Source organism: Sciurus vulgaris (assembly GCF_902686455.1).
Source record: "Sciurus vulgaris genome assembly, chromosome: 4".
Taxonomy (NCBI): domain Eukaryota; kingdom Metazoa; phylum Chordata; class Mammalia; order Rodentia; family Sciuridae; genus Sciurus; species Sciurus vulgaris.
In genome coordinates this window covers 38,400,279-38,688,636 of record NC_136464.1, presented here as the reverse complement: position 1 = coordinate 38,688,636, position 288,358 = coordinate 38,400,279, and the positions used below count along the sequence as shown (strand labels likewise).

General features: G+C 38.8%; 2 protein-coding genes and 1 long non-coding RNA gene across 18 annotated transcripts; 2 read left to right on the top strand and 1 right to left on the bottom strand.

Moving 5' to 3' along the window:
• The first annotated feature begins 106,434 nt into the window (after nucleotides 1–106,434).
• LOC306659744 lies at nucleotides 106,435–123,700 on the top strand. Of its 5 annotated transcripts, none has more exons than XR_013763421.1 (3): nucleotides 106,435–107,061; nucleotides 107,680–107,852; nucleotides 113,535–123,700. It is a non-coding gene; the product is annotated as an uncharacterized lncRNA (long non-coding RNA). The 5 variants fall into 5 exon arrangements; XR_013763422.1 differs by having other exon boundaries at nucleotides 107,661–107,852; XR_013763423.1 differs by having other exon boundaries at nucleotides 107,644–107,852.
• A 33,617-nt stretch (nucleotides 123,701–157,317) lies between these two features.
• LOC306660121 (ADP-ribose pyrophosphatase, mitochondrial-like) lies at nucleotides 157,318–164,749 on the bottom strand. The gene is made up of 2 exons (XM_079138263.1): nucleotides 163,886–164,749; nucleotides 157,318–162,984 (listed from the first exon to the last, which is right to left on the bottom strand). Exon 2 carries the CDS (start codon nucleotides 158,910–158,912, stop codon nucleotides 157,884–157,886), a length of 1,029 nt encoding a protein of 342 aa, XP_078994389.1. The 5' UTR covers nucleotides 158,913–162,984; nucleotides 163,886–164,749; the 3' UTR covers nucleotides 157,318–157,883.
• A 5,149-nt stretch (nucleotides 164,750–169,898) lies between these two features.
• PCGF5 (polycomb group ring finger 5) lies at nucleotides 169,899–275,300 on the top strand. Of its 12 annotated transcripts, none has more exons than XR_013763545.1 (11): nucleotides 220,779–222,679; nucleotides 222,802–223,090; nucleotides 237,873–237,969; nucleotides 242,161–242,216; nucleotides 242,333–242,392; nucleotides 243,448–243,596; nucleotides 256,170–256,268; nucleotides 258,475–258,564; nucleotides 264,953–265,092; nucleotides 265,396–265,455; nucleotides 272,392–275,300. XR_013763545.1 is itself a non-coding variant. In XM_079138271.1 (11 exons), exons 3-11 carry the CDS (start codon nucleotides 222,979–222,981, stop codon nucleotides 272,437–272,439), a joined length of 771 nt encoding a protein of 256 aa, XP_078994397.1. In that variant the 5' UTR covers nucleotides 220,779–221,535; nucleotides 222,493–222,679; nucleotides 222,802–222,978; the 3' UTR covers nucleotides 272,440–275,300. The 12 variants fall into 12 exon arrangements, 11 of the variants coding, with proteins under 11 accessions (XP_078994401.1, XP_078994393.1, XP_078994399.1 ...); XM_079138271.1 differs by lacking the exon at nucleotides 264,953–265,092 and having other exon boundaries at nucleotides 220,779–221,535; nucleotides 222,493–222,679; XM_079138275.1 differs by lacking the exons at nucleotides 220,779–222,679; nucleotides 264,953–265,092 and adding an exon at nucleotides 169,899–172,160.
• The last annotated feature ends 13,058 nt before the right edge of the window (nucleotides 275,301–288,358 follow it).

The following is a 288,358-nucleotide window of genomic DNA, read 5'->3' as shown; positions in this document are numbered from 1 at the left end:
CTATCCCTATAACTCTACTGGAATTCTAATATTAGTATAGCTAAGTGGCAAATTTTAGTAGCTGGCGATGTGATTCTACTTTTTTGTTTTTTACCTTAAATTTGTTTTGACATTCATTAGTTCTTCCTCTTCTAGTATTTTAAGACCAGCTATTGAATTCCTCTGAAAAACACTATTGTCAGTTCTGTGTATCTATAATCTTTATCTGAAGTATGGGTTTAGCTACATCTCACAATTTCTATCTGCAGTTTCTCCATCATTATTCTAGTATTTAAAATTTTCCCCTATGGTTTCTACTTTGACTTTCTAATTATTTAGAAGTGTTTTTAAATTTCTAAACATGTGGTTCCTTTTTTTTTAGTTCCATTTTTGTAAGATATTTCCAATTTAGCTGGATTTGAAAGGAAATGTGGTCTGTATGATTCATTCGTTCGTTATTTTTAGATACTTACTGTGTGACCAGTTATGTGGTCATTCAGAAAATAAGTTCAATGTGTATTCTCTAATTTTTAGGCTCAGGAAATGTTATGTTCGAGTTATTAAATATGTGACTTAAATCTTTTACATGTTTACTAGTAAGTTTGCTTACTTGAGGTATTTAATATTGAGCATTGTGTTAAGACAGCTCGTTGAGATTGTGGTTTGCTTTATATATTTTTAATTCTGATCATTTGTGGTTTATGCATTTTCAGACTGTAGTATTAAAAGTCTATGCTCAGAATTGTTTGGTTTTCTTGAGGGGGGTCCCTGGCTTCTTTGTGTGATATTTCTCCTCTGTTTTCACCTCTTCCTCCCCTTGGAAGCAACAGGCTAGGACCCTCACACCTTTGCCCACCATCCACACTGTTCCTGAATTAAGGTTTAGAGTGCACCTTTGAGAAACAGCTGTTGCCAACTCTGCCTCAGGATGCTCCTGATGCTTCCCCTGTGCACCCCCTTACTTGATACCCTCTGCTCTGGGGAATATTTCCATTTATTTTGTGATTCAAACATTTATCCTTCTCAAGGATTTGCTAAAACTGGGGGATAAATTTAATTTTTCATTCTTCTTATTGCTTTTGGACACTGTAAGAAATACTGATTTTTACTGCCATCTTCACACTGGTACTTTGACTTAATAAAGCTTAATCAATAGCTCTGCTCTCCTCCTGGGCACTACCTTAGGACATATTAATTCTGATCATGCCTTCTTGTGTTACATGCTCTTGTTGTCTAGCATTTTAGTTACACCTTGCTTTTATAACTTCAAAGCTAATCATTATCAGATCAATCCACCCTTATTTAGATTTACCCGTAGATTTACCAGTCTCTTTGCTCAGCTTTGCTTCTTGCTTCTCATGCTTTGTCCCAGAGTAGAGTTTTAGCATTCCTTTCGCAGGGGGCTGTGAGTAGTAATTTATTTAAATCTTTGCTTATCTGATGATGTCTTTATTCTTCTCTCATTCTTGGATTTTACTTTAGCTGAGAATAGAATTGTGAGGTATCAATTATTTTCCCTCGGCACTTTGAAGTTGCCCCAAAGTAGTCAACTGGCCGTTTAATTCATAGTTTTCCAGATTTTGATTTCACCTGCTTATAAGTAAAACCAATTTTAAGACCAGAATTCTAGAACAAGAATATATGTACATATAAATCTATATGTTTGATCGTAGTAATAGGTACATGTGACATATAAAATAGAAACATAAAGAACTATAAATATATGAAACAGCTTAAAATCAAATTTGCTTTGTTAATATAAAAATGATTTGCTTTTGCTAAATTGTTAAATGTTATAATTAATAATATTTTAAAAAGCTAAATGCAGATATCAATGTTTTGAAATATTTGGTTTAATATCACTTTAACATAAAACAATAGAAACCTCTGGTTTTATGTTTGACTTCGATACTTGATTTCAGTGACTATAATCACCAATAACTACCAAAAATTGTTGCCATACAAAAACACATAGATATGAGAATACATGAGGGAAATGGTAACTTCACTAACTAAATCATGATACTTATTTTTTATGACACTCATTTTTTAAGCCCCATTTACCAATTTCACTAAAGTTTTTCTTAAATTCAACTTACAGTTCTCATTCTCCCCTGATGTCAATCAATTGTTCTTACAAACTATTTGGAATTTGTTGCATCTTTACACATGTAAAACAATATGTTCAACCTCCTACACTCTTCATTTGGAAGAGCTATAGACAGGTTAGAAATTCTGTTTCCAAATATTATTTGTGTTCATTTTGGAAAATATGCAGATATGAGTTTTTTTTTTCTTCTTCACAGCAACACCTTTACATTGTTTTGGTGACAAAAACTAATCAGAGAGTTGTGGAAAATGTTTGACATCCTCAACAGCTGGAATCACTTTTGTTAGCTCTCTGTGCCACTTGAGACAAAATGCTTCCGTTTTCTGTTTCCCTCATTTGAAAAATGAGGGCTGGCAGATGCACTCTGAATATTCTACCAGTCCTAAGGTGCTGAGATGCATTTCTCACCCACCCTCACAGAGCCCAGCAGAAAACTCGGGCCCTTGGGTAGATCCAGTTACGTGAGTCATTGCATATCATGTGGGAGGGTGCTGTGAAGAAATGAAGATATTCATGTGCAAATCTGGATGAATTTCCAACAAGTAATCTAAAGAAAAGAGCGAGGCAAAAAAAAAATACGTAAAATCTCACCACTTTGGAATATATTTTTTTTAAAATATAGATGGATGGATGTAAAGTTGCTGGTATAAACAAGTTTGGGGTACAGAGTGTTTGATGGTTATGGGAGGAGGGACTAGGTACTGGATGCACACCACCTCGCCCTCATCCCTCTTTGCACCTTTTGGAAGTATGTGAGTTGTATAATTCAGTGCATGTTATACTATACACATGTAGGAGTACAATTGGTCCTCTGCATTGATGGACTCTGCATCTGTGAGTTCAACCCTCTTGGGATCAAAAACATTCAGGGAAAAATTGCATCTGTACTGAACATGTACAGACTTTTTTCCCTTATCATTATTCCCTAGGTAATATTGTAAAACAGCTATTTACATAGCATTTACATTCTACTAGATATTACAAGCAATCAAGAGATGATTTAAGGTATATGAGAGGATGGGTGAAGATCATATGCAAATTCTATGCCATTTGATACAAGGGACTTGAGCATCTGCGTAGTTTGGTACCAACCTCCTATAGATACTGAGGGGAGGACAGTATATATATATATATATATATATATATGTGCATTGTATGTGTTTGTGTGTGTGTGTATATATATGTGTGTGTGTGCTTGTTGTATATAATCTATATAATAGGTGTCATATATATTTATGTACATAATATACCATGTACACTGAAAACAGGGTTTTCTCAACAGACTACATGCCATTTTTTCTGCCTTATTTTCCTTAATACTTTTCTGTTTAAAAAAACTTTTAAAGAAAAAAAAATGTAGACAAATGAAGGACCTGATAGTATCAGTTTCCTAGGACTGCCATAACAAAATACCCGAAAGTGGGTAACTGAGACACCAGGAAAGTGTTGTGTCTCAGTGCTGGAGGCTGGAGTGGCAGCATTGGTTTCTTCTGAGGGTGAGGAGGGAGAATCGGTGCCAGGTCTTCTTCCCTTCAGGTTCATGTTTCCAAATTTCTCCTTTTTATAAGAACGCCAATCACATTGGATTAGGATCCACCCTAATGACCTCATTTTAGCTGTGTTACCTCCGAGAAGATCCTATCTCCAAATAAGGTTGCATTCTTAGGTACTGGAAGTTGGAAGTTGGACCTCAACATGTTTCAAGGGAATACAATTTAACCCATAATAGTACCTAATATGATAAGAATCCATAGAAGTAGAGGATTCTTTTTTTTTTTTTTTTTTTTTTCTGGAGAAGGTAGCATTGGGTCACATTCTTGAAGGATGATTTGGTCTTCATCTCTTAACAGGGAAAAAAAGAGGAGTTCATTTCACAGCCCCCATCTTCTCTTTCCCTGGACCAACATTAGAAAATGGGTCTTTGAGAATAACCAGGATACTCGGAAACCTATCTGCCTATAAACAAATGTTTCATTCAGTGCAGTGAGCATAGCATTAGATAGAATTGTTGAGCACAGATAAAGAGAGGGAATCCAAGTAGAATGCAAGAAAGAACTTCTGAATACCTGGAGTAGCCCTCTGCTGGAAACCAGTCATCCCACAGGTAAGTGCACTGTTGTGGGACATTGTCAGAAGCTACAAATGGAATCTTCACTGGGTGGGCAGGTGGATTAGACCAATTCTTACACTTCTGTGGAGTCCTGCCCAGTGCATACACACAGGGAGAAGGCTTTGACCTGAAGAGGCATAAGAGAGTCATAAACCAACAACACTCCTACCAGGAAGGAACAAAACCCCAAATACAGGAAAGGAAGTTCCTGTCTAAATCCTGAACCAGTGACAATGAAGGGACAAAGAGAGGAGGGAGAGAAGATACTCTTAGGAGAAGGGTTTGATTCCCCAGAGCAGAGCTTTGTAGCCATATTTTCTCAGATCCACATAGTCCAGTCCCAATATATGGGATCAAGAGTATGAGAATTTTGGCCCAAGATGAATAAACCTGGCCTCAACAGCTGCCACCCACTCTGGAAATTTGTATGTTCAAAGAATGTGAGCACTTGAGACTATTTCTAGTTCCAGCTGCTTCATGGTATTAATAAAGGTCTAATTGCTCAAACCACGTGGAGAGGACCTGGTGTTCATTTTCCCAACACATGGAAAATGTGGCTTGTAGGCTGAGCTGTCAGGCCCAAATCACCTCCAGACCTGCCTATTGCAAGCACATTTCATCACCAGGGAGGGCTTGCTAAGCTTGGTCAGTGGCCCCATTATGGCTATTTGCACCCCTAACACTTGGAGTTGACACAACAGGTTAGATTCCCATCAAAGAATTATGGCACCCAGCTTCTTCCAGACCCATTTCCTAAGTGATGTGATGTGGAGACAGTCCATCAAATCATCACACCTGAAGATGAAGGAGCCATTTGCCCAGCAATTTAGGTCATATTTATAAAGCATTCCCCACTTTCACCAGATAATTGAATATAGAGGATGCTACTCTATAACTCAGAGACACTCTCTGAAGACAATTAGGCTTCCTTTTCAAATGGAGTTCAGTTGGGGCTTTGGGGTTATAGTTACATGCCTTCAGGGAGGGACTTAAGTAGGCTCAGTTCCTAAGAAACAATGACCCTCTTCCTGCCCTACCCCACCCGCAAACTGTCCTCCAAATCTAAATGTATTCTACTACCCAATTGCTTCATGGACTCTATTATAAATTCCTAAAAGCTACTCATCTGCTGTCCCATGCTAAAAATACCAAAGTCCACAAATATGTATTTTAATATATATCTCCATATTTTGATGGGGAATCTTCCTTCCTAAATTTATTCACTTTTAATTTATCTTTCCAGTTTGTGAAGGGAGTCCTTGGATAGAGCCTTGTTCCTTATTGGATCTTCCTTGCAGGCTTTGAACTTTAATGAATTAAATGACTCTTATGAAGGACTCCATGGAAGTATGACTTGCTGTTCTGTGGGCCTTATCCTAAGGACCCATAGATCCCTGAGTTTTAAGAAAATCTAGGCATTGATGAACTGTGGGACATAGTGATTAAGAACTCAAACTCTGTAGTTGGACACTGGGTTTATTTATACATCATATGACCTTGGGCAAGTGTCTGAAATTGTCCGTGTCTTGGTTTGCTCACATGTAAGTCAGGAACATTAACAGTCCTTTTGCATAGGGTAGTTGTGAAAACTAGGTACATTTTCATGAGTAAAACGCTTTGCAGTAAATACCAGCCATTACTATTGTCTCCATTGAAAGTGGTTAGCTCAAATAAAAATAGGGCCCTATTAGCTTCTTCTTAAAACATGAGGATCCAGCTCAACATCTGCTCAAATAAATGCTGAATTTGCAGGTGTTCTTCAACAGAGTTGTACTGTTTCCAGTGTGACCAGTATACAGTGGGCACAACATGGTCACAGAAAGATTGAGTATGATTTCCATTACTGGAGGGGTGATGTTCCATGACTCTGAACAGGAAGTCCAGCTCTCTCTTTGAGGAGTCCTAGTCCACTGTAGCCAAAGGAGCTCAAAGAGACAGATACCCCTGATCCCTAGAGAGAGTAACAAAAACCTGGTAAAGATGAGGAGACACCATTCTTTGGTTAAGTAAGCAGCAGGAATTTTGTAAAATGTTCTTTTGGAGTTAGTGGCGCAGTAACCAGCAGGGACAGCTAAAGCAGTTAGAGATGAAGACTGTGCTTTAAACCCAAGCTTGGTGGAACTGCTAGCAGAGACAGATGTTGTAGCTTCTAGGTCAAGTTCAGAAACTGATGTCAAGCCAGGATGATGAAAGAGAATTCAGACATGGCCACATTCAGATGTGATCTACACAGAGATATCTGCTTGGAAGAGACCACTGTGCTCACTGTGGGGTGCTGTGATGAGCCCTCGAGATCCCCCCTCAGGGATGAAAGCAGCTCTTGCTCCCCAGCCTGGCACATAGTCCTCAGTGCTAGCACTGTCTGGAACTGCCCCTCCCCCGCCCCGGGCTGATTTCCTCATTCAGTGTCATGCCCCTTCCTGTGACATCTTGATCCAGTGACTGACCAACCCAGGATGGCCCTGAAGTCAGCTTGTCCTCAGGACTCCCACAAAAGCAGTGAAGGTTCCTGAGGGAATCCCTTGAGGTCTGGTCTCTCCCTCTGCCCAGCCCTACTTCCTTCCTCCCCTTTATACAGCAGGGGACCCCAAGAGCATTCCCTCCTGAGGAGCTGCCTGCTAAGCTCCTTCCTTAGGGGACTGTGACTCCCAGCTAATTGGCATCTCACCTTTCCTATTGGTGGGCTGGGCCATGTGTCAGGGTTCTGGTCAAAAGGAGAAGGGTCAGGAAGTTGTCTAGGGCACTCTTTCCCTGTCATGGTGCCCCTGGAATCAGTATATGTAAAGTACATATCACATGGAAGGCTTGCATGAGTGGAAATTAAACCTTCGCTGTGCTAAATCTCTGAGATTTGGCTTGTTTTTTGTTTTTGTGCGTATTTGTTGTTGTTTTCTTAATAAAGCCTAACTTGCCCTGTCTTATCTAGTGCATTCATATGCAAAGATTTTTCTAATCCCAGCATGAGAAACAGCCAATCATTGTCACCTATATCTGCTGAAATTAATTATTAGGGAAGCAGCAGTCCATCCTGCATCAGAGATTCAGTTATTCTCAATAATCTCTCTAACAAATACTTTCATTGAATTTATAAATTTTAGTTATTCTCTATGGTACTATTTTCCAGTAAATCTTTTGTGTGTCTTTATAAAGTCTTGAGTTAAATAAACCGTTCAGCAAATAAACCTGAATGGAAATCACTGAGAATTGTAGTCAATATTCTGCTCTCCAGAACAGAAAAGATCCAAATAAATATAAATATGTAGATATGCACACGCTGATTGACTCTTTTTTTTTCCCTTCCCCCCACCCCTCCCACCCCTCTTTACCCTCTATACAGTAGTTCCTTCCTCCATACTTGCCCCCCTCCCTAACCCTAACTCTAACCCTTCCCTCCCCCCCATTATGTGTCATCCTCCACTTATCAGCGATATCATTCGTCCTTTGGCTTTTTGAGATCGGCCTATCTCACTAAGCATGATATTCTCCAATTTCATCCATTTGCCTGCAAATGTCATAATTTTATCATTCTTTATGGATGAGTAATATTCCATTGTATATATATACCACAGTTTCTTTATCCACTCATCAATTGAAGGGCATCTAGGTTGGTTCCACAGTCTGGCTATTGTGAATTGAGCAGCTATGAACATTGATGTGGCTGTATCTCTGTAGTATGCAGATTTTAAGTCCTTTGGGTATAGGCCAAGGAGTGGGATAGCTGGGTCAAATGGTGGTTCCATTCCAAGTTTTCTAAGGAATCTCCACACTGCTTTCCAGAGTGGCTGCACTAATTTGCAGCCCCACCAGCAGTGTATGAGTGTACCTTTCTCCCCACATCCTCGCCAACACCTGTTGTTGCTCGTATTCTTGATAATCGCCATTCTAATTGGGGTGAGATGGAATCTTAGGGTGGTTTTGATTTGCATTTCTCTTATTACTAGAGATGTTGAACATTTTTCCATATGTTTGTTGATTGCTTGTAGATCTTCTTCTGTGAAGTGTCTATTCATTTCCTTAGCCCATTTGTTGACTGGACTATTTGAATTCTTGGAGTAGAGTTTTTTGAGTTCTTTATAGATTCTGGAGATTAGTGCTCTATCTGAAGTATGATTGGCAAAGATATTCTCCCACTCTGTAGGCTCTTTCTTCGCATTGCTGATAGTTTCCTTTGCTGAGAGAAAGCTTTTTAGTTTGAATCTATCCCAGTGGTTGATTCTAGCTTTTATTTCTTGTGCTATGGGAGTCCTGTTAAGGAAGTCTGATCCTAGACCAACAAGGTGAAGATTTGGACCTACTTTTTCTTCTATAATCTGCAGAGTCTCTGGTCTGATTCCGAGGTCCTTAATCCATTTTGAGTTTAGTTTCGTGCATGGTGAGAGATATGGGTTTAGTTTCATTCTGTTGCATATGGATTTCCAATTCTCCCAGCACCATTTGTTGAAGAGGCTATCTTTTCTCCATTGCATATTTTTGGCACCTTTGTCTAGTATGAGAAAATTGTATTTATTTGGGTTTTTGTCCGTGTCCTCTATTCTGTACCATTGATCTACCTTTCTATTTTGGTACCAATACCATGCCGTTTTTGTTACTATTGCTTTGTAGTAGAGTTGAAGATCTGGTATTGCAATACCCCCTGTTTCACTCTTCCTGCTAAGGATTGCTTTAGCTATTCTGGGTTTCTTATTCTTCCAGATGAATTTCATAATTGCTTGCTCTATTTCTGTAAGGTACACAATTGGGATTTTAATTGGAATTGCATTGAATTTGTATAGCACTTTAGGTAGTATGGCCATTTTGACAATATTAATTCTTCCTATCCAAGAACATGGAAGATCTTTCCATCTTCTAAGGTGTTCTTTAATTTCTTTCTTTAGTGTTGTATAGTTCTCATTGTAGAGGTCTTTCACCTCTTTTGTGAGATTGATTCCCAAGTATTTTATTTTTTTCGAGGCTATTGTGAATGGGGTAGTTTTCCTAATTTCTCTTTCTGAAGATTCATCACTTATGTATAAAAATGCGTTGGATTTATGGGCATTGATCTTGTAACCTGCTACTTTACTGAAATCACTTATGAGTTCTAAGAGTTTTCTGGTGGAATTTCCAGGTTCCTCTAAATATATAATCATGTCATCAGCGAACAGGGATAGTTTGAGTTCTTCTTTTCCAATTCGTATCCCTTTAATTTCTTTGGTTTGTCTAATTGCTCTGGCCAGAGTCTCAAGAACGATGTTGAATAGAAGTGGTGAAAGAGGGCATCCCTGCCTTGTTCCAGTTTTTAGGGGGAATGTTTTCAGTTTTTCACCATTTAGAATGATATTAGCCATGGGCTTAGCATAAATGGCCTTTACAATGTTAAGGAATGTTCCCACTATCCCTATTTTTTCTAGTGTTTTGAGCATGAAGGGGTGCTGTATTTTATCAAATGCTTTTTCTGCATCTATTGAAATAATCATGTGATTCTTGACTTCAAGTCTATTAATATGGTGAATTACGTTTATTGATTTCCTGATGTTGAACCAACCTTGCATCCCTGGGATGAAACCCACTTGATCATGGTGCACTATCTTTTTAATATGTTTTTGTATGCGATTTGCTAAAATTTTGTTGAGAATTTTTGCGTCGATGTTCATTAAGGATATTGGTCTGAAATTTTCTTTCCTTGATGAGTCTCTGTCTGGTTTAGGTATCAGTGTGATATTGGCTTCATAGAATGAGTTTGGGAGGGTTCCCTCCTCTTCTATTTTATGCAATACTTTGAGAAGTATTGGAATGAGCTCTTCCTTAAAGGTTTTGTAGAACTCGGCTGAGAACCCATCTGGTCCCGGACTTTTCTTTGTTGGTAGGCTTTTGATGACTTCTTCTATTTCAGTACTTGAAATTGGTCTATTTAAATTGTTTATGTCCTCCTCATTCAGTTTAGGCAATTCATATGTCTCTAGAAACCTGTTGATGTCTTCGAAATTTTCTATTTTGTTGGAGTATAGATTTTCAAAATAGCTTCTAATTATGTTTTGTATTTCCATCCAGTCTGTTGTGATATTTCCTTGTTCATTCCGAATTTTAGTGATTTGGGTTTTCTCTCGTCTTCTCTTTGTTAGTGTGGCTAAAGGTTTATCAATTTTGTTTATTTTTTCGAAGAACCAACTATTTATTTTGTCAATTTTTTGTATTGTTTCTTTTGTTTCAATTTCATTGATTTCAGCTCTGAGTTTAACTATTTCCTGTCTTCTACTACTTTTGGTGCTGTTCTGTTCTTCTTTTTCTAGGGCTTTGAGCTGTAGTGTTAGGTTGTTTATTTGTTGAGTTTTACTTCTTTTATTAAATGTGCTCCATGAAATAAATTTCCCTCTAAGTACTGCTTTCATAGTGTCCCAGAGATTTTGATATGATGTTTCTTTGTTCTCATTTACCTCTAAGAATTTTTTAATTTCCTTCCTAATATCTTCTGTTATCCATTCATCATATAATAGCATATTGTTTAATCTCCAGATGTTGGAATAGTTTCTGTGTTTTACTCTTTCATTTATTTCTAACTTCAATCCATTATGATCTGATAGAATACATGCTAGTGTCTCTATCTTCTTGTATTTGCTAACATTAGCTTTGTGGCATAATATATGGTCTATTTTAGAGAAGGATCCATGTGCTGCTGAGAAGAAAGTGTATTCACTCTTGGTTGGATGGTATCTTCTATAAATGTCCGTTAAGTCTAAATTATTGATTGTGTTGTTGAGATCTATGGTTTCTTTGTTCAATTTTTGTCTGGAAGATCTGTCCAGTGGTGAGAGCGGCGTGTTAAAATCACCTAGTATTATTGTGTTGTGGTCTATTTGGTTTCTGAAATTGAGAAGGATTTGTTTGACATACATGGATGAGCCACTGTTTGGGGCATAGATGTTTATGATTGTTATGTCTTGCTGATTTATGCTTCCCTTAAGCAGTATGAAATGACCTTCTTTATCCCTTCTGACTAACTTTGGCTTGAAGTCCACATTATCGGAAATGAGGATGGATACTCCAGCTTTTTTGCTGAGTCCATGTGCATGGTATGTTTTTCCCCATCCTTTCACCTTTAGTCTATGGGTATCTTTTTCTATGAGGTGAGTCTCTTGCAGGCAACATATTGTTGGATCTTTCTTTTTAATCCAGTCTGCCAGTCTATGTCTTTTGATTGATGAATTCAGGCCATTAACATTCAGGTTTATTATAGAGAAATGATTTGGTTTCCCGGTCATTTGGTTCATTTTTAAAATTTTGTTTATTTATTTGTTTGACACAACTTGTTTCCTCCTTTATTTGACAATTCCTTTAGGATAATTCCTCCCTTTGCTGATTTGCTTCTTTGTTTTTCATCTCTTCCTCATGGAATATTTTGTTGAGAATGTTCTGTAATGCTGGCTTTCTTTTTGTAAATTCTTTTAGCTTTTGTTTATCATGGAAGGATTTTATTTCATCGTCAAATTTGAAGGTAAGTTTTGCTGGGTATAAGATTCTTGGTTGGCATCCATTTTCTTTCAGGGCTTGAAAAATGTTGTTCCAGGCCCTTCTAGCTTTTAGGGTCTGGATTGAAAAATCTGCTGATATGCATATTGGTTTCCCCCTGAATGTAATTTGGTTCTTTTCTCTCACAGCCTTTAAAATTCTGTCTTTATTTTGTATGTTAGGTATTTTCATTATAATGTGCCTTGGTGTGGGTCTGTTGTAATTTTGTGTATTTGGAGTCCTATAAGCCTCTTGAACTTGATTTTCCATTTCATTCTTCAGATTTGGGAAATTTTCTGATATTATTTCATTGAATAGGTTGTTCATTCCTTTGGCTTGTTTCTCTAGACCTTCCTCAATCCCAATAATTCTTAAATTTGGCCTTTTCATGATATCCCATAGTTCTTGGAGATTCTGTTCATGATTTCTTACCATCTTCTCTGTTTGTTCAACTTTGTTTTCAAGGTTAAATATTTTGTCTTCAATGTCTGAGGTTCTGTCTTCCAGGTGTTCTATCCTATTGGATATGCTTTCTATGGAGTTCTTAATTTGGTTTATTGTTTCCTTCATGTCAAGGATTTCTGTTTGGTTTTTTTTCAATATCTCTAACTCTTTATTGAAATGATCTTTTGCTTCCTGTATTTGCTCTTTTAACTGTCGATTGGTGCGATCATTCAATGCTTGCATTTGCTCTTTCATCTCATCGTTTGCTTCTCTGATCATTTTAATTATGTACATTCTGAACTCCTTTTCTGTCATTTCTTCTGCCATGCTGTCATTGGGTTTTATTGATGTAACATCTAGATTTGTTTGCAGCATTTTCTTTCCTTGTTTTCTCATATTGTTCAGGTATCAGTGGACCGCTGAGATATTGCAGATTTCCTCTGTTGATTTACAATGACCCTGAAGATTTCTATATATATCCCCTCTTAGCCTTCAGTAGGCTGAAGTCTTGGAGGAAGTTGATAATGCGGTGCTCCACAAGGAAGCTGCCTCTCTAGGAGTGGTGGCCTTCAGGTGGGGTATATTCCCTGCTAGTGGGCAGAGGTGCCTCCACTTGTTGACCAATGGTCATCCAAAGGGGACCTAGGCTGTGGGCTGAGGCAAGGCCTGTTTGGGCCAGTGTCTCTGGTTTTACCGTCCTTGTGGGGAAACCTCACCAGGCAGGGAAGACTCACCCAGTGGGGAGGTCTCGCTGGTCAGTTTCCTCCTAGAGGTTCCCCTCAATTTACAGCTACTGCCTGGGCTGGGCTGCCTTCCTCTGCATAGTTTCCAGGGGCCCGGCCCTACCTCCTGGGCCTGGGAGCCTCACCCTTCGCAGATGAATCTCCTTAGGCTGCCCCTTCTCAGAGAATTTGCCCACAGGCCTGGAACCTTCGCTCTGCCCTAAGCCTGTCTCTGTGCGGCTCTTCCACCCAGAAGCCTCCTAGATCCTGGGACCCTGCTCTGCACCTAATCGCCTGGCTGCGTGGCCCCTCCTCTGAGCAGCCACCTGTGGCCCCGAACAATCGCTCTGAGTCCCAGAGACCCGCCACAGGCCTCTTCCTCCAGACAGCCGCCCAGTATTCTGGTGCGGTCACTAGGAGACCAAGAAAATCACTGCGTGCCTCCTCCTCCCACCAACCACCCGTAGCCCGGGGCAATCAATCACTCCGAGTCGAAGTGACCCTCCCCGTTCCTCCTCCTTCTCCAGATAACCCCCCGGGTGTTCAGGAGCAGTCCCTCTGAGTGGCTCTGAATCCACGTGACCCGCTGCACGGGTCCTCTGGGCACCGCCCAGAGCTCAGGTGCGGCCACTCAAGACCAAGCGTCCCACCACGCTTCTCCTCCAGGCAGCCCCCCTGTGATCAGGAGCTGTCACTTTAAGACCAAACAACTCACCACTCGCCTTCTCCTCTGAGCAGCCGCCTGGAGCGCCAATGCAGTCACTGCGAGTCCAAAGGACCCGCCGCGCTCCTCCTCCTCCTTCTCCTACTCCTCCGGGCAGGCCCCAGGGTTCAGAAGTGGTCAGAGTCCAAACAGCTCGCCACGCAGCCCCTTCTCTGGCAACCGCCTGTAGCTCTGGTGTAGTCACCCGAATCCAAGCGGCCGCGCTCCTCTTCCTCCTCCTAGTCCTCAGGGCAGGCCCCGGGGTTCAGAAGCGTCGTTCTGATTCCAAACAGCTCGCCGCGCAGCTTCTCCTCTGGCAACCGCCTGTAGCTCTGGTGCAGTCTCTCCGAATCCAAGTGGCCACGCTCCTCTCCTCCTCCTCAGGGCAGGCCCCGGTGTCCTGAGTCCACACAGTTCTCCTCGCCACTCTTCCCCTGGGCAGCCGCCGGAGCCCCAGTGGCTGCTCCGAGTCCCAGAGCTGTGCCGAGCGGCCTCCTTACGGCGCTCCCAGCTGTCCGAGTTCACTGCTCCAGCGGGGGGAGGGGCGTCTCGCCAGCAGTTCTACTTCACAAAGTTTCCTGCGTTCCGGGACCCCCGTCCCATCCGGGATGCCCCCCCAGGGGGTGAGAGTCACCCGGCTGGTTTGAGTTGGTCCCAAGCGTCTCAATATCTCCTCTTTTGAATCCTGAGTCCTGGAGCAACATGAAATGCAGCCACCCTCTAGGCCGCCATCTTGAAAACCTCCCGCTGATTGACTCTTTAAACCAGACTGTAATTAAACATACATTATGTGTATCCTGTGACCTGCCTCTGAGCCTGTCACTGGGAGTCGGTGTGGTGGGGAGTGCCAGGTGCACAGGTGACTGGAGGGAGCGAATACTCACCATTGCCTCAGTATTGGGGAGGGCCAGGGGAGGTTCCGCAGAGAGGACCCCGAGGCTGCAACGTGAGAGAAGAGTTGGGGTTCGCCAGGCACATGAAGAGGGAGAAGGCATTTCAGGTGCTATGAAATGGCCTGATGCATTCAGGACAGGAGATGACAAGGTGACTTTGAGGGCAGGACAGGAACTGTGGCTGGAGTTGGAGAGGAAGTCTGGGCCAGATCCTAGGAGGTCTGTATGTGACGGCACAGGATTTAGACATTTCCATTTATTTCTTCATTTATTCACCGTGATGTTTGTTCTGACCCATTTAATTGTTCTCTTCTGTGACAATTTCTGAGAGGTAGATTTTGTGGACTCATGAACTTCAGGAGTCATAGAAACTAATTTCCCATAGTTCATACCAGTTAAAAAAAAAAAGGGCCCAGAGACTTTGAGTCCTCAGTATTATTACATCAAGGCACTTAGCCCTGGTCCCTAAGGATGCCCTAGCAATTCTAGGCATTCCTAAAAGAAGCTTTCTTAGGTGTGTTATTAAAATGGCAGACTCTTCTAGTTTATTTAGGACTTTCCTGGTTTTAGCATTGGAAGTATCAGAGCCCAGGGAACCCCTCAGTTCAAGGCAAGCCAGGATGGTCATCCCAGAGTTTCTGGAAATATGTCTTCAAGCCCCTTTTTAAGCTGCAAACCCACCAGGCCACTGCCTTAGCCAAACACCCCCAGAGCCTCTGATAGCCTCTGACAACTCTCAGTGACCAAAGTTTGTCAGGTGACAGCCACCACCCTTACATCTTGGGGGAAGAAGACACAGTCCTCCTACTACTACTCAGTTCCAGGAATGACTCCCCACCCAAACCCCCACCTTAACTTCACACAGCCCAATGGAGGATGAACCAAAACTTTCGGAAGGTTTAGGGATAATGGAAGGAAAACTTGACCTCAAGAGTACTTCTGACTTTGGACCAAGGCAGCCAGTACCAGCATACCTGCCAAAGCCATTCTGTGTTTCTGGTGCCAGGTCTCCCATGTGAAAGAGTCCTGCCCACATCTTCACCAGAAAGATTGGGCCCAACTGTCAAATGACTTTGGGAGAAAAAGATTTCTCTGTCTCTTGATTTTCAGGCCTGCTTCCCAGAGAGGCAGAAACTACAACTGCCACTCAACATTCATTCTCCTGCTTTCTTAGTAACAGTATCCTGATATTTTTAGAATGGAAAAGTGCCCAGGTGAAAGACTTTATTTCTCAACACCTCAACCAGCTGTAGAAGTGTTTGGAGACTTCAGAAAGGGAGAATGAGCTAGAAGGCCACACACACACACACACACACACACACAATTTCTTTCCTCTTCTATTTTTCCTCCTTTGAGGCTGTAATGTTGATAAGATGACTGGAGTTCCAGTAGCCATCTAGTGACCCTTGAGAACAAGCCATTCGTTAAGGCTAATTAAGAAGGAAGATAGAAGGAAGCATGAGTCCTTGGAGACCAAGGAGCTACTCAATAGCTCTGATTGCCCACTTCTAGACTTTCTTTTAGGAAGAGAAGTATGTAAGACACTGTGACGTGGAGTTTAACTAATTCCTCATATAATGGGCTGTTCTTGGGATGATTGACAATGGGGATTTCTTTCTTAAGGAGCAATTCCAACCCCTACCACAAGGGGGTAGCCTTGCCCTCAGTATGACAAGAGCACTGCAAGAATCCACCATCAGGACATTCTAATTCCAATTGCAACTGTGCTAGTGACAGCTATGGCCCCCCGAATCTGGCTGAGCTCTGCTAATCTCCATCCTATTCCTATGCCCAGATCTTTAGCTCCTGTAAGCAATCCCTAGAACCAAAGAATGCAGAGAAGTAGTTCTGACCCCAGTAAACACATGATTAGTATTTCCGAACACAAAAATGAATTTCTAGTCTAAACTGTATTTGGTTTAATGGCAACTTGACACTTTTCTTGCTATTGAATGAGAAGGTACTTGCTTTACATTAGTGTAAATAAAGATACCTGCGCAGCGTTGCCCGTCAAGGGAGTCTTCCCCAAAGTGATTATTGAAATCTCTACTTCCTACAAGGCAGAAATCGCCAGCAGCATTTAAGTGATTACTTTTCAGTTTGCACTCTCCAAAGTTTCCAACATCTCCAGGCAGTCAGTTTCAGACCCTACTAGTCTGAGGTGAGGGGAGTTGTTTATCTACTTCTCACTCAGGCGAAGAGCAAGCTGTCCTCTCAAAATGAAAGTACAGTACTAGTTCTATAAAAACCCACCCACAACTAGAGGTGGTTGGAAAATAGCCCTCTTTAGACAGTTTCCGATCACGACACTTTGGTACTGTGAGCTCTCCTTATCTCACTGCGGTTCACATCCCAACACGATGGAGAGGTAAGCCGTGGCCTGAAAGAGAGCTAATCACTCTGCTATCTCTTCCCAGTCTCCTTTCTGGACTGACACATTAGGTAAGAACATCAACAACAACAAATGTGCCCAGAGAATAGTCTAACTAAAGTACTTGAGAGTCATTCATTTCTTTCTCCCCCATCTCTTAAAAAAAAAAAAAAAAAAAAAAAAAAAAAAAAAAAAAAATCTATTCTATAGGTAATAAAATCAGTCATCACAGGGAATCCTCAAAGAAGAAGAAAGACCCAAACCAATTACTCGAAAGAATGGAAAGAGGTATCTGCTCCCTCTGGGAGGGTTTAGCACACAAAAATATAGAATGCCTGCTCAATTTACACTTTTTTTTACAATACTTAGACTGACAAATACTTTGTCATACTTAGACTGACGAATTATTCAGTGTTTATCTGAAATTAAAATTTAATGGAGTGTCTTGGATTTTATCTGGCAACCCTACTTGTGGGTAATGAATCTGTTCTTTGTGGGGAGGGTGGGGGAGAAGTACAAATTGAGCAGATTCTGGAATCTATCAAGGGGACTGCCCCAGGGAAAGTCACTGATTAAAAACAAAACAGCCACAAACCACCAGGCCCCGTGTCTAGGTTTCCCAGAATAGCTAATGTCCTTGTCATTTATCTTTACAGAATCTCAGAAGCCCTCCCGCTCTGGATTTATTGAGACTCAGTTAGGGACACTGACCAACTGGCTGCCAGTGGCAACTCAGGAGGAGGTGTTTACTCACGCCCCACATCTGTGTGTTGCGTACAGTTAAGAGGTACCTCTGCATCAGCCTGAAATGCCATGTGCCTTGTTGGTAGCAAAGCAACAACAACGAGGCCACCAGATGCTACCGCAATGTCCAGGCTCCTCATTGCCTTTCAAGGGACAGCTTGTCCAAAACCATGATAAGAAAACCTTCCACTCTAGAGGGCTCTTTCTAGAGTATTGGCAAATACTTCCGGGGGGGAAAAAAAAAATTCTAAATGTTCCACTTTATTAAAACCCCCAGTCAGAACCCACTGCATACAGAGATGTAAAGATGTGCCCTGTCTGCTCTGGCTCCAGTGAGGATGTGGGCGGGCAGCGCACCTTTGTCTGCATAAACTTTGCGAACATAAACATATGAGCACACAGAACAGTGAGTCGGAGTCAGAGGAAATTTCAGGATCTCCTTCTTCTTTCCAAACCCTTCAGACATTGGGCTCATCATTCAGTAAAGCTAGAGGTCTCACCAATCTTAACTTTCCTGTGTGTCCCAGGATGGCACCTGAGAAATGAGCCCCCCTCTGGAATATGGTCCTATTTCTGGTTCTCCCCACCTGTGAGTTGGCTCACTTGCTCTCAGGCTTAAGTCCTGTCCCCAAAGCCTTTCATCCTTTGGTCTTGGCTAAATCTTTCCCCGCCTTTGTATACAGCCAAATCTTTCCATTCCTATTTATGTCCTTCCTCATGTATGATCCTAAGTCTGTTTTATCAGCTGAAATAGCACCACTGGATGGTTAGAGATGTCCATTGCCACTCACATCTTAAAAATCACATCAGAGAGGTTTTCTAGATGGCGGAATAGAGGAAGTTACGTTCCTGGCTGCTCCATGGAGTGAAACTAAGAAAACAGGCAGCTTCTCAGCAAGGTGGGTGATCAAAAAAATGGAGGGAGATTTTACTGGAATTTAAAACTGGATATTCAAAGCAGATTGGGGACTCAGGAGACTGGATATAATAAAATAAGGAAGAAATCCCTAGTGGCTCAGCCACTGCTACGGCCAGACCAGAAGCACCAGCCAGAGTGGTACCTCCATAAGTATAGTGGTGGGACAAAGGAAATTAAAGAAATCTGCATTTTGGGGAGGCCCCAGGTGTGTCTGGGTACAGAACATTTAGAGATCAAGAGAACATTGACTGGCAAACCTGAAAGACCCAGTGCACAATATCCATGTGCGGGGAAAGAAGCCACCATCTATGCAGGCAGCGTGTGGAAGAGAGAGGTTCTGCTTTGGGGCCAGCAACTGAGGGGCTGATTCCTGGCAAACCTGAGTTTGACCTGAAATACAGGTTCAGTAAACACATACTGCATGATATTGAGTGTGCTTAAGTGATCAGGAGAAAATCAAATGTGGAGAGAGGTTTACACAGGGAACAAGTGGTCTTGGAAACCCACCGGGTCTACCCCTTCCCCTCCAATCCGACTGCTTACAGGACCTGCTGGGAGATACCCAGCTGCCCGAGCACTCAGAAGGGTGGATATGGGAGAAATTGTTTGAAGTTTGAACCCAAGACCAGGAAAGGTGGAGTTCAAAGGTGACATAGGACTAAGAATGGAGTCCCCCACCACATGAATGGAACCCAGGGGAGATCCCTGGGGTATAGTCTTCCAGTAGACCAGCAAGTACTGGGGGGCTGGAGGTGCACTGATTTAAAATCTCCAGACCAACTGGCACTCAGCAAAGAGCCTGGAGCCCTCCTAAGCCCAAATCCTGCCTCCAGGATTCCACCTATGGGATTACCTGTCTCACTCAGGCAATCCAGAGGGTGGAGCATCACGTTCCAGATGACCCCCCCTAAAACTGCTGAGAAGAGAAACTGAGAATCTTTTGAACTTCAAAGGAAAGAATTACTTAACTTTTCATCAAGATCTTTTAAAATCCTTTTTCTCTGTTTAATTGTGACCCTAATGGTACATGGACATTTATACATATTCATATTTTTTTCCCTCATTTCTAGCATTTTTGAAGTCAGTTATTTTTCATGGATTAGTTTTTTTTAAAACTAGGATGTTTGATTAATATAATTTAGTTTTGTTTTGTGTTCTTTAATTTTTTTTTTAATTTTTACTTTATATATTTTTTTCTCCTGCCTATTTCCCTTAATTCTCTCTTTTCTTCTGCAACCAATCTCAATTGTTCTCTATTCACTCCTCCTTTAATGTTTTACTTCTTTTTCTCTCCTCCTCCCTCATAATCCACACATCCTGTATCACTTCTCTTCTCTCCCTGTTCACCATTTGAAATTATAAACCCTTTTCAAACTTGTTGTTATTATAGGCAATACTGGTCATATCATATCTGTTTATTGAAAAAACTAACATTGTAGATGTCATAGTAGGAACTATTTAGTTTAATGCTATATAGTGTTTGCATTGGTTGTTGTTATTATTTATCTCCCCTACACAGTGAGATCCTGGAAATAGTCCACAGGGTAGAAATTCTACTGCCTCAGATCCATATGGTTAGGTGGGTAGACACACAAACAACATGAAAAAGCAAAGGAACAAATTCCCCCAAGGAAACCAAAATACTCCAATAGCAGAATCCATTGACACCACAGTAGAAGAAATGTCTGAGAAGGACTTTAGAATGTACATAGATCAACTGATCTGCAAAGTAAAGGATGATGTAAGAGAGCAAATACAGGTAGCAAAAGATCACTTCAATAAAGAGAGATTCTGAAAAAAAAAAAAAACAAAACAAAAAAACAGAAATCCTTGAAATGAAGGCAACAATAAACCAAATTAAAAATTCAATAGAAAGAATCACCAACAGACTATTTGGAAGACAGAAACTCAGGCAATGAAGACAAAATATTAATATTGAAAATAAAGTTGACCATAGAGAGAAGATGGTAAGAAACCATGAACCGACCTTCCAAGAATTATGGGATAACATGAAATAATATCAGAAAATTTCTCAAACCTAAAGAATGGAATGGAAAATCAAATACAAGAGGTTTATAGGAGCCCAAATGTACAAAATTACAACAAACCCACATCGAGGCATATTATAATGATAATGCCTGGCATATAGAATTTTAAAGGCTACAAGGGAAAAATATCAAATTACATATAGGGGAAAACCAATTTGGATCTCAGCTGATTTCTCAACCCAAACCCTCAAAACTAGGAGATCCTGGAATAACATATACCAAGCTCTGAAAGAAAATGGATGCTAACCAAAAATCCTATATCCAGAAAAATTAAGCTTCAGACTTAAAGATGAAATAAAAACCTTCCATTGATAAACAAAAGGAAAAAGAATTTGCAACAAGAAATCCTGCTCTATAGAACATTCTCAACAAAATATTCCATGAAGGTGAAATGAAAAAAAAAAAAAAGTGAAAATCAGCAAAGAGAAGAACTACACTAAAGTAATAGTCAATCAAAAGAGAAACTAATTCAAATTAAAAACTAGAAATAAACCCAAATGACCGAAAATACAAATCATATCTCAATAATAACCTTGAACATTAATGGCCTAAACTCATCAATCAAAAGATACCGACTGGCAGACTGGATTAAAAAACAAGACCCAACAATATGCTGTCTTCAAGAGACTCACCCCATAAGCAAAGACATCTACAGACTGAAGGTGAAAGGATGGGAAGAAACATATTACTCACATGGATCACATAAATAAGCAGGGGTTTCTATCCTCACATCACATAAAGTGGATTTTAAGTCTAAGTTAATCATAAGGGACAAAGAAGGCCATTTCACACCCCTTAAGGGAACTGTATATCAAGAAGACATAACAATCATAAATATTTAAAACCCAAACAATGGAACATCTTCATACATTAACAAACCCTTCTCAATTTTAAGAATCGAATAGACCACAACACAATAATACTGGGTAACTTCAACATCCTTGGATAGATCCTCTAAACCAAAACTAAATAAAGAAGCTATCAAAGTAAAAAATACAATTGATAATTTAGACTTAACAAACATATATAGACTATTTCATCCATCAGTGAGTGAATACATTTTCTTCTCAGCAATGTGCAGATCCTTCTCTAATATAGACCATGTTATGTAAGTTATCACATTGGTTGGCATACAATTGTAATATTACCTTAATATAGTTTTAGCATCAGTATGTTGTTTTGATAGCTCCCTTTATATTGCTATTAATTTTTGTGTTCTTGTTTTTTTCTTGAGTAGACATTTATTTTTTATCAAATTTTAGCTATATTATTTCTTCTCTATTTCATTTATTTCTGTTCCTACTCATATTTTTCCTTCCTACCACATAATCTGAAATTAATTTGATTGTTATTCTAGCTTCTCTCTGATGCAAGTACTTTGTTATAAACATTTGTTTATCTGAATAGTTTCATCCCAAAGATGCTGATATTTTAAACTTTTATTATCACTTAGTTCAAAGCACTTTTTATTAACTTTTCTTGTGCTTTCTTCCTTGACCTCTGAAATATGTATGAGTGTGTCATTTAATTTTGAAATAGTTGAAATGTGAAGGTGGGGTCCTATCTATCTTAAAGGGACTGATTTCTAGTGTAATAATTAATGCAGGAAACACAATCTGCATGATTTCAAATTTTAAAAAAGTAATGGAAAAACATCCCATCACAATGGGTAGGTGTGGTTCCTTCTGTTCAGACTTCCATTTCAATATTCCTTCTAAGTCTGATCTGCAGGCTCATCAGTCCTTTCAACCAGGAACTCATTCAATTGGCCACCTAAGTGTCTACATTGAGAGACACCTGTTTTCTCACTGGCAAGACAACAGTGCCCCATTATTGTAAGAAAAAACTTTCCATCCCAGGGCATCCGCAATGGAGAAAGGAGCTAGACTCATTAACTGATGCTCCCTTGGAAACTCAAGAAGAACTCAGAGTGGGTAAATTATTACATTCAACATGTGCCCTTCTGGAGGAAAAGAAATGGGAGTGGGGACTGGTTGGTAATTCTTCCCACCACACAGGCCAGCTGCAAATGCTCACACTTAAGGTGGATCCTCATCCTCTTTAGAGCAGCCTCCCTGATCTCACCTTTCTAAATTATGACATTTATAGCTACTGGAAGGTTAATGTGCAATTAGTCACTCCAGTTCACCTTATTAATAATTTCTTCCTCGCTTTTTCTCCCCCTAGCACTCACAAGGTTCAATGGTATTGCCTTCTGATGTCTCTTTATTCCCTCTGTGATTCTTCATCTATAACCACCCATGCTCTGCTGGTTTCTCCCATGGACCTGGCTCTCATGGACTTCTAGATCTTGGCACATACTGTCCTTGCAGCCTGGAATAATCTTCTTCCACTCTTCCCTTAGCCAGTCCAGATTTCTTTCAGTCTATCAGTTACTACCATCTAATTTTTCCTGCACATTTCAACATTTATACCATTGAGACGCATCTTCCAGTTGTGTGTGTCTTTAATATAGTTAAATTATTTCCCTTTATCCTTCTGAATGACTAGTTCTGGCAATCTCTTCTTCCCTTTTTTCCTAACGTTCTCAGAGTGGTAGGAGGTTTACCTTAGTCCAGGAGACAATAAACTCTTTCTACAGTCACTAATAACTAGTTTCCCTCAACTTCTTGTTTCGTTCTTCCAGCCTCCTGATATCTGTAAAACAATTCCCTGTAACAAATATCTTCTATTTGAAATATTGTGCAAGTTTTCTATTTTTCTGACTATGTTGACTAATTTGCATATATTATGGACACTACTTTTTAAAAGATTACAAAATGCAAAAGAGAGTGTTAAGAATTCATGTTGCCTTGAGAATTGTATACATTGTATTTCTCTTCCTTTATCCTGATTTTTTTAAAAAAATTTTATTGATCCATTCCTTTATCCTGTTATTTTTACTAATAACTAGTAAGCATCTAGTTAGTACCAAAAATCTATGCTCCCACCATTGGTAAAAACATGAAAAAGACAGCTCTCGTCCTAGAGCTTAGAGTGAGGTTGGAGCTGAGACTACAGAAGGGCACAGGGTGAGAAGTGCCACGGGGAACACCCAGTTCAGTCCTTGGTAGGTGAAGCCTTTCTAAGCTGCCTGTATGCACAACCAAAGGAGAAGGAAGCACAGGAAAAGATCCTCTAGGGAGAGTGAAAAGCAAATGGTTAAGCCCAGACCAAGAAAGCGGGGATTTTTCAGGATATTTATGTGGTCCCAGTGGTTGGGGAAAACTTGGAGGATGAGAACAGCTAAACCTGGAAAGGTAGACAAGAGGTCAGATCATGAAAGATGGTGCACACCACACTGAGCAACCACACCGTGTTCTTACGGTGAGGTCCATGGAAAACAGTGACCAAGCTTATGGTTAGGATGATCCTGCAGCCTGAAAGGGAGGTGATATATTATCTAGAAGCTGCCACGTGACTGTCTAATAACATAAGCTAAAGTGTTAATGGTTCCTTTTCTCACTCATTAAATACTTAGCAAACACCTACTACCTATCAAACACTGAGATGGAGAGCTGAGGACCAGAGCGGAAGTGAGGCAGGGCTGCGAGGCATCTGAGTGGTGGCGACAGGCAGTCATGGCGTCCTCCAGAGGTCTCCTGGTTTCCTTGACGGTGTTGATGCTGTTGGTTCTGGGAGTTCTGTGGCCCCACGGGCAGCAGAGCGACTTGTAAGGATGGTGAATTTAGATGCTATCCAGGTCCAAGGACTAGGAAGGACTTCATCAACTTTATAAGTGGAAAAGAGTGGAAGAATCTTGAACCTGTTTTATCACGGTTTGGTCCAGGTTCTGTTCTGATGAGTAGTATGTCAGCACTCTTTCAGCTGTCTGTGTACATCAGACTTGCTGCAGCTATTATATTCAAAACCTTGGATTACTGCTTTGGGGATCTACATATTTTTGCTTTAGCAACTCTGCTTTCAGGATTGTCATTAGGATTTCAGAGTCACATTTGCACATGTCACCAGTAGAAGAGAAGGAGAGGATGATGGCACAGAAAATACCCAGCAGCAGAGTATCTGTGAGCAACATCCGGAGTGTGTGCTTTGTGTTTATCTGGTATGTCCTATCCAGGAGAAAAGAATAGAATAAATGGACATATAGAAGAGTCACATTTGGACATGTCATCAGAGGAAGAGCAGGAGAGGCTTGATGGCACTGGATTTAGCCAGCAATGGAGTGACTCTCAACAACATGCAGAGGGGTGTGCTTCTTTTATATCTGGTGAATTCCATCCCAGCAAAAAGAAGAGAATAAAAGGACATGTACAAGATATTGTTCACAAATTTTTAAAAATAGGATCAGATGTTGAGAGCGGCCAAGCTTCTGGGAAGTCATCTGATGAAGTCCAGTCACCTACAGGTGTTTGTCTTAGTAATCATGAACATAGACAGAGCTCAATGGAGGTAACACTTTAAAAATATATAAATATACATTTATATGTGTGTTTTTGTATATAAATAAATACATACACACCTATATATGTATACATATATATTATATATATGTAATCAAGCAAATAAAGCAATTTGAAAATTGTCAGAAAAAAAAACACTGAGATCAATTCTGGAGACAGAAATTATATAAATAAATTTCATATTCTCACAGTGTAATGGAGGGGAATCTAAGATAATATGATAAGTATTCTGGAAACACAGAAAAGGGAGGTATCAAGTAGAAGAAAATGGACGACCCCAAGAAGAAGTGAAATTGTCCAGGACCTTGAAGAGCATTCTAGGTAAAACAAGAATAATGCATTTCAATGAAAGAAAGCACCATTTGCAATAGCACAAAGTGCTCTTGGTGAACTCAGGGAATGGCAGAGTCTGACACACCTAGACCACAAGGGATACGGATTGGTTGGAAATTAAGTCCTAAGGCCCCACTGTAAAAGATCTCATGAACTTTGTTGACAATGAGAAGTTTCCCCCAGGCAACAGGGAGTGACTAAAAGCTCTTAAAAGGGATGATGTTTGATGAAATAGGGTTGCAATTTAGAAAATTATGTCTGGAAAATCAAATTGAAAAAGACCTGCAGTGTGGACACTAATTTCCATGGCTGAGGCAGCAGTAGCTCACGAGGAAGCAGACAAGAACTTGAACTAAGAGGAACAGTGGGATGGAGAGGGGCACACCTATCTTGAGTCCATATTCTCCATCCTAAGCTGGGGCTTTTATGTTAAAGGATCCACTAGTGTTCAAAGGACAACTCAAAATATGCTTTTATTCATCTTTCTCAAAACTTTAAGCCGGTTATGTTATGTTTTAAAATTCATGCCCTAATAGAGCAGACTTTCATCATTCCAAAAATTTTTGGAAGGTCTTGTAAGGAGCAGACAGCATTTCTAAGGGAAACGCTGAAAGAGGAAGTATGAAGACATGCTGTGAAGTCCAGGTGATTACTAGGGGGTGCAGGGAAGAGTCTTTCAAAGAAAAGACAGGGTGGTGGATTGTAAGAGTGGAAATTATCTGAGTCTGTGTAAGATGAGATGCCTGGGGGAACTTTTTTCCCTTCTGATTCAGGGAGAGAGGATGAGAGAGGGAAACTGGGAACAAAGGATCAAAAGCTCCAAAGGCAAATATCTCCAGGAACAAGGGAGTTGAAAGAAGCAAGTAAAGCTGTCTTGGAGGAAGAATGTGTCAGTACATGGCTTCTGAAAGGAGTAGATACCCATTACTAGCTCTAGCCAGCTGTCGTCATGTGGAAATGCAGTGTGGCTAGATCTTGTGAGTTTTCAAGAGAAGCCAGAAATCTAGCTCTTCCTGCATTATCCACTGTCTTTGATGTGGGCTACTAATTCCATTTTTTTCTAAATATCATGCTGGCCAAATAAAATACACTGTGGCTGCATTTGGAATTTGGGTAGTCAATTTGTAACCTCTCATCTGGATGGAATGGTAGGTTTCTCCTTTCAATAAATCCCACCAGGCTTGGCAGGTAGGCAGCTTGCCTCTGCTAAAACATAAATCATGGGATTAGACATTTTTTAAAAAATGTATTAAACCCACTGACAAAATTTGGAAGATGACACAGAATGTACTAATATGTAAGTTTGTTCTTGTTTTGTTGGGAAAAATTTTACAAAGCTGATCTAGAAAGAAGGAAACTGATCTTCTCTGAAGTAGTCCCTAATTTTTATCTTCAAAATGTTAGGGTTATGTAGAATAATGCATTGGAAAATATTAAAATCTAAAGTGTCTTTCAGGAACTAGCTCTAGTAATTAAAGTCAATTATTTTAACATCTATCACAAACAGTATATAAAGCGTTCCCATGAATCAATAATATATCACAATGGAACATGAATAAGGAAAAATGCACAATTTGGTGAATAAGGAATAATGCACAATTTGAAGAAAAAAGTTAGTTTTCTTTTTAACCTATAAAAATGTTTGGCTTCACTTAACACGCAAGAAATACATTTTGTGTCACTTTAAATATTGTAAAAAGTTTAAGAGAAATTTGGATAATACATGTTGGGGAATTGCCATTATCATCGATTGGTGGAAGAATTTTTTTTTAATGCTATGACTGCTAACAAGAGAACCCATTAAAATAAAATAATGTATACCTCTTGGCCCAGACATTTCTAAGTTAAAGAATTATTTCTTTAACCAGTCACACATATGTAGAAGAAATATACATATATACATGTATATTTATTTAAATATACTTATATTTAATATAAATATATATTTATGTATAAATATATACACTTAAATATAAATATATTTATATAATATTCTTAATATATATAAAGGTATATATAAAGAATATTCATTATAGTATCTTTTATATTATAAAATTATTTGAAATAAATTACATGTCATCAATATGAAAATAAAATAAATGGTGGCCCCCAAAATGGAATACACTGAAGGTATTAGAAAGAAGCAACTCTGTATTACTAAAATGAACACATCTTCAATATATAATAAGTTAAAGAGTAAGGTTAAAAAGTGTAAATTGTTTACCATTTGGCGTTGCAAAAATATATGGTTAAACGTGCATAGTTTATCTTTAGAAGCTTTGAAAAGTAACTTTACTGTCATGTATAACTAATTAGAACAAATTTTAGAATTTTTTTTAAAGTAATGCTTCTGGGGAGGGCTGGCTGGTAGGAGACAGAGATGGAAAGGAGTTAGCTTTCTGCTCTATACCTTTTGTATAAGTCAAATTATATCTATGTGTGTGTTTATATATATTTAGAGAGAGATAGCACATTAAACATATAATATATAGATAGCACAATTGTATATAATAATATGTAAAATGTGCTAGTTAAAAGTAATAAAAGAGTAAGTCCTGCTAACTTGAAAAAATATCACTAGCTTATTGTCAATCGTCTTTAAAATTTCCTTTTACTTCCCAATTTCAAAGTCAAACTTGTCTTCAAATTACGAGTAACTCTACCGCAACTTTGGCTATTGAACTAATTGTAGCTATTTTTGCTTTTGCTATCTCAGATTCAGATTCAAACCCTTAGCTTTTCTATCCAACATGCTGGTAAAAGTACATCCAAAGCCACAAATTAAAAAAAAAAAAAAAAAAAATGGACCTGGAAATACAATTCATCTGTGTGGAAGTTCTGAGTCAGTTTATCTTCTGAGAGTGCAGGCAACCCCTGAGTTTTTCTCTGAATAATGTCTCTAAGTAAAACACAATGATAAGGCATACATTTAAATGACAACAAGCCAACCGGGGTCTGCTGTACTAGAAGTGGAAAATTCTGTGGACTCTGTATGGTCCCACTGTGTGTGAGCACACACTATCTTTCTCAGGCAGGCGTGGAGGCACACAGAGGACTTAGAAAATTCCATTAGTTTCAGAGTCGAATGCCAAAAAACTTAATAAGAAATGGAAGCAAGATTATTTATTTGTTTTCCAGCATTCTAAAGACTGCACAGAGAAAAATTCTTAGAAGAGTTTAGATCACTAACTGACAAAAATAGAATTATTCACCAAAAACCCAAGTATTTCCAGAGTACCTATTAAGTACTAGGGCATTGGGCAAGAGGCCATTGTAGGGATACAATGATGGGTTAAGAAGGTTATCATCTAATTACATGCTTCCCAAAGTCTCCTCTAAGGAGCAGTAAGTTCTGAGGAACATTACTATGGTAACAAGGGCGTAAAAAAAAGCATTTTCTTGATTATTAAGAATCAGTAAAGAGTGAAGCAAAGTTTGCCTGGTATAGGACTTTTCAGGACTTTTAATATACTAATATGCAATGTGAACCTTCTAGAGAGGAGCATGGTATGTAGCCTTTTCCCAAGTTATTTGAATGCAATTAGTTATTTCGTCTGAGTGGCTGGAGAAATGAATATCTATTCTGCAGATGTTAGAAAAGTAGCCTTAATGGAAAGAGAAACATAAATATATACATGCAAAAAGTCAAATAGCAAAATAAAATGGTCATAAAGCCAGCTGGAGTTAACCACCCAAATGGCTGGTGTGAGTGTAATAAACAGCTTGAGTTCTAAAAAGAAGAAGGTAGCAGTGGCCTGGAGTTGCAAAGGCTGGGCAGAGCAGTAAGGGTTGGAGAGAAGTATTTGTCAAGGATGAGAAACAGCTGAGCTATTTAAAGGATGGAGACGCACTGGCCAATACAGAGGGCTTATCATTCAGGGAGCAAAGGAGTTAAGCCTAGGTAGGACTAGATTGTAAAGGGCTGTGACTGCCAGGGTAAGTAGTCCCATCCTTACTTTTAAAGTCTCTAAACAGAATACTGCAATGTCCAAAGTGGTCTAAGAAAATCTCCCCAGTGCTCATTTGCAGAAAAGACATCTTTTACTATCTCAGAGTGCAGACAGCTCTCTGAGAGTAGAGCAGGAAAGGAAGGAGATGGGATTCAGGAGATAACAGATAAGTTTTAGAATAGTGTAAGTGCATAGATTATGAAAGGCATTTTGATTGAAAGTGACACAAAGTGAGACTGGATGTGAGAACTACAGAAATGAGTGAATGACGTGGGGTTGGGCATCTGGATGATGATAAGAACAGTATCATTCACATGGGGAGGGTAGTTTTTTGAGACATTGATTTCCATTTTGCTCTCTCAGAGCTTCCTCACCATTCTCTCCACCTCCAATCCCCCCTAATTCCACAGAAGCAGGTGGGTCTTTCTTATTTCTTTTCTTCAAGAATTTTTCCTGAAGAGCTGTCAGGTCGACCTGTCTTTTATAAAGTTGAAACCTACAAAGAAGTGATGCTGATATCCCAGAATAATGTACAAGAATAGCAGAGAGAAGAATTTTTTCAAGGTCAGGGAGGAGAGGGTGATGGATTCCAAGAAAGTTAAAAAAAAAAAAAAAAAAAGTTCCCTTAGGAAGTGTGCACCCAATTCAGCTCAGTGGCTATGCTCCAGGAAGATGGCTAGCTTCCAAGCAGATGCCCCCAGGTACACCTGGAGAAAGTAGAAGCTAGGTCCTGCCAAGAGGAGTTGAAGATTCCATGCCTCACATTTAAAAGTGTGACAGAAATAATACAGTCAAGAGTGAGGGGCACTAGAATGCTAGGTGCTATGTATAACCCACTTTGGAGAGAAATTTGACTATAGCTAGTGAAACAAGATGCTTAGAACCTCTTCCCTACACTACCTGGAGGATGTACCCTAGAAATTTCTCCCACAGTTAGGCCAAGGAGATAGAATGTTAAAGGACAACATTTGTAAGACAAATATTTGTAAGAGTTGAAAATGGGAGACAGCTTAAAATCCAAGAGAAGGTTTAACTATGTTGTGTATATTCATGGAGGGGATCGCTAAATGAACGATGTAGAGCAACATGGATAGATTTCAGAAAGCACAATGTTGAATACAAAAACAAGTTTGGGGAGGAACTTGCTATTAACATAAAGATTTCCAGTGAGCACACCATGCAAAGGTATGCTGTCTTGTTTATGAACACCACACCAAGCGAACGAGTGAAACCAGCATGAGATCCACAATCAGTAAAATCAGGATTCTGATTACATCTGGGGGATGGAAGGGAAGTTGGATTAGAAAGAGCTCGTAGAAGCTTCAGCAATATATGTAATGATTTATTTATTTTAAAAAATTCAAAGAAATTTTAGCAAAATGTTAAGATCTGTCAAAACTTGGTAGTGGGTACACAGACGTTTGTTATATTATCATGTCTGGATATGTGAAATATTTTATGAGAATATTTTAACAGCTCTGTTGAAGTATAATTAATGGCATATGTCAAAGTGAATAATATGATAAGTTTTACAAAACACATATACCCTTAAAACCATCGTATCAATAAAGATAATGAACATATCAATCACTTCCCAAATTTTCCTTACTCCTTTATACCTTTCTCCACCTTCTTTGTCCACTCTGTTTTCAGTCCTTATAAATTTATTTGCCTTTTATAGAAATATATTTAAAAAGGATCAGATAGTATGAGCTCTTTTTGATTGGCTTTTTTGATTAAGTATAATTATATTGACATCATCTTTGTTGTGGTATCAATAGTTCATTCTTTTTTATTGCTTGATAGTATTCCATTGTATGAATATACCACAATTTATCTATTTACCTGTCAATGGACTTTTGGATTGAGATTTGAAATTTTGTTTTATACATTCTGGACAGAAGTCATTTATCAATATGTAATTTGCAGACATTTTTTCCTAGTGTATGGTTCTCTTTTCATTTGTTTGCTGTTGCTCAACAATCAGTTCTTAATTTTAATAAAGTCCAATTTATCAATTTGTTCTTTATGGGAGTGTATTCTTAGCACTGTAAATAAGAAATCTTAATTTGAGGTAACAAAAATTTTTTCCTGCTCTTTTCTGTAAGTTCTATAGTTTTAGATTTTACATTGAGTTTATGATCCATTTTTTAATTTTTGTATATGATGGAAACTATGAACTGGAAGATTTGTTTGGTAAATGAATACCCAATTGTCCTAGCACCACTTCTTACACATTTGTTGAATACCAATTAACGCATGGGTCTGTTTCTGTATTTTCTGTTCTGTTCCATAGACTTAGTTTTCTCTTTACATCAATACCATGTTATCTTAATTCCTATAACTTTAAAATAAATCTTGAGTTCAGATTGTGTAAATCTTCCAACTTTAATTTTTTATTTAAAATTTTTTTTAAATTTGTTCTAATTAGTTACGCATGACAGCAGAATGCATTTCAACTCACTGTACACAAATAGAGCACAACTTCTCATTTCTCTGGCTGTACATGATGCAGAGCCACACCATTCATCAATCATACATGTACATAGGGTAATAATGTCCATCTCATTGCACCATCCTTCCCATCCCCACACTCCCTCCCCTCCTCTTACTCCCTTCTGCCCAATCCAAAGTTCCTCCATTCTTCCCTAGCCACCCCACCTCCCATTATGAATCAGCATCCACTTAGCAGAGAAAATATTTGGCCTTTGGTTATTTGGGATTGGCTTATTTCACTTAGCATGATATTCTCCAGTTCCATCCATTTACCTACAAATGCCATCATTTCATTCTTATTTAAGTCTTTATAATATTCAATTTTGTATATCTACCACATCTTCTTTATCCATTCATCTGTTGAAGGTCATCTAGGTTGATTCCATAGTTTAGCTATTATGAATTGAGCTACTATAAACATTGATGTGACTGCATCACTGTAGTGTGCTGATTTTAAGTCCTTTGGTGAGAGATTCAGGGAAACTATGTATTGGTTTTATTCAGATTTTATTCTTATTAAACAAAATCCAACAATAAAAGTGAAACAGACTTTGTGCTGCTGCTGTGAGTGAACTGGAAAAAAATTAAAACCCACAAACAGGTTAATTTTGAGATTTTGAATGAAGGTAACACAAATCTGGTGCACATTACATGATGACAGATGTACACAGAACACACACACACACACACACACAAACACACACCTTTAAATGTACTAATTTTAAAAACTAAGTGAAACAGGGTAAATAAATTATAGATAAAAGACATACAATGTGGGCAGGAAATAATCAATAATGTGAAGACAGAGCCTACCGAATGGGATAAAATCTTTACCACAAGCACCTCAGATAGAGCATTAATCTCTAGGATATATAAAGAACTCAAAAAACTTAACACCAAAAAAACAAGTAACCCAATCAATAAATGGGCTAGGGAACTGAACAGACACTTCACAGAAGAAATACAATCCATTAACGAATATATGAAAAAATTAGAGAAATGCAAATCAAAACTACTCTGAGATTTCATCTCACGCCAGTCAGAATGGCAATGATCAACAATACAAGCAACAATAAGTGTTGGCGAGGATGTGGGAGAAAAGGTACACTCATACATTACCGGTGGGACTGCAGATTGATACAATCAGGCTGGAAAGCAGTATGGAGATTCCTTAGAAAACTTGGAATGGACCCAGCTATTCCACCCTTCAGTTTATACCCAAAGGACTTAAAATCAGCCAACTTTATTTTTTTCAAGGTGGTTTTGGCAATTCTAGGCTTTTAGCATTTCCCTGTGAATTTTAGTCAACTTGTCAGTTTCTTCAAAAAATAAAAGCCAGCTGAATCTATTGATAATTTTGAAGAGAATTGGGATCTTAATAATATTGAGTTTTCTGATCCATGATGTTTTTATTTAGGACTTCTTTAATTTTTTAGCAGTGTTTTATATTTTCAGTGGCCACATTTTGCACTTATGTTGTCAAATTTATTTCTAAGAATTTCAAAATTTTTCACGTTATTGAAAATAGTTGGATGCTATTCCAAAATGTTTTTAGAATTTCAATTTCCAAGTCTTTATACCACCTTGCTAACTTACTCATTGCTTTTCGTAGATTTTTAAAAGGATTATCTACACAGACAATCATGTATATAAATACTTACATCTTTGTTTCTTCATTTAGGTGCTCGTTCTCTTTCTTGTATGTGGCACAGGCTAGAATACCCAGTACAATGTTGAACAGGAGTTGTGAAAGTGGTGTTACAGGGCTGGGGTTGTGATTCAGTGGTAGAGCGCTTGCCTGGCATGTGTGAGGTCCTGGGTTCAATACTCAGTACCACATTAAAAAAAAAAAAAAATCCATTGACAACTAAAACAAATTTTAAAAAAAGAAAGAAAGAAAGTGGTGTTATGGTTTACATGTGATGTCCCCCAGAAGGTCATGTGTGAGACAATGAGAGAGGGTTCAGAGGGGAAATGATTAGGTTGTGAGAGCCTTAAACTAATCAGCAAATTAATCCTGGATGGGATTCACTGAGTGGTAACTGGAGATTGGGAGGGGGGAGCGGGGCTGAGGAGGTGGGGCATTGGGGATGTGGCTTTGGGGTATATATTTGAATCTGGTGAGTAGAGTTTCTCTCTGTGCTTCCTGATCCTCATGTGAGCCACTTCCCTCCACTACACTCTTCCACCATGATCTTTAGCTTCACCTTGAGCCCTGAGGATTGGAGCCTGCTCTCTGAATTGAGCCCTCAAGTAAACTTTTCCTCCTCTACAGTTGTTCTGGTCAGATCTTTTAGTTGCAGCAGCAAATAAGCGCTCTAAAACAAGTGGATCTCTTTGCTTTGTTCCTGATCTTATGGGGGAAATTATTTAGTCTTTCACCACTAAGAATGTGTAATCTGTAGTTTTTGTAGATGTCCCTTTAAGGTTGAGGAAGTTCCCTCCAGTTGCTAGTTTGTTAGTAGTAGATCTCATTCTTTTTAGTGCAGAATGGTATTTAGAAGCCATGATATGAGCACTGTAGTTGCTCACTACTATTTGGGACATTGCAGCTCTCAGGGCCTCTCAGTGTGCTGAACTAGGAAATCTTCATATAATACATATATAAACCATGAGCTCTGAATCCAAACATACTGCCATTCTAGTTTACCTTCCTTACCTCTTTTGGATTCTGACACCCCAGGTCTCTTTTTCATGTGAATGCCTTCCTTAAGCCTCCTGAACCCTGTCTTTCCATGCCAGTCCCCACTGGGCTCCCTCCTATTCAGAGTGCATGTCAACCTCCTTGATATTGACATCTTACTCTGGAACACAAGGGCTCTCATTTCTCTTCTCCTTAACACAGATACCAAATTTGCTCTGCCTTTTGTGATATCTTTAGGATAGAATTATTCAGGAAGTTAAGGAAAAGAAGGCTAGGAAGAAGAGCTAACACTACCTTTTTAATTTAAAAAAACACTCCAGATCTCAAGTGTGACATGGAAGTAGCAAAGGGATTTGATTTGATGGTAAGGAACCCTCTGAGTTGGGGCAAGGAGCATCTTGATGGCAACTTGAATCTTCCTTAATGCTTTGGCACTGCTTAACCTAATGGGTATCTTAGCATAACCTTTGAAGGGCAGGGCTTAGCTCCTATAGTGGGTGAAATTTAACTTCCTGCCAGCTTAGGGGGAAAGGATTCTAGAGTCAGATCATATTTATTTAAAGAAAAATAAAATTTCTTAACCACTTGGATTTCGTGATTGAAAATTTGTATTTGCTACAATAGAGAAACTGCGTGGAAGGAAGTTTAAAGTTGGCTGTGGAAGTACAGCAGGCAATTAAACATGGGAGGCAGAACTGCAGAGAGGTCAGCACCAGAGGCTGTAGATTTGGTGAACATTTGCCTCTGCTGAGAGTTAAAGTCCTGTAAATAGATGAGATCTCAAGGCAAAAAGAATAGACAAAGAACAGTCCTGAATATTGGTACTTGTCTTGCTGTGTGCAGTAGCCAGGAAAGGAGGAAAAGGAAATAGCAAAGAAGACCCAGACATGATGTGGCAGGTGGTGAGTCAGCAGACTCCACCAGTCAGGAAGCCAGGGGAGAAGGTGAGGTTAATAGCATCCTGGCTTTAGAGAGGGAAAGCAAATTGAGACTGAGGAGCCATTTGATCCAGTGACTTAGAGACTGCTGATGTCCTTAAAAGTGCAATTTCAGTAAAATAGTGAAAATAGAATTCCACTTCAGACACTTAAGGAGAGAGTGGGAATAAAGATGCCTCTGAATAAGTATAGATCATTCTAAAAATTTGGCTGTGAAAGGCAGGGAAATTGAGCAGAGGTTTGAAGGGGGGAACATGAGGAATAAGCAGAGGGTTTGCTGTCAGGAGAAACCCAGGATGTGTGTTTAATATTAACCATTTTTCCTATCCTCAAATATTACTAGTGTAAAACATGTGTTATAATTCTGAAACTTCATATTTAGAAAGCTAATTCGCTCAATTCACCCACCTAGTGTAAAAATAAAGAAATTTGCATTTAAAATGTAAATGGTATAAGCAATAAGTGTTGTTTTCAAATCCTTTACACAAATGGAAAAATTATGATTTTCTTTCAAAGTCAGGGATTCTTGGCTCTTTTTCACTTAACAATTGCTAATGCAGGGAAGAGGGAAATTGAGATTTGGGTGGGAGAGCTGTGGCAAAGGGCTTAATTTGGCCAGTGATATGGGGCATGGATGCGGGGCCTCTCTGAAGCCAAACTTTGGGAACCTCTCTGCCTTGTTTCTCCAGTGTTGGACGAAGCCTACTTGTTATCTGTTTTGTACAGCTCACTGTTCTTCTCTCTATATAATGCCATATGCCTTGTGCATAAGACATTTTCAATAAAGCTCTAAGAAAATAATGCAAAGAAAATCCTGGAAACCTGTGTAAGAGGATGCCAATGCCCCATCTCAGCTCTTTAGCAATTTAAAACTGATTTGGAGAGATAAATCTGACTAGAAGCAGGAAAACAAGGTTAACTGCAAATAGACTATTTTTCTGTTCCTGTGTGCAAAGCAGAATGATTGAGGCTCAAAAACCAGAGTGGTCAGAGCTAGATATGGAAGAGAACTGTGATCTACTCGTCCTATAGCAACTTGCCACTCATTATGAGATCCATGCACCAGTCACACTGGTATCACCAGGGAGACTGTTAGGAAAGCAATTTCTCAGGTCCCACCCCACACCCCTCAAATGAGAATGTGTACTCCCAAGTATTTGACCACACACTGAAGTTTGAGCAGGACCATGTCTACATATTCAGAGATTGTGAGATGGATGCATTGAGAAGTTCTCTAGAGACCAGACAGCTAAGGCAAAACTAGTCTCTCTGAAAGGAATCATCAGAGAAATATCAAACAAGAATTAGTCAACAAAGATTTGAAAGAGAATCTGGAAGCCAGAGAAATACAAATCTTATCAGCCTATGCTCTTTGGCAGAATCTGTGGACTAAGAAGGAATCAAATTTATCAAGGACTGAAAGGCTGGACAAAGAAAAATAAAGAATTTTGTCTATAGCTAGGGATGTAGCTCAATGGTAAAAACACTTGCCTAGCAAATACAAAGGCCTGGATTCAACCCCCAGAAGAATTTTGCCTAAGCCTAGGCCTAGAAATAACCGGAATACCTAAGTGAGGACAATATGAACAACAGGTAAGACTGAAGAAGGAAGAAGTGACCAGAGAATGTGTTTGACTTGAGAGCTAAGTCAAGATCTGGGCATACCCTATAAAACCATCTCATGGGTCTTCCATTTTTACTAAGAACCCTTCTCAAAAGGTCAGAATTATTTGGAATTTCCTCAGACTGTCTGCCTCTAAGCATAAGCAATATGCACCAGAATAGAACTTTAAGGAGTGTCTGAGTCAGATTTCCGTCACTGTGACAAAATACCTGAGATAATCATTTGTTAGGAGAAAAGGTTTATTTTGCTCATTGTTTCAGAGATTTTAATCCATGGTAAAAGTAGGCTGGATGTTTGTGGACCTGTGGTGAGGCAGTACATCAATGTGGGACCATGTGGCAAAAGAATCTGCTAACCTCATGGTGACTGGGAAGCAAATACAGAAACAGGAAGAATCTGAGTCCCCATATCTCTTCCAAGGGCATGACCTGACTTCCTCCCACTAGGCCCCACCTCGTGAAAGTTCACCATCTCCAATAGGTCTATGGGCTGGGGACCAAGCCTTTGGGGGACATTCAAGATCCAAACTACTGTAAGGAGCATCATCTTCATTGAAAATGTTGTTTTCCTGTGATTGCTGGACACAATTGCTCCCAACAAGGTAAGGTATGGGGACATTGGTTGACAGGAGGCTTCTCTGGGGACTTTGGTAGCAGGCAACTCCTCTTTGTGACAGATTGCACTGTAATCATCTCCAACAAATTGGGCATCTAGAGTAGCTGGACCCACAACACTCCGTTCCTTATCCAACTACTGTCCCACTTTACCATGCATGCGAGTCTCCGAAATTTGTCTGAGCAGTCCCCACTGGCTCTATTTCTCCACCCTCCTGGTTTTAGAATGTTTGATATCATCAAGATTACCTAAGAATTCCAGTTTAAAGAATTGATTCCTGCTCTTCCACCTCCATGGCCCTGAGGGTTTCCGATGGTGGAGGTCTATAATGAGATCCAGAAAATACATTTAGGATAACCCCCACAAAGTGAGTCTGTTACTGATGTTCCCAGTCTAGATTTTCAGAAACCTAGTTCAACCCCTTCCTTCTGCTTCACTCCTTCACAGCTTGGATTCTGACCTGTCAGGAGGAGGAGACGGCAGCGTGGAGATCACTCGATGTGTGCTGGATCTTATATAGCACCCATTCCCTGTTCCGTTCTCCCCTTTGCAGCCTCCCCGATGCTCATCACTCCTTCCCTCTGCCCTCTATGCCTTCCAGTGATGGTCAGACAGGCAGAGGCCATCCTTCCACAAATCTTCAGCCCTCACCAACTCTCGTCCACTCTGAATTCCCCACCACATGTTTTCTTTCTCTCTCTCTCCTATTCCACTTTTGGAATTCTCTCCTTAGTTTCAGCCAGCTTTCACTCTTCTACAGCTTCTCTAGGTCTCCAATTACGTCTTCAAGGGCACAGTATAAGCCTCTTTAAACTCCTCCTCCTTAGCCTCAAGGCCACACCTGCCACTGCCAATCACCCTCTTCTCTGAGCACTCTGGCACTGCCAGGGTGGTCATGTTCACAGCTACACCACATTTTGCCTTTTCATAGAATTGACAAGCCCGGTTCCTGCCCTGGAGACAGATCTCAGGATGTAGCAGGCATGACCCCATATGCGTCCTTGAATCCCCTGAGAACTGGAACTCCATGGGGGAGCCTAAAGGGTGACTTATCTTTACAATTGACTATCTTACTCAAGAATGCTCAAAGGGGTGGTCTTATAATCAGGACCAGTTGCATAATTTGCAGGGCCTAGTGTAAAACAAAATGTGGATCTCTTTGTTTAAAAAGTGTTAAGAAATTACAAGTCAATGACAGCAGAGCATTAAACCAAAGGCATGACCCTTTAAAGTGCAGAGCACTTGCAACTGCTGTGGTCACACACTCAGGACTTGGCAACTCTCAGGACCTGAGAAGTTAGTGAGAATATGGTAGGAAGTTCCCAGTTAGTTTTCCCAGGGGACCACGCCTCCATGTTTGCAGTCTTTACTTCTAACCCCTGTCAACTCTAACACGGGCCTTGTCCCTGGAAGGAAGGGAGAGCATGCGAATGGCACAGTGTAGCTCCTCATCAAATGTAGAAGAAGCTGCTCAAGGGGGTAGGTCCGAGCACCATCACTGTTGTTGGTAATGACGGGGATGCAGACTAGTCTGAAATTTAATCCTAAATGCTGTGCTCTGGTGCTTCCTCGTTTTGAGCCCCTAAACTCCACAGGACCAGACTGGAGAGGGAAACTGGGATCCAAGCAGCAGCAAGTCTTCCTGCTTTCTTTGGGAGAGAGCCAAAAAGAGATAAAGAAAGTGTTGTATTAGGCAGCGGTAAACAGGCAAGCGACCAGCAGGCCTTTAATAAAACAGACCTTTATTGGGGCTAAAATGGCCCTGGGCTGACCCCACCCTAAATCCTGGCAGTGTCCAAGGACAGGAATTTAGAGGAACAAAAACACTGGCATTGCAGGCTGCACCCCCTGCAAGCGAGGAATACATAAATACCATTATCCACTATTGCAGCCCAAACTTATTTTTCAGTCTGGATGACTCTGTCCTCTCCCCTTTTCTGCCTCAAATTTCTGTCCTGGTGTGACTCATAGGAAAAACCTGGGGACAATGAAATATCCCAGAGACTTAAAATAAGTCCTCCTCCCTCCCTCCAATGTCAAGACCAGTTTCCTAAGGCATTTGTTTCTTCTTTATTAACCAGGCATGAATGACAATATTGCCTGGGTTGAAGAGCTCATCTCTGTCACCGGTAAACATAAAAAATGAGTCACATTCATAGAAAAGCATGCCAGAATTCCATTGATTAACATCCTGTGCCCTAACCTCTCTTTGAAATTAAAAACGCTTTCAATGACACTGAACAGAAAAGGCATCGCAGGAAAAATATTTCTAAGATGGGGTTGTCATTAAAGTGTGCCAAAAATAGAACTGTTTTTATTTAACCATCCTCCCTGCGCTGGGCCCTCCCCGCTCCAGCAGCTCTGGCGGGCGGTGAGGCTACACGCAGTTAAATAACAAGAAATGCAGAAAGTAGTTCTGTCCGTTTGAATTTTAGAACCTTCAAAAGCAGACCAATGCCTAGTTAATGTGTCTCTTTTTCCCACTGCAAGCAATCATTAAGGAAGTGGCATGACCAGATTTAAAAATCTAGCTGCTTAGTAATCTATAGGCAAATTTTTAAATTTGCCAACTACACATCAAATCCCACCCCTCTGCCAATCTTTTTTTTTTTTTTTTTTTTTTTTTTTTTTTTTTTTTTTGCAGTACTGGGGATTGAACCCAGGGCCTTATGCTGGAGGGACAAGTACTCTACCAACTGAGCTATATCCCCAGCCCTCTGCTGACCTTTTTGTTCTATCCCTTCAACCTCCTCCCTACCTGGACTCTGAATGGGTCTCTGTGACTCCGGCTTTGGCCCATATTTCACAAGGACACTATTGCCTTTCAATTTGAAAACTTGTCCTTGAGAACGAGGCTTATGCCAGATTTGTTTGGCCCTGCAGGTACAGGGGGTTGTTTGGTCTGATTTTGTGTTTTGGATGTCAATGCCTCACATGGGGTGACACAGCATCCTCTGCATTCCCTCTTCAATCTCTTCCTCAAGATCTGCCACCACGTGGCCCCCGTCACTCTCCCATCCATCTGTCTCACAGTTCTTTCACCTCCATCGGCCTCTGGTGTCTTCACTAGCCTTGGGCCAGCATTGCTATTCAGCTCCCCACAACTCTTTCCTCTGATCCCCATTTCTGCCTGAAAACCCGAGGTCTCTTTCAAGGCTAAATTGAAATGTCACCTTTTCCATGAATTGTTTGTTATTCTTTGCATTCAACGTAAGTGTGACAGAGAAAGCCAGACTTGAGTTCAAATCCTAACTCTTTCACTTACCAAGGATGAGAACTCAGCAATTTTCTTAATATCTTCAAAGCTCCATCTAGTGATTTGCAAAATGAGAATGATTTATTCTGCCATCAAAGGTTTGCTTTGAATATTAAAAAGAATAATGAATGTTCAAGTCCCTATGTAATTCCTGGCACACTTACCTGTTATTATTATTGTGGGCTTTTCTGCTTTCACTGAACGTATTATAGCACTTTCTCCATTTGTCTTTTAATAAAGTTATTTGTGCCTTTGTCTTTCTCCTCTACTGAATCACACAGTGGGAACCTCATCTGTTACATCATTGTAGTCCCCAAGTACCCTGCGTTTACCTCCTCCTATTTGACATATAAACCCTTATTAAATGTGTGCATGCTCAAATTGTCTGCTTTGATTTAATAAAACCGACCTTTAGTTTAGCTAATTCCCCATGGGAGGAACAAGACTGAAAAACCTGTCAACTTATACAATATTTAGATTTCTTTCCTCAGTTTTATATTTCTGTCCACAAGATTTTGATTTTAATCCAAATTATGATATAGTGGTAGTAAATTATAACATGTGTGTATCTATTAATGTACTTTAATTTTTTATTATATCATGCTTCCTATTCCTTGACCAGGAACAAGTGTAAGTGGTTTGCATGATTCACACAACAAACCTAGAAGGTAAATAGCATATTAATCTCCATTTTATAATAAGGAAACTGAGGCTTGGAGAAATTAAGAAGTTTGACTGAAGTCTTTCGGTGAACACCTTATAAGTCTGGATCCCAACCCATGAAATCTGATCCAGAGAACAAGATCTTCACTACTACCTAGTACATCCTCCAATTTGCTACTGCTGGATAAATCATAAAGTAAAAAGTAAATGGAACTGATCCAATTGGTTACTATTTACAACCAATATTACCTAATTCAGTTGATGCTTTGGGTAAGGTGAGAGCCCAGATGTGAGTTTCTGTGATTGAAAATGACTGACAGATGTTATGAAAATGACAGCAGTTCCTGCAGTTCCTGGCAGATCATGCTGGGTCTCCTGGAGGTCGCTTCTCATCTTGTCTATAGATCCAGGTGTAACTTGCCAGGAAAGGCAGTAATGAGACATGGTGGAGATGTACAGCAACAGGGGGCACACTGTAGAAGGAGACTCTCTGCAGAAGCGCAGGACAAGGAAGCCTGCCATAGACTTGGCTCAGTCAGGGACAGCCAAGAAGTCTTGACCCAAAGCTGAGAGCTGAAAGGGTGGGATTTGTGGAGTTGATAGCAGCTGCCTCATGTCTGAGGACCTCACAATCCATTTAAGGACTGTGGATATCCCTCAGGCTGCTCCTGGGGTCCCAGGGCTCCGGGCAGATCCAGAACATCACTGGCTGTACATCACTGGCTTTGCTCCAGACTAGGACCACAGTACCTCACTGAAGTCTCTCACAGTGCTTTCCCGAACTCAAGAGGAGGCGAATCACCTGGAACTCTTGTTTAAAATACAAATTCTCACTCAACAGGTGATTCTGCATTTCCAAGATTCTGCATTCTGAGATTCTGCATTTCTAACAAATTCCTGGGTGATGGACCACATTCTGAGCTACAAGGAAATACTAGTCTCAGGAGAGAAATGTGTTCATATGAAATGTGTTTTCTTAAAGGCTGTAATATGTTGCAAATCTTTAACAAGGGTCTGTAATATGCAGAACTTCCAGGATTTGGCCAAGGAACCATTTTTAGTAGGATGTCTGCTAGAACCTCTATTATTTAAGAGTAAGGTTCATTTTTGAGAAACTAAAAATCCAGATTAATGGAGACATTTTCCCTTTGCCCATAAAAGCAGTCTAAATAGTCTAGGATTGGCATGGTTCCTAATTGCCTCAGGGACCCAGGTTCTTTCTTTTGTCTTGTTCTGCCCTCCTGGCATGTGGTATCCACTCCATGTCCAAGATGGCTGCTCCAGTTTCAACTGTCACAAACACATCACACCAGCAGGAGGAGGGAGGCCCAGGAGAAGGACATACACACTCTTCTTTCCAATGACACTCCCAAAAAATTGCATACACTCTATGCTTTTCATCATTGCTAGGATCTCATCACATTGGCAAGGAAACCTGGGGACCTTCTTTTTGAGCAGCCATTTTCACAGCTAATAATCAAGGATACTAGCACCAAGAAGGAGAGAGTGGATATTGATAACAACAAGCACTTTCCATCACAGTCTTTACAATAACTAGTAAAAATAGTTTGTGAAATGATGACCAGGTCAACTACTTTTGTTTTGCACAACTGGTTACTGGATGAGTCAGGACACACCTCTGAGTCTCTGGGCTCTCTGGAAAGTCCGGGTCTTGCTCAATTGGTCCAAGGTTCCTCTCAGATGACATCCTTCCTTTCCCTGGTGGCAGAGAGGAGGCCCCAGGGAGTCTCTACCTCAGCTCCTGCAAGTTGCAGCCCTGTGAGGAGCACAAGGTTGGTGGACTACCCTGCCCAGCTTCCAATGGACACAAAAAATCCCTTTGTGTCACACACACACACACACACACACACACACACACACACACACACAGGCAAAAACACTGGAGAAGGAAACTATGCGTCATTATTTTGCATTAACAGGCAGATGACAGCATCAAAAGTTAGATTACTTGAGAGATTTTATAGTGAGCCTGACCTTTGTGAAGGTGTCTCTGTGCTTCCCTCAACGCTCCATCCTTACTCCCCTGTCTTTAAATGTTGATGACCTGCTGAGGGAGGCAGCAAGCCTCATTCTCTCTCACTGACTCACTGAACAAAGTCAGTACAAGCAACTCAGCATTAAATGAGAAAGGAATTGAATGGGAGCTGGAAAGAGGGGGCCATAATGTTTATTGACTGCCTCCTGTGTGCTTATATCCTAGCCTAAGTGTGGATCTACTTATTTAATGCTCACGATAGTTTATGACAAACCAGTAATGACCACGCTGGGAGTTGTACCAGGTGTCTGTGTCTCTAAAATCCGTCTCCTTTGATCAGGATGGAAATCAAGAGCCTTCTGCATTGCTTTTTTTCTTTGTCTGCCTGATCCACGCTTTCTCCTACCACATTCTTTCACACATTGACTTTGTGTTCATCGTTTCCCAGTAATTAGTAAATTATAACCCCCGCATCTCAAATTCTTGACATTCATTTGCTGTTTCCCAGTAATTCATTCCATTTGGTATTTGCTTTGAAAAAGAAACCCAAGTCCTCCCTAATGCTCCCTGGCCTGGATGGGGCTCTTCACCTCATTTATCACATTGCGCTGCTGGTCCTGAAGTCTGACAGGCAATTCAGGCTTTCTGAATGCAATTCAGGCATTGATTTTAATCTATAAAGCTTTAGCATCTGGGCCCTGGCTGCCATGGAGATGAAATAGCTTCTTTTTCACATGCTGCTGCTAACTGTTCTGAAATGTGGGGTCTGAGATGTTTCTGTACTTTTTCTGATGTAAAAATGTCCAATATGAATAGTTATGAATAGTTTCTAAACTTTAACCATTGCTATTAGCATGGAAGAGAAATCCCAGCCAAGGACAGATACATAGAGCATGCTTACACTCATGGCCCTACACACCGAATCTGTTGATAATGTCTACTTGAAAAGAAAATTTAAAATACAGACTGGTGGTCAATGCCTTATGTCCATGTATGAATATGCCACAGTGAATTCTGCATATGTGTGTGTGTGTGTGTGTATGTGTATATATATTTACAATGTACTAAGCAGTCCAGGAGAGAAAGGAGAAGGATAGGAAAGACAATGGGGATTGAGAGTGATCAAATTATTTTATGTTCATGTATGAATATATGTTATAATGAATTTCCCTATTATGTACAAATATAATGCACCAATTAAATTTTTTTTAAGTTAAAAAATAAACCAAGAAATCTCTAAGCCCAAGCAAGACACTGGGTACCAGGAAGCCAATGAAGACGCATGATGTTTAGACTTTGCTGTGCAATCTGCATTTTCTCTCACCTGCCCGGGGGAAATGGATGACAAGGAAATGATCCTAGAATGCGTGTATCGTGGAGGGAAGGGCTGACAGAAAGAATGAAAGCTTGGTGCTTATGCTGAATGTGTGGTAAAGGAGGAGCCATCAAGCCATGAAAAGACACAGAGGAAACAAATGCATATTACTAAGCGAAAAAAGGCCACTCTGTGATTCCAACGATCTGGTGTCTGGAAAAGGCACAACTATGGAGACAGAAGATCAGCGATTTGCCAAGGGGTTAAAGGCAGGGAGGTGATGAGATGGAGAGCAGAGGATTTTTAAAGCACTGAAACTACTCTTCAGAAGCTCTGGGTAGATATATGTTATCATATATTTGTTCAAGCCCGTAGAATGTCCAGCACTAAGAGCAAACCCTAATGTCAACTCCGGACTCTCCATGCGAATGGTGTGTCGCTGTAGGTTGATCAGTTGTAACTCTGGTGGGGAATATCGGTGAGGGGGAGGTGATGCATGTGTGGGAGCAAGAGGTATATGGGAAAGAAAGCTCTGTACCTCCTCACAATTTTCTGTACACATGAAGCTGCTTTAAAAAAAATACAATCTTAAAAAAAAAAAAAAGACTGGAGTGAAAAAAAGAGTGGTGGCAGGCAGCGTGCCCAGGGAATATGACACCACCTTTGTTCCAGTCGGCCACAGAGGCTGGGAAACGGGGGAGGAGATCAGAACTGTAAAGGGGATTTAAATGCTCTCCACCACAGTTCTGCTTTCATTCTCTTCGCCAGAAGGTTCTGGCTGTCTGCCCTGACGACTCACGTGGCGTTCATTCCAAAATGCAATTCCTTGCTTCAGCTTTTTACATTCCGATGACATTGGCATTAGCAAAGAATGTGACAAAGCAGTTGACATGTTGACATATATCCCTAAAAGGATAGAGCTTTAATTTTTTAAAAATAAGAATGTGTCCAAAAGTAAGAAACTTGAGTAAAAGTAGAAAGAGAAAAAGATGAACCAAAGGAATTTTCAAGCAGCAAATGACAGTGAATCACTTGTGTAGCTTTTTTATTCTCCCGTGGAAGAAGACTGTTAGACCATGATCACTACGTGGAGTTGGATGAACATGAACTTCATTGGGTCCTGCAACATAACTTCACAAAAATGTTCAGTTATACCCGTAACTTAGGAGGGAGATGCCAATCTCAACTTCCCCGAACAGTGATAAACTTGACTACAGTATTTCAGGATCTTCCAGTTGTCTTTCCCAATTATCCAGTTCAGGTTAGGACATAAAAATTCTACCAGCACCAAGAACTGCAAGTTTAATCTCACAGGTGTTCTTTTTAGGGTTTGGTTTCAGCAAGGCCAGGCCCGGTCAGAAGCTGTCACTGACAGGAGAACATGCCAGCTCAGGCACATGCATGCTGACTTTTTCCAAAGTTACAGCTCCATATTTGTATGATATCGAAACAACTGTGTGATTAAGTCAGTTCCATCAAGCATCCCTCATGGCAGTGGCTTCGAACATAAATACAGAATGATTGTTTTTTTTTTTCACTTTTCAAATGTAAATTTGAGCGTGGCCTTAGAAATGTGCTATCTAGGAGTGAGCAGCAGCCGGCAGGAAAGATAAACTTGCTTTGTATCTGCCCAATTCCAAGTCAGTCCCTTGTAAAAACCAATCAGGGTTTTACAGGGATGGTGTGGGAACTTGGGATAATAACTTGAGCATTGACTGAGTCCCTGACCACCCCTAAGAACCACCAGCAGGACCCTTTGTTCTAAGGTCTAGGGGACTTTGGTGCCTGTCACCTTAGCCCCACCAGGTCCTCTGTTGTAAGGTAAGCACAGTGAGCCCTTGCCCATGCTCAGACTGCAGATGTGCTGCTTGCCACGACTTTTTTGGACTGTCTGCAACTGGCTGCCTTCAACCCCACCATCATGAAGTACCCACAAAGGATTACCCAGAGGTGAAGAGGCATTGTCCTGGCTCCTCAGGGGTTCTCAAAAATGCTTCCTCTCAAGCCCACTGCCTTAGTATCAATAAAAACAAAGTAGGATATTAAAGATAGGGGCCTTCTTTTTCCTTCCAGAAAAAGACCATTCTCCTATACCCATCCAGATTGCTGGATGTCAACAGACTCCAAATGAAGCTCATAGAGATTCTCCCTTCTCTGAGAACAGCACTGACTCTCAGGGGTGGGACCCCAGTGGTCTTGTTTCTGTTACAGGGTCCTATTCCTTGAATACCTGGCAGATCCAGGGAAAAAGAATCCCAAGATGGATGATCAGGACCCACTTGCTATCCACAGCAGATCACCCCAGGGATAGGTAAAAATGCAAACAGATTGCTCACAACTAGAAATTATCCTTTAAAATGGTCAGAAACCTAAACTGGGACAGTGTCCTGGGTGGGTCAGTCTCCTTAGATTATTTCTGCTGAATGAGAACTGAAGGAACAGGATGATCTCCTCCCTCAGGGAAGAAGCCACAGAACATAAGACTTTGGACTTGTGAGTCACTCTCTTCCTACTAGGTCAAGGATGCTGGTGCACAAGTCGAGGCAGTGGTGTCTCTTCTCTTCAGGGAGAAGCAGAGACAAGAGACAAAGATAGGGAGGCCTGGGACATTTGATCTTTGAGGACCATCTTACCCCTTCTCCCCCCTATCGGCAATTACATGAAGTACCCCCCTTACCCTGCCTGTAAATTCTCTTTTTGCTTTAGCTAGTTAGTGTTGGGTTTCTATCACTTGAAACCAAGTGACACATTGGCAAATTTCTCATCCTGACAGCTGGCCTGTCCCATAATTAGATGACCCTTCCTGTGTCTTTTGCATCAAAGCTCCATTTGTCTCCTCCTTCCTGGAGGGTGCTTCTGAGTCAGGCCTGCTGGGGGGGCCACCCAGGTGTTCAAGGTTTCTCGAGGACACCACTCTCCTGTGACCTAAGTTCACCATGGCACTCTCCCCCTTCATTGCAGGTTATATTTCTACCTTCTCTCTGCGTAGAATAACTTCCTCCCCTTGGATTACATCTCTTCTCTGTGATCGTCTGGGATTTAAGGCAGAGAATAGTGAAAATAGTAAACACATCCCTTCCTCCATCCAAGACCGTTGACTTCCCTGCCCCCATGAATCCTATCTCCTCTCTTAGCATCCTTTCTTCCTCCTTTTCCTTTTCCTTTCCTTTCTGGCATGAGATGCAAACCCACGAACAATTAAAAATCATCCCTTCTTTTTATAAATCTGGGAGAGCCCTGTTTTAAGGCTTTCTTTTGGAATATTAGACCTTGTTTTCAATAGACTTTCAGAGATCTTACTTCTAAAGACTACGTATAGAGGTCCTTTACATTCTCAAGTTAAATACTCACATGGTGGATACCTTTTAGACTAGATGGATTTGAATTTCTTTCCTAGGTTGGTGAAATTAGTGGGACACAGAACTCTTCTACAGAAGATGAAAAGGGATGATCTTCGCTCAAGAGGCCTTAACTTGCTGCTAGAATCTAAGCACCAAAAATTGTCTTGGCCCATGAGAAGTACAAATCTGGGACTTGGAATCAGAGGTCAAATAAGCAAAGAAGAAGAGATCATGGATTATCCATCTGTCAAGGGCAGCAAAGTCAGCAACAGCCACCAGTCTTGGGGCAGTCACGTCTGTGGTGCCACCATGGGATCCAATGCCTACAGCAGCGGCAGCAGTATCCAAATTGGACATCCGTGGCACTGATCCTGGTGGTGGTCTGGCTGTAAACCCCACTTTGTGCTTCCTCATTTTCCACACCCAGTTCTCTAGTCTGCCCCATGATTCTCCAATGATCCCCGTGTCCTTTCGCACTTCCCTTTTTCTTTTAGATGGCTCCCAGCGAGGAACTATGGATGATACACCTGCCTAGGATTCTCTATGGGCAATCATTTGCTTTTTTTTCTTGCAGCACAAACTTGAAATTCAGAATCTGGAAGGCTGACATGTAAGAGCTAGTGACTCGATGAGAGAGCGAGGCTAGCAGACTCCCCAGTTCCATGACTCAACACAACTAAAGTTTCTCCTTGCAGAACGATAAAAGACAACTTGTTTCTTCTGGGTGGGCAGGAAGCACAACTGTTCAACTGAAGTTATGACAGAAGTGAAAGAAGTGCAGGGAAGGGAAGAGATTCTTCTTACCCAGAAAGTAACTTTATAAATGACTTAAGTCCTGTGCTTAAAAAAAATCATCAAAGATGTGACAGAATCATTTCCGTGTACTGCTCTCATTTTATGGGGCAAATCGTATTCTGTAGTGATCAGGTGACTATTGGATTTATCAACTAAACCAGAATGACACCAACAGTGAAAGGTAATGGTTTTAATGAAATTGCTGAGATAACAGACACCATGTTCTCCCTAATGAGTGGAGTGGAGATTCGGAGATTCTAGAAGGTCTCAGGGTCTGTCAGGCAGTGAGATATCTGTGGTGGTGCCAATCCCACAGCATTCCCTCATGTTCCTCAGCCACATTGTTTCTTTCTCTTCAGGACCAAAGCTGCAGACTGACAAGTGTCAACATGCCTGCCCCTTGCCCACACCTCCCTATTCAGGCAACTAGCAATCCATTCTGCATTTGCACACATTCCTACAGAGGCAATTTCCATAGCAACAGTAGAACTATAAAAAAAAAAAAAGGAAAGAAAGAAAGGAAAAAAAAAAAAAAAAAAAAAAAACCACACCTGAGCTATGCTTTAAAGATAAATCACCCTTTAAGAAGTCTTCCATTCTAGGGAATTACTGGCTATCGCCACTTTGAGTTTCTTAGCCCTTTGTCACATATTTACATATGTACATTTCAACCCCATTTCACTGTTTTTTTTTTTTTTTTCAGTTTAATTTATTACCACCAGCTTCTTCTTTTAGCTGTCATTGATGGACAACTGTGGTTTGGAAGTATTCGAATGAATTAAAAGCAAGGAGAAAAACCATTGCATGTTTGAGTACCTACTATGAACCCAACTCTTTTACATATTTTATCTCATTTTCATAGAAATCCAGGCAGAACAACGACACCTCTGCAGCACAGACTGAGCCCTGTGCAAAACTGGCAAATTTTATATACAGCATCCTAATCCTGTGTCTTATCACCAAGGAAGCCAGAGAGAAAGAAGGGATTAGAGAATGAGTCTGTGAGTCTAGGTAGGGAAGCGGGTGGAAGTGAGAGGAGTGGGAGACAAAGAGGCAAGTGGGAGAGCTGAAAACACAGGGCTCGGGCCGGAGGTTCAAATTCATCTTCTCATCAGAGAAGAGGAGAAGGAAGTGGGAAAGAATAGTCTTGATTCGTTTTTCCTATCTGAGAAGAGCTGCGCTTTGCAAGCAAAGGGTATTAAGTAATTGGAGCTTGCTTCCTCGAAACCTGTCAGCCCCAGGGAAGTCTATACCTTTTCAGTTGAAAGAAATTTGTACATAGTACTATATTAAAAAAAAAAAAAAAAAAGTTGGTAATTTTTCAGTCCCCTACAAAAATCTTTCAATTTTCCTGAAACTATTTCACCCCCCCCCTTTTTTTTTGCTTGCTTTTGTGCTTAGGAGTGGATATAAAAAATACTTGTCTCGCTTGGACTTGAAAATTCAATTCATTAATTTGTCACTCATTCATTCATTCACACAAGAAGAATTTACTGGTCTCCTTCTTTGAGACAGTCATGGTGGTTTAGGTTGAGAAAGGTAAATAGACCTGGCCTTATTCTCTTACAGCTTGTCATCCAAATGAAAAGATTAATCAGTTAAACAATTATATTAATTAAAAACTGATTAAAATGATGGAGAAAAAGTACATAATAATGTTCAAAGTGCTGGGGAGTGGCCCTTGTTCCCACTACATTCCACCATTAAGATGTATCCATTTCAAGACTGGATGAATTAACACAAGAGCCATCCAACCCATAGCGTGCGTAAGGTCAGTCGGGTTGTTTTCCTTTGAACAGGTTCATGAAATCAGCGTTCTGAGGAAATGAGAGGATTTATGGGATTGAGGGAGAGTAAAGGAATAACTTGGAAACATTGGACATTGTTTGGTGGGCAAACCTGGTTAGGAAACCCCGGAAACCCTATTTGCAGCAAGAAGGCACCAGATGCCAGAGAGGGAGTGAGGAGGACACAGAAGGAGAGGCTGAGAGCCCAGGGAGCAGAACTGGTCGGCCGAAGCAGGACCTTCGCCAACACTGCATATACCTCAAGAAAAGATGAGTACAAAGCACAGGGAGTGATCTTCATTCATTCGGTATTAGCACTTGAGCTATTCAAAGCTAATTTTCAATAATTTCATGATTAATAACAGACACAGGTGTTTGGCACTCTGTCTGAAACCAAATGGCATCTTTGTTTTATTTGAGATTTTCCAGATGGCTGTGTTGGATCCTGCCAACCACACCAGATGGGAAGGGTTCCCTCACCTGAACTGAATCTGCACATCCCTCCAGTAGTTCTCTGTCAAGCTGGGCTCCTGAATGAGGTACATAGGAAATGGTTGTGTTAAATGAACATCCTTTATTCTTGGTTATAACTTAATCCTTGGTAATAATTTATATCTGGCTCTAGACATAATCCCTTTCTGCTCAGTTACCTTAGTGAATTAGATCAAGCAACACGTAAACCAGAGTCTCTCCCTCATTTTCCTTTATTTTAGTCTGACGCCTAAGCCAGAAACTGGTGTGGGAAACCAGCCTATTGGTTTGCTTCCCTAGAGCTGCCACTTGGTTCTGCATATTCGTCTGGATTAAAAACCCGCTCCTAAAACAAAGATTCAGCCAGCCTTATTTTGCCATTCTGAAGACAGAAAGAGGAAGAGAGGGAGTTCCTGAAACGACATGACAGTCATTCACCCTTTCCACCACTGTCTCCATTGCCAAGTCCTGAAGGGTATGTGGACCCTCAGCTGAACCCATGTGAAGCTCCTCCCTGGGTTAGGTTCAGGGAAAGAGCATGTGCAAGTGCTTCTTGGTTGGGACAGTTCCTACCCGGACTTTGTCTTTTCCTCCATAAAGAACTAATGTGGGTTTTCTCCCCTCATTTCCCCTTCTCTTAAGCATGATTCTGAACTCCCTCTTGGAATGTGAATGTCAATCGAATTTTGTTTTATGTCAATGGGAACACTTATATATAATTCAACTTCATTTTCATTTAAGAAGTGTCAAGGAGCTCCCTCTGTGTGCCTGGAACTGAGTGATCTCAGGACTGAAGGACTGGGCCTCACCACATTTCATCTACCTCAAGGCTGGCCAACAGCCCTTGCAAAATAAAAGTTAAGAAGTCATTCAAGTGCAAGGCAGCCTTCTCTGCTTTCAGGAAATTTATAATCTGGTGAAAGGGATAAAGACATATACACACAAAAATATAGAAAGTAGTGTGGTTCAACAGGAAGTGTTTTAGGCTGGAAATCAATAGCCCGTATCAGAGTGGTGGTTCCCCCACACACAGACATTGACCTGACACGACCTCTCTGAACCCAGCTTTCTCCTCTGTACCTTGAGGGAGTCAGACCAGGTAATATCCGAGGGAGTCCTTTGTCTACCAATGATGTTCAAAATCTATTCTATTGTTTCCATCTTCACTGCTCCTCCCACTCAAACTACCACTATCTCAATTGCCTTCTACTGGGAAAGCTCCTGGCCTCCCTGCTTCCAGACCTACCATTCTCGAATTCATTATCTCACCAGAGTCATCTTTTGGAAAACACAAATCTGTCTTGCCACAGGTCCTTCCTGCACTGCCTAAAAACCCTCCAACGGCCCCCAACTGCTCTTAGAATAAAACACGGGAGGCATAGCAGATCTTCCATGACCCCCATAACTGGATCCCCTCACTTCCTCCCTGACCATGTTTTCCTGTGCTATCACTGCCTTTTTTCCAATCCATGCCCAAACTAATTCTGCATGCTCTTCTGTCTATAAAATTCCCTTTCCAGTGGGGCCCATATCTTCTGGACATTTTACCCTAGTTATACTTTCTTCTCTATCTGTCTCTCAAAGTAGGATCAAGGGACCAATGAGATGCAGCAGAAATCATGACTGGATTCTGGTCCAGTCCAGAAGTTAAGTGGAGGATGAATTTATGATTTGGGAGAATAATGAAGGGAGGAGCACAAAGAGCAGGCTTGGGCCCTGGTAAAGGAATATCTAGTGCATGGTATATTAAACCCTGATTCATTCCTCTACATCAGACACAAGTGCACCTATGGTTATCCCATTTTTGCCACTAGATGGAGAGCATGTATCCTAAGATTTTAATCCATTAGGAAGTAAGAGAGCAAATATTTGTCTATGGCATCTTAACCTAATCAACTTATTCATGATGATATTATTAAAACTGGCTTTCAATTCATACAATTATAAAATAACTTATAGAACTATTTATCTAAAAATAATGAAAGGGCAAAGGCAAGGGAGAAATACTAACTTCAGGATAGGGATAACCTCCAGCGATGGCATAAGTGGAATTGAGTAGGAGTAGGGAGCTCTAAATGTATTTGCTAGCTCATTCCTTATTTAAAGAGATAGGAAGCAAAAATGTCCAAAAATGTTAACTTTGGATGAATCTGAGTGGTGGTAGTGGGGTATCTCATTATTTGCTCTTTTTGAAAATTGCAAATTTTTTAAAGTGGGGGAAAAGACTCAAAGGTGAACTATATACTTATTCATTTTATCTCTGTATCTACTGTCTAATGAGTTTTTTAATGTTCTCCTTGAAAGATGTGCAATCTACAACATAAAACAACACAACAAAAAATATATGGTGTCTCTGCAGTTGGTCTCTCACATGGCCATCCTTAACTGAACTGTAAGTCTTCTAAAGGTCACAGCTTAAATCCTTGGCTAGTTAGTTCTTATCTCTGAACTGGATTGCTTTAAACTAATCTGAGAGAAGAAAAACAGTTTTGTATCTCTGTGCTGGTTGCTATTGCTATATAATGAACTACCATAAAGCTTAGTGCTGTAAAAGAACAATTTTATCATGCTCATGGATTTCGTAGGACAAGAATTTGCACAGCATCCAGTGGGGACACCTTGTCTCTACTCCATGATACCTGGGACCTCAAGTTGAAAGTCTCAAGCTGGGCGTCACTTGACACTTGGGAGGGAGTTGATGGCGGGGGCAATACTCAAGAGGAGGTATCTTCACTGATCTGTCTGGTGGTTGATACTGACTGTTGGCTGACACTTGGTGTGGGGCTGTCTACTGAGTCACATCCTGGTTACAATCAAGTGACTACCATTGGTCCCAGCTCTCCAAGGAGTGATTGTCAAAGAATTTGCAGGAGTATTTAAAATCATCACAATATGCTCTTAACTTTGTTTTTATAACAAAGTGGGATTGATAAAGCCAGACCCCACTTCATCTTTATCCACTCAAGTGACTCATATGGGGGAGAATTTGAGTGTATCCTCTAAATTATCTAGCAACATGTCTGGCCAAGTTCAAGAAACTCAGGAATAAACTAATGTGGTTATTTATTTTATCACCCCTGTTCCTTGTGCAAGCTGTTTATTATTTTTTATGACCATTAAACACTAAAGTATTCACAAATAACACATATAATAAAATTCTCATCACCAATGAAGTATTCTCCAGAGGGGAATACTATCTATTGCTGCATAATAAATTACTCTATGACTTAGTGGTTTAAAACAACAAATGCATTATCTCACAGTTTTGCAGGTCAGGAAACTGTGAAAAGCTTAGCCCAGGAACTCTGCCTCAAGGCTTCTCAGGAGTGGCAGTCAAGATGTTGGTCAGGACTGCATTATCTGAAGGCTTGGCCAGGGTGAAGGATCAGACTCTGGCCTGACCCACTTACATGGCTGGCGGTAGGAGGCTCCAGTTCCTTCCATGAGGCCTTTTCATAGGGATGCTTGAGCATCCTCATGACATGACACTGGCTTCTCCCATAGTGAGCAATCAAAGAGAATGAGGAGGAAACTGCTGGTACCTTGACATCCTAGGCTTTGTAAGTGGCAGTTACCTCTGCTGTGTTCTTATTCATTAGAATTGAATTACTAAGTCCATTTCATATTTCAGAGGAAGGGAATCAAGCTCCATCTTTTGATGGAGCCATGTTAAAAACTTTTGATTATATATTAAGACTACGTAAGGGAGTTTGAAGAAAGGTTTCTCTCCCTCTATCCTGAAGGAATCTGCCGGCAGACACCTATCCTTACTCTGGCAATAAATGTGAGAAAATAAAGTTATTTTATAGGGAAAATTGTAAATTAATTTCCATGTGGCCGTTTAGATAAGAAATATACCTGAATTCCTCTATTCTAGTCTGCTACTTGCTTTAGAGGATGGGAACTGTGATCCTTGCTAATGAAAAGGGGGGAATACTTTGTGTGTTTTACGTTCCACAATTGTGGAAGTGTGGGTGCTCCAGTGCCTGTTCCAATCACATCCTCAACAGTAGGGTCAATGTGGCCACTCAAGTTGCCTAAACAAGTGTGTTGTTCCTTATATTCCATTCTATTACATATCTCTCAAAACCCCAAACTTGAATGGTCTGGATGATAGATGAGTCTGTGCTTCAGGCCAAGGTCAATCATAAGATGCAGAATTGCCATCTTTAAGACGCAAAACTCAGTGAGTAAAATGCAATCCTCAGAGTGTCTCATCTTTGGTGAGGAATGGCAGAAAAGATGCAATTACTCATTTATCTGAGAGAGGGAAACAAGTGGCACGCAATTCTGATGTCTAAAAGGAAGATGTGCTGCAATTCCTAATGTGGGAAACGCTAATTGTCAGGTAGGACAGCTAGGCCACCAACAGGAAGGTGGGGGCAGCTCCCTTCAAAGAAAAAAGGTTGAATTGTATCTGGTTCTGGATCTAATTCAACTTGACTACTGAGCAGTAAGATAAATTGAACCCACAGAGAAAACCGAAAATCGCATTTTCCTGGCAAGTCCTTCAATGGGCTTAGTGTGTTTAGATTTATGGGGGGGTGGGGAGGGGTAATGACTTTTTCTGCCTTGGTTTTTCACTTTTTTTTTTTTTTTTCTTTCTCCAGAACTGATTTCCCATCTGGCCTAACCAGAGCCTGAGGTTGCTGACCAGTGGAGCCAATAGGTAGGACTTGAGCTGGCTGGAGCATGCATAGAACGGGGGAAGACAAATTGGCTCCTTTCTGAAAGGTCTATGGAGCAGAAGCCTGCTCCTCCTTCCCCAGACCACAGCCTTGAAAGAGAAAACATCCTGTTCTTCCAACTCATGAGAAGCCATTGCAGTGGAGCAAGAGGCTTGGGGCTCTTTCCCACTCAGGAGGCTCACTGACTGGCAACATTAAATGCAAGGACCTTCTCAGACAGAACTGATTCTCATCCCAGGTCCTGGGGTGCCAGGCAGGGTTACAGAAGACTGGGCTTATCAACTCAACTCCAACAGCCCCAGAGAAAACACAAAAGAGCAGCGCAAAGTTTCCACACTCTTGAAAAGAGGTCAAGGTTAGCAGAGGACTAGACCCAGGTGTCTGGCAGAAGTGACAAAGGGACATTAGGACTGAAAGCAACAAGACCAAGTGGGGTCAGGGACACTCTTGGAGTACCAGTGACCAGAGGCAGGATACAGCTCAGGAGAGGCAGCCCTTGCCGGTATGCCATGTAGATTGTCCCACACAGGTGCCATCTAGAGGAGAAGGAAGACAATAGAGAAAAAGTAGAATTAGCTGAATTTTGAGATAAAAAAGATTGAGAAAACATAAAGACTTTCTAGAAATAATTAGGGCTGCATGGTAGAAAGTCGATTATGTTACATTATGAAAATAATGTTATATATTTCTTGCACATACTAGTGTGTGGCTTAAGAAAATTCAAATGTGCTGATAAATGTGCCAGTGTCTGCTATTCCTGTGCCTTGCCCTGCATGCCAGGCCATGAAGACAGAAGGAACTGATTGGGGTTAGGGTGTCACTCAGTAACTCAAGAGATGGCTGGAAACATACAACACAAAGTGAGAGTACCTGAAAGTCTTCTAGACCACAGTTTGGAAAATACCTTTTTTGTAAAAGGTCAGATAATAAGCTTTTTAGGCTTTTCCAACTGTATAGTCTCTTCTGCGACTCTTCGGCTCCGCCATGGTAGCATAAAAGCAGTCATGCACAATACATAAATGAGTGGGCCAGGCTATAGTCCAATAAAATTTTATTTATGGAAAATGAAGTCTGAATTTCATGTAATTTCCACGTTCCACAAAATGTTATTATTCCTAGGAATTTTTTCAAGCATTTAAAAATATAAAAACTATCCTAAGCTCAAAGGCCATAAAAATACAGCTAACTGTATTTTTTATATCTGATTTAGAAAAGCCACAGTTCACATTCTGACTACTGCTATGGGAGCAGAAGACACCTGTTGAGCACTAAGTCCCAAAAGACAGGGCCCGTGTCTGTTTTCCTTGCTGCTCTATTCCTGGGGCTAATGTGGTATCCGACAAAGAGTAGGCATTAAATGACTCTTCATTGATTCCATGATTGAAGAGATTGAAAAGTCCTTTTCGACACTTTAAAACCGTTTTGTTGTTCCGTCTCACTTAACAAATGTCTTCAATAGTGATTTATTTATTCACAAGAATCACCACACGCCAATAGAAGACTTTCATAAATCAATAAATAAACGGCAAAAATTCTGAGTTGGTCAGTGGGAAACGGCAAAACCATTGTTAGTTTGGTTTCAAAGAGAACCTGTCTGCACTGAGAACAGAAAGAGAAGCAACTGCAAATACTAGAGACTGTTTCTGGTAAGAAAGGAGCCATCCTGTGCCTTTCTCCTGATATTAATTCTGTGCCTTCCATTTGGCCTACAGAGGTAGCTTCTACCATTATGCCCATGACATGAAAAAGCTACCTGGATAACAAAACCCTGGGAAAGTTACCAGGGACCCACAACATGGGAGGAGTCGCTGTGGAAAATCCTTCTGCTGTGTTCTAAATTGGCAGCATCTTTCCCCATTAAGCCACACAACATCTAGGCAGAACAGAGCAAACTCAGAGAAAACCATACAGCTTGGGGCTGCCTTAATTCAGCATTTATCCAAATAAGCTTCATCGGGTTCCTTTTTAACTTTTCCTTTCTTTTTAAAAATCCCAAGTGAATTTGCAAAGGAAGCATGAGAACGTGGGGGCGGGGGGGGAATTGGGGATGATGGCTAGCATGTTGGTACCAAGAAGAGGCAAAAGAAAAAGATCAAAGATTAGTTTCTCTAAGCGGGGTGGCACCTTGGCACCGAATCCTGGGAACAGATGCCGACTGATTTGAATAAAAAAGGAGCAGAAGTAACCAAAGATAAGAAATAATTGGCTAAAAGATACAACCAGACTTCTGACTGGTGATAATAAAGTTTTCCAAAGCAGTTGTTAAAATAGCTTTTAAAAATTCAACCTCAAAAAAAAAAAAAAAAAAAAAAAAAGCCTAGGAAAAGGAACACATTGCTAAATATTCTCTACCCCCAATTGAGAATTAAGATGTGGGCAGAGAAGAAGACACCCTTTCCAAAGTCTCAGCAGGACAAATCAATCTTGTGGAGTCCTTTGTGTTCCTAAGAGAGTGATGTCAGCACCCATCCCAGGAAGAAGAAAGAAATGTTTGCACTAAAGTTCACTTGAGAACTATGAAGAAAAATGTTATTCGTAATGACTTAGAAAGGCTTCCAGGAAGAAGAGGAGTCAACTTGCTGTTTTAGAATGAAAGGAAAAACTGTTCCTAGTTGAAAATAGTCATTTAGATATTCCAAAACGTCTATGAAACTTTGAGGGGAAAGAATCCAAGGGTATGATTATAGGGGGGAAAAACTGTTATATTGAGGAACTGTTAAATGTGTGTTGTTCATTTACTTGTGTGTTGGTCATAAAAATAATTGAAAAAGTTTTTGACAAGTAAGGAGGTAGAGACTAACAGACCCTTTATCCTACGTCCTGATGGACTCTAAGAATTCTTAGATTAATCAGATAGTCATGGCTCATGGAGACATTCAGAGGTTTAAAAGAAACATCACTAGCCTGTGAATCAAAAGACCTGGAGTCACAGATCAGCTCTGTCACCTCTAAACTGAGAACTGCTACATGTCATTTAACCTTTCAAAGCCTTTATCTCTGTTATTGATTAAGTGAAGACAATGAGCGGTCCTTGTGGGTCATTGTTAAATGAAGTTCCTACACAGAGGGGACACACGGCAGGTGCACGACAGAAGTAGACTTGAATCTGTCTTATTTGAGTAGATTAGTTGCCAACTGTATTGAGCACATACTATGTGTAAATCCTCTGTTTAGACTGCTTTGGTCTTCCCAGCAGCCCTATGATCAGAGACAACTGTCATCCCCTGTATAAAGATAAAGAAATTGAGGCTCAAAGACACTAAGAAAAATGCTCACAGTGCAAGCTAGTGAGTGCCAAACCAGGTGGCCCAGTTTAAAATATAACAGTTTTTCCCCCAAATGTGGCAGGGGGAGGTGACTGGACTTGTATCATCTTCTCCCTCTCTGTTTCCATCAAGACCTAAGGAAAAAGATGAGATTTTCCCCTCTCAATAGCATAGACAGCTACTGATCTCATTCCAATAATGAAGTTAAGGAGAATGGACTTATGCAAAAAAGATTCAGGAATAACAAACACTTTATGGTCCATGCAGGATTCCAGGTGCTTTGTTATGTGGAATCGTCAGTTGTCTCAGACAACCTTCTGAGGCATGTACTACATCTTCTCCATTTTATGGAGGCCTCAACTTAATGTGCAGAGCCATTGTAGTGTCAAGACTACTCTCAACCACTGTACTATGCAGTACTTCCTCAGCGTCCATTGGAAATTGGTTTCAAAAGCCTTCGCAGACACTCAAATCCTCGGATATTCACGGACCTCATAAAAAATGGTGTATTTTTCTTATAACCTACACACATCCTCCCATATACTCTGAATCACCATCATGGTGATTCAGGTGATTACTTATACCTAATAAAATATAAACATTATGTAAATAGTTGTATATGATATTGCTTAAGGAAGAACAGCAAGAAAAAAGTCTATACATGTTTGGTACTATGCATTACTTAAAAATATTTCTCATCTGCAGCTGGTTGAATCTGTGCATGCAGAACCCTTTGCCGTGGGGGTGGAGTGTACAACCTCTCAGCATCCAGCTTTCAGAAGCAAGCCAACAAGCAATTTTTGGTGCCGCCCCAGCTAGATACTGATGGTGGCGGGAGAATGGTCAGCAAATGTAGCTTCAGGGGAAACTGTAAATTGAAGCTGGAAGAAAAGCAATACTTATTGACAGCTTATAATTTAAGTGAGTAGGGACATTTTAAGTTAATAATATCCTAACTGGAGTTCCAAATCCTTAGACTTCACCAAAGATAATAACAGGGACCTGTGAGCTATTTTCAATATTTCAAAAATGCCTATAAGTATGCCACTAATCATATAAAACAGTCTTTGTATATGGTAATGAAGACTTAAAGAAGAAAACTTTTAGGGGAAAACTTCATTTCCAGGCTTGAGAAAGATTTCAAGGATTTGTAATTCTGGAAACAAGTGAATTTTTGTCCTGTGAGAGTTGAAATAATCCCTATAGATGTCAAATTTACCCAAATAGAGAAGATAAACCCATTATCAAAGAGAATTCAACAAGACTCAAAGACTCGAGGAAAGAAGTTGTCGGCAGACATGAAAGGCAATTTTAGCCATTTACTTAGAATTGCCAGTCACTGTAGGAGCAGAAGAGGCAGTTCTGTGCCAACTGGTTGAAGCTCGTGCCAGAATGATCCTGCTGTTTCTTAATTGTCCTAAAAGCTTGTAGCCAGCAATTTTCCTGCCAAGCCTGACCTCACTTTCATGTTTTTTTTTTTATAATATGCAGATCATGAAGTGTCCCATTCAGGATAGGAAAAGGAGAAGTTATTTCCTTGGACTTACTCTCTTTGGAACTTACCATGGTATGACCCGTATAATGTGTCCCCGTAAAATAGGATATCAGTGGCCATCTCAAAACCTTGAGTTTCATTTTCTTTCTGTACAACCAAACTTGAGCGTCTTTTGAGGTATGATTCATCCTCATGAAAATCCTTTATAATCCTTATAAAGGTAAGTGGGGAGGCAATGTTACTCCCATTGATGACAGAATTATGACTGCCCCAACATCAAATTCTATGTGTGGCATTTAAGTTGCAAGTTGCAGAATGAAATAGAGTGTGTTCACATCTTTGCATAAAAGGCAAGACTTGGAATGGTGTGGTGTATGCACACGTGGGCGGCTGCAGATGGAGGTGGGTTGTGAAAATCTTGCAGTATTCACTCTAGTATATCACTTCATGGTTCCCTCCCCAGGTGGGAGTGAGTAAAAGGGGCTATCACCGAAGATGTTCACTAGTACCTGTGTACCACTGCTTTTTAAATGTTTTGTAATAACATATTATGTTTTTATAGCTTCAAGAAGAATATTGGAAAGTTTAAAATAGGTGATAAATATCCTACACAATGGATAGGCTTAGCTTCTTTATTCCATTGGATTCATATTTTCAGAGCAAATTTAAAGAGACATTGGAAAAACCTTTCCTGCCTCTGGAAGCAAATAGTTGCTTCACATATGAATCTTGTGAAAATCAACTTTGATGCTCATTGGAATGGAGATTGAGTTTGGATGACCACGGGCTTCCCTTGAGCATCTTTCGGGCTTCATAGAGTTCTCTGAGGAACAAAATGAAGATTTCACAAAAGAGAATACTGTTCTTCATGGTTTATTTAGATCTTTGTACAAACTTTTGACCGGGCCCCATGATAAAGACAATTTGGGGATAAATAGTCCACAAGGCAAAGTCCTTCCTATCCCACTAGAAATGTGACCAAGAAACTGCAGTGTAGTGAAAAATAAAAACTTGGACTTGCATTCAAATTCTGACTTCTGTTGAAGAGCTGTTTGGCCTCAGAAAATCTACTTAATCTCTGAAACTATTTAATCTACTAGAAAATGGAGGAATAAGTTGAGCATGGGGCCACACCCCTGAGGTCCCAGCTGTTCAGGAAGTTGAGGATCACCTGAATCCATGAGAGAAGCCTGAGCAACATAGCAAGATCCAGAAAGGAAAAGAAAGAGAGAGGGAGGGAGGAGAAAGAGAGAGAAAAAGAAAGAGAAAGAGGAAGAGAGAGAGGAAGAAAAAAAGAGCAAAGGAGGGAGGGAAGAAGGAAAGAAGGATAGATAGTGGGGTGAAGGATTACCTAGAGGAGCACTGCACAATACCTGGCTCATGATAGGTGGTTCAGATTTTTTTTTTTTTTTTTTTTTTTTTTTTGTGGTGCTGGGAATTGAACCCAGGTCCTTGTGGTCCTTGTGCATGTGAGGTAAGCTCTTTACCAACTCAGCTATATCCCTAGCCCATGATAGGTGGTTCAGAGTTGTGGGCTAATTTATTTTTTAAGTGTAAATGGGCTTTAATCTATATTGATACTTATAATAAGCAAATAAGAAAGGTTAGAAATGTGGTAGGAAGGAGTGATGATTCTGTTCAAGGTCTAGTTATCCTGTTTTGTTTCTTATCTGACTTGATCATTACATTGCACTGTGCAAAACTACTTGAAATTTATAGCTTACTGAGCAAAAGCCAGTAGTGTCCACTCCGCCTGGGAACAACCAACATGCAAAAACTAGAAAGTGATTCATTTGTAGGCTTATTTTCATCAGGGTTGTGTTTGCAATTGGAGGTGTATAGCTCTGCCATCTCCTGAAATATTCTGCTTCAAACAGAGATGGTAAACCTAGCAAATTTCTCTAAATCCTTTCTCTGATGACTAGACTTGGCTCTGGATGTTGAAAACTAACCAAAGCAAAATCACTTGGTACTTACTAGGTAGGAGGCAAACTGGTGGCTGAGGAGTTCCACTGAGGCAAACCCAAAGAAAGTGCTTGGGAAGAACTACACCAAACTGTGACTGCAGGATGAGAGGTTTCAGGTTCTCTAACATAACCTGGAAAGACATCTGGGTGTCTTTGATTTGAGAGTAAAATACCATATTGGGTTCTAGGGGCTATGTTATAGTCAGGTTTTTCACTCTGTGACTAAAGGATCTGGTCAGGATCTTATTTTTCATCTCTCTTCCTCCGGATGAACCACTAGCAGCACCACACACTGTACAAGAGCTTGGAGTGTACTGGGAATATTTCATGGAGGCCCGATTTAGGACCAAGGTAATTTTTAGACTCTAGACCCTTCCTCACCTAGGTTCTTCTTTTGTCTGGCTCCAAGAGTCTGAATTTTTCTTCCCAGTCCTGCTTGCTACTACATATGTCCAAATATTGAAGCCTTCCCTTGCTCTCCTTGTCCAGAGGCAGTATGACTCTCTGATCTACCCTTCAGAGAATCGTCTAGATCCTAGGGAGATGGGGAGCCTGATTCCCTGGGAAGCCGGTAGTTGGATGTCGGTGTTCCCTTATCAATATGCTCCAAAGTTCTCCCCAAATCAGAGCCTCAAAGGTTTGACCTTCCATAATTTTTCTTGATTTTCGTTACTCTTTTGCCAGTAATGCCTGCCAGCACCTAAAACCTGCACACCATTTCAAACCTTTTGCCTTACTGGTTTGAGACTCCTATATAAATTACAATTTATTTACTTAGACTAAGAACCAGGTGGTCTGTGTTCTTCTGATGTCTCTGGCTAATGTTGAGCCCCTTCACTGCTCCATGCTTTAGGTGACTGGGTGGGGATGACTCCATCACATGAATTAAGGACTGCTCATTGGACACTCACCTGCAGACATCACACACACACACACAGACACACACACACATTTTCAGAATAAGCTATGAGCACAGTTTAAATTTCCAGCTTCATCATTTACAAGCATGTATAATCTCAGTCTGGTTTGTTGTCTGGGTCTCTGTTTCCTCATCTGTGAAGTGGAGAAAAGGACACCCATCTCTATGTTCTATGAGGGGTGAGTTAAGTCATATCAGCAAAGCACTTGGGACTGAGCCTGGGCTCAGAGAGATAATGATTCATAAATATTGATGGTGAATAAACATTAAAAATATTCAGTATCATTAATAATCAGAGAAGGCAAAGAAAGGATTCAGGGCAGACAAAATCAACAATTATAACAACCAAAATGGCTCACAATAGGGTTAAATCTGGATTCAATGGAACATCTTGAAAGTTTCTATTTAGGAAACACAGGAAGGATTTAGCAAATGTTGGTAACCATCACTGCCCTTCCCTCCCTCCCAGGATATGGCAAGACCACTTGATCTCCAAGGCTAACCCCAGCCAGCCTTCTTCTTGCCTATCATCTTAACTAAAGGATTTATAAGGTTTTCCCTTTTTCTACTACTTGCACTGAAAGTGGTAGAGGGCTACAATGGAAGTAGACGTGTGTCCTCTAAATGTGTCAAATCACACTAATAAATTACAGAGGCTGTTTAGCTTTAGTGACAATATGGTTAAACTCTAGAACCAACCCTGGCAAATACTCCCAAGACCGGTCTGACCATTTAAATCACAACTTCATGAACATTTTATTGCCATCACATCATATTCTCGCAAGGAAAAGCCAACAGCAATATTAGATGAATTCTGAAAAATATTTTTTAAACTTTTTTTCTGTGAAAATTATACTACAGGAAAAATTATGCATAATTTTAATATCTGTTATTTTTTCTTAAAACATTTTTATTTAGCTTTCTAACTACATATTTATTTTAGAAAATTAGGAACTATTTGAAGGAAATATAGAAGCATATTTGTAGGAGAAAAAATATTATCCAGAGTTGCATCACTTCCAAATAAATATTTTTGGTATTTTGGCAGTATTTTATCCTCTTTAAATTATTTTATTTTTAAAGTTAAGAATATATTTTCATATATAAATTTGTAGCCCAATTTCTTGATATGAACATGTTATGATGTCAGCAAAATTTTTTATAAACAGAAATTTTCAAGATATCCTTTTTTTATCCAGACTTAACCAACTAACTGCCAATGTGAACCATTCTGATTGCTAAAAATTTCTATTTTGTCTGCCCTGCATGCCTTCTCCTTCCTCCTCCTTTATTATTACAAATGCCAAATATTTTTATAAATTTATTCACTGTTAATATAACTTGCCATTCCGACCTTCTTCTTCGTGATGGTAGCCGTCATGGTCACTGTCTTCATCATGACACATGGGACAAAGAATAATCAAGGATATGTAGCTCAGAGCTTTGGGTAGAGAAAAGAGCTGCAGACCAGAACCAACTTCATCTCATTCCCAGCATTTACCTTTCTGTTACGGGCATTCCTTGGGACCAGGCAAGGTTGAAAAGAACTGCTTTAGATGGCACAGATTTTATTAGAAAGTTAACTTCCAAGCACATGCAGGCCTGGTGTGGGGTCTGCAGCTAAACAGGATGCTATCGAGTCACAGGTCTTCTCAAGACAGCTTAGGATCCATGACAGGAATGAAATCCTAATCAATTAATACATTTATAAAAGATTTTGGGGGCTGGGGCTGTAGCTCAGTGGTAGAACTCTTGCCTGGCATGTGTGAGGCACTGGGTTCGATCCTCAGCACCACATAAAAATAAATACATAAAGGTATTGTGTCCATCTACAACTGAATTTTTTTTTTTTATATTTAACCTCACTAATAAACAGAAAAAAGAAGAAAGTATTCAGGGCAAACAAAAGTCAACAAAATTTCAGACAATCAAAATGGTTAACAATAGGCAATTTGTTAAATCTGGATACAATGGAATGAATGAAGAATAATTAGTGGGAAAATGGAATCTTTTTTAAAACCTATAAAAGAAAATAATTCCTCAAGGGAGGAATTAATCTTCCTCTAAATATTTCCTTTTGCCTGAACCTTTACCTCTAGGCTCAGCTCAAGTCTCTACATGGAAATCTTCAGATGATAGATAATGAGAAATAAATACCTATGCTCCACATTTGGGCATGCACACCAACCAGGACCTTTCCATGGCGATCCTTCTGACAAGCTCACTGATTACCAGAGCAAGAAAGTCAAGGAAGGGAATTGTAACTTGGAGTTAAGTAGGAAATTGACACAAGGATAAAAAGTTATTTTACCTGTCACCATACAAAGTTCTCTGGGCTTTCCCCTGGCATACCTCCTAGCTTAGGTGTTTGATGACCTTCAAAACTTTTAGGTACAAAAATCTGCATAGTCTCACCCATGAGGGCATGACATTGGAAGTCAGACAGCCTGTTTGGAACTCCCACTGCACAAAGGCTGCCCAAAGCTGTCAGACTAGAAGTCACCAGGAAGGAGCGTTGCTTTCCTAGATGCCAGTTGGTCCTCAGGAGAATAGATGTCATCAACTGAAGAGGAGGAGGTGGACTGGAGCAAAGTCCAGGGCTGAGGATACAATCAAACATAAGTTATGTCACTGCCCACTTAAAGCCCTCTCCCATCCCACACAACTCCGAGTGCAAGCCAGTGTTACACAGTGGCCTCCGAGGCCCTCTGTCATCGGGCCTCAATCCCTCCCTTACCTCCCTCTTCTCTCTTTTCCTCTACGGGCCACTCTTGTCTGTAGGGTACAGACAGTGCTGTTGCCCCTTCTGGAAGAACACAGCCTTAGGTTGAAAGCTAGGGCCAATCCTGAGAGACCAGCCTCTGAAGCAACTCTCAGGAGCTGGACAGCAAGTTCTTTCTCGAAGGGAAATCCGAGCAGTTTACTCCCATAGCTTCCATTTCATCCAAAGTTAATTCTTCCCCCAACAGACCCTCTCCATCTCCACTCCCCAACCTGATGACCACGTGGGTTTGCTGTCTCACCTCACCTCTCCCAGCCTCTGTCGTCCATCATCACTGCATATTCACACTGCAATTGCTCTTTTACTTGTCTCTCTCTCCCATTAGACTGAGAACGTAGGCTACGCAATCTATTCACCATTATGTGACCAACCCTAACAGAGAAAAGTTTCAGCAGATGGCTGTTGAATGAAAATATAAATGAATGAATGATTCCCAAATGTCTCTATTTCCTTAAGCAGCTATAGAATTAACAAGGTAATTTTGAACCTGGTGGACATATAAAAATAAAGCATCATTGGGACTATCAGGCCAGCTTCCCTGTTCTGGTTGTTACATTTTGCTTGCTGACTTATGCTAATAATTACTGTCACTTTCGTTTTGGATTTGGATGCAAAATTAGAGTGCAACTTCAGGGTAGGATCCCAAACTTCTAAGTATGGGAAACATTGCCAGGACATGGAACTTCAAAGAACTCAGAAGAAATTTCTCTCTCTCTCTCTCTCTCTCTCTCTCTCACACACACACACACACATACACACACTCATGTGTGCACACATACAACTTTGTAGTATCTAGCAGACCAAGTCTAGTAGAAAAGATCCAAAATGAAATGTTTATCTTGAACAAATCAGCCCAAGACCTTACAACCCAACCCCATGGCCAAGCTAAGGATGATGTGGCACGACTGTAAAGATCTAAAGGACAGTGTTAGGATTTGTGGTTTCGCTGTAGACCAGGGTGTGTTTCTAAACCTTGGCTCTGCAGTAGACTTATCTGGTGGGCTTTTAAAATTACAGTGCTCAGATCACACCCAAGACCAATTATATCAGAATTTCTGAAGAAGGGAACCAGAGAAGACTTATTTTTCTCTAGTACTCCAGGTGCTTCTGGTGTGTCAGCAGAGCTGACCTGGATTCATCCTGTCATTGAGCCCTCTCACTGAACCCTACTATGTGCCTACTATGTGCCTCATGCAATGTCTTTTCCATTAATTATTTGTATTAAATGATACCTCATCCATCTTACACAGGCTCACCTGTGCCCTGGAAGGGAACCAATTTTATAAGCCCTCATTATTTACTCTTTATAATAGGGGCACTGGGAGAATAAGAAAAAATGCTTTTTGTGCTCACTTCCTCAAGCTATCCTCTTATTACCTAATGGGAATCTTTTAGCTCAATTGTTTGTAAGAATATTGGCAATAAAATGAATTGGGAACGGAAGTCCTTCCACAGAAGGACCCCATGGAGTTTAATGTGTACACCTCAGTTGACATATAATAAGGAAGCTTATGGATGTCCGGGCTTCACACCATCTACCCTCCACCTCTGCCCTCTAACACTCTTTATTTCTTCCTTACTTTCTGTGAAAAAAGGGGAAAAAATTGGACCTTTGTGAGAAAATCAATTAGTAAAAAACACACCCCTCACTCCTTAGGGTGTTTTGTGGGCTGAGGATGTGACTCACCTGGAGCCTGTGCAGACTTCCACATGGCACAGCAAAGAGAAATGGACCAAAGGACCACACGTGGCAGACAGGGAAGAGGCAAGAGAAACCCCCAGTAACTTAAGGGTGCTAAACATGGAAGAACAAGAAATTGTAATAATGTATAAGGACTGTGTTTGGGGATCTTCTAAAATATTTGTAAGAAAGTGACGGCTAAAACTTTATATGGCTTATGCTACCATACTTTAATACACCTCTGGCCAGAACTATACAGGTTATGCCTTTTCATAAGTTATATTGATACGATAGGTGGGCAGGTTCACAAATTGAGCAATTAAAATGAGACTAGTACAACAGAGGTATTGGATTTTTAATTTTTGTTAACTTATGTCAGGAAATTTAGCTACTGGCCAACCACGTCAGGCAGTGCAGCCCTATACTGTTGAAGCTACAGGATCCTTGCACATCTATCCACTTGTTTATGTGTGCTTTCACGCCTACCGAAGTAAGCGGCTTTACATTTTATTTATTTTTTTCTTTTTAAAAATTTTTAATTTGTTCTAATTAATTAGACATGACAGTAAAATGCATTTATGCATTTTGATAAATCATACATAAATGGAGTATAATTTCTCATTTTTCTGATTATACATATTATAGGATCACATCAGTCATGTGGTCATATATGTACATGAGGTCATAATGTCTGTTTCACATTTGCACATAATTATACCCACTCTTATCTCAATAATATACATATGGACAAAACTAAACACAATTGCACAACACAGATGCCTATTATTATGGAAGGATAAAAACAATTAAAATTGAAACTAGAAATAGAGTATGGGTCAGCATGGGGAGATTTGGCACAGGGAGAATTGGAGCAAGAAGGACATGGGTATGATGGACCACAAAGTGAATTTAAAGGGATGCTTTTGACCTGGAAAAAAAAAAAAGGAAAGAAAGAAAAATATCCAATCATACCTATCATTGGTAGTTTTGGAATATGAGCTTTGCTTCCTTTGATCTTTTACTCCTTTATCAAAAGAACTTTACAAATGATACACATTCTTCTAAGGCAGACTTAAATTATTAAAATTGGCCCTAATGACTAGGAGGAACTCCAAAAGGTATAGGTGGGAAGCATTTCTTCATGAGAATGGCCAAATTCTCTAACTGATATATATTCACCAATAAAATTTTAGTCATTACAGTTTGCAAGAGAGGTACTTACTTCAAAGTTACTAAAATCATATGGGATGGAATAGATGAAGTCCTAGCTCTTAGAAATATTAGTTTACCTAAAATATTTACTATCCCATAGACTAGAATCTTGACTTTTTGTCTATCTAAATGTAACTAAATTCTACCCATATGAACTAATAATAAGACCTCCATTCAGAAAGTGGTACACAGTCATGTGTTCAGAGAAAGTTTTTATTAGGTAATTTTGTCTTTGTGTGAATATCAGAGAGTGTACTTACACACACCTAGATGGGATAGCCTATCTCTCTCTCTCACACACACACACACACACACACACACACACACACACACACACACAAACACAGCCCATTGCTCTCAGGGTCATGATGAACAAAACAACATAATATTTAAGCAGGCACCACAGAGAATGATGTCATCAAGAGACTCAGTGCACATGAAGTACACAAGGCTGCTTCCCACATGACACGGCACACTGTCTCATGGTACATTTTTATATATACAAGTAGAAGTACACTCTAGAGAAAAATAACAAAAAGTATTCCTCAGCAAATACATGAACCAGTAACATGATTGATTATTATCAAGTATTGTGTACCTTGCATAAGTGTATGTGATGGACTTATATGATTGGAAACTCAGGTTTGTGTATGGAGTGTCTCCACAACCATGAGAGCAGGGCATTGCACCAGACACCAAGATGGCTGTGACGTCACTAGGAAATCTTCAGCTCCATTATGGTATGAGGGAACCCCATCATAACTGCAGTCTGTCATTGACTCAAGCATCTTTATGGGTGCATGACTGTCATTGTTACCAGCTAGGAATGCTATGAGTTGCTTTCCAGGGCTTATCTTTCCCACCTAAGTCCCCTTCATTGGTGCTATGCTGTGCTGCTCCCTGCCTCTGAGTTTTTGCTCATGCTATTCCCACTACAGGAAGCATTCTTCCCAAACTTTTGCCACAATAATTCATGCCCATCCTTCTTGTCTCAGCTTACACTCCTTAGGAGTGTTATCTCCAACCCACCTCTTCCAGAAGAGGTCACTCCTTCCTGTTGCATGTCTTCACTGTAACCTGTTCTCTTTCCTAGCCCTTTTCACAGTTAAAATTACTGAAGTACTTGTGTAAGTATTGTTGAATTATCTCTCATCTTGTAGATTGTTGGCTCTGTGGGATCAGATATTGTAATCTTCCTTCTTCATCACCATACTATATCCTCAAGGTTTAGTGCAAGACCCAGAAATTGTAGGTGCTCAATAAATATTAATTAAATGTTCAATAAGTAAGTGAATGTATTTAAATTTTTCATTTTGGGTTTATTTATCTAATTCCTTCCCATCCATTTTGCCGTATCATAAGCCAAGATATTATGTGGCTCTATACAATGGTAAGTAATGCAAAAGAAACCCTATGCACACTAGGTTAACTCTAATATTCCTTGTTCAGTTCCCCTAAGATCTGACAGACCATCAGAGGTGAATCATTAAGTTGCAAAGCTATAAAGATGTTGAGGCCCAGCATGAACCTCGTCTGACATCCAACCAGTCTCCCAGATGTAGCAGAAATACCTCCATCCATTTCAGAAATATGCTTACCACAGAAATACGATGCTCAGCTTGCTATATTTATGACACATTGAATTTTCCGGATGTCTTCAATCAACAGAAAAATAGACATTATATTCTTACCTGAAGGTAACAGTGATATGACTGGCTGTGAGTTTAGGAGTGAGAAAAATAAGATGCTCTCAGAGAGTTATTTTAATATGGACATGTGCTAATTGACCTCAGAAAGAGTGGCTCACAGAACAATTACACTTGATTGTAATGAGAACTGTAGAAAATTATAAAATATATGTTGGTCAAACAGGGATGGATCAGTGACGGAGATAGAACAAGGGAGAAACTAGTCCCAGCAGAGGAGGTCACAGACGTTAACTTGGGGAAGTGTAGTGACACTGGCAAGCCTTTTCTCCCTTGTGAGAGGGGTGATCAGGCCATGGTCTCTATTTGAGATTTGACATCCATTTCATCTACCTTGGTTTGGCTCTATGCTCACCTACTCACCTTTAATTATAATTTGGTTCCTCACAGAAGACTGTCTGTGGGAGAAAGTACGTCAATCTAGCCAATGTGCCCATCCCATTTGGCAAAGCAGCTCCGCTACTTACTGGAAAGGCATGTGGTGGCACATCAGCCTTGGAAACCTGGCTGACCCGAGTCCTTCCCTGAGAGGTATGTCCCCTGAGGGGGCAGCAGAAGTCATGTACAGCTGAGGCCCTTGGAAGCCTGGTGCACTCACCACAGAAGGCTGTCCTGGCAGCGAGCCCCCCAGGGAGTCACTGGCCCTCCGCGTCTCCTGGCCAAATCTCAACCTCGTTCTACACTGTTTCCAAACTTAAAATGGAGACCAGAGGAAAGTGAAGTGTTGTTTAGTACCAGCCACACTTTCCTGGAGGTTCTTTTGAAGATTGTGGTAATTGGATTTTAAAATCCAAGTCACATTGTGATGATAAAAACTAATACATCAGAAAAGTCATGAAAGCTGGGAGGCAAATGTTTTAGTCTGTTTTTTCATTGCTGTGACCAAAAGACCTAACAAGAACAATTTTAGAAGAGGACAAGTTTATGTGGGGCTCATGGTTGCAGAGGTCTGGGTCCATTAATGGTGACCCCATTTACTCTGGGCCCAAGTGTGGCAGAACATCATGGCAGAAGAGCGTGGAGGAGGGAAGCAGCTGACATGGGATCAGGAAGCAGAGAGTCTCTACAGCTAGATACAAATATATATCCCATAGCCACACCCCCAAAGCCCACCTCCTCCAGCCACACACTACCCGCCTCCAGTTAACCACTGTTAATCCCCATCAGGGGATAAGAGTCTCACAACCCAATCATTTCACCGCCAAATGTTCTTGCATTGTCTCACATGTGAGCTTCTGGGGGACACTTTACCTCTAAACCATAATAGTGGATAACAAAGAGGTGAGTGGAGCCAGGTTTGGTGGCGCAGGCCCGTAATCCCAGTGACTTGGGAGGCTGAGGCAGAAGGATCAACAGTGCAAAGCCAGCCTCAGCAAAAAGGAGGCACTAAGCAACTCAGTGAGACCCTGTCTCTAAGTAAAATACAAAAGACTGGGGATGTGGCTCAATTGTTCGAGTGCCCCTGAGTTCAATCCCTGGTACCAAAAAAGAAACGAAGGAAGAAAGGGAGGGAAGGAAAGAGAGAGAGAGAGAGAGAGAGAGAGAGAGAGAGAGAGAGAGAGAGAGAGAGAGAGAGAGAGAGAGAGGTGGAAAAAATAAGGGGCCGATATCTTCATCTCAGAAACTGAGGAGACGATGGATACTGTATCAAAGAAATGAAAATAAACATGGCTTAGTGTAAGTAAGTTACCAGTATAATCAATAAAAAACTAAAAATAGCCATAGTAACTGCATTGGGATGATTAAGAAAGTGCAAGCAAATCAAATCCAGTTCTATCACAGCAGGGGTCAGTAGGTGAGGCTGAAATTGAATATCAAAAAATTTAAGTAGGAACATGTTATTCAGAGATATAGGGGCAATTAGCAGAAGAAAGCTTTAGGAATTCTAAGTGGTTCCCTCTAGAAGTGTGATTGAGTAAGAAGGATTGGGACAAAGGAGACTTTTTGTAAGTCAATGATTATTACTATTATTGTTGTTATTATTATTATTATCATTCAAGTGCATTTTTTTTTATTGTAAACAAATGGGATACATGTTGTTTCTCTGTTTGTACATGGCGTAAAGGCATACCATTTGTGTCATCATAAATTTACATAGGGTAATGTTGTTTGATTAATTCTGTTATTTTTTTCCCTTCCCCCTACCCCTCCCACCCTTCTTTACCCTCTATACAGTACTTCCTTCTTCCATACTTGCCCCCCTCCCTAACCCTAACTCTAACCCTAACACTAACCCTTCTCTCCTCCCCATTATGTGTCATCTTCCACTTATTAGCGATATCATTCGTCCTTTGGTTTTTTGAGATTGGCTTATCTCACTTAGCATGATATTCTCCAATTTCATCCATTTGCCTGCAAATGCCATAATTTTATCATTCTTTATGGCTGAGTAATATTCCATTGTATATATATACCACAGCTTCTTTATCCACTCATCAATTGAAGGGCATCTAGGTTGGTTCCACAGTCTGGCTATTGTGAATTGAGCAGCTATCAACATTGATGTGGCTGTGTCTCTGTAGTATGCTGATTTTAAGTCCTTTGGGTATAGGGCAAGGAGTGGGATAGCTGGGTCAAATGGAGGGTCCATTCCAAGTTTTCTAAGGAATCTCCACACTGCTTTCCAGAGTGGCTGCACTAATTTGCAGCCCCACCAGCAATGTATGAGTGTACCTTTCTCCCCACATCCTCGCCAACACCTCTTGTTGCTTGTATTTTTGATAATCGCCATTCTAATTGGGGTGAGATGGAATCTTAGGGTGGTTTTGATTTGCATTTCTCTTATTACTAGAGATGTTGAACATTTTTCCATATGTTTGTTGATTGCTTGTACATCTTCTTCTGTGAAGTGTCTATTCATTTCCTTAGCCCATTTGTCAACTGGATTATTTGAATTCTTGGAGTAGAGTTTTTTGAGTTCTTTATAGATTCTGGAGATTAGTGCTCTATCTGAAGTATGATTGGCAAAGATATTCTCCCATTCTGTAGGCTCTTTCTTCGCATTGCTGATAGTTTCCTTTGCTGAGAGAAAGCTTTTTAGTTTGAATCTATCCCAGTGGTTGATTCTAGCTTTTATTTCTTGTGCTATGGGAGTCCTGTTAAGGAAGTCTGGTCCTAGACCAACAAGGTGAAGATTTGGACCTACTTTTTCTTCTATAATCTGCAGGGTCTCTGGTCTGATTCCGAGGTCCTTAATCCATTTTGAGTTTCGTTTCGTGCATGGTGAGAGATATGGGTTTAGTTTCATTCTGTTGCATATGGATTTCCAATTCTCCCAGCACCATTTGTTGAAGAGGCTATCTTTTCTCCATTGCATATTTTTGGCACCTTTGTCTAGTATGAGAAAATTGTATTTATTTGGGTTTGTGTCCATGTCCTCTATTCTGTACCATTGATCTACCTTTCTATTTTGGTACCAATACCATGCCGTTTTTGTTACTATTGCTTTGTAGTAGAGTTGAAGATCTGGTATTGCAATACCCCCTGTTTCACTCTTCCTGCTAAGGATTGCTTTAGCTATTCTGGGTTTCTTATTCTTCCAGATGAATTTCATAATTGCTTGCTCTATTTCTGTAAGGTACGTCATTGGGATTTTAATTGGAATTGCATTGAATTTGTATAGCACTTTAGGTAGTATGGCCATTTTGACAATATTAATTCTTCCTATCCAAGAACATGGAAGATCTTTCCATCTTCTAAGGTGTTCTTTAATTTCTTTCTTTAGTGCTGTATAGTTCTCATTGTAGAGGTCTTTCACCTCTTTTGTGAGATTGATTCCCAAGTATTTTATTTTTTTCGAGGCTACTGTGAATGGGGTAGTTTTCCTAATTTCTCTTTCTGAAGATTCATCACTTATGTATAAAAATGCGTTGGATTTATGGGCATTGATCTTGTAACCTGCTACTTTACTGAATTCACTTATGAGTTCTAAGAGTTTTCTGGTGGAATTTCCTGGTTCCTCTAAATATATAATCATGTCATCAGCGAACAAGGATAGTTTGAGTTCTTCTTTTCCAATTTGTATCCCTTTAATTTCTTTGGTTTGTCTAATTGCTCTGGCCAGAGTCTCAAGAACGATGTTGAATAGAAGGGGTGAAAGAGGGTATTCCTGCCTTGTTCCAGTTTTTTGGGGGAATGCTTTCAGTTTTTCACCATTTAGAATGATATTAGCCATGGGCTTAGCATAAATGGCCTTTACAATGTTAAGGAATGTTCCCACTATCCCTATTTTTTCTAGTGTTTTGAGCATGAAGGGGTGCTGTATTTTATCAAATGCTTTTTCTGCATCTATTGAAATAATCATGTGATTCTTGACTTTAAGTCTATTAATATGGTGAATTACGTTTATTGATTTCCTGATGTTGAACCAACCTTGCATCCCTGGGATGAAACCCACTTGATCATGATGCACTATCTTTTTAATATGTTTTTGTATGCGATTTGCTAAACTTTTGTTGAGAATTTCTGCGTTGATGTTCATTAAGGATATTGGTCTGAAATTTTCTTTCCTTGATGAGTCTCTGTCTGGTTTAGGTATCAGGGTGATATTGGCTTCATAGAATGAGTTTGGGAGGGTTCCCTCCTCTTCTATTTTATGGAATAATTTGAGGAGTATTGGAATGAGCTCTTCTTTAAAGGTTTTGTAGAACTCGGCTGAGAACCCATCTGGTCCCAGACTTTTCTTTGTTGGTAGGCTTTTGATGACTTCTTCTATTTCAGTACTTGAAATTGGTCTATTTAAATTGTTTATGTCCTCCTCGTTCAGTTTAGGCAATTCATATGTCTCTAGAAACCTGTTGATGTCTTCAAAATTTTCTATTTTGTTGGAGTATAGATTTTCAAAATAGCTTCTAATTATGTTTTGTATTTCAATCCTGTCTGTTGTGATATTTCCTTGTTCATTCCGAACTTTAGTGATTTGGGTTTTCTCTCGTCTTCTCTTTGTTAGTGTGGCTAAAGGTTTATCAATTTTGTTTATTTTTTCAAAGAACCAACTATTTATTTTGTCAATTTTTTGTATTGTTTCTTTTGTTTCCATTTCATTGATTTCAGCTCTGAGTTTAACTATTTCCTGTCTTCTACTACTTTTGGTGCTGGTCTTTTCTTCTTTTTCTAGAGCTTTGAGCTGCAGTGTTAGGTCATTTATTTGTTGAGTTTTACTTCTTTTATTAAATGCGCTCCATGAAATAAATTTCCCTCTAAGTACTGCTTTCATAGTGTCCCAGAGATTTTGATATGATGTTTCTTTGTTCTCATTTACCTCTAAGAATTTTTTAATTTCCTTCCTAATATCTTCTGTTATCCATTCATCATATAATAGCATATTGTTTAATCTCCAGATGTTGGAATAGTTTCTGTGTTTTACTCTTTCATTTATTTCTAACTTCAATCCATTATGATCTCATAGAATACATGCTAGTGTCTCTATCTTCTTGTATTTGCTAACATTAGCTTTGTGGCATAATATATGGTCTATTTTAGAGAAGGATCCATGTGCTGCTGAGAAGAAAGTGTATTCGCTCTTGGTTGGATGGTATATTCTATAAATGTCCGTTAAGTCTAAATTATTGATTGTGTTATTGAGATCTATGGTTTCTTTGTTCAATTTTTGTCTGGAAGATCTGTCCAGTGGTAAGAGAGGTGTGTTAAAATCACCTAGTATTATTGTGTTATGGTCTATTTGGTTTCTGAAATTGAGAAGGATTTGTTTGACATACATGGATGAGCCACTGTTTGGGGCATAGATGTTTATGATTGTTATGTCTTGCTGATTCATGCTTCCCTTAAGCAGTATGAAATGACCTTCTTTATCCCTTCTGACTAACTTTGGCTTGAAGTCCACATTATCGGAAATGAGGATGGATACTCCAGCTTTTTTGCTGAGTCCATGTGCATGGTATGTTTTTCCCCATCCTTTCACCTTTAGTCTATGGGTATCTTTTTCTATGAGGTGAGTCTCTTGCAGGCAACATATTGTTGGATCTTTCTTTTTAATCCAATCTGCCAGTCTATGTCTTTTGATTGATGAATTCAGGCCATTAACATTCAGGGTTATTATAGAGAAATGATTTGGTTTCCCGGTCATTTGGTTCATTTTTTAAATTTTATTTATTTATTTGTTTGACACAACTTGTTTCCTCCTTTATTTGACAATTCCTTTAGGATAATTCCTCCCTTTGCTGATTTGCTTCTTTGTTTTTCATCTCTTCCTCATGGAATTTTTTGCTGAGAATGTTCTGTAATGCTGGCTTTCTTTTTGTAAATTCTTTTAGCTTTTGTTTATCATGGAAGGATTTTATTTCATCGTCAAATTTGAAGGTAAGTTTTGGTGGGTATAAGATTCATGGTTGGCATCCATTTTCTTTCAGGGCTTGAAAAATGTTGTTCCAGGCCCTTCTAGCTTTTAGGGTCTGGATTGAAAAATCTGCTGATATCTGTATTGGTTTCCCCCTGAATGTAATTTGGTTCTTTTCTCTCACAGCCTTTAAAATTCTGTCTTTATTTTGTATGTTAGGTATTTTCATTATAATGTGCCTTGGTGTGGGTCTGTTGTAATTTTGTGTATTTGGAGTCCTATAAGCCTCTTGAACTTGATTTTCCATTTCATTCTTCAGATTTGGGAAATTTTCTGATATTATTTCATTGAATAAATTGTTCATTCCTTTGGCTTGTTTCTCTAGGCCTTCCTCAATCCCAATAATCCTTAAATTTGGCCTTTTCATGATATCCCATAGTTCTTGTAGATTCTGTTCATGATTTCTTACCATCTTCTCTGTTTGTTCAACTTTGTTTTCAAGATTAAATATTTTGTCTTCAATGTCTGAGGTTCTGTCTTCCAGGTGTTCTATCCTATTGGATATGCTTTCTATGGAGTTCTTAATTTGGTTTATTGTTTCCTTCATGTCAAGGATTTCTGTTTGGTTTTTTTTCAATATCTCTAACTCTTTATTGAAATGATCTTTTGCTTCCTGTATTTGCTCTTTTAACTGTCGATTGGTGCGATCATTCAATGCTTGCATTTACTCTTTCATCTCATCGTTTGCTTCTCTGATCATTTTAATTATGTACATTCTGAACTCCTTTTCTGTCATTTCTTCTGCCATGCTGTCATTGGGTTTTATTGATGTAACATCTAGATTTGTTTGCAGCATTTTCTTTCCTTGTTTTCTCATATTGTTCAGGTATCAGTGGACCGCTGAGATATTGCAGATTTCCTCTATTGACTTACAATGTCCCTGAAGATTTCTATATATATCCCCCCTTAGCCTTCAGTAGGCTGAAGTCTTGGAGGAAGTTGATAATGCGGTGCTCCACAAGGAATCTGCCTCTCTAGGAGTGGTGGCCTTCAGGTGGGGTATAATCCCTGCTAGTGGGCAGAGGTGCCTCCACTTGTTGACCAATGGTCATCCAAAGGGGACCTAGGCTGCGGGCTGAGGCAAGGCCTGTTTGGGCCTGAGTCTCTGGTTTTACCGTCCTTGTGGGGAAACCTCACCCGCCAGGGAAGACTCACCCGGTGGGGAGGTCTCGCTGGTCAGTTCCCTCCTAGAGGTTCCCCTCAATTTACAGCTACCGCCTGGGCTGGGCTGCCTTCCTGTGCAAAGTTCCCAGGGGCCTGGCCCTACCTCCTGGGCCTGGGAGCCTCACCCTTCGCAGATGAATCTCCTTAGGCTGCCCCTCCTCAGAGAATCTGCCCGCAGGCCTGGAACCTTCGCTCCGCCCTAAGCCTGTCTCTGTGCGGCTCTTCCACCCAGAAGCCTCCTAGATCCTGGGACCCTGCACTTAATCGCCTGGCTATGCGGCCCCTCCTCTGAGTAGCCACCTGGGGCCCCGTACAATCACTGTGAGTCCCGAGACCCGCCACACGCCTCTTCCTCCAGACAGCCGCCCAGTATTCCGGTGCGGTCACTAGGAGTCCAAGAAACTCACTTCGTGCCTCCTCCTCCCACCAACCACCCGTAGCCCTGGGCAATCAATCACTCCGAGTTGAAGTGACCCTCCCCGTTCCTCCTCCTTCTCCAGATAACCCCCCGGGTGTTCAGGAGCGGTCGCTCTGAGTGGCTCTGAGTCAACGTGACCCGCAGCACAGGTCCTCTGGGCAACTGCCCGGAGCTCTGGTGCGGCCACTCAAGACCAAGCGTCCCACCACGCTTCTCCTCCAGGCAGCCCCCCTGTGTTCAGGAGCTGTCACTTTAAGTCCAAACAACTCACCACTCGCCTTCTCCTCTGAGCAGCCGCCTGGAGCGCTAATGCAGTCACTGCGAGTCCAAACGCCCCGCCGCGCTCCTCCTCCTCCTCCTCCTGCTCCTCCGGGCAGGCCCCGGTGTTCAGAAGTGTTCTGAGTCCAAACAGCTCGCCACGCAGCCCCTCCTCTGGCAACCACCTGTAGCTCTGGTGTAGTCACCCCGAATCCAAGCGGCCGCGCTCCTCTTCCTCCTCCTCGTCCTCAGGGCAGGCCCCGGTGTTCTGAGTCCACACAGCTCTCCTCACCACTCCTCCCCTGGGCAGCCACCGGAGCCCCAGTGGTTGCTCCGAGTCCCAGCGCTGTGCCGAGTGGCCTCCTTTACTGCGCTCCCAGTTGTCCGAGTTCACTGCTCCAGCGGAGGGGAGGGGTGTCTCGCCAGCAGCTCTACTTCACAAAGTTCCCTGCGTTCCGGGACCACTGTCCCATCCGGGACGCCTTCCCAACGGGTGAGAGTCACCCGGCTGCTTTGAGTTGGTCCCAAGTGTCTCAATATCTCCTCTTTTGAATCCTGAGTCCTGGAGCAACATGAAATGCAGCCACCCTCTAGGCCGCCATCTTGAAAACCCCCTCAAGTGCATTTTGATTCGTTTGTCCATTCAACAAATGCTTATTAAATGCCAGCTAAGGGCAAGATAGAGACTAAGCACTGGAAATACTGTACTAAATATTACTTAGAAATTCTGCCTTTAAAAATATAGCAGAGAAAATTAAAAATAAATAAAATATCTAAAGCTCTTTCATATCAATGAGTGATTTGAATACAAATGTGAAGGAGGCAAATGAGAAAGTCATGCAGATTCCTGAGGGCAGAGTATTCCAGGCAGGGAAAACAGCCTATGCAAAGGTCCTGAGGTAGAATAGCAGGAGGCCACTGTGGCTGGAATGGAATAAGTGGGATACATTCAGAGAGGTAGCAGTGTCAGGATCAAAGGGAGAACACATGATATAAGGCTGTGTCGCTATTGCCAGATTTGGCCTTTAGTCTGGTCTTTAGGAAGGAAGCCCATCCATAGGGATATGACAATCAAAAAAAATTCTGACTTTTTTGAGAACAGATTTCTGATATGGTCAAGGGAGGAAACAAAGCAACCAAAAAGGATAAACATTCAGTTGATATGAAATTTTAAATTAGAAATATTTTTTTTAAAAAAGATTCCTAATTTGTCATTAAATAAAGGGGTAGACTTTCTTTTCTTAAGATGTTAAGTATCTATGTGCTGGGTATTTTTCTCATGATACGAGAGAAGAACTTTCTACAGTTGCATTTGGAGGTTCTTTTAATATGATTGTTCTCAATGATGGCGTATCTGTCAATCATTGCAGCTAAGGGTGGCGTTTTTAGAATGTGGAGACCCAAGCAGCTCCCTGGGTGTTTCAACCTCCTCCCTTGATTTCAACTCGTATTTCTGTCCCTGTTGTTCCCACGCCAGTAGCTCTCAAACCTGGCTGATCCTTAGAATCACACGAAAGAGAATTTTGCAAAAATAGTCATCAACTCCCCACTCTCAAGACACTCTAAATACTTTTGTTGGAGGTGGTGTATAGGCATGATAGGCCAAGGGCAGGGAAGGGGAAACAGTACCCCCAGGTGCGGGCAGTAGGTAGGTGTCTTGAGAATGTAAAGAACAATAATAGAACCAACGAAAAGTCAGTCTGCTTTCTTTTATCACCATGTGCTACTGATCTAAACAATGTCAGTGATAAAATACTTTTTTCCCAAAAAAGTCTGTTTGGGCCTACTCTGTTCCAAGCACTTACTGTTGAATTTAAATAACATTCATACAAGATTCAAAATGCACATTATTACTTATCCTTGAATAAGCACCATGGAGTACGTGGAAGTAAATTTGGAGACCCCTCAGTTAAACCATCAGCCCCAGCACTCAGTCCCAACTGCACGCGTTCATTTGAAGAAAGTTTTTAGCAGTGAAAGTTTAAATTTGCTTCGAGCTTAGTTTATGTCCTCAATACCCATGGTACTACATTTTCCTATATTTAACCAGTACATTTTAAATAAACAGGAATAACACAGGGCAATAGTCTTAGTCAAGACTAAAAAACCGAACTTGAGTTTCTTCAATTGTCATTCTATGCAATCATCAGGAGGTTTTTTAATTTGTGTTTCAGATTTAAAACTGTGCAGCAGAACAAAAAGCAAGAGATACAATATTGTATTTTGCCAAGGGTGTATCTTGCTTCATACAGGATTTACTTTGTTGAGTAATATTTTTAAATCAAAAGTTGAACTTCATTTTAATTGCTAACTATTTATAAACTAAAGCTGAGTCAAGAAAACAACATTTTCGTTTTATTACATCTAACACAAATTGTATATTACATAACAATTCATAAAGTTTATGTAATACAGTCAGTAAAAAATGCTAAGTTAATCTGTTAGCATTACTTAATTATTAAAATAACTTTGTCACACAGAGGAGAGAGGTGTTCATCTGCTCCAAGGGTCAAATATGCCAGGTGCTTCTCTAGATGTTGAAGTCTCTCTTTCTAAAAGTTCCCGGGGACCTCTCACGTGCAGCCAGATGCTGGAGTCACCGTCTGTAGCATGTTTATCACTTACTCTATTTCTATATTGCCCATCTTCCTTCTTTACTTCCACTCTACTCTCAGTTTTCCCCCCATTAGCTCTACCAAGGTCGCTGAAGTAGGTGAAGGGTGCTTATTAAAACCCGGATGCTAGGCAGTGGCATGCTGGTAAATACCTAATGAGCAGCTCTCTGGGGGATTTATATCATTTATTGATTTCCAAAGTGTAAAAACTCCCAACATGCTGATTTCAAGCCGACAACATAATGTCAACCTGTTTGGGAAATTCCTGTAAATTTAACAACAGCTCTTTCAAGCTAGTGCAAGTCAGCTGCAGCCCAGTCCTGCTCCTGGAAATTCCCAAGGCATTCTGCTAGGTGGGTAACAGATTCCCACGTGAGGGTTTCATTCATTTATTTTAGAAATTAAAATTCAGCTTTCTCCATTACTTGTTGAATTTGTGAGTTCACCTTTAAAAACGAGACCACCCTTACATATATCCTCCCAACAAGGGTTAGAAAAAACAACCCTCTGCATTTCTTTCTTTATCCACTCTGTACAATGCATACTAACACTATGTTCAGGAATGTCTTTGAAGGAAAAGTTGACTTTCTAGCAATCTGTGAGTAACACACACCTACAAAGTTTTCCTTTTCCCCGTATGTTTGTTGGTGGAATGTACCTGAAGGGATTTATGCTGCTCTTCTGTCCTCAGACTACCTCTTCTCCCACAGAATTCAACTTAAGTCTTCCTGAATTCTTTCCTCCCCTCCAAAGAAAGTGCTAAGGGATTAGGCGAGGTCACATCTTGACTTTGTTCAGGATGCCTCAGTTGTAGCCAAACAGACCTTGGGGCAAGTCCATTCTTTTACCACTTCCAGGATGAGACCATCTACTTTCTCTCTGAACCTCAGTAATACTCTCTAACTCACAGAGTTGTTGTGAGGTTAAATGAGATAATACTACCAAGGTATATCTCCTGTGCCTAAAACATGGTTAACCTCAGCATATGCTATTATTATTCTAATCACTCTGATAAGTATCAATGTTATTACTCCCCTAGACTTTTCAGTTGCCATGGAAATGAACAGCTGAGGTGCTGATGTTTACAGAGATACATCCCCCACTGGGCTAAAAACAATCTCGAGATCTTTTCCTATTGCTCAGACCTGGCTGTGCTTATAATTACTCGCAGAGCATTGTTTAGAAGCAATCCTAACATATAATTTCTCTGTATTAATTTTATAAGCAAAGCCCCCAAACAATTCTCTCTTACTACTGGTTCACTTGTTGTGTTTTGTTTTCTTAACTATTTTGTGGAACCACGGGAATGATGTTTTGTTTGCCAGTGAACCCCCTCACAGCATCGAGCAGAGTACCTGGTAGGAAGCGAGTGTTCGGTAAATATTTGATAGACCACATTGTTTGTAGAAGAGTTTGCACCATATTTCTGTTTGCTTGCTTTCGTACTGTAAATCTCAAGTTTTCCTCTTCTTGATTCCTGGAAAACAAGGACTGCGGACAAAACAAACAGAAATGTACCACTGTCTGTATTAACACAAATTGTATATGCATATGGGTACACCTGGTTAATAAAAGTGACCGATGGCAGCAATCCCTAGGCAACATCCTGGATTAGAAAACATAGTTTTATTATCAAAATGATAACAACACATCGAGGAGCCTCAGATCTGTTGCATTTCTCTGTGCCTCTGTTAGAGACCAAAAGAGGACTTTGGGAGCTGATCCGGGTGTGTTCAATACCTGCCTGCCTCCAGATGACATTTCCATCATATTCCTAGCATGGAACCAGGGAGCAGAAGTCTAGAGAAATTCTGGAGTCTTTGTACCAGCTGCATGGTTAGAACCAGACATGAAAGATAGCACTTGCTGAACGATGGTAGGGACCAAGACTGGAGAGAATCCTAGATGAAGCCAGGTGTCTGATTTGAATCTTATAATGGATGCAGTCTACTGAGCTGGAAAACTCGGGTGGAGAAACAGGCTTCTGGGGAAAGGAAATAGTCTAGCTTTCAAAATGTCAAATTTGAAGTGCCTATAAATAGTTATCTAAGAGCAGTTGTCAAGGAGGAAATTGGATATTGACCATAAGAGACTCAGAACCCTACAAAGTAGTCGGGTTGGACACATAAGTTGGGAGTGTGATCAGCAACACTTAGATGAAATTTGAAAACAGCAATGGATAAATTCTCCTGGGAAGAGAAATGGAAAGCTCCTTTTTAAACTTTTATTTATTATTATTATTTGTGGTGCCAGGGATTGAACTCAGGGCCTTGTACATGCTAGGCAAGCACTCTACCACTGAGCTACATCCCCAAGCCAAAATTCCTTCCTAGGAAAGACAGGGAAGAAACTGAAAGCCTACAAAGAGACAGATAGGAGCTGGTCAGAACAGTAGAAGGACCAAGAGAAAGCAGTAAAGTGGACTCCTAAGAGAAGTAAAAGGAGGAGCATTTGAAGAGGAAGGTATCCAAGGCTAGCTTCCTAAGAAAGCAGATGCTGAGACCAATTTTGGTTTTCAAGATAATTACCAAGGGGCTCTTCGGAATTGACACCATGGAAAGGGTTGGAAGGAGACAGGAATGGAGAGAAAGAGAAGCTGCTCTCATCACTCCTAGTAGCTGGGGCCAAAGAGGAATGCAGGAGGGGCATCCTGGATCCTCCAGAGAACTTGACATCAGCAACACTGAAGGTGTGAAATACACCTTGCTTTTGATGATGGTGATGTTATGAACTAGAGCCAGTTTTCAGAGGGTTGGTGAAGAATTAGTGAAAGAAATGCAGGAGTACCGAGCCTACTGGAAGAAAAAGTAGGCCCAAATCTCCATCATGGTGGCCTAGGACCTGAGTTCCTCAACAAGACACCTGAAGCACAAGAAGTAAAATCAAGAATCAGTCAATGGGATGGGTATCAAACTAAAAAGCTCCTTCAGAGCAAAGGAATGTGAAGAGAGAGCCCACAGAATGGGAGAAAAATCTTGCCACCTGCACCGCACATGGTGTCTTAATCTCCAGGATATATGAAGAACTCAAAAAACTTAACACCGAAAAAACAAATAACCCAGGCAGAGAATAAATAGGCTAAGGAACTGAACAGACACTTCACAAAGGAATAAAATATAATCAATCAACAAATATATGAAAAAATGTTCAGCATTTCTAGAAATTACAGAAATGCAATCAAAACTACACTGAGATTCTATCCCACTCCAATCAGAATGACAATTATAAAGAATATAAGCAATGATAAATAATGTTGGCGAGGATGTGGGGAAAAGGTGCACTCATTTATTGCTTGTGAGAATGCAAATTGGTGCAACCATTATGAAAAGCAGTGTGGAGATTCCTCAGAAAACTTGGAATGGAACCACCATTTGACCCAGCTATCCCAGTCCTCGGTTTATACCCAAAGGACTTAGAATCAGCACACTACAGTGACACAGCCACATCAATGTTTACAGCAGCTCAATTCACAATAGCTATATTTTGGAACCAACCTAGATTCCCTTCAATGATGAATGGATAAAGAAACTGTGGTATATATACACACAATAGAATATTATCAATCCACAAATAAGAATGAAATTATGGCATTTGCTGGTAAATGGATGAGTTGGAGAATATCATGCTAAGTGAAATAAGCCAATCCCCCAAAACCAAAGACTGAATGTTCTCTCTGATATGTGAATGCTAACATACAATAAGGGGTGGGGAGGGAAGAATAGAAATACTTTAGATTGAACAAAGGGGAATGAAAGGAAGGGAAAGAGGATGGGAATAGGAAAGACAGTAGAATGAATTGGACACGACTTGCCTATGTTTATATATGAATATAAACAATGTAACTCCACATTATGTACAACCACAAGATCGGAAAGTTAAATGGCATGTTTGTATAATATGTCAATATACATTCCACTATCACGTATAACTAAAAAGAAAAAAATTAAAAATTAAAAAAAAAAGAAATGCAGAAGAAGTACCAACAATTCTTGCATTTGAAGGGGCGCTCAAAAGCAGAGTAAAGGATAAAGAATAGGATATGGGAAAGGGAAGGGTTTATGTGTTGTTGGTTTTAATGCGGAAGATCTTTCCCTCCCTGTGACCCAACTGTGTTCCCACACTTGGGTTCCATTAGACTCTCCCCCATCCTTAAAATAAATCACCCTTTCTGAACACAGGCAATATGCAACCAGAATGTGTCTCTCAGTCAGGATTTGATTAGAAAGGCTGAGCTGCTAGGAATGTTGTAGGATAAGGGATTTATTATTGGGTTTCCATCTTACACAATGGTGGGATGTGTGGAGAAATCTATGGAAGGCTACTGCTTCTGTGCCTGGCTGGCAGGCAGGAAGGAAAGCTAGGGGAGAGTAAGGGCAAACTCTGACCCAGGAAGACAAATGGAACTCATGGAACAGACTGGAACATACAGGAAGCTACTTCCAATCTTCATGGCCAGTGTGACCTCTGGGAGAAACCAGAGCTCTTCACTGTGGAACTGCATGCATACCTGGACCAGATCTCGGGAATCGAAGGAGAAAATCCAGTGGGAGAGGGAGGGGCTGGGGGCCTGGAAGCTGCCCCATGCAGCAAGGGGAGCCAGCAGACCGGGGTCAATGTGCACGCGCCGCTGCCAGGCCTCACGAAGAAATGGCGGCTACTTCTATCGTCCAAATCTCATCCAGATTCTCTAGTGGCCAAGCCTAATCCCAAATTATACAGAGAAGAATTTTGCTTCTTGAAATGTACACAGGGAAAAGTCACCACTGAGCCCCAAATAACACAAATGCTATAATTTCCTTGCAGAATTATCGCGAAGGGCTAGAGATAATGCATATAAATCTGACAGAATGAATACATAACTGACCCTCAATAATGAGAGAAGGCTGATAATGCTGTGGACGAAAATAACAGGATAATTTGTTAAAATGCTATTCTACAATTTCTTCTCCTTAAATGTTCATCAGATATTTTTATTTTCAGCAGATGGCCCTAATTTTCTCCCCTATATAGTGTACCTTCTTCTTAGTACTAGAATTGAAGACCCAGGACCGTGTCTCTTTTGAGCTACATATGGGTTTGTGAATTAGTTTCGTTAATGGTTAGAAAAAGAAGTGACACAATAGCTTCTAGATTGTGTCCTTAAAGACAAGTTACCTACCTTGGGTTGACTCTCTCTCCCCTTTCTGAGGGCTGGTCACAGACAGGGACAACCCCCTGGGGGGGTAGGATGAGAAGGTAGAAGGAGCCTGCATCCTGTTGACCACTTGGAGACCAGGCACGGCCAGCCTAGCGGTTCCCTTCAGGCTGCCATTCATGTCATTGCACTTTTTAAAAAAAATTTCTATTTATTTTTTGTTCTAATTAGTTGCACATGAAAGTAGAATGCATTTGTACATTTCGATAGATCATACATAAATGGAGTGTAATCTCTCATTTCTCTGATTATACATATTATAGGATCATGACAGTCATGCAGTCATACATGTACATGAAGTAATAATGTCTGTTTCACTCTACTACCATTCCTTCCCACATACCCCTTCCCCTCCCTTCACTTCCCTCTACCTAATATAAAGTAACTCTATTCTTCCCTATCTGTCCCCATTATTGTGAATTAGCATCCTCATATCAGAGAAAGTATTCAGCTTTTGGTTTTTTGGGTTTGGCTTATATCTTTTAGCATGATATTCTCTAACTCCATCCATTTACCAGAAAATGTCAGAATTTCATTCTTCTTTAAAGTTGTGTAATATTCTATCATGTATATATATGTGTGTGTGTGTGTGATATATCACATTTTCTTTATCCATTCATCTATTGAAGAACATCTAGGTTGGTTCCATAGCTTAACTATTGTGAATTTAGCTGCCATTCATTGATGTGACTGCATCACTGTAGTATGCTGATGTTAAGTCCTTTGGGTATAAACCAAGGAGTGGAACAGCTGGGTCAAATGGTGGTTCCATTCCAAGTTTCCTGAGGAATCTCCATACATCTTTCCAGAGTGGTTGCACCATGAGTCTCTTGTCATAGTCACTGAGCGTTGACCTTAACTAAAATATATGCTCCTTCCTTGCATCTAAGTTTTTCTTCTAAAGGCCTCGAACAGAAATTTCTTGAAGTCTCTCCTAGATTTAAATATCTAAACTTGCTGAACAGATGCTCCTGAGAAGGGAAAGGAGAGTAAGTAACGAATTTTGGACAAAAGGAAAGAGAAGAGATTTGAGGTTTTTCAGGACCCAGGAACAGGGCAACCCTCACCCCACTTTCTGGCAGAGTCCCCACAGGTGTCATGACTTAGGAAGAACCACTACCTGGTGCCCCAGGAAAGCTGGACCCTGACTGCTGGCTCTGAGACTCATCATAGAACACCATGGTTGCAGGAGTAGAGACGCCAGATGTGAAGTTACCATTGGACTAGAACAAAGGTCTCTGCAGAAACCAGTCAATGAAGTGGGATGGTTATGCTAATGCTCTGCATTTTGCCCAATAGCAATCAGCATGGAACCTCAGTAATAAGTAAGATGGGTTCCTCATTATCTTGGCATGATGATGATAGACAATATTTTTTTAAATACAGAAATGTGATACTTCAAAGTTTGTGAATGTAGATTCAGTTGAGTATATCATCTGTTTTTTATTATTATTATCCACTAGTCACACCAGATTTGGGGTCTACACCGGGGTAATCCCTGCCTTGGCTCGGGCTAGCTAAGGCTAGACTGCAGAGTGAAGTGCATGTGCCTACAGGGAGGACCAGGGGAGGCAGGGCAAGAGGCATCCTCCTGTTCTCCAGGACTGGGTACTTTTTTCCTTAGTTCCTGTTCTTCTGGTGTCTACCAATTTATCTTTCTCTCAAGTCAATGTGCTGGCCTTGACAAAATCAAAAGGGGGCCAGCCTAGGGACTATAGTTACTCTGCAAGTCCTCCATCTCTAGCCCTTCTCAGAGCAGCAAGTTCTAGACAGTCAGCCTCTTCAGCGGAATGGGGATGGTCAAATCTTCCTTAGATATCAGAAGAGTCACAGCTGGGAAGGACCTTTGAGATTCTGTAGCACAACCCTCCCATTACCCAGATAAGCAAACCAGGGCCCAAAAGACAACATTCAGAGAGGTAATTGGAGGCAGAGATAAGACAGGGACTAGTGCTCTTGATTCTTATATCAGTCCCTAGTTTGTTACACATAGGAAAGACCTAGAAAGAATTTTGTCCATTGATTCTACTGAAAGCAATTTAAAGGGAGATGAAATGTCCATATTTCTCTTTCACACCTTTGTGTCAAGATGCTATAAATTGCCAGTATTCATTTCAACTCTTGACCACTTAAGTCCATAAGCTTGTATGTTGACCTAAGCAGGAACAGAACTCCACCTGAGTGTAGAATGGTATGTGGAAACCAAGGATGCACAGGTGGGCTTTCAGAGGACGGCTGAGAGAGCTGTCTTGTAGCACCTCTCGTTCCTTCTTCCTCCCTCTCCCTCCTCCCTTCTTCCCCTCACCCTCTCCATCTTGCCCTTTCTCCCTCTCCCTCTCTCACACACATGCACACCATCCCCAGCTGGGGGTGGGGGGAGCAGTGGTATATTAGGGACTAAGGATAACAAAGATCAGAACCAGCACAAAGCATGGGAATCCACCTGCCCCCAAACTAAAATCCTAAATTTTCTTAGTGGCCAGTGACACCAGGAAAACTTTGAGATGCTTTGTAAATTACAAGGTGCTAACAAATTGCAGAGAAGCTCACCATAAGGGCCTGAGATTTTTATGGCCCCAAAGCAGGTGTAACAAACAGCTGGAGAATGCAAACAAAGCTGCTTCTTGGCAACCAGGTGCACTGGTCCAGGGACTTGAGATGGCCTGCCCATCTGTCTGCTCTCAAACCTTCTCTCCCTTCCTCCCTCCTCCCTCCCTCCCTCTTCTCTTCTTGCCTCTTTTCTTTTTATCACTCATCAACCAACCTGAAACATAGGTTTGAGTTTCTCCTATGTGCCAGAAACTCTGCTCAGATGTTATGGTTACAAAGACAACTTTTATTCTCTGCCCTGGAGGACCATGTTTATTGATTATTCATTCATCTATTTATTCCTTCAATACACATTTATGGGCTTCTGAGTTAGGAAAAAAATATAACCTCCTAGGAATGGAGTTTAAACTGATACATGCCATACCCAATTAATGACTCCCTTCTACAGAGCATGCAGAGAAATACACAGCTCTTCTAAAGATTAAATACAGAATCCTGTATTTCCTATTGGCCCATCCCTTTCTCAACCCCTAAACTCCTCTCTGCCTGCGTCCACTAATTTTTCTTCCCAAAAAGGGAAATAGTTTGTGCCTGAAATTCTAAACTCCCTGATTTCAGACAGGGCCCTGGGGGAGTATAAATAAGCATATGAATATTTAGCAAAAATGACTGCTATGCGAAGCTTGTTGTCATAATGCAGAGCCCACTTTAATCGCAGCCACAGGCAAAGCATTTGTTGCTGTCTTATCACACAGGAATGATTTTCCCATTGGCAGTGGCAGCCTGCCAGCTGGCTGTGGAGCCAGAGGCTCCTTGGTCCTTCGGGTCACAATATCAGTTGGCATGCTCCACCACCACCAGGCACTGACATTTCTATTTTTGCAGGAGGTGCCGGGTCAAGAAACAAAACAGCAGAATTGCAGAGTAATTCTTATTTACACTGAATGTGAATCTCATTTTGGCTCGGAAACCTATGAACTCCAACCCTTACAGTTCAATACATCAGAAATGACTTCAAGCTTTGCTGATGCAAGTCAGCTGATGGTCTTTAGATCTTATCATCCCCTGTAACTCCCCAAGGGGAGTAGCAGGGAGTGTCTCTATAAATCTGTGGTAATTTGCCACTTATAAATAAAACAGCAACTCAGCTGGGGCATCACCTTCATCCAAGCCCAGCTCAGGATGAGTGAAACAGAGAGATGGCTTATATGGGAAAACTGAGTCCTTTGGGAGAAAGGTTGGGAACCATCATTAGTTGCCTCTCCCAAAGGACACTGCCAATGGCTCCTTTAGACCTTTACCTGAGACAATCCATAGCCATTTAGAATCCACAATGATTCCCTCTTGGAAATATTTTTAAATTAGATTGGTTCTTCAGATTCTAGCCAAGATGGGAGTAACAGGGTCATACTTACTTTCCTAGATTAAAAGAAAATGGAAGGCTGGGAGTATAGCTCAGTGGTAGAGCCCTTGCCTAGCATGTGTGAGGCACTGGGTTCGATCCTCAGCACCACATAAGAATAAATAAATAAAATAAGGGTGTTTAAAAAATAGAAAATGGACAAAAGGTATAAAATAAGTTTTTAGGGCACTGAACACCAGGCAACAAAGAATCCCTGTGAGCGCAAAGAAAAGCGAGATGAGCACTGTGATTATCCCCGCTTCCTGACTGAAGAGACTTCTCAGGTTGCAATTCAAGGAGGGAAATGCAGGCTGGGTGTTGGGGGCTCCCTGAGTCGAAGGATGGGGCTGAGAGACCAAGGCAGCTAGAATTCTTAGGGCAGAATCCTTGGGAGGAGAGAGCAGCACTCAGAGAACACTCTGAAAATCCCAGGAGTTTTCTTCAAGTATTTAGCTAAATGACGATCAGTGCGTGCATGTGAAGGAACTTCATGAAGCTGGAGAAAGAACCGCCCAAAAGGATTTGAGGTCATGATAAAGTACACAGCAACCACATATGACTAGGAGTAGTGCCTCCTCCCACCACCCAGCATGGAGAAACCCCATGATTCCTGGCGCATTAGTAAAGTCACAGAAGAGACTTACTGAGTCATGATGAAAAAGTAGCCATCCACAGAGCTCTGCTCCAGTCCTGCTAAGCAAATCTAAAAAGCAAGATCCGAAAGCATCAAAGTGCTTCCCCATAACTTAACTGCATCTCCCCCCAAAACAGCTCAAAAATATTTCTAGAAATACAAAAATGCCTAGCATTCAACAAAGTAAAATTCAGAGTACCTGGCATCCAATCAAAACCTGCAAACAAAGAAGCAGGAAAATACTACTTCAAAAGAAGAGAACAAACAATCAGTTTAAACTAACCCAGAATTCACCTAGGTGTTACAATCAGCAGACAAGGACACTAAGACAGCTATTCTAGCTAGATTCTTTGTGTTTAATAAATTAGAGAGAGACATAGAAGATTAAGACAAAGGCTGGGGGCCGGGGTTGTGACTCAGTGGTAGAGTGCTCACCTAGCACAAGTGAGGCCCTGGGTTCACTCTCAGCACACATAAAACATAAAATAAAATAAAGGCATTGTGATTGTGTCCACCTACAACTAATATATATATATGTGTGTGTGTGTGTGTGTGTGTGTGTGTGTATGTATAGATAGATAGATAGAAATAAAAGACAAAGGCTCTAATTAAACTTCTCTTTTATATGTTAATTTTTAAATTTGTTATAATTAGTCATACATGACAGTAGAATGCCTTTATGCATTTTGATAGATCATAAATAAATGGAGTATAATTTCTTATTTTATGATTGTACACATGATCACATCGGTCATGTAGTCATATATGTACATGAGGTAATAATGTCTGTTTCACTCTACTATCTCTCCTACCCCCAGACCCCTTTCTCCTCCCTTCGCTCCTCTCTACCTAATATAAAGTAATTCTATTCTTCCGTAGCATCCCCTGCCTTATTGTGAATTAGCATATCAGGAAAATCATTCAGCCTTTGTTTTTTTGGGTTTGGCTTATTTCACTTGGCATGATATTCTCCAGTTCCATCCATTTGCCAACAAATGCCATAATTTCATTCTTCTTTAAAGCTGAGTAATATTCCATCATATATATATGATGGAGATAAATAAATATATATATTTATAAATAAATAAATAAATAAATATATATATATATATATATATATATATATATATATATATATACACCACATTTTCTGTTGAAGGACACCAAAGTTTGGTACCATAGTTTAGTTATCATGAATTCAGCTGCTATAAACATTGATGTGGCTGTGTTGATGTAGTGTGCTGATTTTAAGTCCTTTGGGTATATGCTGAGGAGTGGGATAACTGCGTAAAATGGTGGTTCCTTTCCAAGTTTTCTGAGGAATCTCCATACTGCTTTCTGGAGTGATTACACCAATTTGCATTCCTACCAGCAATGTATGAATGTACCCTTTTCCCCCATATCCTCAACAACATTTATTTGTAGTTTATATTCTTGATAATTATCATTCTGATTGGAGTGAGATGAATATTTGGTTTTGATTTGCATTTCTGTAATTGCTAGAGATGTTGAACATTTTTTCATGTATTTGTTGATCAATTGTATATCTTCTTCTGTGAAGTGTCTGTTCAGTTGCTTGGTCCATTTATTGACTGGGTTTTTTGAGGTTTTGGTGTTAAGTCTTTTGAATTCTTTATATATCCTAAAGATTAATTCTTTATCTGAGGTGCATGTGGCAAAGATTTTCTCCCAATCTATAGTCTCTTTCTTCACATTATTGATTATTTCTTTTGCTGAGAAGAAGTTTTTTAGTTTGATACCATCCCATTTATTGATTCTTGATTTCCTTCTTGCCCTTTAGGGGTCTTGTTAAAGAAGTCAGGTCCTAGGCCAACATGGTGAAGATTTGGGCCTACTTTTTCTTCCAGTAGGTGCAAGGTCTCTGTTCTAGTGCCTAAGTCTTTGATCCACTTTGAGCTGAGTTTCATGCAGAGTGAAAGATAAAGGTTTAATTTCATTTTATTACACGTGGCTTTCCATTTTTCCCAGCACCATTTGTTGAAGAGGCTATCTTTTCTCCAGTGAATGTTTTTGGCACCTTTGTCTAGTATGAGAAAACTGTATTTATGTGGGTTTGTCTCTGTGTCTGCTATTCTGTACCATTGGTCTATGTGTCTGTTTCGATGCCAACACCATGTTGTTTTTATTACTATAGCTCTGTAGTATAGATTGAGTTCTGGTATTGTAATGCCTCCTGCTTCATTTTTCTTGCTGAGAATTGTTTTGGTTATTCTGGTCTCTTTTTTTTCCAAATGAATTTTATGATTGCTTTTTCTAGTTGTATGAAGAATGTCATTGAGATTTTAAAAACAATTGCATTAAATCTGTATTATGCTTTTGGTAATAGGAGCATTTTTTAATTTTTTTTTATTTGTTCCAATTTGTTATACATGACAGTAGAATGCATTCATACATTTTGATAGCTCATACATAAATGGAGTATAATCTCTCATTTTTCTGATTATACAAATTATAGGATCACATCAGTCATGTAGTCATATATGTACATGAGGTAATAATGTCTATTTCACTCTACTATCATTCCTTCCCCCATACCACTTACCCTTCCTTCACTCCCCTCTACCTAATATAAAGTAACTCTATCTATATAAAGTAACTATCCCCCTCCCTCTTTGTTGTGAATTAGCATCCACATATCAGAGAAAACTTTCAGCCTTTGATTTTTTGGGTTTGACTTATTTCACATAGCATGATATTCTCTAACTCCATCTGTTTACCAGCAAATGCCAGCGTTTCATTCTTCTTTAAAGCTGAGTAATATTCCATCATAAATATACTGCATTTTCTTTATCCAATCATCTGTTGAAGGGCATTTGGGTTGGTTCCATATTTTAGCTATGGTGAATTGAGTTGCTATAAACAAACATTGATATAGCTGTGTCACTGTAGAAAGATATACAATTAATCAACAAGTATGACCATTTTGACAATATTAATTCTGCCTATCCAGGAGCATAGGAGGTCTTTCCATCTTCTAAGGTCTTCATCAATTTCTTTCTTTAGTGTTCTGTAGTTTTCATTGTAGTGGTCTTTCACCTCTATTGTTAGATCAAGTCCCAAGTTTTTTTTTTTTTTTTTTTTTTTTTTTTTTTTTTTTTTTTGAGGCTACTGTGAATGGGGTAGTTTTCTTAATTTCTCTTTCAGTAGATTCATTACTGATGTATAGGAACATGTTTGATTTATGGGTATTGATTTTATATCCTGCTACTTTGCTGAATTCTTGTATTAGTTCTAGAAGCTTTTTGGTGGAATATTTTGGATCTTCTAAATATAAAATCATGTCATTGGCAAATAGTGATAGTTTGAGTTCTTCTTTACCTATTTGTATATTTGTATACATTTAATTTCTTTCTTCTGTCCAATTGCTCTGGCCAGAGTTTCAAGGACAATGTTGAATAAAAGTAGTGAAAGAGGGCATCCTTGTCTCATTCCAGTTTTTAGAGGGAATGCAATTTTTCTCCATTTAGAATTATGTTGCCCTTGGTTTAGCATACATGGCTTTTACCATGTTGAAGTATATTCCTACTGTCCCTAGTTTTTTGAGAGTTTTGAACATGAAGGGATGCTGTATTTCATCAAATGCCTTTTCTGCATCTATTGAGATGATTATATGATTCTTGTTTTTAAGTCCATTGATATAATGAATTACATTTATTGATTTCTGTATATTGAACCAACCTTGCATCCCTGGGATGAACCCCACTTGATTGTGGTGCATTGTCTTTTTAATGTTCTTGTATGCAATTTGCCAGAATTTTTTTGAGAATGTTTGCATTTATGTTCATCAGGGACATTGGTTTGAAATTTTCATGTTCATCAGGGATATTAGTCTGCAGTTTTCTTTCCTTGATGTGTCTTTGTCTCGTTTTGGTATCAGGGTGATATTAGCCTTGTAGAACGAGTTTGGAAGGGTTCCCTCCTATTTTATTTCATGGAATAATTTGAGGAGTACCAGTGTTAATTCTTCTTTGAAGGTCTTGTAGAACTTGACTGAGAATCTATCCAGTCCTGGACATTTCTTAATTGGTAGGCTTTTGATAGCTTTTTCTATTTCATTACTTGAAATTATTCTGTTTAAAGCATGTATGAACTCTTGATTCAGTTAGGGTAGGTCATATGTCTCTAAAAATTTGTTGATGTCTTCAATATTTTCTATGTTATTGGATAATAAATCTTCAAAATAGTTTCTAATTATCTTTTGTACTTCGGTTGTGCCCATTATGATATTTCTCTTTTTTTGTCATTTATTTCAGTAACTTGAATTTTCTCTCTTTTTCTCTTCATTAGTGTGGCTAAGGGTTTATCAATTTTATTTATTTTTTTGAAGAACCAACTTTTTGTTTTGTCAGTGTTTTCAATTGCTTTATTTCAACTTCATTGATTTCAGCTCTGATTTTAATTATTTCCTGTCTTCTACTGTTTTTGGTGTTGGTTTGTTCTTTTTCTAGGGCTTTGAGATGTAATGTTAGGTCATTTATTTGTTGACTTTTTATTCTTTTAATGAATGAGTTCAATGCAATGAGCTTTTCCCTTAGCACTGCCTTAATAGTGTCCCAGAGATATTGGTATGTTGTACCAGTGTTCTCATTTATCTCTATGCATTGTTTTAATTTCATTTTCTTCTACTATCCATTCATCATTCAATAGTGTATTATTTAGTCTCCAGGTGGTAGAATAGCTTCTATTTTTTATTTTATTGTTTATTTATCATTTCAGTCCATTATGATCTAGTAGAATTCATGGTTTTATCTCCATTTTTTGTATTTACTAAGAATTGTTTTGTGGCATAAAATATGGTCTATTTTAGAGAAGGATTCATGTGCTGTCAAGAAAAAAGTGTATTTGCTCATCGATGGATGAAATATTCTATATATATGTCTGTTAAGTCTAAATTATTAATTGTATTATTAGTTCTGTATTTTCTTTATTCAGTTTTTGTTTGGAAGATCTGTCTAGTAGTGACAGAGGTGTGCTGAAATCACCCATTATTATTGTGTTGTGGTGGTCTATTTGATTCTTGAAATCGAGAAGGTTTTGTTTGATGTACATAGATGCTCCATTGTTTAGGGCACAAATATTTACAATTGTTAAGTCTTGCCACTGTATAATTCCCTTCAGTAGAATGAAATGTCCTTCTTTGTCCCTTCTGATTAACTTTGGCTTGAAGTCCACTTTATCTGATAAAGTGGACTTCAAGCCACTTTATCTATCATGTTTACATCATCCATATGAATGAAAATTTTTTTCCCATCCTTTCACCTTTAGTCTGTAGATGTCTTTGCTTATGAGGTGAGTCTCTTGGAGACAACATATTATTGGGTCCTATTTTTTAATCCAATCTGCCAATCAATGTCTTGATTGACGAGTTTGTTCTGTTTTTTCATATTGCTGTGTGTTTTCCCATCTAGTTGTATGGATCTGAAGCAGTGCAGAGTTTAGGCCATTAATGTTCAAGGTTATTATTGAGATATGACTTGTATTCCTGGTCATTTTGGTTTATTTCTGGTTTTTACCTTGATTTAGTTTCTACTTTGACTGACTATTCCTTTAGTACAGTTCCTCCCTTCATTGGTTTTCACTGTTTTTTCACTTTATCCTCATGGAATATTTTGTTGATAATGTTCTGTCATGCAGACTTTCTAATTGTGAATTCTATTAATTTGTATTTATCATGGAAGGTTTTTATTTCATCTTCAAATCTGAAACTTAATTTTGCTGGATATAAAATTCTTGGTTGGCATCAATTTTCTTTCAGAGCTTGAAATATGTTGTTCCATGACCTCCTAGATTTGAGGATCTGGGTTGAGAAATTAGCTGAGATCTGAATCAATTTCCCCCTGTCGCTGGCTCTTTGCGGTTCCAAAATCTGTGGATATTTGTCACCACCTGCAGCAACAACTTGCACGGGTCTTATGGGTGGTGGAGTGGAAACTGAGGCACTTCTATCTTTCTCTTTAGTGCACTGCTTTCTTGCTTGTTCATTTATAGAGGATAGAGGAAATGAGGTTTACTTGCTTTGAGAGGAGAGAGAGAGAGACTTTGTTTATCAGAGAGAAAGAGACTTTGCTTAAGAGAGACTTTGAGAGAAAGACAGGCTTTGCTTAGGGCTTAGAGGAAGAGACTTGCTATACCTTAAAGTCCTGCATCCTGTGAACTAAGGGTACGTCCACCCAAGGTGCCCTAGTGATGCGTCTCAGTTCTCCTTCTGCGATCTGCCTTCCGCCACTGCCCCTACTCACTGCTGCCGCGTCTAGCTGCTTTTTTGCTAATGGCTGCTGTGTGTCCCTACTAGCTGCTGCCACGTGTTTTTCCCTCTGGCTGCTGCCGCATGTGTCCTAGCTGCTTCCGTGTGTGTCTTCTTCTACTGCTTTTCTGCTAATGGCTGCTCTTTGCGCCTCTGTCTCACTCCGCCTACGCTTATATCACCTCCAGGAGGTGGAGAGCAGGGCCACGCCTCTTACGCAAAGATTAGGCGAGACACTCCGAGCAGGGCAATTAGTGCTCGAGAACACATGTGCATACATTGTGTGCGTGGATGAGAAAATCACCTGAATGTGCTTATGTCAATTAACCTCCTCACTGCCTATGTGATCAGGCGCCATCCCGGGGCGCCAACATAACACAGCCCCCAACACCCCCTATACATAGTTTGCTTTTTTTCTCTTGCAGCCTTTAAGATTTTATCCTTATTCTGTATTTTTGTCATTTTCATTATAATGTGTCTTATTGAGGGTCTGCTGTAATTTTGGGGTCCTATAAGTCTTGTACTTGATTTTTCCATTTCATTCTTTAGGTTTGGTAAATGTTCTGATATTATGTCATTGAAAAGAGTGTGCATTCCTTTGGTTTGCATCTCTTCTCCTTCATCTATACTAATAACTCTTAAATTTGACCTTTTCCTGTTATCCCATAATTCTTGGAAGTTCTGGTTCATGGATCCTATCATCTTCTCTGCATGGTCAACTGTATTTTCAATATTAATATTTTGTCTTCATTGTCTGAGATTCTATCTTCCAAATGGTCTAGTGTGTTGATGATAATTTCCATTGAATTTATAATTTGATGTATTGATTCCTTGATTTTAAGGATTTCTGCTTTTTTTCAGAATCTCTAACTCCTTATTGAAGTGATTTTTCACTTCCTATATTTTCTCTTTGATCTCACTCTTTATACCATCCTTTACTTCACAGATCAGTTTAACTGTGTACATTTTAAACTCCTTCTTGGACATTTCTTCTACTGTGTTGTCAGTGGCTTCTCTCATTGGGGCATCTTGGTTTGTTTGTAGCATTTTGTTCCGTTTTTTCATATTGCTGTGTGTTTTCCCATCTAGTTGTATGGATCTGAAGCAGTGCAGACTATACCCTATAGACCTATATTGTCCCTGAAAAATTTTCAGTACCCCACCTTTAAAAGGGAAATTAATATCAACAGCACCCAGTGTGAACAATATATAACCTTAAATCTAATAGCTCCCACCAAGGTGTCTACTGCTTTCTCACTATAAACAGAAATGATGAGTTCAATCACTGTCTTCATTATAAACAGAAAATTTACTAAAAGGGTTTACAATTTCAAATGGTGAACAAAGAGAGAACAGAAATAGTGTAGGATGTGATGCTCATGAGGGAGAAAGAGAGAAGCTAGAAGTAAAAATCCACAGGAAGAGTGGAAGAGGAAGCAACAGAGATTGTTAGGTGGAGAAAAGGTATAAAGGGAATCCAGGAATCCAGGAAAATAGATGAGCGAGAGGAAGAATACATATAAAGAAAAAAATTTTAAATATAAAAATACCAACAGAACTGCAAAACACCACGCATATATCACCATCCTCGACAAACTCATGTATGAAAAATACCTTGCTCCAAATATGGTGGATGGAGATGTTAGAGAAGAAAAAAATAAAAATAAAATAAATCTCGATGGCAAATTGAACACTGCCTCTGTCGGTGTTCAAAAGTTTCTCAGCCCTGTCTCTGACTTCTCACAAGATTGCCTGACCCAGACGGGCTCTGGCAGACCCAGTCACTATCCCATCGATCCAACCTCCAGATATTCCAGGTTGGCCACCTTGCAGTCTCAACATCTCAATGCCGCTGGAATTTGGAGACAGACCACCAAGGATGAGCAATTCTGAGAAAGAGCAACTAGATGGTGGCCACCAGCACGCCCGGGAGGAAGACCCCAGATGCAGCCAAACCAACAGACACCCCAACACTGAACCTCCAGGTCCTGGCCAGCGTCCCCAGACAGGGGTGGCTATGCTTCAAGATGGGAGCACCCCAACCCCCCAGGCCCTGGCTGGCATCTCAAGATGGATGCAGCTGCATGCACCCAAACCTGGACTCTCTCTGGCAGTGGACCTTTGGGCAGTGGTGGGAGTGGTAGTGCTGGGGGTCAGCTGCAGCTGCTGTGGGTCCATGGTGGTGACAGCAGGTGTGGGGGTTAGTGGCAGTGGTGACGGCAGCTGTAGCTGCAGCTGCAGCAGCACCCAGAGAGAAGACCTCAAGGTGACCTCCAGGGGTGGCAGCAGTGTTGGTGGCAGTGATGTCTCCAATTGACTTCTAAAAATGAAAACTACAATGTGTAAGATTAAAAAAAAAAAAAAACACTTCAATGGGACCAACACAGAATGAACATTGCAGAAGAAAAGATCAGTGAATTTGAAAAAATTATTCAAAATGAAACACTAAAAGAAAGCAGAATTTTTAAAAAGAAACAGAGCATCATTGAGCTGTGGAGCATTTCAAATGACTTAATAAAAATATATTTGGAGTCCCTAAAAGAGGAAAGAGACAGAAACATATTTGACAAAATAATGGGAAGAATTTCCTAGTTTGAAGAAAACTAACCCCATGGATTCAAGAAGAGCAACAGACATCAAGTGTAAGAAATGTGGGGTGGGTGCAGGGGATGGACACCAAGAGTCATCAAAATTAAGTGCCCAAATGGTGTGAATCTACATCATGTACAACCATAGAAACGAAAAGATGTACCCCATTTGTGTACAATGAATCAAACTGCAGTCTGTAAAAAAAAAAAAAAAGAGAGATAAATAAGAATAATAAATAAATAAATTTGAAAAAAAAATCAAGTGGCCCAAAATCAATGGGATAGAGAAAATCAGAGAAACAGCAACAGTAGATTTCTCACTGGAAATAATATGAGTGAGAAGACAGTGGAGCAACACTTAAACTACTGAAAAAATAATTCAAACTACAATTCTGTACTCAGAAAAACTATCTTCCATATACAGGTGATCAACAAATATATGAAAATGTGCCCATCATCCCTAGTAATTAGAGAAATGCAAATTAAAACCACCCTAAGATTTCATCTAACTCTAATTAGAATGACTATTATCAAGAACAGAAGCAAAAATAAGTGTTGGCATGGATGTGGGGAAAGAGGCACACTCATACATTATTGGTGGAGTTGCAAATTGATGCAGCCACTCTCAAAAGCAGTATGGAGATTCCTCAGAAAACTTGGAATGGAACCACCATTTGACCCAGCTATCCCACTCCTCAGTTTATACACAAAGGACTTAAAATCAGCATACTACAGAGATACAGCCACATCAATGTTCATAGCAGCTCAATTCACAATAGCTAGATTGTGGAACCATCCTACATGCCCTTCAATAGATGAATGGATAAAGAAACTGTGGTATATATACACAATGGATATTACTCAGCCATAAAGAAGATTAAAATTATGGCATTTGCTGGTAAATGGTTGAAGTTAGAAAATATCATGTTAAGTGAAATAGGTCAAGCCCAAAAAAACCAAAGGCCAAATGTTTTCTCTGATAAGTGGATGATGATAAATAATGGGGGTGGGGGAGAGGAGGGGAAGAGAAGAATGGAGGAACTTTGGATGATGTAGAGGAAAATGCGGTGGGAGTGGGTGGGGCATGGAAAGACAGTAGAATGAAACAATATTACCCTATGTATATACATGATTACATGAATAGTATGAATCATAGAAATGAAAAGTTGTACCTTATTTGTGTACAATGAATCAAAATGCAGTCTATAAAAATAAAAAAAATAATAAATAAAAAGAAAAACTATCTTCCAAAAGCAAAGGTAAAATAAAGGCTTTTTTTAGAAAATCTAATAGATTCCATCACCAGTATAGCTACACTAAAAGAAATGTTAGGGAATATTATACCAAATGGAAATATGGATAGAAACAAAGGAATGAAGAACTTTAGAAATAGAAACCACATGGATAAATGCATAACATTTTTTCTTATTATTTAAATTTCTTTAAAAGGCAATTGTTTAAACAAAAAATATAAGGAGTATGGTATTTATATGTCTGTATTAAGGTGTATAAAATGTATAACAATGATATCATGAAATCTGGAAGTGAAGAAATGGAAGTATATTCTTGTAAAGCTTTCATACTATCCATAAAGTATTATTATAATATCCCTTAGATATAAACTGATATGTTAAATTATTAGATACTAATGTAACCATTAAAGTAAGATAGTTATGACTAACAAGAAGATAAAATAAATTAATAAAAATTCAATTAATCCCCAAATTATAACTTGTCAAAGGTACTAAATCAAATTATAACTTCTTGTCAAAGAAACAAATCTTGCAGAAAGTTAGGTAGCAATGTGCAGGACATAGGAGGTAGTGAGGGATAGGGGTCTATGAGAAAAAGTGTAACTGAGAACGGAGAGTGGATGCTTGACTAGGAAGGGAGAGTATAGAAAGAGTGAATAAAGATTGGATATGGTGGTGTACAACCTGAAATCCCAGAGACTTGGGAGGCTGAGGCAGGAAGAGCACACGTTCAATTTAGCAAGAACTAAGCTACTAAGTGAGGCCCTGTCTCAAAATATGAAAAATCAAAAGGGCTGGGGATGTAGCTCAGTGGTCAAGCACCCTGGGTTAAATCCTCAGTATCTCTCCCCCCAAAAAAACTTTAAGGAAGAAAGAAAGGGACTTTGAGGGTCAGAAGGTCAGGAAAGACTGATTTATTTGAGATATCTTCAATACTTTACCCTTTTAAAATGGTAAAGTCTTTCCCTTAAACCCACTTTTGGGTCATAAAGTAAAACCAACTAGTCATTATTATTCCTCACTTCTCAATATTCCTCAACTAGTACATTCAGCTCATGTCTTTTTCTCATAGGATATTGAAAAAAATAGCAAACATTAGGTGGGAACTCTCTGATCCACCCATAGCAATTCTACCCAACTACTAACCCACTGCTGCTTCCTGTCTTCAGATGCTAACAAAAGAATATCCATCCATCCTCCTTCTTTCCTTCTTATCTTACCCAAGACTTGGCTCTGTTTTGTATCATCTCCCCTTCCCCACTACAGCACATTCCTTGTGGCTTCTGTGTCCTACCCCATTACCATTGGGCTAACTCACCTTTTAACCCCCTGTCATGCTGACCTGATTTTGTGGCCAGTCTTGTTCCTTGGTTTCCTTCTATGAGTCCCTGTGTTGGTCTTTATCATTGGCAATTTGGGTTATAGTTCTGAAACTTGCCTCTATCACACACTTTCTATCCACAGACCTGGTCCTCTACCCTGTACCTCCCATATGTGATTAGATTAATTACCCTATGACATATAAAGTAAAATAGCATGCCCATTAACAAAATTATAGCAAAGTAGAGTGAAGTCAGATGATTGACCCAAGTTCATATACTAAGTCGAAGAGCTGGGATTTAAGGCCAACCATTCTGGTTGCAAATAATTTCAGTACACCAAAGCAGCTGACATATGGCAATAATCACAGTCTTGGGTGAGCTTTGACTTCTCTTCAGATGGCACTTGAACTGGGGAATTTCTGGGATGCTTATTCGCTTTAATAGTTTAGTAGCGTTCTCCTGTTCTTTCTGTTATTTTTCTGTCTCTTCAGCTATTGAGGAATATAGTCCTTGTTTCTGTCTCTCCAATTATTGAGGAGTCTAGACCTTGGGTAAGGAAGAATCCCTATTTTGTCTTTGACTGCAGACTATTCTGATCAGGAGTAAAGAAATGAGGTAAGTTAGTGTAGAACAAGTTCCCACCAGGTGTCCTAACTACATGAACTCACAGAACCATTACAACAATCTTGTGAACAGGACTCAGAACACCACTTATGTATGTATATAAGTGTGGCATGCAGTTATGAGTCTATTACTTGAACAAAGGTGTAATTGGCTACTTATGTAATTGAAAATAGAAATAATACAGCAAGTTGGAGGATTTACATTTCCAGATATCAAAACTTATTCATAAGTTAACATAATCAAAACCAAGTGACATTATCACAAAGAAAGACAAATGAAGTAAATCAAAGAAAAGAGATCATATGATGTAAGATGTATTAAAGCTTGAAGAACATATAGCATTAAGGCTATTCTATCATATATAATATAAAACAGAATAATGGATCTGATTTTAAACATTTCAGTCATATCAATAATTTCAAATGGACTAAAAATCATCTATTAAAAGACTATCAGAGGGTTGGGGATATAGCTCAGTTGGTAGAGTGCTTGCCTCGCATGTACAAGGCCTTGGGTTCAATCCCCAGCACTACCAAAAAAAAAAAAAAAATCAAATCGGTCCTTAGAGAAAGATACAACTATATATTGCTTATAAGAAACATTTTAAGCCAAACTGAGGGGCACACGCCTATATTCCTCAAGACCCAAGAGACAGAGGCAGAAAGATTCCAAGTTTCAGGCCAGCCTCAGCAACTTAGAGAGACTGTACTTCAAAATCAAAAAAATAAAAAGGGTTGCAGATGTAGTTCAATGATTAAGCACCCCTGGGTTCAATCCTCAGTATCAAAAAAATTTAAAAAGCATTCTGGGGACTGGGATGTAGCTCAGTGGTAAAGTGTGTGCCTAGTGTGTATGGGGTCCAATTCCAATACTGAAAAATGCAGAGGAGGAGGAGGAGGAAGGAAAGGAAGAGGGTACAAATTAATTTAAAGTTAATATAGGAGGAAGTTTAAAATAGCCAAAAGCATTCTAAAAATATTTAATTAGTAGATAATAATAATATTATGAAACTAATAACTTGTGCACTGTGCTACATCAATTAATAAACAAATAAGTGAATTGGAATAGAAATCCAGATACAGATCCAAATAAATTGAGAAATTTAGTAAATTGTGAAAGGTACACTTCAAATTAGTAGAAAAAAAGTATTATTCAGCAAATCATGTTCAGACAAATGGGTGACCAGCTGGTATAAAAAAAAAAAAAAAATGGTTGAATTATGGACCTCATAGCATACACCAAAATTAATTTCAGATAAATTAAAGATTTAAATAGGAAATTTTAATTTTAAAATTTAAAATTCAAAAAGTACTGGGAAAAAAGACCCTTATAAGTATGATACAAAATCCAACCATAGTTGATGAATTAAATCTTTAAAAATGCATGTATGCACATATTTGTTTATTTACATGTCAAGAAATACTAACATAAAGCCAACACATAAGTGGCAAGGTGGGAGGAGAAATAAACCCATGTTTAGATAAAGGCGAACAGCCTTCATTTAACAATAGTAAGTACAAATTTACCAAAGGTCAATAATTTAAAAATGGGGGAAGTTTGTGTTTTTCAGATATATATTTTTAAATCCCCTAATGAAGATGGTTTTCTTTCATTTTCCAGTCTACCTCTCTGACACCTTTAATATAACTGTTGTTACATTTTATTGAAACTTCATTGATTTTTTTCAGATGATGTTTCATCTAAATCTTCTCTGTTTATTCGTCTGGCCATTTGGGCACCAGACACTCCATTTAGGTTTCACCATTACTGGCTTCCCTGATAACCCTTTAAGGTCAAGTCCAAGATTGATCAGCAATTCAGGTGAACTTCCCTGCTATACAGGGAGACCATAGAGCTTGAACCCAGGTCAGTTTAATGCCTAAGCCTGGGGTTCCTCTCATTACTCCACACTCTCTTCCAATCAGTGAATCTGTTAGAAGTATCACCAATGCTTGCCATATGTCCTGACTTTACTCCCTGATAGACATTAATAATCGATCGCATCACCCTTTCAAGCAAAGCTTCACCCTCCTTCAGCAGAGACTTCAGGCACTTCAAAAAGGTAGAGACACGCAGTTTCAGCCCAGGGTGGATCTAGGTCAGCTTCCACATGGATAGCATTTACCATGGCACTCAAGGCTTTTGTCCACCCCATCCCCTGAATGTTCCTGCTACAAAATGTCAGTGTTCCAAGTTCACTGGGGTGATTCTAGTACTAGATGAAAACAGTAACATTTTTCTTTTATCTACTTCTAACTTAGAGGAGTCCCTAATCTCTTCTGCATACAGGACTCCCATTAGGTTTCCATGTTTGTAGCTATTTGTTCTGAACTAAAGTCAGCCTGGATTTATATTTGAAATTTCCTAAAATGTAGAGAAGAGAAAGAAGAAGGAAAAGGATGTTATTGTAGTTGAATGCCTATCCACTGAGAGCAGCAGAAGAACCATTTTTGGTTTTGCCAAAATTAGCATTGCTAGATAAATTAGGAGACTTATATCCTCCCTGTTGCCAGGAGAGCATGCCAGCTAATTTTAGCCCACTGTGTAAATATAACCACCACTGATCTGCACGGCCTTTAACATCAACAGGGGTCAATGACGTCCTGTAACAGCCAGAGAAGTGCTTACCCTGGCCCATCCTGACCGGGTTTTCTGGGCCCTTCTAGCCCTGATCCTCCCAAGATACTGACTTTTGCATTTGGAGATGACCTTGATGAACCCTTGGCCTGACACCCTGCATGGGTCATGGCCTCTTCTATCTCTCTGAACAGAAGATTGCTCCAGAAAAATCAGCAACATACTGCAGCCCTCCAGGCTGGTGCAACCTCAGTCATTTTTCTTTCAACAGTGTAATTGTCAGGCAGAGGAGCTGAGGTTGAAGTTTTAGAAGAAAATATTGAGTACAGTCTTTTGTCTTTTTTCTTTAAAAAAAATGCCCTGACTAGTGCAGTTAAATGTAATTGTGCTAATCAAACAGCCAGAAGAGGTCACAACAGAGCTTATACTACTAACCCTCTGAATCCTATTTCCTTCAGAACCTGGGTGGGGGACAGGGCGGGCATGATGAAGTCCCTGGGAGGTGAGCACAGTGAACAGAAGAAAAGCACAGGGGATAGAGATGCTACAGTTCCTACCTAGGGCACAGGCTTTTGAGCTATGCATGTGAGGGATGTCTGTCTGAAGCTGTGTCCTCATCTGTTTGTCCTACCTCTTAGAGCTTCTGAGGAGCTTCAGTGGAGATAGTGGATGCAAAGCCTGCAGAAGAACTCCTGGAAGGTGACACGCGCTTCATAAATGTTGATGATTGTTCCTTTTGGTTGTGTGGATCGAAATTACATTTCTCCATATACTAGGTGATCTTAGGCAAGATAACCTAAGTCTGGATTTCTTCATCTGTAAAATGGGCATAAGGAAAAGCCCTACCTAATAGGATGCAGTTAGGATCAAATGAACTGAAAGATACAAAGCTCCACGCTTCTGCCTGGCACCAGCCTGTGCCCAGGCTGCAGCAGCTCATCTGTTCATTCCTCCAGGTATTAGGAAAAATTTTTTTCACTTTGCATTCATACTGACAAACCACTCAGGTTTTTCTGAAGAAAATCTGAGTAGCTACAGACAGCAGGAGATGGGAATGTGTTCATTTTCAATATTTTTCTTGATGACTACTAAGAATAAGATAAGAAAAAATGGTTGCAAAATATGTAAATATGTAAAAATAACCATAGGACAGGATTTGAGAAAGGATTGGTATTTTTTTTTCTTTCCTTTATCTTGTCGGTTTGGGTTTATTGTGTGTATGTGTGTGAGTTTGTTTTTTTGTTTTTTGTTTTTTGGGGTTTTTTGCCTCAAAGTTAATCACAGGAATGAGAGTATGAAAAAGTTATTGGCCAAAGTGGACAAGTCATGCTGTTATTCTAGTCTAAAGATCCTGGAGAGACCTAGAGAAGAAAAAATGGCATATTGCTTCTGTGCAGATGATGTGTACCTAAAGAGAGCCCTGAGGAGGCTATTGTAAACAGGTGGATAACCCCCCACCATGTTTTTCTCATTCATTTAAGTATGTGTCCTGTTATTTCTGTTTAGCAGCCAGTTAATCCTGCTGTGTTTTTGCTTAGACTAATATCAAAGTTAGTTTGCATTTCCTGAGACAGCCCAGAGATTGAGGTAAGATAAGATGTGGAGGAAGCAGTTGATTCACTGTTAAATGTGGCAACGGAATAACTGCAAGACCAACAAAATGAAAACAGAGATCAGGAGGAAATTCAGTCTCTCAAGTGGAACACTACTGAATTATTTTCTCTTCATGGAGAAGCATTTCTTTTAGGTAAACCATTGCTCATGTTTAAAAAGAAAAATGTACTCACAGGAGTTTTCCCCCATTTGTTAAGTTCCAAAGACTTAATGTTGATGACAGCATTACTCTATGGAGTCCTTGGCAAAATCTGTCACTGACAGCCCTTCCCACCCTCCCTGCAGCTCTCACAGGAGTTGTGGTCAAACTGTGCTCTTGTGTCACAACAGGCTATGACAAATAGGGAGAAATTGTTCCTTTTGCCTCAAACCCCCATAGGAACAGGACTTATCTTTCAGATTTGATGGAAAGAGTCCAGACCCAGAAATCAGACAGACTTGAGTTTCAAACCTTCTTCTATAATCTGCAAACTGTGTGACCTAGGACGAGTTAAGCCCCCAACCTCTCAAGAGGAACTGTGACTCTCCTTCACGTTGCTGGCGTTCAGTTCGGTAAATGTTAGTACTTTGCATGCAGGCATCCTTCTGTTGAAGCCTCACAACACCTCTGTGAGGTGGGTGTTCTTATGAGTCATATTTTATATATGAGAAAACCAAGGCTGGCGAATGACTCAAAAGTCATGCCTGGCTACTCTGTGAGGCTTCTACAGTGCCACTAGTAAACACCTCACATGGCTTGACTAGCCCTCACTGAGAGAAAATTGACTTTCATGGAAATGTGGTTCGCAGACACTCACAACAGACTGCACCAGCACTCACCACTAGTGGGAGTAGAAGGGAAAAGATGAATTTAGCTTCCCTGCATTTATCCTTCTTTGAGCCCATCTCTCTCTCCCTTTTTTCCCACTCTATGTTGATGACAACTTTTCTGAACCCAGAATTTAGTTGACTAGAGGGGCTTTTCATTTCAAACTCATTTCACTTCTGTTCACAGATCTTGCCTCTCCATACCCCCCCTACAGAGATGCCCAAGCGCGCGCGCGCGCACACACACACACACACACACACACACACACACACACACACACACACACCACTCCTCATCACTCACCCTGGACACACAGTTTTTATTTGCTGTGATGCTAAATCGGGTCTGCTGAGAGCCCAAAGTCTAACAATTTGGAGTAGGCCAGTCTGTGGTAGATTAAAAGGTCAACACAAAAAGATGCAGAGACCAGCAGAAACAAAAGTTGCATAAAAGGTAATTCAGAGTCAACCAGTGGGACCTCCCAAGGAAAAGGACTTTGTTCCTGTTCCTGAGATGGTCATATTTCTGGACCCTGCCTCCCCAAAGACTCTTTGTTCATCTCTTCATTCAATTCTCTGAGCTTCTCATGATCTCTCTCAGCTATCTAAATCAACTTGAGAGAGTTAATTTGATTCGGTCATTGACATTTGCAATCTAAGTAGTCCTAATTTATTAACTCAAGACTTTCAACAGAAAGTTGAAGAGAAACAGAATCATATGTATATATAGAGAGATATAGATATATGCTTTTCATCTTTCTGAGGATGACTCTACACTCATTCATTCAATAAGTTTTTATTAAATATCTACTGCACTCTGCTGAGGACTTATAATCCACAGATGAATGAATATGGTCCCTTCTCTAAAGAAGCTTCCAGTCTAGAAAAGAAAGCCAGAAACTGGGTGAAATTGCAATAAAATGTGACCAATGTTTTGATGAGGGCCATAGTGAACTGTAGGTGGAGGAAGGAAAAAGCAGTCAATTCTTCCTAAAAGGTTCAGGAAAGGTTTCAGAGAGATAATAGCACCTTATTGACATTTGAAAGACAGGTTTTTATCTAGAGCATTGCTGTTCAAAGTGTAGTCCATGGACCAGAAACATCAGTATCTGTTAGAAATACACAACAGTCCCAATGAATCAGCATCTGAATTAGAGCAAATTCCTCAGGTGATTGGTACCCCAATAAAGGAATTATAGGAAGGGTAGAGGAAGAGCAAATTCAGGCAGAGGGACCAGTTTGAACAAAGGCTGGCAGACATAATAGAGCATGATGTGTTTATGAGATTGTAAGTCATAGCAAAGAGTGTGGTGTGAAGGAGGACATGGCATGAATTAGCAAGTCCAGACCACAGAGTGCTTTGTAATCCATGCAGAGAGGGCTGGACTTTATCTTATCAGTAATTAGGAGCAGGTAAAGTAAGGGTGTGATATGATCAGATTGAACATTTCAAAGTGGAGTAAGAACTTTTCTGGCAAGCACAGTAATAGAGCAAAGTTAGGCATGAGCCCAAAAGGAGGGGAGATGTAAGGAAAGAGAATAACATGAGTTGATTGATTTGATTTAATGCAATTTCTTTTAAGTTTTGAAGCTAAATGTCTGAGAACACTAGAGAAGATGGATTGGAGAGAGGGCAATACCAAAGTCAGGGAGGCCAATTGGCATATTCATATCCTGGTAAGAGATGATGCAGATCCAAACTATAGCAGGATGAAGAAGAAGAGATGGCTGTCAGAGAAAATGAGGTAGAATCTGCAGAGCTTACTCTGAGTTGAAAACTATATACTGCAGCTGGCTGGGGCGGGGATTTTTGACTTATTGATAGAAGGAAAATGGTAAAGGAGTCAGTACTGGAATAAAAGGAAGTTCTCTTTGGGGTCTGCTAGGTTTGAGACCTCTGCAGAACATAGATAGGTGGCAAGTGTATGTGGACATATTAGCACTTCGACAACCACCTTCACATACAAGATTTCTCTTGAAATTTATCAATGAGAATATACTTACTTGGAAAATATTTAACTAATTCCATAAGCAATTAGCTCTGATGGAGAACTCAGTGGCTGTGAACACGGACTCTGCCACTTAAAGCTGATCTTCCTGCTGTTACCTGTTCTTATTGCACAACCAGCATGGAAAACCACTGAAGATCAAGAGAACTCAGTGCGATTCTGAGGACAGAATAGATGAGGACTTCTTTCGGTCCTCCCTCAAGACCCCACATCCCTGAAGCCTTAAATACAATTCAGTTTAACAAGTAATAATGCCATGAATCAGACATTGTTAGACACTGGAGATACAGCAAGAGACAAGATAATTCTCATCCACACCTGGTTTATAAGTAGCAAGGGAGACAAAGGTTAAACGGAAAGTAAACAGATGCAGGGACCTTCTGCTCAGTTCGGCCTTCAAGAAAGGACTTGCCACCCAGCTATCAAGAGCACAGTTAGCTGGCAGCCTTCAGAACTATTTGGTACTTTTGAGTCTACCTTGACTTTCAAGCCTAAGTCACACTGTTTCCAAGGTGACTTCCCAGACAATGGCTGAGGAAAGCAGCAATAACTGAGGGCATTTATATCTTGCAGTGACCCCAGCTGGATTTGTCAGACTTAGCAAATTAAAATGACAGACACCCAGTTAAATTTGCATTGCAGATAAAAAATGAAGTTTTCTTTTGTTTTGTTTTTAGTATATTCCAAATATTGCATGGGACATAACTTAGACTAAAAAAGTCATTATTCATCTGCAATGCAAATTTAGCCAAACAGCCTATATTTTATCCTGCAGCCTTAGTTCCCAGCAATAGCTGAGCACGGCAGAGGTTCAAAGGTCTCCCCAATTCAACCTTGGACACTCCCAATAGGAGTCTCTACCCCAGAGATCTTATTGGTTTGGCAGTCTTTGTCATCTCTTCTCCCTGCTCTGATGGCTCTCTACACAGTCCTGATTTGTTTCCTTTTCCATTAACAGGTATGACACCCCCTCCCCAAGACCTTTTGTATTTCTAACTCCATCTCAGCATCTGCTTCCTGAAAAACTCAACTGGTAACACTTGATACCAAGAATGGTCTGAGAAAGCAGGTGATAAGAAAAGGCTTTCAGTCTGGCTCATTCACCACTCATCTGTGGTGAGGACCCCATCCCTGGTGAAGTACAGACAACCCTTGGCATAAGATGGAGGTCCAGCTGTTAAAACTCCCATCATGGTGGACTGGGATGGCACGTGGCAGAGAGAAGAACACTGGTCCAAGCATTTGAAATGTATTGGGGGACTTATAAGTATGAGGATAATGTAATTTGTTGATTATTACTAAATTGTATTAAAGGGGGGTAATTAATGAAAAGCTGAGAGCAGCTACAAATAATGGAAACTAAAAATGAAAGGAGTCTTTACACTTTATCTTTCTCACTAGAGGTAAGCAGAAAAAGTTCAAGATAAGGCACATGATTTAATTGAGTTTTAAACCAAAGCAGGGGTGTAATGCCAAAGTCAGGTCCTACTTGTCAAAACCTGGGACCATGACACTTGGAGTTGGAGTGTTTGAATGGATGTTCCTAGTCTCCTCTGAACCTACTGAACCTATAGTGTGGCTCACCCCTCTCAGTTAAGACCTAGCACATTCCTGGGCAGGAAGATTATACAAGGAACTTTCCCCCAAAAGGCAACAGGTGACTCCCTCCTCTTCTCCTAGATGTCAGGCCTAAACCTAAGACAGTCAGCAATAATCTGGGCCTGGTTAGGGAAAAAAGTGACCATAACTTAAAGGAACTACAAGATGGCATCAGGGTGTGCCAGCAGAGATCAAGATGTACCATCAAGAAGGCAAGAACTTAAGTGTCTAGTTAAATTTGCATTGCAGAAGTTTTTTGTGTCAAGCATACTACCATTGCTGGAGCTGATTAATATGGTCTCAGGCACGTGGTATGCAACTTCAAATTGGTAATGAAAGCTTTTTCCAATTCTAAAGAGTAAAGGCCATCAGAAGCTCTTCATATTCAAATAGAATGGGCAATATCGTTGACCTGGGGACCTCCGTATTCCTTGGACCAAATGTGACTGTGAATGGACAAATATGTCAACCCTAGCCTAAGAAAGGCATAACAACTATGCACTCAGAGTTGGGGTCTCAGCACAGCATAGACCACTAAGAGTAGCAAATATGGTATCTTAGAGCAAGAAGAATTTAGAATGGATCACAGGAGAGGAGATTATGAGTATCTGTTGTAGCTCCAAGATCTACAGCACCAGTGGGGGTGGTGTTAGTTTTTCCCACTAACCTCCCTCTTCTAAGTTTCCCCTTAGGAATGAAGACCCACCAGAGCCTTGGAAAGAGGCTCCTTGCACAGTCTAAGGGGTAGACTGTGTCAGATAGAGATGTGCTACTCAGATCCCCCTTTAAGAAAAAACTCATTGCCTGACTATGAGGAGTGTCATTCACTGCAACCTTCGATTGTTACCTTCCTTTTTTAAACAAACAAACAAAAAAAAATAACAAAACCCTTTATATTATTTATTTCAATTTTTTTATGTGATGCTGAGGATCAAACCCAGTGCCTCACATGTGCTAGGCAAGTGCTCTACCACTGAGCCACAACCCCCGCCCTTGTTATCTCCTTTAAAGTCAACCTCAGCCTCCCAGTCAAGGTCATTCTCTTCTCAGAGCAGCCCTTGGCCCAGAACAGAGTGAAAAGGGCTGGCCATTTCCGAACAACACAGAATTGCCCTAGTGGGTCATGTACTCCAAAGGTCCCTGTTGACTGGCAAAGACTCTCAGATCAACATCATGGTCTGACAGCCCTTCCTGGCTTCCTTCCTCTACTGGGCTGAATGGAATGTCAATTTCCCCCAGGCGAAAAGATATGTGCACATCTCCTCCTTTCTGGAACCTGTTTATATTACCATATTTTTAAAAAGCAGTCTCCTTTGCAGATGTAAGTTATAGATCCGAGATGAGGGGATCATCCTAAATTATCTGACTTGGCTCTAACTGTAATCACATGTATTCTTAAGAGACAGGCAGAGGATAGAGACACAGAGAAGAGCAAGCAGTCATGTGACCACAGGAGCTGAGGTGGAGTAACACAGCAGCAAGCCACCGAGGAATTCCTGGAGCCCCCAGAAGCCGAAAGGCAAGGATCAGAGTCCACTGGAACCTTCAGAAAGAATGCAACCCTTCCAAAACCATGATTTTGGACTTACAACCGCCAAAACTATCACAGAACATTTTTCTGCTGTTTCGAGCCACCAAATGTGTAGTGATTTATCACCTTCAGAGATGACCCTCCTCAATCTCTGCAGCTGCTTCTTGAAGCAGTGCAACCTGCAAGAGTGTGATAGGATAGTGTGAAATGGTATGACTGGAAGGGCATGTAGGAAGGGCACCTAGACCGGTCCAGAGGCAGAGGAGGGACTAGTGGGACAGGCAGGAGGACAATCCAGAGGAAGAGACATCAAGCAGCCCAAAGGACGGTGGGAGCCAGCCAAATCAAGAGACACTAAAGAGAAAGCATATCACACTGGAGGAACTACAACTACTTGGGATGAGAGAAAGGAGTAGTTGTGGGAGGTAAGTGCGGGGAGAGAAGTGAGGTCAGATCCAACTGGGCTTTGTAAGTGATCTTAAGTCTTTGTATTAAATCTGAAAAGGATTTTAAACAGCAGGAGCCCTGGCCAGCACTTCGCTAAGAAAGATGAATTCATTCAGCTTAAGAGAAATGTGAGGATACCACTGTTCCTGAGAAAGATACCACTATAAAACCTTCTCAATAATTGATGGCTTCGTGGGAACAGCTGCATCCCATCCCATTCCACCAATGTTTTTGCTGGGGACATGGAGACATTATGATGGCCTCAGGCAGCTTTCTCTTCAGAGTTTGATAAGGGTTATTTACAATCTTTTCTCAACTGCATATAAAGTGTAATGCAAAAACAACTTCAAGTCTTACCTTCCACCTGACCATCAACCCCAAATCCCTTCTACCTACAGATTCTGGGGCTGCCTTTGGCCATGGGCTTCAAGACAAGGAGTATTTTCAATCTAGGGAAGAGCAGAAAAATGGCACAACCATCTACAACCTTGCATTACTCTGCAGGGACAGCCCAGGAACTGGATGAGGTTGTTATCTCTTCAGAAGCAGCTGTGGGATGTAACCAGGGAGAGATGGCAGCCCCACCACACTCTAGGAAGGCCCGGCCTACACAGGAAATTGTTATCTTACCTCCCTTTGGGAACAAAGGGGAAGCGTTGTTTGATGCAGACTTCAAAACAGAGTGGCCTTAGGGGCACATCTGGTGTATTTTCTTTGGTCCTTCAGAGCTGTTGTTGTATTTAATTGAACCAATATTCAAATATTAGAGGAGTTCCCATGACAGTTCAGACTGCCAGGGTCTCTTGTCGATTCATGCCCCTTCCTGTAGGGATCAGAGCTCAGCAGTGACCACCACTTCACGTGGTATAAGTGGGCTCCCTTCTACGCTGTGCCCCATTCAACTGAATTCTCCTCATCACAGAAACCAAGTGCTTTGTTTTCCTAACAAAGGCCTGAGAAATACTTATCTGTATCCACATTCCCACCAAAAGTGGGGAAGTGAGTGTTACATAGAGAGGATCAGAATTTCTGCATGAAGGGGAAGATACTATCGTATTTCACCTCTGACACCAGTCAGCTCATTTGATTCATTTACATGTCTGATTTTGGAACCCTTTTCTTAAAGGTTACAGGGCCTCAGTCCCTCAGCTGTCCTAGTACAGTTTCTTTCTTCTACCTGTGGCATCTCTTGCCAATTCTTCCAAATTAAGCCTCCCTCCAGGTCTTGGTTTTGAGCAACTAAGCTTCACCCTAAGCTGGAACCACAGCAGCAGGGACCACCAGGGGGACCATTCCTGAGAACCTAGGGGAGCTGCAGAGAGAACTTCAGCAGAAAGACTCTGAACAGAAAGAAGATTGTATGATTTCTTTCCAGGTGCCTCTCTCTTCTTCTCCTCTAACTGGTTAACACACCCACATACCCAGTTGATGCCAGGCCTCACTTTTGAGGGCATCAAGAAATGGAATTTGAGCTAGGCAGGGTGGCGCATGTCTGTGATCTCAGCAGCTCAGGAGGATCACAAGTTCAAAGCCAACCTCAGCAAAATGAAGGTCCGTGAGACCCTGTCTCTAAGTAAAATACAAAATAAGGCTGGGGATGTGGCTCGGTGACTAAGTGCCCCTGAGTTTAATCCCCGGTACCACCCACACACGCAAAAAAAAAAAAAAAAAGAAAGAAAGAAATGGAATTTGAGTCCACTCACGAATGATTCTTCTTTCTCCTTTAAAATTATTGGTGACTAAGTGATCAACCTGAGGAACTAGTTCCACAGTGCCAGCCTGGTAGTGGGGAGGGGAGTTGCATTTCCTCTCTCCATTTGGGGGCCATTTGGGGGAGAGGAAAGAATCTGGTAGTGGCAGTTTCCTTTGCTAATTCTGCAGTCTATATAGTGTGCTACAGGGTGGGGTGGCAGATGGGTAAGTGGAGGCTGTAGAACAGATCACCATTACAAGGGGGAGGGTTTCATCAATGACATTGTTAGAATCACAAGCATAATTCAATGACCTGATTCAGCATTTGCAACAAATCTTCCCCCCACCCCATGTTATTATTGCTTTTAAATTCTCTACAGAAGAGGCACCACCTCCTTATTTCCTATACCCAGGGTATCCACAGCCATCGCCTACCCACTCTGAGATGCCCTGTGGCTCCCCACTGTCCACTGCAGCTCTCGCTGTCTCCATGTCCAGCCTTACAGCTACATGGTTTATTATTAAATCGGGTCTCACTAACTTGTGCGTCTGACCTGACCCCCATCCTCAAAACCCTGGAAGGTTATATAATCAAGTTCACTTGCCACATGAAGAACTGAGACTTAGGGAGGTGAGAAGACTTTTCCAAAGTCATAGTAGGAAATGATCAAACCCAGAGAAATCCAGGTTCATCTGATTTCAAGTACTTGTGCTTAACTGACCTGCACACCCACTTTGTTCTTTGTGGTTCGTTTCCCAGTCTTCCCAGTTTTTGGCCTGAGATCTATAGCTTCTGTTTAAACTTTGGTTCTCCCCTAGGACAAAGCACTGGGGTACCTGGGTTTTTCTAATCAATCATACTTAGGATTCCTTCTCTTCCATGGGGCCACTTGCTTTCCCAAGGAAGATCCCCCACCTAATCCACAGTAGGTCCTTGGTCCTTGGTAGGTTTGCCCCTTTCTTGTGAGCAGGAGTTGAACAACAGGGAAATTCAAGGTTGTTTTTGCGTGTGCTGGTGTGCATGCCTGTGTGTGCGTGTGTTGTGTCATGTAGAAGGCTGGAGATGTGGAGTAGTGTGGAGGTGTCTGGGATGGCCAAGTCCTGTGGGACAGAGTAAGTAAGTGCAGAAAAGGGACAAAACTAGGAGTGGCAGATCCTGACTGACTGCCCTTGTACACTTCATAAACATTTCTTCCATGTAGATTTCCTGCCTAGAAGACTATTCCCTGTGTTAATGTTTCCTTTTCCTGCCTGATGTTCTTTCAGGAACAATTTCTTTGAGCCTTGAACAGTCAGTACAAATCCCCACATTTGAAGAATAGAGAGGCATCTTCCTTGGTCCTTCACCAGGTCCTCTCTCTCTTCTCTCAGACCCAAGACATTAGGACACAGGCATAAGCACCTGGTCCTCCTGTGCCACATGCAAGAAAGCCAGGCAGGCCATTGTTCTAAGGCCAAAGAAGGAAATGGAATAAAGGCATATTTAAATCAATACCTTTTAGGTGCTACAAAGTCGTTTTAGAAATAGATTCTGATTTCATATGTAATGCACATTTGTTGAAGAGAAATAGAAAATCTATTTATACAAAGTTAAAATTCTCACCACACATATGGGGAATCATTGATAACATCTTATTGCATATTACCCAAGACTTTTCCCATTAATATGGATGTATATATGCATGTACATGTTTTTATAACAAGCAGGAGAGGTACATATAGTTTTATAACCCACTTTCCTAAGGAACTGATTATTATGGTTTTGGTACAGTTCAATACTTTTCTAGAAATACAGGTTTCCTTATATTACACTCTCTTAACTATCTGTGATTTAATACATCATTTACCAAACAAATGACTATGGGTGGGTCAGGAGCAATTACATTTCTGACTTAAGTTTGGCCTATTATGTGCTAGAAGATATACATGCATCATCTCATTTAACCCTTACATTAAGATGATTTTATCACACTCATTATATAGACAAGAAAACTCACCCAAGGTCACAAAGATGAAAAGCAGCAGATCTCCTAAATTCTAACATAAAATACAGCTCTTTTCAAGTCATTGATCTTTTAGGGAAGTAGAATTGACTTGGGGCAGGCAGGAGAAATATGTAATTCTACCAATGATGTGATTTAGATGGTAAAAGAACATGTCCACAATTACCATGGGGCTTATGTCCAGCACTTGGTGTACTGTCTCGGATGAAGGCCCTTATAGATGAAGAATGTCAGTCACAGTCTTTACCAATGATATGCTTGATAGCATGATATGCTACCAAACCTGCAGCAATATGCTTCTTACATGAAGGAAATCAGGGAAACTAAGGCAGGTAAGCAGACTCCTTAAGAGTCAGATCATCTTCGTTTTCTGATTAATGAGAAAAACAGGCAGATATTTAACCAGGGCTGGGCTGACTCAAGCTGATTAGCAACAATACCAGCCCTGCATTGAGTTCCTGGGAATCCCAGGCAAATACGTTCAGGGCCTATTAAATTCAACTTCTCTTTTGGAAAAAGGTCCCCTCTGTATCCTGTAAAAATTCAGGATAAAACAGACAAATCTCCCTGTGGTCACTCATGGATATTGGCTGACCACATTCCTAAAGAGCAGGACAAATAACTGCTCCATATTAGGAATCCTTTCTTCTTCTGGAACTGAAACCCAAGAATGTATGTGCCCACTTACAGGTTTCGGTATTCCTGCTCTAGGAGTTGGAGGATTAGCACTCTATAACTTCACCCTTGGCTTGAAAGGGGAATGGTTATTTGCTTGTACAACAGTCATTCATTTCCTCCGTGCTTCAGTCATAACTCAAAACTATTTTAATGTCTTTGAATAGAATTAATTAACTCTTCTGTTGATACTTCTAAAGCACTTTAATGCAGGTCTGGTTTTTACTTGGCCTTTAAAAGAATTTCCATGGCAGCCATTTAACAGATAACAGACTTTTCAGGAAATGTCCAGTGCTTTGTAGCATTTGAAAAGGATCCTGTTTAATGGACATTTGTGCAATTAAAAATATAATTACTCATTGATAAAAGTGTACTATTGATGAAAATTCCTCTAAAAATGAAAGGTAAGTCTCATAATTGATTTTTTTTTAATCAGGAAGTAATGCTGTGGTCAATTTGTTTAATTATAAGGAAACTTTAAAGTTTAGGGCAGTACTCAGACAGTGCCAGGAAAATCACAAATTATTTAAAATCTCCAGAGTGAAATTCATTATTTCTCCTGGTGGCACATCCCTATGTCTGACAAGCATTTTCACTGCAAATGTTTTTCTCCATTTATCCTTAAATCGAATTTGTCAAAATCATTAAACACCTGCTGTGTGCCAAGTTAACTTGGCAATCATTATTTTAAATAATTTTCAAACACAATTCCACACAACAGGTAGTAGTAGAGTAGAAAAATCTCCTCATTTTCCAGACAACAAAATTAAAGTCTGGAGTGTAACTAAAGTCATACAAATTATAAAGATCAGAGCCAGAATTTGAACTCAGGCCTTCAGCCTACCATGCCCAAAGGTGTCTTTGCTGAGGAGCTACTGTGGAAGTAGGCCTGACTCCACGGTTACAGGAACACCTGACTCCTCCTTCTTCCTTGTCTCTAGAGTAGGACTTGGGGGCAAGCTCCCAGGCCTACTGATTCAATCTTTGTTTTATGCTCTGGGCACCTATATCTTTAAAGCTTTACAAATCATTTTTTTCATAGAAAGAATTGAGAATCCTGCTTATAATCTATGAATCCAATTTCTTTGGCCTCTGTTCATAAATCTCATTTCTATAAACCATCTTCATTTTGCTGGTATTCCCTTTGGGATCCATTCCTCATAATTAATGTGGAGTAGCCCTGTAAGAGATTGCCAGCTCTAGGAGACAGAACAATAGAAAGTGCAGCTTGCTTCCTTCCTGTCAAACCTCCTCAGTATCTTCTCACTCATTCAACATCTAGGTTAAAAAAAAAAAAAATCAGCGACTTTCCCACCCGCCTCCCCAAGTTAAAAGAAGTCTGAATGTAACTTTGGAGACAGAAAACATTGGTATATCTGAAAGAACATGGAAAGTCCAAGAGCCTTTTATTGAAACCCTTGTGGCATTTTTACTTAAGTCATTCACTCTCCCAGAATCTGTGAAATAGGAATCATCACAGATATCTCTTTCATCTATTGAGGGTATCATACTCAAAGGAAAAAGAAATTCCAAAATACTTAGAAAAAAAAAATAGAGAGTGGGAAAGAGAGAGAGAGATTCTTTAAAGATGACAAATGGGACTTAGAAATGGCAGTACACATATGATTAAGCTATGGACATGACAGCCCGACTGCCTAAACTCAAATCCTGGCTCCCCTGTTTATTGGCTGTGTACCTTGAGCAGGCTGCCAAGGTCATCTCTATGCCTCAATCTCTTCATCTGTAAAATAGATGTAATAATAATATCTATCTCATAGGACCGGAAGTAGAAGAAGCAGAACAGTGGATGCATAATGTTTTTGAGGTTTTCTGTCTTGTTTCATAGAAACCTGTCTTGACCGTAGGTAGACTAGAGCTTGCAGAGCTTAGAGGCAACACTTGTGCCCGTCCCCATTGGCCTTCCTACCACCCTGACTGCTATCCTCACTTCTGCCCTAACATAAGTTTCAATGGTCCTGAACCTCTGGGTGCCCAGCCTCTCTGGTCAAGGACTAGAAGAATAGGATTTAACATATTAGTAAACATAAAGAACAGTACCTGGAACATAGTGCTAAGAAGCATTTGCCATGATAATTATTATTGCAGCACAGAACAAAGCAGCTTTAATATCTTTAACATGACCAAGTTCCCAAAGTCCCACACTGAGGGGCAGCTACCCAGTCTCTTGGCTCTTCCTAACATTTCTTTTTCTTCAATTAATGCCCTCTGTCTGCCTTCCAGATACTTTCTTCACATTCCCCATCCACTAAGCTCAAGTTCTTTCATATGTAATGTGGTGTGTCCCTTCTCTGCCTCTCCTGTCTGTTCAGTCCAGTGCTCTGAACCTTTGCTCCTATCAGCCTAACAGAGATTGTAGAGAACTGGGAAAACAGAAGGTGGAAGAATTACTTTGTCTCATAAATACACAAATGTATATGTAATATATCTATGATGGACAGCACCTGGTGGGTACTCAATGATACAAGTTTTCATCTCTTCTTTATATCAGTTACAGAACTAGGGCAAAGTGACCCATTTAGATGTTTATGGAAAGTCTGATACCACCAATTTCTTCTGATTCACAGTGTGTTAATTAACCTTTCTGATGACTCTAATTCTAAAAACCAGTAACACAGATTGATCCACAGGTTGGAGCATATGCAATCTGAGACCTAGAGTTGTGCGGCTGCGTGAGCTAGGGACTTGCTAAATTTAAATTAATTAAAATCAAATAAAATTAAAATTCAGTTCTTCAGCCACACTAGCTATATCTCAAGGGCTCAATAACTCTGCGTGACTGGTGGCTACTACATTGGACAGCACAGAGGTGGAACATTTCCAGCATAGCAGGAAGCTCTGTCAGACAGAGCCAGTCTCTAGAGAGGGAAACGTGCTATGATATGAATATAGGTAAGGTCCCTCAAAGTTCAAGACTTGGTCCCTAGTTATTTAGAGGTGGAAACTTTAGGAGGTGGGACTAATGGGAGATCCTTAGGTCACTGAAAGCATGCTCTCAGAAGGAATTGTGGGACCCATCCAACTCTCTCTCTCTCTCTCTCTCTCTCTCTCTCTCTCTGTCTCTCTCTGTCAGCCTCCCCCTTCTCCCAATCCCTCTCTGTCCCTGGAGCAGGATGTGACCTCTCACTTTTACACAGGCTTCTGCCATGATGTGTTTCCCTACCCTAACCAAAGACCTAAACCTAGGGAACCACCAGAACCTTGAACCTCCAGAACCGAGAGCCAAAATAAACCTCTGTTTCATGAGCAGCCTGTCTCAGGTACTTTGTTGTATTTATGCAAAGCTGACTTAAAAAAAAAAACAAAGAACAATTTGTCCACTCAGAGCACCTCAATTCAGCACTTCCCAAGCTTCTAGGCTTCAGTTATAGGAGAAACCGAGCCTCCAGCGTTTTAAGACCATCAGAACTGCTTGTTGGGGCAGAGTTGAGGGTAGCAGAGAGGATGGTAGGAAGGAGAATTGAGACAAACACAGGTCCTGTGTGTAACTTCTGCCAGTTTAAGTCTACTTAAGATCAAGACAGGTCTACAGTGGCCCTCAAAATGATTTGCCAGGCACGGTTGCACGTGCGTGTAATCCCAACAGCTCAGGAGGCTGAGGCAGGAGGATCTCCAGTTCAACACCAGCCTTAGCAAAAGTGAGGTGCTAAGCAACTCAGTGAGACCTTGTCTCTAAATAAAATGCAAAATAAGGCTGGGGATGGAGCTCAGTGGTTGAGTTCCCCTGAGTTCAATCTGCAGTACCCCACCCCCCGCAAAATCATTACTCATTCTACCTCAGTCATTCTGATTCTTATAATTAAACTGGGAAAAGAAATCTGAGGTTTTCTCTTGGCTTTTAAAGTGAAGTGGAAAGTGGGAGCAGTTATTAGGACATTTTGAAGAGAAAAATATCTGAAAACTTAAGGGGGCTTCTGAAGTCTCCTGCCTCAGTTTCCCTCCTTTTCCTGCCCTTTTTCCTACTTTTTTTGGGGGGGGCGGTTACCAGGAATTAAACTCAGGGGCACTCAACCACTGAGTCATATCCCCATCCTTATTTTGTATTTTATTTAGAGACAAGGTCTCACCAAGTTGCTTAGCACCTCGCTTTTGCTGAGACTGGCTTTGAACTGGAGATCCTCCTGCCTCAGCCTCACAAGCTGCTGGGATTACAGGTGTGTGCCACTGCCCTCGGCCCTTTTTCCTACCTTTTAAAATTTCTTTTAGGTGCTGAGGGTTGAACCCTGAGGTACTCAGCCACTGAGCCACATCCTCAGCTCTTTTTATATTTTTTTTTGAGACAGGGTCTGAGTAGTTTAGGGCCTCGCTAAATTGCCAAGGCTGGCCTCAAACTTACAATCTTCCTGCCTCAGCTGGGATTACAGGTGTGCACTACCACACCCGGACCTTTTAGCCTACTTTTCCACAGAACCAAGAAACAGAGATAATCTCTGATGTTTATACAATTCACTAGGTCCTCTTTAGGAAAAGGGATTTAAAAAATCATAAATATAAATTAAGTATAAAAATGAGTATTTATTTAAGCTTCAAATTCCTGGAATCTTAGAAATTTGGGGCTATTCCTCTGAGATCTCTGAGGAATGAGATCTGAGATAGCTTTAGCAATTTACCAGAAATCAGTACATAGAAATGCTTTCCTGATAACAACATGGTTTTCCCTTCCCACCCAGAACATTCCACAGCTCCCTGCAACAACTGGAATCACAGGAGCTGTGCAAGTAGAAATCTCTAGAACTCAAACTTTATTAGCTTGACAGTAAATCCACTCCACCATGGACCATGGGACTTCAGGTGGAATTAGAGGGTAAGACTCAGGTATTCCAATCTTCCGTTGTTGTTTTTTTGCTTTTATGAATGAAAATGACCCAGCAGAAGTCATTCCCCCAATCCCACATCTCTTAACATTAGGGCTGAGTAGCTGGGTCTCCTGTTTCTCAGCTTGTGTTATTTTATCTGATAAGTGGTAGCTTCATGAAGTAGCCAAAGCCCTGAGATTATAGTCGGAAGATTTTAGTTAAAAATTCCTCACCCGCATTTTACCAAAAGTGGGGTCTTGGGCAAGTCCAAAAGCTTCTTTGAATCTTGGTTCCTTTGTCTAAATACAGAGAGTATCCTGGAGACCTCTTGGTTTTGTTGTATGTAGCAAGTGAAATAATGTATATGCAAATGTATAGACCATAGTAGGTGCTTAATGAATGTAGATTGTTTCATGTTTCTCATGCTATCCCTTGAACAATGCCTTTCTTGTAGGAACATTTATAATATAATTATAATTTCTTAAATTGTTTTTTGCAAGTCAAAATGAAAAAAGACTACTTCTATCATTTTTGCAATTCAAACAACCCAGATGTTTGGTATCCAGTGTAAAAAAAAAAATGCCTTTAAAATTAGCTCTAACCATCTAGAAAAATAAAGTGCAGGAGAGATTTACAATTAATATATTCTGCATTCTGTTTATGATGTCTTCATGGGTAGTTTTATGCATTTAAAATATGAATTCAAACCAATATTTAAAAGGAAGGGTATTGATTTTATTTCCAGTTTTATCCAATGCCAGAAGAGATTTCATGCTGTCATATATACATTCAAGCAGAAAGCCATTTCGCTTTTTCCATTTGTTTTCATTACATACTTTTTTTCTATATTTGTTCTTTGACACTGTTTGTATTGAAGCCAGGGTTTGCCTTCTTTTCACTTTATCTCTCCATGGCAACAGATAGATTGCAATGCCACACACAAAAAAATGCAGAATTACAACCTCCCTGCCAGATGAAGCAGAAAGTACTGTGTACTGTGTAACCAATAATGAAAACTTGAGATAGTTAATGAATAAGCCGAATCTTTCTTTTCCAGACAGAATATAAATCACAATTCTCTTTTGCATCTTCTTTTCTCTCCCTAGGAAAGACCCTTAGTGGGTACTCAATAAATATGTGTGTGAATGAAGGACTGATTGACTATTACCACTTCCTTTTTAAGCATTCACCAGTCATCTGATTAATAAATATATTTGAAAAGTTGTAAATAATAATTATAGTTCATTGAATGCTTTCCATCTGTTGTGCACTGTACTACATGCTTTATATACGTGAGTTCATTGCACCTTTGCCACAGCCCTATAAAGTGATTATTATCATCTGTTTGCAGATGAAGAATCTGAGGCTGAGAGAGGCTAAGTGATGTGCTCAAGGTCACAGCTCACACTAGGAAGTAGAAGAACTAAAATTTGCTACTTTAAAGTCTGTCTGACACTAAAATTCAGCCTCTTAACCTCTCTGCTGGCTTGCAAGTTCAGAATTTTGCAGGGAGATCAATGCCAATTTTGTTGCTCTATTTTTTTTTAATAAGTTAGCACCTCCATTTATATTTTAAAAGAGGGTACATTTGCTCATCTCTAATGTGTTCCCAGTGCTTTCTCAGAGGTTTTGACAGTGCCTCTGCATTATAACTCTAGTCTCCTTCAGTGCATAGGATTTATCTCAATCCAGAGACCTGGAATCATCTGAAATAGGTATATGGCCTCTTTGATTGTTATAATCCTTCCAAAATTAAGTCCAAGTTCTTCACTGAAGATTGTTCTCTTTGATGACTCATTTGCCTTAGAAGCACTTGTAGGATATTGACGTAAGCACACGCTCTGGGCTCCTAGGATTAAATCCTGTGAGATTTGGATCATGTTGCTATCAAGATTTTCTCATTTGTAAAGTGGGAATATAGTAATATGGTATCAATCTCTTGGTATTCTTGGGTGCTCAACAAATGCTACTTCCCTCTTTTTTTGATAGAAAATGAGAGATTAGACTCAGCCTTCAGATATGTCATCTAAAACATTGCCTAAATGGGTCTTACCTGATCACTTGCTGTAAAAAACAAACACTGCTCTTTGTTATTCTCCATACCCGATGCTGTTTGTTTTCTTGACAGCACTAATCTAGCATTTGGGTATTTGTATTGCTTAATTTTCCTTTCCTTTATGCATCAAGTTACATAAGGATGGCAACAAAATCTTTTCTATTCCATACTGTACAGTCACCATGAAGTGCAGTGATTGGCACGCAGCGTTCACCCAATAAATATTTGTCAGATGGGGTTAAAAAGTGAAGTAATGCCTTCCCACCGTTCCTTATCAAAGTCAGCCTGTGCACCATCATGTGCTATGTCACCGGGCCCAGAACTCAGGTGCCATGGTTGACCTTCCTTCATCACTTACTATTGATTTTTTTCTCAGCAACTTGTTTCAATCCTGCTCTTCCCCCACCCAATTCTGTAGCAACATGTTTAGCAAGTCAAGACATGTTTATATCACCCCTAAATTATTGCTACAACCTCTCACATACCTTTTCTTTACAATCTCTTTCCCATCCAGTTCTCCTGCAAAAGCACTGGGGATTCTTTGGTTTAGGGATTCACTGAAACTTGATAGCACTTCAAGTGATACCCCTTCACTCTCATTGAAACAGCCCATTTTCTCATTCATCCTAAGACCAGACCTAGCCTAGAAAAATTTATAGTTCACTAATGCAGAGTTTACTCATTTCTGTTCTAAATTTTCTTTAGTACTATGCTCCCAACTAAAATTCCTTCTCCATTCTTCTCTGTCAAAACTTACCTTCTTCCTACAAATTCCTGGTTTGAAATGTAATTCCCACGACTTGAGATATAGCTTCTCTCTCAGATGTATTATTAACTAGTGAGGGATCATGAATGTGCCCTTTATCTTTCTGGCAATTTACCAGAAACTTCTTGTTATTGTTATTGTCATTATTGGGATTGAACACAGGGTTGCTCTACTAATGAGCTACATCCCCGACCCTTTATTTTTTATTTTTTATTTTGAGACAGTTTCTCACTAGATTGCTGAGGCTGACATCGAACTTACAATCCTCCTGCCTCAGCCTTTGGAGCTGCTGGGATTACAGATGTGCACCACTGCACCCAGCCCAGAAGTTTCTACATAGAAATGCTTCCAACAATATCCAGTGTTCTGGGATTCATGGTGCCTTAGTCAATTAAGGTTACTCTTTTACTGCTGTCCACAAATATTTACAATTTGGAGTGCCAAAGTAAGATTTTAGGTGAGTGAGGAACATGTCTTTCTTTTACAAAGTTGGAAAAGTGATTATTATGAATATGAACCACTTATTAGCCATATCAAATTTAATGAAAAAACCTAATTAAGTAATAATAATATGGAAGTCAAAGATCTTGAAATGCATTCTCTTCAGCTATCCATGCTCAAATATCCCTTGGAAAAACTTCCTATTGTCCTAGAAATATTCTCCTGTTTGAAGGTCACTGGACTAGAAGACACTTGAAGTTCTTTCCAATTTAAGATTCTATGTTATGGTGTGGATTTGAGGTGACCCCCAAAAAGTTCCTATTAATGCAGGAATAGTCAAATACAATGATTGGATTGTGAGAGCTGTAACCTAATTAGTTCCTCACAGTTTGAATGCACCGACCAAGTGGTAACTATAGGCAGGTGGGATGTCAATGGAGGAGAAGGGATACGGGAGATGTGCCCTGGAACGGTGTAATTTCCCTACAACCCTTTCCTCCTACCCTCACTCTCTGCTTTCCTGACCCCACCAAGAGTTGAACAGCTCTCCTCCACTGGACCCTCCTGCACCCCTGATATGCTGCCTTATCTTAGACCCAAAGCAATGGAGTCAGCCATCTATGAACTGAGACCTCTTAAATAGTGAACACCAAATTAACTTTTCCTCCTCTAAGTTGTTTGAGTTAAGTATTTTGGTCATAGCAATTAATAAGCTGACTAAAACATTATGATGCACATTTAAGTTACTATCTGGGCCTTCTGTGAAGTAGATTCTAGAGTTAGTTAATTTGCATTCAGAGTCCAGTGTATTCTACCACTTACTAGCTGAATAACCTTGGGAACATTACTCATCCATTCCTTGACAATATAAATTGAGTATCCTTCATCCATAATACTTGGATGTCCAAAACATTTGAAGTGTTTTGGACTTCAAATGTTTAGAGGTTTTAGCATATTTACTTATACATGTTGAGATGTCTTGGGGATGAACCCAAATCTAAACACAAAATTTATTAGTTTCCTACATGTAACTTATGCACAAGACTGAAGATGACTTTATACAATAATACTTCTAGTATTCCTGCATTTTTACTTCAACTCATCACATGAGGTCAGGTGTGAAATTTTCCACCTGTGGTGTCATGTCAGTATTCAAAAATCTTCAGATTTTGGAGTGTTTCCGATTTGGGACCTTCAGATTAGAGATACTAAATTCGTAGTACCTCTCTTCTTAGTTATCATGAGGAGTAAATGAGCTAAAACAGGTGAAGCACTTAGAACAATTTCTGGCATATACATTAAGTTTTTAATAAATATCTGTCACTACTTCTACTGCGGCTACTGCTACCACTAATGTAATCAGAGATGCCCTGGCAAGAGTTTGAGAAGTCAGTCATTTCGGCATTGTTGAAAAGCTATCTGCACACAGATGGTAAAGAAGCCTTGAGCGCTGATGCTTCTAAGGAAATCTTTTCATTGAACAAATGCCTATTAATCACCAGCTGACTCTGTGCTAGCAGTAACAAATGAGTCAAAGGCCTTTCCCTCCTAGAGCAAACAGCTTGGAAGGGAAAGTTGTGTCAGTGCATGCTAACGTGCAATTCAGGGACAAACCGGTAGACAGTATTTGCTACAGGAAGTCACAGGAAGTCAGAAAGGGGGACTGTAGCAAGGGCTGAAGGCTAGAAAATCCACCTATGCTCTGAAAGTGGACTTGCTTTGGATCAATGTGGAGAGGACTGAATACAAGCAAGCTTTCATATTTTATCTGTAGCCAGAGCTTCAGGGGAGGAAGAAGAGCTAGTATAAGAGATCTGTGAGGTGACAATTGATGAGAATGAATGCAAAGACCTGTTCTCATGTCCCAAGTTTTAATTGAACAAGGTCAGGAGTAGATAAGCCTAAGCTGACAGTATTTCTTGTGAAAAAGAAAAAAAACATACAAGAAGGGGTAAATTAGGTATCAGTCAATTGCAAGCTCCAAATAAGCAAAAGTTTTATATTCTGGGCTGAAACGCTTGATTCCAGAGTAGGAGACTATTGATAAAATTGGGGAGATCATTATTCAAGATGAGGGATTTTGGTTTTGCTTGGGTTTTGTTGTTGTTGTTATTCTGTGGATTTATTTTTGTTTTTTGATTTTTTGTTTGTTTTTTGATTTTTAAAATATCACTTCCTATTTATGGAACTTTTGTTTGCTTTTTTAATGCTTTAGGGTATGTATTTTAAAAGTTTAGTTTTTAAACTTTTAAGTTAAGATTATAAAGCCTATCACTCAATTCTAGTAAATTTAAGAATCATTTTTAAAGGGATTTTGATATAATACTTGGCCCTAATCATAAACTTAAGGATTTGAAATATACATATATGTAAATATATATTTGATATAGTCTTACATTTTTGCAAATCTCTTTAATGTCTGACTTAGAAGACAAAATTTCCCAATCACTTAAGTAATTATTATAAAAATAATGTAAACATGACTCAATTTCTATTAAATGTTCCAATACTGCATATACACTGAGTAAGATTTTCACTTAATATCATAAGTTTAAGTTATGAATTATTTAAATTTGGGTAATATGAATGGCCTTTAAAATTTTCTAGTTATTTAAAATACACAAAATACTAAATATGTACCAATTCCTTGACATAAAAATATTAATATTCTTGGCTCGATTTTCTTAAAACATACTTATATAATTCTAAATCTTCTAAGGTTGGAAAGGCTTTAGCCTTTAAGTTAAATATTTTAGTATCCTGCACAATTTTGGGAATTACCTTCTCATATAATGTGGGAATGACCTTCTCAGAATGAAATTACAAAATGATCAGGGATTTCAGTGGTGGCTGGCTGCTTATTTTCCTTTGGAAAGGTTGATGGAATGCTTTGAACCAAATTAGCTTTTATTGTAATGACTACATAACTTCAGAGTTTTATGAGGTAGAAAAGGGGGGAGAAGGAAGGACAAGTTACCCATTTCCCTGGACTCAAGTTTTATACATTACCTACTTTTTATTCTTCACACAGATGTCTGTAATTCTTCCCCAAATCAACAACTTGACTAGATTTTACATTTCCTTGGCTCTTAAGATAATGTCATTTTCATCTAACTCTAAAAGTTCTGTACTTGATGAAATATTGCAATTTTTGTGTGTGTGTATTTGGAGTGCTTTAAGATCATGCCTCTCTTGCAATTAGTATTAGGATATGTGTTAAACTTTTGCTATCACTCAAGGTTTTGCTTTACTTTTCATCCCAACCTGTAAGACCACTCTACTGAAAGTCCAAACCCATGGTATTTGGTGCGGGGCAGACCATGTCAAGTGCCTTCTATTCATGGCTACTCCAGGTGCTTTGAGAGAGATTATGACAGTGACATGAACATCTTCCAAGGACAGTCATCTAGACTGCGAAGAGGAATAGAAACAATCATCCATGTGGAAGGGTGGAAGGAAGGGACGACAGGGAGACATGACAACAGCCCACATATGTGTGGATGACTATCCCATGGAAGAAGGAGCAGACTTCTTCTATTTGACTCCTGAGACCACCGGGTAGATGTAACAGAGTAGCGAATGCAATTCAGCATAAGGAAGAACTTTCTAATAACTGGCTTTCTTTATAAGGGAACAGATTACCTTGGAGAAAATGAGGCCTTAGTCACCGCAAGTATCCAAGCAAACCTGGGTACCCATCTGTCATCTATGTACTAAAAGTTTCTAACAATAGTTGTGAGGTTGTCTTAAATGATTTATAGAATCTCTTGTCTACCTTTGAGAATCTCTGATTATAGAAAACAAAGTTTACAAAGCTAAATGGCTCATAAAAGGAATCTATATGTGAAAAACTTAACGATGTCATTCTGTTGCTCCAGGTACTGGAGCATGGGTATGTCAAACCTCTTCCTGATGCTAGAAGTCTTCCTTTTTCCAGGAACAGAAAACCCTTTGAGTTTTACAGAGAGATTATAAATGGAGATGGATCAAGGAATGAGGTGGAGGGAGGAGAGAGGAAAGGAGTTGCAACAACAGCTGGAAGAAATTAGAACCACAATCAAATCAAAGGAATAGCTACCCCAAATGGAGAGAGAAAATATTACCACTCTGTACTTTAAGAAAGGGAAATGCTTTACCTAAAGACTATTGCCCTTGGGCTGGGGTTGTGACTCAGTGGTAGGACACTTGCCTAGCACACTGAGGCGCTGGGTTGGATCCTCAGCAGCACATGAAAATAAGTGAAGTTTTGAAAAAATAGGGACTACAGCCCTTGAAAACAGGTGTGTTTGTGTGTGTGCGTATGTGTGTGTGTGTGTGTGTGTATCTCCATGTGCGTGTCTATGTATGAGAAGTAGGCAATTATAATTTGGCCAAAAATCATTATCAACTAAATAAAGGTCATCAGGTCTTGGACAAAACAAATCATCTGGACCCTTCATTAATTTTATATCTTCAGAATAATATTAGCTGATATTCATTGAATCCTTGATCAGTGACTGGAGCCACACCAGGTATTTTCCGTACTCCATCCTGTTCCACACCAGGTGTAGGCTCTGCACAGTGCCAGAATCAGAGAAGACAGGGAAGTCTAAAGGACACCATAGAAAGATATCTATTAACCTCTCTTCACACAATTAAACTTTCAGATTCTCTGATAATATACCTGGCTTTGAAGCTTGGCTCCACCATTTCATTAGATACAGAAAATTTAATTTCTTCAGTTTTCCTAGGTGTAAAGTGTGGATAATGTGGATAGATGATGTACCCACTATTTCATAGGAAGCATTGTGAAAATTAAATGAGGAGATGCATGTAAAGTGATTACTACAGTACATTTTTCTTCCTTTTTTATATTTTGCAGTGCCAAGCTTGAACCCAGGGCCTTACTTATGCTAGGCAAGCGCTCCATCACTGAACTACATTCCCAGTCCTAAATAAGTGCCCCCAAAATGGAAATTTTTATCTCTTTCAGAGTTGGGTGAGCTTTTTTCTGTCAAGGATCAGATTATAAATATTTTAGTTCTGCTTGGCCATTGAGTCTCTACCACAACTACTCAACTGCCCAATTACTTTATTTATAGACACTGAAATTTGAATGTTATAAAACTTTCACACACCCTGAAGTATTCTTTTTCTTTTATCTTTTTCAACTATTTAAAAATACAAAAATCATTCTTAGCTCCAGGTCTGCGGGCTGTAGTTTGCTGATCCCTGGGCCAGCATTCAGAAAACCTTTGCCTCCACTCTACATTAGCCATAAGCAAGGTCCTCAGGTCATCGGCTCTTGTCCTCAGAAGACTATGTTTCCCTTTTTAATATCTCATCATTTTCTATCTTCGACTACAAAATGAAAACACCTCTCCACTGTGCAAAATCTTTCCAGGGAAGTAGGCAGTTTTTTGGGTACTTCCAACCTTGGTAGAGGCAAAGAGTGAATTCATGGAAATCTGATGGCCACGGCCTCCTTACCAGTCATCTCTTTTACCCTCCCACGATACTCATTCAAACCTATCTGCTTCCCTATTAGAACATTTCATACTCCATCACTTTCATCCCTGTGCCACAAGAGTGGCACAACCTAGATCCCATGGCAACCACTTGAAGCTGATCTTGCAAGCAACATGGGCTCCATTAAAGTTAGAAAATTGTAAAGTGATAAAAATTGGGAAACACACAGCCTGTTAAGTCCCCTTTGTGAGTTGTCATTGCCACTTTTTTATCAGAACTATAATAATGGATGACCTCTGAAATAAATGAACATTGCCATCGTAATGCAATCCGAAATGTCAGCCAGGAACTTTATAATGCATGAAGACGTGCGTTCTACAGCTTTCCTGGAGAGCAACTTGGCCATACGTATCAAGATTTTTAAAGTTTCCAATCCTTCCGACTAAGTAAATGACCTTCCAGAAATGAGCCCTAAGGATATAAGCATACATATACAAAAGATTTTGAGCAAGATATTCATCACAGCATGTGTCCATCAGACTAAAATCTTAAGAAAGACTAACTGATTAGTGTAGTTGGACCTGTGATTTTTCTACCTGTGTCTCACCCCTGATCCAAACAGCTATGACTAAAAGGGTTTGGAGGGTCTTATGGTAAACCGTTGGTCCCGTTCAGGAATTATGGGTAGGAAGACAATTGTTCTCACATAGTATTTAATAGCATAGGAAAACAATCACAATATAAGAACAGGAGAAAAAGCCAGATATAAACTGTCCATATTATAGATCTTAATTTCAAAAATACAAGATAATTCAAAAAGAAGTAGTTTATTTGCAAAAATTAATTATTCAGTAACTATGTTATATGTGATTCAAAATCTATTTGGAAAGAAATTTTCAGTGTTCTTTCTGCACTTGTACAAGTGTTTCATATGTGCCACACTGCAACCACAGTCTAATTCATCCTAGCATATCACTGCAAACCGTTAAAGTGACAGCCGGGATTCATTCCTTCATTTTCTTATGGCTATGAAGAAAAAGTGGTACAAACACAAGGTTTTTGACATAGACCCACAAGGAGAAATTGAATAGCAATTTGTTCAATTATTTTTAATTCACATGTAGCTACATCACATAAACATTTTTGAATAAGCACAAACACATATAGAGAAAAAGGCATTAGAAGGAGGTACACAGAAATGCAAATGTTATTATCTCTGGGTGATAAGATTACTATTGTGCTTTGCTTCCTTCTTCAAATTTTTCTGTATTTTGTAGATTGACTATCTCCATAAATGAGCATGTATTTCTTTTATAATAATAAACAGTAAAGGGTTTTTTTTTTTCCAAGATATAAGTATTAGTATTCTTTTATCAAAATAATAACAATAATTACCGCACCAGGTCCCATCCCTGAGCCCCCACCTCCACTCTCTTTTCTCTGCTCCTACATGTGGAAGGTGAACCCTCAATGTAGGAGGAGGATGCAAAACCATTTTAATCAGCCATGAAATGTACTCTGTGCTGATGGTTGGTGCTTCTGCAGATCCACTCTCTTCTCTTCACTCCAAGGCTGGTGATCATGTGGACAGATCTGTAGAGGTCCGCTTTAAATGGGCTTCTTTGCACTTCAGCATCAGTCGTATTTAGCCAAGACAGGGTATATGTCTGCGGGATCTGCAAAAGTCACAGCTCCTGTCCGGCAGCCCTTTCCCCACTTCTCTCTTCTTAAATCCTAGTAACTGGTTTTGGCCCTGCCCCTTCAGACCTGGTGATGAAAATGACTCCCCACTATCACTGCTCAAGGGGGTTGCCCTATTCCTTATAGAATTCCCTAAGTTCTGTCTACACCATTGGAATCAACCATTTATTATATTCTCCTTCCTGACCTGACTTGAGCAGCTGTATTCCTGCTGAGTTGAAGACAGATGATTACTCACATTGCTCTACACATCCTGGGCCCATCACACTCATCCCTGTTTACATTCAACCTTTGGACCCTCCTGGGGTCTCCCACATGGCATTCTCCCCACAGGAAGAGTAGACTCCTGGGATTCCCTGGGCCTTGCCAGACTTACTTGCCCCTCAGATCTCTGCCCCTGGGATCAGGAAGTCTGGAAGATGAGGCCTCTCATAGTTCATAAAAGCAATCCTCCTGGAGGTGTCCTGTTTCTAAATGCTACACCAATGTAGGCTCCCATATCTGTGGGATACCCCAGATATGCAATCACTGTCCCTTTCTCCTTTCCATTGCATTTTTCCAATACATTGTCTATTTTTATTTCTAATCCCCAAATTCAAACTTCGGCAACAGATCCCTGATTTGAGGAAAACATCCTCAGCCTCTCAGTTGTCTGGGTCATAAGAAGTTCGGTCTTGTGCTCTTATTTACTTGTGTCTCCATTTACTTCAAACATTGCTATACCTCTGTTTGTTGCTGTCTCTACTACGGTTCTGGCCCAGATCCTAAAAGGAAGTGGGAGGTGTTAGGAAGTAGGAGAGGAACCAGAGTATAATCCCAGTCACACATTCTGGTGGCTGATATATGAATCACTTGTGACACTCACATATAAGAAATATTCCTTCCTTACCTTTTCTAAATTAAATGAAATCTGAATTCAAGTCTGCACATCTGGAGGCTAGAGGTGTCTGGGTGTTTGCCTATCACCACCACTTAGCAGAATCATATAGAAACCCTTGGTCTCATGTGACACCAGGAAGATGTGGACAGTACCTGGATCTAATGCTTCTGTCCAGAGCCAATTCTCCATTTTCCATCTGGTACTGGGCTCTTCTCTGGATGGGCTAGTTTGACATCCACTTACAGGGGACTTCTCCACCAAACATAGGTTCTACTACCAGGACTGTATCCATTATCTTTTGCCATTTAACAAACCATCCCAAACTTAATAGCTTATGACAACAATGATTTTTTTTATAACTTGTGATTATGAGACTGGCTGTCTCTTCTGCTGGTTTTCTCTAGGATAGTTCACATGGCTATATGCAGCATTAACAATGGGCTGGCTCAGATAAGACATGGGGGTGACTGAGCCTCTCTTCCACATGGCCTTTCTTCTGTATGTCTTCATCTCATGGTGGTCTCAGGATTCCAGGAAAGTCAGAACAGAAGATATACATTCTCCTGAGGCCCAAAGCAAGTTGGACAGTCAACCCAGAACCCAGGGGACAGGAAAGTGATTCCTGCTCTTGATGTGAGTGTAACAGGGGTTCACTTGATGCTTTGACTATATCCCTTGTCACTTTAAAACTTACATGATTTTGTCTTTTTCCCAACCTTTTCCCTGAATTTCTCCTCCCTGATCTTCTTTTCCCTAAACCTCTCCTCCCTGATCTTCTTTTCCCTGATCTTCTTCTTGCTCATCTCTCCTCCCTAAACTTTTTCTCCCGAATCATCTCTATACAAGTCCCCTGTTCCTACTGACGGGCAGAATCACACAGCCTTTGGGACTGGAGTCCCCTCTTTTTCTCCTTTGCTACCAAAGCAATAAACCTTCTATAATATAAAGCTGCTCCTCCGCCCTTTACGCTGCAGCCATTTCTCCCCTTCCCATCTTACAACCTAGCTTGTCAGTCTGTGAACATCCTAGCTAGCTATTGGTCCATTAGTCACCTGCAAGTCTCCTTCTCAGTCATTGGTCCCTTATTAACCCGGAAATTCCAATATTTAGGAGAAGCTCCTGCACCATTTTCTCTCTCTCCTCCTGGCATATTCTCTCTCTCTCTCTCTCTCTCTCTCCAGGGAGACACTCTGCCTGTTTGCTTAATAAACTGTCTTATATGACTTCCCACGTCTGGAGTGGTTTCTGGGTTCTTACACTTTCTTTTTCCTTTTTCTCAAAACCATGTTCTCGTTATTGGATTGGCATCAGGGACAAGGATCAAACTTTCAGCCACAGGAGAAGTGACAATATCACATTATAAAAGGACCTGCAACATGGAAGAGATTGTGCTATCTTGCAAAACAATCTACCAGAGAAGAGGGAGATAAAATGTCTCTCGGGTTTTCTTGATAAACCTTTAACAACAACGAAGATATCATTGATTTTTTCAATCAGATTATTTTTCCAAATTACTATTTTTGTAACAAGCTATATTATTCAAGAACATATATAATATTATAATAAAATAATAATTAAAAATTAAACTAAACCATTTTTTTTTTTAAAGTAGCATTCCCAAAACCTTGGAATACATTCCTCAAATGTTTCTTCACAATCTTCCCCCCAACCCCTACTCACCTCAGTGGTAACCACCCCACTGCATTTCATGCTAATTAGTCCCCTGTGTTCTTTATAGTTGTATCATAGTGGTGTATATGCCTAAACTATTGCTTAATTTTGCCTGTTTGTTGAATTTTGCATGAAATAAATCACTGTGACTTGATTTTAGCATTCAATATTGCTTTTGAGATTTATCTCTGTTGATGTAAATAGATGTAGTTTTTTTTTTTTTAATTTTCACTTTTACAGAGTTTACCATTGTGTAAATGTACCTTGATTTAATTATACATTTTACTGTTATTGGACTTTAGGTTTTTTCATTAAAAAAAAATATGGGCAATGCAGCTATGAGCATTCTTTATGTCACTTGTATATGCATATACAAGTGATCATCTAGAGTACAGAGTAAGAACCCCTGGGTTGTGGTGTACAGTGTTGCTTTGCTAGGTAATACCAAACTCTTCCCCTTTCCAGGAGCATGTGAAAGCTCTGATTGCTCCACATCAGAGCTAACATGTGACCTTTTAAAGTTAATTTTTTTCAATTAAATGATCATTAATTAGTATCTCATTAGGTTTTATTGGACTTTTAAGTCAATAGTGGGGTTGAGAAGGTTTCCATAGGCTTACAACAGTGGTCCACTTTATGCTTTGAATATAGCCCTCGCTGCTCTGCCACTGCAACTAATTTTTAGAATGGACATGTTTCTTTCTCTTCCTCTCTCCCTGTTCCTCCCTAATCTTTCCCCTTCCCTAATCTCAGGGGAAATAGGATTACCTTGCTTCCCCATTTTAGGCAGATTTAGCTGTCTTTGAGCAAACACCCACCACAGGCAGGAAGTAATCCAGATGTTGGGGACGGTACCAGAAGATCACAGAAATGACTATCTCCCAGATTAGCAAGTGAATTACAGTTCCAACACACAACACATCAAATGTAGCCTTTAATCAGGTCTTTAAAAGCCCCCTGTTCTTGCTGATGGGCAGAATCACAGACTCTGGGACAGGAGTCCCTTGTTTCGCCTCTGCGAGCAAAGCAATAAACCCTCTTTTACTTTTTTCTCAAAACCATGTCCTCATTATTGGATTGGCATTGGGGATAAGGACCAAGCTTTTGGCAACAGATTTATTGATCATGCTTGTTTATCTATTATTCTTTTGTCCAACTTGATTGAGTTGTCCTTTATTTTTATTTATTTATTTATTTATTTATTTATTTATTTATTTATTTATTTATTTATTTATTTATTTTGTGGGTAATAGGTACTGAGCCCAGCCCTACTATTGAGTTATATTCCCAGCCCTTTTTATTCTTTATTTTCAGACAGGGTCTCACTAAATTGCTGAGGCTGGCCTTAAATCTGCAATCCTCCTGCCTCAACCTCCCAAATCTGGGATTATAGGCTTGCACCACCACACATAGCTACCTTTTATCTAGTCTTAAAGATTCTTGAATACCTCAGTACTGTCTTTGTAATATATATTGTAAAAATCTTCACTCCCAGTTAATGGCTCATCTTTTTATACTTGCCGAATTAAGTTTCCCTAGTATGCCTCTAATTATATTCAAAACGATCCCACATCTCTGACCTCAATCCCATGTCCTTGAGCCACATTTGGACACTTAAACTCCCTTCTTTGGAGGGGGGCGAAATTGCTTTTTATTAGGCTAGAGATTCTCATACAAACGAGCTTCTAGTAGCCCCACTCATTTCCCTACAAGCTCACAAAGCTACAGCTTCCTAGAATTCCAAGTTGAGCTACGAATGGTCAAACAAACTACTAAGGGAGTTTGCGGATGGAGTTGGGCAATGGAGCAAGGAGGCCACCCAGCCCCATTGCTCAGGTCATCAAACTCACAAACTGCAGAGAGTTGGCAGGAGGGGGCGGAAGATTGGAGTCAGCTGGAGCTGTGCATACATCGGGAAACCACCTCTCTTTCAGCTTTGGGTCTCAGTAGCTGTTCCTGCTCTCCCCCTTGCCCCTTATTCCTTTTCATCTCTCTCCTTTAGGGTGGTTCTGTTTGCAGTCCACAGCAAACCCAGGGAAGCATGGCATAAGACATTTTACCACCCCGTGGACAACCTAAACAAGCATCCAACTGAAGCCTCCATGGGAACTTTCGGTCATCATCTCTAGTAATTAGAGAAATGCAAATTAAAACCACCCTAAGATTTCATCTTACTCTAATTAGAATGGCTGTAATCAAGAACGCAAGCAATAATAAGTGTTGGGATGGATGTGGAGAAAAAGGCACACTCATACATTGCTGGTGGAGTTGCAAATTGATGTAGCCACTCTGGAAAGCAGTATGGAGATTCCTCAGAAAACTTGGAATGGACCCACCATTTGACCCAGCTATCCCACTCCTCAGTTTATACACAAAGGACTTAAAATCAGCATACTACAGTGATGCAGCCACATCAATGTTCATAGCAGCTCAATTCACAATAGCTAGATTGTGGAACCAACCTAGATGCCCTTCAATAGATGACTGGATAAAGAAAATGTGGTATATATACACAATGGAATATTACTCATCCATAAAGAAAAACAAAATTATGGCATTTGCTGGTAAATGGATAAAGTTGGAAAATATCATGAAAAGTGAAATAGGCCAAGCCCAAACAACCAAAGGCCAAATGTTTTCTCTGATAAGTGCATGACAATATATAACGAGGGGTGGGTGGCATGGGGAAGAGAAGAATGAAGGAACTTTGGATGGTGTAGAGAAAATTGGGGTGGGAGTGGTGGGGACTGAAAGATAATAGAATGAAACAGACAGTATTAACCTATATATATGTATGATTACACGAATGGCATGAATCTTCATTGTGTACAATCATAGAAATGAAAAGTTGTACCCCATTTGTGTACAATGAATCGAAATGCAGTCTGTAAAAATAAAAGATTTTAATATTAAAAAAAAGACACGTTACCACCCCATGGACAACTTAAGCAAGCGTCCATCTGAAGCCTCCACGGAAACTTTCGGTCAGGTTTGACACTCCTGCTGTTCCACAGCCTAAAGGGATACCTGGACTTAGACCTTTCAAAGCATTCCCTTGGCCAAGTACCTGTGAATCACATTTTGTTTATTTTCTCCCACGTGTTCAACGTGAGAAACAAGGGGATCTATGTCCTTCTGAACTTTCCTAAGCAAACTTCAGAGTCACCTTGGAGTAATCTTAGGTTCTTTCCCTCTAATTCTAAAAGCTCATCAACTCCCCATAAGCCTAAGATATTTTAGAAACTACAGGGTTTGCCTTCTAGGTGGAAGACAAGATATAGGCACCATGACATGTAGAATATTAAAAGTCATCTTTCTAGCGACTCAGAATGAAAAGACATCTATAGTGACAAGCTTAGATAACAGATTTTAAAAAGTAGACAAAGATCCTCAGGGTGACAACTAAGCCTTCACAACCAGGGCTTTCTCCACTCAGTGTCTGGGACAGAGCGATTGGTCCATAAATGTTGATTCAATAAAAGACACAAGGCCCCTCCCTGGGGGGCCCACATGTTGCCTCTCTGGCTCCCACCACACCACCACCCCAGGCCTGCCTCACAACATCAGCACTGTCTGCATCTCCACTTCCTCTTCCCTTCTTTGGCTTCTTCTTTCCACTCAAGCCACATGGCATCGTCTTCTCAGATTAAAGTTGAGATAATGCCTTGTTACTGCAGATTGTTTATATTACGATAATTGCAAGGAAAAGATCGTGCCCTTAGGCAGCTTCCACAGAACAGCCCTGCAAACCACCTGGAGGCCAGGCTCCACTACGGAAAATTGAACAGAAACAAATACAAGAGTTCCATAAATTATCCTGCCACATCTGCTGGGAGAAAGCCTCCGTGGTGCTGGTCTGAAATGTCTCTGGTGGCAGGATAGGGTGGGGTCAAAGGGTCGAAGCAGAGTCTTGATGGCAGGACAGCAGGTCCATCTCAAGGCTGGGACTGACGAGATGCACCCAAGACTGCAGAGCCTGGTTAACTGCATCACGCATTTGGCAACGGATCACGTGTCGCGTGCCGCACATTCTGATGATGTCATCTTGTGTCTCCACTGATTCTTGAATTCTCATTTCTCTTACATGGTTTTATACCCTGCCTTGCCAACCATATTCCAGTTCTATGAGAGCAGGGACCCAGATACACACCTCCTTATATAACACGTAGAACTCTACAGGTGCTTGATAAATACCAATCCAATGAAATCGTGACTTTTAAACATTTAACTCCCTCTCTTTCCAAAGGAAGATCCTAATTATTCTAGTCTTTCTTCTCTTACAGGTGATTTCTCCAACACTGAATAATTATAGTTATCTTCTCCAAATAATCTTTCTATGTGCAAAGAAAGGTATTTCAGTTAGAGAAGAGTCATGTATTTAGAGAAGCAGATATTTCATTTTTTTTATGAAAGACTTTTAAGTTTCCTAAACGAGGTTGATGAGACTGTGCTTTTCTTACCCCTATCTTAGGTGAAGTAATGTATCTACTGCAGGCATCAAAGTGTGACCCACAACTCTTAAGGGTCTTGAGACCCACTAAAAAAATCATTTGTAATCATCACTTCGCTGTATTAGCACTGACAGTACAAGAGCAATGGTGGGTCACACTGCTGGCTCCTTAGCATGAGTGGGCACTGTATTCTTCACCACCATACATTCAGTTAAAAAAAGAAAAACAAGTCAATTTCATTTAAAAGTCCTTGATGAAGCTGTAAAAAATATCAATTATATTAAGTTGTGACCCTTATGAACATATCTTTTTAGTATTCTGGGTGACAAAATGAGAGCCATACATAAATCATTTCTGCTGCATTATAGATATAAAGCTTGTCTTGAGGAAAATCACACCTGCAATTGAATTGTGAGTTACACTCATTGCTTTTTTGCATGGAACACCAGTTTTATTTGAGAATGATTGACAGACAAGTTTCGGGTATAGGAATTGGCAGATATTTTCCCCAAAATTAATGAAGTGAGCCTATCATTTCAAAGAACTAAAACTGACAGTATTTGTTGCCAATGATAAAATTCTAGTTTTCAGGCAAAATTTAGAAGTTTAGAAACCTTGTATGACTCTGAAAACTGAACAGCTTCTAAATGCCTGTAGACTTTTCTGATGAGATCCATGGTGATATTAACAACTACGTAGTTTATATTATAGAATGAAAGATATCAACCTTAAGAATGTCTACAGAATGACTGGAACAGTAATTTACAAATGAATAATTCACTATGTTACAAAAATTATGCACATGTTTAAAAATTATTAATTATTCAAATTGGAAGATAAGCCAGAGCATTTTTAATAGAACATGAACATTAATATGGTTTCAGATTCCCCATTACAACTAACCTCTAAAATCTACCACTTGCTGAGTTTAGGTATGGTCTCAAAGAAGAATATCTGAAGTTATCAAAAAAGACTGAAAATATATGCTTCTTCCAACTACCTATCCATGTGAGACCAGAATTTCTTCATAAACTTCAATTAAAACAGCACTTCAACAACTTGAATGCAGAAAAATATAATCGTCCAACTCTTTTCTACTCTCATGCATGACAGAAATTTACAAGAATATAAGACAATGCTATTCTTGTCATTTTTTTCATTTGGAAAATATAGCTAATTAGAATTGTCATATTTACACTAACATATATCATAGATTGGTTGTAATTTTAAATTAACCCATATATGACTCTTCGGAGTCTCAACAAATTTTAATTTTTGGGCCCTAGAACCAAAAAGTTTGAGAACCACAACTCAACTTATAGGTCTCCTTCTTTGATTGTACTTACTGGTAGGGAATAAAATCTTGAAAGGATAAACTCTATAAAGTAGAACCAGATTATTTTGCCCATGTGCCTCTCTCACTGTTGCCTACCCTGAAGCTCCTGTAGCATGATAACAGTGGTCCACATGGCTTGATTAAAGAAAGGTCCTGTGTTTCACTTGACAGAGGCGCTGAGTGTTATTTGAAAACACGGAGATTCTGCCTTTCCAGATCATTCATAAACATCTTGAGAAGGACTGCCCTCTGTATTTATTACTCTTAAATAGAAAACCTGTCTCAAAGACAATCTTCTGCCCTTAACCACACATTGCCCTTGGTTTCACAAAACTTCCCCATCAGATTGTCAGTGGCATGATCTAGACAAAGACTGATGGTTGTCAAAATCCCCTACATTCATAGTTCTCCTTCTCTGTGAAAACATGTAACCCCTTGAGGATTTGTAAGGGATTTTTTAAAGCATGATTTCTCCTTACAGGACAATTTCCCCAAATAATTCAATATCCTTGCAACTCAAGTGACTTATTCAACAGGGCCCTAATTACCCAGAGATGCTTCATGCTAAAATAGCATTCCCTATTCCATGTGATCTTATAATTCCTGCCTAATTTGTCACATAAATTTGATCTGAGAGAAGTTAGTTATACACGTTACTGTTTCTGTCATTCATGTAAGCTCTCCCTTTTCCCTTGAACCTTCTGACCTCCAAGGGCTTCTTCTATTGATCTAGTATACAACATACAATTTTTCCTCCAACATCTAATTATTAAAATTGGTGATATTCATTTCTCACCAATGAATTTTTATAATCTTTGGATCCCTTCTGTATTATTTGTTTTAGCTACAGGTATTTATTTCAACCTACCAGTTTAGTCTTATTTCCTTTTTTAAATTAGGCATCTTAATGTTTTCCCCCTTATTTTACTCTCCCTCTAGATTCTAAATTCAACTATGTGACCACTGTTAGGTAACAATTCACCCACAACTACTTTCTGTAGCTATTCCTGATCATCACTCAAGACAAAATGGAATATGATTATTTGCTTGTGGATTTAAAGTCTAACTTTTCTAAAACAATTTGTATGACCCCTAACTCCTTATTTCTATAGTGGGTCCTCATCCAAAAGAATTGCTACCAAATGTATAACTCCTTATTTGGGGAGAAGTACCTGGTTCTTAACAGTTGATCTAAGTTGTGTAGCTCTCCTCTTATTGTAACATATCAACACAGTTTCATCACTGGCAATAAACACTTGTCACTGGGATAAATGCTGTTGAGGGTGCAGTTGTGGAAGACAATACAAGGACTGAGCACACCATGGCTTCTGACTTCCAGGAGCTCAATCTAATGAGGAAGGTAGAGTCTAGAATGAACTATTCAAATTGGCACAAATCATGCTTTGGGAGCTCAGGAAGGGCAGCAGGAATTCCTGGTACAAGAGCTACATTCTTGAGGTTCTCCATCACCCTTATTGTGCTGCCCTTGTTTCCCTGAGCTATCCCAGTCTTGGCAGTTAAAAGACTCAGGTAACGAGCCAAGATGTTGGAATCCATCCACCTCGAGAGGTTATATTTGACACCCTGTATTTCCCAGCATGCTCCTTTCTGATGGGCACTTTAATTGATGTCAATCTGCTTGGAACCCCACTGCGCACCCAGACTGTGACCATGCCTGCAAGAGCCTTTGGGGTTGGGCTCTGCTGCTCTTGCTGCCATCACTGAGAAAGTTCTCTCTATATTTAAACACTCATACTCATACATGGATTTTTTTAAACAAGATAATATTATACTATGCTAATTATTTTAAAACTTCTCTTTCCAATAATACATTAACATATCAATTCATAAAATTCTACTTTTTCCTTTTCATTAGACTCATAATATTCCATAATCTGCATATATCAGAACTTATATAATCATTCCCCTACTCAGAAATATTTACATTATTTCCATTTTTTTTTCCTTTTTTAAGACATTACACAATGAACATCTTGAATGGCAAATTATGTATATGCACATTTTTTATACATAATACTGAAACAAGATCTAAAAATTCTTACTAATCATGCTGCTTTTCACATACAATGTTTCACCTTTTTCTATTTGTTCATCCCCATAATACATCAAAAGCTTTTTGTAGCCTGATAGTTCTCTGTTCTTTTATTTGTCCAAAAATATGTATACTATTTTATCCTCAACCGATATTATGTATTTTTGTTGTATCTTTAATTCCTAGCACAGTGCCTAGCACATAATAGTTATCTAGTAGACTGGAAGGAGAGAGAAAGGGAGGAAGGGAGAAAAGCAGTGAGGAAGGAAGGATGCAAGGAAGGACAAATGGACAAGTGCTTCAGTGCATTCATTGTCTTTCAAACTTCCATCCGCATGTCTTTAGTATGACTTTCCCATCACTTTCCATAATAGCAGGTTGCTTACAGAGGTTTCAATTCAGTCTAGGAGCCAGTCTATAGTGATAGAATGTGACCATAGCAATTTTCTTTTCCTTGACTTTGGAAGCCCTAGAATCAAGAAAGAGTTCAGGCATTGCAGATTATTTGCAAAATGGGCCACCATCGGCTTGGAGGCTGAGGCATGAGGATTGTGCATTCAAAGCCAGCCTTAGCAACAGCGAGGCACCAAGCAACTTAGTTGAGACCCTGTCTCTAAATAAAAAATACATAATAGGGCTGGGAATGTGGCTTAGTGGCCTAGTGCCTCTGGGTCAATCCCTGGTACCCTGTCCCCCGCCAAAAAAAAGGCCACCATCATTCCCATGCTTTAGTCATCCATTCACGTGTCTTTAATCTTGGCCATGCAGCTTGTTTCAGCCAATGAGACAAGCAAAGACTTGAAAAGCATTTATATACGTGGGCTTATTTTTTCTGGCTGCTTTTGGGAACCCTGAGACCACCATGTGAGAATGCTACAATTCAAGCTAGCCTAGTGGAGGTTTAGAAAACACATGGAGGTGGTTCTCAACTAAGGTTGTCTAATGAACCATTCCACCATCCCAACATGAACCAGGCCTATCAGTGCTGCTATCTCAGGGCCCCAGCCACATTGACACCTGACTGATCTCAAACCAGAAGAAACGCCCACAGCTAACACAGAATTACATGAAATACTGAACATACTTCAAGCAACTAGGTTTTGAAGCTTTCTATTTAATACATCAACAGCTATGTGATATATGGAATTTACTGGAAAAGGACAGCTTGAAAAAGAATAGTTTAGATTATCTTTTAACAAACACACAAAAACCATGCATAAAATATAAGGATCACAAGTTCGAGGCTAGCCTCAGCAACTTAGTGAGAACTTGTCTCAAAATAAAACATTAAAAAAAAGCAGCTGAGAATGTAGCCCAGAGGTTATGCACCCCTGGATTCCATCCCTAAAACCAAAAATAAAAAGTTAAATTAAATTAAAATTAAAAAACTATTTCTAATATAAACTTTTAATGAACAGCAAGAGAAAACAAAAGGAAATTGTAATCTTACAATGTTATCTTCCCCTAAAAACTCACATCAAATATTATAGTTAATGATAAAATTTAGAATTTTGCCCTTTAAAGTGAGGAATAAAATTAGAATATCTACTATCACTGCTTCTATTCAGTAACATTCTAAAATTCCTAGTCATTGTAATAAGATAAGAAAAATAAGATATAAAAAATTGAAATTCATAGACAATATGATTGTGTAATATAGAAAAATCCAAGAGCATCTGAAATTGCTATAAGGTTAAAAGATTTAAATATGTGAGTAGGACATAAAACCAACACGTTGAAATCAATATCCTCTCCCTTAATACCAGCAGTTACCAATTAGAAAACAACACATTTTAAAATAATTAGCACCACATTCAAAGCCCTGTCTACTGATGACCTATTTACTCATCTTGGTTATATTTCCAGGGGGTGTGGATGGACTAGTTGCATGTTTCTAAGTCCCATGGAGGCAGGAGAAATGTCTGTTTCACTCACCACTGTAACTCTAATGCTTGGGAAGGAGAAGGTACTCAATAAATATTTTTTCCTAAACAAACTGATAGGGTGACCATCTGCCATGGTTTGCCTGGGACTGAGGAGCTCCCTAAGACTTTTAGCACAAAATCCTTCAGTGCCAAATACAGGATGGCAGTGCTGAGCAAAGTACAACAGTTGGTTGCCCTACCCATTAATAAAATCCAAATGAATGGAGAATCTGAGTGTCTCTCCTTGCTTGACCAAGGATTTAGTTGTTGCTTTTGGGATTAAAAAAAAAAAAAAGTGAGTTAATATTTTTACTGAGGTTGTTTTGGTAAGTAATTAACCATATCAGGCAGAAGTTAAAGAGTGGGGTATGAAACAGTGCTTCTCCATAATAAAACTTGTACAATGATATTTTGGGATCTATGATAATATAAAAACCACTAAGATTATGTAAAATTTATAAACACAAGATTCTGCCTACATTCTTCCTAACACAATCTAACAGCATCTCAAAGTGAGAAGTCATTAAAGAATTTTCTTTTATTTGCAAATAACTGCAATCTTTTCTCCCATAAGCAACCAGAAAAAAATCAAGAAGCCCTATTGCTCTAAGAATAATAGTGAAAGAGTACTCATCTGATGAAACAACTACTTCTGATGAGAAATATAAGTAAATAATTTGCACTGCATTCAAGACTTGAAAATTAATTTTTCTTAAAGTCCCTCAGCAGCACAGATTTCTATTTCAAAATAATATTCATTTATTCAAAATATTGAGAAGGAGATAAGTGCCACAGACTAATCAATAAATAAATATATGCTGTGGTGTGAATATATGTGTTCCTCCAAAATTCTTGTATTGCAACTTAGACCTCAAGTGATGGTATTGGGGTAAAGTCTGGAAAGTGATTAGGCCATGAAGGATTAATCCTACGCTCATGAATAGGATTAAAGCTCTTAGAACCAGGCTTCAGTGAACTGTATGGCCCTTCTCTCTCTCTCTTTCACCTTGTGAGGATACACTGTCCATTTCTTCTGTCATGTGAAGACAACAGCCAGATGCCATCTTGGAGGCCAAGAGTGAGCCTTCACCAGATACTGAATCTGCTGGCACCTTGATCTGGGAGTTCTCTGTCTCCAGGGTTGTGACGAATACATTTCTATTGTGTGTAAATTGCCCAGTATGTGGCATTTTGTTATAGCAGCAGAAACAGATCAGGACAACATCACTTACCAGAAAGTGTCCTGTCATTTCCCATGACTTACCTACTCACAAAAAAAGCACAAATTCCTTCCACATTTGTGACACTGTGAAATGTGTATTTAGTCTTCATTCCTATTTTCTGACATACACCTCCTAAAACATTTGGCATCTCTGGAGTGATAAGACCGTCTTCCATATGCTAATAAGGTAACTGATGACTGAGGAGAGGACTCCTAGATAGCTTCAGGAAGGGAGCTGGTCACCAGAAAGACCAAGGCAGGATTAGAGGTTTGGAACCATCAACCCCACCCTCCAAACTCAAAGGAGGATAAAGACACTGAAGTTCAAGTTGATCCCCAATAGCCAACAATTTAATCAATCACACGTATGTACTGAAGTCTCTGTGAAAACACAAAAGACAAAGGACAGTTCAGATGGGTTTCCAGATAGCCGAGCAAATGGAGACTCCTAGAGAGGACATCTCACCTGGAGATAACATGGAAGCTCTGTCTTGCCCTAATCATCTTTTCCATCTGGCTGTTCATCTGTAGCCTTTGTAGTAGTCTTCAAATTAAATGGATTAACATAAAATGTTTCCCCGTTTTGTGAGTCACTCTAGTGAACTAACTGAAACCCAAGGAGAGAGTCATGGGAACCCCAACTTTTGGCTGGTCAGTCAAACACCTGAGTCACAACCTGGGACTTGTGATTGGCATCTGATGGGGGTGGGACAGTTTTGTGGGAATGAGCCCTCAACCTGTGGGATCTGATATTGTAGTCAGGTAGATAAAATAAGCATTGTCTGTTGCAGAATTACTTGGTGCGAGGGAGGAAATCCCCGCACAACTGGTCACAGAAGGGCTCTGTGTGAAGTATTGTGTGAATGACTATAATAGAGTAAGAAAGAACACTCTGTTTTTGCCTCCTATTGATTGCTTCTGCCACCAAAATTAGTGGTTTGTATGAATAGGAACAGCACTTTGGTCTTTCCTATATCTTTGCAGCATTTTTTGTGACTTACCACTTCCTCCTGAAATCGTTATCTCATGTATGGCTTCTGTCTTATTCCTCTTCTGTTACACAGTCTTAAAATGTACACCTTTATGATATTTATTTGTAATTCTTAATTCTACCTAAGCTGTCCTATGTCTGTTATAGTAGAAATAAAAGCAGATACATTTAGGGTGCTTTTGATTGATTAGCTAAGAAGTAACTGAAAAGGAGATAAATAACATATACTAAGCTCCTACAATAAACTATTAAGCAAGTTGTCTCATTTAATCTTAAAAACAACTCTGAGAGTTGGTTATTGTTACCTCTGTTTAACTGTGAGGAAACTGAAGCTCGATCAGTTTGATCATATTGAATAAGGTCGTCTAGCTACAAGCTGTGGAGTTCAGATTCAGTTCCAGTCGATCCATGTTGGAGGCTGTGCCTGCCACTGCAGCTCATGTGGGTTCACACGCTCAGGTGGTTTGGGTAGTCCATAATAAATTAAGAATTTGGACCTAGGTCACTGAAAAGTGACTGTTTTTGGTTTGGGCTCATAAGAAATAAAATAATATTGTGTAAATGTGTACGTCTCATTTGAGATGTGATTTATATCTTCAAATATAATTAAGCTCAACTAATAAATCGCACATAATTTTTTCTTGTTTTCCTCCAAAAAGTAGTAAAACTCACCACTCTGTAGATAAATCTGTTCTCTTATTTGTGCTTCAACATGTATTTGTAGTTTAACTGAGGATTTTAAATTATTTCAAAACTTCATCCAATTTAGGATATCTCATATTGGATCAAATTATCTGACTGAAGGTTCAACAGACCATCCACAAAGCCACAATTCCTAAGTAATTTTTCTTGCATTAAAAAAAATTTGCCTCAAATGCTTGACTTCATTAAAATTCACATTTTCAAGTGTTAATTGGCACGACTGAATTCTTTGTTAAATTAGTTAATACTTTATAAAAAATCTTTATAACATAACAAAAATGTAATTTTGTATTCAGAATTTTTTATAATAAATAAGGTTAGAAAATGGGCAGGTGTCATTTTATATGGAATCCTATAGATCAGATAAATGAGTTGTGACTGTAGGTACATTCAATTGGGAACCAATGGAAGATCTGAAGCAGGAGAACAACATAATTTGACTCACATTTTAAGAAAAACACTCCCACTGCTGTGTGGAGAGTGGATCATAAAGGAAGGCAAGAGTGGAATCCAGGAGTTGCAGTCCAACGACATCAGGGGGATAGTCAGTGTTGACTGGGAATGATGAGGAAACAGTGGAAACAGAGAGAAGGGTTCTCTTTGTTATCCTATCAGTGGTCTGCATTGTGGGTGAGATGGCTAGAGAGAACAAAGTGTCATAGATACTTCTTAGGTTTGAGGACAGAGCTATGGATGGAAGCATTTCTTGAAATGGAGAACAATAGAGAAGCAAGATGCTTACTCTATTACATAGTTTATGCATGTATATGTTTAGGGGTGGGCATGCCTCCTAGAATTTCACCCCGTTCTACTACTCACATACATTTTGTAGTTTTCTAATTGTGGCAGAGAGACTCTAGGGTAGACCCTATGATTCCAACCCCTCAAGGATTTCCTCCCCTCAAGTAGGGAACCTGTGACTTACTTCTGTGTACATCATAAATGTGTCAGGACGTACAGGAAAATATGTCCATGATTGCATTACACAATACTATAACCCATTTTGCTAGAAGACTCTCTCCTTGGGTTTCTTTGAAAGAGTAAGCTGCCATGTTGTAAGCCAGCCTATGAAGAGGACTCAGTGCAAGCAATGAAAGCAGCCTCTGGTTAATAGCCAGTATGAAACCAAGGCCCTCCATACCACTGTCTGCAAGGGACTGAAAGTTGCCAACAATCACATGAGCCTGGAAGCAGATCCTGCTCCACTGAACCTCAAGTAAGGCAGCAGCCCCAGACAACACGTTAATTGCAACCTTTGATACCTGAAGAAACTAAGCTGTGCCTGGACTCCTGACCCACAGAAACCGTGAGAAAGTCAGTAGGTGTTGTATTAAACCATACATTTATAATAATATTGTTAAGCACAGTAATAACCAATATGCCAATTTTCTCAAAAGATCTTCTTAAAAGAAAGTGTAGTCATAATGGAATTCATATTTATCACATATATAAATCTTTATTCCTGTTTTGAAAAAGTCACTTTTTGTAAATGTATATGATGTTTATAAAAATGTAAAGCTACATACTCTCTCCAAGAACAAATGTATAAAATTGATGCATATAGCTGTAAATTTAACACCTATATAGAACTACAAATTATAAGGAAATTTGAATGGGTGAATCAACTTGCTTAAATTCCTACAGGTAGTTAGTGACAAAAAGCAAAACTTACCACACCAAAATATGATTTCAACATACATATGACACATAACCACGAGGAAAAACTTGATAATCTTCTATCTTTTTTTTTTTTTTTTTTTTTTGATACCAGGAATTGAACTCAGGGACACTTAACCACTGAGCCACATCCCCAGTCCTTTTTATATTTTATTTAGAGACAGGGTCTCACTGAGTTGCTTAGAGCCTCACTAAGTTGCTAAGGCTGGCTTTGAACTCCCAATCCTCCTGCCTCAGCCTCCTGAGTCACTGGGATTACAGGCATGCACCACTGTGCCCAACATTCTTCTATCTTTAAAGTAGGTATTATCAAAACTTTTAAGAACTCCTAAAAGGCCAAAAAAACCATTTTTGACCTTGAGGCTCTACTATCATATGTAAACATCAGCATTATGAAGCTCATCAGCGTTGAGTCAAATGGCTTTCGCTTGCATTTCACTCCTTAATTCACTCTAAATTATTTAATAATAAAAGAGAAAATGGTTTTTTAGCTCTTCTGTTCCATTCAGGTTGTCATTAGATACATATGCAGCTATAGCAGGTGCTGAAAAAGGAAGAGCACACAGTCTCTGGACCTACAAAGCTGGTCGTTTGAAGAGGCATGGATAGATTGGTCTCAGCTTAACAAAAGGCTGTCTGAAAGTATTTCATTTGGTCTTGATAAGAAAGCTTTCATGGTAACACATGCACAGCACCTGTAAGAGTAAATGTGTCTGTTGTTCTAATTTCTACACAGAAAAGAGGCCTGCAGAGACAGTGCATATCAAACTCTAAGCAAGTGATGGAGCAAATCACATTTTCATCATTTTGTCATCCTATTCAATAAAAACCCTGATAAACAAAAAAAAAGAGCATGTTTTTATCATACTGGGAGTAACTGGTCAAAGTGAACAATTGCCCGACCACTATCAGGTGTGTAAAGTGGCAGAAAGTTGCACCGATATCACCAAAAAACTTTTGGATTTATGCTGGAAGCCTATGAAATGTTAACAGATAAGCCTCAGTGTTGAGCAGGCAAAACCTAATGTCCATTCAATTCTTGAGCACTTACTATGGACCAGACTCTGTTCTAGGCACTGGGAATGTCAAAATGAATAAGATGTAAACTTTGCTTCCAATAAAAATAAATTGTCTTATAATAGAAAAATATTCAAGCCCCAAATATATAAGGCTATACAGAGAAGTAAAAGATTAAAGATTAATTCCACCATGGGAGCTAGAAAAGGCTTCTTAGAGATGTCTGAGTTGAGTGAATTTTTGAAGAATGAATAGGAAGATAATCGGGAAAAAATAAGAGACAACCAAGTATAAAAATCACAGCAGATGCTTCCCAATTTCAGAACTCACTACTGTAATCAATACAGTGTGGTGCAGGCAGAAGGATAGACATATAGATCAATGGGATAGAATTAAGAGTCAAGAAATAAGTCCTTACATTTAGAGTCAAGCTAACTTTTGATAAAGGTACTCAAGACATTTTGATGGGAGAAAGAACAATCTTTTCAATAGCGCTAATCACCAGATAGCCATATGACCAAGAATGAATTAGACCACGACACATACCAAAATCAATGTGAAATGAATCAAAGACCTAAAATTAAAGAGAAGAAACTCAGAAGAAAATAAAGGTGTAAATTGTTTGATACTCTAGAGTAGACAAAGCCTTATTAGATATGATACTAAAAACTCAAGTGTCTAAATTTTTTTAAAATTGGATTTCATCAAAATTAAAAACCATTATGCTTCTTTAGACACTTCATTTAACACAATGGGAGAAAATATTTGCATATCATTTACTTAGTGAAAGGCTTATCTCTAGAATATATTAAGAAACTCTTACAACTCAATAATTAAAAGACAACAAATTTAAAATGGTATATATTCCAAAGGATATGTAATAATGGCCAATTAGCATAGAATTAGATGCTCAACATCATTAGCCATCAGGGAAAGTAAATCAAAACTTCAATAAGTTGCCACTCTGCACCCACTAGCTAAGTTATAATCCAAAAGAGAGACAAGAACAAGTATTAAAAAGACTGTGAAGAAATTGGAACCCTCATATGGTTCTGGTGACAATCTAAAATAGTGCAGTAATTTTGGGAAAACAATTTGGCAATTCCTCAACGTTAAACATAGAGTTACCATATGAGCCAACAATTCTACTTCTAAACATGTAGTCAAGAGAAATGAAAACATATGTCCACACAAAAACTTGTACATGAACATCCATAGCAGCATTATTCATAAGAGCCAGAAAGTGAAAACAACACAAATGTCCTTCAACTAATGAGTGGATTAATAAAATGTGTTATATCACTACAATGAAAGAGTATTTGGAAATTAAACAACAACAAAAAAAAAAAAGAATGAAATATTGATACATGTGACAAGGATGAACCTTGAAAACTTGCTAAGTGAAAGAAGCCCGACATAAAGGACCAGATCTTGTATGATTTCACTTACTTTAAATGTCCAGAAGAGGTAAAACCATAAGACAGAAAGTAGATTGGTGACTGCCTTGGAGTGGAGATTTGGAAGGGAAATGGGAATAACCAAAAATGGATATAGGGCTTCTTTTGAGGGTGATGAAAATATTCTAAAAGTGGTTGTGGTGATCAATGCACAATCGTGTGAATGGGGTAAAAATCATTGAACTATATACACTTTAAGCAGGTGAATTGTACAATGTGTGAATTGTATCTCTACAAAGTTGTTAGAAAAACACAATGGATGTAGGATTCATGAGGGTGTGAATGGCCCAGATTCTTCACACCTCTCTGTACCTACACCCTTTTCCACGTGACTTTCCATTTCCTCTCATAGAGAGAGTCATTTCCCCATCCATTGAATCTAGATTTATCTTGTGACTTGCTTTGTTCAGGAGGGTGCAGCAAAGTGACTTGATGCCTGGAACTTGAGCCCAGGACTCAGTGCCTTGGTGACTTGAGCCTGGGACTCAAGAGTCCATGCATGTTTCCACTTCACTTTTGCTCCTCTGCCATTGCCACGAGAACCTGCCTGGATTAGCTGATAGAGAATGAGAGCTATGTGATACAGAGAAGATTCTTGTCATTCATTCCATCTGAAGTCACCCCAGAGGAGTCAACAACCAGCCAATTCTCAGACATGTGAATGAGCTCAATGATGACCAGAAAAACTATCCATTCAAACCTAATTATCAACCTTCAAATTCATGAACTAATTAGACGTTTATTGTTTTAAGTTACCAGGGGAATTATTTGCAGCACTAGGTGTGTGTGTGAATATAGGCAACTGATATGGCAGGATAGCACAGCATTCAACTGTCATCTTAGCAGAAACTTGAAGGAAAAGGATGAAGATAATATGAAATGAAATTTGGATACTCCTGACCAAGTCCCTTACAGAGAAAGAGTAGGAGAGTTAGATATACATGTATTCAATTGTGTGTGCATGCATAAATATATAATACTGGTAAAAATAGTACAATGTTGGGAATTCCATAGTAATGTTTTAAAAATATAGTTTATACTATTTGTTATCTAGACTTGATCACACTGAAATTTTTACCTTAATTTTTTTCAATGTAAAAGTTTGACCAAGCAACATCATATCTGTGATATTCTTGCCACAAATATATAATCTCTGTCTATTCATGAGGAAATATCAGGGTAATTCAAATTCTAAGACATTCTGCTAGTAAACTGACCAGTATTCTCAAAAATGTCATGATTATGAAAGAGAGAAAGATTGAAGAACTTTTACAGATTGGAAGAAACCCAGAAAACACTATTAAATGAAATGTGGAATCTTTGGGTTTTAGAATCATAAAAGGACATTAGTGAAAAGGTTGGCAAATTTTGAACAAGATCTTTAAACTAGTTAATAGTGTAAAGCATTAAGTCAGTGTTTATTTTCTGGTTTCAGTAACTGTCTTATCAATAAATTAGCTTATTAACATTTGGGGAAGCTGGGTAAAGGATTAAATGGGAATCCTGTGTACTGTTTTAATAAATCTAAAATTATTTCAAAATAAAAAGTTCTAAAAACAAGTTAGACTAAGTATACAATCACTTTTATAAGTATATGTGTGTGTGTGTGTGTGTGTGTGTGTGTGTGTGTGTGTGTGTGTGTGTGTGAGAGAGAGAGAGAGAGATTTAACCCAGGGCATTCTACCACTGAACAACACCCCCAGCCTTTCTCCCTTTTATTTTTATTTTGAGATAGGGTCTTGCTAAGTTGTCCAGGTTAGCTTTTAACTTTCAATCCTCCTGCTTCAGCTTTCTCAATTTCTGGGATTTTAGGTGTACAGCACTGCACCCAGCTCACATTTATAATTTTTTCCTTGCTCTGATGGACTCTATTTCTCATATAAAGTAGATAGAAAACATACCGGACAATTTCAGGTGGTGCTAAATACTATGTAGAAAATAAAACAAGATAAGGGAGTAGGAACAGATGGGGTGAGCTACTTTAGGTGGTCTTTGAGGGAGTGTTATTTGAATGAAACATGAGTCAAGTTTATGAAGATTTTTTAGGCAAGGAAAAGCAAAGCTAAGACCCTGGAGCAGAAGCAAGGATGAAGTGTGTCTGGATGACATGTTACTAGGTCAGCCTAGAGCAGTAGGCATTGTCTAAAACAGGAAGGATGGCATGAGGAATTTGTATTTTATGTACAAAAGGAAGCAACTGGATGGGCTTAAGAGAGGTGGGACATGATGCAACTGGTTTTCTTTAAAATGTCATTTCATTTTTGGTGAAAAATGCCTGATAGGAGGACAAGAGTGGCAGAAGGGAGCCCTGTTGGGAGGTTTTTGTAGTAGTCTCAAGGAGGGATGGTCGCTTGATTAGGGTAGTCAGTGACGTTTGAAAGCAGTGAATGATTCTGGATAATAGTTTGTTGGAGGTAGAGCTGACAAAATTTTGCAGATGGATTGTCTACAGGTGTGAAGATAATTCCTTGTTTTCTTGTCCAACTTGGATGGATTTGGGTGCTATTTATCAGGGAAGCATTATTAAAGAACAGGGAGTTTTGCAGAGAGGGACACAAGAATTCTGAACATTTTAAATTCAAGGCATTTTTTAGACTTTCATTATTTCATCTTTTTGCAATGGTTATGTAATAAATATGTAAATGCATAGAGAGGTTTTTTGTGCTTACATTTTTAAAAAGATAATGAAGTAAGTTTTGGAACATTCAAAAAATGTTAAGCCAACTGGATACTTCAATTATTCAAATAAAGACAGGGGGCCTATCTCACCTGGAAAAGTTATTGAGATGAGACTAATAAATAGGACAAATGCCTCCGTCTTGAAAACAAGTAGTTGTGGAATTCACAAGTAAAAGTGGTGTATTAAATTTGTTCCTGAGCATGAACAATGATGGGCATCCATGAGTGAACCTTTTTACAATTGTCACAGCCCATAAAAACACAATGTTTTTTAGGAGAAAAACAAGTGAAATCATGCAGCTGTCCTTCAAGTTTAGAAAGGGGACTCTGACCAAATGTGCATGTAGGAAAAGATAAAGTGATCATTTCTTCTTTAAAGGAACAATGCAGAGGGAATCTGAGGCAGCTAGGAGGGCAGTCATTGCAGAGACTAGAGATACTGGCCAAGGCTGTGGTTCTGGAACCATATCAATGGCCTGTGCTCTGATCTTACCTCCACTACTTAGCTAGTTGTATTACTTTGTTCAAGTTCTATAACTTCAGTTATATGTTATATAAAATAGGGATGTGCCCCACAACCCTCCTTTTCAGACTCCTCTTCTCAGCTATTAGCTCTTTTGGGGGGATTGCCTTGGCTAAGGAAATCATCTCTCCTAAGATCACATCTTATTCCAGGGGCAGTCACCTGAGTGATCAACAGGGTGCATGAAGGAAGGCCTGCCTGTGTGGTTACAATGTAGGCCAGCTAGCAGGGCCTCTCCAGCTGCATGGCTCCACATGCAGTGGGCTCTGGCTCTCTGCCCAATCCTGCTTTCTCCTCCTTCCTTCCCTATGTGTTGATCCCAAGACCACTAATAAACATCCTGCATGCTAAACTCCTGCTTGGACCCAGTTTCCCAGGGAACCCAACCTGAAACATAAGTGTGCCCTCTGCATAAGGTGATCCTTAGGAATAAACAAGTCACCGTAAAGAAAGTACTTAAAAGGGTGTTTGCACATAGTAAGGGAAATGTCTGTGTTGGCTGCCAGTATTGATCTTCCTGGGGATTACCAACTCCTATAATAGTCTTTATTTTTTCTACAGTCATAAAAGGTCATTGGAGTGTTTCGAGTTAATTTTCCATATGTTGTAAATAAAATTAACTGACTTATTTTATGTGGGCCTGCTCGTTGCTATTGTAATCCCCTTATTCTTGGTGTCAGGGGGCCATCTTCATGTTTGAAACCCAACCATAAACATGGTTGGATACTGGAGTTTGGGGTTTTGTTTTGCTTTTAATTGAGAAAAGGTAGCAGGAGTGAGTTGTGTTTTCATTAGGCTTAGATTACATGTATCTCCTAATAAAGCTTGTTCATGGCAGGAATCTGCATTTGTAGGGTCCTCTTCTGAAATTTGAGGAAACCAATGTCCTGACTCAGTTCATTCCATTCAGACAGAAAAAAAAAAAAAAAAAAAATTCTAATAAACAGAAGGTTGACTCTTAAGCTCACTTTGTTGTTTCTCTCTCTCTCTCTCTCTCTCTCTCCCTCCCTCTCTCTCTCTCTCTCTCTCTCTCTCTCTCTCTCTCTCTCTCTCTCTCTCTCTCTGGCCGGGTTCAAAACTTCTAAAAATAAGAATAATCACAAAACTTTCATAGTCACAAACAATGAATACAAGATCATATGAGACAAAATTGGAAACGAATGTTCCCACAAAAATCAGATTATTCATTAGATGAGGCCACATCCCAACATCTCAGGAGAAAGAACTGACCAATGCAAACTGGCTTAAGTAGCAGCTATGGTTGATAAAGAAGATATCTTTATTTTACCTACAAATCTTCCAAGAACATTAATGTTCATTTTACCTACAATTCTTCAAAGAACATGAATGGTTTAAACCATGTATACAACAAACAACATGTGACTCTATTCCTCCTCTTCTAACTGGAAAGCCAAAAGGTTATGATCCCATTCTTCCATATTTGTCTATTTTTATTCCCTGATAAGGAAGCTTTCACACTATGCAAAGTAGGTAAATAATTAAAGAGGGGGTCCAATTCCCACTGCCCTGTTTAGTGGGAATTCTGTGCTGTTTGTTTCTTATGCCCCTTTGTACCACCACGACAGTCAGGTCACAGCTCCTCACTCCAGTGGGCACCTCTTTTCTCAGCCACAAGTTGGATAAATCGGAAGTGGCTGGCATAAAGCTTGAGCTTATCGTTAACATCTACCCATTTAACTTCCTTGGCATCATCACCAGCTTTCAGGGGAAGATGGTCCATTATTTCCCCTGTTTCATCATGGTAGTTCACAGCCTCTGTCTCCATCCACGCATTATCTGTGTTCCGAGGATCATCCACATAGCCTTGATAGACCACAAAATGTTCCTGGCTGAAAAGTCTATGCAAGTCTTTCTCTAGCTCCTGCCTTTCTGCTCTAGATTTCTGTAAGGAGTTCATAGCTTCCTCGCCAAATTCTCTCTTCAGCGTGGTGCTAATCTTCTCTCCTGGATCCACCATCCCCCCTGGGATTGCCCATTCACCACAATCCTTCCTTTTGATGGCTACAAATTGCAGCACGTTTTTCCCAGAAACAGGATGGATAACTGTGTTTCCCTTGGCGTCCCTTTTCCACCGCGTTAAGATGGGATCTGCAGCATGATTAGGGCCCCAGCGCCCCAAAAGCCCTCTGCCAGCCAGCCCTGTCCGACCTGCAGGATTTCTGGGTCTACCATTTTCAACTTCATATAAGCCATTCTGGCTCCTTCTCTCTACAAGCCCATCCTTTTCGTTGAATTTGGGAGAGAAGCTCCTTTCACCCACCTGGGGGTCTGCCCATATGGGCCGAGCCAAAACCGAGCGGGCCGTGTACTCCACCGGGCTGTACTCTCGCCACTCAACCAACCAACTGACTTTCTCATTGGGGACCTCGCTTCGCTCCACATTAGAGCCAGGGTATGGAGATGTCCTGGACTTTTTGTGCGGGTTCACCTCAGTAAAGTTCGAACCCGACATGACAAAGTTTAGAAGAAACCCACCGGAGGAAAACGGACTCCCGCTGGCCTGGATGTTGGGGTGGCTGCTGGGTCTGACTGCTACAGAGGCCAAGGTCACAGAGAGAGACACAGTCACTACAGTCTTTGCTAGATGGCGTCCAGCCATCCGCAACCCAGTGATCCACAGGAGTTTTGGCCACTCTTTGCAGGTCCAGGACGCAGCCTCTCTCTGCAGATCTGAAGATCTCCCTGAGGAGGTGGCCACGTTTATCCCATAAATGCCCTCTGAAGGCCCGACTTTCCTAAAAAACCACCTGGTGCTTCCAACCGCCAAAACTTGGGAAGCGCGTGGGACTAACGTAACTGCGGAACGGTTGGGTGTGCACCCAGCTCTGTGCCCCGACCCAGGGGCTTATCATGGCGTTTTTAGTTTAAATTGAAAAATCTGGACATCTGAGAGGGTTCCCAAGTGGAAAATGCCTGGGTTGAGAGGATCGTCCTAACACCACCATTAAAATCAGCAAACAAAAAATTTTAAGGTAACAAGAGTGCTTTCTTGCTTTCTAAGTCATTAACCATTTGCTGGTAAATTTAGTTAATAGGTTTAAAACTGTTGTGTGTTTGGGGGAAGGCAGAAGGAATGTGGGGGCTAAGGTGGACAAAATTTTCTAGTTGGAATACTCAAAAGACCAGAGAAAATGACCTTCAAGGAAAGGGAGAACTCAACTGGTACACTGGATATGGTCCTGATGAAAAATTCGTGTGTATGATGGAGATAGTTTCAAAACGTGGGTTCAGCTTCCACTACCTGAATAGTTTGAGCAAGTTGCCTAATCCCTCATTCCAAATGAGATTGGCTGCAGCTTGGCAGGTGCTGTGCAAGCATCCAAGGCTGTACTGAGAGGCCTTTGCTCTTACAGGATTCTGTGTCAGGAGGTGGTACTACATTTATTTAAAAATAAAACCAACTCTGGAAATGTAATGCCAGATAGTAGCTGAGACTAAAACACAAATTCTAATCCCATTTCCAATCCTCTCTTAGAAATGGGACCTACTTGGACAATGTTACTTAAAACTCTCTTCAGATTCCTGTGTGCACAATGAAAATATTAATGATAACTACTTCAAAATATTGCCATGAAATATAGTATGTTACAGGTAAAGCTGTTAGCATGATGTATAGCCCACAGGATACACTCAATAAATGCTAGTTTTCATTGTTAATAGTTAATTAACTTTTTAACTCTGCACTTTGGAAACTGTGTAAAACAGAACAGCCAAAATGATTATGGGAATTGAGCAGCTTGCATATGAGGTCAGATTTAAACAACCTATGATTTCTGTCTGCAGAAATTCAGATTGAAAAATAATAGCACCTAAGTCCTGAAATAATAAATAAGAGGAAGAGACACAGGGAAAGGCATATTATCATTTAAAACAGTTTTAGAAAAAATTGAGTATCTAATTGAAATTCAAAGAATATTTAACATTTCCCATAGTTTGTTCCATGTTATATTAATCCCATTAGAAAGAGTTTTAGTCAATAAATGATTTTATGATCCAATGTGTTTCAGGAGTTCTATGTATTTTATCACCCTCCATCCTCCCAAAAATTGTTAGTCAGCTTTTTTTGCTGTGACCAAAATACCTGACAAGAACAACTTAGAGAAGGAAAAATTTATTTGGGGCTCAAATTTTCAAAGATTCAGTCTGTGGTCGACCAACTCCATTACTCTGACCCAAGGTGAGGTGGAATTTCATGGTATAAGGGTGTGGCAGAGGAAAGCTGCTCAGCTCCTGGTAGGCAGGAAGTGGAGAGCCAGTCATCAGGGACAAAATACGAACCCTAAAGACATGTCCTCAGTGACCTATTTCCTCTTCTCATGCTCCACCTGCCTATAGTTACCACCCAGTTAATCCATTCAAATTATTAATCCATCAAATGGGCCAATCCACTGATTAGGTTACCATCCTTATAATTTAATCACTTTACCTCTAAACATTCCTGAATTGACTCCCATGAGCTTTTGGAGGGGACACCTCACATCTGAACCATAACACCCGCCTCAGAAATTCAGGATTTAGAGACCCTACCTAAAACTGCTGAGAAGAGAAGCTGAGAATATTTTGAACTCCAACAGAAAGAATTCTCTAACTTTTCATCAAGATTTTTAAAAATTTCTTTTCACTGTTTAATTTTGACCTTAATGATACATGGACATTTATACAGTTTCCTATTTTTTTTTTCTTCTCTAGCATTTTTGAAGCCAATTATTTTCCATGGGTTGGTTTTTTGTGAACTAGTATGCTTGATTAGTATAGTTAATTTTGATTTGTATTCTTTTATTTTCATTTTTAATTTTATTATTTAAATTTTTGCTTTATGTATATTTTTTTCTCCTGTTTCCCTTGATTTTCTCTTTTCTTCTACTAACAGCCAATCCCTATTGTTCTCTCTTTTACTCTTCCTTTATTCTTCTACTTCTATCTTCTCTCCTCCCTCATAATTATGATATCCTAAATCACTTCTAGTCTCTCCCTGTCCACCATTTTTTAATGTAAACTCTTATGCAAATTTGCTGTTTTTATTATAGGCATTATGTGATAATTATTTTGTAATTAACATTGTAGATGTCATAGTAGGAACTATTTGGTTTAATGCTGTAAATTGTTTGCTCTGATTGTTGTTATTTCTCTTCCCCTAAACAGTGAGATACTGGAAATATTCAGGGACACTATAAGTCCACAGGGTAGAAACTCTACTGCCTCAGATCCATACTATTAGATGGGAAGACACACAAACAACATGAAAAAGCAAGGGAACAAATCCCCCCAAGCAAACCAAGATACTCCATACAGAATTCATTGATACCATAGTGGAAGAAATGTCTGAGAAGGAATTTAGAATGTACACAGTTAAACTGATCTACAAAGTAAAGAATGATGTAAGAGAGCAAATACAGGTAGCAAAAGATCACTTCAATAAAGAGAGATTCTGAAAACAAACAGAAATCCTTGAAATAAAGGAAACAATAAACCAAATTAAAAATTCAATAGAAAGCATCACTAACAGACTAGACCACATGGAAGACAGAAAATTAGGCAATGAAGACAAAATATATAATCTTGAAAATAAAGTTGACCATGAAGAGAAGATGGTAAGAAACCATGAACAGAACTTCTAAGAATTATGGGATAACATGAAAAGACCAAAATTAGGTTTTCATCTGTTCCTAATTCCAAGCTCCATGCCTTTTCCTCTCAGTCTAAATCCTACATATCTTTCCAGACTCATCTCAAATCCTATGCTGTGCCTCTATATGTTTTTATGCCTTCACAAAATATTTCAGTAAATATTTATTGAATGAAAAAAAGAAAGACCAAATTTAAGATTTATCCGGGTAGATGAAGGTGCAAAGGAATACACAATCCTTTTCAATGAAATAATATCAGAAAATTTCCCAAACCTAAAGAATGAAATGGAGGGCTGGGATTGTGGCTCAGTGGTAGAGTGCTTGCCTAGCATGTGTGAGACACTGAGTTTGATTCTCTGTACCACATATAAAGAAAGAAAGAAAAATAAAGGTCCATCAACAACTTAAAAAAAAAAATATATATATATATATATAAAAGAATGAAATGGAAAATCAAATACAAGAAGCTTACAGGACTCCAAACGTGCAAAATTACAACAGACCCACATCAAAGCACATTATAATGAAAATGCCTAGCATACAGAATATGGATAAAATTTTAAAGACTGCAAGAGAAAAATATCAGATTACATGTGGGGGAAACCAATTTGGCTCTCAACTGATTTCTCAATCTAGACTCTCAAAACTAGGAGGTCCTGGAATAACACATACCAAGTTCTGAAAGAAAATGGATGACAACTAAGAATCCTACACCCAGCAAAATTAAGCTTCAGATTTGAAGATGAAACAAAAACCTTCCATGATAAACAAAAATTAAAAGCATTTGCAACCAAAAATCCTGCACTTTGGAATATTCTCAACAAAATATTCCATGGAGATGAAATTTTTAAAAAATAGTGAAAACCAGGAAAGGGAGGAACTACACTAAAGGAATAGTCAATCAAAAGATAAACTAATTCAAATTAGAAATAAAACAAAATGACCAGGAACACAAATCATATCTCAATAATAATCTTGAACATTAACAGTCTAAATTCAACAATCAAAAGACACTGACTAGCAGATTGAATTAAAAAACAAAACCTGGGGACTTTAGAACATCAGCCATGGCCCCCTTCTTCCTGCTGGGAGAAGTCTGTATTATTACCTTTAAATAAAACCTGCTTAATATGCTTGCCTTGGCGTGCTTCTCTAGTGTTCAATCTTCAACATTAGAAGGAGCAGAACTCGTCACCGGTAAACGGCAGTATCAGATTTGGAGGTCCCACCGAGACCTACGCCAAGAAGCACCCACCCCCAGATGACTTTACAACCTACTCTTCCCCAACCAGACTTCTACCTTTGACCCCTCGATTGACCCGATTTTTTAAAAAGGAACTCCAAACTGCTTGCCCCTCACTGCCCCCTTTCAGCTTTGAAGCAGCCAGAACAATCGTCGCCCCCTTTCTTTTCCTTACAGCAATTAGGAGTTCCTAAAGCTAAAGTGGGGAATGAAGCCAGAATTAAGGACAGGTAGTTAGTGTAGAAATAGGTGTAGAAATAGGGAATCGGGTCAATTCGAGGAAATGAAGCCATGAAGCCATCTGCCTCTGGAAGTTGGAGAATGCCCCTGGAAGAATGGAATGTCAAGGATCTCTGGAGCCTATTGATTACCAAATTTACCTGCCTTTATCAAGGACTGCAAGCAAGGAGCTGCTAATTAATGCCCCCTGGGTCCTTACCTGCCTGAATCACCTTGGCCCTCCCCCTGCCCATGGTTTCTCACTTAATGCAAAACCAGGCCTATTCACATAGGCAGGAAGGAGAGATAAGGGGAGAGAACTGGAGAACAAAAGAGACTTTAATCTATAAAAGATGTAGGGTGAACTCACTTCTTGGGACTTTAGACCATCAGCCATGGCCCCCTTCTTCTTGCCGGGAGAAGTCTGTATTATTACCTTTAAATAAAACCTGCTTAATATGTTTGCAAAAAAAAAAAAAAAACCCAACAATATGCTGTCTTCAAGAGACTCACCTCATAAACAAAGTCATCTACAAACTAAAGGTGAAAGAATGGGAAAAAACATATCACATGTATCACATAAAGAAGCAGGGGTTTCTATTCTCTAAAATAGACCAAGTTATGTAAGCTATATAATTGAAATTATACAATTGTAATATTACCTTATTACGGTTTTAACATCGGAAGGGTTGTTTTGATAGCTCCCTTTCCATTGATATATTTTCTTGTTTTTTTTCTTAGATTTTTATCAACTTTTAGTTGTATTATTTCTTTTCTATTTCACATATTTCCACACCTACTCTTATTTTTTTCTACCTATTACCTAATTTGAAAATTATTTAGTTATTAATCTAGCTTCTTTCTGATACAAATACTTTATAAGTTTTTAGTGTACATCTGAGTACTATTTCATCCCAGAGATTCTGATATTTTAAGCTTTCATTGCCACTTAGTTCAAAACACTTTTTAGTTACTTTTCTTGTGCTTTTTTCTTTGATCTGTGAGATATTTATAAGTGTGCCCTTTAATTTTGAAGTAGTTGAGAGTTGGGGGTGAGGTTTTATATATCTTAAGGTGGTTGATTTCTAATGTAATAAATCATGCAGGAAACACAGTCTGCATGATTTCAATTTTTAGAAATTTCTCAAAGCTTATTTTATGACAGAATATAGTCTATCCTTATTAATTTTCTAGCTGTCATTTTTGTGTATAGTTCTCTATAAATAACAAATAGGTCAAGGTGGCTGATAATGTTGTTAAAACTCCTATGTCATTACTTCTTCCAGCAAAATTAGGGGGCTTAAAATCTCCAAACATGATTGTGGATTTGTTGTTCTAGTTTTAGTAATGTTTCATCCAGCATTTTCCCAAAATTATTTGACCAGAAAATGCTTCTTTTGTGTAGTAACTGGTAAAACTTTAGGAACACACTTCCTCAAGTTTAGAAAGGTTTGTGTGTATGATTGGGGATAGATCTCCAACCATCTGAAGTCATCTCCATCATCATTACTATAGAAGACAGATAATGTGCAGCCAATGCTCTCATAAAGAACTCTAAACTAGGTGCATGAGCCAGGCGTCCAGAAGGCTTGAAATGCAGAAATAGCAGGGACTATGGAGAACAAAGTATTAGGAAAGTACTGAAAGCAGAGAAATATGGGACTGGGTCATCACTAACCATTGTTGCCATCAATATTATTGAGAATTTACTGAGCACAAGTAATATACCAAATACTACAGGGTGATCCACTAAGGATACAGTCCCAAATCTGTAACTCTTGTTATGCCTGAGCTTTTTTAATCATGGAAGTCCTGTTCTTCTGTGCCTCCTGGAAATGTATTAAGAAAACCACCAATATAAAGACTTAAACATTTTAGGAGACAATGCTTTTCAATTCCTCATTTATTATTTCCAGATATCCAAATTCGTCTCATAAGAAAAAAATGAAGCAAAAGTCTTGGGGCTGGTTCTAGCTTCCTCCTGCCATGGGCTGTGTAGCTTTGCTCTTGATACTTGGTTTCTCTGGGTCTTTGGTTCTTCACTATAAAAGGAATCTGTTGGCCTCTGTTATCTACAAAAGTCCTTCCGGCTTTAAAGTTTTATGATTCTAGAATCTATAAAAATCTTATTATTAGAAGGCCAAGGTCAATTTTTGCTATGAATCAAAAAGACCAGATGTTCAAACATAAACAACCAGATGCTTAGGTGGAAGCACACACACACACACTTGAGAATAGCAAGAGAGCAGAGAAGGCATGATGTATCACATAAGGTGCAGAAATGTAATGGGCCAAAGAATTCATGGAACACCTGGAAAGAGAGTTCCAAACCAGCAATAGAGCATTTTGTTTATTTTTAGCATCATCAAAGGGCTTAAGACAGTTAAATCAGAATATTTGATGATCATGGTGCAAAACATGCACTAAGGGAAGGAAATGAAATACTATAGTAGAAACCAAAAGAATTATTTGCAGGGAAACACTGGAGAGAGACCCTTTCCTAAATTGTCTTCTGAGGCATAAATGTCTGAGATAGCAGAATAAACAGAGCTAAGCAGAGAATTTTCAGGTCCTCTCCAAGAGAAAGCCCTAGAAGAACTAAGGGAAATAAGGGATAATCAGAGAACAAATTTTTGACCTGTCACTATGAACTATGCCTGGTAAGAGATTTCCTGTGTGATTTCCATTTTATTGAGAATATTATGGAAGGCAGAGGGGTGATGAGGAGGAACAGGGTGATTATAGGGCTCAGGCAATACAAGAACCCCTAACTATCCTTCCTGCCTCTCTTTGGGAAGTAGAAACAAGTGATATCTAGCACATTTGATTATAAAGAATTATCCTTCTCTTGCTAAAGTGGTGCTAAGGCTCAATTTCAGAAAGAAATCTGAAATGAAAGCAGAGGAAAGTTTTTTTCCTTTATTGAATAAAGTAACAATCATAATACATAACAACAATAAAATAACTGTCATTTATGAAGTTCTGGATATCAGACTATGGTGAAGAGTTTAGTTCAGTTTTTAATTCTGGTTCAGCGACTTAGCTGGTTAACCTTGGGAAAGTTTCTTAACTCCTCAGGGCCTGAGAATAATAATGGTATCTATGCTATAGAGTTGATGTGAGAGACTTCATTTAAAGAGCTCAAAATAATGATCATGGCAGGACCTCAACAAACACTATCAGCTGTCACAACTGTTATTATTAAGTGCTTTACGTGTATTTAATCCTCAAATAACTATGGATTAGGACCATATACTAATAATATCACAAGTTAACAGACTGAGAACATTGTAGTTTGTGGATCACAAAGTTAGTATATTTCTCAGAATTGGAATGATTGGACAATAATAAACTCATACTTTATTGATAGTCTAAATGTAGGTTGAATTTGATTGTATATGACAAAACAGCACTATTTAGTTATAACTAAAAATTAGAGTTACATCAATATGGTTCTGGGTCTTCCTCTTACTCTCTGTAAGAAGAAGAGGTTGGAGACAGTGGAAACCTTAGCAATCCATTGTAACCACAGAGTTGTCAAGTGAAAATGTCCTCAATTAGGGGTCAGTTCAGACTAAAAAGATAAAAGAGACAAACCGAAGTGCAAGTGGAAGCCTAAAGATAAGGAGGAGTCAGAGATCACTCATTTTAGTCCAAAAGGCCCAGTGGAAATGATGGTGACCGGCAAAAATAGGGAAGTCAGGCAATGATGGGTTCACTACTAGGCATGTTTTAAAGACACAGGTAGGTAGAGGGAGCATAGGATGGGTGCTTCTGGAACTCAAGAGTCTGCCACTAACATTTTTGTGCCTTGGTTTCTTCTTTTACAAATGAAGAATTGATCTAAAATTTATCCTTTGGATTCCTAAAAAAGGCATGTGAAGGAAGTAGAGAATGTAGAAGGTAAATTTCAGGGACTGAAGAAGCATTGAGTGGGTTGAGGATGTAGCTCAGTGATAGCCCTGAGCTCAATTCCCCAGTACTGGGGGGAAAAAAAAAAAAAAATCATGGAGTGATCAAAGTATTAGATTGAAATCCTGGATTAAAATTAAAAGAGAAAAATGAGAAACTGTTAACTTTTTAAGATTAAGGAAAATCATACCTTTTTAAGAAATTATTTAGGATATTAATTCAGCCATGTGTAGAATCAATGCTGTCCATAAATTAGTTTAAGAAATCTAAAGTAAAATGTGTGACGCTGAAAGTCAAATAGCCTTTATTTGTAGGAGATAAGCTTCAGTTTGTGTAGTGTGACATGAAGGTGTTAGAAAGGTCCAGCTGCTCCAAAAATGTCTTCCTGGCCTTAAAATACTGCTTGGATTTACACCATTAAAATAAACCTCTTCGAATGCACTTTATGTTGTAAAATGCACATTTATTTCACATTCAGCTGTTGTCATGATTTCCGGTGAATTAGTGTAGCAGGATGACAACATGCTACATAGACCAAGATCTGGAAGGGCAGGAGAAAGGGATTCCATTTGGTATGTGTGGTATCGCTCAAGTCAGTTCAACATGTGTGGGCACCTGTCTCGCTCCAGACACAGAGTGAGGTTCTAGAGACAAAAGGTCAGGTGTGGTTCATTGCCTCAAGATGCTTACAGTCCAAAGACAGTGAGCTGCATAAAGATCATGGGAAAGAGGGAGTTTTGAAAAGTGGGCCCAGTGACTACAAAAGGAAAGGCAGAGGGAAAAGAAGATTGTTCTCATCCATCACTATTTCGTTGTGTAATTGGATACCCTAAATTTAAGGAAAGGCTTTTTCTCATTCCCTGTAAGAACCTACTAAAATTTAGGCTAGTGGGTGTGATACTCTGTGGGCTAAGGAATAACAGATCATCCAAATCCCTTTAATCCAATGAGTTTTTGGTCCTTTGAAATTTAAATTTGAAAGATTTTATATCAGATCTTTTAAACTATATGGTTGACTATGAAATACAAGTCCATGGCTAATTTCATGCTCCCTACTTCCCTGGTACTTTACAGGATGGCAGGATTGCTGAAATTGATGGGAGGAATCAGGGTTGGCAAGAGCAGGAAGCAGGAAATATACAGGAATTAGAACGACAAAGGTAAATGAGAACTTTCAACAGTAAACTACGGGGGCACCATATTTTCACAGATGACATGAAACAATCAGCATAAGATATAACTGCATGCAATGCAGGGCTTAAAAATTTGGGGAACCAGTTTTGGCTTTGGTATCTACTGGTTGGATACCATGGGAAATCATAATAACATTTGCTTGTCCTTACTGAGTACTGACCATATACCAGGCATGTGCTTCATTTTTTTTTAAATGGACACATTACCTTTAATGTATTTATTAGTTTATTTTTCTGTGGTGCTGAGGATCAAACCCAGTGCCTCATACATGCTAGGCAAGTACTCTACTACTGCCCCTGTACTTCATTTTTATAATGGAATGAATTTCCCTGAATTCCCAAATTATATCTGTTGAAATCCTGATGGTTTTAGGAAGTGGGGCCTTTCAGAGGTGATTATGTCGGGATGGTTGGAGTTTCATGAATGGGATTAGTGCCCTTATAAAAAAGGATCCCAGAGAACTCTCTCACTGTCTTTCCATTGTGAAGATACAAGAAGTTGGCAGTGTGCACTCTAGAAAAGTACAAGTGCTCTTACCAGAACTCTGACCATGCTGGCACTCTGATGTCAGAGAACTGTAAGAAGTAAGTGGCTTGAGCCACTCGGTCTATGGTAGTCTGTTATAACAATTCAAACTTATTAAGCCAATATTTTTATATGTAATAGCAGTTAATTCTTATGACAACCCACTGAAGCAGATTACACCATTTATCCTACTATATAGATGAGGAAACTTAATCAAAGGTAAGTTCAAGATCCTACGATCTTTTTCAAAGTAGAAATTTCAAGCGGGGTAGTCAAACTCTAATGTCCATTTTTAATCACCTTGATTTCCAAGTACCCCAGTCTTTTAGGCCTTAGATTCCTCACTTAAAAACAGACAGGTTGGAGCACAATAGTACATGCCTGTCATTCCAGGGTCTCGGGACACTGAGGCAGGAGGACTGTAAGTTCAAGCAGGCTCAACAACTGAATGAGACCATATCTCAAAATAAAAAGGGCTTAGAATGTAGCTCTGTTGTAAAGCATCCCTGGGTTCAATCCCTGGCACTGCAAAAACATGGAAATAAATAAATAAATAGATTTTAAAAACCATTTCAGGCTGGGAGTGTATCTCAGTGGTATAGTACATATTTCACATAGGCAAAGTCCTAGATTGGACCCCCGAAATAAATAAGTAATGAAAGAAATAAAGAGCATTACCACATATACAATAAAAATAAATGGACACATTAGGCTTGATGATGTTGAGATTTCTTGATGGCTTTAAAATATTATGGTTCTACTTATATGAACTATACTTGTATTTACTATGTATTTACTATAGTGAATCTGCGTTTCTGAGATGTAAAGACAAATTTCTGTAAAGACAAATTAGATAATTTCTAATTATCCTAGCCTTCCTTTGGATTTCCATCAAGTCAGACCATATTATTTTCTGTCCCACCAAAAATGCCCTTCCTTAATAGATTAATGTCCTTTCAAATTCTATCCTTTCTTCAAAAGTCAGCTGAAATGCTATCTCCTCTCAGTAGCCATGCTAGATATTTGGAGATTTTGAGTGAGAATGGGTTAGACAGTCAGGGGTTGAGATTTGGGGGGAAGTATCTGTGCTAGTAAAGGAAAAAGATATAGGCTAAGAAGAAATGGTGGAGGGAAACACGAACATGAATAGTTAAGGCAACTGTCAGCAATGTTATGGGCGACCTGCACATTCTCTGTGACAGGCAAAAAGCCACAAATTGTCTTCAACCATGCCCAGCTAATAGGTGATGATTAAATGAGATAATGTACAGAAAATATCTAACACAGTGTCTGTAAGAGCAATGTTGTGGTAGTTCCCATTGCATTGCCTATTAAGGAATCTGGGACTCTCTTCATGCTGAAGAAGGCTGAATTCTGCTCAGGGAGGGATATGATAAACAGAGGTGAGAAGAGACTCAATGGGGGAAAGAGATGTCAGGAGGAAATAGTTGGGAACACAAAGAATATGGGAGCCATAAATAGAGAAGAGAGAGCAAAAGAAATGTCAGGAAATCATGGTAGAGAAGAGAAGGATAGGAGGAGAATGGAGCCAAAAGGCAAAGAGAAAGAGAAGGGAACTTGGGAAGAAAAACTCTGATTGTACTGCAGATTCTGACCTGGAGGAAGAGTCCCAGAGGCAACCAGGTGCTGCACCCAAGCTCAGGGCCACAGTCACTTCTCACTGTGCTTTCAGATCCATTCTCCTTTTCCTTCTCTGGCTTGTATTGTGGGAATACTGATATCACCCTCAGGTAGTCCACTGGCTTGTCCTGCTTTCTACTACCGGGTGGCCCTGGAGAGGGGGAGGAAACCGGTAGCCAAGGAATTTCTCCCCAGCACCCTGCTTCAGAAGGGGTCTCCAGTAGTTGTTGCACTTCCTTCATGGCTTCAGTTCATGGACAATGGTTCAATGGACATGAACCAACCACACACCGGTTCAGTTCAATGGACTAGCCTTTCGTGGTTCTGGCAGCCTTCTCTTTCAGTCCCTCAAGCCCCAGGGGAAGAGATGCTTCCAGCAGTTGCTAATCTCCACACTACCTCATCCCCCTTCAGTTCTTTCAACACTTTTGTGACTAATTGGCTGCAATAAATTATCACTATTGAATTATCTGGGAAAGAAAACTTCACTTTCATTTGGATTCCCCTCAAGTTCAAAGACACTTTCCCAATGGGAACATAAGCAGCACATCTAGAGAGAAAGGAATCCAGTCATCCCAGGAGTCCAGTAGGGTCAGGGTCCATCCAGAGGATGATTAGAAGCAGTGTTTGATCAGACAGGGACAAATCCACACTAGCTCTTGGGACTGGGGGCTCCTGGCCCAGATAAATATCTGTAAAATGACTGAATTCATGTCTGTTCATGTCTATTCCTCCTTGATTCACTTTGATCACTGTGAGCCTTGGCTTAAGGAATCTCTCTGTAGAATTCAGTTTTATTCCTCCAAGGCTTAAGTGCCCATTATGAGTATGGGGGTACACAGTGGTGGGAAATAAATGCACAGACACAGGAAAAATGGAGAGTATGCTGAGCTTTGGGAGGCATTTGCTTTGGGCAAGAAGAAGTTTGTGATCATTATTAATAGAGACTTTAGTTTTTCCAGTCTCAGCAACGCTGCAGACACTGAAAGACTATAGGGTATTTATTCTTACTACTCTCATTTCTCTCATCACCGACGCCCTATTAAAACCAGGCTCCTCTTAAGGAATCCACAGACCAGTCGGCGTACAGCCTAGGCACAAGACTGAACCCCAAGTCAGACTGATGCCAACCACAATCAGTGGAATCTGGGGAGGGGGGGTGACAGGTGGAAGGAGACGGGGAGTTTTCAGGCAGAGATTAGAGCAGACTCCAAATAGAGAGTGTAAAAAGATAGGCATCTGAGGTTCTGTCTGTAGACAGGGGCTACCCTGTCTGTAGAAAGGGTGACAGTTGGGTAGTGGAGAGGAGATGGAAAGGTGGAGGCCAGTTGTGGGAGACTCCGAGTTTTATGCATTGGAGCTTGAGGCCGTGGGGCGGGGTGGGGGAGTCATAGGAGGCTCTTGAGCATCAGAGTGACAAGGTCACTTCTGGGAGGGCAACGTTGAGTGCTGTGCAGAGGACAGATAAGAAGCAGAGAAGCCTGAGGTAGGGGAAGGAACTTCCAGCTCCCAGAGGGCAGCTTATACTGGAAGCCTCGATTTGACCATCGCCAAAGGAGCATATTCACATTAGAGGAGCTTTTCTATCTATTCAAGGGCAAGCTTCCTCCGTCTGTGTGTGTGGGATGAGGATGTGTGTGTGTGCGGGGCAGGGGGTGCCTCTTCTGCTGTTGGATGATAAGAAGTCTCCAGCTTAGGAAGTTTCGAGTTTCTCCTTGCCAAGGTCGGTCCACTACAGGTGGGCGATTGCAAGCCCTGGGCGAACGCCTGGCTCCACGCCTGTCCTGGACAGCCGCCGCGCTCGTCCCCTCCAGGCCCGGGCAGTGCCGTGGGCCGTGCCGGGCAGGCGCTCGGGGAGCTGTGCGGCGGCGGCTTGAGGAGGCCTGGCGGGCGGCGGCGAGAGGCTGTGCCCCAGTTTGTGTCCAATCAGGGAGTGCGGGCTGTGCCCCGAGCCCGGCAGCAATGCGTAAACAAACCCACGGCAACTCCTCCGCCCCCTTGGCGCGCTCGCCCCGCGCCCGCCGCCGCCGCCGCCGCCGCCGCTGCCGCCGCCACCGCGAGCTCCGCTCTCCTTGCGCCCGCCCGCCGGGTTGCCCAGCCCCCCGCCCCGCGCAGCTCGCACCCCCGCTGCCCCGCCCCGCCCCCGTCGGCGCGGGCTCCCTCACCTACCGCCCCACGCGCGCGCGCGCTCACGCACCAGGCGCCCCGCGCGGCCCGCCCGGATCGTGGCCTCTCGAGAGCAAGGTAAGGGCGATGCGCTGAGACCGTGGCGACTTCCTCGCCCGGCACAGCCCGGGGAAGTTTCTGGCGTGGCTGTTTTCCGCTGGGCTAGGGGAAGGCCCCCGGCGCCGAGCGAGCCTGGCGGGCGGGAGGGGGCCGCTCGGCGCCGGGGGTCACAAGTTGCCTAACCTGACATTGGTGCTGGCTGCGCGGCGGGGCGGGCGGCGCGCGGAGAGGGGCTGGAGGCGCGGCGGGCCCCGGCGCTGTGCCGGCAAGGGGAGGGCCCGAAGGAACTTTCTCCTCCCCAGAGGGGCGCCTGCCAGCCCCGGCAGCGGCCCCGTCACAGGAGCAGCGGCTCCCGGGCTGGAGGGAGACCATGAAATGTGTTTGAAGAAGCTGACGCAGTTTGTGACGCTCGCAGCTTCCTGATGGGGACCGGCAACAGTAGCGCCTTCTCCTTAGAGGGACAAGCCGAGTCGGCGCTCGGCCCTTCCCCCGCCCCGGAGCCGCGCGTCCGGGCGCCTAGTTCGGGGGCCGGGGGCTCGGGGTGCGAGCATCTCCTCCCGGCCGGGAGACGGGCCCCGGTAGCGCGCGTCGCTTCCGTTTTGATTAGCTCGGGTTATTATATAAGATGTCACGGAGAGGAAAGGGGCGAGCGGGAGGCGCGTCGGCGAGGGCGCTCTGGCCTTCCGCGAGTGGCAGGGAGCGGCAAGAAGAGGGCCGGGCGGGGACCCACCTGTGCGCCCTCCGCGCCCCCTGCGGGCGCCGCCCGCGCGCGTATCAAGGTGGGGTAGGGGAACAGCCGTGCCCGCCACTCCCCTCCCAGCCCCGGGAACACTCGGGCCGCGGCCGAAATGTGCTGTTTCCTCTCCGCCCCCTCTCCTGGGTCTACACGTTTCTGGCTCCAGGCGTTTGTACTTTGAAACATTTGTTTAACATTAAGGAAGCTGCGTGTGCGGCCGTCATAGTACGCCCGGAACGTGTGGCCGTGAGCTGCAGGGCGGTGAATGAATCATCGCCCCGCGGACCCGGCTCGGATGATTCATGCGGGGTACACACAAGTGCGCGTACTCGCCGTGTGCCTCAGACCCAGGGAGAGCGGCCCTTCTGCAGTGATGACGCCTGGAGGGGCGGAGGAGAGTTAGTGCAAAAGGGCGGCGGGTTTTCCCCTCTTTCCACAATAACTTTGAGGCTGTCAGGTCCCCCACCTTCCCCGAGGCTTGTTTCGCGTTTTTGGATGGGTGACAAGATTCCACCTGGCTGCATTAATGAGTCGGTGGAGGAGCGCCGATTCGCTGCAGAGCTGGGTACTGTCTCATTCAGAATTTGGATGGTGTCAAGTGAGGGAGATATCGGACTCTGAAGGAATCCTTCGAATAATTTCGTGTACTAAAGCAGCTATCCAGTAATTAGCAAATATGAAAAGTAAGTGTATCTTTAAAAAATAAGTGGCTCCTTAAGTGGATAGTCTTAGAGATTAAATTTTGTTTTTTTGTTTTTTGTTTTTTGGGTTTTTTGTTGTTGTTGTTGTTGTTTGTTTCTTTTAAAGGCCAGATTCTAAAGAGAACCTAGTTTGTCATTCATAAACCGATTTTTCCCCCATGTGAACATCCTTAAACACTAACTTGACTCATTCCCTTCCCACTCCACACTTGTGGGATGAATAGTTTTGTCATCATATTGGACTCCTCTCAAACGGTGTCTATCCACCCCGGCCTTCTCCATCGCCCTACTAACCTCTTGACCCTTCCCGCCTCAACCACCCTATGTTGCCCTGTTTTATTTTCTTCATAGCATTTAATCGCTGTTTGATATTAATTTGTTGAGGTATTCTTTAGGTCCTATCTCTTCTTACAGAGTAGCAAGCTCCACTGTGGTAGGGGATTTTGTTTGTTCGTTGCTATAACCCTAACATCTAGAACTATGCCTGGCGTAAATGAGGCACTCGGCATTTGTTGACAAGTGAATAAACTTTTTTCCTGGTTTCTTGATAGGACTATCATTGGTAATTTAAACTGAATGCCTTTTATGGGAAGTCACCAAGGTGGTACAGTTTTAATTTCTCTTTTGACTTATTTTCATTGATTGATTTTCTCTTCTGTGCTGTTAACTTAAAACACAAGATGGCTTTAAGCATCTTATGCTAAGATGCTTGGTATGAAGAAAGAAGGCATTTGGATCCTTGTCATGATAAAGTGCATTGCCGAGTAGGTTAGTGGATAATTAAAAATATTATCTGTGCTACTTGAAAAAGAAGTGCAAAACATTGAAGTAGAATCAGCAAAATAAAATTCTCACATTCCTCTGTTTCCACTCATTTCAAATACTGATACTACATATTCTTTCCAACTACTTGTAAACCATCCTCAAATTCAGCTGTACTTTGGGAAGGTCGTCGGTAGATATGAAGTATTACTTTAACTAAGTGAATACAAGGTTTATTCTACAGAGGCCTTAACTCAAATTTAAATTTGTTGTTGTCGTCAATGTCAGTAACTCCACAGAAGAGTACATTAAAGGATTTGTTTAAAATTATAATATAAACATCTTAAATGAATGGGAAAGAATTAAGGATATAAGTCAGGAATGCAATGAAAGAAGGATTTGGATACTCTTCTAGATGATTAACTTAGGTCTTGTAGCTATACTTTTTGTAACTTAGCCCTCCAAAGTTAAAGAAGAGTGGGCACTTCCCATAATAATAGCTGTGATCACTTTCAGAAGTGATTAATTTCTTCAAGAGTGATCTCAAAGACAATCAAATTTTAGAGCTAAATGAGACCTTGAAATTATTTGGCATAGTCCTTTCCTTTTTACCAATCTGTTTACTGAGGAAACTAAGGCACAGTGACTTGCCCAAGTTTCAGGTCCGGGATTAGAACTGAGTCCTAACTCCTACTCTGGGCCTTATATTGTTGAAAGTCCCTGAATTAGTCGGGGGTAGGGGGGAACGGTTTGTACCATCAGTAGATTGTCTCTTGTTTGTGAATGTTCAGGCAGCAAAATCATGTCTTTTCCAGCTTTGTACCCTCCAATATCCCTGGGCAAATAGGGGCTCAATGAAACTTGTTGAATGTGATTGGATAAATGGATTTTTAAGTTGAAAATATATTTAAGGTGGGAAAAGCAGGAATACCAATCTGTTTTCTAGATTGAAGAGGTTTTCTGATAACAGAATGAGAATGTTGGGGGCTGGAGATGCAGCTCCGTGCTGGAGCACTCACCTAGCATGTTGGAGGTGAGCTAGGTTTGATTTCCCCAGCACCACAAAAAGATGGATGGGGAGTCAACCTGCAACAGTTTAGGGCTGGAAATATTGCACAGTGGTAGAGGTCTTGTCTGACATGCATGAGGCCTGGTTCAACCCCCAACACCACAAAAAAAAAAAAAAAAAAAGAAAGAAAGAGAAAAAAGAGAATGAGAAAATGTTAGCAGTAAATAGCCTTGGGTGGGGGGAGCCTACTGCTTAATTGCTAAATTTTCATGCTCCCAAGAGTTTTTTTAATGACTTAAAACTTGTTAAGTATTCAGATCACTTAGTTGGCATATTCACTGGAAAACAGTAGGAGACAGGAGTCAGAACATCAGAGTAGGGCTTGTTTCTGCCACAGAGTTCAACAGAAAAACCTAGTCTTTCCCGCCAAACAGTTGGGGCTGAAACTCAGCTCTACCTCTAACATGCAGAATTCTATACAGCAGGCTACTTAATGTCTTGGGAAATTCTCTCTCTCATCTCTAAAGTGTGCATGTGGTAGGGTGCCCTTTACCTTGAGGGATTGTCGTGAGACTGGCATAATGTATAAAAAGCCTGCTGTATGAGGCCCTGTAATAAGTGCTATAGTTACAACTATTGATTTATATGATCATGGGATCAGCAAAATATCTCAAATCTTCGAATTCCTCAACTATAGAATTGGTTGTTGGGATCAGGGGATGAGAATTAAATGAGTTCTAAGGTCTTATCCAACACTGTATGATTTGGGAAACCAATTAAAAATGTACAAGTCAGTGAGTTTAGTTTAAATAAAATGAGTCCTATACTCTTGATCTAACAAGAGGAACTACAAAAATAATGGTTAGTTTCTAGGCCTAAGAATTTGCTTTCATTAACCTTGATGATATAAAGTCTGTTTTATTATTTTGTATGCTGTAAGATGGGTACAAATGTAAGCTGAATATTCTCTCATTCAGCTTACTATATATCAAGCAGTGCAAGGAGGACATGGGTTAATCAGACATGGAATCTTTTCTTTGAGAAGTTCAACAGTTATATAGAGAGGGTAAGACAGGTAATGAGAAGCTGTGTCACATGGAAGAACTGTGACAGAGGCAAAAAGAAAATGCTTTTCAGAGAAGGAAAAAATCTATTATTAGCCAGAAAATTTGGGAAAGAATTAGGGAATTTTGAGCAAGACCCTAAAGAATTGGTAGAAGTTCATCTGGTGGAGATTTGGAAACCAACCCTTATTAAGACTTAAAGGAAAGAATATGGGAACATATGCAGGAATGGAGAGGACTGTGGTTAAACTACAGATTGAGGAGTATGAAGGCAGTTTAATGGGAAATAAGGCTGCATGGGAGGATTAGGACTACATTGCAAAGCATCTCAAATGCTAGATTAAGCTTCGATTAGAGAACCATCAAAGATATGCTAAGTCTGGAAATGATGTGATCAAAGCTCTGCTTTAGGATTGAGCTGCATTGGGAGCCATGGGTGGTCCTGGTTAGAGGACTATTAAAATAGCCTCCAGAAAAGAAGTGATGAAAACCTAAATTAGGGTGGGGGCAGTGGGTTGGGTTAGGTACATTTAAAAGCACATGTGATAGAACTCATTGGCTCGTTGGATGTGGGAGTTGAGGAAGAATCAAAGATAGAAACTGAGTAACCTAGGATGGGATTGATAGGAATCCAAATAGGTAGTCAGGAAGGACCACTAATAATATACCTGCAGGTAGTGCTCAACATCTAATTAATATCTAAGTAATGGAGACGATTATATATTAGGATTTAGATATGTTAACTCTTCTGTGCTGAGGAGCCATCCAGATGGAGAATCATTAAAAACAAAGACAGATTGAGGTACCCTTTTCAGGGAGAATGGTAAACCTATGAGAATATCCAGAGTGAGTAGGTGAGAATAGGCCTGGGCAGAGCCTTGGGAAAGACAGTATTTGAAAGCTTGGAGGAAGACAGAAAAGGCAGCCAAGATATGAATAAAAGAGGCATAAGAGAATGAGGAAAAGATAAGTGTCCCTAAAAGCTCATATGCGAGACAATGCTAGAAACTTTTGAGGGGAAGTGATTGGGTTATGATAGCACTAACCTAATCAGTTCATTAATCCACTAATAGGGATTAACTGGGTGGTAAATAAAGGAGGTGCGTCATTGGGGGTGTGCCTTTAGAATATATATTTTATCCCCAGAGAGTGGATATATCCATCTCTCTATGTCTATCTCTATCTCTATCTCTCTCTCTCTCTCCTTCCTTCCCTCCTGGTAGCCAAGTGCTAAACTGCTTTCCTCCTCTGCATCTTTCTGCCATGATGTTCTGCCTCACCTTGGGCCTAGAGCAGTGGAGCTGGCTCTCTCCAGACTGAGACCTCTGGAACCATGAGCCCCCAGATAAACTTTTCATCCTCTAATGGTTCTTATCAGATCTTTTGGTCACAGCAGTGAAAAGGCTGAATAAAACAATAGGGTGAAGAAAGGTTGGCTGGGGTTGTGGTGCGGTGGTAGAGTGCTTGCCTGGCACATGTGAGGCACTGAGTTCAACCCTCAGCACCACATAATAAATAAAAAAAGTTATTATGTTCCCCTACAACTAAAAATGTTTTTAAAAAATAAAGGTGAGGAAGGAGAATTTGGAGGAGCCTGATAAATTTGAGGGGCTGACTCTGGAAAGCAGTGTGGAGATTCCTCAGAAAACTTGGAATGGAACCACCATTTGACCCAGCTATCCCACTCTTTGATTTATACCCAAAGGACTTAAAATCAGCATACTACAATGAAGCAGCCACATCAATGTTTATAGCAGCTCAATTCACAATAGCTAAACTAGGGAACCAACCTAGATGCCATTCAGTAGATGAATAGATAAAGAAACCGTGTTATATATACACAATGGAATATTACTTTGCCATAAAGAGGAATAAAATTATGTATTTGCAGGTAAATGGATGGAGTTGGAGAATATAATTCTAAGTGAGATAAGCCTATCCCCAAAAGCCAAAGGCTGACTGTTTTCTCTGATGAGTGGATGCTGATACATAACTGGGGGGCGGGCAGTGGGTAAGGGAAGAATGGAGAAACTTTGGATTGTGTAGTGGGAAATGAGAGGAGGGCAGGGGGCAAGGGGAAGGAAAGATGGTGGAATGAGACAAACATCATTACCCTATGTACATGTATGATTACACAAATGGTGTGACTCTATTTCATGTACAACCAGAGAAATGAAACGCTGTACCCCATTTGTATACAGTGAATCAAATGCATTCTGCTGTCATGTATCACTAAATAGAACAAACAATAAAAAAAAATTGAGGGGCTGAAGAATTGGAGGTGTTCATTAGATTTGTCAGGGAGACCATTATCTGTAGCCTTTGAGGAGCAGGGTCCAATGGACAATGAAAAGACAGGTCATTTGTATATCTGAGGGGTAACTAAATGGAAGGGCAATGGAGAAAGCAAATATAAACTATGACTAAGCTTTGAAAATTGGAGAACACAATCACCCAAGATTATGAAAATATCAGTGAAATTTTCTTAAATAAATAACAGGAAGGCCCAAGACTGTGGATGGAGTGACTGCCAATGGAGAGGAAGGGACTGAAGGTCAAGGAAGGCAGTAGGAGAATTAATGTGCCAGGCACTCCTTAAGAATGACAGGAGCAAGATCGGGTGACCACACATCTGGATTGCCCAGTACAGGTCCCAGTTATCCAAGTTTAATTAATTATGGGATAATATTTGGATAGATAATGCCCATTTTTAATCCAAAAGAAATTCTTTTGAAAACAAAGTATTTGATCACCCTAATTATGATAAAGAAGTTATTTGTGAAAAAAACGTGGTGATAAGACAAGAAAAGGAAATAAAAGTATACTGATTGGGAAGGAAGAAATAAAAATGTCATTATTAGAAGATAACATGATTCTATATAGAAAAATCTGAAATAATCAACCAAAAAGCCTTTTGAAACTAATAAGCAATTATAGCAGAGTTGCAGGATACAATGTTAATATACAAAAAAATCACTTTTCTAAATACCAGAAATGAAACAACAAAATTTAAAATTAAGAATATAGTTCAATTTACATTAACACCCAAACAGAAATGAAATACTTAGGTGTAAATCTAACAAGGTGTATAGTATTTATGAGAGGAAAACTATAAAACTGATGAAATAAATCAAAGAAAAATAGATGGAAAGAGATTCTATGTTTATGAATAGGAAGACTCAATATTGTCACGACTTCCCAAATTGATTTATAGATACACTGCAATCTCAGTCAAAATTCTAACAAGTAATTTTGTGGCTATTGAAAAACTTACTCTACTGAAGTTTCTAAAGAAAGGCAAAAGACTCCAGAACAGCCAACACAAAACTGAAGAGAACAACAAAATTGAAAGGAAGATAAATGACCTAACTTTAAGACTTGCCATAAGATGTAGCAATCCAGGCAATGTGTATTGACAAAAGATTAAACAAATAGATCAGTGGAACCAGATAGAGATACCAGAAATGGACCTCCATAAAGATAACTGACTTTGAAGAAGGAGAAAAGGCAATAAAATGAAGAGAGAGTCTTTTCAGCAAATGGTGTTGGAACAACTGGACATCCACATGAAAAAAATTAATCTAGAATACAAATCTTATACTCCTTACAAAAAGTAACTCAAAATGGATCTAAGACCTGAATGTTAAACTGTAGAACTCCTAGAAGATAGCATAGGAGAAAATATATATGATCTTTGGTTTGGTGATTGCTTTTTAGATATGACACCAAAGGCAAGATTCAGGGAATAAAGATTTCATGAACTGGGCTTATTAAAATTATTTTTAAATCCTGCCTTGCAAAGGACACTGTGAAGAGAATAAAAAATGAGCCATGGCTGAGAAACAATATTTGTGACAGACATATCTAATAAAGGACTTTAACTCAAATATACAAATAACCCTTATAATTAAATAATTCAAAAAAAACCACCTGGATTTAAAAAAAAAAAGTGGGCCAAGGTCCTTAACAGACATTTCACCAAAAGAGAATACATAGCTGGGAAGTAAACATATGAAAAGATGTTCCACATGAAGCACTATCAGGAAAACACAAAAAACAGCAGTGATACACCACTACACACCTCTTAGAATGGCCCAAATCCAGAACACTGACAACATCAAATGATAGCAAGGATATGGAGCAACAGAAACACTCGTTCATTGCTGGTGGGAATGCCAAATAGTATAGTTGTTTTGGAAGACAGTTTGGTGGTTTCTTAGAAAACTACACATACTTTTACCATGTAATTCAGCAGTTTCTTTCCATAGTGTTTTACCAAAGAAACATGTTCACAAAAAAACCTGGATAGTGGTATTTTTTTTTTTAAATTGTAAACAAATGGGATACATGTTGTTTCTCTGTTTGAACATGGCGCAAAGGCATACCATTTGTGTAATCATAAATTTACATAGAGTAATGTTGTTTGATTCATTCTGTTATTTTTTCCCTTCCCCCCACCCCTCCTACCCCTCTTTACCCTCTATACAGTACCTCCTTCCTCCATACTTGCCCCCCTCCCTAACCCTAACTCTAATCCTAACACTAACCCTTCCCCCCCCATTATGTGTCATCCTCCACTTATTAGCGATATCATTCGTCCTTTGGCTTTTTGAGATTGGCTTATCTCACTTAGCATGATATTCTCCAATTTCATCCATTTGCCTGCAAATGCCATAATTTTATCATTCTTTATGGCTGAGTAATATTCCATTGTATATATATACCACCGTTTCTTTATCCACTCATCAATTGAAGGGCATCTAGGTTGGTTCCACAGTCTGGCTATTGTGAATTGAGCAGCTATCAACATTGATGTGGCTGTATCTCTGTAGTATGCTGATTTTAAGTCCTTTGGGTATAGGCCAAGGAGTGGGATAGCTGGGTCAAATGGAGGGTCCATTCCAAGTTTTCTAAGGAATCTCCACACTGCTTTCCAGAGTGGCTGCGCTAATTTGCAGTCCCACCAGCAATGTATGAGTGTACCTTTGTCCCCACATCCTCGCCAACGTTGCTCGTATTCTTGATAATCGCCATTCTAATTGGGGTGAGATGGAATCTTAGGGTGGTTTTGATTTGCATTTCTCTTATTACTAGAGATGTTGAACATTTTTCCATATGTTTGTTGATTGCTTGTAGATCTTCTTCTGTGAAGTGTCTATTCATTTCCTTAGCCCATTTGTCCACTGGATTATTTGAATTCTTGGAGTAGAGTTTTTTGAGTTCTTTATAGATTCTGGAGATTAGCGCTCTATCTGAAGTATGAATGGCAAAGATATTCTCCCACTCTGTAGGCTCTTTCTTCGCATTGCTGATAGTTTCCTTTGCTGAGAGAAAGCTTTTTAGTTTGAATCTATCCCAGTGGTTGATTCTAGCTTTTATTTCTTGTGCTATGGGAGTCCTGTTAAGGAAGTCTGATCCTCGACCAACAAGGTGAAGATTTGGACCTACTTTTTCTTCTATAATCTGCAGGGTCTCTGGTCTGATTCCAAGGTCCTTAATCCATTTTGAGTTTAGTTTCGTGCATGGTGAGAGATATGGGTTTAGTTTCATTCTGTTGCATATGGATTTCCAATTCTCCCAGCACCATTTGTTGAAGAGGCTATCTTTTCTCCATTGCATATTTTTGGCCCCTTTGTCTAGTATGAGAAAATTGTATTTATTTGGGTTTGTGTCCGTGTCCTCTATTCTGTACCATTGATCTACCTTTCTATTTTGGTACCAATACCATGCCGGTTTTGTTACTATTGCTTTGTAGTAGAGTTGAAGATCTGGTATTGCAATACCCCCTGTTTCACTCTTCCTGCTAAGGATTGCTTTAGCTATTCTGGGTTTCTTATTCTTCCAGATGAATTTCATAATTGCTTGCTCTATTTCTGTAAGGTACGTCATTGGGATTTTAATTGGAATTGCATTGAATTTGTATAGCACTTTAGGTAGTATGGCCATTTTGACAATATTAATTCTTCCTATCCAAGAACATGGAAGATCTTTCCATCTTCTAAGGTGTTCTTTAATTTCTTTCTTTAGTGTTCTGTAGTTCTCATTGTAGAGGTCTTTCACCTCTTTTGTGAGATTGATTCCCAAGTATTTTATTTTTTTGGAGGCTATTAGGAATGGGGTAGTTTTCCTAATTTCTCTTTCTGAAGATTCATCACTTATGTATAAAAATGCGTTGGATTTATGGGCATTGATCTTGTAACCTGCTACTTTACTGAATTCACTTATGAGTTCTAAGAGTTTTCTGGTGGAATTTCCAGGTTCCTCTAAATATATAATCATGTCATACCATGGATAGTGATATTTATAGCAATTTTATCAATAATCGTCAACACTTTGAAGCAACCAAGATTCCTTCAGAATAAACAGGTATATCCAAAGAAGAGAATATTATTTGGTGCTAATAAGAAAGGAAGAAATGAGCTATCAAGCTATGGAAAGACATGGAGGAAACTTATGTGCAGATTACTAAGTGCAGAAGCCAATCTCAAAAGCCTACATACTGTATGATCAATTTAAATTATATGTCATTCTGGAAAAGTAAAAACCATGGAGACAGTTAAAACATCAGTGGTTGCCAGGAGTTAGGGTGGAGGGGTAGAGATGAATAGGACACGCACAGAGGATTTTTAAGGCACCAGAAATACTCCATATGATACTATAATGGTGGAACATGTTGCTATACATCTGTCCAAACCCACAGACTGTACAAGCAAAAAAGTGCAGATGTGACATGGAGGAAGAGAAATTAGATGAAGGCAAGAAGAATTCTGAGTTTTAAGGAGCAAAGCCAATAGCTGGGAGAAGGCTATATTTGAAATGTGTTGTTCTCTTTTTTTTGATTTGCTACAAATAAGGTGAGAGTGAGGCATGAAGTTGAGGTAGAGGATCCTGAGTCAGAAAGACTTGGAAAGCTGCAGATGTACATGCAATTTGAAGATCCAAAGGTGATGAGGGCTGGACAAGTTGGTAGAAGGCCTTGCCCCGGCGATAGCATAAATTGTTATTGTATTCCTGACTTTTCTCCAGCAATGCTTAGAAAATTTGGAAGTGGAGATGGTGTGTGGGTATCACTGAAACTTCCTACTCTGTGTACTAGAGTGTGGTGGGCTGGAGATTGAGTACAGGGATGACATCAGTGTGTGTGATAGCTGGTTCTGCAGGAGCGAAGGAAAGTGAGAAATGGGAATGTGGAGGGACGTTCTCAGGGTAGTGGTAAAGGGCACGAGGAACTTTCAGGGGAATTTACAATCATGGAGGGATCAGTTCTGAGAGATGATGAAATTGCAAAGTGTGGCTGCACTTGAGGATGGTGAGGGGACTCATCATTGCAAGCAGAAGGTCATTAGTCCTGAGGCCAAAGTATCAAAATGATTGTATATCAGTGTCCATGTCTGTTTAAAAAATTATAATACAGTATACAGATTAAAGCCTTTCTGAGCATTTAGTCCTTTGGATTGGAAAGTGCTTTAAAGACGGTAAGAAGGTATTCCTTCCTTTAAAAGAGGAGGAAGCTCTAAAGTCTTTCAGACACTTTCTAGAAATGTGCTAAAGATCATAGACATGTGGCAGAGCTGGCACTGGAAGGAACTGTTTTCCCTGAATTTCATTAATATTGCCCTGTAGGGCAAAAGTAACTGAAGTATCCACTGAACAAAATCTTAGAAAGCTTCCCCAAGTACAGCTTGCCTAGTACTTTAGAACACCAGTATAAATGGGCACAGAAATCAACTGAGGGGAGCTATGGCGTACAAGTTCATGTGCTCTGACTTCTAACTAAAGGCAGGTGAGAGCATCTTTGAAAAACCTTAAAAAGCACCACCAATTTTTAAAAAGATAAGAATCAACAGGTAAACAAAATATGTACTTCATTACTAATGAAGCCTAGATTGGAAAATATACCTTGGTCCGAAGCCCAAAATGATCTCATGTACCTCCCTTTCCCTACCATAAACTTCCCATGGAAAGTTTGAGGCTGCAGAGCAGAAATAGTTACCCAGGTTTCTACCTTTTACTGTCCAGGTGGAGAGCAAGAGGAAGAAGTCAAATACCTCATGCTGAATATCTTTGGTAGAAAATTTCTACCCATTTTAGAACTAACTGAGACCTGTGAAACAGTCACACACAAACTGAATAAATTGTTCTACCTCTGTGGGGAAGAACGTGGTGTAGGATGAGATGCCAGGAGTGGATAGCGAATATCCTTCCTTTGGAGACCTCCTGAGTGGCAAAGAGGTAGTGTTTTCCCTTCCACATAAACTTACTGACCACTTACAACTGCTGTTTGCTTTAAGTTAACCTACCTTCTGAGGCAGCAGGTGCATTGTTATGAGCTGGGAGTGGATGAAATGACTAGAACAGTTTGACCACAGACCTTTGGTTTGTCAGTTCTGCAGTCTTTCTTCATGGCTCCTTTCTTCCTCACTGGGCATCTCAGGAAACTCACAGATGTCATGACAAAGACTGCCAACTTTGAGATCCTGTCTTCTTACTAAGAACTTCAGAAAAGTAGTTGTTTTTTTCCCCCTTGTAAAATGTTTAAGCCTTTTACTAGACTTACGTTATTATTTTATGTCCTGATTCTGTCACTATTTTTAATCCTTGACTTTTTTTTTTTTTTTAATGGTGATGGGGATCAGACCCAGGACTCAGACATGCAAGGCTCACTCTACCACTGAGCTATATCCCCAGCCTACTATTTGTAATCTTACTAACCAGTGTTTAAGTGCCCCAGTTTCCTCATCTGTAGCATGGGAGAAAAATAATATTTGTGCTATCTCCTGGGGATTTGATATGAAAGTTCTTTGCAAATAAATAGTGATATACAGATGTAAGGTATCAATATTATTACCATTGAGGATGGAATGTCATCTGTGAAGTTTAAGAACTTTTATTTTAAATAAAATGTTTTGAATAAAACAAACTATTTCAATTTGGTGGACACTGGTTTAGCCTTTTAAAATAAATCATGGCCGTTTTTCTCCTTTATGTATATCAGACTATAATTAATTCTAGCCATGTGAGATGAAAACAGTAAGTTCTCTGACAAATGAAATTTCTGCCTTGTCTATTTCTCTTCTAACATTTTTTAAAAAGTTCTTTTTATTGCAAAATATAACATATACAGAAAACTTTTGAAATGTAAATGTACACTTTAATGAATTGCGAAAAGTAAGCAGCCATGTAACTACCATCTGACTCAAGGACTAGATTGATAGAATAAAATCAAATTTCCCATGGGAATTTTTTCTTCTCTTAGATGCTTGGTTCCCCCAACCCCCTGGGAAGTCATAAACAGTAACAGGAGGCAATTATCAAGTTTTGGTGACTCCAAACTTTATGCTTCTTTCAAATGGAATTAGATCAAAGGTGTAATATTAGTGTTTTGTTCTAAAAATTCTCTTGGAATTTCTTATTTTTATAGTTGCAATTTAGTGTTTAGGGCAAGCACTGGGTTTTCAGACTTAAAGAGTAAAATCTTTAGGCTAATCATCTTCAGATTTGTGTCCTTTTACATGAGAGTGAAAAGATTGTGATCCTTGGATATGAGAAAGGTCTTCAGGCTTGATTATTTTTTAAAAGTTCTCTTCTTTCCTCCTTTGCCTGTTTTTAGAAGCAATACAGACAATATTCAAGTACTAATGATGGCTTTGTGTAGTACACAGAGGTCTGCTTGGAAAATACTTGACAGTTATCAAGGCAAATACCTTTCAGCTCAGGTCATCCACCACAGGAGGATATGAAGTAGCAAGGAGTCAGTGAAAAAACTTTATTGCATGAAAATACATATTTACTTTATTAATATTAGTTTAGTGTTATAAGTCCTATCGTGTTTTAAGACTAATGAAGTAATAGATTAAAAGTGTTTTGTGTTATTCAGAAAAGAATTCTCTTGAATAATATTTTTCTGTGTTTAAGAATGAAAAGACTTCTCACATTTCTTACATCTTAATAAATAGTAAGATAATTGAGAAAATAGCTACTTAGATGGGTCTATTTAAAAAAAAAAAAAACAGAAAAAGCAGTGGGTGCTAAAATAAATCAAAAAAAGAAAGAATCTTCTCTGATGGCAGGTTCTGTGGTTTTAAGATTTGGTTAATGGATCTTCAGTTTAGAATTTGGCATATTAAATACATGTGTTTACTGTCAGTCCCTCCTGAAATTGAAGAACTCTTTTCTAAGTAAAATGAGAAGCCTTAGGTAAAAGTCCTAGAGATGCTAACATTTGAAGTCCCACAATGAAAAAAAAAAAAAAATGACTTAGTATTTTTTCTTTCTACAGTGAAACCCCCAGTCAATAACCCTACAACCCTATTCCCTCCCACCCATCATAACATGGAACTCACAGTCAGCTCTTTAGTGCCTTGCTCTTAAATACAAGTATGTGGCCAATAAATATGAGACATTTGAAGAAAGCCTTCAACACCACCACCAGCAAAAATGGCTGAAACCAAAACAAATATGAAAGCAACAACAAAATCAATCACGGAGAAAGCAGAAATATAAAGAAAAAAAAGAAAATTAAAATAATCAAAGCTAACCTGCTTAATATGTAGAGGTGAGAAAATTTTGCTCCCTAAAATAAGAACAGAGACTGTGAAAAATCACCAAAGAATAAGAAATAGACCTTAATATTTAAAAATAAGATGGCAAAAAATTCATCAAGCAGGACGAGAAGATCAAGTAGAAATTAAAAGCAAAAAAAAAAAAAAATCAAAATTAGGAGAGAAGTAATAGAAGTAGAGGATCAGTTCAGCAGCTGTAATATCAAACTAATAAGAGTTCTGGAAAGAGGCTACAGAGAAAAGCACAGGACAGGGGATATTGCCAAAGAAGTAATAAAAGACTTTTCCCCTGAACTGGAGGACATTAATTTGAGGATTAGCCAGGAGAATGAGGAAAAAAAGACCACAAAAGACACCAAATGTATAAAACATATCACTGTAAAATTTCAATATACTAAGGAAAAGGGAGCTATCCTAAATCCTACAATATAGGTTGCATGCAAAAAGATTGGAGAGTGGAATGGGACTAGATGTCACAACGGCAACACTGGAATCTTCAGAACAGTGGATGCATTCCTTCGGAATTCACAGGAAATTATTCTCAATCTAAAATTTTAAATGCCATCAAACTGTCAAGTGCAAGATGACATACAAACATTTTGAGGCCCTGAAAGATCTAAGAAAATTTAATTCACTATGCATCATTTCATAGGAAGCTACTAGAAGGTATCTTTTATGAAATCATAATGTGGGAATAAGCTATGAAAAAAATAATACATGAAATTCCAGAAGCAGATAGTCTGATACAAAAAGAAGAAAGAAAAAAAAAAAAGAAATTTTAGAATGACAGTTTTAGAAACCAGTCCAGATCCAAATAGAAGGCAGGATGATTCCAAGTAAAAATAAAAACTAACCTGATGGATAATCTGATACATTTGGCCAGGTGTAATTATCAATTCAAAACAACCTTATTGGGGGGCAGTTATAAACTCCAGAAAACTAAATGGCTGTGCAAGAAAAGAAACAGTGAAAATGGCTGAGTAGATATTTACAGAGCTCATAATACTATAAATCACTAGAATGCTGGTTAGAGTGTAAGACTGTGCTTTTGTAATAGACACTCCCCAGATTGTGAGTTAAAAAAACAAAGTAATTTATTTTTATCCCATGTGTCAGTTCAAGGTGAGTATTTCAAGTGGGTTGATGTGCTTGCTTCATACAGTCCATTCAGGAACCCAGATTTCTTCCATCCTGTGCTCCCAGTATTCTCTAGAGCACTGCCCTAATCTGTATGGTCAAAACCTAGTCAGTCAATGTACATGCTCCAGCTCATAAGAAGAGGAAAGGGTAGCAATGGACAAGTGTAAGACCCAAGCCTGGAAGTGACAGACATCGCTTTCGCTGATATTCTAACAGCAGAAATTTAGTCACATGGCCACACCTAGGGGCAGAATTCAGAATTTTTAACAACTGGTAGCCCAGCCACTGACAAGTCGGAACACAGTCTGCTGTGGAGTGGAGGCAGGTCCTGAAAGCTCCCAGATGCATCACATGCTAACCCTTTGTTTGCTGGATTATGGGAAATGGTGGGTTGGGGCGTGTCCAAAAGAGGGCTTGGATGAAACTTGGGTAGCAGCTATTTACCAAGTTGGCATTGAAGTCTTTTAATAATAATTAGTACAACTCTACTAAAACATACAGACTAAATATTGACCGTGACTATATCTGACTAAAGGGAGACTGGGGAAAGGAGGTCGCCATGATTATATCAGGGGAATGGAAAAGCCTCAGTTGGTATACAGTGGGCCATCTGCAGTTGTACTAGTTAATAAATGTCTAACAATAAATCCAGAAACATACACATATTGTTTAGAATATGAAACTAAATTTCAGAAGAAATAGCTAAACATTTTATTAGTAATTCCCTTTAGTGGAGGGGTAAAATGGGATACTGCTATTTTTCATTTTCAACTTGATAGTATACTTTGAGTTTTCAAATAATTTGCATGAGTTTCTTGGATAAAAATAAAATTAGTAAGAAAAAAGGGTAATACAACAGTAATGAATGAATTGAAGAATGATTTACCTTGTATCTGGAGCTTTAAAAATATGTATATTAATTATTAAGAAGCATTTTTACTTTGAAGTTAGAATTCTTCCCCACAACTGAGATTCCAGCACTCATTCTCTCTCCAAATAGTTTAGGGGAGCTTTTAAAAATTTCACATGACTCCCCTTCCAAAGATTCTGATTTATTTGGCTTATTGCCAGACCCCAGGGAATTAGTAATTTTTAAATCTCCCCAACTGCTTCTGGGCTAATCCCTCCAGCCAAGTAGTTTAAATATCTTTGCTTCTAAAAATCTTTTGTATTCTTCCCAGCCTGTCCTCTCTCACTGCTTCTGTTTCAGGTGAGACCTTCTCTACCCTCAGGACTGAAATAGTTTGATCCCCTTCACTTCAGACAAGTAGTAAGAGAAGAAGGGAGAGAGATGGGGAGGGCATTCAGATGACCTGTGAGTAATGGAAATGGTTTCAGACAGCCAGTGTATCTTTTTGTTCTGCACAAACTACTTAAATTATGGGGGCTATATCAGCTATACCCCCAGGTTGCTCTCCAGTTCTTTGCTCTTCCCTAGGTTTTGCCACTTAATTTCCCAGCAGTGTTCTTCCAGGAATTCACCGATAGCAATATTTCCACTTTGCAACCAAAATCACCAGCACTTTTCATAGCTCACTACTTTCTATGAAGGAATTCTTAGAAAGCAAGCAAGACTTAAAGGGACATAAGAACTATATGGTTTCCCAAGGTTGGAATATTTTTGTATTAGACTTTAAGGAGACTTTGTATTACCAAAAGAAGAAATGTTTGTTGTATATATGGATAAATGTGCTAGACATCAAAGAAAACCTTTTCTTCATTACTAGGAATGGAACTCAGGGCCTTGCCCATGCTTGGCAAGCACCCTATCACTGACTCACTTCCAGAGCCCCACACTTCTTTATTTTGTAGAAAGTCTAACTTGATTTTTTTAGAACATTGAGTTACAGATAAAACTTCCTTCATACCTTTTCCCAGTTTCATTCTCTGCCTCCCTAGACTCAGCTGCCCCCATGAATCAGATGTGTAAGTGATCTACTTAAAACTGATTCACATCAAGCCAGTGCCCTCTCCTATGTACTGCTAGGACTTGCCTCTAGCATTCTGTGTGTGGAAAGCTATCCTGACTGACTTCTGGAAATTACTTTACATTATATACGTTCATACAACTGGGCGTGAATATGGTTTTTAAGGTGAAGTACTGATCCATCTTATCATCTTATCACTAGGCCAGTGTTTCTCATACTTGATTGCACACACATCACTAGGCATTGATGGCTTTACACCACAGGTTCTGATTTAGTTGTTCTCAGGTAGGGCCTGAGAGTTCACATTACTAAAGTTCTGGCTAGTGGTCTCAACCCTGGTTGCACACTGGAATCATCTGAGAGTTTTTAAAAAGTACTTGTATCTGGAATCTATCTGTGGTGTTTCTGATTTAATTGGTTTAGGGTAAGGCCTGGGCATAATGAACAGATAGAAATGATTGAGATATACATATGTATCAATTTGACATTAATGTGTGAATAGGTTGAAAACCAACCACTGTTAAAAGTAAAGGTAAAGATCCTCATGTGTGGATTTTGTAGCAATTTGGAAAGCACCTCAGATAACCTCTATGATGTGAATATACGTGCTTTGTGAATATAATGCATGGAGAAGAGGATCTTCTTCATCACCAGGTTCCTGGAGATGATATGGAGGAGACTTCACACCAAGAAAGAAAAAATGGTCTTTTAATAAATAACAAAACCCAGGTGTCACCTGATACAGGAAGGTTTGAAGTGATGAATGAATGCAAATTTGATATCTTTTTGTTCAGGGGACCCTTCTGTTTTCTGTGTCCTTTCAATAAGCATGTTATAAGCACAACCTTGATGCTTTGTTTTCTTCAGAGAAATCTATGTATTTATTTCTTATCTCTGTTTATGTTTACCTAAAAATATACATGCTTGCAAAGTTTCTGCATAGCCAGAATTCTAGTGTTTACATGTTTCATGGCCCTTATTTAGAAAAATTTAGAATATTTTGTATACATTTACTTGTCCTCAAAAATTGAGTAACTAAACATTCTTTCAGAAGGACCCTTGTAATACTCAGAAGCTCAGAGTGCTAATGGAAAATTGATGATTTGATTTGCTCAAAAATCATGGACCTTTGTTCAAATGTGAAGTATTTTGTTATTATTTCAAAGATGATCCTAGAAGCAGAGAAAACAATTTTATCTATATTAAAGTTATGGCTAATAACAACTTCTTGGAGACAATAAACCTTAACCTGTGGATTAAAATGAAATATAATCATGCTGTTAGATTGGAATTCTCTCCTCCACTCCCCACTAATCAGTCATCAACAGTCCTTTGATTTTCTTTTCTTGATATTATTTTGTCTCCTGCATGGTCACTGCCTTCAGTGAGATACTTATTATTTGTATTCATATTAATTTCCTCACTGAACCTCCATCTTGCCCCTTAGATTCTTCTGTCAGAGTCCTTTCTTGTGGAGAATAAGTCAGTGGGTATGGCCGCTCCTTGTGGAGAGCTTAAGAGTGTCATGTAGCACCTTCTGACTTTGCCTACTTTTTCTCCACCCTCATGCCCCATCACTTCCTTGAGTTCAGATTGAGGACTGGGGAAGAAATATTGGAGGTGTGAAGAGAAAGGTAAAGAGGCATGAAGCAGTGGTTTAGGAGAGTGGGAGAGTAAATGGCACTGGGGAAGTGAAGTGTGGTTCCTGGGCAGTGTGAAAGGTCTACTGAGATGGGTGATTGTGGATTTGAGACCAGCCAGTGTGTGGCTGCAGGGGCACAGGTGTAGAGGGCATGAACTTTGTCTTCCTCCAGTGCCTGACCAACCCTTTGCACTTCTCCTCTCTACTTTTGTACAGACTGGGGCTCCATCTGAAACACTTTCCCTACCTTCTTTGCCTGGTGTCCTCTCTTCAGACCTTCTTCCTTCCCCATGGTATTTGGTCATCTCCCTCCATTCTGTCCCCTTTGTCCCATTAGCCAGCCATTGTTATTGCCTGTACTCTGCCACAACAAGCATCTGTTCACATCGGTCCCCACTAAATGGTGAACTCAGCAGGGGTAGGGTGTGATTATTTGAAATTCCTGCTCATAACATGGAGTGTGGCACATATTAGACACAATAAATAATGAGTGAATGAATGAAAGATTCTCAACCCTGTAAAGTGTAAAATGTACTTTATGGATTGAGGGTTCAAAATGAATTCTTCTTAGTAATATATGATGTAAAAATTATATTTCTCTAATTATTATTCTGATCTACCTCTACCAAATATTAAATTAATAACATCTCTCCAGATATAGGTACAGTTGTGTGGATGTATATATATATATATATGTATACATACAGATCTACATAAAAATGGAGGGAAATTAAAAAGATAAAAGGGTATTCATAAATATTAGATATCTGGGATAACAGACTTCAAGGAAGCCTGCACAATGTACATGGTTTAGCTGTTATCTTTCAGATGGGTTTCCTTGGCTAGGAGGAAGCATGTCAGCCAGTTTTGAACACACCTATATTTTCAAGTTATATTGAAGGTATAAGTGTAAAAATGTAGTTGGAAAGGTTTTCTTCAATCATGTGGAAATACATGGAATTTTAACTGCTGAACAATTTAATATCATAAATTAAAAACACATAAATTAACATGTACCATTTGTCTTGGAACATCTTAGTTTATTTTGTCTACTATAACAGAATGCCATAAACTGGTGGCTTATAAACAACAAAAAATTATTTCTCACAGTTTTAGAGACTGGGAATATCAAGATGAAGGTGCAGGCACCTTGATATGTGGTCGGGACCCACTTCTGGTTTCTAGATGACTCCCCTTGGCTGTATCTTTATGTGATAAGGAGTGACTGGTGGATGCTGTGCCTGCCTTTATAAAGGCACCAATCTCAATTGTGCCCTCATGAGGCAATCACCTTCCAAAGGCCTCACCTCCTAATGCCATCACCTTAGGGTTTTGTATTTCAATGTATGAATTTGGAGGGAGACACAAATATTCAGACTACAACAGACATAATAATGTGACTCACATTATTTCTTAGGAGGGAAAAGACTTGGATCCTGGTTATGGTGGGTTACTAAAGGTTTCTGGTGTCAGACAATCTGCCCTGCCTCTCTCAGCTTTAGTTTCTCCATGTATAAAACATGAGGTTTGGTCTAAATTACGACCAAGGTCATTTTGAATCATCTGTGATTCTGGAAAGTTATGAAACACAGCCTGTAACCATGGTGAGGAAAGTTGATTGGTGGCTCCAAAAATAGACTTATTTTCTCCTTCTGTATAACATTGATGCTCTCCCATTGAGTAAGTCACTCTGTGTATCTTGCCTTAATAAACCAATTTCTTGATTTCTTTTTATGCCAGCTGCTCAAAAGTGAATGGAAGACTGTCTGAAGAAACACCAAACAAATGAGCCCTTGCCTTGTGTTTTGTATGTGGATCAGAATTATTGTGCTGTTTTTCATTTCTGTTATAGGTATTCAAAAAAGCAGAAGGTGGTGATTTGCTAAATTTAGAAACTACTTCACGTCAGTTCCTGCTGTCATTTGTGTTTGTATGAGAACCCCATTCAAAATATATCTTATTTATCCTTCTCTTAAAATATACTTTCTTTCATTATTGCCTTTCTGCTGGCAGAAAGTCCATATCTATAAATACTTACAGATTTTTGTCAAGATCCTTGCTTTGGTAGTTATTTTTCTCTATTAACCTATAGGTAATCTAGTTAGACACCATCATATTTTGCCCCTTAAGCCCTTTGATTTCTCAGTGTGTCACATCATCATCTTGTCTTTGATGCAGTGATATCCTAAATGGCCCTCTGAGAATTACTCAGGTTCCACGGTCTGTGGTCCTGCTCCTTGGTAATTGCCCCTGCTCCAGAAATGTCCCATCTAAAGTGAGATGTCTTGACTTGGTTGGAACAAGTATCAGGCTGGTAGGCACTGTCTTCCTGTCTGCAATCATCCATGCTGGATCCAGCCCTTTGACGTAGAAAATCAGCTCATTGAATGAACATTTTCAATGCCTAAAGGAAAAAAAAAAAAAAAAACAAATTTAATTTTCACTTTCTTTATTCTGTAATAATCTGTATTCAAAGTATCACATCACTGACCAGCTACGTGAGAATAGGCAAGTTGCTTACCCTTTCTCAGCCTCACTTTCCTCCTCAATAAAGCTTGGATTTTATTTCTAGAATGTCTTTCTCTCTAAAATTGTCTCCCTCCCTTTCTCTCTCCTTTTTATTTTTTCTATATAGCTTTGTCATCCTCTCTCTAGCCTTAAACTGGCTGGGTTTCTGTACACTTTGAGACCAGATTAACAACTCATTTTGTTTTGCTTGCCATACCTGCAGAATAGTACAAAAATAAAGCATTCGTGTTTTTTTTTTTAGAATTTATGATTAAACGCATTTTCCCCAGTGAGCATTTCTGTGAGTCTTTATTAATGAGAATTAAATTGGTTAGACACTACTGACCACAGCTCTGGGGAAATACTGAGAGAGCAGTTCTTTGATATTTACCAATCTTGCTCATCGTCAATCAGGGATCTTTGATCTAATTAGCGTTTTCAAACTGTTGAAATGAAAGAGAAAACCCTATGGAAATGGGGTTGGAAAAATGTTCTAGAAATAAGTTCTCATTCACTCATTCAAGAACTAACTATTGAACTGGCTGTAGGGAGTCTTTGGCTATCAATGTATAAAATAAAGATCCTTGACTTAATGGAGTTATTTTTCTACCAGGAGAAGACAGACAATAATCAATAAGCATAATAAGTATGTTATATGTTTTATTTTAAGATGCTAAGAACTATGGGCAAATGAAAAAATTGAGTAAGAAAAGGGGAACCAAAGGTGGGCAGGGCATGGAGACTGGGTTGTAGTGTAAATAAATACCATCAGGAGATCAGGAGACAGGGTGTGATAGGTAGAATGACCCCCCCCCCCCCCACCAAAAGAGGTCCATGCTCTAATTCCTGGGACCTAAAAATTGATTATACTGCATGACTAAAGGGACTTTCCAGCTTTAATTAAGTTTCCATACCTTAATGCAGATGTTTCTGTATTATCAAAGTGGCCCAATTGAATCAATGTGTCCTTTAAAGTGGCGAAATCACACTGGGTGTACTCTGAGAGAGGCGGCAGAAGTTGGAGTGTTTCAGAATATGAGACTCTACCTGCCAGTGCCGAGGGGGCCACGTGGAAAGCATGAGAAAGAAAGGGACCAGCCTTGAGCAAAGATCAGCCTCCCACTGATAGCCAGCAAGGAACTGGAGCCTCAGTCCTGTAGCCAGGAGAAACTGAATCCAGCTAACAGCTGGAAAGAGATTCATCCCTAAACTCCAAAAAGGAATGGATTCCTGCTAACATCTTGAGTTTGGCCTTGGAAGACTCGAAGCAGAGGACCCACCTGATCTGCAGTGTACCCAGACTTCTGACCTGCAGAACTGGGAGAGAATAAACAAGTGTTGCTTGAAGCCGCTTTATTGTGGTAATTTGTCATGGCAGCAATAGAAAACTAATCCAGAGGGGAAGGGAGTTAGCCAAGCTGGTGGTATTGGGGAAAGAGTATTCTAGGCAAAGAGAACAGTAAGAGCCAAGTCCTAAGGTGAGGTACACCTGAGTGTTAGAGGTGCAGCCAGGCAACCAGTGTGACTAGAATAGAGAGAACAAGGGGATTAGTAGGAGATGAGGTTAGAAAAGGAATTTGGTGGAGGGTGGAGACCATGAAGGGCTTTGGCTTTTATCCAAATGAAATAGGGAGGTGCTGTAGGTTTTGATCAGAGAAGCAATATGACTTACTTCATTTAAAAAAGGATCACACTGGCTGCTCTGAAAATAGACTCTAAGGGAGAAGGGGAGAAACTTGAAGGAATCCTGACACAAGATATAGTGGTGGTGCAGACCAGAAAGAGTGGAGAGGGTGAGAAATGGTCAGTCTTGATATTTTTTGAACATAATGTCTATTTCTTTGTGACTTAAATGTGTATGTGAGAGAAAATCCAAAGATTATTCCACAGATTTAGGCTTGAATAGCTGGAGGGATGGGATTGTCAGCTAAGATACAGAAAGCTGCAGATGGAAAGACCTGTTGTTCATGAAGAGCTGGAAGTTAGTTTGGACATAGTATGAGATGTCTGTTAGACATCCAGTTGGAGATAGAGTTTTGTAGGCTGAGTATTGTCTCCCAGAGATGTCCACATCCTTCCTAGTCCCCATAACCTGTGAATATGTCACCTTAGGTAGTAAGAGGGACTTTGCAAACATGAATAAATTAACCTTGAGCTGGCAGAATTATGCTGGACTATCTGGATGAGCCCAACATATTCAGGAGTCCCTGGAAGTAGAGAACATTTCCCATGGTGGTGAGAAGCCAGTGTGGTCAGAGAGAAGCCATGTTGCTGACTTTGAACATGGAAGAAGGAGGTCATGGGCCAAGGAATGTAGGTGGCCTTTACAAGGTGGAACTGACAAGGAAATGAATTCTTAGAAATGACTAATAGATATGTTAGGGAGGATATTCACTGTTAATCCACTTGCTCCTGTCCATTACTGATCAAGTGTTTCCCCATAGAATGTTAAGTCCATCACAGGACTGTGCATGGTTCAGAGCATCCCTCCAGATATCCCCCATGGTGGCAGCAGAGCAAGGCCATAAGAGATTAAGGTGTAGTTGAAGTAAGACGCCTATCCTCAGGGCTGGAGTGAAAAGGTCCACCAAGAGTTGTGAAGTGGTTCATAAGTGTCCAGTATCAAAATTTATTGGTTACTGAAATCTGTGCTAAAATTTATTATAATACAACATAATCAGACCTGAATTTTGATATACAAAGTTCAAATTCTGATTTTCTTAGATTTCCTAGTCTGAACTAGGGATGTTGCTTAGAGGTAGTGTGCTTGCCTAGCATGTGGAATCCAGTCCTCAATATAAAAACAAAATACAAAAAATCCTAAGCAAAGCACATGGGCATATACATTGAAACAGCTGAGCAACCACAACTTGATGGAAACTCAGTTGCATGCCTCTTCCCACCCCAGGGCCTTTGCACTTATGCCTTCTTGGTCTTTTGTTCAACTCTTTCTGTGGCTTCACATTCAAGCAGGTTTCAGCAGAAATGATACCATCCTTAGATTTTCCTTGCTACCCTAATAGAATATCCCATCACCCAGCTCCTTCGCATTGCTCTGATGTATTTTTCATTATTTCAGAGAGTGACAAAAGTGATTTGTTCATTACTTATGTGTTTATCATCCATCTCCTTCCACGTCTATGTACATCTTACAGCTTCATAAGGGCAACTTGATGGTAGTATCCCCAGCACCACATGAAAGGAGCCAGGTCTGTACTTTTTGGCTACATGGTTTTCATAATTCACCTTCTTTCTTCACTTTTTTCCTGGTGACTGGTTTCATCCCATCTGATGAAGTCATTTACTGGATGAGGAACTGCTGAGACACTGAGAATCTTCTGGAAGACAAGATACAGTCCCTCCCCTCAAGTCTCACAGTCTGTAGGGGACCTTCCAGGTTCTTTTTATCCTGTGCATGTGGAAGCCACTCACATCTTTTTTTAAAATCAGAGAACATGATATGGTTTCTATGTTAGAAGTAACAGGGGAGTCAATTAATGGCAGTGTCCTGGTTGTCTGATGCTGAGTGACAAACCACCCCAAAACCTAATGACTTACAATGATGGTAATCATTTCTTATCTCCCTCAGTTTCTGAAGTTAGGAATCTGGCATCCAGTGGGCCGTGCGGCCTATTTCTCTTTCCGAGCGGCATCTGTGGGGGTGGGGTGGGGTGGGAGCTCAATGACTGGAGGCTGGAATCCTCTGAAGTCTTGCTCATATGTCTGGAAGGTGGTTTGAGATACCAGGGCTGCTTGGGCAAGTCCATCACTGTGTGACCTCTGCATGACACGTTATTTTCCAAGGATGGCTGTGTCACCATGTGTCTGTGGAAAACAAAATCTCCGCAGGCAATCTTAACCATAACAATAGCTACTGGCATTGTTGAGGCTTACCGTGGTCCAGGCAGTGCTAAGTGATATGCGTGTATTCTGTTATTTTACTCTTTACACGTCTGTAAGGTAGCCACTTCTTCTTCTTCTTCTTTTTTTTTTTTTTTCCTTACATGGAAGCAGTAGAGACTAGGTGAGGTTATGTGACTGGTGTATGCTCCCGAAGGACTTGAGAACTTAGTGGTGAAAGGGCTAATGATGGAAGGTGTGTGGGAGCCTTGCTTCCAGAGGAGAAGCGGAAGCACGGATCTGCTCCTGACCCCTCCGTCAGCAGTCCCTCCACTCCATGTGGCCTCCTTTCTCTTTCCTCCAGTATCCGTTTATCTTCATTTTCTCCAATTACATTCCACTAATGTTTTTCCTACTCTTTTTTTCCCCCATTGAAAATATAAATCACTCTAGTTGTGTTTTTGAGACTGAGGGCTGATGTGGAAATATGTCAAGAAAAAGCATCCAAAGTGATTTTTGAAAATCTTTTAGGACAATAAATATTGCTATATTGAAAACTTTTATATAGAAAAGGGACACATTTCCTTTTATCAGTGAATCCCAAACTTTTTTGCAACCAGAGGTCACTTTTGAGAAGGACCTATATCAGTGATTTTCAGAGGAGGGTCCTTACCCTGATAGAGGGGGACCAGTGTACTTTGTAGGTGCTCCCCACCCTTACCCCACCCCCACAATGAACTGATTCCATAAATGTACAGCCTCCTGGACTGCTGATGCTTCTATGTTTTCCCCTGAATCTTGGCATCTAGTTTTTAGAAGTTAGAAATGTATTTGGCGTTTAGGGCCTCTCCGAAGTGCCTGAAAGAGATGACAAGTAAGTATTTGTTGTGATGTCCTCATGACAGTGATCTAAACACAGACAGACCTGCCAAGGATGCAAGAACAATGCTCCTTGTCTGGTTTTGTATTGCTATTTAGGAAAGAGCTCAGGCTTTCTCAAGATGATCAGTGGATTCATTCAATAAATATTGATTATCTGCTAAGTGCAAGACCCTGGGGGAATGAATCTGCACAGGAAACACAACAGACCCAAAATATCTGCCCTCACAGAGCTTAAATTCTCATTGAGATAGTGAGTAAATACAGAGTATGTGTAATTTGTCAGTGGTTAGAATACTGTGGACAGAAATAAGTCCCAAGGAGGGGAAGAAGAGTGTCAGATATGTCTTTCTACCCAATTATGCCCACATGACTTCCCATCTTCTCCAAGTGGAATCCCAGAAGGCCCTACGTGATCCAGCTCCATCTCCCCCACCTCAGCCCCTGCTGCTTGTTCTCAGCTACACTGGCCTCCTTACTGGAGAAACCTTGGGCCTCAGTATTGTTCCTGCTACTGCCATTTTCCTTTCTCTCTGAATAGCCACTCCTCCTTCAGATTAACTGAGACAAATTACCTCTTTTTATCTTCTTGGCTATGGCTTTGCTGACCACCTTATTTTCTATTTCAGCCTCCCTCCTTATCTACCCCAGCACCTCTGCTGTCCTGGAGGTCACAGCCCAGCAGAGGAGGCAACCAGATGTCACCAGTTGGGCACAACCATGAGCAGAGCAACTTCACTGGCGCCTGCGGGTTAGAGAGCCCAAGTCCATCTCTGTCCTTCAGTACTGTTGGGAAAGTTCTCATTAAATGCTCTGCCTAGTAGTAGCACAGTGGGAATCTCCACAGCCTCTGCAGTAGCACTGATTCAGCCCTGAGCTTACCTAGCGGGAATTCCCAGCATGACATTTACTCTTGTCACACCATGGGCCCATACTCTTTTGGATTGGATGTAGTTACTTGCATTTGAAGGCCCTCCTTCAGAAGGATGATTCTACCCTGTGAGTTTGGGCGGAGTGTGTTCTGCCTGGTTAGTCCCTCCTCAGCCAGGCCATTCTTGTTCTTCTCTGAGATGTTTCTCTTTCATCACCCTCTGTGGCTGCCTCTTCGTTGTTCTCAGCTTTCAGTTTCACTGGCTGGGCTGACCTTTTATGTATTTCTTGTTTTCTTTCAGAAACTGAAACTGCATCTCATACATAACTGACTGGCATCTGGTTCATTCCCATTTTATTAAAACTGTAGCTTCTTTTTCCTCCTATGTACCACTTCTTGGTCTGACAGCATTAAAAGGAATGTCCTTATTTCCACAGAAAGACCTCCACAGTGCACAATTTGTGTGACGTTAATAAAAAAAAAATTAAATGTAGTTGCCACAGGTTGGGTAACCTAGGAAGCGGATTCTGAGGTGGGCATCTACATGCAAGAAGGGTGGGAAGGAAGCCAGGAGGGCAGAAGTGAAGTTGAGCTGGGGTGCCAGCCCCATGGGGAGCTCTGGAGATTGAGTGGGGCTCTTCAGAGTTGTCTTGACTTTGGCTGAGGTGGTGAGACCTTTAAATCCCGTGTCCCTCAGTCATTGCATGTTGGCTACTATGGAAAAGTGACCTCTTCAACTGAGGCCATTCCCGCATAGGCCAGCAGCACCCTGGCAAGTATAATATAAAGACCCATGGTGGTGGTGGTGGTGGGGGGGGGTCTTCTTCAGTATCTTCCAGCATCTTTTGCATTATTGTAGTTGAAATTCTGCTTCAACTCCAAGTCATGACACAGCATTTGAGCTAAGAAGTAACCTTGTGGCAGCTTTAATTTAATATCGAAACCATAGAATATCAGAGTCCAAAGAGGCCATTGAGATCATCTTTGCAGCCCTCTTATTTGACAGAAGGAAAAGTGAAGTGATAAAAGAAGGGAAATACTCAGTGTGTTTCCCAGACATGGACTCTGAGGCAAAGATTTGAGTAGGTAAGTTTATTTGAAAGCTTGTTCCCAGAAATGTCATCAGGGAAGTAGGAAAGGGGGACCAGAAGGACCAGAAGAGAAAGAAGTCAATAAAGGGTGTGTTCCCAATAAATTGCTGTTGAAGGCAGCTGGAGCTCAGTCTCTTCAGGGACCCTCGGGCATTAGTCTTACACAATTCAGAGTTGTCCTACAGAGAGGACAAGGAACAGGGACATTGCCCATCACTGCCCATCCATCCTTGACAGAGAGCTGTTTCCTGGAGGCATTAACTTCCCTACATTTTCACCTCACTCTCTAAGGGGGCCTAGCCTATTCCCAGAGATAGAATAAAAACCACAGGAGGCCAGATGCCATGGAGCACACCTGCTCAGGAGCAAAAGAATCTGAGGCAGAAGGATTGTGAGTTCAAAGCCAGTCTCAGCAACAGCAAAGTACTAAGCAACTCAGTGAGACCTTGTCTCTAAATAAAATACAAAATAGGACTGGGGATGTGGCTCAATGGCGGAGTTCAATCCCCGGTACCAAAAAAAAAAAAAAAAAAAAAAAGTCACAGGTGTCCAAGAAAGCTGCCTTCAGCAAGTGAAGGTGAGCCGTTGAAGAAAGGGGCTTAGGGAGATGGCAGCACCTGCTTCGGGGATTGTCCCAAACTAGGAACTCAGGTATTCTGACTATTGGCCAGGGCTCTTCCCAAAACAGTTCTAAGGAATCCAGAGAAGAGAGTGAGGGTATAGAAGGAGCAGGGATGTAGCCCCTGTTTGAGAAACAGTCTGACTGGAGGGTCACATAGTCATTCATGTCTGAAAGAAGAGGAGAAGATATGTAAGCATCACAGCAGCATGAGTGGATGCCATTGTGATAAAAGCGTGCGTTTGTTACTGTGCTGCTGTAAAGGGCTGCTCGTGCATTTTTTTGTCTTTAAGAGATTTAGTCTTAAGGAGTCTCAGTGGGAATGTGAGTGTGATCGACATGGATGAGAGGCAGGAAAGCATCCTGGTGAAGAACTGGAGGTCTCTGGCACGTGCTGACACATTCTTCATCCTATCTCCATGATCTTGTGGTCATTGGGCAGAGTGCAAATTAAACCCTTGGTCTCCTTCTCTGTAAAATGGGATCACTAATTAGAGCCTAGTCATGAAGGTGTTGAGAGCACTCCATGGAGTAATTGATGTAAAAATATTTAACCCAGAGCTTGCCATGTAGGAGTTTAGTGAACATCAGCAGTGGTAGTGATTATTGTTGACAGCGGGGAGTGGAAAGGGAGGCTCAGGTGAGAGGATGGCCAGGGCTTGGGTAGGCAAGAGATTCAAGGAGCACCGGGAGGAATGCTCTGAAGTGCAGCTCCTGAAATGCTGGGGAAGCAATGGGGGAGGCTTCAAGTTGAGAACTGCCTGCTTAGACCATGCTCTTATGGGAGCCTAGCTCCCATCAAAGCAAGCCCCGTGGGGAAACCCAATATGTAAAATGCATAAACAGAACTACTCATTTGAAAATGGAATGGGGAACCAGGGTCCTATCTTCTCCTTTCCTCATTCGACCACCCACAGCCCCAGAGGGAATTCTGAGAAACCCCAACTCTACAAGAACAAAAACAATTTCTAAAGAAGAAGAAGAAGAAGGGGGAAAAAACAAAAAACTGTAACACCTCATTTGTTCTGAATTGAGTTAGTTTTCCAGAGAAATACTTTTTTTAGAAACTCTTCTTGGATTAAATTTTGCTGGTGTTGTTTTTTACCTTCTTAATAAGGCTGGATGAAAACCTTTAAATCTGTACTTGGTGATTTTTTGTTTATACTAATGAACATTTGGTTACGGTTCTGTGCTTTAGGACGGTGCTTTCCAACCTCTGAGGTTCTGAAGAGTTGGGACTGTTGGCTGGCAGGAATTGTTACAAGCAGCAGCTTGGTATCAGGGGAAGCTCCTGAATGTGGGAGCCACACTGTCCAGGCTGTATCCTAGCCTTGCATCTTACTAGCCTTACCCTCTATCTTCCTCAATTTCTTCTGCAAATTGGGAACAATAATCATATTTACCAAAAAGAGTTCTGTTGAGAAACATTAAATAAGTTTTTGATATGTTCATTACTTAAATAAAGCCCTACATATAAAAAGTGCTTTATCAGTGTGATGATGATGATGATGATGATGACGACGACGACATACTATTTGGGTTTTTTTGTTTATTTGTATTTTTAACTGTATTTTATATATTTATTTGTTTTATGTCGTGCTGAGGATGGAACCCAGGGCTTCACATGTGCTAGGCAAGCGCTCTGCCACTGAGCCACAGTCCCAGCCCAAGTATCTGTTTTTTTAAATAGTTCTTCTCTCTTCTTTATTGTAGCATAGTGGTTAAGCCCGTAGAACTCTGAAACTAACTAACCTGGATTTGAATCCCACCACCACTGTGATCTTGGGAAAAGTTAATGTAATTCTCTCTGATTCAGTTTATTCATAAAAAGAATGTGACTAATAATACAAACTAGTTCACATGGTTTTTATGAAGATTAAATAGTGTAAAATTTGTAAAGCCCTTATTAGCACAGTATCTGGCACATAGGGAGTGATCACTGTATAGTAGCCATCATTCTCATTAACTATTAAGAGTTCAAATGTAATATGTAGGACAGAACCAGGAGTTTTTACTGTATTGGATTCCTTAGAAACCTTTGAAAAGTTTCTTTTTGTTACTTACTTTTTTTTAGTTAATAGAGGCGGTTAACTTTTTGATCTTAAATAATAAGTGTTTTTAGTGTGCTTCTTAATGTTGGGACAAAGGGTAGGTGGGTGGAGAGATTAACCATTTTTGCTATATAATATGATGCTTATCATCAAACTATGACTCCAAATTTTAGATGTATTTATGTTGAAAGCATTAGATCATTTAAAAGGTTGGCATGATTAGCATTCATACCAGGGGATTTTTTTTTTCAAAGGAAAAAAAACAATAAGGAAGTGTGTTGGTGGAAGTCACTAGAAGCAACACAAGATAGGCAGCAAATTTTCTGATGCATCAAAAAATAAAAAGGCCAAATGTGTAAAAAGCAAGAAAGCAAACCACCACCACACAGCAGCAGCAGCAGCAGCAGCAATAATAAACTGATTTTGTAGACTTGTTGGGGAAAAGGGGACGTTCAGCCCCCATCTCCCAGCATATCCCTTGGTACTAAGCATGTTAAAGGTTAAATCATACTGACCTATGTATGAGGGTTTTGTAGAATTGTCTAACCACAGGGCATGAGGCACAAGAATTATTGTGTGTTTTTTCAGGGTTATCTGGAATACTGTCAGAAATCCTAGACAAGAATCACCTAATTCTCTAGGGAAATATACCTTCATTTCTCTTACTTATTGATGAGTTAGTAAGACCCAGATTCTGCAAAGTTAAGTGTGAATTTGTAGATTGATAACTAGCAAGTGATTTCTATCTGATAGTGAAGGTACCCACCACAGGTTATAATTTTATTGTCCTGTGGGACATTAGCTAGCTTTTGTGACTAAAGTAGAAATCTTATTTCAGCATTCTTTCATTGACTGTATATATTTCTGTCTGTCCTATACTCCACTGCACCAGATGTACCATCCTGCTGGTTTCCTCATTTAGGAATTAAATAAGTTTTGGACACAATTCAATATATATTTGTATAAAAGTCATGTTTTTAATTTTCCTGAAAACTATATCTGACAAACCAATTGCCTATTTATAGAAATTTCCTATTTTCTGCTTTTTCTTTGCTTTCCATTATAATTTTGAAATTGAAATAAGTCTTTTATTCTTTTAGTGTAGGTGTTCTGTGAACAACAGAAACAAGTATAGGTAGTCAGAAGTTTTAACCTTTTGGTTTTAGCCTCTTTAATTTTTGTGAACCTAATGATCTAAGTTAAGACCCACATTTCTGAAATAAATATTATGTCAGTGTAAGCTATTATAACATTTTAATGCAGTTTTCATAATGTATTTGTGCAACTAGTTGTCATTTACGGTTGTTGAATTTGTGAAGCATGACACCACAAAACTGTAAAAATGTTTCAATTCACGTAACCAGAACTACAAATGAGGTAGTAATACAATTTAAGAGTACATGTTTTTGAATATTACTTGCTTTTATAAAGATGAAGTTTTTCAGATTTATGAATAGAATGTCTAATTTGCATACTTTGCCCATTCTTTACTCTGAATAAAATCTTCCAATAAAACTTGCAGTATGGAAGAGGGCCAGATGTTAAAGACATCTTAGACAGGATTCCAGCATTGGGTAATAAATTGAACTTAGGACCTTAGGTCAGATTGTTGAAGATTGTCATGTAAAACTTTATATTAGTCCCATCTCCTTTTTTTGAGAAGTTTGTGCTCCATTATCTGTTTTAGATACTTTAAAAAAAAATAATTGTTCTAATTTGTTAAACATGACAGCAAAATACATTTATCCATTTTGATAAATCATACATAAATGGAGTATAATTTCTCATTTTTCTGATTATACATTTTGTGGGATCACATTGGTAACTAATGTTTACCTAGCAGATATTGATTTGACTTAATTAATATTTAATTCTTCTAGAACCTCCTCAAAGACAGGGCCATGTTTATGTTCACTATTGTGCTCCAGGCTCCTGGCAGAGTTCCTCATAGATGGTAGGTGCTCATCAAAATAGTTGCGGGATGATTGAATGACTGCATGCCACTTTCACTCCATTGCAGAACAAGGAATGCATTTAAAAGAACTTGATAACAGAGCAGGGTGCACACCTGTAATCCCAGTGACTCCGGAGGTTGAGGCAGGGGGAATCTCAAGTTTGGGACCAGTTTCAGTGATTTAGCAATACCCTGTTTCAAAATAAAAATAAAAAGATCTGGGAATGTAGCTCAGGGTAGTGTGGCCCTGGGTTCAATCCCTAGTACCTACCAACAAAGAAAAAGAAAAAAGAAAAAAAAAAAAAAAAAAAAAAACCTTGAGTATTTCAAATGCTGCAAATGCTGAATATGATTGTATGTTTTATCCAGTTCTTCACTAAGCTCCTAGAATCATAAAAATACAGAATATCCTTTTTTATTAGTATATTATAATCCTACATAATAGTGAGATTCATTGTGCCGTATTTGTACACGCACATCACATCATTTCATCATTCCCCATTACCTCTCCTTTCCCTCCTTTCCTTTTTCTATTCAACTGGTCCAGGTAGTCTGGAAATTTCTACTATTATTATTTTTTAATTAGTGTATTATAATTATAGATAAAAGCAAAATTCATTGTGGTGTATTCATACATGGACTTAGTGTGATTTGGTAGATTTTATTCCCCAGTACTTCCCCACCTACTCCTCTCCTTTCTTCCTCTCTATCCCCTTCCTGTACTCTGTTAGATTCCCTGTTGTTTTCATGAGATCCCCTTTTTATTCCTTCTCTCTCTCTCTCTCCTTCTCCCTCCCGCCCTTCCTCCCCCTCTCCCTCCCTTTCTCCCTCCCACCCTCCCCACTTCTTCCCGCCCCCATGTCTACCTCTTTCTCCCTTGCTCCACTCCCTTTCTCCCTCTCTACCTTCCACAAATGAGAGGAAACATTCTACCCTTGACTTTCTGAGTCTAGTTTGTTTCACACTTAGCATCACGTTCTCAAGTTCTGTTTGTTTACCAGCAAATGGCATAACTTCATTCTCCATTATGACTGAGTAAAACTCCATACAAGTATATAGACCACTTGTTCATTGTCCATTCATCTTTTGCAAGAAAGTATTTCAATGAACACCCATACATCTCTCACTTGTATTCACCACTTGTTAACATGTTGCCACATTTGCTTTATTTCTCTGTAGCTGTGCACATGATTATAGCTTTCACTGAACCATTTAGGAATAAGTTACAAATAGAACTCTTTACCTCTAAACACCTGGGCTTGTAGCACCCAAGGAGGAGATACAGTTGCCATCATCTTTTTATTTAGTTATAATGTTTCTTTAACCTTTTCTCAATTTTTCTTTGTCTTTCAATGACTGTTACTATTTTTGAAAAACATAGGTTATTTGTTTTGTAAAATGGCCCTCAATGTGAGCTGATTTCATATTTCCTCATTATTTGAGCCAGGTTAGATATTTTGGGCAGAAATATTACGTAGGCAATGATGTATTCCTCGTATATTGCTTCAGCAACGTACATGATGTCAGACTGTCCCATTAGTAGTGTTAAATTTGATCACTTGGCTTAGAGAGTGTTGATCAGAATTCCCCACTGCAAAGGGACCTTTTTTCCTTTGTAATTCCTAAGTTTCATTACGAATTTTAATTACATAAAACTACAGTCTATGAAGAGCTATTGTAAAACTACACAAATATCCTGTTCCTCAGTAACTTTCACCTAATGGTTTTAGACTCCCTAGAAGTTCTTGCCTGAATCAATTAAAAACAGTTGCAAAATGGTGATTTTGTAACTCTCTCATTCCTTATACAATTATAAGTTGGCAATATGTTGTAAAAAGGATTTTTATCTTTACCTGTTTGTTTGCTTGCTTGTTATAAATGTGGCCTCATGGATTGTTTTCATTAAATACAGTGTGTTATAATCCATTAATGTCATTCATTTTGAGGTTCACATTATCCTAGAGTTAGCCTATCTAATTTCACTGATTCTTAGCATCTAAGGAGAGAAATACCTAATCCCAGGAGTAGTAAATATTTTTAGTCCATTCACAGTACTTCTCAAATTTTAATTGCATATGAATCACCCTGGGCCCCAGATTCTACATTTCTGACGAGTTCCCTGGTAATGCTGATGGTCCATGGTTATGAATCTATAGGCTGATCTAGAAGAGTTAAAGCTCATGTTGCTCTCCCTTGTCTTATTATGAAAATTTTGCCTCTTCAACATGAAAAAGAATGATCCTTTGGAGGAAGAACTCTGATAGACATAGGGTGACCTCACCTAATTGGTGTCCAGAAATTATGATAATGAGGAGAACTACATTCTCCACATTCCTTATTACATTTACATTTCTCTTGAAATCTTGACCCTTCAGGGAGTTGGCTTCAGCCACTGGTTTCTGGGTTTTGGGGGGAAATAAGCTCAATCTCAGTGGTGGATGTGTATCTACCCATGTTTTTGAAGAGTCAGCTCAAATTCTTTCAATGAGCGAAGTTAAGCAATTTGAGTTCTCAACCAAAAAAAAAGAAAAATGTTTGTTTTCTTGCTCTCTGGAAGTATGAGCTTTCTGCCATTGACATGTCCTTCAGTGACTTTTGGTCAAATAATTTCCTTTTTCACTTTAAAAGTTGCTTCTAGACAGATTGTTGTTGGCGCTCTGGTCATTTGTAGTTTGTTCATAACCATTACGTTCATTAAAAATTTCCAAATACACATGGTATTCTGTATTGCTTGGTAACCTTGTTTAATTTGTTTATATCTTTATCAGTAATCCTTTTTTCCTTACATAATTTTATTTGCCTATCATCTGACTTATATTTCCCTTTACTTATTCTATTAAGAATTGATGGTATTTTTCCTTAAAGAAGAGAACTTCACAAGGGAGGGACTCCTTCTGTGGAGGTCTGAGAGATGCATCAGAAATCAGAGGACACCTGCTGATTTAAAATTACAATCATCCTAGATTAGCAGCTACTAATGGTATTGGGGAATGAATGAATGTGGAATGTATGTGTACATGTCAACTAAATTAGCAGAATCTGGAAGATTTCCAAATTGAGAGTTTTTGGTTTTGCTTTGCTTTGTTTGCTTAATCTCTACAATTTGTGTCTTTTGTTGTTTCTGGCATTTAGATAAATATCTGATAATAGTGTCAGACTTCTATGAAGCCTAGTCAGTTTCTGACCTATATATGACTCACCACTTTGTATGTCCCACTGCTTTCTCTCAGCTCCCCTTCTTCACAGAGGACTGACCCTGCTGAAGGATATTAGACACCCTTCCTCTTACAAAGAATCTTCCTGCTGCTAGAGTCCCTTTCTGTGCCAGAAAATGCTCCACACTTTTTGATTGGTCCTCTGGGCACAGCACATAGTTACATGCTCATGGAATAAAGTGACATTAGGAGTAATTTTATTCTCCCTTCCTCAGTAAGGTGTGTTACTGAAGGGTGTTAATATAGCCACACTATGATAACATTACCTCTGAAAGGTAATCCAGAAATCTCCTAATAAGGTGCTTAAAAGCAGGTAGGTACCTTTTAAACCTTCTTTGTTAGAAGATGCCACCTGAAGATTTTTCTAGTATCCAACTGTATAATTGGTTTAGCCTGGTTAGAGTTCATTGTCCCACTGAGAGTCAGTGGTTGCTATAGCAGCATGAGACCACAGAACTTGTAGTCTATACAAGCCACTATCACAGTATTGGGGGGCTTGGTCATGGCTGCATGCCAAGCCCTCTGGAAAGCAGAAAGGCTGTTTCAATGCCTCTAGTGCTAGACACCTGGCACCAATTAGATCACACCTGCTTGCTGCTATTTGGTCTCTCCCTTTCTCTCTCCCATGAGTTATATTTTTTTTAAATCATTGAAAATCAAAAATATTTCAGATACTGGTCCAGATCTCTGTGTATCATTATAACCTCTCAAAAATGTGTATAAATTCTTGGGGGTAGTAATAAGAAAGCAGGTTTCACCTATTCTTTCATTTAAATGTAGAAGAATATCTCATTTTTTCTGACACTGAAAATTTTTTCAGAGGAGCTGCTTCACACACACACACACGCACACACACACACACGGGAAGAAAAAAAAAAAAAAACAGGAGGACTATGGTAGCATCCTTAATAGTGTCGCAAGCAGTGTTTAACATACATGAGGTCCTGCAAGGTATTTGTTGAACGATTGCTCCAAAGCAAAAAGAAATGGCAACTGAGTACATTTTATTTCCATTTCCCATCTTATCTACTTTTGCCAATTATTATTTTGGTTCCAGAAAACTTAAATCTCTAATTATATTTCCAGTGCTGTGTTTGAATATTGCTTGAACATCAGTCCCTGGCTATTTATGCACACATATGTACATAATCCAACTTGCTACATCCAACACAGAAGTGCAAACCTAGTTGTGCAGTTAGCTAGGGGAACCGATTGTTAGGTTGAAGAATACCCTGGAAAGTTAGGTGGGTCCCGTAATTTTGCATGAAAGGTCTTCAGATGAGTTTTTAGAGTGTTACTCCACGACAGTATACTGTATTAACTTTACTTGCTATATGGCTATAGAGGTTATTGTAAATTCACCCAGCATTTATTGAGTACCTGCTAGATTTACAGACCTACCTGTTCTTGCCTTCAGGTTATTTACCACTGGACCTGATCCACATAAACACAAAACATCAATACGGATACAAAATTAGTTGCAGTATCAGGTGCATGGGTCTCCAGCAGTTCTCAGAATGGAGAGATTCCTATGAGGTAGAAAGGATGGACAAAGGAACACTGAGGGAAGGTGCAGGATTGCAACTGGCCTAATGGCTGGAAAAGAGCACTCCAGACAATGGGGCATGGCATAAACAAAGGCTGGAAATGGATGTTCACACTGTGTTTGAGGGACAGTGAGAAGTCTGGCTGGTCATTGAAATAGAGGTTTTTTGTTGGAAAGAGTGGAGATGATGTCAGAAATCTCCAGCCCCAGAAGTGTTCAGCTGCCACAGAGCAAAGTGGTCTGCAAGGTGGTTGAGTAGCAGCAGGGTGGTTCTGAAGGTACACCATCAAGCTCCACTCCTGCCTCCATCCATCATGAGCTGTGTGAATCTGGTTGTCAGGCAAGCTCTCAGTGCCATGGCTTCCTCATTTCTAAGGTGGTAAATGAGGGATTCTTTTATTTATCATACAGGGTTGTGTAAATGACAAAGGAAATAATAGTCATCTAAAAGGCTAAGCACCCATATTTGGTAGAGCTCATTCCATTATTAGCTATTAAGGAAGGGTGAGAAGTATTCTGTGATCTGGAAAGCTTCCAATGTGCAGAATTAGGTTGATGGAAGCTTTGGGAAGTTGCCTTTCACCTTTGTGGAGTTAAATACAGGATTTTAGGGGAGTTGCCATGATTTCCAGCTTCTGTACATGGGAAGGCATGGGAAAGAATGTTTGGGGTGATGTGTTGAGCAAGGCAGTTCTGTCTCCCTTACATCTCCAGTTCACAGATTTGAGGAATGATCGTGTTCAAAAGCCATTCAGAAATGATTTAGCCACAGTCATTGGGAGTGTCCTTTAATAGCCAGTGAGAACTAACTCTAATGTTGGTCAGTTGGAGGAAGTGAATTATTTGGCCAGAAATAATTGGAAGTTTGCTTGCTTTTTTTTCATGGTTAATATTTTATATCATGTATCTAGAGGCTACTGTGCTGACAAGGGTGGGATAGAGGATTGAATCTGAATAACTTTAAGTGGAAAAGAACTACTATGGCTGTCCCTAGAAGAACTGAAGTGCCTAACTACACCATGTGCAAAGGGCTGATTCTCTTTTATGTCGGCACTTCAGGTGGATAAGAATGTGGAACGTGGTTCTCTCTATAAAAACAAGAATTCTGTTTGAATATTCTTTCTTGAAGTTTTTCTTCTTTAACCATTTTTTTTAGCTGAAAATAATTCTAATTCATCTAGTAGGAAGTTTGAATTTTTACTAAGCTTCATGTCTTTTAAAAGATAGGAGTAAGGCATGTCGGGTCCTTCTTGGAGGAAACTGTGTGAACAGTTTTATGGCATGTGCATTATACTATACAAAGAAACAGCATCTTCAAAAGATACTATCACACTCACATTTTTGTTTATCACTATTTTACGTTGTTGATTCTGAATGTTATAGATGTTTCCATATCTGTTTTAGGGAGTATTCTTACATGAAATTTATGTGTTTTCAAGGGTCAAGACTTAGAAATGCTAATAGTGAGTCTGTTGTAGCCTTCCGAATATGCTGTGTATTTATTGATATCAGTAGTTGTCAATTGCCTTGATATTTGTGCCTTACAGAATACAAGAGATGAATCTGTTAAAAGAATGATTTTAATATTTGAGGAAATAAAGCTTTCTGTTTCTCAGTCTGTGTAGTCTTTAAAATATGTTGTGCATATGTGTATAGATATGTTTTTTATAGATATATGTGTGTAAATGTCAAGTAATCTCAGAAACTTGCTATTTGTACCAGAAATTAGTTCTGTGCCAGATATTATGCATATTAATCCTGCAAGATTCCTTAGAATAGACCCAAAAGAATATCTAGAATTAAGTACTGCATGGATTAATTTTAAAATAGCAATATTCTGGTGTATACACTTGGGAATTACACTAATATGAATAGAGATTAGCTACTCATTTCTGTTTAGTTCTGTCAGTCCCTCTCTGTATCCGTTTCCTTCCTTGTCTTCCCCAGATCCAATGCAATCATCCCTAACATCCTCCCTGTTCTTATATACACTTCATCTGTGGACATGTAGCCTGCTGCTAGTCCACTTGTCCATCTGTACAGCTCCTTTTCCAGTGTGGCTGTCTTTAAATCATTATTATGGAAACATGCTATTCAATTCAATTGGGTTCTCAGTGTTACATTTTGTTTGGTTTTTTAAATCCTCCTAAGTCTGGAGAAATTCTCTTCCATTTCCCATAGCTATATGATCCTAAATTTGATCAGTTAAGCTCTCTAACTCAAAAGTAGCTGGGTATAGTCCCTTCTCCTGGTGGAAATGCCCCTGAGGGGAAGACCCCTTCCCTGTTCATGCAGTTGGGGTGCTACTGAGCCAGTCTCTGCCTCTGCCGTCATGTGACCATCTTTGCTCTACATCTGTGTCTTCACGTGGCATTCTCCCTGTCTCTCCTTTTCTTAGAGGGCCATGGTCTTATTTAATTAAATACCGTACTACTTCAGTATGATTTAATCTTAACTCAATTATACCTTCAAAGAATCTATTTCCAAATGAAGTCACATTCACAGGTACCAGACTTTAGAACTTCAACATTTCTTTTTGATGGACACAATTCAACCCCTAATAGGCATTTAGAATAAATCAGTGCAGTGCTTCATATGTAATACTTAACATCACACCATATTAAAATAATAAAGTAAGACTGAAATGTTCACATGCTTGCTGAGTATGGATATTATAAATATCAACTTTTAAAAGCTAAATTTTTAAAATTCGGTTTCATTAGTGGCTAGTTTATTGTTGAGTACTTCCAAAGTGAACTGTTTTCTCATATAAGTATATGTCTGTGCTTATAACTTCAAATTCTAATTGCAGAAATCCTTACCTTTTCTAATAAAAGTGAGTACTCATTTAAAACTTCAGATTACAGGTAAAAAGGACTAAAGAATAATTAAGGAAGGAAATACTGTAAGGGAAATGGTGATCTCTAATTTGTAATCATCAAGTTCCAGTTAATTTCCTTGGCAATACTGGTGATAAGCATCATTCTAACATTTTTAGGAAGTGAAGTAGCATTTAAAGTGTAAGTCAAAAACAACAGTTCTTAACAAAACTTGATTTTTAAAAGCATATGCGAATAATAGAGTACATCTAATTACTTCTCCTCTTTGAGTTTTTTTTTGGGGGGGGGGCGGGGGCAGTTTTCTCAATTTAAATAGCAATATTTAAGTTATCCTATATCAAAGTCAACTCTTTTGTAATTCAACAATATACATAATAAATGGACATCAGTTTTTGTGACTTTTGTGCAAAATTCTTTGAAACCCTCTTGCCCTATTCACAGATTCTTCTTGAGTTGAATAGTCTAGTCATCCAAACAAGCTAGAAAGGGAGACTATTGTCAGTGACTGTCCACAGTGTAAATTTCCTTGTTTAACATTATAGAAATAAAAGCATTTCTCTTTAGGCTAATTGAGCCAGATCACTTTCCCATAGCTCCAGTGTCCTTATTTACAAATGTGCCCTCTCTTGTTGCAGCTGCTGTCTTTCAAAGGTGATGGGATGGTGGACTCTCACCACCCTGTCCTTCAGGGCCTCTTCTCAGACCAGGACCCAGGCTGCTGAAGCTGGAGCTGGCAGATAACACACTCCAGCATGACTTCCTGAGGTCAGGCCAGCTTGCAGCACTGTCTATAAGTATGTGAGCAGATAGCTTACCACTTGAAGTCCTCTTAGGTCAGCATCCTAGAATCCCAGACAGAATGGGGAAATACATTCACTTTAAATATCATCACTAAGACTCTTTGGTGTTTGGAAGTCATAAGTGTGGGACTAAGTATGCTTTTTGGCAAATAGGAGAGAATGTTTTCGTTTAACATTCATTTTCTCTTTGTTCAAAGACTTTCTCCATTGTCACAGAGGAGAAAGATTGAATTATTTTGAATCTTAACAAAGCAGAGTAAATAGTAAGCTTCTAACTCCCTGAGCTATTTGATATGATGACGGTGATATCATTTGGTAGCTAAGCTTCTATATTTTATTTATTGTCTAAAAATCAGAAATCATAAAAAAATAAGACATTGCACTAAGATATTCTGATTTTAAACTATCTAAGACCTTAGAAGTGGTTGATCGTGGGATGCAGGAAACTTTTAAATTGTTATTCTCTATGTATATTTACGAAAGCTATTCACTAGATCAGGAGTTAAGCAGGAATAGCCCCAGTTTCAAAGTTTTATTGGAACATAGCTACATGCATTTGTTTACATATTGTTTGGTGAGCTTTTGTCCTACTTCTGCAGAGTAGAATAGTTGCCACAGAAACCACATGGCCTTCAGAGCTTAAAATATTTACTGTCTTTCCCTTTACAGATAATCTTTTGTCAATCCCTATGGTAGGTAATGCTTCCAAGTTGCACAACCATATAACTGAAGATCTGGAAGGATCCTTAGAGATTACATGTCCCAAATCTAAAGTTTTATAGATAGGGAGATCAGGTCTCATGAAGTAACTTGCTAAAGATCTTCCTATTGGCTAATTATTTTCTTTACCTTTCTTTTATAAAGAGAAAATTTTTTACTTGATATAGAATATAGTCACAAAATATTAACTTTATACTTCAGGATACTTGCTTTCACTATTTAAGTACAAAGCAATGCAAATTAATACTCAGAAAGTAACTTTGTGGGCATTGAAATAAAATCTGAAAATGGAGGATGATAATATTGGCCTAAATCTCTGCTCCTGGATGGCATCAGAAAACACTTCTGTGGTGACTGGTTCTATGTTTGCCAAACTTGGTGTCTTCCTGTCCTAGTCAGTGTTGCCTGCATAGCTGAGATCTTGTCTTTTGCACTTTCCTTTTTTGCTCCTTGCTGATTCTTCTTTTTCTAGTCACATAAACTTTTTTCGGACATGGTGAAATATAATTGATTATGAATAGGTTTACTAAATATATCATATTTCAGCCAGTCCTGCTTCCCTAGGTCTATACACCAGCAGGGCACTCAATTGGAGTTTTGAATGTTTATAAAACTCTTCAGATAATTCTGTATGCATTCCTTTTTAAATTTTCATCTGGAGAAGACCAGTTTAAGCCATGACTTCCATATTTTGCTCATTTATCTCTTAGAGAGTAATCTTATTTTCAGATTAGGTGGGGAAGGGGACACCTGGCAGGGAAGTTAGACAATTAACTTTTGCCTCTGTATATATCCTAAAAGGAAACATTTCTTCTAGTTTATTGGCTTGGTTCTGTTTCTGACTTTCCATTTGCCACTAATATTCACAGCTTTGGGGATTACGCCTTGATGTCTTTATAACTGGCAGAGTAGGCATATGGGACTAATTCCTTGACCACTCATAGTGTTTTCTTTCAGCCGGAGTTCTTGTCACTTGATCATGTTCCACTTAACACTTTATTAATAAATTTGGTATATTGCTGAATAATTGTTTCTTGTGGATAAGTCTCTATTCCCTGATGTGATTTTAATTAGTAGTTCTAGAGGGCAAGGATTATGACTTTACACATCCTTCTCCAAGTAGAATCCCAAGAAAGAATACACAGGATCTGTCATAAAATGTGTCCAATTTTTCAGTTTTTGATAAACATTTATTTGAATGCTTACTGTTTGTCATCCATTCTGCAAGAGACACATAATCAAACAGAAGATCCACTGGGCTTATATTCTAGTATGTGGTTCAGATCAGTTAAATAATCCAAGGCACAGTGATGTTTGATTTAAGAGAATTAAGTATAAGTTATTATTTATGTATATGGTCTATATCTGTAGAGAATGACCCTCAGCAACTTTGAGGTATCCAGGAAGGTGGTTTTTGAAATCAGCTGTTATTTAAAGGATTAACAAAGGTTGACTAAACTTGCAGGGGTGGGTAAAGGAGAAGGGATTAGATAAGGATATCCATTTGGAAGAAGACCCATCTATCTAGCCAGAGGGTAAAGTGGGTCTTTACAGCTCAGTCATGGAGTTCAAGCAAGAGGCTGTAGAAGTAGCAGGAATGAGGATGGCCTTATCAGATGTTTGGACTTTCTCTTCAAAACAAAGATTTTTTTTAAAGCCAGGGAGCAGCATGACAAAATTTGTAGTTAAAAAAAAAGTTCTCTGATTGTGCTGTGAAGGATGGTTTAGCAGACAAGAGCCTTACGGAGGTTACTTAATAGTCCATTGAGTAATGGTGGGTAGAGATGACAATGATCTGAACTGGGGAGGTTAAGTGGAGAGATTCAAGAGACATTTAGCAGAGAGAGTCCTTGAGAATTATTAGATTGTAAGGGAGGAGAGCAGTAAGAGAAAAAGAGAAATGGTCAAGAGCAATTGGAAATCCTTCAGTTCTCTATTCTCCTCCCATTCCTCCATCATTGATTTTAAGCAGTCATTGATTTTGAGCTACAATGTTTATGGTCAGAAAATAAATACACTTGGCCCTGTAGGACACTTATGTTAAATTTTAATATTCTCTATAATCTCTATAGGAAGACTTTTAGATTACAGAGGGTAATTTATATGTTAAAGATACTCTGCGTTAAAAGATTAAACAGAATAGTCATATAAAATAACGATAAGGAAAGACCCATCTGATTTAATATTTTAGGGAAATGTTAATATATAATCATATTTTTTAAATAAGTCATGTCATTACAATCAGTTAATTTTGATGATATATTTATTAAGCAAGAAAGGAATGTGAACTGTTCAGTATGGAACTGTCCCTCCATTGCCTGTCCTTAACTGAAATAAACACATAAAATATAAAGTAATGAAAATTTTTGTTAGATATACATTTAATCTTTGAGTAGTTCCAAGGTTTATCAAGAACCATTTGTGATTCCCTGAAAGGATCTGGGTCAACCATCAAGTGAACCAATTTATCATTTTGGGGTGATGCTTCTTTGATCAGAGTCAGTTGACTAGTTTGCTCCTAAACGCCACCGAGGCAGTAATTTCCCTTCCCCCCTCATTTCACTCTTTCTTCCTTCCTTTCTTTTCCTTTTCTTCCACCTTCTCTTCCCTCTCCTCTTTCTCCTCCCTCTGTCTCCCTTTCCTTCTCCATTTGTCCTTCATTTGTTTTTTGTCTGCTTTTAAGTTAATTTTTTTTTTATGACACTTCCTTACCCTTAATTCTTATACTTCAGAAGTTCTTCAGAGAGGTTTAAATAAAGCTTCACTGACACCTTTGTTTTGATCTTGGTGCTACCAAAATCAACTCTGTGATTATGAATTTACCACTTCTTGGGATCTTGGTTTCTACATCTGTAAAATCATAAGATTGTGGTAGCTTAGTGATAAGAGGACTCCCAGATAGGATTCTTTTATCCTGCCTTTTCTTTTTCCTGGCCTTATATATTGAGTTGTTCCGGGCCTTTGATTGAAGTTCCTACTGGTATTTGAGGTGTGTTTTTAGAGCTATCCTCATCTTGAGGCTTCAACAGTTAGTTCTTGCACCCACTGGCAGGACCAAGGGATAATGGAGAAGTAACTGGAAAGTAGCCACAGGGCAGAAGAGAGGCCACACCGCTGCTGAAAGTTCCATGTCTGAAGACTTAGAATCTACACATAGCTCTGTTGCTCTTTGTAACATTCTCCTTTGCCACTGCTTTTGTTATTGTTTTTTTAAGAAGAAAAAAATATTTGCGTGTTTGTTTTTTTTTTTTTTTCCTTTTGTTTGTGTGCACTTTATTTGTTGGGGTGGGAGAAATGGGTTGGTTGCTGAAGAGGGAGGAGAATCACAGAACATTTTGCTACAATCCATACTGTTTCTAGGATACAAAGCATAGATTTCCTTACAAAACACTGCCCCCCCCCACACAGACACACATGGCAATCCCACTTCACAACCTTCTCAAATAAAAATATAGACATAAAATATAAAGTAATGAAAATGTGCTCTGTAGCATATTTGTGATTCCTCCCTCAATTGCTAACATATATATCCTAATATCTACGCTTAAGTTTATTTCTTTGAGAATGCTAATTAACTCCACTTACTGCTAATCACCAATCACATTCATGCTCCTAGGACTTTATTAGCTGTTATTCTTTAAAAAAATTAAAATAAGTTCTGGCATAAAATAGAAAAATATGAAGTCCTTTTGTATATGTTGTAGTATATACAGTAATATCATCCATTGCATATTTTAAATACAATATAAATCAGGTGACTTTTCTGTATTGATCTATTCAGTTTATGGATGAAGAAACAAAGAGTAATCTTTCTGCTATTAAATAATTCGACCTGTCTTGTTTCTTTTACTTATTGTGATTTCTGTGACCCCAGTGTGGACATTGGCATATAATTTTGCAAAATGGTACTTAAAGGACTATAAAAATGTGATCATTTAAAGTTTTCAGAAAATGGATTGTTCCTGCTGTGATATTAAAATGGCAAAATGTTTTACTTATGTCTGTTTTACATAAGTTTAATTACAAAGCGAATAGTTTTTAAACTGCCTTACTCCACTTTTTTTGGTAGAATTTCTTCTGGGATACAGAACCCGTGGTTGCTGGGTTTATTGGTTTGCCTCTAGAGTCATATCCACAATCTAGCACTCTGGCAATAAGGTGATTTCTGTCACTTGGGAATAAAGCAAATACTTGGCATTAACTTTCAGCTGTTTAGCCATCCCTGCTTTGGCTTCTGCAAAGGAGACAATGATGTAATTGCAACATTTTTCCTCTTTCTGATATATCAGATTGAAAGTTGCCTTTTGAAACTTTCCATTTAGAATATTCTTTTTAACTTTTGTTCCATCAGTGAAGAGTGCATTGATTTGCCTACTATCCTGGGATTACTAGATTGCAGTCTTCTAAGGAAGTGAAGGACCAGGTCTAATTTATGTTTAGCAAAATTATGGTTGTAGTAGAAATTTGCGAGTGTGTGGAATGTAGCAGAATAGGATTGAATGACTGAGGAATGCAGCTTTAAAGCAAGCTTTTGAATGAATGTTTTTGCAATGAATGGTCTCTTGTAAATCTCAAAGTCCACTAGAAGGAGTGCTGGGTTTTTTTTTTTTTGTTGTTGTTTGTTTGTTTTGACCCTTGCAAACAACAGTAAATCTTTTTCACTTACCCTCCCCCTCACCCCCATCCCCACAACATTCCAGTTACTTAGAATTGTCAACTATCAGGATCACTGGACCCACCCAACACTAACAAGTTCGTTAATGGTTTTTAAATAAGGAACAAATCAAGGGATGTTTTCCTTCCCACTGCCTTCCAGGTGGGACTGATTTCGGAAAGATGCAGCTAAGGAGGCAAATTTTGCAGGGTGACTCAGTCTCAACCGTGACCGTTGCTTTTAAACCCGCCAGGAAAAATATACTAGTCATTGTTATGATGAAAACAACCGAGGGGCGGGTGGCGAAGATAAGAAGAACCCAGATAAAAATTTGGTCAAAGCTAGGAGTCATGCGCGAGCCACCTCAACAGGACTGGCAGGGCGGTCGCAGCACCTGTGAGGAGCCCGGGCAGGCGGGCGTGGCCTGCGGGCGTGGCGGCGGTGGGCGTGGCCCGGCGGCGGAGGGCGTGGCCAGCTGCGGGCAGGCGGCGCCGGCGGTTGAAAGTGGGTGGAGTTGCCCTTGGAGGCGGCACCGGCCCTGGGCCCCGAGGCCCGCCGCGCCCTATCGGGCCCGAGCCGAGTGGCCCCGCGGAGCCGGCGCGCTCCCGCCTGCAGGGGGAGGGCGGACGGGGAGCTGGGACCGGCCAGGCCGCGGCGGGCGCTGTTTCTCTTTCACTTTCCTTCGTTCAGAGGCCGTCGCGCTGTCGGCGAGGAGCCGCGGTGGTGGCGGCTGGGTAGGTACCGGGCGGGCTTGGGAGGGGCCGGGACTCCGGCGGCCCCGCACTCCCCGCCCAAGTTTGCGCCGCGGCGGGAGCGGCACCTCTATGGACACCTGCCGTGGCCGGCCCCGCCTCAAGTCACTGGAGCCCCTCGGGGGCGGGTGCGACCGACTGGGGTCCCGGGGCCTCGGAGCCGTGCCCTCCCCTCCGGGAAGGAGAGGGAGGCAGCTGCCGGCGGCCGGCTCCTGGAGAGGCGGCTGGTCCTGCCTGTGCAGCCCGGCCCGGCTCGAGCGGCGCGTCGGCTGGGCCCGGGCCCGCGCACCTGCCGAGCGGGCGAGCGGGAGGACGTGTGCTTGAACCGCACGGATCTGAGCGCCGGGTCCTGTTGGAGGACGCGGAAAAGTTCCCTGCCGCCCCCGCCCCGTTACTGCAAGGACTTGCTTCCTTTAACTGTCTGGTTGACAGGGCTCTGTGCCTTACGATCGATGGATCGTAATACCACCCAGGTCGGGACCTTGCATTTCCTCTTTCAGAGGACTTTCTCTTACTTTGAAGCTTCAGGACAAATCTGTGGGAAAGGCAGGGCAGTTAATCCCAAGGTACAGAGAAGGAGCTGAGACCCAGGCATGGCTATTAAATGCTTCGCTAAAGGTCATACAGGGCTAAGGGCCAGAACCCTGATGTCCCGGTTAATTATACTTTCTTTCTGTCACACCCTCAACACTATTTCCTGAGCGGATAGGGTGATTACACGCGGAACCTATTCCCTGAACATTTGCAATGGGTACGTGTGGAGGGAATGATGCCTTTTACTTTTCCTGTTACTTCATACTTGCCTATGCGTTAATAGTTAAGATGGGGGAAAGTTCCTGTTTACAGAATGAATTTAGGAAAATCAGCATCTACTTTCATGTATTTTCTAAGAGGACAAACCTTCCTTGTAAGAAACTAAAAACTTTTTAAAACTGATCTTAATTACATGCCAACTCTGCTAAAGAGTGTGAGAAAAATTAATGACATTCAGTTTTCACTGTGAGTTAACTAGCTCTTTGTATTTTGTTTAATCCTCACCACTCTAGGAGGCTGGCACTCATTTTCATTTTACAGTTTTTTTTTTTTTTTTTTAAGCCTTGAAACTTAGAAAGTAACATTGCTTAAGTTATGTATTTACTAAATGTTACCAGTGTCTATAGAGGATTTTTCAGTCTAGTAGAGGAGATAAACAATGTAAAAATAAAAAGGAAATGTAATATAAAAATAAGGGTTAAAAGGAAGGAGAAATACATTGAGGATGGCATTGGAGAAGGGTTTTGAAGGATAGGTAGGATGCAGAAGAGAGGAAAGCTTATTGGGTGGAAGATACAGAACCTGCATAGAGTAGTGGAGGGGAGTGATCCCTTCAGTTTGCCTAAAGAAAGTTGTTGAAGGATATGTTATGTGTGTGTGGATGGGGGATTCTGTTATGTGACAGAGCAACTTAAAGATTTTTCCTGTTTATAAAAAGGAGACACTTTGAGATGAAGACTCTAATGTAAAAGGATAGAATAAAATAAATCTGATAGCAGAATAAAGATGGACTGTAGGTGGAGAGATAATATGCAAGTAGAGTGGCTTGCATGGATGGAAATGGATGTCAACTGATTTATCTATTGACTGATTATAGGGTACAAAATGGAAATAGGAACATTCTGATTGGGAGAATAATGAATTCAGTTTTGAATCTTTTAACTTGTATCCACAGGAACTCCTGATAAAGCAGTCTACAGATAGTTAAAATGCATTACTGAAGAGGAAAGATAACAAATCAGAGTTGATAGCCTTGGGTGTCATTAGTATGGAGGTGAGAGTTGGAGCGCCAAGATTGGATGAATTTGTTGTTATTCTGAATTAAAGTGTAGCAGATTTGCAGGTTAACTGCACATTAGAGGGTATATAACCTATTCACCCAGTTTGAACCATGCAATATTTGCTGTTAATATAATGATTTTAATGTGGTATGAAGAATTTAACACCTTTTTCTCTCATCTTCTTAAAATGATTGTGGAAACAGTTATGGGAAAGCAGAGCTTCCGAAAGGAGTGATGATCATCAATCTCATGATAAATCTGGATATTAGTTCTCATGCATCAGGACATCCTATTGGGAACACCACGCCAGCTCCTGGGATCAGACTTTCATCCACTTAGTACCCTTGTTTGTCTGAGCTACTAAAGCCAGCTAACTACGAATGGCTACCCAAAGGAAACATTTGGTGAAAGATTTCAATCCTTACATTACCTGCTATATCTGTAAAGGGTATCTGATCAAGCCAACTACAGTAACAGAATGTCTCCATACCTGTGAGTATTCTTTATGTTATCTCCTCATCAAAAATTGTACCTATATTTGTTTCTTTAAAGCTGCCATGTTTAGTTTTTTAATCAATATTTAACTTTTTAAAGAGGAATTCTAAGAATTATCTTTGAATGTGTTTTCAGATTATTTGTCATTGGGATATCAGTATCATGTAATTTTTTTGTTATTTGAATCTCAATACACAGTTGTTTTTTATCAAATTATAAAATGTTCTAAAGACCACAAGCATACTATTGGTTACAACTTTTTTAAAAAATGAACTAGTTTAGATTTTGTTTTTAAAAATTATGCTGAAGGTATTAATGTGCTCATAGATTTTGTTAGACTTTGCATACTTCACCTCATTGGTTCTCAAATTGTGTGATTCCTAGGCTGACAGTGTCATTAACAGTATACCCTGGAACTTGTAAGAAATGCAGGTTATCAGCCCCATTTTAGACTTTCTGAATCATATCTGAAGATATGATTTTCATTTTCTCGTATTGCATTCTCACCTGTCCCATCAGAAGAGAAAGAAACATTTTTATAGCCACTTATGCGAGGATTACATATGCTTATATTTTCTTATTTCAATGAAAGTGATTCCAGGACACTCAAGTTTAATGCCCATTATTGCACCAAAGTAGATACTTTGTATGCTTGATTTCATTTTAGCTATACAGTAGCCTTGAAGCAGTTTGGATTGGATCTCTAGAGAGAGAAGGGTATACAGATTTATCTTCATTTTATGGACATGAAATTAAGAGTTAAGTAAATTTCCTGATCTCATAGTTACTGAGTGGTAGACCTGAGTTCAGTTCCAAAGCTCATGCTTTTTCTAATATAGCTTGGTGGGGTTTGTTTTCAATTTGTTTGGTAAATCTTCCTCTGCTAAAGTGACATAATATTATACCAGTGTTTTTAAACAGTGGTGTAAAATAGAATCACCTAGATGTGGTTAAAATGGCAAATTTTATATTACATATTTTATACCTCTTCACACACACATACACAAACACAAATAGAATCACTAGAAAACTATTTAAACATATACATCTTTGGGACCTTACCTGGGAATACTGATACTAATACTGTGGGCTTTTTGTTTGTTTTTAATACTGTGGGTTTTGTGGTAAAGCCTGGGCTTGTGTATTTTGAAAAAGCTTTCCCATTGATGCTGCTGTATCATTGCTTCATGTTATTCAGTTAGCAGTTAACTATGAATGTCATGTTATTAATTTGCCATTATCCTGTGTCATTATTTTAACTTGAAGAGTTTGTAATTAATAGTCCTTGAACACACATTGATTACCTACTGTATGTCAGGCACTTTTCTAGACACAGAAGGTAAGTAGCAAAACTTTCTGCTCAAAAAGTTTACATGCTAGTAGAGGAAAATAACATAAATATGTACAATGTTATGGTTAAATACTCTGAAGAGGAACAAAGACTGTAGATCGGATATAGTGGGTTATAAGTGTATCTAGGTCAGCCTCTCTGATATAATGATATTTGAACAGAATATCATTGAGAAAGGATTGAGCTCTCTAGATATGTGGGAAAAACATTCTAGGAAGAGGGAAGAGCAAATACAGGATTTGAAGTAGAAATGTTTGGCAGGTTCAAGGAACAGCAAATCAGTTAGAAGGCTATCACTGTAGGTCAACCGAAAGGTTATAGGGCCTCAAACAAGGTAATAAGATATAAGATTGAGGTGAAATGTGATTACGTTATGGACATTTTGGAGGCAGAGCTGTTAAGGTGTGATTACTCTAGGGTAGGGACTTAAGCCAGTTGTATTTCCCATTGTTCCAGGCATGGTACCTGCACATGGTTTATGGTTTGTCTTGTTTTGCTTCTTCTAAAAGTTATGCATTGTTTTTATGTTTGGATCTTTCCAGCAAAAACTGCCAACTCTGGAAGGTAAGGTAAAACATAAATTCCTCAGTTTCCATCTGAATACTACAAATATTATAGATGTCCTTCTGAAAAAAAAATTTTTGAAATAAAACCCTATCTTAAATGTCCCCTTTTTTGGAGTAAGAGCAAAAGACTTGGCAAGTATATACAATTAGTTTTTAAGTAATGATTAGTTTTATATTCTCAATAGCAATTTTAGACCTAACGAGGTAAATGATAATTTAAACTATGCAGTTCATTGTGGCCTAAAAGATCTTTCAGCATTCATCAAGCACCTTTACAGATAAAGAATGAACATGGCAGAACTGTGATTAAAATACATTGGTAAATCACAAAAATGTAGCCTTCATCATCAACAGAGAACCTGGGAGAATAGACAAAATGATGGAGTCAAGTAAATAATCTACTGCCTGAGGAGATCTAAGGAGTATGTAGCACTAAGTTCTTGGATTTCGGTGTAATTTTTGTTTGTATTTATTTTGATGTTTATAGGCAAAAACTAATGTATTTGCAAAGTATTTCCCTTTTTGCATTGATAGTATTAATAGTACCATATAGCAGTGTTAGGCAACCTTTGGTTGAGTCTTTGGTGTGGTGATACTCTCTGGGTTTTATCTCTACTGCCTGGTTTGCGCATATGTAATATAGGGAAGATACAGTAGTACTGTGATTTGGAATGGGTATAAAATTAAGTAAAATGGCCAAATGGGAAAGTCAGTAAGAAAGAAATATTAAGTGATACTGTGGTATCCTATAATACTTTTAGATCTTGATTTAGTTTTATGAAGAAAAATCTTACTAAAATAACTTTGCACAAAGACTGCAATTGTGTAATACTATAATTAAAGAATGAGTAAACACTAGTTCTTGTTATGAATACTTGTAAGAAATCTAAAGATTTCGGTGTTACTATTCAAGTGAAAAACATAAGTGAAATTTTATTGTTGGTGAGCAAAACTAGAGATGGAATCTATCCTCCAAATTACAGTCAGGTGAAGAAGAGTCAAGTTAAGAAATTTATGATATAAATTCATATGCTATAAGTGTAATGAAGATAATGACACAGGTATTGGAGCAAAGTAGAATGCAAAAGAAGAAATTAGAATGTTTCTGAAATTCCTAAAGCCATAGACCCTAGCTCTTACTTGGACTGAATCAGATGCCCTTGGACCTGGCTTCAGTAAAGGTGCAGAAGGGCTACATTACTGTGGGAGGCAGAAGTCAACTCCACTTTGATGTGAATAAACAAAGTTACTTCAGCCTTCTCTCAAATTACTATGCAAACACATTTCAACTCTTTTCCTCAAGCCAGATAGATTGATGCTTCCCCATTTTCCATAGAAATTCTGGAGGTAAAATTGCCTGACTGCCCTGTGGTTATAGAAGGTAGGACCCACAGGGCAAGCAGACGCTGCCTACAGCTCTCCAGCTAAGTGGAAGAAAGAAAAAGGGACAAACCAACCCCTTTCCCCATACATACACACACAAAAGGAAGAAGCCATTGGGTGCAGTGTACAATCCTATAATCCTAGTGAGAAGGCTGAGACAGGAGGGTCACAAATTTAAGGCCAGCTAGGGAGACCTTCTCTCAGAATAAAAGTTTAAAAGGGTTAGGGATATATGTTAGTGGTAGAGCACCCATGGGTTCAATGTCCAGTACTGCAAAAAAAAGGGGGGGGGGGGGGGGCGTGGAGAGGAGGCAACAAATGGTGGGGTACCTATGTCCCAGGCTCCCGCAAGGAGATGCAAAAAAGCATAAAAGTCACACCTTTAACTAGACTCCCACTTTGTTTACTAATATCACTTCCTTTATACAGGTTAAGACATTTATTAAACAGATAAAACTTTAAAATGAATTTTAAAATGAACTAAATACACATTAACCACAGTGAGATAATTTTAATAACCTGGCCTAAGGAAAAACCTGTCTACACAAATAATATCTTAATGATTAAAGTAAACAATTCTGTGTCAGGCACAGATAAGGTAAATTTGGAACTTATACTCTAACAAGCAAAATTTTCATAAGCCAAGAAGAGATTCTAATACGCTTAGTATTTGGATTTATCTTTTCCTTGTGAACTCATCTACTCGGAGACTTAAACTAACAACGCTGATTTCTCCTAAACCTTTGTCTCATAGCTATCTTCTCTTGGCTTTAGAATCCCACTTGGATGTCCTAGCCCACTGGAACACAGCACATCTAAGAATGAACAAGTGGGATACCAACACTGAGTTGTCACAACTCCACAGAGTCCTTTCTGGTCTCTCTCTCTCTGGTATTTCTCAAGACTGTTCCATCAGTTCTATCCCTCTGTTACTCTTCTCTTTCAGACCCTCCTTTCTTTCCACCAGAGCCACTGCAACACATTCTTAATCTGTGTCAGAGTGGCGGTACTTAACAACTGCTTACTATCTTGATCCCTGTGACTCTTGAGCCTACCCCCAAATTTTCCAAAGGTACTTTGTTGCCCTTAGGATAAATTAAATCACTTAACTGTGATTGGTTTCTGCCTGTCTCTTTTTGCGACACCACTTAACACACGCATGTACAGGTACTTAGTTCAGTTGTTTACTGTGCTTGGTGTGAACTACTTTTCCTCTGAACCCAGTTAGCAGTTACTCATCTTCTAAAACTCATTCCCTCAAAGATGTGCAGTCCACTTGCTTCCACAGACAGATATGGGTAAAATGTCTTCTTGGTATCTGGGATTTGCGTACTCAGTATCAAAGATTTAATGAATGAATGACTAATAAATTATTTTATTGTGTTTTTTTCTTTCAAAAATTTGACTGAAATGGTAGCTAACCTGAAAGGCAGCATGTAGGCAGTGTTGGTTAGGAATTATAATTTTAGAAATGCTGTCTTGGAGAATCTACATAAGTGTCTTGTGGGTCTCAGGAAGAGGGAAAGACTCTAGAGACTAGAAATAGGTGGTCCTAAATTAAGGAATGCTCTATTTCTTGTACCAGGATCCTGAGAAATTTTCTGAAGCTGCATAGAATATGTTTGCTGGGGATTGTATAGGTTGTTGACTTAAAATGAAAGACTTTTCACTTAAACTAAGGACAAAGGAGCTTTGTTCAGTTAACTCAAATGTGATGAATGCTATGTGTTTGTTCTTAACCCTTTTGTGAACAGAGGCCCCTTTAGGAAGTCTGATGAGATTTTGCTCAGCACAAAGTATATTTATAGACATGAAATTCTGTGGTACAGGAAAGAAAAGCTTTCTGTCCTTTCAGAGATTATGGTAGTAATCCCTTACCACAGAATGAATTATTGGAAAAACACATTGTTTTATTTATTTTTTAATTTATACCAAGAAGAAGGATTCATTGGTAAATATAGTTGATATTGCAGTTAAAAGACCTGGTGATTTTATCTGGCCATGTGTAAAAGTGAAGGAATAACGTATTCATATGATGGCAAAATTTAAGTCTCCCAACCATTTATTATTTTTGAGTAAGTATGAATACGCAAATAATTAAGGCACATAGAACTCACAATTATTTGAAACTTAGCATTTAAAACGCTTATGCTGCCAGGTGCCACCATGGTGTAGGCCTTTAATCACAGTGACTCTGTAGGCTGAGGCAGGAGGATCCCAAGTTCAAAGCCAGCCTCAGCAAAAGCAAGGTACTAAGCAACTCAGTGAGACCTTGTCTCTAAATAAAATGTAGAACAGGACTGGGGATGTGACTCAGTGGTCAAGTGCCCTGAGTTCAATCCCTGGTACTGAAAAAACAAAAACAAAAACTCCCATGCTACATATACTTGCTACTCAAAGAGCTACTCCAGATTGGCAGCCTCTACCAGTAACGGCATCACCTGGAAACTTATTAGAAATGCAATTCTTGAACTTCACCCTAGACCTCCAGTCTATCTGGGGATTAGGCCAGAAATCTATAATAACAAACCCTCTTGGTGAGTCTGTGGTATGCTGAAGTTGAAGAAGCACTGCTCTGAACCAGACATTTATGGTACTGGTATCTCTGAAACTGGGCATTGTACTTTTAATCATACATAATTAAAACAAGTGCTAATGAAAGATTAAAATAGCAGCTATTGTTTATTGAATGTCATGGGCTTTCCATTAGTTGTCTTATTTAATCTATCAAAGAGCCTTCTAGCTAGATGGCATTATTTAATCATTCAGTAAACGCCTGTTAGCACCAACATGTGTCAGTCATATTCTAGCCACCAGGAACACAGCAGTAAACACAGAAGGCATAGTCTTAACCCTCCTAGAACCTGTGTTCTTATAGGAAAGACAGACAGTAAGCAAGCAAAGAATGTAGTTTTAGATTCTGTATATAATAAATGCTATGAGGAAATGAAGCAGAGAAAGGTCTTTCTTGGGAGTTGCTATTTGAGCAGACACCAAAACAAAAGAAGGAACTAAGCTACAAAAAGGTTTGAAGAAAGAGTACTTCACATTCTTATTCTAAATTTTCTCACAGAGACAAGATTGAATAATGTTAAGGAATACAGGTAATAAGTGCTTGAGCTACATTCTAACTCTACCAAGTGCATTATGGCATTTTCCTAATTTTTTTTTTTCCTCTTACTTCTGCTTAGGTTTATTTTCTAAAATTTCTTTAAGCAGCACATTAATTGGTATGTATGGTGGGGCAACCACTTTATGTTTTGGTGATTGTGTGACCAGTTCAAGTAAAATGTTTTAGGTTGTACTCAAAATGAAGTTATCAGCATATTGATGTTACGTGTTTCAAATAGTATTTTGACAGAAACATTCATTCATTAAAGTGATTTTAGTGTTCATTTTGATGACTTTTTAAATTTGAAGACTAATTATAGGTTTTAAATAATATGGATATTACCTATTGTTAGTAATAATATTAAAGATGAATTATGTTAGTTGTAAGGTTGTCTTAACTTTTAAAACTGTGTTGGCTAAGAATGTCTAAATGGTTGAGCAAAAGCATCATAGCTGACACCAAAGGACAAAACTGGGGAGAGCAGTAGTAAAGAAGTGACATTATTTTCTGTATTGACCTCAGAATAAATAATATATAGTTCAGAATGAGTTGGGACTAATATCAATGTTAGACTGAGGAAAGTACAAAAGTATTCAAGTAATTGTGGTGAATATATGGGTATTTTAAGAGTCTAGCTAGAAGGTTAGATGTAAGCATTATAAATAAATACAGTCTAACTTTGTAGAAAAAGATATTTCCCAGTTTTGACCATTATACTGTGAATAAATAATCACTTAACTTCAATAAAAGCAAGGGTTAAAAAAATGGGAAGAGACAAATTGAAAGAGTAAGTATAGGTAGCTCTTTCAAGGAGTTTTAGTGCAGAGGAGAACAAAAATGGAGTGACTGCTGTCGAGGGAAGTATAACTAACAAAAGTGCTTGTTTCACATTGAGGAAATAATGTTTTAATGTTATAAGAATCTTCAGTAGGTTCTCATAGGTTATGGTGAGGGGATCTTATGCACAGGGCAGGGATTGACATTAGATGAGTATGTGGAATTTCTGGAAACTGGCAAGAGCACAAAGTATAGATGCTAGTAAGTGAGCAGGTGTGGTGGTGCAAGTTCTCTTTGATACAGGTTTTTTTTTTTTTTTTTCCTTTTTCCTTTTGTTTTCAATAAAATAGGAAGTGAGGTCTTCAGTGGAAGTGAGAATGGAGGATATGATAGGGGTTTGAGGAGAGAGAAGAAATAAGAAGTACTGGCAAGGAGTATAATGGACTTGAGGCATTGAGTATGACTGCCTGGCAGATGGAAAACTCAATTCATGAGGTTCATGGTCATGAATTTAAGGTGAGAGAGCAATCAGCATGGTTGCATATTTTTCTCTCATGATGTCTAGCCATCATCTTATAGAAGCAGTATATAGAGAGATTTGGATATAGACAGAATTGTAGTTTAATTAAGCAAGTATGACCAAAGAAGAAAGGGCATTTTATCAGTTTTTCATTACTGTAGTGAAATACCTGAGGCAGACTGCGCATAAAAGAGGTTTATTTAGCTCACAGTTTGGGAGGTTGAGTTCAATATTGGGCTACCCTCATTGGTTTGGCCTCTGGAAATGGCAACAGATGGCTTGGCATCATGGCCAAAGCAGATGTAGGAGCAAGTGGTCACCTCTCAAACCAGGAAGCAGAGAGTGGGAGATGCTGGGCCTGTTCTTTTCTTAACAGCCCTTTTGTGAAAACTACCAAGGGGTTGCAGGAGAGCTACCTTAATCCCTTTCAGTGTTAGTGTACCCAATGACCAAAGGACCTCCCACTAGTCTCCACCTCTTAAAAGTCCTACCACCTCTTGCAACATCATTCTAGAGACCAAGCTTTCAACATAGGAACCCCGGGGGGATGGGCAGGGGTCCACAACTGAACTATAGCAGAGGGACAAGAAAGTAGAAGTGGGGAAGAGCAGAGCTATGGCGACTGTATGAGGAAGTGATTATCTTGAGTGATCATACAATTTATACTGGTAAGGAGAGGAATGAGGGCATCACACACTCAAGCTTTATGCAACTGTCTAGACCTTGGAGCCCAACTTAATTCCACAAGCCAAACTAAGAAGTGAGTAATCTTTCCTGTCTCTTAGACCTTTCAAGGTCTCCTGGCCTACTCAGTTTACAATACCATGCTTGAATCAGACTCTGTCTTGGCCCTGATCAAAAATCTCTAGTTTGCTGTTATTCCTTTATCCTAGCAAAACAAACAAACAACAACAAAAGGGAATATAGTATTCTACTTAGAAAATAATGCCATACTCAGTGTTCTCTGTGAAATTGCAATTCTTGTCAGTCTCTGAAAGAGATGTGCCAGATTTAACAACATAAGAGAAATAAAGATGTTCATTGGTTCTTTATGTAGGTAAAACAAGGAGGTACTGATTCATGGAAGCAAATTACAGCTATTCTGGATTTTTAAAAATTAATATTAGTTTCACATGTAGGAATACAATAAACTGATACCTCTTTTCTTTGCACATGATTGTATCTTACTTATAAACTGTTACCAGATAATTTTCAAGACAAATAATATATAGAATGAGTATTTTCAAGAATGGTACATAGGAATTGAGTATCTAGCTCAGTGGTAGAGTGCTTGCCTAATATGCATGAGGTTCTGGTTTTGATCCCCAGTAACACACAAACACACAGAACAAAAAGAAAGTTAAATGCTTAGGAAAAGAGAAAAAAGCATGCATCTAAGCTAAAAGATAAAACAAACAAACAAACAAAAAATAGTACAACCAGATGATTTGAACAAAGAAAGTCAACCCTTAGTCAGCTTTAATAAACAGAACATTACCAATGAAAAACAATGTCAAGAACAGGAGAGAAAAGGCTATTATTGTTTTATTATCCATGATATAAGAATTTGTGCCCAAAAAGAATCTGCATCAATTATTTTATGCTATCAAAACTGGTAAGCTTGTTCTCTGATACACAAGAGATATGGGTGGGTCATATATCCCAGAGAGCAACAGTAAATAGTCTTGTACCTGTTGTGGGGATTCCCCCAAGCACTTGAAAAATAGAATAACTCTTTGGTAATTCATCTGTGAGATCCATATATAATAATGTATCAAAGTAAGTATATTCCAAATGATTGGGATGAGACTAGTGATTGCAAGCTAGCTTTTACACAAATGGGGCTGGACTGGTATTGGTTTAAACATGATGTTAAGGACAGAAGATCTAACAGAGAAGTGTTGGTGACTCTTAGAAACTCACTCCACCCCATCCCAGAAAAAGAAGTGTCCTGCATGAAAAGCTAGGCAGTTCCATTGAGGTGAAACAATGTATCTGAAACATCATACTTGAGTTGTAAGACTAGCCCTGGGTGGAAATGCTGGTAGGGTATTAAGACTAACTAATGAGAGATGATCCATTGTTTAAGATAGCATATCAAACTAATCATAGTTTGTATTTAATACTTGATCTCCTTCTTATGATTTTATGTTCATTCAGCAATCTAATTTATAGTAACAGCTCATATTAAGTGCTTACAAGTTACCAGATGATGCAAATCAGTAAACATTTCATATATTATCTCAATCCCTATAAGAACTCTGTAAGAAAAGTACCTTCATTATCTCCATTGTACAGAGAGGCACAAAATAAGTAATTTGCCTACTGGACTGGCAGACCTGGGGTTCAGATCAAGGCAGTCTGCATCAGGATGATTTGGAACAATGATGTTGTACTATCTTAGCTTCTCACATAGATCTCCATTGTAGGTGCATTAGTCACATATTGATTTGATTATATCTTATCCTGTGGCTATGATTTCCTAATGATTATAATAAAATGACTTCTGATTATGGTTTAGCAGAGAGCCAGATCCTGGAATGGGGCAACCTAACAAGGAAGGTACTAGCCAGGAAAGTTGTTCTTTTGTTTGTTTGGTTTTGGTTTTTTGTGACCAGCTCCTGGCCTCATTGCCAGTGTTTCCCAGTTTTATCTGGCTACATCAGTGAGAAGTCTTTGCAGAGTAGAGTCCTAGTGCTAATCTCCCAAGTATTCCACCTGGTCTAGAGTAGAACCTACAAATCTATTCTTTAAAAAATCTCACTGGTGATTGTGATGCCCATATAAATCTGAGAAAAACAGCTTTCCAAGGCACAGTTTTCTCTTGATGCCAGGGACCAAATATTATTCATTCTAAGATACAAATCGCATAGTGGTTTGGATATTAAGTCTGGAGCTGCACCATCTGGGAATGGATGTCATCTCTGCTACATAGCAGGCAGCTGTAGGCAACCTGCTCAGGCTGTCCAGTCTGAGTGTGTGTTCCACATTTGCCAAAGGGGGATGGTAACAGTCCATTCTGTAATCCATACAAAGCTCTGAGCCCAGAGCCTGATATTTAGTTAGTGCTCAGTAAATGTCAGCACTTGTTATTTAAGTGTTTTTCCAACTGGGGATATTCTTTGGTGAACCTAACTCCACTTCTGACCCTAGTGTTTCATGTGGCTGTAGGATCTCTTTTTAGACTGGCTAGTGAGAATGGACACTCTAGTTGGTTTTGATACTTAGACTCAGTCATAGACTAGAACTTTTTCAGCATAATTCTGGAACCAGCTGAGTTAACAAGTGCAGTATTTAGAGAGCTTGGATTAAGTCTTTAAGTTTTGTTTTGTTTTGTTTTGTTTTTTAATGTGCTCTACTGCTATTATAGATTTCAAATTATAAACTAAGACTCACAGGTCAGTTTTCTAGTGATTAGAAATTTTTTAAACATCTAAGAGAAACCAAATTCTCATTTTACTTTTTTCAGTTAAATGGAACTTCTGTCCTGGATTTCCTCAGGTTCTAATTTATATAAGGTTAGGCTTTAACAGCTTTTAAAGCCACATGGGAGATGTATTTTCTAGATTTTTTTAAAAAGGAACAAATAAACTACTTGAAAGGCATATTTTGTGCAAAATATACTAAAAAAAGATCTAATTGTATAAGTTGACGTGTAAGGCTTTCTAAGGCATTCTTATTCTATATATTGTAGATCTATGGAAATAAAATGAGAAGTAAATGTGTCCTATAGACATACATTGGTTTAAAAAAAATGAACTCTGGATTCAAATCCTGCTTTCACCACTCGTGGCTTCATGATTTTAGATAATTTTGCTATAATTTCCTACTTATTCATCTCTAGGAGGCCCAATAATGCTAATTAATAGGGTTGTAGTGAGGATCAAATTATTAAATAGTGTTGAATTAAATGGGTGTTGATCAATATATGTGTGTATATATGTATACATATATATGTATATATATATAATATATGCATGTATATACCTATATGGTGTGTGTGTGTGTGTGTGTGTGTGTGTGTGTGTGTGTGATGATGATGATGAGGAGGAGGAGGAGGAGGATGAGGAGTGCTTGGCACATAATCATTTTATGTGTTGATGATAATAGCAATGACAACAGACACCACCAAATTAAACAAAAAAGAAAAAATACTAAGCATATTATATTGTTCAACATCTTTAATTTTTCTTTTTAAAAGACTATCTGAAAAGAGATTTTTAGTGAAAATAATTTTTGGCTTAAGCCTCCAAACAAAAACTTTTAAAAAATTCATATCAGAGCCAGGTGCAGAGGAGCATGCCTGTAATCCCAGCGGCTTGGGAGGCTGAGGCAGGAGGATTGCAAGTTCAAAGCCATCCTCAGCAACAGCAAGGTACAATGCAACTAAGTGAGACTCTGTCGCTAAATAAAATGCAAAATAGGTCTGGGGATGTAGTTCAGTGGTTAAGTGCCCCTGAGTTCAGTCCCCATTACAAAAAAAAAAAAAAAAAAGTAGGTGAGCTTGCCTACAGAAACCTCTCCTTTTTCATCTGCAAAAGTGGAACAATATACTTTATCTCAAATTTTGGTATGAAAGGTAAACTTACTTCTTGACGGGAGTTTCTGTCTCCATCTAGAATAGCACTCCAGTGGAAATAAAATTTGAGCCACATGTATAATTAAAATTTTTCTAGTAGTCACATTTTTAAAAAAGAAACAAGTGGTTAATTGTAATAATATATCTAACCCAATATCCAAAATATTGTCATTTCAACCATGTAATTAACAAATATTGAGTTATTTCACATTTAATGTTATAGATATATGTGTTTTACAATTACAGCCTGTCTCAACTTGAACTAATCACATTTCAAGTGCTCAGTAGCCACTTATGGTTTGTGGTTACCATATTGAACTGTGCAGATCTAGAATATAAATTAGTATTCCCCATCAGTGTTCTTGGGTACTGGTGCTGCTTTGACCTAGAGCAATTAGCATAACCTATTCTTAAAACCATGTGCATCTTTGGGTGCTTGAACCTCATATCTCTTCATCAGGCAACTTGGATTAGTATCTTTATCCCTAGTAGGATAGGGTCCTATCCTTAGCTTTTTGGCTAACCTACATGAGGATTTGCTCTGGGCATTACATGTACCTCTCTGTTTGATCAAGGCTGGTACACTACCAGGGATTACTAAATCCATTAAATGTGATAAACATTTGAACCACAAGGATCAGAACTTCAGGTCAGGATCAGGCTTTGTATAAAACCCCTTCACTCTTGTTTCTTATCTGTCCTTTTTTGCCCCTTTCCCAAAGCTCAGAGACTAATCTAGTGTTTCTGGGAAAAGAGCAAATACCAGTCTTTTGAAGGAATTCAAATTCTCTCTCCTCCACGTCAATTTGGTATAACAAGGTATCCCCTCTATTCTTAGAAATTATTTTGACTTTTTAAAAGGTATTTAGAAACCTTTTTGGGATCAAGAGATTTGGGGGGCAGTGAAGGTATTCAATTGTACATGTTAACAGCAAGTTAATTTTCCATATCTGAACTTTCAAAAATGTTTTTCTGATTCTCTCTTTGACCCATATTTTGGGAGAATTATAGTGAAGGGGATGTTGTTCTAAATAGCAATAGGAAATGCGGAATGGTAGGGAATGTGGGACTCAAGTGTACTCATCCCACAAAAAAATCTGCTCAGCTGTCAACTTCTTAGGGAAGCCTACCTCATTACTCTATCTAAATAGCTACCAACCCCCAGGACCCTATTTCTACCTTTTTTGGGGAGGAGGTGATAAAAACATTACTTACCACTGAGTTCAATTATTTACTTGTCTTTCTAAATAGAACATAAGCTTCATAAGGATGCAGACTTTGTTTTGTTTACTTCTTTATCTCCAGCTCCTAGCATGCCTAGTATTCAATAAATGCCTCTTGAACCAATGAATAAATAAGTGAAAATGCAAAGGTGTTATTTTCTCCATATACTAAATGATTTTAAAATAAAAAATACCTGGTAAGTTCTTGTCTCACTACTGTTAGTTTGGCCAGTGATAGGTTTGAATTTAAAGACCTAATTTCAGCGATAGGAATCCTACTGTTTGCTCTTGACCAGCCATTTAAGTAAAGTTTTACTTTTAGAATGGGGGGCATGAGGAGGGAGAAAGAAGTAGCTTGGAATGCAATTGTAAAAGGATGGTGGAGTAACTAATCTATAGCTGATGAGAATTTCAGATTATACTGGGTAATAACATGGAGGAGGGTATTAGGAAGGGGAATTGAACTGAAATTTTATAGTCCAGGTGCTGTAAATGTATCTAAGGTTTTCAGGCAAGACTGTTGACATAATAAATTAAAAAGTGAAAGAGTCATAACCAGAGAAATTAGTATTACTTAAAAGAAATTTGGGGTTATATAGGTTTATGGCCCCACATCCACAAATCATCTTTCCATTGTCTCTGTTTAGAATCTGTGTTTAAAATTTTAATTATCCCTCTCAGTTTCTCAATTGTTCTTCCAGTTTACTCTCATGCCCTTGTACCAGTCTGATACCATTACCTGTACTTTGTGCTGCACAGAACTATGGTACTTTGAGCACTGATTCATCACATTCTGCAAGGACCAGAAATTCCCATTGTAACTCCCTATCAATAAAACTAACCCAACATGTTGAGAACTCTCAAGTTCTATTAAATTATATTAAGAACTATTTGTTATATCCAGACTGATTTTTAGCAAAAGTAGTAAAAGCAAACATAACGGTTTCTACTTTTCTCTTTTTTAATTCTTTAAGTGAGGAGAACCTCTTTTGTGTAAATATGCCAGCTTTTTTTAAAGGAATATGAGTGGAGTAGTATTTAATAAAAAACATTAAGCAAAATGGACATACTTTTTATTTTGTGTAATAGGCTTTCATTTCAGTTGGGTTTTTTATAGTGTGATAAATTTAAGGTTTTATAAAGTTTGATTAAATAATAGTATTCCATTTGTGTTGTAGGTAATTTTTGACTATTTCTAATTACATTTAGAAATTTAACTGTGAGAGTTTAAGTGATGCATTTTAACCTAACCTCTTCTTTCTTCTTAGTCTGTAAGACTTGCATTGTCCAGCACTTTGAAGATAGCAATGATTGTCCAAGGTGTGGCAACCAAGTTCATGAGACAAATCCATTAGAAATGTTGAGGTAAGGAAATGTATTTTAAAGTTCAAGTTTAAATGAATTGTATAAGCTGTTAGTTTTTATTATATATCATGATATTTCTTGATGTCTTAGTTAATATGTATTATGAATTTTATGATCATTCTTTTAAAGAATTTTATTTCACTTTAAAGTATTTTATTGAGTTAAAAATAAGACTGTACCTTAAATATTTAGGAAATACATTTACAAAATAAAATTATAAGTTTCTCTTAGCCCCTTAGAGTGATTTTAAGTGCAGTTATTTTCAGATGCAGATGCTCTGGGTAGATATAGTGGCAACAGTCTGTAGAAGTTTGTTTTCCATTGCTTCATTATTTCCCATTGAGGAGAAAATGTTCATCAGCCAATAGTAAGAATGATGAAAGAGGACATGGAGGGCTTAAGAGAGAAAAGAAGTGTGTTGTCCAAGAGGTAAGTTGATAAGGAAAGTGTAGTATTGTTCTTCTTGGCTTTAAAGACACATATAGGTTGTAGTTTTGCATTTGAAGGGAGATGATTGTTTTCTTTTCTAGGCATGAGTACATAGTTGATGGAGAACTGAATTTAATTAGAATTATGATTGTACCAAATAATTATGAACAAGTGAGAGAGGAACAGGGAATCAAGGGTATGTGCAAGGGAGTGATTTTAATAACTGCCTGTGGATCACATCCCTTAAAACTGTATTAAGAGAGCAGTGAGAACATCAGAGTGGTGAGGAATGGCCAGACATGGTAGCACATGCTTTTTAATCCCAGCAGTTCGGGAGGCTGAAGCAGGAGGTTCTCAAGTTCAAGCCAGCCTCAGCAACTTAGTGAGGCTCTAAGCAACTTAGTGAGACCTTGTCTCAAAATAAAAAATAAAAAGGGCTGGAGATGTGACTTACTGGTTAAGTACCTCCAGGTTCATTCCCAGTTCTGAGGGGGGGAAAGTGTATGTTGGGAGGAACGGAAATGATGAAATAATATAATAGAATTAAACCTCTGTCTTCCATAAAAGGAAGTCAGAAAAAAAGCATGCCTTTTTAAAAACAGAAATATGAAAGTAAGTACTAGAAGAAAAAGGTTGGATTTGAAAGTGGTTGCTCTGGGATTGTAGAAATCAAGTATAGGGAAGATGGTGCCTGAGAATGTTAAATTTTAATGTAAACTTTGTAGGGAAGTTTGATTTGAAATTATGTATATGTGTTCGGCTTTAAAATGTTAGGAAGAAAAGTACTGTTTATTGTGTACAACTACTATCGAATTGGGGAAACATTGTTAATAAGTTAGTATTTGAGTTATCTTAAAGAATAAGATTAACATTGGCTTGGCTGGAGCATAAGAAGAGCATCTGAAACAGAGTTTGAAAAACATGAGGGAGAAAAACAGATTGGAAAATAGAAGGAATTCTTGGAATAACTGAATAAGCCAGTTGGCTAGAGAAGAGAGACATGGGAAAATAGCACCTGTTAATGAACTCAAGTTATGTAAATACTTTATGCCAGGTAGTAGGGAGAAGTTAGTCTCTGAACTGGGAAATAATCAAATGAGTACTCCAGAAAAAAATCATTATAAGCACATCAAGTTAAAGGAAATAGGGTGTTGACTTAGAGAAAGGAAGGGGTAAAAGATAAGTGAGAAAAACCTTGAGGAGCTGTGAGTGAAGCTTGGTGAGAAGTGTGTGAATCAAGAGAGAAAAGTTAAGAAAATGCTTTCATTTTGAACCTGTTTGAAACAGTGTGGTGTCATTTAGAAATTCACTTTTAAAAATGAGACAGTAGGGGGTAGGGGAGGGGATACTCAATATTTTATTGTAGGACAGTTGATGAGATGGTCTTGACCTAGATGAACAAAAGGAGGTGATGGAGGTATTTGGCTTCTGTTAGCAATGTGGAACTGGAGCTCAGTAGAGAGGTGATAGACTCGAAGTTAGTTGCCTACATGTTAGTTTCAAGCCACAGAAGTAGGTGAGGTCCTTAAGAAAGATGGCTTATTGAGAAGTTTAAAGAGTGCAGAGTTCAGAGCAATGGAGAATACTCAGATTTAGAAGTACAGTCAGCTCTCTGCGTCCATTGGTTCTCATGCATGTATTGAACTAACCTTGGATTCAGCATATTTGGGGAAAAAATTGCATCTCTACTGAACATAAAGAGACTTTTTATTGTCATTATTCCCTAAACAATACAGTATATTGACTGTGACCTTTCACTGAATTAGGTATTATAAGTAATCTAGAGATGATTTAAGGTATGTGGAAAGATGTGCATAGGGAACGTGCAAATTATACCATGTAAAGGACTTGACCATCCAGAAATTTGTGTACCTGTGGGGGGTCCTAGACCAATCCCCTGCCCACACAGAAGAGTACTTTAGTAAAAAGAAAGATGCTAAGAAACAAAGAAAGTACAGACAGGAAAAAAGAGAGAGAGAAAAGAAACCGTGAATGGAAGTTTTGAGGGAGGCAGTGATAAGCAACACTGCTGAACTGCTGCAGAGCAAGACAGGAGCAAAACGTTAATGTTTATAGCTGATCAACTCATAATAGCTAAACTATGGAACCAGCGTAGGTGCCCTTCAACAGATGAATAAAAATATGGAATATTACTCAGATTTAAAGAAAAATGAAATTGTGGCATTTGCTGTAAATTGATGGAGTTGGAGAATATTATGCTAAGTGAAATAAGCCAAACCCAAAAAACCAAAGGCCGAATGTTTTCTCTGATATGCAGATGCTAATTCACAATAAGGTGGTGGTGGGGTGTACTAGGGACGAATAGAGTTACTTTATATTAGGTAGAGGGGAGTGAAGGGAGGGGAAGGGGCATGGGGAAGGATAATAGAGAGAAACAAACATCATTACCTCATGTGCATATATACTGCATGACTGATGTGATCCTACAATATATATAACCAGAAAAATGAGAAATTATACTCCCTTTATGTATTATCTATCAAAATGTATAAATGCATTCTACTGACCTGTACAACTAATTAGAACAAAAATATTAAAAGATAAATAGATGACAAAAAAGTTTTAAGCCTATTTAGTATGAAGTTACCGATAATTTTGAAAGTTTGAGAGTAAAAGAAGCAAAACACAGAATATGTGACAGAAATAACATAAATTATGCTTTTAGATTTCTTCTATTAAGAGAAGGGATTGTGAAATAGAATTTCTTCTAGTTAAGAGAAAGGATTGTGAAACAGAATAATAGCTCGAAAAGATAATGAGTTAAACATAAGTTTTTGGGTTTTTTAGATATGAAAAAGCTATGCATATTTGTCACAGAAGAGTAACGCTGTTGAGCAGGGTCAAGGAGATGGAGTGAGAGGAGGGTGTTGTGGGAGCAAAAGAGTGGGTTGAAGGAATACAGCCATGAAAAGGAAGGGTTATATAGCAGGCAAAGAAAACAAAATGTCAAGGTAAGTATTTGAATATCTTATCTAGGAAGGTAGAATAACAAATGGTCTAAATTTCTAAGAAAAGAGGAATGGAGGTAATTTCCTTTTTAGAAAGGAGCCAGAATCATGGTAGAGATCTTGAGAGCGAGTGTATCAGCTGTTGCTGCATAGCGGACCATCCCTCAATTAATGCTTGAGACACTATGCATTTGTTATTTTTCATAATTCCACGGGTCAGCAGGTCACTTTGGTTTTTTCTGGGCTCACATGTATGACTGGGTTAGCTGGACGTTGGGTAGGCTGCTCTGCTGCTTTTGGCTAAGTTCTGTCACATATTAGGTGGATGGTCTATGGACTAGTCTTAAGATAGCCTAAGCAGGGCAACTTGGCTCTCCTCTACATTGTCTCATTTTCCACCCTTATTTTTGTGCTAGCAGGATTCTGAGAGAGAGCAAGCAAAAGTGTTTGATGCTTCTTGAGGTAGACTCAGAACTAAGCACAGGGTCACTTTTGCCACATTCTGTTTAGCAAATTTCAAGGGCAGCCTGTATTCTCAGGGTTGGAAAATAGACTCTACCCCTTAATCAAGGGAGGATATTGAGAGAGCTGAGGGTCTGGGACCATTTTTTAAAATAAGTCTCTCACTGAGGGAAAGCTAGAAATTGGTGTGCTCCATATGTAGCAGAGTTTGGTATAACAGGTATGCTAAAATCACCTGTGTTCTGTATTTTGTAATAAATCTCAAACTATTTATGTATGTGATTTTGATGTTTTCATTGTTAGTATATATTCTTGCCCCCCCCCCCCAAAGGTTGGATAATACATTGGAGGAAATTATATTTAAGCTGGTACCTGGACTACGAGAACGTAAGTTGCTCTTTAGGTTCTTGCAGACTTTTGTGTTTTATGAAATCAACATTTCTCTTTAAAATTTCATGATTGTTCCTATAGTTTTTATACTTTTTTTTTTTCTTTTAAATTAGAAGAACTTGAGCGTGAATCAGAATTTTGGAAGAAAAATAAGCCTCAAGAAAATGGGCAAGGTAACTTTTTATGTCTGTATCTGACCACATCTCTCAAATTGGCAACTTTTTGTTGCTTTGGTGAACCAATATCTATCTCTGTTCAAATGCAAATTTTCTCATGCAGAAAATTCATGTACCCCTTTACTTTTATTTATTGACCTCTTCTTCATGAGATTTATATAAATCTATGCAAATCTAGAGTCACTCTAATTGAGAGTAATTAGAAATAGAGGAAACCCAGCTTTGGGACAAGAAAAGGGAGATAAAAGAGAAAACTGACTAGCTGATTATAGCAATAATTTCTGGAGAGAAAAAAGAAACTGATGCAAGAAATAGCCAAAGCTTTCAATCAAATAATCAGGAATTTAAATTGTTTTTTAATTTTATAAGTTCATTTTAATAGGAAAGGAAACAGATGTGACTGAGAGCCAGACCAGGGGATTTTTCTATATGCTGATCCTCTGGAATGAAGTTTTTGTAGGCAGAGCTCAGATGATACAAACCCATGTACCTAGTGAGTGAGTGCATCCCCGCACAGTGTCATTGTTTATATGCCACAGCTATTAGCATGTTACATACTTTTCTTTAATGAAGATTTAACATGTTACATAGTTACATACATGTTAAAAAACAATTCTCATTTTTTCACTAGCTGACTTTATGCATATCTAATAATTTGAAATTTTAAGAACTTAAAGAGAATATTTTATAATTTAAAAGGAACTCTTGGTTTTTAATTTGAAGAGACATACTACATTTGGAAGTAATTTTATATCCTGTCTGCTTTCTAAAATGGGCTTAATCACTAATTAAAGTTATTTTTGTGACCAGATTTAGCTAGTCTAGAATCTTTCCTTTGTCCCAATAAACTAAAAATGTTAGGCCCTGGTAAGTCTGTAATGGTTTTTTTGTTTGTTTTTAATATTTCATTGTTGAGTTCATTAGAGCAGTTTAAATATATTACAACTTTTCATTATTTTTCTTCAAAAACTGTTAGGAAAGTTGATTTTTGTCAAGCAATGTTGATTAATTTGAATTTTTCAGTTACATCTAAGTTGGTTTCCTTTATATAGATGATACTTCAAAAGTTGATAAACCTAAAGAAGAAGAAGAAGGTGATGAAAATCAAGATGATAAAGACTATCATAGAAGTGACCCACAAATTGCTATATGTCTAGATTGTTTACGAAATAATGGACAATCAGGGGACAATGTAGTAAAGGTGAGTGGACAAATACAGTTGTACTTTTAAATGATAATTTTATAATAAGCCCCTGATAATTTGTTGTGGAATTGTCTAATGCTTCAAAAAACATTTTTTTTTTTCAAAGCTTTCACTATTATATCCCAAAAGCATGCTCTTCTCTGACAATCCTATATCTACAAATGGTCAAAGCAATTGCTTTTTCAAGTACTAATTATCCTGGGCCAATGCCACCATCTAGTGGCTAAGGCAAGAATCACATCTCCATTTCTCCTCTCCACCTCCTTTTTTTGTCTTAATTATATTTTTTAAATTCATTTTAATTAATTCCATAACAGTAGAATGCATTTTGATATATCATATACAATGGAGTATAATTTCTCATTCTTCTGGTTATACGTGATATAAAATCGCACCAGTTGTATAGTTACATATGTACATAGGGTAATAATGTCTGATTCATTCTAGGATCCTTCCTAGCCCCATACCCTCTCCCCTCCCTTCACTCACTCTACCTAATCTAAAGTAACTCTATTCTTTTAGAGCCCCCCTCCCCATTGTGAATTAGCATCCCCATATCACAGAAAACTTTTGGCTTTTGCTTTTTGGGATTGGCTTATTTCACTTAGCATGATATTCTCCAGCTTCATCCATTTACCTGCAAATGCTATAATTTCATTCTTCTTTAAGACTGAGTAATATTCCATGGTATATATATAAACATATAACACATTTTTTTATCCATTTACCTGTTGAAGGACATTTAGGTTGATTCCTTAACTTTGCTATTGTGAATTGAGCTGCTATAAACATTGACATGGCTGTATCATGTAATATGCTGATTTTAAGTCCTTTGGTTGTAAACTGAGAAGTGGGATAGCTGGGTCAAAAGTTGGTTTTATTCCAAGTTTTCTGAGGAATCTCTTTACTACTTTCCATAATGGTTGCACCAGTTTACATTCCCACGAGCAGTGTATGAGTGTAAAACCCTCACATCCTCACCAACATTTATTATTGTTTCTATTCTTGATAATTTCCATCCTGAGTAGGGTGAGATGGTTTGTTGGGAGTTCACATGCATTGTTTCTCCTCTTTTTAAAGTTTGGTTACTTACTCAGACTCAGGTAATTCATTTAATTTTGCCCTTTATTTTTTATTTTAATTTGCAACTCAGCAAGTTTTCCATACCAAGGATAATATGTTTTATGAATATATTCAATTGGTTTTGAAGTGAAATTGGGTATTGTAAAGTACCTGTGAACTTTTAAAGTTCTTGAAGGCTCTTCACTATTTCCTATAGACTCTCCATTTCTAATCCTCTTTCCCTCTGTGTCTGTTAATTGACCCTTTTCATAAAGCATCTTAAAATACCCTACTCGCTTTATTGAATTTTTGTCTTTAAATATTACTCGAATGATAACTTTTATTCTTTCTACTGTAGTCAACTTTAATTACATTGTGTTTACTATTTTTATCTCTAGATTTTTTGTCACTTTGTTCTAGCACATGTGAGCCATTGAGAAGGTTGCTTTTCTCTTTGCATTCTCTGTATTTTTCAAATGTCTATATCCATTGTTCATTTCTTCTAATTTATTTTACTCCCAGTACATAAATCTGAAGATCTGTGGGTTGAACTTTTTAGTAATACATTTAATGGTATGTTCCTCTTCGGAAATGAAAAACAAATAATTTTTCAACTAAAACTAAGTTTTCTCAGCACCATACAACAAATAATATATATGATCATGGTAATTCAATGATTATTTATCCACCAAGTGAATATTAGGCAATGATGATGTAAGTAGTGAGAAAAAACCTATTGCTTCAGAAACTTGTTTAGGTCTTACACATACCAGGAGACAGAATACAATAAGATTGTTGATTTAGTTAATGAGGAATTGGTTGGACATGGTATGAAATAAAGTATAACCACCTTTAGAGAAATGACCACAGTCCCTGTTTGTCCTTCCAGTCCTCCCTGTTGCTTTTTACATTCCAGTGCAGCATATCTCCCCTTTTGTGTTTTCATGAGGGTCTTTATGGCTCTGTCTCTCTCTTCTCCCCAGCTACTTCTATAATCTCTTCTTAAAGGTTCTTCTTCAAAGAGACTGTGGTCATCTTTTAGCTCTCTGATTCATGAGTTGTTATCTCATAGTGAAAGTTAAATAAATGGAAAGGTCAAATATATTCTCATAAATAATTGTGAAACAATGATTTCTAGTATGAAGGTTAGAAATTCATCTTAAAAAAATAAGTACCCCACTTCAATATTCTCCTTTTTGTCTTCTGACTCTACTTTCAGTTGGCCTTTTATCCATTCACTCTTTCCTTTGTATACTTTTCATCATTCTTATACCTTCTTCCTCAAAACAATTTTCTTAGCTTATAAGTGACTTCTGTGCTACCCCAGTTCTTACCTTGCTCCCAGGCTTTTCCTACTTTGTCTCCACTAACTCTGCTTTTTAATTTCATTTTTATATGTATATTCAAGTACTTAAGGTCTCTTCCATTTTTTTTTCTGTCATCAGCTATGCAGAGAACTTTTAAATCCCTTTTACCAATCCTGCCATTTCTCCTAAGTTGAAGTATTGTATCTCTACTTTTAAATGCTTATTGAGAATTTCACTAACACCTCAAACTTAACATGTCTTAAGGCAGATTCATTATACTTTCAACCTAACTTAACTCCAGAGATTCAATTTGAGGTTTAACTACCATCTTTCAACCAGTTATACAAGTTCAAAACCTTGGGATTATCCCTGACCTTTTATTCTTTTCCTTCAACCAGGCACTAAGTCCTGCTAAATTTCTCCATTTAGTGCCACTCACCTTCATATCTAATTTTGGAACATAGTTTCTCAAGTGGTTTCTCCTTTTGTTATCTAGGGATAGTGCCACTTGCCTGAATAAGGGCAAGTCAGCAGGTAAGGGCATGGATCATGACCAATTTCAGAGCTAGAGAGTAAATATTTTAGGCTCTATAAGCCAGATGGTCTATGTTACAGCTACTCGACTTACTCATTGCAGCACTAATGTAGCTGTGGATAATAGTGAATGAATGGGGATCTTGTCTTTCAATAAAACTTCATTTAGGAAAGCTGGTGATCAGCCAGATTTGACCTGAGGACATGGCCAAGGTTTACCAACTTTTTGCCTACAGACTACTTCTTCACTGCCTACATTATCAATGGAGGCCCTTTGCAACTAGCCCATCTCTTGCTAAGTTTATCTTCCACTAACACCCCTACCCTGTTATAATTCCATTCACTTCTCAAGACCAATAATAGTTACATTACATATAAGGGGTGTGTGTGTGTGTGTGTGTGTGTATGTATATCCGACAAAAGATTTGCATTTAGAATGTATAAAGACTTGTGTTATCAGTTCCTTGAGGACTCTAAATTTTTGACTGATCCTTCCGTTTTGGTATCTTCTTCCCTCTTTTCCTCATCACTTTATGCTTCTGTCCAGACCCAAGCAGAGATCCTTATTCTTCTCATTATTTTTTTCACCTAGTTGAGTCTCTTTTCTGAAATTATGTAAGGCTTAACATTTATCATTCAATTAGAGCTTAATTTATTATATATTAAGTGTGTTCCTAAGGATGCTAGGCACTAATAGTCTTTTCTCTTTTGCGATATATGATATGTCCTTGAAAACTCCTCACGGGAAGATACCTAATCTGTATTGCCTCATAGCTTTCTCAGCCAACTTATTCTGCTTTAATGGGTTGTGATTCTCAAATGTGGTGGCAGAGTAGTTGTATAGTTTATACAGTATACCTACTGCTTTTATAATATGAATATAAAAGTCAAAAACAGGATGTAAGTAAAAACAGTAGAGTAAGAACCTCCACAAAAATTTGATTTTTCCATAGAAGTAATGAAAAAGCTGGAAACATTTTTTTAGGATCAATTTTTCAGAGATCTGATACTTAACCAAAGGTTTACAGCAGCCCATGGAGCATTTAATCAAGAAGATGGCTGTCTTGTGAAAACAGGAGGCTTTGTGTCATTTTAACTTGCTTTAGTTTCATCCCCTACTTTCCAGCTCTGCAGTGGCCTTGAAAAAATTAACAGCCTGCTTTCCTATTGCAGCCTCTTAGACACCAAGGGGGCAAAACAGGTGAAGTTCTTTCAGTCTCATTACTAAAAAAAAAAAAAAAAAAAAAAAAAAAAAAAAAAATTTCAATATTTGTCCTCTCTCGTTGTTTCCTGGAAAGCCCCACTTTCAAAGATGTCTGTATCTGACCTGACTTGGAACTTGTCCAGTGGAAAAGGTTTCCTCTAAGAGTCGGAAGAAGGGGCATTTGCCAAAATAATTATAGAAACATACTTTAACTTCCTGATTGTCTGAGGCATAGGCAGTCAGTAGACTAACCTTAAGAGAAAAATGGGAGAATGAGATGTCAGTAGGAGCTTTGAAAAGTTCTGGCACATTCCTTAGAATCTAGAAGGTCATAGGGTTGTGTACATGCTCAGGGAAGACAAGAGAAGGCCCTAAGCTTGTACCTACTGCTGACCTTGAGTCTCTGCACAAGCAAGAAGTGAAGAATAAAGCAAAGTTGTCAATCTGATTTGAGTATAGGAGGTTTGCTGCATACACAGTGATATTGTGACTAACACAAGAAAAAAGGTCTCAGTTAATAATTCAGTCTATACCCTAAAAATAGAAAGAAGAAGAAAACTAAAATCAAGCAGAAGGAATAAAGATTAGATTAGAATATAGTAGACAATAGGAAAAGAAAAATTTTAAAGACCAAAAGTTTGTTCTTTGAGAAGATCAACAAAATTCAAAATTGTTAAACTGTTTGCTGAATGAACCAGAGAGAGAAAGAGAGAGAAAAGAATGAATTTATCAAAATCAGAATGAAACAGCCATAACTATCAACCTTGTAGAAACAGAAGTGATTGTAAGGACTATTGTATGCCAACAAATTACATAGTCTAAATGAAATGGAAAATTCCTTAAAATATAAAAGCTACCAAAACTGACCCTGGAAGAAATAGAATAACTGAATAGATAAATAGCAAGTAAAAGAGATGAAGTGGTAGCATTTAAAGAATTAGCTCCAGTCTTTCACAAAATTTTCCAAAAGATAAAAGAGAAAAGAACATTTCCCAACTCATTCTCTGAGGCCAGTATTACCTTGGTACCGACTCAAAGATGTTACAGTAAGAGAAAAAACTATGGGACTTTTATGCATCAAAAGACATGGTCAATAGAATGAAAAGGCACCTGTGGAATGGGAGAAAATACTTGCAAATCATATCTCAGAGAAGGAGATAATATCCAGAACATATAAAGAACTCTGCAACTTAACCAAAAAAAAAAAAATGAAGCAATCTGATTAAAAATTGGGCGAATGATTTAAATAGGCATTTCTCTAAATGTGATATACAATAGCCAATATTACTAACCAAAGAAAGCAAATCACAACAATAAAACATTGCCTCAGACTCATTAGGATGGGTACTATACCCTTTTTGTTGTTGTTGTTTTGTTTTTTGTTTTTGTTTTATTTTGAGAAAATGAAAATGAAACAGAAAATAGTGTTTCGGATGCTGTAGAGAAATTGAAACCCTTATGTTCTGTTGGTGGGATTTTAAAATGGTGTAATCATTATGGAAAACAGTATGGTATTTCCTCTAAGAATTATAAATGGAACTATCATATGATCCACAATTCAGATATATATATCCAAAAAAATTTGAAAACCTGTCTCAGAGCTTTTTGAACACCCATGTTCATAGCAGCACTATTCGCAATAGCCAACAAGTAAAGCAACCTAAATGTCCATCACCAGATGAATGGATAAACAAAATGTAGCATATACGTACAATGGAATTTTACTGAGCTTTAAGGAAATCCTGTTTCATCCTCCATCATGGATAAACTCAAAGGACATTGTGCTAAGTGAAATAGCCCAGTTACACAAGGACACACTATATGATTTCTCTTATGTGAGGTAGTCAAATTAATAGAAACAGAAAATAAAATGGTGGTTACCAGGATCTGAAGGGTAGGTGAAAGGGGTAGTAGTTGTTTAATAGGTATAGAGTTTCAGGTTTGCAAGATGAAAATGTAGTGGACTTCTGTTTCACAACAGTGTGAGTATATTTAACATTACTGAATGATATACTTAAAAATGGTTAAGATAGTCAATTTTATGTTATGTATTATTTCTTTTATTGGTACATTATAGTTAGTCATAGTAGTCAGGTTCATTTTGACAAAATCATATGTGTGTGGAATTTTACTTACTCCATTTCAGTCCCCAGTGTCCCCTCTTTCCCCCTCCTCTCCCTTCTCTCTCCCATTTGTCTTCCTGTGCTCTACTGATCTTCCTTTTACTTGTGTATTTATTTATTTTATTTGTGCTTTGTAGATATACATAAAAGTGGAATTCACTGTGGTATATTTATACGTGCACATAGCATAATTTTGTTGAATTCATTCTGCATTTCCTCCCCTTTCCCAAACTTCCTTTTCAGTTTCCTTCTTCTGCTCCTCTGATGTTCCCTATATCTTTATGATATCCCCTTTTCCCTCTCCCTCTTTTTTCCCCCTTTATTTCTCTCTAGTTTCCATCTATGATAAAAAAAAAAAAATTCAACCCTTGATTTTCTGAATATGGCTCACTACACTTAGCATGATCTCCATTTCCATCCATTTACCAGCAAATTCCAGAATTTCATTCTTCTTTATGGCCAAGTAAAACTCCATTGTTTATGTATTCCATATTTCCTTAATCCATTCAATGTGATGTGTTTTTTAATCACAGTTTTGCAAATGTTAAAAAAAAAAAGTTTTAGAAAAGAAAAAGTATGAACCAATTTTCCTCATAAACATAGATACAAAACTCCTCAACAAAATGTTGGCAGACTAAATCTAACAGCATATAGAAAAGAATATATACCAGAGCCAAGGTTAACTCAACATAATGAAAATCAATCAATTAATTAATATCCTATTAATAAAGTACAGGGGTAAAAAACTACATGATCTTCTCATAGAGTAAGGAAAGCATTTGACAAAATTCATCATCCTTTTTTTGACAGACTAGGAATTAGAAGGAAACGTCCTTACCCAGATAAAGACATCCATGTAAAACTTAGGATTAATGGTCAAAGACTGAAAACTTCTGTAAAATCAGGAACAAAACAATGATTTCTGTTCTAATCACCTCTATTCAGTGTTGTACTAGATGTTCTAGCTAGAACAAATAGACAAGAAAAAGGGATCCATCCAGACTGTAAAATAAGTAAAAGTATTTGCAAATGAAGTAGTCTTATGTATAGAAAACTCTTGGGAATCCACAGAAAAACTAATAGCTAATAAGTTGAGCAAGTTGGCAGGATAAAAATCAATGTATGCAAATCATGAATAAACTAGGAATAAACAACCCAAAAATGAAATTAAAACAATTCCACTTAGAGTAGCATCAAAAAGAATTAAAGTTTCTTTTTTTTTAATTTATTTTTATTGTAAACAAATGGGATACATGTTGTTTCTGTTTGTACATATAGTAACAGCATATCATTTGCATATTCATACATTTACATAGAGTAATGATGTTTGATTCATTCCGTTTTTTTTCCTTCCCCCCACCCCTCCCACCTCTCTTCACTCTATACAGTCCCTCCTTCCTCCATTCTTGCCCCCCTCCCACCCCCCAATACGTGTCATCATCTGCTTATCAGTGAGATCATTCGTCTTTTGGATTTTTGAGATTGGCTTATCTCACTTAACATGATATTCTCCAATTTCATCCATTTCCCTGTAAATGCCATAATTTTATTATTCTTTATAGCTGAGTAATATTCCATTGTATATATATACCACCGTTTCTTTATCCATTCATCAATTGAAGGGCATCTAGGTTCGTTCCATAGTCTGGCTATTGTGAATTGAGCAGCTATGAACATTGATGTGGCTGTATCTCTGTAGTATGCTGATTTTAAGTCCTTTGGGTATAGGCCAAGGAGTGGGATAGCTGGATCAAATGGTAGGTCCATTCCAAGTTTTCTAAGGAATCTCCACACTGCTTTCCAGAGTGGCTGCACTAATTTGCAGCCCCACCAGCAATGTATGAGTGTACCTTTTTCCCCACATCCTCTCCAACACCTATTGTTGCTTGTATTCTTGATAATCGCCATTCTAATTGGGGTGAGATGGAATCTTCAGGAAGTTTTGATTTGCATTTCTCTTATTACTAAAGATGGTGAACATTCTGTTCACATGGTGAAGTGGCTGTTCATATCCTTAGCCCATTTGTTGATTGGGTCATTTGTATTCTTGGTGTAGAGTTTTTTGAGTTCTTTATAGATTCTGGAAATTAGTGCTCTGTCTGAAGTATGAGTGGCAAAGATATTCTCCCACTCTGTAGGCTCTCTCTTTGCATTGCTGCAAAAAAAATAAATTAAATAAATAAATAAATAAAGGTTTCAGCAAATGAAGTCTAAAGACAAAAAAAAAAAAAGGAATAAAATACTTAGGAATATATTTAATCAAAAACTAGAAAACATTGTCAAAAATAATTAAAGACCTAATAAATGAAGGCATCCCTTGTTTATGGATTAAAATAGCAGTACTACACAAATCTCTCTGCAGATCCAATGAAACTTGTACCAGAATTCCAACTGCCTTTTTTGCAAGAATTACAGCTGATCCCAAAAGTCATATGAAAACCAGGGGACCTAGAATAGTCAAAGTAATCTTCAAAGAGCAAAGATCAGCTGGGCCAGGTGGTGCATGCCTGCAATCCCAGCAGTTTGGGAGGCTAAGGCAGGAGGATAGCAAGTTCCAAGCCAGCATCAGCCATTTAATGAGTCCCTAAGTAACTTAGTGAGATCCTGTCTCTAAAAAACAAAAACAAACAAAAAAAGATCAGTCAAAGTTTAGTGACTCAACTCCAATATCAAAACTTGGTTTCAAACTACAGTAATCAAAATAGTTACACTGACATAACATGTATATTAACAAAATGGAATTGAGAGTGAGAAATAAACCCATACAACTGTGGTGAATTTATTTTTTACATGGGAACCAAGATAATTCAAGGGAAAAGAGTATCTTTTCAACAAATGGTACTGGGACAAATGAATTATCTACATGCACAAGAGTACAGTTGGACCCCTGTCTCACACTACATAAAAAAATTAATCTAAAATTGATTAAATATCTAAAGAGCAAAAACTGTGAAACTCTAAGAAGAAAATGTAGGGATAAATCTTCATGACCTTGGATTTGACAGTAGATTCTTGGAAATGTTCACAAAAGCACATGAAGAAAAGAAAAACTAGATGAATTGAACTTCATCAAGATTAAAAACTTCAGTGCATTGAAGTATGCTATAAAGAAAATTTTTAAAAAACATGAATGGGAAAAGATATTTGTAATTCACATGTCTAATAAGGTTTCAGTATTTAGATATATAAAGAACTCTTAACAAATCAGCAACAAAAAGGTTAACTTTTAAAATAGGCTAAGGATTTGAACAGACATCTTTTCAAAAGAAATAGTCACATAGTCAATAATCACACGAAAAGATGATGAACCATCCTTAGTCATTAGAGCTCTGCAGATCTAAACCAAAATTAGATACCATTTCACACCCACTAGGAAAGTAATAAATGTTAGGGAGGCGACTGTGGAGAAATTGGAGCTCTCGTATATTGGTGAAATGGTATAGCCACTGTGAAAAATAATTCAGTAATTCCTCAGAAAGTTAAGCATGATTGTTACTATTTGACCTATCAATTCTACTCCTAAGAATATTGATCATATAAAAATTTAAAACATTCATACAAAACCTCGTATGTATGTATATATTTAAATATATATCATATATATGTACACACATTTTTTTTCATCATAGAATTATTTATAATAGTCAAAAAGTGAAAACAACCCAAATGTCCATCAGTCAACCAATGGATAAACAAAATGTAATATATGCACCCATTGCAATATTGTTCAGCCATAAGCGTGAATGCAGTATTTATTTGTGCTACAACCTGGTTGGACCTCGAAAACACTGAGCTAAGTGAAAGAAAACCAGACACAAAGACCACATATTGAATGAGCCCCTTCGTATAAAATACCCAGACTCAGTGATTTCATTGAGAAAGTAGAGTTAGCAGCTATCAGAGGCTTGAGGAGAAAGAGGAATGGGAAATGACTGCTAATGGGTAAGGAATTTCTTTTGACAATGATAAAAAATGTCTTGGAATTAGATAATAGTAATATAACTTTGTGAATGGTATAGAAACTACTAAATTATATACTTTAAATGGTGAATTTTATTGCATTTGTATTGTGGTTTAGTTTTTAAAAGTGTCAAGCTTGTCAGTTACTTTGGTGGAGATATAAACCATAACATTCTGAAGATGAGAGAAAAATATTTTAAGGGGTCTGAGTTTAAAAAACAAAAACTCAAGAATCCTTATCATCTTTATCATAAAGACTAGAACTTTGTTGAGTTGTATCCCAGAACTATATTTAGGCCCATTTAACTTGCAGTAAAGACCACTCTCTTATTTCAGACAGTGGTCTTTCAATTTTTCAAAAACAAAAGGATAAATGATTTTTTTTAAACCTCTAGGGTAATGAATTTAGAAGTAGGCAGGAAACATTTTTTAATTCTTTTTCTGGCCTCAGTTGAAAGGGACAGAATAGAAAGCAAGGGTGTTGTACCATGGAGATGGAAGGTTACATTCTTGAAACACAAAAAGTCTCCCAATTCTATAATATTTCTTCAAGTGTACAGTTGTTCCTAAAATATTGAACCCCTCTGGACATCTGAGCAGGTCTACCTCCTAGCAGTCTCTCTTCAAACCACAATATATAATACAAATGTTTCCATTTTCCACGTGTGTCATAAATTAAAAATGGTGGGGAGGAAGCACAGCTCAGGGTCATCTCTTTGAGGTTCTCCCTACCCATTCTCATCATCTGAGTACTCTCAACTGACATTGCCCTTCTTAAAAGGCTTCAGTTACTTTTCAGACATTTGCATGGCAATTCCCAGGTGTACTTTGCTAGGAAACAGAACAAGGTTGAATAGGTATCATAATAAAGTGTTCCTAGAAAGGGAAAATGCTTAGTCATTAATATTTTTATTTTCTAGGTACTTACAAATCAACTCTTAAACAATTCAGACTGGAGTTTTGTTAGATTGATGTCAAAGTTTATTGAATTATAAATTTCAGAAACAAGCCTTTGACCCATTTTTAAAATGTGGCTTTAAAACTCTTCTGACATCTCTAAAAGATTAATATTTTCTGAAAGATCGAGTAGTGATATCAAGGTCATTTCTGCAATGATATCAAGATTCTTCTGCAGATGAGATTACATTTAAAGGTTTTCCAGTGCCCTCACATGCTTTGACTTTACTGAAACTTGCAAAACTATACTAATGATTCTTTAATAGGATATTTGGAGTAGAAAGAAAATTGATGGTAAAGCTTGGAGTAGTTGAGATGATATGAACAGATAAGAGAAGGAAGCTGGAACTGAATACCCATCCCTTTGCTTTAATGCTGTCTTTGTAATCCCATCTTTGTATTTGAAATGAGTAGAGTATGTTTTACTTTCAATGTAACTTTCAACTCATTTATTTTCTTTTAATGAATACTTTACCATTTGAATTGTGATCAAGTGTCATTTGTGGATTTGTTTCTGTTAATCTTTGCCAAGAACTGTGTTTTACTAGGAAGTGAACATTAACTGAAATAGTTCTACTTTTGACTTAGTGAATTTAAAAATACAGTATTGTTCTGGATGCTGACCCAATAGGAGTAATACTTTGTGTCTTTAAGATTCCATTGTATTTTGTTTTTGTTTCAGTGTTCAGATAACTTTTCAGGTAGTGGGATATAATTTTGTTTCACATATTGGTTCACATGTTTATAATGTTTATAATCTCATTTTGTTTCATTTTTAGTTTGAATATCTATTCTGGGATATTCTTATGTCTTAAAGATGCTCATGCTTAAAGAGTGAATTGGTGCTACTCTGCATTTTACAAATGAGACACAGCAGGGCACCCTGAACAGTTTTTTTCAGTGAAGTACTATTGTAGCCCCTTGGGGGACATGGTTTTCTATACAACTTTTAGTTGCTGACTCATGTTGTGACCTAACTGGCCTCTCTCTGTTGCATGACGGGACTCCTCAGAATCTCATTTGAAATCACGCTATTTCTAAAATCATTTAAGTTATGGCATCATGTTTAGAAAATGTCTCCAGTGCTTTCAGAAGTGATATTATATAATAAAATATTTGCATGCTTTTTGTGACATTTCTTTTGTTATTTTTACTTAAACTCATGGTGTTTTGTTTACTAAAATGTCTTAGTAATAAGTATATTGTCTTTTTGCCAAGATTTTCCTCGAGTACATACTCATACTTTTTTGAAGAATGTCTTGTCAGTGCCTGAGAACCAGGAACATTTTTACTTACAAGTATAAAGAGCTGTAAATTGAAATGTTCTCACAAAGCATTTAGAAAATACTCAAAATGATAGTATAGTGAAAATGGTTCACAAAAATTAAAGTAGAATGTTTTAATTAGCTATTTATTTCCTTAGGGTCTAATGAAGAAATTCATTCGATGTTCTACACGTGTAACTGTGGGAACTATTAAAAAATTTCTAAGTTTAAAACTAAAACTTCCAAGTTCTTATGAGGTAAGTTAAATAATGTCTAACCTTGCTTATTTTGATAATTCTCTTCTGAAATAAAATTCTAACACAAGGACTGAGTTTTAACATAATATATTCAAATTAATTTTGTGGAAACTTTCATTTTCTTATAAGAATTTAATTTTTAGAATATAATATTCCATTTATATAATATATAATTTCATGTATGCAAAAATGATATTATTTACCACTAGGCTAAAATAACATATTACATCTGCACAATGCAATTTACCACTTTAATCAGAAAGGCAAATTGCCCCAATATTGATCATAAGTAGCATATAATGTGTTCAGAGAATAAACAGTAACCATAGGAAAAATAAAATGTGATAGAATTTGAACACAGGCATTGACAAGTATGAAGTCCATTTTAAAGGAAGCCTTTGATTTTAAACTTAATTTTTCTCTGATGACTAATTAGGGTCTGGGTTATTTTATTATTATTTTTATTTGGTCCAACAATCACACAACAAAAATTCTAGAGACATCAATTTTTGTGTTTAAAATTGCAACAATTATGGGGGCTGGGGATATAGTTCAGTTGGTAGAGTGCTTGCCTCACAAGCACAAGGCCCTGGGTTCTAATTCCCAGCACCAAATTGCAACAATTAGGTTTTTGAGCCCAGTGATTAGTAAAAGTAAAAGATAACAATTTATAGATGGAAACACAGTGAAAAATAGACAGTGAACTCATTTTTATGATTTGGTTTTACATTTTATTTTCTTCTTGCAAAATACCATGTACAGTTTTATCTCCTTACTTTTTAAGTCTTACTCATTAGTTACCAATTTCTAGTTTCTGTTCAGAAAGTTGTTAGAGCTAGGAACACTTACTGTCTGTATTACTTCTGGCAGTTTTTTATTTGTCTGCAGACAAAGATGGAAAGAAAAGAGACAGTTCTTATCTATCCCGAAGAATTTTCCTATGATTTCATAGAAATATTGATTGGTCTCCCATTATTTTGCTGCCTGGCATGTTGGAGGATGTTTTAATGAAATGCCTGACAGCTAAAACTTCTTTTACAGTTTTGTAATTGGGCAGGATAGTTTAGTTTAGTTGTTAAATGATTAGTAATAGCATCCTACATAAATTCCTTTACTTCTTTGCTTGTGAATTTTATAGGCAATATAAAGAAAAGGAGATTATCTACTTTGTCCTTTTTAAGAGTTAATAAAATGATGTCTGAAAAACATTTTGAAGTTGATGAGTCACCATAAATCATCAAAAGATCAATAATTCACTTTCACATGTCTAATATAATTGGGACTAAGTTTGTTTTAGACTTAAAATTCAAAGCTGTAGTTTCTATTGAGCCAGACAGAGAATTACTTAGAACTCATTCTGTAGGACTCCTCTTCACACTTATGAAATCTTACTAGTTGATTTCAATAGCTGGAGAATTGAAATGTTATTTATAGAGATATGTTTAACTATGCTTTGTCAAATTAATGAACAACAGCCAGAGTTCCTGTGACCTTCACAAGGATTTGGGGTTTTTTTTGGTTACTGCAACCTAGACCAAAAATGAGCATTTATTAGTGTAACCCTTTTTGACATTTCATGCATGGAAAGAAGAGGATACTGTAACTGTGGTGCAAGTTACCAACCAAGTAGCCCTAGAACACACAGACCTGTGCTATAGTCCTAAATGTTGTGTCAATTTAGTTATCAGTAATTACTAGAAATTCTTATAAACCTTAAAGGTTCCATAAATTACCGTATCCACGTTCATTACCCTCTTTAAATCCAAACTAAGTAACCCCTTTCAATCTTGGAAAGTCTAAAGGATTCTGAGAGTTGAATTTAGAAGCCAGAGAAGCTGTAAGGAACTGTGAGCTTGCTATAGTTTGTTCTCATTCAGCAAGGGGCAGTCACAGAAGTATGTCTAAAACCTCTAAGGTTGCACAGATATGTGGACTAAGAAGACCTTTATTGCATTTATAAATTATGTGTATGAACTTGAGATCCAGATTATGTGAGACAAGATAAACAGTGCTTCATGTTACTTATATCTGAATTGTTAATACTGTGTGAGAAAGAAAAGTGGTAGAAAATAAAAATATTCAGTGTTCTTTTAAATAATGAATAGTTCTATTTTGTTATTGAAAAAATTGAAATTTGAAAAAAATGTGTAAAACTTATGAATTGAAAATACTTATGTTAATATATCTGTAACTATTCTTTTTAAAGTTGGATGTGCTGTGCAATGGTGAAATTATGGGGAAGGATCATACTATGGAATTCATCTATATGACAAGATGGCGACTAAGAGGAGAAAACGTAAATTGCTTTTATATTTACCTATGTGTATATTTAATTATATGCTACTATATTATTAAAATTTAATAATATTACTTAGGAATTTTTTAAAAACCTGATTTAAGAAGGAGAAGAAACTGGTTCCTTTTGTTTCTCCCAGCACTCTGAAAAAGCTGGTCCAATTACAAGACCAATGTCTGTGTTATATGTGTTTTTGTTTTTTAAGGTGAGTTTAAAACTCCATTTAAATATGCTCAGGATTCTGCTAACCTCAAGATAGATGACACATTTTTTTGAAAGCTCAGTAATTGATAGGAACTTACAAGTACATAGAGTGGGAATGGAATTTATTTACAGTTGTGATAAAGGGGACATATAGGGTAGAATCTGGATAATCTCTTTTTCAGGTACCTCCTTTACATTGAAAGTATAAAATCAGGCCTAAGGGTAAGTGAATTTGCTGTGGTGTCTGATACCAGAATTCAATTAATATGCCCAGGCCCCATGAAAAATTATTTAAAGGAGAAAACCTAAGAAAACCCAAAAAAGAAAATTTTGTATTTTGAACTCTGTTTTTGAATAGTCTTAATTTAGGTTTGAGTACACCAGAGTTTAAGTAACATGGGATATTAGGGAAATTTGAGGCATTAGGGTTTGTAAGATTGATTTGTGGGAGTAAGGAATATTCAGAAATGCTACCAGAAATTCTCTTTATGATCTGAGTGATGAATAAGCCCTAATTATGATTGACTGAAAAGTTGGACTAGATAACTTCTAAGGTCACCTTTAAGACATTAAGTTTCTGTGGTGTTTATGGTACGATGCCATACTTTTCAACTCTGAGTAATGTAATGCTTTTACTTTGTAAATAGGTTTTATTACATTTTATTATAAATTATTCATAAAATAAAACAAAATTAAGAAATGTTACCTCCCCCAAGAATAGGTAATATAAAATCCAGATATAACAGGGGTTGAGTAGTTCAAACATACTTCATTGAATGTAATTATCTTTAGAACTGTTATAAAGCAAACATCAAAAAATTACTGTTATGCTATTCAGCGGGTAAGACATTTAACTGTTTATCAGAATAAATGTCTTGATATGATGTAATAATAAATGAACCACCTAATTTCTTAAATCAAAATTTTTTCCTATTTGAGTTTCATATGGGTGAAGCCTTCCTTGTGAAGCTGAATGCGTTAGCCATAGCAAAAAGTAGTTCAAAACCAGGAAGAAAAAAAGAGCACCTAGTGTCAGTTACCAACTAGTTGTGTGATCTCTAAGAACTCATCAAATCTCTTTGGGGTTCATTTTTTAAAAAAATACAGTTGTCTTTGTATTTCGTAAATAACTACTTGCTTCTCTGTGACATTTTATAGTGTTTTTAAAGGGTTGTATATGAATTATTCTTGTTTTAAGCATTAAAACCAAAATGTTTCATATACCAGGTGCATATTGCGGAAAGAGTAAGTTCTCTTAGCCAGTACTGTTGGGCAAGGAATATTGTAATATTACACGTAGCATTAACCTTGTATTGAATGTACTTTTAGCTTTCGTTGGTAGTTCAGTGAACATTTTAGTGTTTTAGTGCTGATAGTCATCATTATGAATAGATTTTCCTGAAGATTAAAAGAGATGTAAATGGCCATCACTGTGAGGCCTCTTCTGGTGCTCACCTATCCTTCTACAAGATCCCTGCCCAAAGTGGCCCAACACTGACAGTTATTTTAAAGTCAGATCTAATTTGCAGAAATCTTTTTTGTTAATAGACTATCAGTTAAATCAGTTTTTGCTGTAATTTCATTTCTGATCACACATTTCTGAATAGTTTGAATTCTTTAGTTAAGTCTTATGTTAATAAAAGTTCAAAAAGTAATTCAATATTTTATCATTCAAGTGAAAAACTAAACAATAAGAAAAATTACCATCTTTTACATCTAGTACAATAGTAAAGTAATATATTAGTCTATTTGTTTTCTTTTCTTTTTTTCATGACAGTCCTGGTTCTTTGGTTGTTCTTCTCCAAACCTGTATCTCCTGCAGTCTTCATAGTCTCAGTGGTTTTGAGATTGGTAGCTTCATTTTTCCAATTGCTCAAACCAAAATTCCTGAAATCAGCCCTGATTATATTCTTTTTCTTTCACTCATCTTTAGCAAATTCTAACCACTGCCATCAAAATACTAGAATCACAGTCCTGCTGTGTCTCACTACTACTCGGGTCTTACCCACCATGGCCATTCTCCATAATGATTCTGAAAGTCTCCCAGCAGGGCTCTACCCTACCTACATGCTCTCCTCCCCTGGCACCAAAGCTAGAGGACATGTCACTTTGTGCCATCCTGTTCAGTATCATTTAGATAAAAGCCAAAGTCCTTCCAGAGACCCACAGAGATGGCCCACACAGTTATCCTGGCTCCCCTCTCCGACATAACCATTTCCTCTCCCTTTGGCTCACAGCCCTCCAGACAGTGTTTTCTGTGCTTTCTCAAGCCTGCCCTACTTGCAGCGCCTTGCCAGGTATTCATCCCAATAGTTCCTTTACACTCCTTACTTCAATAATTTTGCTTCTTTGTCACCTCAGTGAGGTCTCTGATCTCCCTTAAAATTACAGCTTCCTCTCCAGATGACATGCTTATTGTTTTTCATGGTTATTTAAAACCATCTGACATGCTGTGCCTCTTATTTATATGTTTATTATTTGTCCCCTAACTAAAATGTAATCTAAAAACTGAGATTTTAGCCAGGCATGGTGGCACACATCTGTAATTCTAGCAACTCAGGAGACTGAGGCAGGAGGGTGCAAGTTCAAGGCCAGTCTCAAAATTTAAAACAATAGAGAGGGCAGGGGATGTGGCTCAGTGGTTAAGGGCTGTTAGATTCAATCCCTGGTATAGAAAAAAAAAAAAAAGATTTTCATTTGTTCACTGTGAATCTCTAGCACCTCACACACTTCCCTATACATTTGTTTGAAGACTAAATTAAGTGAAAATTTTGTTTTATAAAGTAGTAGTTATGCAAAAATTATCCTAAAGATACTTTCATTTATTCAAATATCAATTTCTCATTTGTTTTCTGTTAAAAAAAAAAAAAACCTTTAAATTCTTGCTCAGGTTCCAATTAAGTACAAAATTGTTATGGTTAGATGAATTCTGGTAGAAGCGTGACCTGGACAAATATAGCAGTAGTAATAAAACCATCATTTCTTCAGTAAGACTGTACTAGCCTATTTTTTTGTGATTCATCCCTTCCCATCTCTGCCATCAAGAGACCAAGATGTCTAAAAGCTCATTATTCTGCCTACTGCCATTGATAACTAGCTGTGCTTTGTGCTGGAGTTGTTTTCCTAAACTAATGACTGCAATGTGGTTCTTTCACTGCTTATACTTTCTTATAGTAAACATTTTACTATACCTCCTGGGATCAATTTATTTGCACACCCATATTCACAGGTCTTAACTCTAAAGTTTTTTTAAATCAGAAATACAATTTATTGAATAATCAATACCTTAACCTTATTTCAAGATATCAACATTATCTACAAATGTATACATGTATATGTATGTGTACAAACATACACATCTGTATATATTTCTGGACATTCTTGTTCTTTCGAGCAGGTCTTATTATGAACCAGTATTACGCATTATATAGCTTCTTAAAAAGCTGATTATATAACATCCCTGTGAAATCCCTTTTAGAAAATTGTCCGTTTTCTTTGGAATAATTTTGATTGAGTCCACACTAACATGTCTTATAAAGAAAATAGACCTTCTAAGTTGCTTTATGATGTATGTTAGTACCTATTGGGGCGAAAACATTTTAAAAAGTTGTTTTGTCTAGTTTTACCCATTCTTCCTGATGAACTGTTGAATGGGATTGTGATTGGCAGTGAGTTATATTTCTAGGTTGCTTCTCAGGAATTGGCATCTTTATAGTTTTTCATTGTATTTGGGGTTGTTGGAGATTTCCTCATATGTTCTATACCCTTTGTCTATGTCTTAGTAAATCTGTAGTTTTCTTTCCTCCTTGTGTCACCTCTGGCAAGGCTACTCCATATTCAGATCACCACTTCCCTTGTCCCATTCCTACCCTTCTGGAGAAGTCTCAGGAAAATTAATTTTGCCTGCAGTCCTCAAGTAGTGGGGTGTCTCCCTGCACCACACACTTCTGTACCACTGTTTTCCTCTATCCCGGAGTAGTTCCACTTCAAGCATAGCCCCTTTTCTTTAGCCCCTGCCCTTCCTGGACCCATTTCTCCATTTTGATGTGTTTTTGAAAGATTTTTTATCTTTAGGAATCAAAACAAACATCCAGTCAAACTTAGAGACCTCTTAGAAAATTTTCAGTTCTTAATAATATTGCCACTGCAGGATTTCTTGTACTCATGGATGACCATGATGTTTTGCTTCTTACTTAAAAAAAATAAATAAACAGTCTTCTCCAACTTTAATCCAAATATAAATCATCTTGGGATCTTGGTAAAATAGATACTGACTCAGTCTGGGACAGGCCCCGTGGTTCTGCCTTTCTAGACAGCTCCCAGGAGGTGCCAGTGCATCTGATCTTTAACCATCCTTGAGTAATAGGGTTTTAGTGTGATCTATGCCTACTTACTTGTTCTTTGGCTTCCACATCTATAAATTGAAGGTATAGAATTAATTCAGAAGGGACTCAGTCATCTAATGTCATCATCAATCTAATACTTGAATCCTCTTCATCACAGTTTTTTGAAACATGAACCATATGTATTATTTTGCAACTTCTTTTTCTTTCTTGGAAATAAATCTTGTGGAGAAACAATAAACTTTGAAATAATTCTTTTTAATGTAGTGATAAAACTCAATATGTATGAATGTAACACTTTAATGGTGGACATTTTGGGTTTTTTAAGTTTTTTGACATATACATTGCCATATATTTTCTGGTACATATATTTTTTTGCAATGTGCAAGCATATCCATTGTCTGGATTCCTAGAAGTACGTTTACAACAGAGTGTGCATATGTTAAATTGAGAGATAATGAAAAAATGTTCTCTAAAAAGGTTTAACAGTTTGTAATCATACCAGTAATGTACAAGGGAGTGCCCATTTTCTGACATCCTCACCAACACTGCATATTATCAATCTTAGATTTCATCTGTGAACTTTCATATTCATTGTCTTTTTTTTATGTTTGTCTTTTTCTTATTGGCTTCTGGGAATTCTTTATATATTCTGTATATGAATCTTATCTTATATAGGTTGCAGTAATTTTCTCCCAGATGTGTCCTGCTTCCTAGTTTTCCTTAGTTGATCCTTAAAAATTAAAGTACCAGTACCTGTGTTGAAAAGTTGAACAAGAATTAATGAAATATTATATATTCAAGTTCCTAGCAGAGTGCCTGATATAATGTTAATTATCTTAGTAATAGCTCATGTATGTTAACTTTCATTATGATCATAGTTCCCTCTTCCTTCACTTGGTTCCACCTCTGACCTCTGTCAGTATCTTTCTGTTCAGTCCTTTTGTCATCACAGCCTTTTCTTCTCAAGAATCTTTTGCTAGTTCAGCACAGAAGTGACTATACCATGCTTATCTTTCTTTGACTTATTTTTTATTATTAGGCAGTTTTAGGAAAAGCAAAGATACCATCTTGATACCAAAGAGACTAATAGAAAAGAGAAGAACTAGTGAAATTGCCTTTTTCCACTTTAACTCTCTATTCTTATAGAATGCATTGTGCAACTAGTCTGGTTAGGAAAAGTTGAATAGATCAGTGCTTGAGAACTCTTTTTTGGAACTCTACGAGAAAAAGGACGTCACTAAAGGATCATACCACCGGGCACATTTCACAGCATACTGATGAGCACAGTACTCAAAATCAAGGACCAGCTTCTAAAGAAAAAAATTGCTAAAGTATTTTGGGGAAATAGGAAATTTATAATCAAAGTGTATCTTTTAAAATCTACTCTGGGAAGTTAGAAATATTCAGGTTTATTTACAATTCCTTCATGTATTTAATTTTTCCATTTTGAAGAATGTGCAATGTTGAATTCATATATGCATGATTTTAAGTATACATATTGTTTTATAGTCCCATTATAATGAAAATTATATTTGTATTTAACAAGTTGTAGCATATTTTGGAAGTCAGTAATGATTTCACATGTGGTTAAACTGTTCAAAGGTAGTGGGTTTACAAATGATTCTACTTGGTAGTTTAAAAAATATTCATTCATTAATTTACTCATAAAACAATGAGTGGCTGCTGTGTGTCAGTTCTGGGCCTTAACTATCTAAGATTGCAAATATAAATATTCAAGGAGCTCATAATCTAATGATGTTAAAATAGATATGGAGGCTAAGAATCTAGTTTGGGCAATATAAAGAACCTAAATAAAACAGAAAATGGATCCCTTATAGGTTGAGTGAAGTTCCATGCCCCACACAGAGCTCTGATCTCACTGAACAGTGCTGCTTTCAGGGGTAGTTGAAGAGGAGACCTAGGAGAGACTGATCGCAGGAAGGGATGGAAGAAAGAGAGTGCCCTCATGTACCAAGAGGTGAGGATTTTCTCAGGAACTAGTATTTGAAAAGGATATGGAAAGGGTAGGATACCATATTGGCATTTTCAAAATATTAACCTTACTCATAGCTAGTTGCCAAAATTACTTCAAGCTAAAAATTTTACCAATCACAAAGTAATTAAATCTATTTTTTTCAAAATCAACTATCATTTTCTCAGTGTTTTTTTAATTAATCATGTTGACGCTTACTGTTTAACGTTAAAATATTTTAAATAATCAGTTTTAAATATGTATCCAGTTGTGGATGCCTCTTATCTGATGAGTTCATCTCCTCCGCAGTTTCGGTGTCTGAACTGCTCAGCTACGCAAGTCTGCTCTCAGGATGGCCCTTTGTATCAGGTAAGAGGCACTCACGACGGTACATATGACCATCATGATGCCATGGCGGTGATCGCTTCATCCCCAGCTTGAGTTCCTGAGACATGTCACTTTGTAAAACTGATGTTTTTATGACCTTTTCTAAACTTAAATCCCCCAAATTCCCCATTATTTTAGCTTTCCTGAATTATTCAACTTTATTGAATACAAAATGAAATTATAAATATTAAATCCATTATTTATGAGTCAGAAATTTTTAATAATTACTACTTTCAGTCCTTGAGAAATCTCTGATCCATATTGGATTGTTGCTTCTTTGTATAAGTGATTTTTATTTTGATTTTTGTGGTGCTAGGGATCAAACCCAGACCTCCCACACACTAGGTAGTGCTCTACCCCTGAGCTATAGTCCCAGCTCAAAATGTTGTTTTTGTTTTTGTTTTTTAATGAGTCACTCATCTACAAGTGAAAGATGAAATGACAAGTTAGGTGACTAAATTGCAGCAAGAAGAAATTCTAATTGTGAGCTTGCTTACTGGGCACTGCTGTAAGTTACTTAATCTTATTACCTCTTTTAATAAGGAAATGATAGTGAGCTAATTTAGTAATGTGCTGATAATACTGGAACATGTGTCTGAGAAAAGTTTATCTAACAAAAATACACTTTAAAATTTTTTGGAGAGTAGAGAATTAAGTGTACTATAATAAGGATTATTTTTAGGTTTAGAGATATCTATGATTTAGTCTTGAGGACTAATAATCAACAGCATTTCATTAAAATACCCAATGTTCTTTTATGCCAGCAATTAAGGTAGTCTTCATCCTATTTCCTTGGAACCAAGAAAGGAGAATTATGTAACAACTAGTAACTAGTAAACTTCAGTGTGGCAGTTTTGGAGTTGGGAATAAATAAATGTTAAGTATTAAAATAACACTTTAATACTAATAAAAAAAATTTTAATTATCACCTTATCTAAAATTTCCCTCAGTTTTTTGGTCACTGCTATTTGTGGAAATCCCCATGCCATCATTAAAATGTATGCTTTTTTATACACAATGTTGAAGTCCTAATTTTTTAGCAGAGGAGTAAGCAAATATAATGACATCTGTAAAGGCCAAGAGGAAATCATTTAGTTAGAAAAGTCATCCTTTACCTTACATTATACAGATAAGGGTAAGGGGTGAGCAAATTTCAGCAGCCAAACTGGTGAAATTTGTAAAACTCTGAAGTGTATAGATGTTTCAGCTTCAAGCTGGGTAGCTGATTTGGGGCTGATCCACTGTAGTAATATACTGTGTCCATAGCTGTAACTCATAAACACATAGCTTTTTAATTCTTAGTATCAATGTTTGTGTCCTTAAAAATAAAGATGTTCTTAAATCCTGGTGCAAAGTATTAGAAAATGATTGGTATGAGACAAATTTTCAAATTCACACAAAATTCCTCCTCTTTCTTCAATACTTCATTATAGATAATAGTCTTATATATGTAGATATACATTATAGATAATAGTCTTATAAGAAAATTGAAGTTGTAGTTAATAGAATGTACCTTTACTAGGAAAAAAATTTGTACTTTTTTATTAGTATATACAGGTAATCCTAGTGACTGGAGAGGAGACAGGAGGATCAGAAATTCGAGGCCAGCTTCAGCAACCTAGCAAGGTCCTCAGCAACTTACCAAGACCCTGTTTCAAAACAAAAAAATAATAAAAAGACCCCGGGATGTATATCAGTGGTAAAGCACCCCTGGGTTCAATCCCCAGTACCGAAAGAAAAAAAAAAAAGAGAGAGAAAATATATATTTTTTATATATGCACAAAGCTGGATAATATTAAGTTTTTTGATTTTGTGAATTTCCTGAAATAGACAACTTTCTAGAAAAATATTAGTGGTTCAGAATTTACCCAAGAAGGGTTAGGAATGTAGCTAAGTGGTAGAGAACTAACCTCCTACATATGTGAAGCCCTGGGGAGAAAAAAATTAACCCAAGAAGAAAGAGAAGTTAAACCACTGATTCACAAAAGGCATTTTAAAGAATTAACTTCCTCAACAGATACCCAAGTGGGCTAGGCATGGTAGCACACACCTGTAATCCCAGCTGCTCAGGATGCTGAGGCAGGAGAATTGCAAGTTCAAAGTCAGCCTCAGCAACTTAGTAAGGACCTAAGCAACTCTAAATAATAATAATATAAAAACTCTAAATAATAATAATATAAAAAGGGTTAGGGATGTGGCTCAGTGGTAAACACCCCTGGGTTCAATTCCTGGTACTCAGAAAAAGAGAGAGATACCTAAGCAGTTTTATGGTCACATTCTTCAAATTTCAAGAAGTAGATCTCTTCATGATATATATAGTTTTAAATCATTGAAAAAGGTAGAATTCTTCCAAATTCATTTCACAAAGGTAGCATAAACATGATAGCAAAACTGACAACCCACAATTAGAAAACCAGTACCAAATTTCATTTTGAATATAAGTATGAACATAATAAGTATATACTAAAATATATTAAATATTCTTTTGTATGATATTTTTTGGTAGTGCTGGGAATCAAATCCAGGGTCTCACACATGCTAGGAAAGCGCCGTACCACTGAGCTACATTCCTAGGCTTTCTTGGGTACATTTGATCCACTAAACATACTAATATATTGTACAAAGACTTAGAATTTTTATCAGAAATGCAAGAATGGGTTAATAGTATGGGGTTATCTCCTCTTTTTAAGTCTTTTCTCACACACACACACACACACATATATATAATATTTAATAAAATTCAGTGTTAAGTACTGATATTTTCCTAACAGGTTTTTATTTTGAAATTTTTCTGAACAGTAGGAGAATTGAAATAATTACTTAAGGAATAGTCTTTGCCTTTACCTAGACTTAACCAATTAACAGTTCATTACATTTCCTGCCTCCTTTGCCCATCTCTTCCTCTTCCCATATCTTTCTCTTATTACTTTCTTTATGCATTGTTTTTTATAGAACTATTTAAAAATAAATCAGGTATTATGACAGTTGATGATTAAATATTGCAGCAAATATTTCCTAAGAACAATGATCCCTTCATAATATCCAAAATTACATTTCACACACCAGAAATTTATAGTTTATTTAAATATTATAAAGATGTCAGTTCATCCCATAATTAAATTATGAAGTTAAACGTAATTTCAGACATATCTTTTCTACGTTCTTATCTGACTTGACAAATTCAGTCATTCTAAAGTTAATCAAAAAATACAGATGCTTCTGGTCAGTTACATTTTTAAAATGAGTAGAGGGGCAAGTGTGATGCCACATACAAAAATGTATTCTAAAGTTGAAATAATTAAAATAAGGTACTAACTTAACATATACGTGAATAAGAAATTATTATTCTGAAAGATTCTAGTATATATGAATCTATGGAAACAGAGGAATAAAAAAGATTCATTTATCATTGAGCATATTAGTATCGAGCATCTAGTAGGCATGGTCACCCTTCTAGCCCTGGGGATATAAAGTTAAAGTGAACATAAACCTTTTTTCTCATGGAGCCTTTACTATAATGACTATAACAGATGAAAAAGAAACAAGTACATTCTAGTATTAGAAGAAATTGAAAATAGATTAACTGAATTTTTTTTAAGATAATCAAGGAAGACCTCTTGATATGGTAGGTTTTGATCAAAAGGAAGTGAGAGATGTAGCCATATGAATATCTGTTTGTAGAGCCCTTGGGCCCAGGGAACACACTGCAAAGGCTCTCAGCAGGGCGTATGTCTCGTTTAAAAATTGCAAGGAAACCAGTGGTGCTAGAGCAAACAGTACAGGAGAGGGTGGTTCAAAATTGTGCATTCAGAGATACGGTGTTGAATGATGGGTGCAGATCTAGTAGGGCTTGTTTTCATTAATTGTACTGAGACTGTGGCAGGGGAGTTTAATCCATACCTCATATTATACACCAGTGTACATTTCTGATGGTTTAAAGTGATAGTCAAAATGATATCATGAAAGATCAGAAAATACAGTTGAGTAACTGGTCTCGAGTGGGAATGGTCTTTCACATTGCATCTATGAAAAAGAACAAAGAAATCAAATTAACCATTAATACTGAAAAGTAAGTGACAAAAATCCCACAACTAAGTAAATATTTGTAATAGATAACAAAAAAGGTTTCATGTCCTTAATACATAAAGAATTCATATAAATCTATAAGAAAAAGCCAAACTTTCCACAGAAAAAATGAACAAATAATATAATTAGGCAAGTTACCGAAAAAGGAAATACAGCTGGCTAATAAGCATATATAGATTCTAAACATTAACTTCTTTGGAAGTCAAGAAATGAAAAAAAAAAATACTCTTTTATGTTTATTAAATTGCCAAATTAAGAATGGTAAAGGAGAGTACCCAATAAGGCTCTGGAGGAATGAGCACTCATATTTCTTAGAGAAATGTTAAAATAGAACAGCATTTTTGAAGACCAGTGTAATAGTACTTATCAAAACACCCTTAAAATGTGTATGCTGTTTAAATCAGTAGTTCCACATTCAGAAATCTGTCTTGGGGGGATGGATATGAATCAGTGGGTCAAAATTAATTTATAGTAGCATAAAAATGGAATGATATCAAATGTACAGCAAAAGGAGATATGGTTGACATATAGTTCATTTTTAACAGCATAAGATACAGCCATTAGAAAATGATCATGTAGGAATGTATTAAATGATATGGAAATGTATATATGAAATTTTAAGTGGACACAAAGATTTTTTTTTGGGTGTTGGAGATCGAAGACAGATTTTTAATGGACAAAATTGTTTATGAAAAATATGTTTGGCATAATTCCATTTTGAAAAAAAGAGATAAAAAGACTGGAAGATCTTTAGGTGATAGGATTTAAATAACTTTTCTTTGCTTATTTTCTGTTGCTTTTCTGTATTTTCTAAATCTATAATAAAAAGTTTTATAATAAAAATACAGAGTGTATTCTTTAAGGGAAAAAGGTAATCAGCCAAGGAGAATTTTAATCATTTTCTAAAATTATCACATTTGAAATGTACACTTTTATAGTATATTATTTTAATTACATAATGAGTCTTGAGGACTAGAACCTATGAAACAGAATTAGTACAATCACTTAATGCAGGGAGAGGCCATGTTTCATTTAGTAAATGGAATTCCATCTTCATAAAGTAACTGAAACACAAATGGAACTTAAAGTATTAAGTATTAACACTGAAGAATTTTCAGTGTTATAACACATTTCAATAAAATTATTAATCTCTATATGTGGTCATAGAATCAATACAAATGGTTTTTTGGAGGGGAGAAAGAAAACCATCTTTAGCCCAAATCTGAGAAAATCCCAACCAATGACAACCAAGCCATCTTATTCCCCTCTTGCTTTCATCCTTAGTAGAATTGTTGATTGATACTTCTGTATATGTTCAATGTATCCTAAAATGAGTTACTTAATTACAGGATGTGTGCAAATTCAACAATCAGGAATGGAAAGAAAAAGTGAAGATTATTATAATAAACAGAAAGCTGTGGGTTGGAGTGAAGTAGAATGGGAATTAGTGAAATAAGGATAGGAGAGTATCTGTGTTAATGGTCTCAAAATGTGGCTGAGCTTCAGAAACTTCCAGAGAATTTTGTAAAATATAGATTTCTGTGCCCCACTCCTAGATAATCAGATTCTCTAGGAACTGCATAAAGTTGAAAATAAAAACAAGTAAAATTAAAACCAAAATACTTTTAGACCATGAAAATTTCAGGAGACTAAGGTTGTTACTCTAGCCCTTAGAAAGCTAGTAGTGGCATGTCCCTGGGAGAGCACGATGTAGGGCATTTATTCCTACTCATCTGTCCTGTCCTGAACTGAAGGTAAAAGATAGCCCAACGTTGAGTCTTGTCAATATGTAATGTAAGTGCTGCAATGATCATTTTCAGAATTGTAAAATCTCAGTCTGTCCTTTGTATCTATGTGAAAGAATAAAGTTCTCTACTGGATTTTTTCATTTGCCTACACTAAGGTGAAGAAACATGTTAGTTGCCATTTCCCCCTTTTCTTGATTCCATGAAAGTAGCTACTCAAATTATATTTTTAAAAGGGAAACCTACAGCTTTAAGAAAAGGAAAATTATTGGTTCTCCAGACCTTTTCCAACTTCGTGATGTTTTGGTTCTGTATTATATGGGAAATAGAGGCAAAAATAGATGCAGAGGGGGCATAGCATATGCCTGTATCTGCAAGACATTCTTTCTAGTACTATATGGTAACCAGATTCATGATACCTTTTCTAAATAGAGGAACACTTAGGACAATATGAGCTTTTTAAATTTATATATTGGATCTGAATATATAATAGTATCAACTATTGAAAAAATGCAGTGACCTAATATTTCATGTGACATTAGCTACTTGTTTTTCAGTATTTTTTAAGACCATTAAAATAAATCTTAAATGCTAACACAACAAAAAATATTAAACTTATAAAAAAATGTGCTTTGGAAAACTACTCCAGTTTCACAGTTTCAGAGCATGGAGTCTCTTAATGTGTGATTTAGTGGGTTCTCACCAGCAGCAGATCCATTTGTTCAGCCCCCACCCTAACACCTGGGTTACTAGTGGAACACTTGAAAGCAGAACATGTAGCTTATAATCATCCATCCATCAGCCCCACCTCTCCTTGGTCACATATGCAGCCCCCCATTGTCCATAGGCTTTGAACTTGACCTCTGCTGTATATTAGTGAAAACTTGATGATCAAAGAAGAATAATGGCAATCAAAAGAAATAATGGTAATAATTTAAATCATAAATAGCAACTTAAATCTTGGTATAATCACTAGCACCAGGAAATGTAGTAAATTATAACCCCAAATGCTTAAAATCTTTTGTATGTAAATTATATTGTTTTTATGCAAACAGAGTCTTATTCATCATCTGTCTTTATTTTATAGTCATACCCTATGGTATTGCAGTATCGACCAAGAATTGATTTCGGTTAGACCAAGGGGCCTAGATTTCACTGAAATGAATCCTGCACTATTTGTTTACTCGTCGACAGATTGCACAGTGAACGGTGTGTGGACTAGAGGGACACAATCAGATTCTCAGCATGCAAATAAGGCCATTGTCTGTCTCTAAAATTGTCAGTTACATTCATGTTGTTTCTCTTAAGAGCAAACCAAGTGCCATTCTGCTACTGAACCATCTGCATAAGGTATTTGTGCTGTCTCACAGTGTGCACGTCATGGCTGGAATCAGTTAGGTGTAGCCATGATTCATTCTTCTGAATATTTTGCTTGCCTGTTCCAAGATTGTTCAAATGTTTAATTACACTAGTAAAATGGCTCAATCTTTGTGGTGTTGCAGTTTTCACATACTTAACTATTTTATTAATTCTCGTTTAAATAGGGTACTATACAAGAACCTAATAATTATATCTTGAAATTATTTTGTATGGAACTGTATTTAGAAAAGTGGTTTCTGAACCACTGTCCTATTCTTGGTAAGCTTTTTGTGTAAGAAATAGTTCATTCTTGAGTGTGCAAGTCCTTTTGTGAAGAATTCCAGTTATTCTTTAACATTGGAGCACATCATAATTGTAGGCATTCTAAGCATCTCTCTGTGTAGTCTACCAATTTGCACAAGGAAGGCACATTAGCCCTCCAGATCAGAAATGTAGGTGACTTCTTGGACAACCTAAGTTAGATTCAAAACCATTCACAATGTTGGCAGCTGATCACATTTACTTCTAATAAAATTAATGTGTAAGTAAGGTTAATTGTTCATAATGCCTTATGACAAGCGGGTGCTGCTTCATGAAACTTCATTGTATAGCCCATTTTATGTATGTATCATTACTTTGTTGCTGTCGTTTAATGAATGCTTTGTTTTTCTTTTTAAGTTGGCCTTAGGTGTGTGGCATTGTGGCATGAGGGTTATGTATGATGATTTTAAATGTTAGGATTTTTAGAGCAGATAACATTTTATGGCTTCAAAAGTCTCAAAAACAGTTGTAGATTCAAACTGTTAGTTACCTATCACATTTCCAAACCATATGCATCAAATAGATTAAATACAGTGTAGTGGATAAACATGCTAACCAAAATTAATGGTTTAAGGATATTTTCTTTTAGATACTGTAGCAATGGGTGGGGGGTGGGATTATTGTTTTATACATGAATTCATTAAAAGTCAGAACTATGATGATGTCATTGATTTTGCAGTTTTGTTATAAGTCTTCCATTCATTACAGTTTAGTCTGCAAGTCAAAGAAAGTCTTTTTACCTTAAATTAGATGAAAAACTTCATTTTAAAGCTTTTAAAATCCACAGTTGTTTTCACAAAACCTCCTTGGAAATTGTTTTATCAGTAGCTTTGAAACAACCTTGCAACTTCGGACAAAATCTTGGAAATTAGGAGAAATTACTTGTGTTAGAAATCTGACATGAGCACAATCTGTGTTTTACATAGGTAGTTTTTATATTGTATACACGGTAGCTGTGCTACATTTTCCAGTAAAATGTATCACAGTTAACACCTTCTGAATAGAAATAAAACATTGTACAACTCTAAGAAATATACAAAATACATCTCAACATTGATGCATTTCACAATGTAAAAGCTTAAAGTTAATGATTACCCTTTACGTATATGTTTTATCAAGTCCAAAAGTCTGTATTAAAGTTTTCTGTTATTGTTCTGACTTTGGTGAAGAAGTTTACAGCAGTACTATCTTAGCTTCATTTTGTTGGATTATGTGTGTTCTTGGAAAGGGTTTATAAGCAGAATTTATAAGGCAGTTTTTATTAACTATCAATGCTTGGAAAAGACCATTACACTCCACCAAAAACTGAATTTGTTATCCAGTTACAGAAATTATTTTGCTGTACTGTGAAACCTAGTTCCTAAATATCCTTGAGAATTTTTTAAAATTATTATAAAAGTGTCACATCTTGATTGATTAAAACAAGTGTCTTACATATGGAAGTTAATTAACTTAAAATGAATTAAGAGTACATTTTGAAAACCACAAATGAGTCTTGGATGTTTTGGCTCCACAACCAAAACTTACGGCCATGAACTAGTTTTATATACAAGATCTCTTTAAATTTGACCCTTGCCTGATCATATGTAATTTCACTGTATTTCAAGGAAATATATAGGAAGCAATTATGGAATTGAGAATAGGTGTATATAAAATTGTTTAATGTTAAAGCACTGACATTTTTATTGAAATGCAATAGAATTTGTGCCAAAACATGTTTAAAAAAAACTTACATAAAGAAGGGCATCAATTGTTAATTGGAAAAAGGTTCACATTTGTTGGTGGTCCTGAGTAATGTGGTATTGCCACTAGAGCCTAGACTTCTTCAGCTGACCTCTTGGTGTATCATCTATAAGTTTCTAAGAATGGGACTGCTCTCATGTCCAGTAATACACTAAATTCCCAGTTAATTATCTCTTACATCAGGTCACAGAATTTGCAGGCAAGCAGGTATGGAAAAAATGTACAGGCACCTTTTATGGTTAGCTTTATAAAATAAGGTGCTAATAAAACAAATGCTTCATATTAATAACCTATAGGAATAATATTCTGAATCTGTAAAATCAGAGAATAACCCTAGATTTACACTTTAATCTGTTGTTTCTTAAGCAATAAACTGAAAAAAACCTTTATTTCCATAAAAGATTTTGTTATCTGTTTAATCTGCCTTAAATATCAGATATAAAAGGGTCAAGGAATCTTGGATATAAAGAATGTCCGTGGTTTATAAGTGACATGCTAATTGAAGTAATCACATCAGTTAATAGAGAAATCAAAATATGGCCTTCTTTCTAGATTAACAAAACTCCTAAGATGAGGTAATATTCAGTCTTGGATTTGGGTTACATCCTTTAACTACTTTTAGAAAAGTGTATTATTTCTTTACTTGTTGAACTTCTATCCCAAACTAATATGCCACATTTTATAAATGTAATGGGTTTGCTAAACTATATTATATACTCAAATGTTACCTAAATTTGAAGTGATTCTTTAAGGAAAAAGTATGCTATGTAATATTGTTTAGCTTTATCGAATATTTAAGAGAAAGTGCCTCATTGCTAAAGTGCATTTCTGTTTTAGATTTATTGCATCAATTTTGAGTTATCTGTATGTCTCTCATGAATTGTTTCATATCTAAATAGGCACTTGTAAGTTAATCTCTTTTTAAAGATTTTCATAAGAATATAGATATCACCAAAGACATTTTACTGTTAATTAATAATTGTGTTGGAGAAACCATTTTAACAGTTTAGAGGTTGGAAGTTTTTAGGTAGCAACTTAATTTTGTATAGTTAGGCAATAACCTTGATTAATTGTTAAAACATCACCAAAGAAAGGCTTTAAACTGAATTTTCTTGGTGAGAAGGGTCAAATGCAGGTTTTTCTTGCAATAATCAGAGCACACTTCCTTTCAAATGTTTTCACTCTTTTTAAGCACCATCTGAACAGATTTTAGGTATCCTCAAACATGAGAAAGAGATAAACATGTTTTTCTAAATGAAATATGGGAGAAATACTTCTAAAAGAACATTGAAATTATGATTTTAAATTTTAATTTGAAAAGTCTTTCATTCCATGGAGGCAGTATAAAATAAATTATACTTATTTAGTTCCCAGAGTCTTAATAATATGAGAAATTTTATTTGAGAGACTTTGGTAAAAATATTGACATCCTTACTTGTGAAGAAGATAGTACATTTTTCTAGATTTACATAGTGCTTTTTGTATATTCAGAAGCAAAATTTCCATAAGGGCCTGTTTTGTTTTCTTAAAAAGTAGCTCTTTTTGTCTTATTTCTCAGCAGTAACTTTATTAAAACTTAGCCATATAAGAGCATCTGCATACATCAAGAGAGATGTACTATTATGCCACTTCTCCTCCAGAGTCATTCTGTGTTCCACCTTTAAGGTAAAATTCATTTTATGAAGTCTATCTGATGGGTCACTAGGTAAACCTCAAATAGGTTAAATGTGAACGCACACTCTATTATGTACTCTGGTCTATCATACAGAATCTTCCAGCAGCTGAGCTTTATACCAGATGTTGATTGGTTGTAGGAATTTTAAAAATGACTGCATTTGCCATAACTTTTCTTTTCTGGATTCGAAACACAAAAACTTGAAATACTGTTATCATTATTTTAAGATATACAACCCTATAATTTGGAGAGCAATAAAGAATGTAACACATCTGCTAGATCTGGTTTTGAAAAACATTAAATACACTAAAGACTCTGAAGCCCTTTCAAAGCACAAGATAACCAACTGTGTCTGGATTTACTTGATATACGTAGTTCAGTAATATTTTGGTGGAAAACATAAGATAAAGTTTATTAAGATGTACTTAAATATACAGTACAGGGTTTTCATAGTGTTGGGTTTTTAAAAAAGCAGTGGTGGTTTTCCAATAATTTAAAAGTGATTCTTTTCTTATGACACAGTTTTCACAAATAGTGTTAATTTGCTGTCCCTTATCATATTTGCAAATAAAATTCAAATGCTTGAGCACTTCCTCTTCAGAAAGTTATAAAATTAAACTTAAAAATAATTTAATTACTTCAAATGCTTATGCAAATGTGTATAGTTGTTATGTCCCTTTTTCGATGATTCAAAACTGAGACTTTTTCAGAAATGCTTAGTTTTGAAATCTAGAATCAAGTGAAACATACATGTTAAATATACTAGATCTAGTTTTCTTCCATCTTATAGAACTTCATGGAATAAGCAACTAATCTAGTCCAAATGAAGATTAACTATTTCTGGGTTTTGTAGAGATAGTAAACAGTTTAATTTATTTATCCATACACTTCACATTAATCCACTGGAGCAGGAGTTCTACACATTAAAATGTAATGGGATCAGCCTAACATTGTTTGAGATCAGTTTTCTTTTGCTGTATTTTTTAGAATGGGGGTGGGGGCCTAAGTGTCCTTATGAAGCTGTGGTCCAGGACAAGAGCTTGTGGGGGGAGTATCAATGTTCCGCTGCTTTCCTGCATCTGGCAACACAACAGCGATCATCCGTTTATATTAGGGTAGCCCTCACAATAAATAAAGCTATCATAGAATATATTGTAAAGTTATGTTGCTAATTTTACTTTGAAATATGAAATATTTTAAGCTTTTTGTCAAAAGTGGTAACATCTTAATACAAATAAAAACCTTTTTGTGGTTGTAAGATTTAGCTTATAAATCATTCAAATTGAAGTGAAAGAATTACCAGGTCATTGTTAATGACTTAGTCTATTAAGAATATATGTATTTTTGTAAAGGAAAAGCACTTGTAGATATTTAATCAGTACAAGATATATGTCTGTTTTGCAGAAATAAAATGCTGCTTAGAGATTCTCTTTAAATATTTTTTATTTTTGTGCTCAAATGTATTTTCTGTTGATCTATGGAATGTTCTGTACAAAGCTGTATGATTGTACTGTTGGGCTAGATACATTTTTTTTTTTATCTGAACTTAGCCAAGTATATTTGACCATGTTAAAAATAGTATCTTTGTTATTAAAATTTTGATTGCATAATTTGTTGTTTGTCATATTATTTACTATTAATAACTGTAGATTGCAGCCTTGGCTAAAAATGTCTCCTTTAAGTACTACTTGTGCAGCAAATTTTATTGAAATTCATTGTGCGCCTGAGATCTGAAGCTTCTTCTGAAGCTTCTTCAACTTTTTAGTTTTAAGGTAGCAGACTGCCCCTCAAGTAAAACTTCAGGTGTCTACACACAGAAGAGTTTTGTTTTGTTAGATTAACCAATAGATTTCCCAATAGAAAGCAGTTGGGGAACCAAAGAAAGGATTTCCTCCTTCAGTCAAAGAACTTGGCTTGGCTTTGTTTTTTTAATACCCTCCATGTACACTTAGCTGGGGGATTTTTCCCCCTTTTTCCTTTTTTTGAGGCTAAAGCAAGACCTTTAAGTCACGGAGGCCATGATAACTTATCTCTGCCTCATTGTTAATAGTGAAACCTCGGAGGTGGCTGGAAACCCCTGCCTTCAGTAAGATATGGAAAGAGCTTCCCCAGGAGCAGCGTTTGGCTTCCTTCCATCTTTTGCCTGCACTCTCACCAAGGCTGCTGCTCAATGGGAAGATTGTTCATGAGAAGTGCTCAGAGGCAGGATACGTTCCTTTCCTCTCATGTCATTAGCCAGATGGTTGCCCGACTGTAAGGAAGGCTGGAGGACACAATGAAGCCATGTCCCAAGCAGAGAAAGAACAGTTCTGTAACATGCTAATCTCTCTTCTAGACCTCCATTTTAGAAAAGGTCTACCCAGGTCTTGAAACGTTGTTGTCAATGCAGGCCCATCTCTGATCTCTTCACTCATTTAGAAAGATAGGGAGGGGTCTTGTATTCAGGCTAGGCCTTAGAAGCTCAGCCTCTTAACGTAGCTGGACAGTCTGCAGGTGGTATTTTTCTGGAAGCCAAGTAAAACCTGCTTAGCACCCAAATCCTGTTGTGGAATTTGGAGTTCCAGGATAGCTACCCTAAAAATCAAATGGAGAATTATGCCCAGAAAGAATAATAGGCAACAGCACTACCCAGTGAAAAGAAACAAAGCCTGTTTCTCCTTAGAAAACTGTGGCCTCATATAAAAAAGTTCCTGCTCCTCTTATAAAAAATCCCTGTTCCTTTCTATAAAGCCCTTTTCCTTAAAAGCCCAAGATCCTCCTTACAAATCTAGCTCTTCCTACAATGCCATGTTGCTTCTTTAAACCATACTCCCACCTAGCCCTGCTCCTCCTTAGGAAGTACATCTCCTCAAATAGCATCCTGCACCTCTTACAAAGACCTAAGCCCTGACTTTCCATACAAAGCTGCACTCCACCTTCAAAGCCCCACTGACAGCAACATGCTCTCCTGCTTTTACAAAGCCCTGTGCCTCCTCCCAAAGCCACAATCTCCTTTAAAAATCCCGCCCTCCATATTCTTTACAAAACCCTGATCCTACAGAGCACCACTGATAATTACAGGTCCTGCTGTTCTACAGGGTCCTCCTTCCACAATCCCTGCTTCTACAAACCTTATTCCTCCTTGTCAAGCCCTGCTCTTCCTAAGAAGCAAACTAACTCCTTTGAAAATTTACTTTTCCTTACCAAGTTTGGCCCTCCTGCAAACTGCTTTTCCTTGAAAAGGCCAGGTTCTCCTACAAAGTCCTGCTGTCCTTGAAAGCTGTTCCTTCAATGAGGCCTGCCTGCCTGCAAGTCATGCTCCTCCTTCCAAAACCCTGTGATGGCCTGCCCCTCCTATAAAATCCAGCTTTTCTTACTAAGTCCTGTTCCACTTTCACAAAGCTCTGAGCCACCTAGAAAACTGGACTCCTCTTAGGAAACCTGGCTGCTCCTGAAGAGCTAGGGGCCTCCTAAAAAGCCATGCTTCTCATTACAGAGCCCTGCTCCTCACAAAACCTGCTGGTTGTACAAAGCCCTGCTCCTCCTTACAAAGCCCTGTCCATCCTACAAAGCGCTAGGCCTCCTGAAAATTCCCCTACTACTTATAAATTTGTGCTCTTCCTTACAAAGCCTCATTCCTGCTTACAAAATCCAGGTCCTCCGGGCTCCGCTTTATTCCTCTTACAAAGTCTGCTCCTTATGAACACTGCTCCATCCACAGTCTTCTCTTCAGGAAGCCTGCTGCTTCTATCCACAGATCCCTGCTCCGTACAAAACCCTGTTTGTCCTATAAACTCTGTCCCTTCTTACAAAGCCCAGCTCCCTCTTATAAACAAACCTTTGCCCCTGGAACAAAGCCCCTCCTCCAACAAGCCCCAGTCCTGGTTACAAAGCCTTGCTCCTCCTAAGCCTCCCTCCTCCTTAACTAAGCTGACTCCATCTGCCTATGTTCTGCTCCTCCTGACAAAGCCCCATTCAAAGCAGGGAGCCCTGCTCCTCCTGACAGTGCTGCTCCTCTTTAAAAAGCTTTATTTTCCCTACAGAGCCTACTACTTACAAAGCCTTGGCTTCTCAAAACCCTCCTCCTCCTACAAACCCTGCTTTACCTGACAAAGCCCAGGTAGATCCTCCTAGGAAGTCCTTTTCTCCTGGAAACCTCTGCTACTTCTACAAGCTCCTGTGCCTTTTACCAAATCCTACCCTTCTGTGAGCCCCGCTCTTTCTACAAACCCACTCCACAAAGTGTCCCTCTTCTTTGTAACACCTGTCCTTAAAAGCTCAGATACTCCTTGCAAAGCTCTGCTTCTTTTCCTAAGGCTCACTCCTATTTAAATGCCCTTCTAGGTACAGTGGGGCACTCCTGTAGTCCAGCTACTTGGGAGGCTAAGATGGGAGAATTGCTTGAGCCCAGGAGTTAAAGACCAGTCTCAGCAGTGCACTGAGACCATGTCTCTGGAGGAGAAAAGAGAACTAAAATGCCCTGCACCTTACAAAGGCCCCTTTCCTCCTTAGAAAGCCCTGGTCTTCCTACCATCCCCTGTTCCTACTTATTTACAAAGCCCATTCCTCCTACATGGCCCAATCCATGTCCTACCTCCTCAAGGGGGGTGACCCATACTTCCTCTTCACAACACTTGGCACTTTTTATCACAGTCATGGATGTCTTCCCAGTAGATGGTAAGTTTTGAAAGGGGTGTTGACTTGGTCACTGTGGTATATCCCACACACTCACAAACATAACTTGCAGAGTAACTGGCACCCCTAAACAGTAGTGACTGAAACTGGACTTCAGAAGGAGGAGCAAAGCCCACACAGTCTGTAGCTCCTTCTATAACTGTCTCTTTTCCCAGCACTGTCTGCATCTCTTGCTTCAGAACTTGCACATGGTCAGTAGGAAAGGTGTAAAGGTGCCAGGTGGGAATCTTTTCAGTTTAAAAATAAATGCTGTTTCCTTCGTGCAAGATTCCTGTAAATGCTGTGAGGGCAGATCTGCTTCCTGTTCCCACCATATTCCCAGCATTATCTAACACCAGAAAACAAAGGGGTGAAGAGGGGGAAACAGGAACACATTCCCTAGTCAAGCTGTGGGCCCTGGCACTGGACCTGAGGCCCCAGAGACCTTCCATTGGTCACGCTCCCATTGTTAGGTAGCTGAGTCAGCCATGAGCAGGGCATCAGGAAGGACAATAAAGAGCAATAACAAACAGGGAAGACATCAGACATGCATCACAAAACAGATCACATGGAGCCTTATCAGACAGGTGAGCATCTGGAACATGGGAGGCAAAGTGTGCCACCTTCCCAACCTATGGGGAATTATAACCCCTTAAGGGAACTATTACTTGAATCATGGGAAACTTTGCTGAAACAGACAAGCTTCAGGGGATGTGATATGTCGAACCACCCCCAGCCATAGTTAATTATAATCCCTTAAGGGAACTACTGGTTCCAGACCATATCACCACTCTCTTATGACCAGGTCTCCAGGACCCTCACTTATCACCAAAACCATGTCACAACCACCCCTTGTGACTAGGTCACCATGACCCTCACATTGGAAATTCGCTAAAGGTTATACAGGGGATAATTAACCACTTACTGGAGTACAAGAGAACGGAACAGGGACAAAAAAAATCTCAAATCCCTTAAAAACTCCCAATTCTGTTAAGGCCACACTGTTCCCTTTAGAGATGGTCCCAGCTACTCAGTGCCTGTGGTATATGCTTATCTCTCCTGTTCTCATGTTCCCAAATAAACTACTCCCTCCTTCGATATGTGACTTGAATGAAACTGTTCTCACAAGATCACAAGAATGGGTGGCTATAGATTACCACCACCCCTTCAGCTGTGTAGGTGGTGGGTTTCCTCAGCAACAACATCATAGTGTCACAGAGCTCCCAACCAGCCTCTCTCTCCTTCTCTCCCTTTTTCTCTCTTGTCCTTTTCCCTTTTCCAGAAATTACCTCGGTCAAGCCCTCAGGACACAGGACCTAGTAGGAGCAAGGTTGGTGCATTCCTGCTGGAGAGATCAGGCCTGAAGGGCTGGGCTGTGCAGGGTTTACTGCCCAGGAGCTCATGGCTTCCTGCTCACCCTCAACTCTATATCCCCAACCCCGGATGGCTGGCTCACAACCACAGAGCAGCACTGACTGCCCTGGGAAGGAACAAAGAGAAAATAGTCTGGATTGAAGCAGTGTAATCCACCCAGCTCTTAGAGAAAGCAGAAACCATTATTTCTATCTTTTTTGCTCTCTATTCATTTCTGCTTTTTTTTTTTCCAGTTTCATTATCATCTTCTGCACTTCTCTCTCCATATATTTTCTCTCCTTTGAATTCTCTCCTCCTTTTCTTCTGTGCATTGCACCTCTCATTCCTATTCCCCTCTTGTTTGTCTCTTTAGTCTCAGCCACTTCTAACCTCCTCCCTTCCTTTTCCCATCTGTGTTTTATTCTTACCTCTCTTCTCCTCACTTATGTCCCCAATGTCTTTCTGTCATTTCCTGCATTCCTTTCCTATGCTCTCCTTCTCTCTCCTTTGCCCTTCTCCTGCAGGTTAATTCTTCTTTCCTTCTGGTCTTCTGCACTACTCCAGGTCATGCTTGTCCCTCCCATCTATTGGAGGATGATTAGCTGGAGAACTGCCATTTGGAAGCCACTGTGTGCCCCAGAAGACCCTCCGCGTGTGTCATTCCTGTGGCCAACATATTGTTGGGGGGCATCCACACACACGAGGTGCTGCACTAGGCTCTGGGGTGTGATGATGAGTCGAATTCCGCCTGTACACAAGCAAAGCTTACAGCAAAGAAGAGGTGAGAGATGCAGACATGAAGCAAACACAGTAAATACTTGATAAAAACACTGGTGAAGGCTCTGAAGGAAATAAGTGCCATGAGAAAGGATGGGGGTCCCCACAAGAAAATAACACCTCAGCTGAGACCTGAAGGATAAGCAGCATTTTGCCAGGCAAAAAGCAGGGGATATTATTCCTGAGAAAAATGTCGTCTCAGCATGGTCTTGGGGCAGCCCAGAATCTGCAGGTAGCCAGTGAATGAAGAGACAAATGAAGAATGAAGAGACAAAGAGGCTATCATGGGAGAGGATTCTGGAGAAGGCGGCAAGACAGGGCCATGTGGACATCTTGGGGCCAAATTTAAAAGCGTATGTTTTATTCTGAGCATGATAGGAAGACTTTAAACAGTGGGTCAACATCCCTTATGGTTTAATATTACCACTCTGGGAGCTTGATGGAGGGCAGGTTGTGGGAGGATATGGGCGAGGAGAAAGATAGAGCAGATTAAAACCCAGGGCAGCAGTCCAGGCAAGGAAACAGCAAACGATCCCCAGGGCAGTGTCAGTGGGACTCGAGGTGAAAATAAGCACTGATAAAGGAAAGTGGGTCTCTGCTCCCTCTCACTCCACCCAGTGCACTGTGCCTACCTCTCAGTGTAACCCAAGTCATTAGGTCCAGGGTGAAGCTCCAGACATGGTGAGGAAAATCCAGACCGAGGGGGTGGGAAGACAATGTGGAACTCGAGAGGAGCAGCCACAGACAAACTCTCACTGCTGTCTCTAGAAACCTGGAGGGGCAGGAAGCTGAGCTCAGTTTGGAGAAGGGAAGAGAAAAGCCTTCTCTACTAGCCCTGCCCAGGGTCTGTCAGCCAGTGCTCCCCACACAACCAAAGGCCTGCCAAGTACCTTGCCTTGCCCAGCTCAGCCCCTTCTCCCCAAAGTTCTGCTCTGGGATGTCGACTGTGCTGCCTGCTCCTCCTCTTCCTTCTCTTGGCCCGGAAGTGAGTTTTGCTCCATCGCATCTGTGTTTCTCATCAGCCAAGCAGGGACTCTCTTCCCTCTCCCTGTCCTGATGCCTCCTGTTGAGAGGACCACCAAAATATAATAGGTTATAGATTAGGGGGAGCTCCACAAATAAGCACTAAACTGTAATCTGCAGTTATTAGCAGTGTGTGTGTGTGCGTGCGCATGGCCCAGTGTGTGTCTGCCATGCAGGGAATCGAGCCTCACAACAAGCACCTGCCCTGCCACTAGGTATACCCTCAGCACCAAATGTCTCTTTTCCACTTTCCTTCTGCTTTACTAGAGAGCCAACACAGCCATGCAAAGGATACAGATGACTCAAGAACACATGGACTCTCTGCCCTTTTCCATCACAGAGATGATCCTAAAGTTTGGGTGCCGTGGCATAGGCAAAGAAACCACTCAGGTCAGAAAAACCCCAGAACATAGAAAATGGAGGAACCCAATTTTTTCTACTTTTCGATCAAACAGGGAAGGGAAAGTAGGGAACATGTCAGTTCACATCCCCTGGACTGAAGGGTTCTGGGGTTGGGGATCCTCATTTCTTGTGTGGCATAGTTATATAATTTATATTATATTATATCATATTAATTATTATATAACCTATTACTTTCATGTTTTTTGTTTTTTCTTTACTGCATCAACAAGTTTCTCTTGTGAATGCATAGTCTGGCCATAGTCAACTAAAAAGATACTCAATGAACTCTCAATGGAAAACTGCAGGTGCACTTGATCCTAATTTACAGTCCTGGGGAAGATGTAACTTACTGATTTGACTGCTGGAAGCTAGTGGAAACAAGATGGTGAATAGCCTAAAGAATTTCCATCTCAATCCCTGATTCCTTTATACCCGTGATCTTTACTAATAAAAGAGAATCTGTTGCCTTTGCCTTAAGCTGTGATGGCAGCTTAATATGACTGCATGAAATGAGGATGAAAGTCTAAATATGCTTTTTAAAAGTTCATAAGAGTAAGTTTTATAAGTAGAAAAGGTCATGGGATTTGAAGTGGAGAGATAGAAACTTTCACTTTTAACTTCATTCTGTTGTATGTTGTCAAATTTGTTTCAAAGGTCAGAAAATAACAAACAGAGCAATAAAAAGTAAACTCAGAAAGAATAAAATTTATGATTTTTCCAAGTGCAGTAGTTAATATTGCTCCATGAGTCCCACAGGCTCCTTTCTCAGGAAGTCCTTTTCCTGCCCCACCACTGCCAGCCAGGCCTTGCACCTCTCCTCAAGAGCCCTCCACAAAAACCCACTGAAGGTATAACTACAAATCAAGTCAGATCCCTCCTGGGAAATTTACAGGAGACCTTTGTACTTCATCAGAGGACAAAATTCTAAGCCATAGGAAGGAAACTAGAGAGGTATGAATGTATCCTGAGATAGGAGTCAGGAGATGTTTATAAAATTTTAAGAAATGTGTTGTTTATACAAATAAATCAAATGGGTGTTTTATAGCACAGAGTTTGTGATCAGAGATCTGAGTGCAAATGTTTTTCTGACATATACTTTGGGCAAGATATCTGCCTTAGGGCTAGGGCTGTAGCTCAGTGGTAGAGCATTTGCCTCATACGTGTGAGGCACTGGATTTGATCCTCAGCACCACATAAAAGTAAATACATAAAAAAAGATATTGTGTCAATTTACAACTAAAAAAAATATTTAAAAAAGATATCTGCCTAGGACTCAGTTCCCTCATCTATCAACTGGGCATAATAAAAAGACAGTGTTGTTCTGAAGAATACATGTGAAGTGCTCAATAGAAAGCAGTCATTACCATTTAGGTTTATGAACTGCAAACGCTATTTATCTAGAATGGTAAGAAATTATAGAAAAGCTACACAAAACGTTTCTTCGGCAAAAATCCTGGATTGCTTTTGTGTTATTTAAGAAATGTTAATATGAATGATACGCAAATGGAATCAATACTATTCCAGTATTAAATCTAAATCAGTATATTGTACACACCTTCCCAAATGTCTGGGTGAGCATGAGTGTCCTGCAAATGCCACCATTCATTAGAGCCACTTGCTTTCTCCTTTCTCTCCTTGCTCAGTGTTCTTCCATTGCTCTTCATTGAATTGAAGAGAATGCTTGAAGGAGGACTGAAGCCTCCTGATGCCTACCAAGTCCTGGGAGTAAGGTAGACCAACTGTTTAGGTTTTAACAGGAGACACTTGGTTTCAGCATGTTAAAACTTCGGAAATCTCCCCAGTCCTGTGCAAACTGAGATGGTCTTCACTGTGCCTGGCAGCCTGGCTTACCTTTGTTGACTGTACTCAAAACCAGTGGCATTTTTCCCTTGGAGAGTAATTTTGCTAACATTCCTGTGAGTCTCTTTAGGTTTGATTAGAGTGAAATCTGGGCAACACAAATGGAATAAAAAGAGGGAAGCAGAATTATTTCCCCTACTCCCAAGATAAGTAACCCAGAGTTGAGGAGATTTAAGGGGTAAAGGAGGGATATGTGTGTATGCCTCTGGGTGCTTTGCTAGCCATGTGATCACATGTAGGAGTGTGTGTGTGTGTGTGTGTGTGTGTGTGTGTGTAATATGCTATGGAAATGAGAGAAGGGGGAGAGAATCTGATCTGTGCAAGAGCTTCTGGATGTGAGGGAAGCTGTGGTGGCTGCAGTTGAGTCATACAGTTCCCTACCCTGGCCTCCAGGGGGCGCCATCAGCCCTCAATAGTACCTTTACCCAACTGGAGGAAACAGATCCACCTTGAGGATGGTAAATAAGAGAATGCAGTGCATCTTCAGGATTAGGGCATGCAAGAATGAGGTGTTTGCACCTCAGAGGAAAGTCTGAATATAGTTGGAAAAAGCACCTCATTCTCATAATATTAAAGTTCTTCCATTCCTCCTTTACTTTGGAGAGAATGAGGAACATTATTCCAGCAATCTTTAGGGGATATCTGCCCTCAGGAAAAAGAACTCTGAAAGGCTGTTAACAGCAGGGAATGGTGAGGCCTGGCCTCCCTCACCTGGCTGCTTTCTCAGGGCTCCTGGTCCCTCTGGGTCACCTGCTTCAGTGAATAGGGAGCTAATTGCTGATTGCCTCCATGCTGATTGATGTACATTTGTTCCACTTGAAATGTTCTGAGAAAAGAACTGTTTCTAAAAAAGAGAGCCTTGTGTGGGCACAAGGAACATTAAGGGCAAGATTCCAAAAACACTAGGGGGTCGACCTTTCTCTGTAAGAATGTGCCATAGAAAGCAGAACATGGCTCACAGCATCCTCTGGTAATCTAAGAACACCCCCAAAAAGTTCAAGCACTCACCTTGTCTAAATCCTATTGGTGGGAAACAACAAATACAGAAGCTGGCATCAGAGCCCAGGCTGGCTCTGTCTTTGCCCCTGGCATGACTTCTTGGTAAGCCACACGAAATCTGGACTTCATTTTCTTCATCTGTAAAATGGCGGAGCTGGCCTAGATGGTACCCAAGCTCTCTTTCATGTCTGGTGCTTCGAGGGTCATATTATTCACCAAAGAACTGGTTCTCAAACTTTTTGCTATTGGGACCCCTTCACAACTTTTAAAAATATTGAGAACTCCAAGGAGCTTATGTTTATGTGGGTTACATAAATATCAATATTTTATCATATTAGAAGTTAAAACAAAATTTTAAAACACAAGGGTACTCAAGTACACATTCCATTAGTTATCAACACAATGATTTTATCACCCATCATGTATTCTCTGGAAAAGTCCATGGTGAGAATGAGAGTGAAAATGTAATAACATTAGACTTATTATGAAATAGTTTTTATATCACAGAAATCACCCCACACACATAAAGGGTCTCATTGACCCTCGGGGTCCCCAAACCACACCACTGTGAGCCGTATTGGTAGGAAACAGAACACAACATAAACACAGTTAATTATCCAAGAGTTGGCATCCAAACCAAAGTGGGTTATTGACCCCTTTGCTTGGGATTTTTGGATTTGACGTTGAGCCGTCTCCCTCTGGTGACTGAAACGGGAAGTTACACAAGCATCGAGGTTGGAGTCTGGTCATGCAGAGTGATCCAGCCTACAAAGGAAGGGAAGGAAGCTTGACAACACATTCCCAGAGCAGAAGAGACCAGGGATCCAGCCTCATGCACTTTGAGAATCTGGCTTAGTTATTCATGATGCCAATCTGCATCTCTGCTCTT

What these genes read in the sequence shown, in the direction of transcription:
- LOC306660121 (XM_079138263.1), bottom strand. Translation starts at nt 158,912, where the DNA reads ATGGCTGGACGCCATCTAGCAAAGACTGTAGTGACTGTGTCTCTCTCT.
- PCGF5 (XM_079138275.1), top strand. Translation starts at nt 222,979, where the DNA reads ATGGCTACCCAAAGGAAACATTTGGTGAAAGATTTCAATCCTTACATT. An exon ending in GCCTCAAGAAAATGGGCAAG is followed by an intron (nt 242,393 to 243,447) that starts GTAACTTTTTAT and finishes TCCTTTATATAG; the next exon opens with ATGATACTTCAAAAGTTGAT. An exon ending in AACTTCCAAGTTCTTATGAG is followed by an intron (nt 256,269 to 258,474) that starts GTAAGTTAAATA and finishes TTCTTTTTAAAG; the next exon opens with TTGGATGTGCTGTGCAATGG.